Genomic DNA, 288,358 nt, shown 5'->3' with positions numbered 1-288,358 from the left:
CTGTTGAGCCCTAGATCCCGTAAAGGAGTGGCTCAGGTTCATTTCCCCTCTGCTTCCCTGTAGAAGGGACGCCTTTCCTTAGTAGAGATGCCTCTGAGGTCAAATCTCCTGTAACATTGACTGTCAAGGCTCGGCACACTTGAATTATAGTCACTTAGTCACAGTGCCAAAGGGCACCCAAAATTAGAGAAACAATTGGACAATTATAATAATAATCCTTGCATTTGATATATGCCTTATCTTGTCATCAGTACGCCTCAAAGCATTTCACAGGATCTGCTGTAAAGTGGATTGGCTGTGTTTTTTGTGGGTGAAACGTATCAGCCAGTATCATACAAATAGCCATGGAGTGAATGACTAATTTTATCTGAGGGATTGTTGGCCAGGGGGTGGGGATAAGAGGAACTCCCTTTTCTTTTCGAGTATTGCCATGGGATCTTTAACTTGAACAGCCACAAAGAACCTTGGTTTAATGTCTTATCTGAAGGACGACACCTCCGACATTGTAGTCCTAGGGGTTTATTGGATTGGAGTGTCATCTTAGACAAGTCCCAGTGTGGGGCTTGAATCCACAAACGTCTAACTCAGAGGCAAGAGTGCTGACACGCAAATAAGAGGGAGAGAAAGAAAAGCACATTTTATTTATGTGATACATTTTTTTCATTTTTCCTTTCCTTACATTCCTCGCCCTCCCAGCCTGACTCATGCACCATTTTCTGGACCACAGAAGGAGACCGCTCCCAGTAAATGCTACCCTGTAAGTGGATGCTGTCAGATGCATAATCATAACCCGAGCTGACTCATGCTCTTGGATTTAGCTTCTCATTCTGTGGGGAAGCCTTTCCTCAGTGTCGGTGCTTCTTCTGACAGGGCCCCTGCGAGGTTCCTCTGTGTAAAAGCATGGCTTCCTTCTATTTATATGGGTTTGTGTCATGAGGTTGCCCCTTTCTTAAATTTGTAAGTGTGACCTATCAGAAATGCTCTGTGAATGAGTATTGAGTTTTGTTCCATTTTGCTATTTTATGTGCGGGTGCGCGCGCGCGTGTGTTTGTGTGTGTATGTGACTCGCTCTCTTTTTGTCTAGAATATATTATGAAAATGATTAACCAAACTCAGTAGTGTGTGTAGCCCCAGACATGGTTGAGTTTGTGGTCTATCATTTCCTGCAATGTACTAATGTATAATTTGTTTCCAGGAATGGTGTGGTCAGATATGAAGCGATTGTGGTACGAAGGTTTGGAAGATTTCCTCGACGAATCTCGGAATCAGCTCAGTTTTGTCATGAACTCCTTATATTTAGCAACCTTTGCCCTCAAAGTTGTGGCTCACAGTAAGGTAAACCCAGAGACGAGATATGTTTCTCCAGTTATCAGCAAATATTTATAATAATAAATAATACTTTTATTTGATATAGCACCTTATCATGTTGTTTACATCTCAAAGTGCTTCATCTAATATATTGTAAACTGGATTGCCTGTGTATTTTATGGGCGAAAAGCGGCAGCCAAATGCACACAGAAATGTCCCACAAACAGTTGCGGATTGAATGATGAAATGTTTTCTTGTTGGAGGGATTATTACTCCCAGAAAGGAATCCGTCAATCAACTGATAACTGGGTTCCTACTTACTGCTAGGTAAACAGAGATGTGTGGAGTAAGGAAACTTGTCTAAGGTTTTGTTCTGTATGGGAGTCAAACCCAGGTCCTCTCACTTGCGAGGCGAGCTCGCTAACCACTATTGCTACAGAACTCCACGTAACTGCCTGTAACTAAAGGGTATGAGAGTCCATCATTAACTACCCATGGAAGCATGATCAGATTCCGCTTTCTTTCTGTCATACAAACTAATGAGAAAATATTGCTGTGTGCAATCTCTTCCCAACCCCCAACCCAAGCCCAGGCAGCAATAAGAAGGCTCAGGTTACTTGTGAATGTTGCACCCAATCAAGGTACGCAAAAGCCTCTTTCCTGCTGCCGTAACCCTCTGCACTGCCCACCCCCCCAAGCTGTGGCTTTAAATCCTTTTTTATTATGTGTATATTTGGGTTGTGCTTTTGGCTTATGAGCTTATGTAAGGGGATACTTGCTTAAGAAATGCAACTATGCTCTGGGGAGAGGCTGTGAGAAAATGTTTGCTTCTCAGACTGGAAATATGTTGACGATGGGCCAGGTTTTGATCCTTTTAAGAATCCTTCAGGGATGAAGAGGTGAAGAAAGAGTATATTTGATGGCAATGCTGAAAATGCTTGGTGGTTAGTGGGTGGGGGGGGGAGAGGGGGAGGGATTGTTGTAGAATAATGGGAGGTACCTTAAATAATAATAAATTATAATCCTTGCATTTAATACAGAGTTTTATCACCTAGTCGAGACGTCTCAAAGCACTTAATGTGATATCCTATAAAGTGGATTGACTGTATTTTGTGGGTGAAACAAAATCACTTTGTTACTCATGCGAGACCTGTTTTTTCCACTGTCCCTCCAGTTCCACGCAATAGGAGACAGGAAGAATTGGGACGCTTTCCATCCCACTTTAGTGGCTGAAGGTCTGTTTGCCTTTGGCAATGTTCTCAGTTACCTTCGTCTCTTCTTCATGTACACAACCAGCTCCATCCTCGGACCACTGCAGGTATAGCTTGCGCGTTTCTGTATTCTTTAAGTATCAAACGATTGATTATTTTGTCTCCTTCCACTTGCCAGGCTCACCTCTCCACACATACAAAATCAGTGTGACATATAACCTGTTAAACTCAGTCTCTCTGCCCATTCTTCAGGAGGGACGTTAAAGATCCTATGATGATATTCCAAAGAGCAGGGAATCACTTGGAATCACACAATTTAAGCTGACACTCCAATGCAGTGTTGGGGGGGTGGGGGTGTTGTATTGTCAGAGGTGCCGTTCTTTGGATGAGACATTGAATCGAGGTCCCGTCTGCCCGTTCAGATGGTCTTTAAAGAACCTATGGCGCTATTCGAAAAGACAACAGAGTTTCTCTCTCCCGGTGTCCTGGCCAACTATCCTCCAAATAAAATTTGGTCACTCCATGGCTGTTTGTGGGACATTGCTGTGTGCAAATTGACTGCTGGGACCGTCTGCAAAACACACACATCACACCACTTTACACTAAATCCTGTGAAGAGTATCAAATATAAGGATTATTATTAATACTGTAAAGTGCTTTGAGATGTTTTAACTGGCAAAATAAAAATATAAGATAAATTTAGACGAGTTACAGAACAGCCTACTCCAGGGCTTCTCTCCAAATATTTGTAAACTTGCAATACATAGCTTATATATAACACGTTGTGTCCCCCCCAAAAAACAGTCATATTTATATAGGTCAGTATTAATAGAAAGAAAGAAACAGAAAGAAAAGAGTGGAAAAGGCCCAGAGACTCATTGAATCCACTTCTTGGATAATTTCACCTCTCTCCCAATTTCCCTCCTGATTTCCTAAGCACATGTCTCTTCTGTTGCTGGCTGCTCCAGCTAGCCAGAGGAGAGGAGAAAAAAACAAGGCCAATTCAGGGGGAAAATAAGTTGCTGAAAAATTCCTTGCCGACTCCCGAAGGCAGATTGATGTGTTTGAGAGTGGCCCAGCGCCCTTAGATTCCCTTTGATTCTTGTGGCCAGTTCCTGGAGCTCCTGTGTCTTTGCCATTCATTTTAATTGTGATAAATTTCTTATCATAAAGACATCAGAGGTGGATGGGGCGAGGAAGGAGACTATTTAGTGACATTTTAGTGATCGTCGGCAAGACGTCTCAAAGCGCTTCACAGAATATACTGTAAAGTGGATTGACTATATATTTTTTGTGGACAAAATGTGTTATATATATAAACTATGTATTGCAAGTTTACAATGGAGGTATTGTTTGTGCAAATCACATGCCATCTTGAGAGAATGCAATTCCAACCATCTACAACCATCTTGTTTCATCTACCCCAACAGTAGCTTGATCTCTCCCCCTCCACCCACAGCCATATCTGATATATCTAGTTTTTTTTTGCCTTTTGGGTCTCTCTCTGTCCCATGTTCTCCTGTCCAAGAGGATGGACATTAGGACCATTTTGCTTCAACAAATGGAGGTTTGGCACATCAGGACCTCAGTGACTCACCTCTTATACCCTAGCTCCTCTCTAGCATCCAACTTGAGATCTTGACCCACGTGAAATCACATGTACACACCCTGGGACCTGGCACTCTAGAACTCCTATACAGCACTCACAATGAAACATCCCCCCACCCCCAGACCCCCTCCCTCCTGCTTTGTTTATCCCAGATCGATGTGTGCGTGTGTGCGTGGGTGTGCCTGTAACAGCTCAAACTTGAGGTTTAAATCTCGGAGGGAAACAGTGTGAACACTGTCCACAAATGATCTCAACATCGCCCACGCTGACCTTTGGCCATTGCCAATTCAAAGTCAATGGTTTATACAGCAAATACTGTAAACCTAAAAATAGTTGCACTGTAAATATTTTGAAGCTGGTTAAATTTCACACCGATTTTAGTGGTCTATTTGGGAATATAACCATTTCTCTATATCTAAATGTGTTTCTGTAGGTGACCACCTACAGAGATTTGGCTCATAAAAGGACAAACGCTTCTTATGCAATGCCTGACCTGCTTTAGTAATCCGTGGCTAAAAGGATAATGTGATAATCTGATGTAGGGGAGCAAGGTGCTTTAGATCATGTGTCACCCGGTTCATCGCAATCTATCTTCCTATTGTCCCATCACATTCCTTGTGCTGCTTTCCATGTCCCTGCAGTGCCAGAGGTCAGAAATAAACAGTGGAAGCCATTTATCCAAATATCACTTCTCTAAACTTACCAGTTGTCATAATAAATAATAATCATTGCATTTGATACAGCGCTTTTCACGTCAGGTGATTGTTTTGATGGGCTTCACAGCATTTACTGTAAAATGTGGTGAGTATGCATTTTGTACGTGAATGTGGCAACCAATTTGTGCACTGCAATTGCCACATTTAACAGTCATATGGAGTGAGTGACCAGTTTTATTTTGGCGAATTGGTGGCCAGGATACTGGGAGATGCTCTCTTCTGTTTCGACACAGGATCTTTAACGTCCATTTGAACAGGTAGGCGACACCTTGGTTTAATGCTTCATCTGAAGGACATCGCCTTTGACAATGCAGCGTACCCTCAGCATTGAATTGGAATTACCTTAATTTAGACAAGTTCAAACTCCTGACATGGGCTTGAACCCATAATCTTCTGTCTTGGAAGCGAGAGTGCTACCCACTGAGCCAGGTTGACAGTTGCAGGCACTGACTGGGCTTCTCAGAGTGCTCTACTTACACAACCACCTACTTGAATTTACAATGTGCAGCACATTGCTTCAGTGACACACTAAACATTTTGTTTTTATTGCACAATCTCAACAAGTCTCTGTGTTTTTGTATGCTTTCATGCAAGTGTTTTCATAACAGTGCGCAGTCAGTCATTTGAACTTTTCATTTATCTGCAAGGAATGTTTCTTTGACTTGTTGGGGTAAACGGTGCCCCTCATCAGTGTTCTCGAAAGAGGAATAAATTGGCAGCCTCGAGCAGAGAGGCCGAGTTGGAGGGTTAAGGTGGGAAATACAAATATTGCAAATAACACCGCGGGAGAGCTCTGAACTTAGGGTGAATTCCGATTTCTGGGTTAAGTTAGATGATTCAACCTTGCAATAAATTGGTCTGGAAACTCTTAAGCTGTGTGCCAATGTGAAGATTTGGGGGGCAGTGCACAGAAGCTTGTGAGGTGGCATTGTTGAATAGTTTGTCCCTTTTTTTTCACCCACAAAATATACAGCAAATTCAGCTTACAATATATTCTGTGAAGCACTTTGAGACGTCTCAATAGCATGACAACTTGCTATATAAAATGTAACGATTACTATTATTATCATCGTTATCTTACTCTGAAATACTTTAATATTCAGTTACACACAAAGGCTTGACACTTTTTCACCCACACACTCCAATATTTTTGAAGATTCTCGTGGTATCACTGCAGTAATCGTTGTAATCCGCAAGACTGAAATTGCTAGGAACACAGTTCATTTTGAAAGTGAAGCTGAGAACACACCAACCCATGGTTCTGTTGCGGATTTTAGAATTCTAAAAATAAGCCTAAACCAGTTAAGTACTGGTTATATTCCAGTTAACTGTGTGCATTCGTAACTATGGGGGCGGGGGGTGCGGAGGGTGGTCGTGCTCAAAATGTTCAACCTGTCAAAGAGTGTACAGGCCATGTCTTTTCATCAACCAAAAGAGCACCATTAAAAACATTTGCAAGCATTCATGTTTCATCATACATTCAGTTTAAATTCCCAACTGGGACTGAGTGAAGCCAATACCAGAGATCAGAGGTAATACAATAATCAAGAATGATTGGGAATTTTGACCCATATTTTTGAAAAACAAAATGTACATCAGTCGCGTATTCCTCCATGTGCTGTCTTTCCACTGTTTATTTAGAATAGAATAGCTGTGACAAATAACTCTGTTGTGAATGGAACTGATACTTTGTCACACTGGGTTTTTGTGCCTTTCAACTATTGATCGAATTGGCTTGTTGATGAATGCAGTGGGAATGACTTGCAACCAGTTTGGATGGCCAAGTGGTGACACAGGACATTGATGCACCGATAACCCGTGTCACTGAGTCCTAAGGTGAATGTTTTCACCTTCAAATTCCTGCTTCATTGAGTTCCCAACAACAATTAGTCTTGTCAATGGAAACAAGTCTAATGTCATCCCTCTCGACGTAAAGGAGACAGGACTTTATTGAATCAATCAATCTAGTCCTAATCTCTGGTATCTTCTGGTGATCAATTGTGGGATGGCTTTGCCCAAGGAACAGGCTGGTTACCTGCCTATGCTCTTGGTAGGGAAATTGGGAAAGATGCATGACTGATTGATTGGAGAGGCGAGAGGACAGGAAGGAAATGACAGGCATAATTTGGGGGAAAGCCAGAGCCACATATTTTACTCTTGTGTTTTTTGGACTGTTGTGTCCTCATGCATTGCAGTCTTCAACAACAACAACAACAACTTGGACTTATATAGGTCCCTCCATGCAGGGTAGTGTCTCAGAAGGCTTAACAATGGTGGAGTCTGACCTTCAAGATGAAAGGTTGAGCGATAAACTTACTCATAAGCCTCCACGAGACATGGCCTCTTGTTTGTCCCCCACTTCATTCTGATTCAGCATCTCATTACCGTGGAATTGCATCTTCGCTTCTCATTGCATCTTTCAGGCTTTTGAAACCCAAACTTGGCATTGAGTAACCATTACACTTTGAGTTGTTTTATCTGGTCCTACTTCATATATTTTTCTAGCATGGTAACATCCTGCATTTAGTTTATGCCAGGTAACACATTTTTCTCTCCATAAACCATTTACTACTAATAATAAGCTATTACTACCTGTTATTATGAAAATAAGATCTTAAAGAGGAACATTGATTCAAAATGCTGAAAGTGCTATCAAGCAGCAGGAACAGTTGACCACATATTGCCATCACGCCAACCCTCGCACAATTAGAGCATCTGATTGAACATTAACAATGTAGCTAAATATATCCACTGGACAATTTGTAAACACTTCGATAATGATGCTAAGACCAACGGGTATGAATGTCAAACAGTAAAAGTAACATTGAGAAATCATATCCCAATAACCTGGGATTCACAAGTACATACAGATAGAACAGTAATCTGTAACAAACCAGATACCATATATAAAAAAACAACTTGATTGTACATGTAGTATTATTGATGTGGCTTTCCCCCAAGTGAATACAATGTACTGAATAAGGAACTAGAAAAGATGATGAAATGTATCGATCTATAAATTGAATGCAGCCACACCTCGCAATATAAAACAAAGTTCCAATAACATTCGGGGGAACTGGGAACTTAATAAGGCAGTTCAGAAATAGCTTGGCAAAATACCTGGTGAACAAAATATCCACCTCCTGCAGAAAGTAGCTATTTTAGGAAGTTCAAACATACTTAGAAAAGTAACATCCATTCATATGTAACGTGGCAGTGTTGTTGGTCTGGCTGACCCATCACTGAAAACTACTTAGAAACTATCTCTACAGTGATTTAAACTGTCATAACATAATAATAATAACAACTCACTATTGTGCATTTGGTAACAATAATGTCAGGAGGAAGCACTTCACAGTATAAATTGAGGCAATGTGCAGTGACCATGTGCTTTGTGAGCGAAAGCAGCAGCCAATTTGCACACAGCAATGTCCCACAATTACACAAGGAATGAATGATTAATTTTATCTGGTGGATTGTTGGTGAGGACACGAGGAGAAACTCCTTTCTCTTTTTGAATAGTGATTGCCATGGTCGCAGTTTAACATCTTCATCTGAAGGACCGCATTTCTGCAATGCATTGGAGTGTCAGCTTAGACCCTATGAATTTCAAGTCCCAACATGGGGCTCGAACTCACAATCTTCTGACTCCAAGGCCTACCAACTGAGCATGGCTGACACACACACATACACACACACGCAGCCGGACATTCCCACTGACAGTCCATAAAATTTGTTAATCTGTTGTGATTTCTGATTTAGATTTCCATGGGACAAATGCTGCAAGATTTTGGGAAGTTCCTGGGATTGTTCCTGCTTGTGCTGATCTCTTTCACCATTGGCCTGACCCAGCTGTTTGACAAGGACTACTTGACGGCACAAAACAAGGACTGTGGGGCGATCTCCTGTGAACAGCAGAGTAACAACAACATCTTTCACTCGTGAGTTGGCAGGCAGTTTGTGAAGTTATGCGTGTGTGGGGTGGGGGGGGGGTGCTTTTTATATTTTACTAAAACTACTGGCCTTGTATAAATCACATGTAATCTATTGTATAACTCTGGTTGGTGGGGTGGGGAGTGGGGGGAGACATGGTCCAAACTGGGGCAAATTATACCATTAATCTTTAGGTAAAAGACACAGAGGAAATTGCTGCTACTTCAACTCCACTCCTGTCCCCAGCTGTGTGCCACAGGGAGCCGCAGTAATAGCTTCCTCACCCTAACTGGAGCATAACATGGCATCAGAAATGTGAACTGCTGTTTGAAACCAAACCAGTTGTTATTTGGGTGGAGTGGTAATTGCACGCTTGGAACAATTACCACAAAATACATAGTTAATCCAATTTACAGTATATTCAGTGAAGTGCTTTGCGATGTCTCAATAATGTGTTAAGGAGCTAAATCAAATGCAAGGATTATTATTATTATTGGAGTGTTCAGTGTCAGTGCTATTTGGGTTTCCCCTGTTCTGTTCCTGCTCAGAGCGACCAGTCTTTCACCCTAATTACTATTACTAATGTTTCTCAATCCTCCAGGTTTATCGGCACTTGCTACGCCTTGTTCTGGTACATCTTCTCGCTGGCACACGTGGCTCTGTTTGTCACCAGGTTCAGCTACACAGACGAACTGCAGTCCTTCGTGGGAGCCGTTGTCATCGGCACCTACAATGTGGTGGTCGTCATTGTCCTGACCAAGCTGCTGGTGGCCATGTTGCACAAGAGCTTCCGGCTGATAGCTGTAAGTCAGGCCAACTCTGCACTCATCGGTTAAAATAATCCTCGCCCTATACTCGCATCCTAATCATCACTTATTGGTTAGAGGGGCTCGCGTATTGGTTAGAGGGGCTCGCCTCGCACCCGAGAGGACCCGGGTTCGATTCCCGGGCAGGGCAAAACGTTAGGCATGTTTCCTTAGACCATACGACTCTGTTTACCTAACAGTAAGCAGGAACCCGGTTGTTAAGCAATTGGCGGAGCACTTTCCGGGGGGTAATAATCCCTTCAAAAATAAAACAATAATAATTTGGTCATTCAATCCTGCTGTGGCGCAATTGGCTGGCCACAAGATATACAGTCAATTCACTTGCAGTGTATTCTGTGAAGCGCTTTGAGGTGCTATATCGAATGCATATTACACCAACGCACACTCTGGCGTCCCAAACCCTTGACTCTTGTCAATCTGCGCCTCATTACTCTCTGAAATTAGGTTATCAGAGTACGTCACGCCGAGAAGGGAGTGAGCGCATCTCATTCCAAACGTGGGAATTTCCATACATATGTGGACTCGATCTGGTTCGATACTCTTAAGTACAGTAATAGCTTTCCGTGTCTGCCGGACACCCAACTGACCAAAAGAAAATTATCATTCAGTTCTCGTGAATACGCTGGACTCCCTTTGCTGGGCTGGGCTGAATCTATGGTGGAAACTAACTAATTAAACTAACCACAATTTAAACACGCGTTTTCAACCCTACAGCCATTTTACAAAGTTTCTTTTAGCCTTTTTATTCACGTAGACATGTTGCGTAAGCACAAACGCCAGCCTGCTCCCAGACCTTTATCTGCAAACAGAAGCCCCATTTACATTGGGGACCTGAACCCAAGCCAGTATCTTGAGCTCAGGTGTCCCTGTCCATCCCAGCAGAGGTGCCCCAGTTTACACTGTGCAGCATTCTGTCAGCAGAACGACCGTCAACACATAAGGTTTGTGCTGAATCAGGTCAGATGAAATCTCCGAAACCAAACCGTTGAGGATGAGTATGTCTGTTTGTGTGTGTCTGTCTATCTGTCTGTGTTTCTCTGTTTGTGTGTGTGTCTGTGTATGTGTGACTGTCTGTCTGTATGTGAATGTGTGTGTGTCTGTGTGTGTGTGACTGTCTGTGTAGAATCATAGTTGCAGCATGGAAATGGTCCATTTGGCATATTAAATCTGTGCTGTTTTTCCACATGAGATAATCTGTTTCTAATTCCACCCAACTGCTCATTCCAGATGCCTTTTCACACTCCTCTTGAAGCATCCCTTTCCTTTTCCATTAGTGTATGAGCTTTGCTTTGACTTCAGTGTGCAGAGAATTCCATATTCCAACCAACATTTGTATTTGTAGATGTCTGTCTAAATGTATACAATAATTGTAGATATAAACAGCAACAACTTGCATGTATATAGCGCCCTCCACGAAGGGTAGTGTGTCAGAGCGCTTAGCTGTGGCAGAGTCCAACTCCGAGCCGTGGCTGTAAGCACGGTCGAAGAGGAGCTATGTGCATACACCTATATAGATACGTGGGCGCACATGTGTGTGAATGGATGTATGTGGAGATATATATTGCATGTCTGTGTAGATGCATAGTGTGTAGATGTATATAGCACATGCAGATGTAGTATACACGTGTACAGTATGTTGTATGTGTGTAGATGCATATAGTAGTATGTCTCTAGAGATACATAGTATTTCTAGATTGTGTTTGTGCATGTCTGCTGTGCAGATGTGTGTGCAGATGTGTGTGTGTGCAGATGTGTGTGTGTGCAGATGTGTGTGTTTGTGCAGATGTGTGTGTGTGTGCAGATGTGTGTGTGTGTGTGCGCGCGTGCAATTGGACCAAATTCCAGACCTTTCAAACGAACCCCTAGAAATGTCCTGTTTGAACTTAGTTGGATTCGCATGGCGATTTAATGCTCAACAAACCCAAAAATATTTATTGACGTATTTCTTGATATTCTTGATAAATATTTCTTGATTTCAGATAGTGAGCACAAACCACACAGCTCTGCTCTCAAAAAAAAAGCAAACTGCAGAATGAGAAAAAAGTTCATTAATAACCCACGACACCAATTCCTTCCAGCAGACAGTGTTTGATTTGTACAGGTATGGACTGTTCTCAGAGGAGAAAAAAAAACCCACAAGTAAAAGTTCCCAAAAGAGAAAATGTGAATTTTTCCTCCCCACTCCCCGACCTAAATAAAGTATAAAAAATTGGATCTCAGTCTCACATTCTTATGTGAATTACATAAGAATTTCCTTACACAGATGGCAACACTATTGTGCCAACAAGACTATAGGGTTCCTTAAAGTATTTGATACTACGTCTATGCTTACTCATGTCTGTAGCCTTCAGCCCCTTTCATAAACACATATTTGTGGTCACTGACATCACTTGAATTCCTCAATTGGACCACTGTCTTGGAGCTCACCAACAGCCACCCAGTATGCTAAGAAATGTACCCTGTGAGAACAAATAGATTACTGAGGCCGCTCTCTCTTCCCTCTCCAACCCACTGCCCCACCGCCCGCAATTACCGCATCTTGTTATCGGGAAGCCAAATGAAGGTGGTCATTTGCCTAAACACTTAGCCTCAGAATTGTGCACGTAAATAGGGATACATAAAAGAGAGAACATATATGGTTGAGTGATTTTGCAGGGGCACTATTTGGTCTGTCAGTATGATTTGCATAGGTATTCTGCAACTTGATTTTATTTACTTCTAAGAACCATGAGGACAAGGAGTGGAAGTTTGCACGTGCGAAGCTGTGGCTGAGCTATTTCGATGACAAGTCCACCTTGCCCCCACCTTTCAATATCATTCCCTCCCCGAAGACAATCTGTTATCTATTCACGAGCCTCAACAAGTGGATTTGTTCCCGCACCAGCGTCGGCAAGGTGAAAAGGCAAAACAGTCTCAAAGTAAGTAACTGTCAGGAAACATCATTATGAGGAATGCACGTAATTTCTCTTATGGGTGAAGCTTGTGAGCGAACCTGGTGATTTAGTGGATAAAAGCACTGTTCAATGTAGCACTGGGATGCAACCAGCAGATGAGAGGGCACACGCTTACATTGCTTGACTTGGGGAAGGGAGCAACAGGGACAGTGTAGTCGGAGGAGCTGGGAGGGAAGACGGAGCGAGGACATGGAGGGATTTGAATGCGTGAATGAGGATCTTGAACTTGATCCACTGAGGATTTGGGGGGATGGGGAGCCAGTGGAGTCCACCTTCCTATGGCTTCTTGTCTCATTTTGTGGGATATCGCTTGCGCAGAATTGGCTGCATTTCGGTACGTGACATTCGTCAAGACTCAGATAAGTGTCAATTTATTCAAATGCAAGTTAGCTAGATTTCTTTTAGAAAATAATATTTTGGGATACAGTATATGAGTAATTTGAGACATGACAAGTCGGAAAATCTAGGCAACTTTGGATCTAAGGTTCCCAAAGCTTTCCATTAATTTGTGGACTAATTCATACACAATTAATTGCTATCAACATCTTTATTATTTTAGCATGCGATGACCAGGATGGTAGAAGGGGAACTAGATGAACCTTGGTTTTGTGTGGAATGAGGCGCTATGTTTAAATGCCAGTCCCGTTACCTATTTAACGTTCCTTTCTCCCATGCAAAGGAATGGAGGAACCTGAAGCATAAACGTGATGAAAACTACCAGAAGGTGATGTGTTGCTTGGTTCATCGTTACCTGACCACCATGCGGCAGAAGATGCACAGCACAGACCAAGCGACGGAGGAGAACCTGGGGGAACTGCGGCAGGACCTCTCAAAGTTCCGCAACGAAATGAGAGACCTTCTGGGTTTCAGGACATCCAAATACGCCATGTTCTACCAACGCAACTGACCCGCAATGTGGCTTCAGCGTGTAGCACTCACCGCTTTCGAGTTCTTTAACTTGTAACGTAGCACTACATCAATTTCTGCACCAGTGATGTATAGCAACAGTATGAAGTATCCATTTTTTAATATATATATATAAAAAAACTTGTGAAAAAGCAGCAACACCAACAATTGTTATTTTACTGTCACTCTGTTTACTTTGGCTCATGCTTCCGCACTTGTTTTTTTTCCCCCCCCCACTTCAAACAACAAAAGAAAACTTTGGAACTTCTGACCCTTATACCCTCAAGCTATATTGTTTTATCAGTGGCTGAAAATTTGAAAAATGCAACCATTTGACACGTCGGAAGGTCAGTGAGTTAGATTGAAGTCAATGCCCTTATCTTGTGTACAATCTATATGTACACATGGTGTTCAGGTGTTTGATCCGTCAGTTGTCAGAATATTTCTGTTTACCTTCCATTAGTTAAGATCATTAAAGATTTTTCTTAAAAAAAAGGTGCATTCCTTCCTCTACATGAGATTTAGGGTGGAGCAGCAAAGGGAAGGGCAATGCTGACAAATAGAATGATTTTTCAGTTGCCTCATCCTTGTCGTCCCCCCACACCCTCTCCCCCCAATTCCAATCCACATCGAACTGTCACTGGCTTCACTGGCTCTCAATCCTCCAAAAGATTGAGTTCAAGATCCTTGTCCTCACCTCTAAAGCCTTACATGGTCTTACTCCTCCTAACCCCTGTGACCTATGAAAGCTTCACCAACCTGTCCACTCCCTCCTCTCTGACCTCCCAACATGAAAGGTGCTATATGAATGCAATTTGTTGTTGTTATCTAGATCAGGTATTAACTGGATTTGGTGCAGAATTGAGCTCTCTTTGTATTCGCCAGCAAATCTGCCTTGAGCCCTATAACCTCGAGAAGAGTTGTGAATTTTCCGCTCTGCTGGGTCTGGGATGGTAAAAGTGTTGGACAGCTCTGCCTTGCGATTCCACAGATGCAGGATTCAAAGAGGTTTAGGAGTTAGGACGTCAAACTGAAACCTGGCTCCACTCTTGAGGACCTGTTTTTCAGGATGTCTCAGTGATGAGTGTTGGACCAAATATTACTCCTGTCAAAGAATGTAGCAGCAATGTCTGGCGAGTGACACACAACTATCCTGAGGCAAGAGGGTAATTTGTTAGTACCTCGGCCAAAGCCAAACCGTTTGCTTTTACAAGATGTCAACTTCTGCTGAAATGTCCCCTGAAGCACATGCTGTTTTGTTTCAACAATCAAAGCCAGGACTTTTACATGCTTGTTCAGTACGGGAGTGATGTACTGTGTGTCGTTGTCTGTGGTGCATCTGTAAAAGCAAAGGCACTCGCTTTGAAATGTTGGTATGTGCTAATGGGAGAAAACATTTCATGTACATCAACGATGACGTCTAGCCCCGTCTTAATCCAGTCTCGGGGAAAACAAAGTGTGAAAATTTTCTCTGCATCCAGAAAGGTGATAATAATCTTTGCATTTGATATAGCGCTTTATCATGTCTTTGAGACGTCTAAAAGCCCTTTACACTAAGGTTAATTCAATGTTTATTTGGGGGGTGAAACGGGGCAAGCAGTTGCGCACAGCAGTGCTTCCTTTAGCAACGATTAGACAAGAGAGGGCTTTTCAGTCTTGAGAAAACACTTCTAAGAGGAGATTAATAGAGATGCATAAAATTTTGAATGAGATTGAAAAAGTAAACCCAGAACAATACTTTAGGATGAACCAAGACAGTCGAACAGGAAGACCAGGTTTAGAGTTGCCCAAGGCAATTTCAGAACACATACCAACAGTTGGCCCCTGAAATGCTGACTCTCCTACATACGTCAGTTCTAAATAAAACTTATTTTTATTAAGCAGCAGATATATTATTTGCAAAGAGTGACTCAGAAGAAACAATGAAAAGGAAAACACAATACCTGACCAATCATCACTTTTAAATTATTGCACTTAAGTCCTACATTATCCATCACAATATATATGTATGGAAGATCAAGGTAGGCTCAATCATAAGGCTCAATCATCTGTTGTCATTCTCATAAATAGACAGCTCCAACAAGGTATGGCTCCAAAGACTGACCATTCTTTCTGTCCAGATATGCTTCAAGTTCAGATTGTTTTCTGCTGGTGCGAGGACTAGAATAGCCATAGCAGACATCCAAACTCTTGAACACGTTTTTTGCTGTATACATTTCGTCAGCTTTTTATTTGAAGGCTTCTATTTACCTGTGGCAAGTCATCTATAGGTTGCATGTTTTGGCAGTCTGTGAAACGAAAAAAATATCTCCGGCACCATAAATATTGGAAGAAAATCGCTTCTGGTCAATATGTATTCAGCATCTCTTGTTCTTCAAGATGTTCAGGAACCTTTGGTTCCTTGACCTGTAGCTCATGACAAAGCTGTTCGGATACACTCTTCCTCTGCCTGATTCGTCCACTTGACCCATGAAGATGTAATTCAGTCCTGGAGACAAGAAAGAGATGAGCCATTTTAATAAGGTAAAGTCATTGAGTTAATGTACAACAGCAAATTATATTTGTATTGCGCTTTTCATGTTGGAGGACCTCATAAGGTGCTGGACAGTTAACCATTTGTACTCACGCTGGGAGTTGGGATCAGGAGGGGTGGAGAGCAGGGAGGGTAGGGGAAGGAGGGTGACCAAAGGCACTGTCGAAGTGGAAGATCGTGAGACTGGCCTTGAAGGAGGTAAGGGAGGGGTCGAGGCAAAGGGACGTTGGGATAGAGTTCCAAAGGGTGGGTGCAGCAGGCTGAAGGCTCGACCACCGATAAAATCAATGTACCCTGTTGACTTCATTTCAAACCACAAACACTCCACGTTACAGTATATCTGTGGAGCTCTTTGAGGGGCTCTATGAATGGTAAGGATTATTATTATTTCAGTTTGTTGGTAAGTTGTGAAAAATATCAGTTTTTTTGGCTATTCCGAAAAAAATGTATAGTTGGCCATTCCCAGTTCCTGGAAACTCTCCTCCAGACTTGGATTGTGTCGGAGCAGAGCTGAACCTGGAGAAGCATGCTGCACATCCAGTTACCGATTGGGGTTGCAATTTGTGACTTTGCCTCGTTGTTATGAATATCACCCTTTAAGGGTCACGAGGGGATGAGTTAAGGCTGCTGGCAACTAATTTGCTTCATTCCAGATTGATTTCCAAACTCAGCTTAATTGGAGAAAGCCTTGAGCAGGTACTACTACTAATAATCCTTGCATCATGTAGGGAGGACATCTCAAAGCGTTCCACAGAACAAACGGTAAAGGTTAGTGACTGTATTTTGAATGCAAAAGCCACAGCCAATTTGCATACAGTAATTTCAAACACAGAGCCATGGATTGAGGGACCAGTTTTCTTTGGGGGATTGTTGGTCAGGACACCGGGAGAAACAACCTCTCTTTTTGAACAGTGCCATAGGATCTTTAATGTGCCACTCCAACCGGCAGATGGGAGTTTAGTGTAATATCTCATCCGAAGGACAGTGCGTCCAACCATGTAGTACACCCCCAGCACTGCACTGATGTGTCAGTCAGGATTGTATGAGTCAAAGTACATTGAAACTTACCTGTGCTTTATACTCATGAGCTGCCCAGTTACTATCCTTTTTACTGAATGTATGAATCCTAAAAGAGAGGTTGGATTCTGGTTTGAGTTCTTTAGATTATGTGGATGATGGCTGATGGCAAAGAATGTCACCTAAAGGGGTCAGCTAACAGCAGGAATCTAAACAATGATTCAAAAGAGCCTTAAAAATGGCCAACTCACCTCGTTTGACAATTGGACATTTTCTGCAGACGGAGAGGATTTTGACACTCAAGTTCTTCCCTGCCTGTTGAATGGCCAGTGTCCCTTCTTTGTAAATGTTAAGAATGGAGACAGTTACATGCACACTGCTGTTCCGTGTGATAGCAGTTATAACTGTGCCAGATATCACTATAAGAAAGAGGAGAGATTATTAGTGACAGAAACTTAATGGCAAAGTTTTGCTTTCGGAATCATCTCGTGAATAAATGAACAGCATAAAATGGACTCTGAAATACAGAAATCTTTATTTCCATGTTCCTTTCTTTTTTAATTGTCAATCTGCCATCATGAGTGAAATAAACAGTAATTCATGATTTCCAACACACAATTAACCTTAACCTTTGAGTGCTAGTTTTTGATGAATGGGTAGAGTTTGGATACTAATTGTGGGCCACATGCTGGCTCCTTACACTTCACCCTTCATGGGCGTCAGCATTTGTGCTGTTTAAGGTCTGTTTTCTGTCTGTGAGATGCTAGAAATTGAGGGATCCCACGCTCTTCCCTCTACTCCTACTGTTCAATGAGCCAAGAAGAAAATGCTGCTAGGAAGCAAGGTTGTCCTACCGTCTGTAATCATCCTTGCATTTGATATAGCGCCTTTTTCTCTTTGACCGTGCCTTCAGCTCCCCTCTCGACTCTCTACCCCCTCCTCGCTCCCTCCCTTCCCTCCCCTCACCCTGACCATTTCCCCCCTCCTCGCTCCCTCCCTTCCCTCCCCTCACCCTGACCATTTCCCCCCTGCTCGGGTCATGACCCAACTGTGCAGCGCCTTGGGACGTCCTCCTGACGTGAAAGGCACTTTATAAATGGAATCTTGTTGTTGTTGTTGTATCACGTTGTTGAGACATCTCAAAGCACTTCACAGGACATACTGTAAAGTGAATTGACTGTATATTTTATGGGTGAAACGCGCAACCAATTTCGCACAGCAGTATCCTACGAACAGTCATGGATTGAGTGACCAAATTATTATTATTTAATTATTATTTTCTTTTGAAGGGATTATTACCTCTGGAATCAACTATCAACTGCTTTCCTACTTAATGCTAGGTAAACAGAGGAGTAAGGAAATTTGCCTAACGTTTTGCTTTGCCTGGGAATCGAACGTGGGTTTAATCCCTTCTCATTGGGAAATAGCTAGCCTTTAATTGGCACGCAACCGCCATTGCTAAATTGAAATCAAGAAAGCGGCAGCCATGAAATTGATCACTGAACCACAGTAAGTTGTAAGCACAGAAGGAGGTCATTATCCCATTGTGTCTGTACTGGTAACATTGGGCTAGACCTGGCAGACTATTATCTCCCCAGACCAGCTGGTGGTCTGAGCGTTAAGGATGTTATGAATTTAAGTTGAAATGTGCAAACTGGATTATACCAGAGTCTGCTTTTAAAACTGCTGTTTTTCACCATCCACACACTGTTCAAAGCAATCACAATGAGGAATGTTGTGCATATGACAAGTGTAGCATTGTGCCTGGGTTACGGGAACTGGCTGAATGTAACGAGGTGCCAAAATACAAGAACTGAATACTTTTCAATCATTGACAGTTTTGCAACCTGCATTAGGACTGTGGAACTGTATTTGTCTTTTGATACACAGTTTCTCTCTGTTTCTTCAGTAAAGTTTTCTATGAAGCCCTTGAGACCAATATACAAATGACTGAGTTGCAGGTAGCTTAGAGTGAAAAACACAGCCTCCTCCATCCATGGATGCATTGAACAAATGATGACTTATGTTACATAAGACCCTAGTGTACACGTGGCATGTTATGCCCTTTCAAAGGAAAAAGCCCAATCAATGTTTCTTACCAAAGTCACTCGCACAGAAATTGCTCCCAAGAGTGCCGGTCCTTTTGCACTTTCGTTGACATGGAGGTATTGTTGGCTTCACGGCTTAAAAATAGAACGCAGGCAGTGAAACCGTGCTCCCCAACAACTATTCACATTGATAGCACAATTTATAATCCTTCTTTCTACAACTAGGAAATTAACAAGAAATCTCTAAATACTATGGGAAATGCAATAATCTCTACTTTCACCTCTCCATTTCCCAAAGGTCTGCTTATTGATTTTTCTTTATATTCTTAACTCCCAAACTTGTGCTCCTCCAACATCTGCTCTGCTAAAGGAGCAGTGTATTTTTGAACTGCAATTCTTGGATAAGCCATTAAATCAAAGTCTTGTCTTCCTGTTTTGCTAGTTCACATGGAAGTGAAAAATACCAGGATAAAAAAAAGAGTAGGTAGTTCCCCCAATATATCAATATTATCTGTAGCCTTTTGATATCATCCTTCCAGAATGTCTAACCTGCCATCCGCCTATTAGAGCATGATGTTGTTTTTTTTGACTTAATTTACTTCTTGGCGGAAGTAAGAAATAAAAACTCTTGGTTAAACTGACTCATGAGGTGACGTGCCTGGTGTACACTAGTTTCCCTTAATCATGGATTGTTTGCAGATCAGGGCCTTGCAGAGATGTGCTAGGTAATGTGTAATTGAACATTTAAGCATGTATTTCATTGTCTGATTGCGATAATAATGCTTGCCTTTGATATAGCGCATTATCACATCATTGAGACTTTTCTCAGCATTTCACAGGATATACTGTAAAGTGGTGTGCGTTCACTGTGTATTTTGTGGGCAACTGTGTATTGTCATATTTAATTGACTGTGATATTAGCAGTGCATCAAAAGAAAGTCAACCAAAAAATGGTTACTAGCGGCGCCATTTCCTGTGTGCTATGTGCAGTAAGAGCTGCTGATATCACTTCCTTCAGAATGCGACAATCGTGGTGCTTCCTAACCAACGCACACATCAGGCTAGAAATGATGCCATCAGTGACCTGATGACCCAGGAGTCTTTTCGAGCCTGGTATTTTCTTTGGTGTGGAAAGTCGACTGGTCAGAGCAGGAAGCCGGGTAGATAACACTTCTGATCGACCTATGCACTATGCTAGGCATTGTTCTATTGAAAGACGCTATAAAGGGACCCCCCCTACATTAGAATTATTTAAAACACCTACTTGTAGCTATTGTAGTTGTGACCGGTGCAATCGTTGTCCTGAGCGACTTTTTCGATCGGAATTTGTAATGAGCCAGAAAGCCGTCGGCCGTCACGCTTAAATCTGACAGGAATTGCACAAAAATTTCGTTTTCCTGAGACAGAACTGGCCTGTTCCACAGCGAGGATCATGAGGAAATGGAAGAGATCATTACATAAAGTTCCAAACTGATGAGAACGCTGCTAACAATGAGCCGGCTGGATTAGCAAGAGTGAATTAACGCACCGATTTCAGCATGATAGAAAAGCAAATTGTGAAACAAACTGAAAATAATCACATCACAGGATCTCAAGCAGGTACAGATGAAGAATACCCTTTGACACATTTGGTCTCGAACGTCCAGAACATGTACCTTACCTCCTATGACACACCAAGCTATTTCTTAAATGCTCACCGTACTGTCTTCCCTGGCCTGTACCATCCTTCCTCACAACCATTCTATCTAACCACCCTCTTTTTGATGTCTGCCCTAAAATTGGTCTTTGCATCTGTGAACCTGTGCCCAACTGCTCTCCTGACTAGGGAATACCTGAAAGAATTGTTCTTGTTTTTCTTTCCCTTTCGGTTAAGATCTGGCACTGTGGTGAAGCATTCCCAGTCATCGCTGGTTCAAGGCAAGAGGATACCAGGTACTGCCTCACTGAGGAGGAAAGCCTGCGAGAGGTGGGAACAGGGAATTTTTCACACCTGTCTGGCGTGTGACACATATCTGGGAGATGGTGGCTCATCTACCTTGGCTGCAGGAGATCTGCAGCCCAGGCGGCATCACATTTTCCTTGACATTGCTTACCCTCATAGAAGACACACTGGTAATGCTCTCCCTTCGTTGATGTGGGAAAAGAATGAACAGGGACGGCCACTGGGGACAATACTGTATAAAGGAAGAAAGCGAGAAAGTAAGAGGTCCTCAGAAACTTAGATTGTGGGTATAACAATCCAGAAAGATCCTGGTGGTGCTGTAGAGAAATGATTCTTGTGTTCCATGATGTATGTATCATTCCTGTCCTGGTAACTGGTAACTTGTCTTTCACAGCCATTTCTCCCCAACTCCAACTCATTTTGAGTTGTTGAGATGGGACGCTTGACTTTTCACTCCCATTACTCTCTTGAGTTCAGGTGTAGCACAGGTGAGGTGCAGTAATGGTCTTTCAACGGTGTGACTTTCATAGTGAGTCTGGCTCTCAAATCTCTTCTGGTCCTGCTCAGCTGTGGGTTATTATGGCTGTGGACTCAACATCTGTCGCATTGCACTGCCTTTAACAGAGCAATTTGTTCCTCGTCACGTTTCCACCATAATCAATGAAGTTTGCAGTGAGCCAGCCCTTTCATAGCTACAGCAGTGTCCTCAGCAAGCACTCACCTTACTGTTGGTGAAGGGTTTTTGGGAGTTCTTGCGATTGGCTTGAGCAGTAAAACCACTGCCTGGAGTAAAAGGTTTGAGGTTCTGGTCTGTGCTCAATTTACTCACCTCAGACTAATTCTAAACAGGAAAATTGGCTGCAGTTTCTGATCCTAATCACTGTCCAGGTACCTACTCCTGGGAAGATGGATACTGGGTAAGAACACGGCCATTTACTCTGTCCTTTCAGCCAAGCCGTGCGACTCAGGAAGACCAAAGGGAATTGTAGAGAAATAAAGTTTGTAGGCAACTTACGCTGGAGAGCTGTCTCCGCAATACTTCCCGATCCGCTTCGCATCATTTGTTTCACCCCCGTTGAATATGGAGACGTGGTCATAGCGGCAGTAGTTGTCTCTTTCAACATCAAATTTCTCGAATTTTAACTCAATTATCTGTTCAAAGAAAGGAAAGTGGTGAATAGCCAATATTTACTGTGAGACTCGACATGTTATTTTTCCCTGTGTTCTTTAGATCAAGCAGTGATATGTCATGAGGGAGTTTATCATGCCTGATCGTTAACACTGGATTTTCCATTATGAGCATGTAACACGAAGGTCACCAGTTTGGTACATGAGAGTCCCCTGCGTTTAGATGTTCTGGACATGTGTAATGTGTGATCATAGAGCAAAGCCAGGTTCTTCCCAAAGGGAATGAGAAAAGAACCCTACAGAGAGATGAGTCACTGCATAAGCATCTCCATCAGAATGATATTGGATAATAATACTGACTGCACACTCTGCCAGAGTGGACAGCAAGGATGGGGAGGAGAAATAAATTCAGATAAGGTTAATTAATTTTTTGGTGCAATGTTTTCACCCTGTTATCTACTTTGCCTCCTCAAGTACCAACTCCAGTCTGCCGATATTCTATCAGCTTGTCTGGCAGACATCAAGGACTGGATGAGTGTAAATTTCCTGCAGCAGAATATGGACAAGACGGAAGCCATACTCCTTGGCTCCCATCAACATCTTCACTCCTGCGGATCTAAACTCCTCAACCTCCCTGGGCTCTCCCTCAGACTCACTGAACCAATGTGCAACCTAGGCGTCCGGTTTGACCCCCAACTGTCCTTCCTCCCCCACATCCATCTGGTCCCTGACGAGGACTGTTTTCTTCCACCTCCGTCACATTGCCCGCTTCCGACTGTACCTTAATCCAAATGTAGCCAAAACCCTTGTGGCATGTGTTTGTCACCTCCCGCTTGGATTACTCCAACGCATGTCTCCCCAGCTCCACAATTCACAATATCCAGCTCATTCAAACTTCTGCTGCCCACATACTGACCTGGACCAAACTCTGTACCCACATCTCACCAGTTCTGGCCAGGCTCCATTGGATCGATTTCAAGATCCTCACGCTCGTGTTCAAATCCATTCACACCCTGGCACCTTCCTACTTCCCCAACCTCCTCACTCCCCAATCCACCACCCATCGCCTCCGCTCGACTGGCACCAGCCTCCTGCTCATCCCTCGCGCCCTCTGCTCCACCATTGGAGTTCACGCTTTCAGCCACTACACCCAAAACTTTGGCACACTCTCCTTCAATCCCTCTGCCTTGCCCCTTCTCTCCCCACTTTCAAGTCCCGCCTGAAGATTTTCCTGTTCGACCATGCTTACGGCCACCTCCCCTTCTCCCCCGGCTCGGAGTCAGGCTCGGCCACTGTTAAGCGCTCTGAGACGCTACCCTGCGTGGAGGGTGCTATATAAGTGCAAGTTGTTGTTGTTGTTATGTCAGAAGCTTCTACCAATAACCATTTGCAATGTGGTAAGAACCTTTTTCATGTTACCTGGTTTTTGGGAGCCACGATGTGCCATGAGCAGGAGACTCCGGCTGGATAGTCGTGATCGGGCCAGTTGGGCGTTTTGAAGGATCCGGGGGATTTCTGCAGCCTCCCACCACAAAACTGATCATCTGTTAAAGCCAGGTATTGAATGAAAACATTACAATTCAATATGTATCCAATAATAATCATCTCAATCATGCATCATATTAATTCATAACACCCAAAGTAAATACACCATTTATTGAACCAATTTCAAGAAAGTAACGGTATCATTGTGCCAATATTTGACTTTTTTTGTGTCTCGGTTTTCTCTTATCAGTTATTTTTCCTTCCCATTCTCATGGTGTTTTTCAGCCCTTATTTTCTTCTGCAAGAGTACAGTCCCACTGCACTGGTTGCTTTCTGCTACCTTGTTCTGTGGCCTTTGTTACATGTGAGCCTTCACAGTGACTGTTAGCAAGTAGGGTTGGGGCGAGGGTTGGGTGGAATGGAGGGCATCACAATTGAGCCGAATCTTGTCCACACATGGACAGCTCCAGTAATGATTCCTGCAGAGCTACCAGGAGATGGAATTGCTGGTGGGAGAAGTGGGATTAAGTGGGGACTCCTTGAGGCTGAGCTAGCTCCAAGGTGATATACTTGGCAATGGAAGATTGGAATCGAGTCACGGTACTGAGCCAGGCAGGTCCACAGAACTCTATTGGCGCTGCTGAAGACAGACCAGCTAGCTTGGCACGTTGGTAGAGCTTGGAGAGGTAAACTGGTCAATGGGGACGCAGATTTTTCCCACTCGGCTCCTATTAATTCTGCAAGCCAAAGCCTAGCCAGTAAAGTGGTCCTAAGCTGGACAAGCAACGTGAAGCTTGGCGCACATTACTCTCAATGGCAAGCTGTGCCGTTTCAGCTGGTTAGACTTCAGCAGTTACCCCAGTGAGTGTACACACTCCCTCCACCCCCCTTCCCCACCCCCCGAAACCTTCCCAACATGCACCTAATATTCCCTGGAATTAGGTAAGCAGGGTGCATCCCTCCAGGGAGAGAGTGCACATTCCAACCCAGAACCTGGGAAATTTTCATGCATAAGCAACATGCATGTGTGGAACTCTGTCTGGTTTGGATACTCTTAAGCACAGAGATGGGTTTCCACTTGTGTCGACCACCAGGCTGACTAAAATGTAAATTTAATATATTTTGTGTTAGGTTCCTAAAGAAAGCTCAAGGCACTAACAATTTATCAACTTTTTAAATTTAAAAAAAAATATTAACTTTTTAAACAATCGAGGATTGAGTGACCACATTTTTTAAATCACCTGCCAGGGGTAATAATTCCTCCCAAAAAATAATAATTTTGTCACTCAATCCACGACTATCTGTGGGACCCTGCTGTGTGCAATTTGACTGCCACGTTTCACCCACAAAATATACAGTCGATTCACTTTGCATGTTATTCTGTGAAAATAATATATTATTATATTATAATATATATTATGCAGTATATTCTGTGATAAGGTGCTATATCAAATGCAAGGGTTATTATTATGATTATTATAACTTACTGAGGTAACATTAAAAAAAACTCTTGTGATATCTAACTTCTAGTATAAGTGGATTTGTATCATCTGCAGAATGAAAAGCAGGGTTGCATGTTTCCACTTACTGAAGGCAGCCTTTTATCACCAGACGGTGATGGCTGAAAGGACTGGAAATCTAAAAGTTCTTTCTACTTTAGCTTTAAATGTTTTACCATCTGAGTGCAATTGAGCCTCCGCCTTACGGACAATTCCTTCTCTGTTTACTGACTGGCAGAAACCTGTCCTGAATGAGACAACCTAATTAAGTGCCTTTGAGATGATGTTTTTAAGAGGTTTTTCCCCCAATTAGTGTTTTAGTCAACAGTATGACAGTCTAATGTCAAAAAAGTTGCTAATGATCTCACCAAAGTAGTTATGACTGCTTTCAATAAGTGGAAAACGTCCGCTTTGAAAATTTACTGTGTAGATGAAATGAAAAACAAAATTAGTTCTAAAGGCTGGCTAAAGGAGGAGTGGCAGATGGATTTTTAACTGTACATAAATGTAAGGCAATGAACATTGAAACCAGAAACATAAACATGCACACAACAAAGAAATGCCCACAAGCAGAGGTGGAGAAGGGAAAGGATTTTGCTGTGATTATTCACAATATCAAATGCAAGGATTCTTCTTCTTAATAATATATGATCTGACAGTATGCACTGACCCTGTGTAAATCACAGGTGAGGTTATATTTACAACACTGAACAATTTCAAACTCCTGAATTCAAGAAAGATATTGAATTATGGAGGGATGCTGGCAGAGCTGAGGTTACTTTTGTTAGAAACAAGATTGCGAGATGCACCATGAAACTCATCTTTAGATGTTTAAACCTGCTTAATTTTATTGCTAAAACAGTGCTAAAAAGATTACTACCTTTAGTATCTTTTACCTTTCAAGTTGAAGATGGTTATATCCTGATTAGTATGTAAATCACAAATGAGGCCACATTGTGGAGTCCTGTAGCTCAGTGGTTAGTGCACTCACCTTGCAAGCGAGAGACCTGAGTTCAATTCCAGGCAGGGCGAAACCTTGGGCAAGTTTCCTAACTCCACACGCCTAATAATAATCTCTCCAAAACCAAAAACAATAATAATTTGGTCATTTTCAATCTACGACTGTTTGTGGGACATTGCTGTGCGCAATTGGCTGCCGCGTTCGCCCACAAATATACAGTCAATTCACTTTACAGTGTGTTCTGTGAAGCGCTCTGGGACGTCCTCCTGACGTGAAAAGCGCTATATCAAATGCAAGGATTATTATTATTATTATTATTTGTAGCACTGTCTGAAGTTTTCAGGTGCCTACTTTCGAAAGGACACTGAGACATGGAAAACTTTTCGACCCCCTTAACTTTTTGACAAGTTAATCGATCTGCAATTTAAAATAAACTTTGTACCTGTTTCTCCCCTACCCTGATGATGAGAATAAAGTGTAAGATGTATTTATTTTGGTGTCACTGGCTGCAGTATCTCTTCTGTGGCTGCAGAACGTTGAGGTGCAATTAAAGTAAACAGCGTTGTAACGGTTGGGGCCTCAGTCTCACCTCACAGTTTGTGCGTCCCAAACATTTACATTTCTGTGTTTGGTCTGTGATTTGTAAAAGAGTGTCGGAAAACACCATGTGAAAGTGAAGCTGTGAAGCCCATCAGGTCTCGGTTAATTTTGTTGCTGCTTCACAGAATAGTGCATCCGCTGTCCTGTCTGTCAGATCATCAAATTTTTATACCTGGTCTCAGGTAGATCAGGAGACTATACTATGATGAAGTACGTAAACAAGCAAGTGGGAATCAATCCAAAGACTAGAACCTTGTGCAAATAGTTGTATTCAATTCCATACCATAAACGTTTTGAAAAAAATAATTTGATTACTCAATCCACGACTGTTTGTGGGACATTGCTGTGTGCAATATACTGCCGCGTTTCGCCCACAAACCACAGTCAATTCACCTTACAATATATATTGTGATGCCCCTTGAGGACGTCTCGACACGTGATAAGGCGCTATATCAAATGCAAGGATTATTATTACCATCCTGTGATGGATGGTAGAAATCCCATCCGCGATGATGCTGGAAGGTAAGGTTGGCGTTGAACTCTCAGGGTGTGGAACCGAATGAAAGAAGCATTGGGTAGGAAGGTACCAAGTGAGGTGTTTGAGGTAGATTTTGTCAGCGAATTAAAGAGGGAATTGGATAACTATTAAGCAAAGGAATGGATTGAGGAGTATGAGAGATGAGAGGTGAGGGATGAAAGGTTTGGGATTATTTTATTGGGACTAGCCAGAAAGACGCCAATGGTCTTGCCCGTTCCTGTACTTCATCGAGGATACATCGCAGAGCACTTTATATTTCTGGCTTTTCTACTTTCTCCACAGATTTAAAAATTATCATTCTGCCCGTGAGAATTAAATGAATTTACTTCTCTGATTTGGCCGAGATGCGGTATACATTGCAACAAAACCATTTCCGGCCGTATTGGCATCCGATACCATCTGCACCATCATCTTGTTGCCAGTGGAGACAATGGTTCCAGGTTTGGTGGTGCCGCAAAACCTGCCCAGCCGCTGACCGTTGGCAATCCCGTTGTAGACATCCACGTAATCATACCGACAGAGAGTGTCGCTTTCTAGGTCAATGTAACGGAAGGAGAGAGCCACGATCCGGCCCTGGGGAACCTGTGGAGAAGATTGAGAATTGCTGTCAAGTCAAATGTTCATCTCAAATGTTCATCTTGCTCTCCATCTCACGCACTCACTGCACTAATACAGTGCAGGTAGGACCAGATGAATATTCTGCTTGCATTTATTAGTGAAGGATCCTCATTTTTGACGCTCCTTTCAAGTCGTCAGTTTCTGTTTTTAGTTTTTCACACAAAGGTAACGGAAATCTGGAACTCAAGAGGCTGTGGATGCTGGATGAATTTAAAAATTTTTAAGACTGAGGACAATAGATTTTTGTTAGGTCAGGGTATCAAGGGATATGGAGCAATGGCGGGTAAATGGAGATGAGGTACAGATCAGCCGTGATCTAATAGAATGGCAGAACAGATTCGAGGGGCTGAATGGCCTACTCTTGTTCCTGTGTTCCTACCGTTCTAGTGGGTGTTTCTGCACTCATGCTTGTTTCATCTCCCTACAGGCTGCTTTGCTGCTCTCTCTCCTTCTTTGGACAGTGATGTGTAACTGGGTGAACTGGAAAAACGTGGGAGGCTAAAACGGGTGATTGGAAAGGTAGAACTAAAAAAAGACCTTTCTTGACTTAGTCGACTAAATGAAGCCTACTGTCTAAAGGCAAACAGTGGCTGCTTTCAAATGAGCTGTGTCTGGGTTTGTGTTATATAATCCTGCGCATATTGGGGACCATTCGGTTAGTAGTTAAGGCTGGATGATGGCATAGTCACTGATATCTCTCTTGCACCCTCCCTCTCGCACCCTGTGTGTATTTATTTATTTGTGTGTGTGTGTGTCTCTCTCTCTCACACCCTGTTTCTCTCTTGCACCCCCCCCCCCCTCTCTCTCTCTCGCACCTTGTGTGTCTTTGTGTCTCTCTCCCTCTCACACCCTTTCTCTTTCTCTCAGACTCAATCTAGATGCTCCAGTGGCTCATTCAATGGAGTCCTTTAGCTCAGTGGTTAGAATGCTGGGTTTGTTCCCTGCAGGGTGAATCCTTGGGCAAGTTTCCTTCCTCCACATGCCTGATGCTCCTCAAGAAAAAAAACAATAATAAATTGGTCACTGCAATCAACGACTGTTTATGGGATACTGCTGTGCGTAATTGGCTGCCGCATTTTGCCCACAAATATACAGTCAATTCACTTTACAGTGTATTCGGTGAAGTGCTTTGAGAGTCCAGAAGACATGAAAAGCACTGTATCAAATGCAAGGATTATTATTATATGACTTGAGTTTTTCATTAGAGCTGTGAAGGTTGAGGGGTGCCTGATAGAGGGATTCAAAATTATGAAGGGTGAGGATAATGTGAATAGTTATGCATTATTTCCACTAGTTGGGGCGTGGATATTGAGAGGGCACAAATTTGAGATATTCACAAAAAGAATGAGGCGGAGAGTGAAATTAAATTGGCATATTCCACCGGACTCAGTTACACCTATTTCATTAGAAATTCAAAATTTGGTGTGAGATTAAAAATTGCAGAATTTTGTACTTAATGACAGAATGGGTTTGTTGAATTCACTGCCACCACAAAATATGATAGAATGCATTGTCATTCCTCTCAATCTAACACACAGGTAATTTATCATACATTATTATAAATAATAATAATCCTTGTATTTGATATTCTGCTTTTCATGTCAGGAGGACATACCTATACTAAATGCAAGGATTATTATTATTATTATAGCACTTCACAGGGTTTACTGTGAAACGTAGTGACTGTGTGCTTATAGGCGAATGCGGCAGCCTAAAGGTGCACATTAGTGCCCCATAAACAGCCTCTGAAACGAGCCATAAGTTCAAGACACCAAGTGAAAGTCAGGTGTCTACTCTCAAGGAGGGAAAGTGAATTGATGGGGACGTCACCCTGGACAATTGTAGGATTTATCCCAGCAATCGAGTGATATTGGCAGAAAATGAGGAACAATCTCCCTCAAGCTCTATACGGTTTAAGAATAGTGCATGGTGATATAGGAAACAAACTTTGGGGAATAGACATCATAAATGTAGATGGGGTGTAAATAAATGTGAACACTCCACATATGTATTAGAGCACAACAGACAGCCAATGTCAACAGGCTGGAGTTTGAGGAAAGATTGTTCGTGTTCCAGAGTTTCGGGGCGTAGTGACTGAAAGTGCGACCTCCAGTGATGGGGCGGAGTGTGCAAGGGATGAGCAGAAGGCCGGTGCCAGTTGAGGGGAGATGCTGGGTAGTGGATTGGGGAATGAGGAGGTCGGAGAGTGAAAGGATTTGAATGAGAGTGTGAGGATCTTGAAGTTGATCCGTTCGGTGATGGGGAGCCAGTGGAGCCTGGCCAGAACTGGTGAGATGTGGGTACAGAGTTTAGTCCGGGTCAGTATGCAGGCGGCAGAGTTCTGAATGAGCTGGATCTTTTGAAAATTGGAGCTGGGGAGACCAATGAGGAGTGCTTTTGAGTAATCCAGGCAAGAGGTGATAAACGCATGCACAAGGGTTTCGGCTGCATTTGGGCTAACGTACGGTCGGAGGCGGGCAATGTAGCAGAGATGGAAGAAGACAATCCTGGTCGGGGACTGGGTGTGGGGGAGGAAGGACAGCTGAGGATCAAACCGGTTGTCCAGATGGTGCACTGATTCGGTGAGCGTGAAGGAGAGCCCAGGGAAGTTGAGGAGTTCAGATCCACAGGAATGAAGACATTGACGGGAGCCAAAGAATATGGCTTCCACCTTGTCCACATTCAGCTGCAGGAAGTTTCCACTCATCCAGGCTCTGACGTTTGCCAGACATCTCTTACAATCTCTTAAAACTTATTTTCCTGGAAGGTTGTCAAACCCTGCTTCCTTTCCCAGCTGCCGGGCAATGGCAAGAGTCAGGATTTAGATTCAAACATGTATTTTTTCTGGGGGGAGGAGAAAGTGGCTTTGGACCGCAGATAAGATCTGGGTATTTCCAAGAAAAGGTGGACTGAAGGAGGTTGCTTATTACCGAGTCAGTGAACAACTAAATGGAACTGCCTCAGCACATGTTTATGAGCAAATAGAAAAGGAAATAGACTATAAATGTACATAACAAATATTTATCCCAGACACCCTATATTTGATCCTGATTCTGAGCAAATGTTCTCCCCCACCCCCTTTAAATCAAATAATAATTCTTGCATTTGATATAGCGCCTTAACATGTTGTTGAGGCATCTCAAAGCGCTACACAGAATACATTGTAAAGTGTATTGACTGTATTTTTTGGCAAAAAAGATCCCAAAGCTCCCATCAACACATTAATTGCAGACACATTTCTTCCAATATATATTGGCTCTGTTTCTATGATTTTCTCAACGGACGATGGCTTTTAGTCAGAAAATTTAGAGATTTTCCACAATAACCTCTTGCCTGTGAGGCAGGAGTTTATGGTTTCAAATCCCATGTTGGGACTTTCAGTTCATAGTCGGGGGGATGGGGCACTCAAGTGCTATCCTAGGGGAGCGCTGCTTTGCTGCAGGTACCATCCTCAGATGAGATGTTAAACCAAGATGCCAACTGCTTGTTCAGGTGGATGTTAAAGCTCCCACAGAGCTATTTGAAAAGAAAAGGGAGTTTCTCACAGTGTCCTGCTCACCGTTCCCCCAAATAAAATTGATTGCTTACTCCATGGCTGTTTGTGGGACACATTTGCCTACAAAAATACACAGTCAACTTTACTGTAAGACCCCATGAAGCGTTTTGAGAGGTCTTGATGCCATGTGATATGGCACTATAGCAAAATGCAAAGATTATTATTATTTTCTCATGTTACTAAGTCTGGCTTCATGTATCTTTCCCATACATACCGTGATTTTCCAAGTGCATTTGGTGTTTGGTGGGTAGAGTGCTGGGAAACCCTCGCTACCAATATAACCAGACTCTCCTGATAGAATTCCTCCGCATTTAAAGTTCCTGAGTACAAAAAAAAGGACAGACTTAGAGAAAAACATATTCAGCCTGATGCTGTAGCATAGTAGTTAGAACACGTGCCTTGCAAGCAAATCTTAGGCAAGTTTCCTTACTCCACACACCTCAGTTTATCTAGCAGTAAGTAGGAACTTTTAGTCAATTGGCAGATTGCTTTCTGGTGGTAATAATCAATCCACGACTGTTTGTGGGACGCTGCTGTGAGCAATTGGCATGTTGCTGCGATTTTCCCACAAAATATACAACTTTACAGTATATTCTGTGAAGTGCTTTGAGACATTTTAACAACATGATCAAGTGCTATATCAAATACAAAGATTATCATTATTATCTCTACTACTGCAGTATATGATAAAGAATGGCCAAACCAAATCATTGGTCTTGGATAGTTATGACAAAATTGTGATCTGATAAGGAGGAAGAGATCTGCTCAGGATATAATTAATTGCAGGGTTTAAATTATATTTATATATTTCGCCCACAAAATGTACAATCAATTCACTCTGCAGTATATTCTGCGAAGCAGAACTTTGAGACCTTTCCACAACGTGATTAAGGTGCTATATTCAAATGCAAGGATCATTATTATTATAATGTCCCCATAATTTGATCCTCCACATGTTAGATTACTGGCTTGCAATCATTCCCTGTATCTAGTTAGTTAACCAATGCAGTTCAATCCCCTGTATTATTCCTTGGGTTAGTTTGGTGTCAGCAGTCAGTGCTCTCTGCTTAGTTGAATATTCAACGATCAGCACGTAATATGGCAGCAATTGATAAATAAACAAGGATTAATCTGCTTCTAATTTCAGGAAATCCAAGCCCTGGAATAGACAGTGTCCCAGAGAGTGAGGCAATAAGATAGATACACACTGTGTACAGTCAGTCAGTCAATCAGCTCTGAAAGTTAGTCTATGGTGAAGGATTAGAGATTATCTCTGTTCTGAACATTAACACAGAGTGATTATCATTTCATTGTAACCCACTGGCTTCAGACTTTTTGCAGTCCTTACTTGACCTTAACAACATTGCATTTTTTTTTTCTTTTTAAGCATTTTCTTCCATCCAGTCACATACTTAACCTTTAAAGTTAAACATATGACTTGCCCCCTCCTCAAAAAAAAGTTGATCTTAAATCATTATCCAGTAGATTTGAGTCAGATTAACGTGCAGGGCGAGGAGTGGGACAAACCAGTGCTCTTGAAACCTTTTAAAGCTCTTAAGATTTTCCGACCAAATCAAACCAAGACAACTAACATTTGATCCATGGCTTTGCCCGACGTTAAGACTGAGCCTGGAGTTCCAATGCAACCAACCCCCCCACCCCCCCCCCATCCCCATCCCCCCACCCCCACCCCCATCCTCCCCCCCCCCCTTCCTCACAGGAAAAAGTTAGCAAACAGTGTGCAAACAGTTTGCAAAAAATGTTCATTAGCTTAAAAAAAACTGGTTGACAAACTTCTCTGACTTCTGGTTCATAGCCTTATCTGAGACAGTTGACACGAGATGCACAGACCTCAGTCACCCCCACCAAACCCCCCCCTCCACCCCTCACTTCTCAACACCGGAAAAAAAGTTAGCAAAATCGTTGACAGACTTGTTAGAGCAGTTTTTTTTTTTGTGTGTGTGTGTGTGTGTGTGTGCATTGCATTACCTTCTCTGGGGCAGTTGACACGAGATGAGAGAGACGCACAGGAGCCCGAGGTAAGAGTGAGCCACGGTTTTCATTGTGATCAGATCAGATCAGCTCAGCTCAGCTCAGATGGGAAGAGCAGGGGATCTGGGAGGGGGTCTGGGTTTAGCTCAGTCTCTCGCTCGCTGCCTGTGCAAAAAAAAGAGAAGAAATTCCAAATCGTTGTGTGCACAGCCCCTCTGTGTGTCCCTGAAGGATGGCTCTGGGCAGCCCGCACATGAATATCGCGTTTGTTCAGTCGGGGGAGGGAGGGAGGGAAGGAGGGAGAGAAGGAGGGAAGAGAGAGAGAGAGAAGGAGGAGGGAAGGAAAGAGAGCTCCCTTCACCTCACCCCCCCCCTCCAAAAAAAAAACCTTTGCAAATCACTGGGTGTGAGTGTGTCTCAGGTTTGCACTGAAGCCTCCTGTTGCACACAGACATTATAATGCATTATAATTCTCAGTGGGAGAGTAACACAGGGGCTGGTGGGGGGCTGTTGGGTTTCGAGAATGGAAAAAAAATGTATTGATGATACCTACTCCTTTTTAAAAAGACAAGAAATACTGTTATTAGTCTCAACGTTATTGGTCTGCAATAGGATTGCCAGCCAGCAACCACCTACCCTACTCCCCCACACCCAATTTCTGCAGCTCACCTGTGAAAACCCACCACTGTTTGTATTGTCAAGAGGACGATAAGGTGGAAAGAAATAACACCGTAAGATGGCAACGCGACTTCCAAATCTAATCATGGAAGGAAAAGTTAGCATCGGCGAAGAGCGTGAGTTAGTCCTCAGTGTATATGAGCCTGAGACCAGAGGGGCTCAGTTGAATATCCCAAGTTCAGTAATAAACCAGCACACAGCACTGTCCATGATGGGATGTTGATTCCCATCAGTGATTGCATCCATCCCATCACCTGTGTCCTCTTCATCCACCCTTGCCTCCCCCACCCCACCGCCCTTTTCTCTAACTCTCTTTCCCAATCCCTTCACCTCGCTCCTTCAAAATAATTACTCATAAAGTGAGTTCCTAATCTGGGAGAGGTACTGAGAAACAGGGTGATCAGAGCAGAGTGTTATTGTGGCCACTGACATGACAGAATTCACAAGCTCTGGATGGAGACTGCCTTCCATCTGTGTGGACAACCAACAACTTCCATTCATAAAGCGCCCCTCACGCAGGGTAGAGTCCCAGAGGGCTCCACTGTGGACTGCACTGTGGTGCAAGGTATGGGGCGAAGAAAATAATACCTGCCTTACAACCAAAAATAACCTAAGGATAAAAGTAAGGACCTCTGAAGCAGAAATTTTCAATTCCCATTCTGATTCCCCACAAGGTTCAGATGTGTGTTTGTACAGCATGAGCTCCCCCTTCAGGCTTCCACTTGCATTACCGAATCACCCCAACCGTACTTTAAAGTAGGGGAGCCACTGGATTTGTCCAATAGTATCAAGAGAACGTTGTCACCTCCTTTGGCTATTTTATTTGGGCGCCCATTCTCCAGATGCTTCCATGGTCCACGTGGAACTATGTCTGGTCCGGATACTCTTAAGCACGGTGCCGCTGCTGATGGTGGGGCAGAGAGAGCAGAGGCCATTTGTACGTCAGTGTCGGCCAAGCCAAAGGAACGGCTGGGTTAGTATGAGTGAAGGTGGGTGCAGAGGTAGGGCAGGGAGAAACCATGGAGGGATTTAACAGGGAGAACGCAGCTCTTGAAGTTGATACATCAAGATATAACCTGATAAAGTGTCTCACATGGCACCTTAGCTCTTTATCCTGCCGTTCTGCAGGCCAGACATGTAAAGGGTTGACACACTTTCACAAGTGTCAATCCTGGATTGAGGGGACGTGCGGGGGATGGTTGGGGTAAGGAGACACTAAAATTGGACAACATGTCATGTTCCACAACTACAGGACTGATTATTCTTCACTGTAATACAATTTGTAACATGTTTTACATTTGCTCTAATCAGCGGGTGGTCACAATAATAATTACATTAACAGAATTTTTACTTTTTACTGAGTGCAACTTTCAGGTTAATCAGCACCGGGCAAGCCAGCATTGACATGGATATCTTAAGGAAATGAGGACCCAATGGGAAAGGAGAGCACTAGCCTGTGCCAATACATTCCCTAATGCAAAAAAGTAGGATTTCAGTCTGAAATGTTAATTGTTTAATGTACTGAGGAGGAAAAAAGAACTGAACTCAAAAGTGAAGAAAAATGTTTAACGTGATTAGGTGCCAGATCAAATGCAAGGATTATTATTATTATTATTACTGTTATAAGATTGAATGAAAGAAAGAGCAGGATAAAAGTAGAAAATGGCTGCTTTAAAAGAAACGTGCTATTTTTATTTATTTGGGTTTCCTTGTCTCTCACGGCTGAGTCCATGCTGCCCTCACCCACCACCAGGCTGAGTATCTTGGGAATTGTTGGCTGGACAACGAACAGGAGCAGGATGGTTGGCTAATTTTCCTCTCTCCATCCTGAGGGCTGAAAGCAATTGTATTGCTCCCACTGTACTGATCGGCACAGGTTAGGATTGAACATGGAACAACTGCACTAGCAGTGGGTTTACCAGCTGAACAAGTGGAAGACTCATGGAGTCCCATAGCATGGTGGTTAGGGCACTCGCCTCGCAAGCGAGAGGACCCGGATTCGATTCCAGGTCAGGGGGAAACCTTAGGCAAGTTTCTTTACTCCACACACCTCTGTTTGCCTAGCAGTAAGCAGGAACCCAGTTGTTAATTGATTGGCAGATTGCTTTCCATGGGCAATAATCCCTCAAAAAAAATTGGGTCACTCAATCCACAACTATTTGTGGCACACTGCTGTGTACAATTGGCTGCTGTGTTTCACCCACAAAATACACAGTCAATGCACTTTACAATATAGTCTGTGAAGTGCTTTGCGATGTCTCAATGATGTGATAAGGCGTTATATCAAATGCAAGGATTATTACAACAATTGGGAGGGGTGGGGGGTGATAGTATCTCAAACGCTCAGAATCTTGTTGAATAGCTGTTACAGTAAAAGTGTGGCTCAGTCAATTCAATTCAGTCCAATTCTGTTTTCCAGTCGAATCTCTGGTTTCCTAAGGAGTGCTGCTGGAATGTAATCTGCTTGTGTTAAACTAACTGAAAGAACATTTGGGAAAACAATGTCAGGGGCTTCAGGAAGAGCAACCCAGCTCAGCTGCTACTCGAGTTTCCTCCCATCCCTGCCTTCTGCCAGACACATCCAAAGGCTGTGGGAGAGCGAAGAATCCCATTGAAAGATGTGCTGGAACATAAAGCTGGCTTCGTAACTTTGGTTCTTTGCATTTGCGGGACTTGTATTCTCAGCTGGAAAAATAGCCCTTTTTTTAAAAGAATGTTGCTGTATGCCATTTTACATCTTAACTTAAGAATGATAGCCATTCTGCTACCACTCTAACCCGGAGTCCCTTTGCCTCGCCTCGCCCCCTCACTCACCTAGCTCAAGGACCGTCTCAAGATCTACCTCTTTGACCCCCCCCACCATTAAAAACCCCCATTACCTCAAGACCTTTTCGACTGAGTTTTCAGTCACCTATCCCCCTCCCCCCAACTCCTTCCTCAGCTCACCCCATCCCTGGCTTGAGCTCTCAGTCAGCTTTGCAGAACACTTTGAGCAAATGCTCTGAGACACTAACTGCATGGTGGATGCTAAATAAATGCAAATTGTTGTTGTCCTGTTGTAAAACTGGTAGGTTCAGTGATCAAGCACTTCATCAAATGCAAGAATTACTATTAATATTAGATACTGCCTGATCTGCAAGGCTCCAGGACTCTTGCCCATCCCGCAGCACTGAGCAGCTCTAGGCTCCGATCATGACCTCTCTGGGCACTGCCATTTGTGCTCGATGAATTTTGAGCACTGCCCCTCTCCGAGATGGACAAAGCTATTTCAAGGTGTTGGCATGTCAGCTGGTGGATATTCTGTGAACAACGATTCAAGCGAGGCAGAATAAAACGCAACGGTCAATTTTACATAATATCCAGACGTACTGCTAACTATTTGAAGAGGGAAATTTGCGTGCCAACTGGCATCACTAGTTAGTGGAAGTTCACAAGATCTGAATCAGCAGCTTGAAGTATTCCTTCAGCAGAGAATTCTCTGTCCACCATCTGGTGTTTCCATCGAAAGGCTTTTCGAGTGAATGGATTAAAAATATTAGCACAGAATGATAAAAGCAGAAGATATCACTGCATTTAATGTCCTCCTGATGTGAAACGCGCTATACAAATGTAATTTGTTGTTGTTGATCTGTTCAAATGAAACATGCAGAATGGAGTTTGATCTGCTGTAAGTGGGATAACTTTGAGTTGTTGCAAGACATGTTTCAGACAAATAAGGTTATGGCCCCACACTGGGAATACAGTGTAACTTTGGGGTGAAACGCAATGTAAGTTATAAACTACACTCGAACAAATACAAGCTGTGCTGATTGAGATACATGCTCAATTATCTGGGTACCTTATCCATATTAAGTATCCATAGCTCTGAAATGGGGATAACACAAAAATACTCGTAGGAATAGCAGTAGGCAATTCAGCCCCTCGAGCCTATTCTAACAGATCATGGCTGATCTGTACCTCAAATTCAATTATCCACCTTTGCCCCATATCCCTTGATACACTTACCTAACAAACATCTATCCACCTCAGTCTTGAAAATTTTAATGGATCCAGCATCCACAACCTTTTTGGGGAGAGTTCCAGATTTCCAAGACCCTTTGTGTGAAAATATCAAATTATGTCAAACAAATTGCATTTGACACAATAAATATCAACATGTAGCAAACACACAATAAGGTACACTGTTTCAAGCATTGAAATACGGTACAGTATTGGTGTAAAAGCCTTATAAGATGTTGATATTCATGATCCTTCAGATACAAAATTGTAACTGTCAGTGTATGTAACCCTGGACAAGTGTTCTGTATTGTCCCAATTCACTTTGTGTTAGCATTTAATAATGCTTCCCTGTTTGCAATAATTTATGATGGGCAATTTCCTTTTCTTTCTTGTGCTCTTGGGAAGGGCAGGGCAGTCACATAATCCTATGGAACTGTTGCTATCTTAATAGAGAGTTTGCATGTGCACTAACGCATCCTGAGGGTAGCCCGACCTACTTCGGAATACTTTCCTTCCTTGGAAAGAACGTGAAAGGGTACAACACTGCCAAATTGTTTGAATAATAGAGAATTTTTGAGGACTGGATACTGAGGAACAGCAAACATCTGCAATGAATTAAATTGCTTTCTGACAAAGGGAAAGGTTTCATTTATTTAATGAATAAGGATTTATCTTGTGATTCTTACCAACTACACCCTGTGTCATGCTTCCTTTGTTTCCGTTCTCATGAGCTTTGAGTAAAAACTGGTGAGATGTTACGGTGGAGACTAGTCAGTATGGACTGAAACCCTAGCTACACAAAATAGTTGCCACATTCTCCTATAAAAAATAGTCATTATACTGCCAATAAATTGTGTGAAGTGGTTTGAGATGTCCTCTCGATGTCAAAGGCACCAAATGCAAAGATTTTTATATCTATAATGAATAATAATTTCTTTTCAAATTATATTGAGGCAGGAGGGAAGAGAGCAGAAGTTCAAGGTTATGAGGAGCAATTTTACACAACAACTTGAATTTATATAGCGACCTTCATGTGGGGTAGTGTTTTAGATTACTTAATAGTGGTGGAGTTTGAAGCTGAGATGGGGAGAGGGATGAGTTGACCGAAGGCACGGTTTTTAGGACAAATAGAAGGAACCCAGTAGTTGTTAATCGATTGGCGAATCACTTACTGGATGTAATAACCCCTTCAAATTTTTAAAAATAATTTGGTCATTTGTTTTCTCTCGCAGAAAATACACAGTCAATCCACTTTATAGTATATCCTGTGAAGAGCTTTGTGACATCTCAACAACATGTTAAGGCGCCATATCAAATGGAAATATTATTATATAAGATGTTAGTGGGTCCCATGTTGTCAGTTCTACGCTAATGCAAGGATTATGATTGTTAATAATGAAGCAGAGCAATTGTATCCTAACCTCCACAGAATTAAGCCTCTTCTTCCATATCTCAGTGGAAGTCAATCAAAGTTGGTGCCAGCCGTTCCTCTCTAAATCTGTATCAGGATCATCGTGTAAAAAACTGACGCACACAATTGTTAATGTAAGGAAAGATCATCAGTGAAAATTTATAAACAGCGAGAGTGACACATCTTGCAACAGCTTGTGTATTGCAACATTTGTAGCTGTTTATTTTGAGTGATACAATCTAATAATAATCTTTGCATTAAGTGCTTTGGCGGCGTAGATTGTATTGTATTTGATGTAGCACCTTATCACATCATTGAGCTAAATGTCTCAAAGTGCTTCACAGGATTTACTGTAAAGGGTAGTGACTGTGTATTTTTGGTACATCCTCCCAATGTGAAAGGCGCTATACAAATGTCGTTTGCTGTTGTTTTGTGGGCAAACGGCGTAGCCAATTTGCACAATGTCCCACAAACGGTCACGGTCAATTTTTATTTGGGAGATTGTTGGGACAGGACACCGGGAACAAAACACTCTTCACCATTCGAATAAACGGGCACCTTGGCAACGTCTCATCAAAAGGTTGGCACTTCCGACAGTGCAGCACACACACACACCCCCCCCCCCCCCAGCACTGCATTGAAATGTCAGCATCGACTATATGGATTCCAAGGCACAACATCATTCACAATAATGATAATCCTTGCACTTGGTGTCCACGCCTTTCACGTCAGGAGGACATCCCAAAGCGTTTTACGGGATACGCCGTAAAGTGGAGCGGCTGTGCGTTTCGTGGGTGAGGTATTGCTTTTTTTTTGGGGTGGGGGGGTGTGTTGTTTTATTTGCTTTTTTTTTTCGCAGGACCTCCCCACCCATCTGTGGCCGGGATCGGACCGCCTCCGCCACCGCCACCGCCGCCGCCGCCGCCGGGCGGTCCGGGGACGCTACCCTGGCGCGACCGGGTGGGGGTGGGGGTGGGCGGGAGAGGGGGGGCGCCACGTAAAACGCTCGTCGTCGTCGTCGTCTTCAAAGGTGGGAAGAGAAGAAAAAAAAAAGACATTTTGCGGGTTTACATTCCAAATAAAAAAAAACCCCATAAGCCATAAACCCGACCCATCATTGGGGGGCAATGTGTGTGTGTGTGTGTGTGTGTGTGTGGACAGGGCCTCGTGTCACGTGACTCCCCCCTCCCTCCCCCCCACCGCAGCAGCTCCCTATCGACTCCCAGCTCTGACTCGGCGCTCGATTAACCAACTGGATGAGGCAGGAAAATGGCGGAGAGAGCGGCGCTGTCGTCCTCGGGCAAACACAGCCCCGCGCCCGCCTCCAAGGTACCGACCGCGGGCTCCCGGCGGGGGGGGGGGGGTGTGTGTGTGGGGTCGTTTGCGTTTATCTGCGCTGCGGCGACCGGAGGAGGAGGGTCTGAGCGGTCGTTAGTCGCGGGCGGTTTTGGGGAGGCGGAGAGGAGGAGAGGCGTGTGTAGGCCCCAGGCTTGGAGCCTCGCAGGGGCGCCCTTGCGGGAGGCCGCGGCGAGAGGCTCTCGGGCGGGAGAAGAGGGAGAGAGGGGGGAAAGCGAAGGGGGACGAGCAGCCGCCCCACAGCTCCCGTGTCTCAGAGGCGGCTTTCCCTCCCCCTTCCCTCCACCTTCCTCCGCCTCTGCTCTGCTCTGGGTCTGATGCGGGTCCCCCCCACCAAGGCCCGCCCCCCCCCACCCCCAGGCCCGGCCATTAAAATAGGTTTGTAGCCCAAAGTCCACGCACCGTCGGCCCCTAAACAGTGGCCCCGGTACCGTGTGTTGCCCTCCTCTGCACACGGGGCGGCGGGAAGGCCGGTGGTCAGAGGTTAGCGCTTTCCAACCCGTGTAAGAAAAGATCTTCCAAGGAAAGCGTAGTAGTAGTAGTAGTAGTAATAATAATTAATAAAAAAAAGGAAAAATTAAAAACCAGGCCCTCGCCCGAAGTCGCTTAATGTACCCCTCGCAGCCCCCCAACAAAAAACCAGGCTGATTTGGACGTGAACCCCGCCCCCAATCTGCCAACATTATTATTCACAGCGTTGCCGCCCCCGGTCTCTAAAATCAAGCACCAGCACTAACTTTTATCTTATTCCAGCACCTGAATTCTAACTTACTGCTATTCTATAGTGTGTGTGTGTCTGTGTGTGTCTGTATGTCTGTCTGTGTGTCTGTATGTCTGTGTGTGTGTCTGTGTGTGTCTGTATGTCTGTGTGTGTCTGTATGTCTGTGTGTGTGTCTGTATGTCTGTGTGTGTCTGTATGTGTGTGTATATGTCTGTATGTCTGTGTGTGTGTGTCTCTGTGTGTATGTCTGTGTGTCTGTATGTATGTGTGTATGTCTGCGTGTGTATGTCTGTGTCTGTATGTCTGCGTGTGTGTGTCTGTATGTCTGTGTGTGTGTCTGTATGTGTGTGTGTGTGATTCTAATTGTATTGCTTTTAATAGAGCAAAACTCCCATTAGATGCTTTTGGTCTCTTTCAGTGTGCAGGAGTATGATCACGTTGGTTGTAACATTTCAGGATTGTTGGGACTTAAACTGCTGCTTGCCTCGCGCCCACCACCAGCAGCTTCCCCGATGGACACAAGGACGTGTTGAAATCATTTTGGACTTCAACCCGTCTTGTTGAGCACCGGAAATATCGTTAGTTTTGATATTGTGCATGTTTGAAGTCTGGATAACAGCCTGTTCGACCATGCCATCGGCCTTCCCCCCCCCCCCCCACTCCCCGACCCCAGCTCGGGTCTGAAATGCTGTACACTGTCCAGCGCCTTGGGACGTCCTCACGGCATGAAAGGCGCTATACAAATGTAATTTTGTTGTGTTCAATTTTGCACAAATTGTGTACTGCTGAGTGATAGAACATGCTTGATGCTGGATTTTGTGATCTAGAAGTAATACTGATGTCATATAACCTCTGCCCACGAGTGCCTCCAGCATTTTATTTTGTGTGTATTGCAGTAGCTGATTTGGATTTGTGTCTAGATTGTTTAATATCTTAGCCTTATTTAATAATCTTTTGGTCAGCCGAGTGACTGACGAGTGTGGAAAACCATCACTATGCTTCACTATCCAAAATGAGAGTTCCATGTTTGCATCCAACACATGAAACTTCTATGTTTGGAATGGAATGTGCACTCTCCGCAGAAGGATGCATCCTGCTTACTTAATTCAGGAGAGTATTAGACGCAGGCTGTCAAGAGCCAAGGCGATGGGGGTGATCTGGGAACCTGAGATTAACTTATGCATTGATGAAAATAATCTTTTGCTGCCTGTTGTTGAGGATATAATATTTTAGGTTAACTTTAGGTCTATGGTGTCAGTGATGCCGTTGTGATGATGGCTTACAGTGGAAGTTGAAGCTTACAGCTCCATTGTTTGAGTAGCGTAGAAACGTGTGGTCTGCAATTGGCTGTTCACCTCAATTGCCCTCAGTTGTTCTGTGCAATTTACTTTATATTGTAACTTAAATTCCAAACTGATCGCTTAATGCAGATTGATCTTGTGAGGATATTGACTGCAATTGTGTTTTCCAAGTCATAAAAGATCACATGCAAAGCAATGTGGAAATGTACCCTGATGGGTAATTTTGGACTGTGTGGTAGTTTAGTGAGTTAAAAGGACATTGGGTGCTGGGGTGTGCATATTGTTGATTCACCTCTGGGTTCTGGATTTGAATCCAGCCTAGACTGATGAGACAAAGCTCCTCACTCTTGCTTTTGCACGATCACTGAGCTGAAATGCCTTTATATGGATTCAGTTTGGAAAGTTGCATGAACTCCCAACACTCAACCTTTTGATACTAAATTAACTGTCCCTCAGGAAATCAGAAGGATAGTGAGGGAAAGTGAAAGGTTTCGCTGGTGTCAGTGAGATGCTGTTCTGAAGATAAAGTGAGGTTATCTGCAGTTGGCTTCACCTTACTTGCCCTCAGCTCAGCTTTGCCTTACTTAAACCTGAAAACATTTGATCCTGGAATTGTTTAACTTTCAATTGCTAATATTCAACTTGATAGTCATAAGAAATTCCAGAATTCTTGAGTTAAGCACATACAGGAACCCTCTGTTAGGTTTCACAAATTGCATCCAAAAACCTATTTCGTGTTCTTGGTACAGCCCATTATGTTCAGTTTGATTAGTGCTTATTTTCTTAATAAAATTGGGTACTGATGTTTGATGGACAGAGTGTTTTTGTGACTTTTAAACCTAGCCTTTGTAAAGAGCAACTTGTGAATTTGCTTTTTACAGAAGTCATGTTGGATGGAGTCAAGTTGGGTAAGGTATGCATAGGTTTGAGTGTCTTATCTAATTCCTTACAACATTATCCTGGTGTCGTTTTCTTAATTTGGAAAAATTAGTTCAATTCTCTGAATGTTAGCAATCCATTTTCATAACTAGTTATTGATTACTAAGATAATCTTGTTCTCTCTTTTTAGAGTGCTCCAGAAAATAAACTGAAAGCCTTCAGCATTGGTAAAATGAGTTCGTCAAAGAGAACCCTCAGTAAAAAAGAGCAGGAGGAAATTAAAAAAAAGGTATGGGATCTTCACCTTGGAGTACAATATGTGTTTGTTGACCATGTAGAAAAAACTTCACCTTTTCAGAAGTAACTGTTCAAAGGATAATTCAGCTGTGCAGTGCAACATTAAGTTACATAGATTAGAAGGTTGCAGGTTCAATTCCTGTTCATTGTTAGCTGAACTCAGACACCAAAGCAGTAGAGGTTGTTGGATGGCTTTAGCTATCTGGGATACAAAGGGAAACTCAGCCAGGGTTCCTGCTCTTGATCACAATCCAGTGACCTCTGTTGAAAAGTGGGTGTTGGCTAAAACAAGATGACGGTCAGCTCTGGTGTCCTCTATTTGTTAAATAGCCTGTCGTAACTCAATGTCTCGGCTGACATTTGAAGTCCTGGATTTCCGCCAACTATATGACGCCTTACTCCCAATATGATTCCAGTGCCTTCAAAAGAGGAAGAGTGGAGAACATTGGCAAGAAAAAAATTGTCTTCATGATCATACTTGCATTCAGTCTACTTTTGCCCACAAAATACAGTCAATCACTTCACAGTATATTCTGCGAAGCGCTTTGAGATGTCTCAACGTTGCGATAAAGGTGTCATATCAAATACAAGGATCATTATTATTTAATCAATCCTGCCAAGTGGTGACTGACTTTTTCTAGATGCAGTATTTTTCATTTCATTTTTAACTTTAGAATCAGTATCATAAATGGCATATAACACAATATCACATCTGATGACACTAATTCACCTGGTTCATATTCAGCTTTTAAGCTAGCACTAAAATTGTCACTGAAATAACCACAAAAACTCCTGATAATTCAATGGGTAAAAATGCTGGACTTGTGCATTCCTGTGGAACCCAGTGTTACTGAACACAGATTTTTTTAAAAAGAAAACTGTTTTCTGCACTATCAGAATCACAAAGGTTGTTACGTGAAAAATTGTCAATATTAAAACATAAAATAGAATCAAAAGTAAGTACAGAAAGATTATCGACTTGCTATTTACAAATATTCTATGTTCAATGTCAACATACATTGTGCTGTTCATTTAATTATTTTTAAATCGATTGCGACCAAATGTTACCATTATCTATTAGATCTAAACAGATCTCGCAGATCCTGAAATAATTTGTCTGAAACAGCCCCACTAGAAGGAGCATACAAGTTGCCTTTGTGCCACCTGGAGGAGGTTTACTGGAATGGGAGCCCAGGTCCATTAATATTTTGCCAACTGCAAATGAAGTCCTGATTTTTTTTTCAGCGAAAGCAATCTCCCACGTCTTACTCCATGTGGCCTTTGATGGTGGGTCCTTGCGTTTCCACAGCTGCCAACACGCAATCTGGGCAAGCTTTTGGATGGCTTTACCTATATAAGATTCAGGAAGTACCACCAGCAGACAGGGCATCGGATCCAACAGCACCAATTGGCCTGTTTTTTTTTTGATTGTGCTAAGCACAGAAGACCAAAACCCCTGGATCTTTGGGCAATGTCAGAAGATTTAGTAGACAGGATATCTATACTGATCATCCTTGAGAAGTCTCTGGAGTATCGGGGGAGTGGGTCAAACAGACTTGGTGAAGGAGTTTGTGGTGACCCTCCATACTGCAACAAGTGTGAGCCAACTTAAATGTTTGTTTCCAGGCCCAGACTGACAACTGGTCCCAGGTCTGTCTCCTAGACTGTTCTTGTTCTTTCTGTATTATCCTGAGGGCACTTAGCCAGTATGGAGGTCAGTGCTTCAGTATAGTGGGAACCTATGTTACCTTCTCCAGGACCACAGCACTCTGCAAGAAGTGACAGACTTGGAAATATTTAAATAAGTCATCCCATGGAATTCTACATCATTGCCTTAAAAATTGAAAAAGACGGTCAAATCATTACTGATTTACCTACTCGCAATAATTCTGAATTTGGGAATCGATTTACTTTGGATTTTCTTGCGTGAAGATGGTTTGTCTGGTTTATCCACTTACAATACTTTGTTTAGTGCAATAGATTCTCAGTTTCTACTGAGAGGAAGTTATTCTAGTTCTCTGCTTGAAACAACTCATGCTTTACACTGGCTGATATACAAAGCTGACCTCCCTGAGTGCCCTGTTCCCAGCTGCTTTCTTTCCTGTAATGTTCCATTTTGTGACAACCATCTGCAGTACTTGCTATTTTTAAGCCAATTGTCTATCCAATAGTATACTTTACCCCCAGGACATAACTCTTTATTGTATCCATTAATGGTTGACCTGCAACCTTGTCAGAAGCCCTCTGAAAATCCAAGCAATATAATAACTACTGCATTTCACTTGCCCACAATGTCACTAATGGTAAAATCATATAAATTAGATTAGCATAATTGTCCCTTCCTGAATTGGTGCTGACTTCCCTGCAATAATCAGTCCATTTCTAAATGTTCATCCGGACGAGATCCCACAAAATTTCCTTGATGATTTTCCCTGGAATTGATGTTGAATCTATAGGTCTCTAGTTTGCAGCTACACTATGCTACTGGGCCCTTAAATGAATTAGGTAGCCACTTGCTACTCTTTGTGAATCGGTCCTCAATGAGAGCTTACAGAATGGAAATTATATCTTCATGTTTGTTTTGCCCACAAAATATACAGTCAGTTCACTTTACAGTATATTCTGTGAAGCGTTTTGAGACGTCTCAACAACATAAGGCTGTATATCAAATGCAAGGTTTATTAGTTTCAGAACTAATTTGTGGGTGGGTGTTCTCTGTTGGCAGATCATATAATCCACGATTATTTGTGGGACACTGCTGTGTGCAATTGGTTGCCGTGTTTTGCCCACAAAATATACAGTCAATTCACTTTACAGTATATTCTGTGAAGCGCTTTGAGACGTCTCCAAGACGTGATAAGACGTGATATAGCTGTTTTAGAAACTTCCATTGTCGGTTTAATTCCTTTTGATGTAGGTGGTGCAAATTTTCTAAAACAGTGTGAGTTCACTATAATGAGACACTCAGGCGAACAGCACCTCTGTGTAATTGCAGCCATTAATTGTGAATCGCTCTCACATTGGTTTCCAGTAAGTCCTCGGCTTTCTCTTCTGGTTCCCAAGTCCCTGCTTGTGGAACAGGAGCGGCTAATCCTGGATCACCACCTTACTGATGGGGTAAACTGGTGAGAGTGAAGTCCATTGTCTTAACTCCAAGTGTACCAAGGCTATAGAAGCACACCTGCTAAATAAATGTGCTCCATCTGCTCAGTTGAATGACATTATAACATTAAAATGTGGATTGCATTTAGGACATTCACTCAATCAAAGGAGTAACAGGTGACCATATACAACTCAGGTTTATTGTGGTGTTTGATCAAGGCGTGAGCGAAGTTGCAAGCTCAAATGCATGTTCAGCACTTGAAAATAGGTTACCTCAAGCTGAGCTGTCTTGGGAAATGCCGCTGACCCCACTTTGAAGAACATGACGTCAGCTGCACACAGCACACATGTGGAACTCTTAAGGAAGTAAGAGTTCCACATGTGTGGAACATAAGGAACATCAGCAGCGATGGGTGGTGGGGAAGGGACATCCTGATCTTATCGAACCAGATGATTGTGTAATGGGACTGCCTCATGTATAATTTTTTTATGACTATTAGTAGTAAAATGGAGTAATAAGCTTTTCTCTTTTTCTCACCAGGAAGATGAGAAGGCAGCTGCTGAGATATATGAAGAATTCCTGGCTTCGTTTGAGGGGGCTGACTCCAGCAAAGTAAAAGCATTTGTCAGGGGAGGCATTGTAAATGCAGTAAAGGGTGAGCCGCTGAAACGTGCTATATTTCAACATGTTTGTATATTTGTAATCGCCACGTCAGGACTTGGAACTCGTATAATGAAGGCTGACACTCCAATACAGTGATAAAATGTGTTTGTTTGGCTGTATATTATTGGCTTCAATCTATGCTCATTAACTTTCTGACAATTAGAAGGTCAAATCTGGAACACTCTCCCTCAATCCCCCCTCCTTCCTCATCTTCAGGTCGTGCGTGAGGACTTTCCTCTTTTACCGTGTTTACAGTCACCTCCCCCTCAACCCGAGCTCCGCCACTGTCAAGCTCTCTGGGACACTACACTGTTTGAGGGGCGCTGTATAAATGCATGTTATCAACGCTTATGAAAACGTTATTGGGTATTGCCATGATCATCCAGTGAGTTCTATGCTAAATATGTTACTGCAGTAAACATTTTCAGATGGACAATCAATCTAGCAGGCAATCAATAAATGGAGATAAATGAACTTTAATTGGCAATTCCAACGAATGCCAATGTGGTTTCAGGTCTTGAGAGATGGCATTCATTTTCCGCTCCTGAATCCCAGATATACTCTGAAAACATGACTGCAGTGCCCATTCTGCCACATGTTTATCTGCAATCCTCCGGGATATCAGGTGTACAGATATATATTTTAAAGTTAATGAAATGACTAATTTTAAGGGGAAATAACAAAACTCTTGCCGATGATGAAAATGACAATGATCTTGACCGTGAAGAATATTGACTTTTGTGGCTTGTGAAAAGAATATTGATCTTTGTCAAATCAGGAATGTCGTTAGTTACAGTTTACAGCAATGGCAACCCTAGAAATAGTTTTGTGGGTAATGTAATTTTTTTTAATGTATAATAGAAGAACGATTGGAAGAGCAAAAAGGAAAACTGTACAAGCCCTCCACACGGGTTCCAGAAATAAAGGGTTTGGCGCCAGATAAATCCCCTCCAACGACATATTCAGTGGATCCCAAAAAAACAGTAAGTGTCCAAAAGCAGTAATTAAGTTGTGCAGAAATGTAGAGAATTGTGAAGTTGTGTAGCGTATTGCTTGGAGCGCTCACTCACAAGTAAGAGCGCCCGGGTTCGATTCCCGGGCAGAATTCAACCTTAAATTTCCTTATTCCACACGCCTCGGTTTACGTAGCAGTAAGTAGGCACCCGGTTGTTAGCCGATTTGGCAGATCGCTTTCCAGGGGTAATAATGCCTTTAAAAATCAATCGGTCAATCAATCAATGACTGTTCATGGGACACTACTGTGCGTGATTGGCTACAGTATATTCTGTGAAGCGCCTTCACGTGTCAATGTCGTGATAAGGCACTATAGGTCATGCAGTGCAAGGATTACTATTATGAACCGTTTAAAACATTATTGTTATTCAGACATGTGCATGAAGCTGTTAATCACAGACGAGCCCAATTGCATTTTTGTCCTAAGTTCTAGTAGGTACTTTCCAGTAAAGTAATGTTATGGAATGGGCTCCCAGGCTGACTTTTTCCTCCTGTCCCCATCGCAGGTGGTTTGAGACTATTGTAGTTCTGCTGCCACAGATTGGCAACTTGGTTGTCATTCATGGGATTTGAAGTAGGTCAGAGAGTAGTCGATAATTATTTGAATTGGATTGATTTCCCAAGTACTTGAGTTTCTGTTTTGACCGTTCAGCTGCTAACATTTAAAATTAATCTGCTATTTTACTTTTGTGTCTAGGCGAGTATATTATTTTTTGCCAATTCTCTTCCCCTGAGGTGGTTTGGCTCACTTATTTATTTTTTAACTGGGGTACAGTTTTAAGTATGTTTTCCAGTAGTTTGCTGAAGTGCCTTTTGTTCACGTGGGAGCTTGATGGTGAGATTCAGCAGGCTATTTAACTGCAAGAGGTATCTTACAGTTAAACACCGCTTAAAGTCTACTGACAACACTGACTCCTCATAGGGTACAAGAGAAAATTGGAGAACTCGTGACTCTGGGAATGATATGTTTTGCTGGAAGGTTGAGTGATCATGAGAGAGGTATGGCTGAATGCAGCCAATTTGATCTCTTCCTTCCAGTATATCCAATCCACCAACTTCCCATTATAATGTCAAGCTTTTTCTTCAATAAGCAGAACATCCTGACATCAACTACCCTCTCTCTATTCCAGCCATTAATTGCACCCCTCCCAATCCCTGTATAAAAAATATAGGATAGGATCAGCACTGCTTGATTACCAGAGAATGGATAAAGTATAGATTCTTGAAATTAAGGATTGATGGAGCAGGAATCTGCTTGATGGGCTGAACAATCTTTTAGCACTTATTTTATGCATCAATGATTGTCTCCATCTTTCAGATGTATCTTTTAATGTATTCTTAGGCTTGAAAGGGTTTCTGTTTAATAACTGAAGCACAGTTGATTTTCTTTGACAATATTCACATGTTGTGCCACTTTTGAAATATTTGCAGTTTTTGTGAAAACCTTTAACCAGAAACCAATCTTAATTGAAATCATTTGAATTTTCAGGTCCTTAAAAAAGGTGAAAAGGAAAAGAAAAAGAGCAATTTGGAACTGTTCAAAGAAGAATTGAAACAGTAAGCAATGCCTTGATGTTTTGTTAAAAATTGCACGAAGGTCTGATTTGGCCAAACAAAAATGATATTTTGTGTAATAACTAATTAAGTAGCTTTTGTAAATTGTGAAAACGTTAACGTTTCTGTATAAGTAGACAGACCACAGTACTTGACATGGATTCATTTTAGCTCTGTCACACAGACTAGCTGTGTTCAGCTGCCGAGGATGGATATAGTAATCTAATCTGTATAAATTGTAAAATCCGTTCAAGAGTTTCTATTCTTACAAGTTTGAAGTAATTCATACTTTGCATAAGTCATATTAAATGTATGGTCCCAACTGTTACGACTTATAATGTGAGGTTTACTACAATGAATACCTGTTGTTGCGTTGGAAGACTACATAGAAAATTACATAGGATCAAACAAGATTATCTGAGACAGACCTTAGAATAATAGACCCTCATAAATATCGTAGAAACCCATTTATAAAGTGGTTCATTGTATTATTAATTGGGCTGTACAGTCTGAGGACTTAGCCCAGCAATTCAAAATGCTTGGGGTGCTCCAACACCACTTTGAGAAGTGATGGCAGCGACTCAATGTCCAGGAAGTTGGCCATTTTGGTTTCTTGATACTAACAATTTCTTGTTGTGCGATTATGGCCGACTTCACTCCCTGCATGCCATGTGCAGTGAGCAGGAAGTGACGGGCCGATTTAGCTTCCGTGCCCGCTGACGTTTTGTCCTTCTGTGCCCTCTGAATGTGGAAGTGCTGACCAGCGATTGCGCCTTCTTATATATAGTCCTGGTTGGGATTTTATGGATCCCAGCATTATATACAGCACACAAGGAATCCATGTACACCTAAGGTAAAAAATCTGTAGTCAACCACAACAATAATTTACATTTGTATGGCACATTTCATGTCGGGAGGACCTCCCATTAGTCTGTATTTTAAGTTTTTTTTGCCATTTAGAATAATTATTTGTTACATTTGGAAGTTGGTGTCTTTTCGCATCCACTCCTCGGAGAACGTTACGTCTTCAATTTTGACTGATAGGATTGCTATTTGTCCTCAAGTATAGTATAGTAAAATCTCAGTGGGCCTGTTTCAGGCTGCTATGGATTTTGGATTTTTGGAAGTTGGGATGAGGAAGAAGGGGTGATCAGCTTGGACTTTGAATGTGTTTTCTAAAGTGATTCTTCTTCAGATAATGGTCATGGGTATCAATGCTACTCTGTCTCATCTGAAAGCCTCGCAGTCTGGGAGGTGGAAGGAAATGCATGAAGAGGATTGTGTTACATTAAAATGCCTTTCTAATAGATATCGCCTCTAGTCTCTCATAGCAATCATAAAATTGTAAGATGGAGTTTTTTTTCTCTCAGAATTCAAGAAGAGCGTGATGAACGCCAGAAGACGAAGGGGGGCAAGGATACTCCTTTCAGACCCAGCAGATTTGAGCCTCTGCCAGCGGAAGATTCTCAACCGAACCGTCGCTCTTGTGAGTAAATCCCTTTAATCACACAAGAATGCAGCCAATGCTGATTTTCTCCATGGCTGGATGGGTTTGAAAGAGATGGAGCCATGCTGTAAATGTGCAAGCAGGATAACCATGTAATCTGTATGTTTTTACTGTACAACAACAAAATTAAGTTTGTAAAGCTTTTCATGTTGGGGGGACATCCCAAGTTGCTGGACAATCAGTGTTTCGGACCTGAGCTGGGGGTCAAGATCAGGGCGGATGGAGAGCAGGGGTGGAGGAGGCAAGGGAGGGGGCGAGGCAGAGGGACTGAGGGAAGGAGTTCCAGAGGGTGGGGCAGAGTGGCAAAAGGCTCGCCTGCCGATGTACAGTATCATTTTGTATGAAAAGATCCCCCACGGTCCCTCCACCTCGCCCCCTTCCTTGTCTCCTTCAACACTCGTCTCAAGACCCTCTACTTCGACCGTGCCTTCGATCACCCTCCTACCTCTACCCTCGCTGCCCTCCATCGCTCCTGTTACCAACCTCAGGTCCAAATCTTGACTCTCCAGGGCCTTTGGATGACCTCCCGACTTGAAAGCCGCTATACAAATGCAATTCATTGTTGTATGAGAGTTGGAATATTTGAACATAAGTACAACAGAACACCCTCTTTTTCCTGCCACGCCTTTCCTTTCATCTAAATTTGTATGTTGACTCCATTTCAAATTTTCCGCTGTTGAATTACAGCAGTTGCTGTATTGACTACCATGACCCACAATCCTACTTACTCTGCAGAAAATCGAGTTTCTTTCTTTCATATTGTGAATGCCGTTAGTGCGACTGTTACTGTGTAGCTTGGTGAGTGAAAGCAATCTCTTGCTGTTTGCATTCCTAATCATACAGACCCCAATCAGATCATCCTTTGAAAAAAAACACCTTTTGCAATTGCTGTCGAGCCCTGCAACCCTTATAGCAAAATAGTGCTGGGTTTCCATTGCTTTTATATCCTTTTCCATGTTATATGTTGGATCTCAGTGTTTGGATGCCAAATATATCGAGCTCTACTTTTCTCTCTTCAGCGGATTCCTCGAGGAGAAGCCGACAAACGAATGGTAATTATTGTATTGGTGGTTCTAATGAGAATGTTGACATTTCGTAAATTTGTCCTGATGTTGACTTTAAAACTGTACTGAGATATTTCTTCTCATCTTTCAGCACTTGAGGAATTCACACCAGGTTCCCATGATGCAGGCGATCCAACCACCACTAATTTATATATCGGTAACATTAATCCCAAGGTAAAATGAGTTTTTTGTACACAGTCCAACTGAGTAAGAACAGGTTCAGAGTTGTTAATTGGGAATTCGAAATCCAATTGTTAATATGGAAGGTCAATGCTGTTGTGTGTATTTTTTATAATTATATATTATAATTTTTTATATATATATATATATATAGAGAGAGAGAGAGAGAGAGTGAGTCCTAGGTATTTTCTCTAGACTGAGGCTTGGAATACATGTTCAGATTTGCTTTCCTACCAGGCAAGTCCATTAAACTGCTTATACTGGTTACTGCTATATTGTTGTGGTGAGAACTCCAGTTCTCTCTGAAGGCAGTGATTTGTGCAAGGTTTGGCTTGATGATCACTGACCTCTGGTGCTTGAAAAATGGTTATACTGTATTCATGAACTTCAATCAAGAATTATGGCGAGTAGGGGGGGGGAGGGGAATCGAGAAGCAAAATCAGCACAAGTTACATGCTGTGTCAATCTGCATGCCTAAGAGACTTTCAGCAGGTATCACCTGTTAGTCTGCAAGAGAAGAAACCTGACTGAAATATTTCCTACCGTGGCACAAACACACAGGAGGAGGCCAATTCGTTTATTCCCACTTATATCCTGACAGATCTGCAAATTCTGTATAGCTATCTCATTTGAATTTGGGGCCTTTTGTGTCAACACATCAGAGTTTAAGTCTTGGCATCCTGGCAGTGGCTTTGATAACAAATCAAGTATTTTTAGTTTAGCCAAAAAAAATGTTTTAAAGGGTAGCTAAACGTCTGCCTTGCCCATTTACCTGGAGGCCTCTCCTATCTGCTTCACCGTGCTATTACATCTGGCATGGTGGAGTGGAGCTGATGTTTCAACCCTCTTAACAATGTTGCCTTGTAGCTAGCCACAAGGAAGTCGACACAAGCACCTCCCTTCAGTATTCCAAGACTCAGGCCAAAGAAAATACCTAGATTCAATTAATCATCTTTGCCAGTCAGTAGGTTGCAAACTTGCGTCCATTGTGTTTTTAAAGTACATTAAAGGTTTTTTTAAGTTGGAGCATTCATACCTTTTGCTGCTGAACATTTTTTTTAAATGAGGGTTTATAAATGTTTTATTTTGTACTTTGTTTATAAATGTAATTATTTTTGGAATAATTCACACTTTCTGTCCAGAATAAATCTTAGCACGGTCCTGTTTACAGTCTGCGCAGTTTGGTCTGAGTATGATTTCTCTGCGCAAAATGGTAAGATTAAAGAATCCAAACTGCACTTAAATGAAGTTTCACAAACAAACCTTTTGTGTTTTGATGCCTCTAAGTGGAGCAATCTGTTATCCATTTGAAACCTTTTAACATTAGAGTATGCAGGATATTTCAATTGTAGTCTCACAAAGTACATATTGCATGTATATTCTGGGAGAAAACAGACATTCTACAGTAAAAATCTTGTAAGTCTTATCTTATAGCTAGTCCTGTAGCTCAGTGGTTAGAACACTTGCCTCGCAAGCAAGAGCCCTCCAGGCAAGGCGAAACGTTAGGAAAGTTTCCTTACTCCACAGGCCTCTCTTCACCTAGCAGTAAATAGGAACCCGGTTGTTAGTCGATTGGCAGATAGCTTTTCCGGGAGTAATAATTCTTTCATGTGGAAAAAAAAAAGAAAAAATTGGTCACTCAATCCATGACTATTTTTGGGACACTCCTTTTTTTGCAATTGGCTGCCCGTTTCGCCCACAAAATATACAGTCAATTCACTTTACAGTATCTTCTGTGAAGTGCTTTGAGATGTCTCGAAGACATGATAAGACTCTATATCAAATGCAAGTATTATTATTTTTATAAATTGTATAAATACCTAAGTTGTACATTCACCCTAGTCCCATTCAGTTTCAAAACCACTTAGATTTTTTTGTACTATTCATATTATTGACCTCCTAACTCGTAACACGGCTCCCCTACCCTCCATTACTCTTAAGCTTACCGGAGGCCTTGAATTGTGGGAAGTTATGTCCTTGCCCATCAATGCAATGCGCGCTTACCTTTCAGTTGCACTGAAGCGCGGGAAACGTAGTCTTTATCTGTCGTCACATGCATAGCAGAACTTCATTTCCTACAGTTCAGTACGATTCCATCATTTGCAGGGAAGGGCACATGTGGTTACGGGTGAAGATTCATTAAATCACGGGAAATGTAGTCATAACCTGTCACTGTGTGTGCACTTACCAGTTGCAATGACAAATTAGCACATGCGCACTTACCGGCTGCAGTGACAAAGTGTAGCAAACAGACTTACCGGCTGCATTAAATGCCGCACACGCAGTGTAGATTATTGATTAAATTGGATTTTCTACGACTTCTACAATTTGCCCGCAACTCGGACTTCACGTTAAATCATATTAAATGTAATCATCCTGACTGATACGACTTGTGTGAGGTTTACTGTATCCTGTAAAAAATTCATCTCATTAAATAATCTAAATGAATTTGTTAACCGCAACTGTGGTTTCATTGTGCTTTGCAGATGAATGAAGAAATGCTGTGCCAGGAATTTGGACGCTTTGGTCCTCTGGCTAGTGTTAAGATTATGTGGCCAAGAACAGAAGAGGAAAGAGCAAGAGAAAGAAATTGTGGGTTTGTGGCCTACATGAACAGACGAGATGCTGAAAGAGCTTTAAAAAATCTAAATGGTAAGAGAGGGCGAGAATTCATTGACTGCTTTGTCAGACCAGAACGATTAAATATAGGTTCCTTTCTGTACTTGTTAAGGCGAAATAAAATCCTGCATGAAGGATACTTTATAAATAAATGCAGGTGGTTGTTATTGAGCAGAAATATAAATTCTGTTTTTTTAAAAAAAATTCTCCTTCAACCCATTCCACTTCATTACAGACTAAACTTGAAAGTTCAGTTGCTAAAGCCACTGGGTAATGCGTTAGGCTGAGGTAAATTAATGCAGTTCCTTTGACCCATTTCTTGCGCACAAACAATACTTAGTTTGTATTGAATAGATATAACTAATAAACATAATGTTTGAGTTACTTTCCTACACCATGTGTTATAACTTAATGGATCTTTATAACTCTGAGGGTTTTGCTATAGCATAATTATATTTCTTATATTTTGTTCCAGTCAGTTGTTTATTCTGCGTACCAAGTTAACAATTGCCACAAAAACATTAGGTTTTGAAAAATGTAATTGACTCAAGAAGTAGGATACTATTTGGTGTAATGTGCTTTCCTCAACTTCAAAATATCAAAGATAGGGTTTCCAACCCAAGGTTAGAGCTGGCTGAGTAGCAGTATTGCGCTTTTAGTCACTTTTCCTGGATTAACATCCAGACAGTCTGATAACATTCCAGGACATGTTCTAACTTACCTGTAAGATATTCTATATTAAAAATACGTCCCTTGTTATATTTCCCTCCATTGGTAAAAATAGTCTGCTTTCTTCCCCTTACAAATTGACCAAAAGTTGTCACAGACTGTTTGGTGTTTCTGTTTTATGGTAGTTTGTTATTTCGACATTCTGTTATTTGGGGATTGAAAATTGTCTTAATGGGCACCTATTAAGTGGAAAATTTGATCCCACATTTTCACTTCCTTCTAAAGTTTGCATCTAAATGCTGACTGGAATCGAATCAGAGTTTCATTGCAACCTAAACTTGTGTTTAAAATAGTACAATAGCACACTTCCTCTGAAACATTAGAGGTTCGTGAAACGTTGTTGAAAACAGCAATTAAGAGTCTTAAATACTGGCAGTCAATTAAGATGGAAATCAAATTTTCTTCAGACATTGAAGTTCAACACACATGGGAATATTAACCTTGAACTGAATAAGAATTAGTCTTCAAACTGTACTGCAGAGCAACTTTGACAATATTAAAAAGTTCAGATTAGGAATTAATACTTGGCCTGATTGTAGCTGTAATTGTGAGAGTCACTACACTGAGCAACCATGCAGTGGGAAGGAGGTATAACAAGGCAAAGCATTCTAATGGTTCTAGTCATAGCCTAGACACTTTGGGTGTTGTCCGTCATGAGCTGAACAACATTGGGTTTGTGTAGATGTGCTGGAAGCAGATCGAGTGAAAGTGCAGATCCCATCTAGATATTGTTGAAGACTTCGCTGATGCTATCAAGATGGTTAGGCAGGGTTGCAAGCATGCAGGTCCAAGATGATGCCAGGAATGTTGTTGTGCTTCTTTCTTTCATTTTAATCTTAGGGTGGGGTGGGAGCTAGTTGGGGAATTTAATCCCAAGAGAATAATCTTGTATCCTATACCTGTGGAGCAGTGTAGGTTATACTGGTTATGCTGGGTCACGGCTCTGTTTGAAACAGTATCTCTAAGTAGTTTTGCACAGATTTGGAACATCCTTAGAAAACCAATGTCACAGCGAATGAAATGAATGCAAATAATTTTTAATTCAAAAATAACTTATTGTGATGTGTGGCTGCTCCTGCATTACTTCCACGACATTTGATGAAACCTCTGCTTCAGTGAAGCGTGGCTTTCTGGGATGTTTCTAACAGGGTATTCCAGAACAGAATAATTGTCTTTACCAACAATGCTGATCTAGATTGCCTAGCAATCACTTCTGCATTATTTTTCTCTTTCACCCTAGATTCTGCTCATTTAGTTTTTTGTATGCTTCAAAGGCTATGTTAACTGCTCATTATGAGCCTATTTAGTGCCTCGGACTGTTTTCCTCTGTTCCGCTAAAGATTCTTGAGATGCCACCATGCTTGCTTAGACAGGCTAATAACGCCTGATTACAAGGTTAAATGTCATGTTAATGACATAGAGCAGGGCTTTGCTATGTGTGGCTGACTGCTCAAGGTCTTAATCTCCTGGGACCTCTAGAGTGTCCGAATTTGAGGTACAGTAATCAGGCGCCTTACTGTGGTTATGTTTTATTCAACTAATTAATCTGTGCTGTACTTTCCAATCCATGTATTATATCTACATAAAAAACAGTTCCACTCTGGAGGTTATGATTTGCAACTTAAAGAATATTCGATGATGTGTTTGTGCAGATTGCAGATAGTTAACTAATCTGTCCAGATCAATAAAGAGGATAATGATTTAATATTACACTGAAGCAGGTTTAGTAATGCCTTTTGACACCAATTCCGGGAGATAGTTGAACCATGTTTGTTATGCTTGAATGCTGCCCTCTATATTCAGTGCATTTTAAATGACTGTGCAGCACAGCAGACCGCTCTGGATCAGCATTGTTAGTAAAGACTATTATTCTATTCTGGAATACCCTGTTAAAAACATCCTAAAACCCGCCTGCCTGTATATCATGCCAGTTCCAGCCTGGAATTGCTGAAAACAGCTTTCACGAGGACTGGAAACAGCATTGCAGTTAGGCAAGTTTCGATCGTGGGCATGAGTGGGGAGGGGGAATGAATTTGGGTTTTAAAAATTAAATTCTAATTAAAATCATTTTTAACCAATTGACTTTCACATAAAATATGTTTATTGGCATATCACTTCAATAGTGCTTAAGAATTGAACGGTCACCTTTGAAACATTCTGACTGATGACATGTTGATTTGATATTATTACCGCTCAAAATGTTTAGTCTCATCTTCCAAAATAAATCACATGGTTCATCAAAGTTGAATTTGTACTGGGACTGATGAGCTTTCAATGTCTTTCAGGAAAAATAATTATGGAATTTGAAATGAAGCTGGGCTGGGGTAAGGCTGTGCCCATTCCACCTCACCCAATTTATATTCCACCTGCCATGATGGAGTTGACCCTACCGCCACCTCCATCTGGGCTGCCTTTCAATGCCCAACCAAGGGAGAGGCTGAAGAATCCCACCACCCCAGTGATGCAGCCCAAAAATCAAGAGGACTTTGAAAAGGTAATTCAAAAAGTCTAGGTGAGGGGCCTGTCACAATAGACCTGACTAGAAATGTGCACTCGTTTAGCAAATAAATGGTTTAGATGAACTTTTTATAATATTGGTCTATTAACAGAGAATGTTACACAGTTGATAAGGCTTTGCTAGACATGTCTGTCCTAGTTTAGCATATGTTTACTAGGGTTTCTTCAGGGATAGAAATCAACTTTTTTTTGGTCTATGATGTAGCCTGAACTAAATACTCTCCTGATAACATTAATCACTTAAAAAGTTTTTTTTAGTCATTAAATAGTGACTGTAATTGGAACCCATTGTATGGGCCCATGTACATTTCTGATGGCAGTCCTTAGCTCAGGACATAATATAGGTTTTAAAATGTTTGCCCTTGTTCATCACCAAGGTCTCCAATTCTAAACTCATTTATTAATTGAATTCATTTGTAAACGTAGAAAGAGAATATATGAATACCGAGCAAGGAAGGGAGAAAGGATGTTTGACCTGTCAGGATTGTTCTTTCTACCAACCTTGGGAACCACATAGTCTTTTGAGGGAAAGTTCTGCTCTGTTTCTCTTTTCCCTCATTTTCTTCTTTCCGTGCCCCACTTGTTTTTTCCCCTCCCTCCAAAAGGAAGTCAAGCAGGACTACAGAATATCCACCTATGGTTATATTGCTTATTATCTTTTGCTGCTTTTAAAATTCCTTTATGGTCCCATCTACAATAGCTTTGAAGATGCCAATGGTCCTAAAATAAGCATCATTCCTTTTAAATTTTTGTCTTAAGTTTTTTTTTGGGTGGGATATTTACATCTGGCTCTCTCCTTCAGCCTTTTGTCCGTTGATTGTTCACTTGTTGTTTCCTGATGTTTCTTTTGGTGTCAGAGGCTGCCTTCAAATTTCTTTCTCCCATCCTTCCTCTCCATATGGGAGCCTGTCACAACAGTTTGAGCAGCAGAGAATAGACTCCTGCCTTGTTTTCTGATAACCCCTGAAGTAATGCTTGACTTCCTTTCGTGTGCCAGTTTTCCTTTGGATAGTAAAGAAACATTTCCATTGTAGCAGAAAAGAAGCCACTAGCAATAAATTGGGGATGTCCAGTGCTTCTCTCTGACCCTATTTATACTTCTCATGGAAGCATCTTATCCCCAAAGTAAAGAATTTTAACTATAGCTTGCCATGATTAAATTGGAAGTGTTCTTGCTGATTACTTGTGTCAGCAAATTAGATTAAAGATCCTGGTAAATGGTCGAACATTGAATCTCAATGCAGAACTTATTTAAATTAAAATGATGTTTCACATATTTAACGCCAGTCCAAACTTTGAGACTGATCAGCATTTTGAGTGTATTTAAACACCAAACTTCATCAGAGACAGTTGCCACAATAGCTTCCACGGGATTTGTCCTGTTGGCTTTGACCAGTTTGTAGTTAGCATTTTGAAAAGCTGTTTAGATATATTTGTCTTTAATTCTGCTTTGTATATTAGGTCTTGGACAAAGTGCGAGATTACTGAATTTTTCAGTGTTTGTGTATAGTGTCCGCCTATATCTTTTTCAAATTTCAAATTCCATTTAGTCTATAAACCCTCATGGGAGATTGTTCCATACAGCCATAGAATGACTGGCAGAAATGGGATAGGAAGAATATATATTTTTAAGAAGTTTTAACATACTTGCCGAAAGTGTTACAAATTTCCTGGTATTATGTCACAGATTAATTAACATGTAGTACAGTAATAAAATGAACAAGCTGGTGATGTGAGGTTGCCATGACTTCTGTCCACCAGATAGCTGGCTGAACACATCTCATTGCTTGACATTCTGTGCGCACAGTATAAGAAATGCAAAGGATATATTGATGGTGTCGGTTTTGAGCACCCAAAGAGAGTTCTCATGTTAATTTTCTCGACCTGCACAGTGTTTGTCCTAGCTCTAATGTCATAGCAAAGACAAATATCTGCAGTTATTTCTATCCCTGCTTTTTCGTAGCGCATTTCAGTTGTCTTTAATACATGCTTAGACATTTTTTTAATTTGATAAGTATTAACGTATAGCAGTATAAACGTTTGCTTTCTTGAAGGTTTTTAAAATGCATATGTATTTATATTTTTGTGTACTTGCTGCTTACGTTACCAATACTCATATATCCTATCTTTATTATCTGATGTGACTTCATATACAGACTCTGTCGCACGCCATAGTCAAAGTGGTTATCCCAACAGAAAGGTACACGTTTCTTCATTTTTCATTGCTGCTGTTAGTGGAAAGTGTCCCTTGTGTAAAATATGACTTCTCACATGATTGTCATTCATGTGCTCTTGGTGACGATCCTGGATTGCTGAGCAATGGTATCCTTCAACACACCTTCCTTCCCTTCAGGTTGTTTCAGGTAGTAGAGAACTTACAGAATTGTTTACAGCTATAGTTAGAAACATATTTATGTGCCAGTAGATCTGAAAGCGGTCTGGGACGCTACCCCATATGAAGGGTGCTATATAAATGCAAGTTGTTGACTATTTCCAGTTGAGGAAATGTTAAATTGGTGCATTTGATACCTTTTTTTATAAATTGATGGATTAATGAAGTGGCTGTGAGTATGTAATTTGGTTTTAATTTTAACATTGGTGAGAGATGTTTCGGTTTTCCAATCAAGTTGGCCACAATTTAAAACTTTTCAAAGGAAACTATTTGGCAACATTAGTTTGCCATCTCTTAGTTTTCTTGTCTGGGTATCAGTGTTTTGATATAGGATAGTGTAAGCCTGAAATTGAATATGGGAAGTTCATATAGTAGTTATAATCTTTTAAAAAATTGCTTGTGACTGTGGTTGTGTTTGGTTGTTGCCATTTCCTCCCAAACTATATGCTTTGTGCCTGATTGACAGGGACATTGATTAATTTTAGAAGTATATAAAATTCTATACGTTTGACATTTTAAGGATATTTATCAGAAAATCATAGATTTAGCCTAAAGTAGACTGTTTGATTCATTGTGAATGTACTGGCTTCCCCTAGAAATATCAACTTCCGATCCAAATTCCTTCCTTTTCCCCTTAAGTTTGAATACCTATTCTGTTCAGTGAACTGGAAAACATTGCTTATGATTTGGGTTGGATTTTGAAAGTTAACCTTTTTGAGAAGTGACTTCAAATGAATACAGCACCGTTAATTGCTGGCTCCCAGAACGGATCGACTTCAAAATCCTCACATTTGTGTTCAAATGCCTTCACTCTCTGGCACCTCTCTGACCTCCTCACTCCCCATTCCACCACCCGCCACCTCCACTCGACTGGCACAGCCTCCTGCTCGTCCCTCGCACCCTCCGCTCCACCATCGGAGGTCGCGCTTTCAGCCACTATGCCCTGAAACTCTGGAACACTCTCCCTCAATGCCTCTGCCTTGCCCCCTCTCTCCCCCTTTTTAAGTCCCACCTGAAAATCTTGCTCTTCGACCGTGCTTATGGCCACCCCCCACCCTCCACTGTTAAGCGCTCCGAGAATAAACCCTGCGATGAGGGCGCTATGTAAGTACAAGTTGTTGTTACTGTAATTGTTGCCTGTATCTAGTTTGTTTCTGAAGATACTTATCCATTGTTGCTCAATGAAATCAAAATTAAATACCAGAGTGCAGAAATGGTGGTGGTTTAAAGCAGCTATGGTTTGTGTGCCCAGATTGGATTGCATATTTTTGTAATCCTTTTGTCTCCCGAATACAACTAGATTTCTTAGCAGCTGTGGCTCATTTTTCCTTTACCTCTGGAGAGATCCATCTGATGGCTATAGTACTTCTATTTATAAACCATCCACCATATCAAGAGTCGTGGAACAGCCTGCTATGTTAGTTAGGATTTTTAGGCTGAGTAAACTTTCTTGTTGAAATGATATTCAGTGGTGAAATCTACATTCGGATACTCTAGTTTTCTGAAGGACTTAGACATTTTCAGACAACATAATTACATAATTTGCTTTAAACTGTAAAGCAATTTTGACTTTCTTACTTGTGATTTATGGCAGATTGGAAATGGTGTCTGATATAAGTGGTAGCTGTCACTTTTCTTGTTTTGAGTTTGCTCTGGATAAATGGATGTAGAATAGCAGATAACTCTGTTTTAAATAACTGATGATGAGCTAGAAAGCAGTGGCTGTATTTTTGTTGGGTAGTCTAGTATTTCAAACTCTCAGCATCTTAAAACACCTAATGTCTTCCATTATTTACATTTCAGTTTATCTGTCTATAGTGTTCCTTTACTGTGTTGGACTTGATTTGGAAATGGGCCATGAGACTACACTTTAGGAATAATATTAAGGGGTTGTATTTATGAAGGTTCCCCTTGCTCAGCTCAGCCAGAACGTTTTCTTCCAGCGCACATGCAGCAAAATTTCAAGCTAAAGGACCATCACCAAAATTTGGGCACGTGATGGACTCTGATCCTTAATTTTTAAAAAAAAGTTCTTTGTGACGTGTGACGTTGGCCGTGGTGAACAGCACAAGCTGAATTTCCTGTTACAGCGAGGGACCTGAACAAAGCACCACGGAATGGGAAAGTATTTCAGATTTGAGAGTCAATGGTACGATCAGCTTCATTGACTCTAGTTGAATTGTTTTTTTTTAACATCCTTTATTTGTTGGCCTACCCGGGTTGGGGTTTAAATTCTGGCAAACAAAATCCGCCCTGCATACTTTTCTTTTCAAACTTCTTTCCGCTTACATGAAACACCCTGATCATATTAGTCGGGGAGGAGGAAGAACCTCAGCACAAATTTGTCCCTAGTTTTGAATATGTTTCTTTTGGGTACAACTGCACTGTGCAGTTAACTTAAATTTGGTCGATATGCACCAGGCTTTTTAATCCTTTTAGGAATGGAGTTTTCTTTCGAAGCTTTACATACATATATGTCCTACGTAGCACATATTTCTCATCTGATCAACCACTTGAGAAAGCAACTGTTCCAATACACATTCCTCACTTCACGCTATTTTCTCACTACAATTCCGCTTTTTTAAAAAAAATGCTGCCATTGTCCTCCCAAGAATTAAAACCATGTGTTGTGTAGATTTGATGTATTCAAGGCCAACAAAAATTGGATACTGGTCTAAGTAATGAGAGAACACCACTTTTTTAATTAATGTTTTGCATATAGTTATGACCATCTTTTGCAGTGCTTACCTGGTAGTTGAAGTTAGTAGAATGATGCCCTTTTTTATGTGTTTCAAGTTGGACATGTTGTGCTTGGAGTGAGTTTGAACTTGCTGTTGAACACGTGGCATAATTTCCTCCTTCACCTCCCCACCGCGGACCTACAGGAAGATTAACAAACGATACTTCGGATCTCTAACTCGTTTATCTGAAGCATTTTTAAGTCCAGTAAAAGCGTTCTTTTTTACACTTTTTTTAAGCGCACAAGAGAGTTCAATAAAATATGGCACCAACGAAGAGCTCCTTTTGGAAATATCACTGCATCCTTATATCCAATATGAAGTTTTAAAATGCACAATTAGCTTTTGAGATGTTACACGGCTTTGCGTGTAATAATTTTAGGTACCACAAGACTACAACCTGGAGCTTAGTGAGTCAGGCCTGCAGTTCAAGTAGCTTTTTTTTAAACAAAAATCTAAAACCAGGAATTAATTAACGGGAACGTTATTTGTTCTGTGGTTATGATGGTGTTATCACAGTGTTAAACAGTTATTGGAATGCCTTTTTTTTATTTTAACATAGATTAGTTTAGAATAGAACAGACAAAAATTGTAATAATTGTAACTTTTTTGATCTGCTGGTTTTGATACTACAATTTGGAGGGATCTGTACAAAGGGTAACCTGGCAAATTTGTTTCAAGTGTTGAGCTTGAATAACATTGGTAAATGTATAAATATCGGTTTCTTGAACCCTGGGTAACATTTTATCACTTCAGTCGGTTAAAAATGTAGAAATGTGGGCTATAAAGTTTTTATTTTCTATGTAAAAAAAGGGGAAGAGAAAGCCACATTAAAAAAAAATGTGGACCCAATTTGAAAGTGCAATAATATTTCAAAGCTTCTGCCAACGACTCAGTTTGTAAGGTCACCTGTTAGTGTGAAACAGGCCTACAGGGTCCCAGATTTACTGAGGCATTTTCGATATGAAGGCTATGTAATCTTTGATCGTGTTGAAATCATCTATGTAATCTTTATTTGCAGTACTCTTGTCATTTGCATTAATCACTCCTGATTAACTAATACATGCCATACTGTAGGTAAGCCAAGATGTTGACATTTGTTGCAATTTATGAGTACTTTCTGCATATTATATGTTGCCTGATAGGAAGGATATGATCAACAACCACAGATTACATTTGGTTAGCACTTTTCACATCGGGAGGTGCTCCAAAGCAGTATATCAGTGCTATATTGCCAAGGAAAGCAGTCAGTAAAAAGCACTTCTTGCTCTATTCCAGTAGTAAACCTTGGTAGAAGAAATATTGTATTTAATTCCTTTTCTGCAGTCAGTTTTGTTTTACAAAAAGATTTGCTTAGCAGGAGCCAGGGACTGGCTTGCAGCAACTGATTGCACCAATTTCTCAGGAATCCACAGCCTTTCTGCTTCAGGCTGCAGAAAGGGGCAGCTATCATTTTGTAGTTTAGTTCAGCCTCACTTGACTGGTAATGAATTTCAAAATGACAGACACCATTCTCCAGCTCAACATCATTAAACTGAAATGGGTGGTGTTGCTGCCCATTTTTCAGATCATATTGCTAAGATCAATGAAGCAGACTTTTTGATCCAGAAAGGGGCCCCACAAAGCTAAGAAGAGGGAATAGAAAGGAAGATTAGTTCTACTGAGGGTGAATTGGTTATGGAAAAGCTTGAAGGGCCAATACTATAATTTGAGTAGTTTAGAATAGCCCATAACCACAAAACAGTAAACAGAAATAGATTATTTTGAGGGGAAATGTTTGTGGCAAGCAGACGAGGATCATCTCTTTGGTTCTTCATATTTTCCAAATATTTTTAGTAATAAGCCATTTTTGACCTGGTAACTAAAGGGGTGGATGGGAAGCAATGGGCTTAGGAAAGGACAGTTCTGGCCACTGGTGCTATTTGTTTGGCTATTTACTGACTCTTGGCTGCCCCACTGGAATGGAATGCATTCCAACTTAAAGAGAATGGGGAACTGCAGAAGACCTTTTTGGGTATCCTTCTGCAATTGACCATTGTGTTATGTGATCAAGCAAGTGTGAAAATAATTTGTGTACTAGTAAGTGTAATTGAATGGGCGATGAGGGGTGGGGGTGGAGTAGGGAATAGAGACTGAAATGAAGGAGATAGGTCATCAGCCAAATGTGGAAATGGAGACATCGTAGCTATAGGAATGAATGTTTATAGTCCATGGATAGGAGTGTACTTTACACGAGACATTACTTACTTGCAACCTATTTATTTTAAACAGACCTTCAACATTGAAAAATTGTTAAAATAGGTTGGCGTTATTTTGGTTTTCTGCAGTATGATGCCAAATTTGTTGCATCTTGAATGTTAAACTGCTGTTTTTTTCCCAGTACATGTTGGGCCTGAATGCCATTAACAAAGCTGCTACATTTCTAAAAATGTTGTTAAACCTTTAGTGAATAACTTCAAGTTGTTGTACAAACTGTTTCCATATTTCGATTTCCAGCATCCTTTACAAATGCGGGGGGTGGGGGGGCATATGAGAAGCATTTACTTTAGCCCTGGTTACTTATTGTAGGAACCTTAATGTTTCTCCTATGTGTTTGTTTTTTTTAATAAAATTTGCATCTTTTTCCTGTGGTCAGAGCTTTGAAAGTAATGTACCAAATGTGTGTTTCGGTAAAGTTAGTTACTATACATGTGAAACATCATTCCATCAACTCTTCTGAATTGCATGTTCTTTGAAAACGTGTCTGCCAATATTGTCCCTGCAGTCAAAGCCCTAGTGTACAATACTGAAATGGATTTTTAAAAGAGCAAATCTTAAAGTACCCCCACGATTAACACCAAGAGAGTCTTATGTGTCTAAAACATATATTCAGGGTGAATCATAGGACTCCAGGCAAATCGCTTAGAATAAACTGGAGGGTTTGCTTGCAGTTTTGAAGGAACACTATTTGAGGTAGACAGTAGAACGTTTAGCCCTTTAAAAAATATTGTGTTGCAAGCACAATCTAGTCAACATACTAGCATTGGTTACCTAAAGTGATTTGCAAAGCCACAGGTTGGTAATCTTGCTCCACATTAATGAGAACTACCTGCTTGCTGTGTTGTGGAACTTTTGTTGCATAAGACTCGTTTCTTCATTCAACATTGCTGGCCCTTGGCCCTGAATGGATTTTCCTCATTTTGTTTTGTTTAGAAACTTGATGTGTGTTATTCACCGGATGATCGAATTTGTGGTGCGTGAAGGACCCATGTTTGAAGCCATGATCATGAACCGAGAAATCAACAACCCCATGTTCAGGTTTTATTCTTAATCCATTATATGTCTTCATCATTTACCTTTTGTGGTTTGGCATTTGGGAGAATGTAAGAATAGTTGCAAAATGCACTTGATTTCAAGTTTGAAATAAGTTTTATTGGATTTTTCAGATTCCTCTTTGAGAATCAAAGTCCAGCCCACATTTACTACAGATGGAAATTGTATTCAATACTGCAGGTAATCCTACTATTCTGCATAGATATGATTTAGTTAAATATGGCTTGACAACTTGATTAATTATTGTTTCAAATTGTGGCTGTTCCTTCTTGACAGGGGGACTCGCCAACCAAGTGGCGTACAGTAGATTTCCGCATGTTCAAAAATGGCTCACTGTGGCGACCACCTCCTTTAAACCCATATCTACAGGAGCTGCTGGAAGAAACTGAGGCACGAGTTGAGGAGCATGTGAAAAAGGGCCAACTGAAAGAAGAGTATGTTACAATAATACAACTGTTTGTGGGACACTGCTGTGCGCAATTGGCTGCTATGTTTCACCCACAAAATACACAGTCATTCTACTTTACAATATACTCTGAAGTGCTTCGTGTTTCAACAGCATGATAAGGTGCTATATCAAATACAAGGATTTTCAAGCTAAAAATAGTAACTGATTGCAAATCCATGTTTACTAATACTACAACAGTTGCAATGGACAGAAATGGATAAGCAAACTTCTTGCATTTTAATAACATAATACCTTTAATATTGCAATGACAGAAGTGAGGGTTTTTTCGACTCCTTATACAATGCAAATTTACTGTGGAGCAGGTTTACATTAATCCTTTCTTTTCTGGCACTTTATACTTTAATGCAAAACAAAAGTTTAATGGTGAATCAGTAAATTCTAATAGCAAATCGTAAATTCTAATAGATCCAGGCAAGCTGCTGTTGTCAGTGAAATTAGTATTTTCTTTGAATATAATTGAGCTATGAAGTACAGCTTGAAATGATGTACTAAATCTATTTTTTTTTTTGTATTATTGAAGTCAAAGAGATAAGTTGGAGGAGCTGCTGCGTGGCCTGACGCCACGGAAGAATGACGTGGGCGATGCCATGATCTTCTGTCTGAATCATGCGGAAGCTGCTGAAGAGATTGTGGAATGTATTGCTGAGTCTTTGTCTATTCTCAAAACGCCATTACCCAAAAAGGTTTGTTCTGAAGCATGATGTTTGCAGATCCTTAATTTCAAGATCCTCACATTTGTCTGCAAATCCTTACCGCCTTATTATTACCACCTGGCTACCTCTCCGACCTGCTTACTTAACTCCACTGCTCAGCTGGCTCTAGCTTCCTGCTAGTCTCTCGTCCCCTCTGCTCCATCATCGGAGGTCGTGATTTCACCCACTACACCCCGAAACTTTGGAACTCTCCCTCAATCCCTCTGCCTTGCCCCCACCTTCCCCCTCTTCAGCTCCTGAAGATCTTTCTCTTTAACTGTGCTTAAGGTAACCTCTGCAGGCTTAGAGTCAGGCTCCGCCACTTAAGCACTCAGATGCTATCCCATGTGAAGGGTGCTATACAGTCGATGATATTGTTCATACCGTATAAATGTGAAACTAGACCAAATTAAACTGGAACATATAGAGCCTAAGTTTCATATGGTGTGTGGGATGTTTATGTTTTTTAAAATAACACAAAAATCCAAAATATATTTCACCACCCCTTATGCTGCCTCAAAAGAGAGCTGGGCAACTTGTAATTGTTCATTGAGCATGGCTTCCCCTGCATCAGCTCTACAAGTTCCACCCAATCCTGCCAGCAAGTGCTAGAGAGGCTATGGCCAAATGCATTGCAAGTTGCACGCGTCCCTTTCTACACCTCTTGAGCATGGGCCCTGCACACCCAGAGAATGAGGGGGTTGGGGGTGGGGGTTGGAAGTGTGTGGGTGGGTGGGTTGGTCGTGTGGGTGGGTGGGGGGGTATGTGTGTGTCAACAGCAGATTTCAAAATTAAACTTAATCACAAACCAAACTTGCGTTCCTTAGGTTGGTTAACTATTTTATATTCCAGATTGCCAGACTTTATTTGGTCTCGGATGTTTTGTATAATTCTTCTGCTAAGGTTGCAAATGCCTCGTACTACAGAAAATTGTAAGTATTCATGTTTACAAATGTAATAATTAATTTGATAATTTGGTCGTGAGTTACTGAACAAATTATTTGGTATAAATGGGTGCAAATGACCTTTTACATATAAATAATCTGTGGTTGAAATAAATTGGTATAGTATCAATTACATAATGGTCCAGATCGCAAATCGCTCTTTTATCTTCATGGTGACTGTGCTGCACTTAGTGCATCGACCACATTTTTTTAAAAAAAGCCTAGAAACCAATTAAATAAGCAGAGTTTAGGTTTCATTAGAAAGAAAAACATTGGCCATTTTTTCAAGGAACTATTAACTTTATTGAGGAACTTTATCAAAGCCAGTGCAGTGCGTCAGCTGGGTTGAAAATAAGAAAGGAAAGCAGTTAAGCAGTGGCTGGATGCAATATTTAGATTTTAGAATTCTATGGATATTGGGAGAAAGAGAAATCTGATGAAGATGAGCTCCAGCTCATGAGGGCCAAGGAACAATGGCACACTCTTAGAGCAACTTTCATTTTAGAGTGAACATGTTGAAGTGCTTCATAAAGAATACATTAAGAGTAGGAAATGGTGATCTTAATGCCAGTGTTAAGTGTAATGGAGTGGATGGAGTTGGTAGAGAGGAGGTTAATCATATGAAGATGGAACAAAGTGGGATTGAATGTCTGCTTTCCAACAGCTAATTCCTTTATCCAAACTAATCCATGCAGCCAACCTACCAGTGACTGGAAGGCTTGAAAAGTCTCCATTTAATCTCAGTCATGACTACAATGACATTGATGCCTTCTTGGTTTTACTGCTTTGAAACACCTCCTTATGTTTTTATACATATTTCATTATTGTAATTGGCAAGAGGTTAGACTCATTTTATTCACCCGCAAGTACCACTGTCATTACACTTCACAGTAAATCCCATGTTGCTGTTTGAGATGTTTTGATGACATGGTAAGGTACCATATCAAATGAAAGCTTTTTAAAATTATTCCCATTTTCGGATAAAATATACCGTATTTATCAATACAATCGGAACATTTAATCATTGGGAGAACCTAATTAACGAACTCTGAGCTTCACTGCTTGTCAGTATTTGGCTGAGTTCCCGCATTGTCCCTAGTTTTTCCTCATTTTGCACTCTCTGCTGGTGCACTTTGACTAGCTTGCATCAGGAATTAGTTTTTTTTAGAATTTTCTATGTTATGAAACAGTTGACTGGCCCAAAAGCTTCCAACTTCTGAATAAAATGTGCAAACCACTTGCAATATTGCTTGCTGCCAGGAGAGGCTGTTGATGCTATGTGCAAAGCTCTGTATGAGGTTCTGATAAGCCTTAGCAAACTCAGTTCAGCAACTTGACTACCTCTTCAGGCATCGCAGACTGCCCTAATTGTGTTAAGGATTATTACAAAATTTTTGTGGGTTATTGTCATACCTTATGGTAGAGTCCCAAAGTGATTTTTGCACCGTGGCTTACTTTAACTAGCTGTTATATGGACAACCAATGCTCTGTGCCAGCAATATCCAACAAACAGCACTGTGAAGGACAAATCAAACTATTTTTGTAAAAGGTTGCATGAGGGAAAAATATTGGCCAGCAGATCGCGCCTAATTAATTCCATATGATTTTTAATCTCCATCTGAATGACCAGAATTGGCAGGCTGGACAGTTTAGACATCTGCTAACAATGTAGCTCCCTTAATCCACAAGTGTTGGCCTCCATGAATGTTGGTCTAGAATATGTATTCAAATCCTGTTTTTGATCGTGAAACCTCAACTTTCAGACAGAGGCCAGAGCCAAACCATCTAATTCTGTCAATGGTTGAACTGATGTAAAAAAAAAAACACCCGGCTTCAGTTGTAGCTTTCTTCTTTCCTCAAGCATCATTAACAGTCAGAATTTGCACAGGTTTGTGTAAATAGGACTTGTCTGAGCTTTCAAACTTGTTGCAGCTTATCAGCCACTTATACTTATGTTTGGGAAGTCCAGTGAAATTGAAACTTTCTTGAGCAACTGACTTGCTGTTGCACTACTCAAGATGATCTTGTTGCAAGATGATGAAGTTTTTTTAAAATTATTGAGTCTGACTAGATTGTTCAAAGAAACCTGCTGGTACTGACCTGCAGTCCTTTCTCTTCAGTTGTGTAGACCCCAGTTTATTTACTGAATTTAAATGCGATTTATTTTCTGCCATAATTAATTTTCTGCAATTTGGAAATCGATGTGGGAGCAATTGAATACTGTAGAAGCTAATCTGTAGATGAGTAATGAAGGTTTTTGTTGTTCAGACCGGAATGTAGCTGATGCCAAGGAGATCCTCTTAATCTGTTGTGCTGTTGAAGGGGATTTTAATCTGTGATTAGAATCCCTGCTAGCACAGCAAATGCATTTGTTTTCAAGTATACACGTGGAGCTGAACTGGCTCCAAGGTGATGTGTGCTCGGCAAAGGAATGTCAGAAATGAGTCAACCCTCTGCGGTTTGGTTCTTGAGCCAGGAGGATCCATGCTACTCCAGGACATTGATGATGACAGATCAGTCAGTCTGCCTCATCAGCAGGTCTTGGAGGGGCAGACCTGTCACTGGGAGCAGAGATTCTACCCACTCAGCTCCCATTAACCCTGTGAGCCTAAACTCTAAAAGGTAGGATGGTCCTAGCTGGACAAGCAGTAGGAAGTTTACCAGGCAGTGCTTTCAATGGTGAGCTAGGCAGTTTTAGCTAGTTAATCTCCCATGAGTACCACAAAGCACGCTCTGGGGTTCCCACTTGCCGACTTGACATCTATTACTCTTTGGAATTGGGTAAGTAGGTTGCGTCCCTCCAGGGAGAGAGTGTGTGATCCAAATAGGGATCGAGGTAAATGAATAGTTGGGGCATTTAGAACTGATAAAGTCAGATCAGTACACCAGGTGAGTTTGTATTTATTTGCTCAATGCTGATAAGCTCCCACAGAAGGAGAAACGTATATATTTTCACCAATGGCAGCATTTCATACTTAAAATGTTTCCAGCCTGCATGGTCACAGCAGCAAACTTTGAGAATGAGGGTCATTTTCACAGTTTCTCTTCTGTGTTACTTGTTTACACTGCTTATGCTTATTGATAATTACTTGTTTCTCAAATAAGACCACTGAAAGCACAATAAAACGATATAGTGAAAGTTAGTCCATGCTGAACAAAGTACTTTAAATCGTTATATTAAAACAAATTGGAAACCCTAGCTATGAGTTAATTTGTTTGGTTTGCCTCACGCATTGATATTTCTGTTTTACTTGCAGTTTTGAATCTAAGCTATGTCAGATATTTGCAAACCTTAATGCAACGTATAAGTCAATACAAGGTCACTTACAGTCGGAGAATTTCAAGGTAATTAGATGATTACTGTAACCACTTTAATTGGTCAATCATTTTTAAAGGCTACGCACATTCACATTACATAACAGATGTGTGCTACTAAGTGGGGCAATGATATTACTCTGGCCGTCCTCTGAGACTTTGGTTACTTTTTTGAGAGTTACATCATCTGTTTGCCGCAGCAGTAACTCAACGTGTGCTTTAATGTTTCAGATGTTCTGTTCTAAATGTTTCAACTGCTGTGTGTTCCAGGATACCTCAACCATAACTGCATGGATTTGATCTTTCGTAAATAAGTTCTTGGAACAAATTACAATCCCTATTAATTAATTCCGTCTCTGATTTGTTGCTGCTGTCACTTTTTTTATGATGTGATGTTGGCTTGAACGTGGGCAAATTTTCTTGTACAAACAAATCTCTTCTTGAAAGAATGTGTTTTACTATTTACAACTATGCGTAGTAGGCTCCAGACCCTCCTCCGGAGGGCCGGAGAGGGAAGCAGGGTTTCCTAGGAGCTGAACTGACTTCAAGGTGACATACTTAGCAATAGAACGTTAGAATTGTCAATATTCTGTGATGGCCTTAATGGTTTAGTTCCTGAGACAGGCAGTACTGCAGTTCTCCAGGGCACTGGCTCCGCAGCAGGACTTGGAGGGGCAGACCAATCACTGGCGGCAGGATTCTTCCCACTCCATTCCTGTTAATTTCTCAAGCCAAAGCCCTAATAGGTAAGGTGGTCTTAGCTGGATAAGCAGCGGGAAGCTTGCTACACAGTACCCTTAATAGCAAGCTATGCAGTTTAGCTGGTTAAACTTTTGCAGTACCCCAATACGCATTCCGAGATCCCCATATTTAAACCCTTACCAACTTAAATCTAATACCGTCCAAAATTAGGTCCCTCCAGGGTGAGAGTGTGCAATCCAGACACAAGGAACTTTCCATATGTGGGTGGCGTATAATCCCAACTCTAATGTGGAACTCAGTCTGGTTTGCATACTCTTAAGCATGGTGATGGGTTTCCACATATGTTCAACATCTGCTGACCCAAAATAGCAAGTGTTAAGACATATAGTAATTTTTTATATTGCAGCGACTCTGGATTGGGGAAGATTGCGGGACGAGGGGCAGTATATCTACCAACACCTTGGGGCTACCATCGGTGGCTGAGCCTTCAGTCACTATGTCACTAACCTTTGGAACTTCTTGACTTTGTCTGGCCTCGCCTCCTCTCTGTTTGTCTTGAAATCCCATCTTAAAACCTATTTCTTCGACCACGCTTATGGTCACCTCTCCCTTTTCCCATGCTCGGCCGGCGTCTGTCCCTGCCACTGTGATGTGTGCTGAGACGTAATCCTACGTGAAGGATATGTATAGGTTGTTATAAATTTACTCCAGAATAGCTTGTTTGTCTGAACTTTTCTCCTGATCCTTTTTTTAATAATAAGCTACTAAAAATGAGGCCATCTTGCATCCTGAATGTAAATGTTATCCGATGTAATATCTGTCATTTTCATAAACCAAGCCATTGCGCTGTAAAATTGTAAAGCGAGAACTCTTGTGTGGCAAAGCTGTTTTCACTAGTATGCTTTCTGCTGCATTTCAGAGAACCCTAGAAAATTGACAGCACTGAAAGAGGCCTTTGCTGAAACTAGCTCACTCCTGTTGGAGCTATGTGCTCGAAACCCATTTATTTTCCCTCTTATATCTCTTTCATCTTTTTCCTCATATTTATCCAATCCCTTTTAAGTCCTGTTCCAGACATAACTTGGAACATCCATTTTTTTTCCTAACCTCTCTTTCTTATCCTGCAGACGTAGGAATGCTGTTTAAATTATATCAGCAATTATGTTTGGGTTTTTTGTATTGCCAGTAGTGTTTTGGGAGCAGCAGTTAAAGTCAAACTATGTCAGGAGCCAGCAGTTTGGAAGCATTTCTTGTCGATCTACATTTCATGCTGTGTGTGCAGTATACATTAGGGACTTAAAGCACAAACGATGGTGTACGCCAAACAACATAAAATATCTGTTTGAACGGTTTCAGGCATTTGGCTGCTAATGACAGATTATTTGATGATGGAAAAAGTTGGCCAGTTATGATGATTCTCGCTGAGCTCCTGAATTGATTAACTGGGTTGTGGGGAGAGCAGAGAGATAGGTCTGTAAGGAAGACCATAGCATGGAACCATATGGTTCAGCAGGAAGCTATTTGTCCCATTGTATTGGTGTCAGTGCTTATACCTTCAATGAAGCCTTGCATCCCGATTCCAATTTTGGATGCTCTTAAGCGTGGTGATGGGTATGTGTCAGACACCTGGCTGACCCCAAAAAATCAAATTCTGTGCTCTATCATCCTACCCTTTAATACTCTTCCTCCACATATGCTTCTCTAATTCCCTTTTTTTTAAAACAAACTGCTCTAATGAATTAGCAGAAACTCTTGGCTAATGGAAAAGGGCTCAGCGACGAGTTATCAGTAGTGCTGAGTTAGGCATAATACATAAATAATTGTGGATGTGATTTTGACAGCATGATGACTTAAGAAGTGATGGTGGCAAGATAAAATGGATTGTGTTATCATGAGTTTTACTGTATAAGGAAAGAAGGTGATGGAGGAAATTGGGGGAGGGTATTGTAAGAAAAAAATTAATCTGAATAAAAACAGAGTATCTTGAGAAAAATGAAAGCAGTGAAAATAAATTAAAATAAACATGGGAGGGGTGGAAATGACCAAGAAGAAAGAGAAATGTAGGTCGTGTCTCAGCAGCCAACAACAGCACATAACACTGGCAGATGGCTTTCTGTTCCAACAAATTCAAGCAGTGTGGGCTACAAGACAATAACTCCGTACAGATCTGTGAACTTTATTTACATCCTGTTTAGTAAAGTGTCTGACATTAAGTCGCTGCAGTGTAACGTGATGTCGCTGTTTGTGACCTTTCCCCAATTGTTTTTAAAGCAAAGGGTGATGGGCTGCTTTAGAGCCTGGGAGGACTGGACGGTTTATCCTGATGCCTTCCTCATTAAACTTCAAAATATATTTCTTGGCCTCGTGGACCTGGAGGAAGAAATCAAAGAGATCTCTAAATCCCAGGTAGTTCAAACTATGGTCAGTGAAACCTTTTTTGTACCTTTTCTTTGAATGTGTAATTTAACACAAAATATTGTATTTGTTCATGGGCCAGACTTTTATTTAAATTAATCAATAACACTTTTCAGTTCATTTTTAATTTTGCTGTGGCAGTGCCTAGCTCATATTGACTCTCCCCACTTTGTTATTCCCCAGGCTATCTATCTTGGATTGGTGGACGTTGAAGAGAACAAAGATGTTGTCTGTAAGCGACAGGTAAGAAACAGTGATCAGTGAAGGCTGTGCTTTGTAAATATAGACATTGGGTTACTTATTCTACAGAATCTTAAAATGGCTATTGGTAAATGTGCAGTGAAAAGTAGCTTGGGGGCAATCTTTTAGCTATTTTCATGAAGTGAAATGGTCATCAAATTGAAACATACATATCCAGATGAAGCATTTTTGGTGTGGATTTAAAAATGCACCTATGATTGGTGCATTTTAAAAGAAAACAAATATTTCAGTATGTTTGTAGATCACAGTGAGTGTCTTGGACTGTGACAGCACAATGCATCGATAAAGACCTTAAAATGCAATATACTTAAATGTGCAATGATTGTCTGGTGAAATAAGTGATCAAATTCTCAACTGATATTTAAGGATCGGTAAGTTACCATCCATGTCATAGTTACAGCAGCCTCTGAAACCAGCAAAAAGACGTACTATAATTATCAAGTGCAGTTGACAAGAAAAAAACATTATACCGAATGTGAAACTGCCAATGGTGAACTGATAACAATGCTAAATATACACGTCTTTCATTTCTCTATTTTTGCCCATTTTAACGTACTTTTATGGTTTAGATTCCTTTGCCATTTACAATTCATTAATATTCAGTATCATTAGTACTTTTGTTTTTCTTCATCCACTAATTACAATAATCTATCATTTTAATTTGCACGGAAATTGAAGTTTCAGAATGCATTGATGGGAATTGAGATGATTGAGTTTTTTACTTCTTAAAAAAAAGTTCTATACTTTGTAAATTTTACATGTGCAAAGCTGCATGAAGCGGTGTGATTGGATCAGTTAAGGTAATTTAAGAATGGTTAGGCTATTGGATTGATGAAATAGGCAGACAAGAAGCAGTGAAAATTAACAGTGTACGAGTAAACAATGCATGCACATCACGTTGCATTCAGTTACTCTGTGTTTATGCAATGGCATTTCATATTCTGAAATCGAGGCGTTTATGTGATTAAAAATGCAATTAATTGAAGCACTATTTGAAAATGCCCATGGGGTGATCAAATCACGTCACACTTGTTTCCTAAACATCAGCACCATCAATGTGTTTTAAATACGTTTTTAGAATGCTTTGAGACTTTCCCACGGGAAGTGTTATAAAATATTGGCAAACATTGTAAGTAACAACAATACTGCTATATTGCAAATTGTTGTTTTAATCATCCCAGGTGGTACACGTTGCATAAAGTAACCTACTGTGGAGGAAGTTTGCTAGCAAAATGTCACTGATTTCAATGATATTCAGAAATCATCCTTGTGGTTCATGCCTTGTTTAATTTGGATTTCAGCAACACAACTCATTTACAATGTTTGCCAATACTTTGTTAACATTTGCCTGGCTTTCAATAGGATGTAAAATCGTCAATTTGTTTTTCAAATGAGTTGAAACACAGTTAGAAAATGAAGGAACTGAAAAAGAGTGGTAGATTGTCCTGATCTATTTGTAGAATCTAATGTTTGACAAGTGATGTAGTTGTGGTAACCATGTGGATTGTATATTTGATAGCCAGAGCCTGAAGAACTGGATGGAACACCTGTTGAGGAAGAACTTGATGGAGCACCATTGGAGGATGTAGATGGAATCCCAATTGACGGAACTGTTTTAGAGGACCTTGATGGTATACCATTGAAGGTGCTAGATGATGACCTTGATGGTGTTCCAAGTAAGTGATTGTTTTATTTTTGAGATTTTTTAAATTTGGAAACCAAGGCCCATAATGCAAGAGGGAATTGAGAGGCATAGATAAATCAAGAGGTAGCAATTAGAAGTTTGCAAACTTGGGACTCCAATGTCTAGATTGCAGGAAGAAGGAAAGACGGAGGAAAGATTTGCACAGTCGAGATGTCCTGCAAAAGAATTAGCTTGGAGTAAAAAATAATAATAATAATCCTTGCATTTGATATGGTGCCTCATAACGTCGTTGAGATGTCTGAAAGTGCTTCACAGAATACTATAAAGTGAATTGACTATGTTTCTGGGCAAAACGTGGCAGCCAATTGCACACAGCAGTGTCTCACAAATAGTCATGGATTGAGTGACCAAATTATTCCACAACTCTGAACTACCTAATATATGCAAAATACTGCAGATGCTGGAAATCTGAGACAAAAACAGAAGTCGCTGGGAATACTCAGCAGGTCAGGCAGCATCTATGGAGAAAGGAAAGTGAATCAACGTTTTGGGTCCACGACTCTTTGTCAGAACGGTTGATGTTCTGACGAAGGGTCGTGGACTAGAAACGTTGACTCAGTTTCCTTTGTCCATAGATGCTGCGTTGACCTGCTGAGTCTTCCCAGCGACTTCTGTTTTGGTACCTAATATATATTTTATATTCAGTAATACCTTGGCTTTTTAAAGTTGTGGTTTGGTTTACAACTCTGGAGTGGCAGGATATGGATTTGAACTGCAGTTCCACTCAGCAGCAAGTTTGGGAACTTGGTCATGTCACAGATATTGCTACTCCAATAATATGTAAAATCCATTGGGTTGTTTAAAGGAGGCGATAGATACTTGGGAAATACGGATATCAAAGAATAACGAGAAAAGGAAAAAAGGATTAAAATGGGCAATGATCCAATTTCTACTCTTTTTATGGGTCTAAAGAGTGAAGTAGGAAGGAAAACTTAAATGACTTTGACAGTAAAGACAGAATCTGCTCACATGACAGACTGAGCAACAGCCAAGATGCTATCATGCAGTCTTCAGTATTTTATTGCTTCATTTTCTCAATCCATTGTGCCTTTTTATAGCTCCGTTCCCATTTCTGATTAAAAGACCTGACTATAATCCTACGTTTTTGGCTAATTGTTTTTTTTATTAACTGTCTTTATTTTTTCATCAGTCGATGGCCTTGAAGAGTCCAAGAAGTTTCAGTCGGTGTTTAAAGTTGCTCCTTCAAAATGGGAAGCTGTAGATGAAGCACAATTAGAATCTCAAGGTATGTTGTAAAATAATTGTTTAACATGCTCGCAGCAATGCACGCAAAATGGAAATGTCTGATTTATACCAAGCTTTTACGAGATTTAACTTTACTAACAACTCTAACGCTTTTGAGAAAGCACCTTTTTGTTACTGATTAAACTAGCAGCAAGCATATTAGCAATTATTGCCTTCATTAACGCTGTGTGCTATTCTTATAGCTGTAACGACGTCAAAATGGGAGCTTTTTGATCAGCCTACCGAATCGGAAGAGGAGGAACAGCAAACGTATGTTGATGATTTGACACTTCGTAGTGGCAGATGCGCAACAGGGAACAGTGGAAAAACAGCTTATTGCACTGGAGACAAAACCCTAAGGGCTGAGAAGGAATGAACTCGCAATGAGTTCTGATCATTCTTGTGAGTGGAATGAGCTTGGTTTTCCCTGTTCTCCATTGTGTATTCTCTTCTTGCAGTGGCTGTGAGGGTGTTTTTTTTTAATTTTCCTTTAAATATGCAGTATTGCAGGGATGAAAAGTGTTTAATGCACTATTAAATGATTTGAACATAAAGCATAGAATGGGGCCTCTTCTTCACCACCACCCTAGCCGCCAGCACCTCCAAATCAATCAAACAAGAAGTCTATAATCGTAGATTTTGAAGTGAATATTGGGGTCCACACCCCAGTCGTGGTATAAGTAAGCCTGTGTTATAACAAAGCACTTTATAAAGGGGTTCTACAGTATTTGGTGGATAGAAAACCATGTCTTCTTTATATGAGACACACTATTATGAGTTATTTTGTAATACAGTTGGGAAGTTTTTTCTTGAATGTTATAAGGATCCAAGATTGTGTGTGTGTGGTGATTGACAGAGATGTTCAGCTGAAGGAAAGCGATGAAGATGATGATGACGATAACTCTAGGTCAGAGGAACAATATTATTTTTCCAACCCAATGAAAGAGGAGCCAATGGAAAGCAGGCCATTGAAGTACTCTGAAATGTCTGAAGAAAAGCGTGCAAAACTTCGAGAAATTGAGGTGAGATTCCCTATGTTGTATTGCTCAGAAAGTTTAGGTTAAGATTATTCCTAACTAGTGCCGAATCATAGCTTCACAAGCAATTATAAAAATATTGGATACTGCGAATTTTGTGATGTGTGTAGAGATGCCTGAAGTGTTTTTGTTAGCAAATCAGCTGTTTCTGATGTTTGTAGTTGACCGTTACACTTAACCTGTTTATTTTTCTCTTACCTCCTCTGTGTTCAAGATACCAAGCAAATGCTGCATTATAGTTACACGGATAGCAGTCCTCTGGTACCTTTCCCAGTGGTCATTCATACAATAATAATTGTTGAATTTGATATAGCATCTTATCGCATCTTTGCGACGTCTCAAATGCTTCACAGGTGCTTTATACTGTAAAGTAAATTGACTGAATATTTTGTGGGAGAATTTAGTGCCTGAGCTTCAGTAAAATCCTGAAAATTCATCGCTCCAAGGGGAAAGGGCTCAGTGGCGAGTTAGGCATTATGTATAAATACATAAATAAATGTGGTCGGGATATTGACAGCATGATGACTTTAGTGGTAGCAACCAGTTAAGCCAGAGTTATCAGTTCACTGTTTGTCATGAGGCACCTCAACTGAGCAGAGGGTTTACATGGTATTAATGCGGATTTGCTGGGCATGCCTTTGCTATTTTCCTGGACTTTATAAACAAAAATGTAACATTAGAATTAAATTGACTTGTGCATTCCTGCCCCCAAAAGGTCATTATACTTTTGATTTAAATAACATTTCAGTACCACAAGGTGATGTTGTTTCTTCTGCTCAAATTCCTTTAAATTTTCAGACCTTGGTTCACTGAGGTCTGTCAGCAACATTGGTTTCAGACAACAGCCCTTTGGTCTCCAGTGGTTGTCAGTTCTCAGTTTCAAGAGCTGCCAATCCTAATGATTGGTTATTAAAAACTCTTGTACTAAGCGCAGGGGAGGGATGAAGCATAATTTCTTCGTCGGTGTAGAAGAGACAGGGAGGCACACTCTCCGTATATAATAGAAATAAAATAAATCTGGAATGGCTTAATAGATTTCCAACAAATGACTCGGGTCTACCTCTCAGTTGATAGGTTTCTGTTTGAAGAGGCTTTTTCAACATAAAGAAACAAAAATGGTGTTTGGATTTTATGAAATTAGCTTGTTGGTGGTGTGTGGCTCCTTTTAATTACAAATTTATTTCACTTGTTTTTCAGTTGAAAGTAATGAAGTTCCAGGATGAGATAGAATCGGGAAAAAGGCCTAAAAAGGCTGGTCAGAATATTCAGGACCAAGTGGAACATTACAGAGACAAACTGCTTCAAAGAGTGAGTACCGTACACATATCATTCTGATTTGCTTGTGCCACGGTTTCTTAATGAACCATAATGTACCTTCTGAAACTCTGCCTCAAACCCTCTGCTTAGTCCGCTCGTTGACTGTCTTTAAATCACACCTGAAGACCTTTCTACCATCATCTCCCCTCTCCCTGTTTCGGCATCGCCACCACTGTTAAGCATTCAAATGCTACCCCACATGAAGGGCACTATATAAATGCAAATTGTTGTTGTAATTGATGGTGCTCATATATCCCATCTTCTTTTTCTCTGGGGTGGGTGGGAGAGAAACTCCTGAATGTCCCAATCTTAGCCCTCTTGTGTTGGGAGGGAGAACTGCTGGCTGAAGAGATATATTGGTGGAGGCACTGTGCTGGCCTCTTCACACCCTCAACCTGTGTGCTGATTTTCCTCGCATGAGTAGACAGAAAGCTTTCTGTGTTTAGATTTCTGTCTCCCCATTCGCCAGTCTAAATACGTCTCCCCAGAACACGGTTCATTCAAGAAAGTGCTTGATGTTGTAATGGGGAGCTATTAGGTTAGGTATTCTGGGAAGATCAGATCAAAGGCCTTCTTCATCCGTATCTCTTTCTTAACTACTGTAACCAGCACTCATAGTAGTACAAACAAATGATTGACTCTGCAACAAGATATGACCTGCTTAAAGTGAATAAAAATGTGACAAATTGTAAGTTAACAAAAATGAAATGAGGTAATCCCAGTTGATACAACAGCATTTATTTAGCGCCCCTCATGTAAGGTAGCATCCCGGAGTGCTTGATAGTGGCGGAGCATGACGCCGAGCCGGAGGGAGGGGGGAGATGGTACGATCGAATATAAAGGTCTTTGGGTGCGATTTCGGGAGTAGTGGCTGAAAGCACAGCCACCGATGGTGCAACAGAGGGCACAAGAAGTGGGTTGGGGAGTAAGTAGGTCGGAGAGGTAGGGAGGTGTCAGGGCATGAAGGGATTTGAAAACTTGAACTCAATCAGTTTGATGGTCATTACTTTGGGTTAAGGGTCCAGACAGTGGGGGCAATTTGTTTTGATGCCTCTACTCTAGAGAGGGAAAAATGCAGCCAGCGAATTCAGCACCAGGAAAGTGTCAAGCTGGCTGAGATCCTTCCTCTATTTTAAATTTTTAAAATATTTTTGCTTGCATCATTTTGTTAACTGAATGCTTATTATACCTGCATTGTGTGACCTTAGCTGTGTTTTTGTTATGTTTAGGAGAAGGAGAAGGAAATGGAAAGAGAGAGGGAACGAGACAAAAAGGACAAGGATATAATCAAATCAGAGGCACGTGTAAAAGATAGGAAAGAACGGGAGAGTTCTTCATCCCCTTCAAACAAAGAAAGGTACAGTTTTAGTCTGATTGACACTTTATGAAAAGTTTGAGTAAATTGTGTATTTTGTGCATAAAAATGCAGTAAAGTGTAGATCTGTATTTTCGTATGTTAAGGATACCACAAGGGTCAGGTGTGTTAAATAACTTCACCTTTCACCGCACTTTGCTTTGTCTATCGTTTGCTTTGCGCATATATATGAAAGCCAATCTGTTTTTGAAAGAGAATGACTTAGTCAGTTATATATTAATAATAATAATCCTTGCATTTGATATATTTAGAAACACCAGAGTATAGGAAAAAAAAGTGTTTGCTGCCTCATAAGATGGTGAATTCTGTACTTTGTTAGGACTTTAAGTATTAGGACTGATTGTGTTAATTAATCTGTTGCTGATTTGACAGGAAGCGGAAACACAGTACATCTGTCAGTCCGACTCGCATCAGCCGGCGTGTCAAATCTCCATCCCCAAGGTCAGAGCGCTCCGACAGATCACGTACCAAAGACAGTCCCCACTCCCGATCACATAAAGAAACCCCGAAAGATATAAGTAAAAAATCCAAAAGGTATGTTGTATGTGGAGCCCATGTGTTAATTTACTGGGTTTGGTATATTTATATTTCGCCCACGAAATGCAAGTTGTTCTACAAAGCACTTTGAGAAGCACAAAGCATGTCTCAAAGCGCTTTGCAGGATTCACTGTCAAGCGGTGTGACTCTGTATTTCTTGGGGAAACGCCACATCGAATTTGTACACTGCAATGTCCTACCAACATCCATGGAGAGAATGTCCAATTTTATTTTGGGATATTGGGGCCGAGAAACTGCCTTCTCTTTTCGAATAGTGCCAGTGGACCTTTAACATCCCCCTGAACAGGCAGATGGGTTAGACTACATTTGCAATACTGTGCAATTCTGGTCACTATTATAGGAAGGATATTGTAGCATTGCAGAGTGCAGTGTAGATTTACAAGGGTATTACTAGGGATGAGCTTTCAAGAAAAATTGGATAGGTTGGAGCTTTCCTCTTTTGAGATGAGGTGATTAAGAGGGACCTGATAGAAGTATTTAAGATCATGAAAGGATTCATTAAGGTGGAAGTCAATCAGCTGTTTTACACTTGCAGCTGTGTCCAAAATGAAGTGGCATAAATATAAGATGGCTAGTAGCAGATCTAAAAGTAAATTTATGAATAATATTGCTTGCATTTGTTATAGTGCCTCATTGCTTCATGGAATATACTGTAAAGTGAATTGACTGTATGTTTTGTGGGTGAAAAGCAGCCAATTGTGCGCAGCAGTATTCCACAAACAGCCATGAAGTGAATGACCAATTTTATTGAGTTCAGGAGGAACTTCTTTGCTGTAAGCGGTAATTGAAGCAAAAAGAATCAAGATTTCTAAGAGGAAACTTGATGCATGCATGAAGGAGAGGGGAATAGAGATGTTAGGAGACGCAGAAGCTCGTGTGGAGCATATACACTGACATAGGCTATGTGGGTTGAATGGCCCGTTTCTGTGCCTATCATTATCTGTCATTTTATGTTATATTCTGTTTTTTGTTAAATCAGTGGCGTTAAGACTGAGAAGTAGATACTTTCCTACTTGAGTACCTCATATCAGTATCAAGCGCACAAGTGAAATGTAGCATAGTGGGATGCGAAAGAAGCTCCATCTCCTCTACACAAACCTCAGATAGAGCACTCTGTGGTGAATTAATGTGACATTTTCTATTTACAACACCAGACATTTGGTTGTTATTCCAGATTGATTGCCAATCTAGAGGCAGTTTTATATTGTTGGCCGATGCACACTTGGATGTGGTTTGTGGCTGCTGATTTAATGTAGCAGGTTTCATGTTTCACTCATTTCAGGGTCCTGCAGGTGACAGGAAGAACATCTGCTAACCTTACTTTCTGTAAAGATCAGCAGTCAACTGCTATGTGGCTTTATCCTCCTTTTGACTAATTTGCAGGCTCAGAACAATGCTAAATAGGGTATTAGCCCGGTTCAATTCGTGGCACTCTTCTCGCTGAGTCAGAATGTTGAGAGTTTGAACTCACAGTTTAGGCTAACAATTCAATGCAGTGCCGCATTGCTGGAGATGCCTTCAAATGAGGCGTAAAACACGTCTCATTTAGGTGGGTGTTAAAGATCCGACAGCACTATTTGAAAAGAGAAAGGACTTTCTCCTCGTGTCCTGGCCAAGATAAAATTTGTCATTTTTGCTTCATGGCTATTTGTGGAACATCGTTATAGCCACTGGGGGCAGGGAGTCATCCCATGCAAATCCTGCAAACCAAAGTCCTAAAGGGTAGGGTGGTCCTAGCTGGACAAGCAGCAGGAAACCTTGCTAGACAGTACCAGAAGTTATGTGATTTTAGCTGGTTAGACTCCAGCAGTATCCCAACCCACACGCTGGGGTCCCCAAGGCTTGGCTCTTGTCAACATGTGCCTAATACTTTCTGTAATTAGGTAAGCAGGACGCGTCCCTCAAGGAGAAAGTGCATTCAAACAATCTATCTCTAGGAGTTTCCATGTATAGGTGGGATGCTTGGAATTCTCAGTTTGGTTTGGGTACTCTTAAGCACAGTGACGGGTTTCCCCATGTGTCAGACACCCAGCTGACCCCAAAAATATTATATGCAAATTGACTGATGTGTTTGTCCACAAAATGCAGAATCTACTGCGTGCTTTGAGATATCCTTTCCTGACGTGAAAGTTGCAATATTAAGTGCAGTTATTATTAAATATTTGAGCATGATAAAACTGAAACATTCATATATTGAAGTCTTTTTTTGCACTCAACTGTACGTGAACCCAAATTTACAATGGAAGAAAACCCATTAAATGCCCCAAATATAACCTCAGCCTTGCAAGGTATAATTACAGTGACTGTAATTGGTTCTTGCAGTGTGCGATCTGACCTGTAGAAAGATGTGCATGTTTGTTTAATCGAGGAGATACGTGGCTCAATCATCACTGTTCCAGCATTGCCAAACTGTGCAATAGAAATTCGTTTCAGAAAGCAATTTACTGGCCTGAGCAGTGGCAGACCCATGCACCATCCACTCTCGGGTTTGCTTGTTACATTCTCCGGACATTACGCTGAAGTATTTTCCTTATGCTGTCACTTTGAATCAGTAATACTAGATGTACATGGAAAACTAATCCAAAATGTGTGATCCGATCTTTTCTGACATGGTCTAAGTGTATGCTATTGAGCCGCGCGCAGTAATTATTGATGAACAAAATGTCAGTTGAAATCCTGCAAGTTTTCCACTATTCTAACTATTTTAAATATGTTCATTATAAGATGGGCTGATCTTATTGACATGAGGCATTGTCTTAAATGGGTTTCATTTGTGACAGTGGATAGCTTCAATAATAATATTAATAATAATTCTTGCATTTGATATAGCACCTTATGTCATTGAGACATCTCAAAGCGCTTCACAGAATATTGTAAAGTGGATTGACTGTATTTTGTGGAGGAAATGCAGCAGCCAGTTGTGTACAGCAGTGTCGTGGATTGAGTGACAATTATGTTGGGGGAGAGGGATATCCCTGGAAAATTATTATATTATTTAAGATATCCAGTTTCTGTTTTTCTGAACCTGGTACATAAATTGGATTACCCGATTTAGCGCAACATTGTTGGGATATTGTCTCAAGATAATGCCACTTTTATATTCATTAGTTAATTATAGGTCATTATTTTTAGCGCAGGTTCTTTGGTTGAAGCTAAGTGATCTATGTGAATAATTTTGAATAGTTGCTGATTTTTACTATGTTCCTATTGCAGATCGCGGTCTGGCTCACGGACGCCTAAAAGGTCGAAACGGTCACGTTCGAAGACGCCCAGGAAATCGTCTAAAAAGTCTAGATCCCAATCCAGATCTCCACACCGATCGCACAAGAAATCCAAGAAAAGCAAACACTAGTGAACTGTCCACAACCTTTTCTGTCATTTTTAGTTTTGTCCTGTGCCTGAAACAAACTGTTAAGGAATCTTATTCCTGACTTTTTTTTTGAATGCACATATATTCATTATGAATATTCAACTCCAGTAAATCTGTGTGCTTTTTTTTGTATATGAATGAATTTGACGACTTTAGTGCTATGGCTCCCTAGACTTGTCGTATAGATTGTGTAAAAAAAACAGATCCTTTTTATGTTAGACTTCTCATCAGAAACCTCCGTGTCTCCACCAGCAGTAGTCGTGTCGTATTTGAATAGGTGTATGAGGAAGCCTGAAGCAGAAATGTTTTCCTTTTGTAATTTTTAACATTTCAATGAGAGTTGAATAAAAATCAGCACAGAAAATTATATAATTTCTTCTTTTGTAATAAAGCAAATGCCATAATGTTTGAACCATTGAACCATTAATACAGTATTTGAAGAAAATGTAGCCTAATACCGTATGGATTTGTTCACCCAGCGGTCTTGACACTTGACTTGGAGTCTATATCTTTCATTTGTCACGCAGGCTGCATTTTAAAACCGTTCATGCAAACTTCTAATTCTCTGTGGTTTTAGCAGCTTATGACAAACTGTTTGTCACAAAAGCTGCAGCTTGGCTATAATTTCAGCCAGCCTGCTTAATCTGTTTGATGTGGAATTCAATATGCAAAACTGATAGTATTTGGAATATGAATTAGAACTCCCAACATCATATGAAAGACCCTGTCTTTGTTGTAAGTGCTATTGTAGATCTCACCACTTTTCCATCCTCCAGGACCTTCTAAAACAAAAAAAAATGACCTTTGGTTAGGACGTTGAGATAGTTGAGCCTACAAACCTCCAAATGCAGTCAGTCGTGCTTCTTGTTCAGCTCGAGTGAAACTCTTGTGTTGGAGCAATATGAGGAGGGAATCCTACCAACCATTTTCCTCAGCTGTTTTCAGAAGACTCTTGGCTAAGAAAAAAAAGATCCTTTATTTTTTAGTTCTGCGTTTTCTTGTCAATAAATTGCAATGTAAACTGTTCCAGTTCCATTGCTGTTTTTGTTTTTGAAATTCACAGAGTTAAACCCGCAGTGCAAGGTGAAGATTACTTTTTGAGTACAATACGAACATCATTCTTTCAAAATCGGACATTAGATGGGGCGGCCCAGCCTCTCGGATCTCTATTCCAAGCTTGGTTGATTTCTGGCAAGGATTTTTCATGTGTTACAGCGTTACACACAGACTGGTTAAGCTCTCAGGGTTCAGGTAAACAACTGCAGAGCAAGTTAAAATATTGGAAAGTGCAGATAGATCAAATACAAAGCAATGATAAAATGTACACTTCTCCCACATTACCCTAATGATTTCCACTACCCTTTGCCATTTAATCTTATCTACAAGGTGATCTTCAAATGAGAAATTTGTACGGTGTTATACATAAATCTGACAGTAAGTTATCACCACATAGTTCTTGGTGTTGGAAAGAAAATGTATTATCTTGATCTCCACGTCTATTTTGATTGTAGTTTTGTCCTACAAAACCAAGTTTACTTACTAATGTAAATGGCAGTCTTTTAATATAAATAGTCCTAGCTTTATTTGTACCTCGATTCCAGTTGAAAATGCTCCAATACGCTACAGGTTGTGAAGAGTACTCTTATGTTAATGCAAGTCATTGAGAGAAAACAGGCAAGCAATCTGTTTCCTCACTTCTAAATATAATAATAATTTGGTCACTCAATCCATGACTGTTTGTGGGACAACATTGTGCGCAATTTACCCACATAATATACAGTCATTTCACTTCAGTCTATTCTGTGAGACACTTTGAGAAGTCTTGAAGACGTGATAAGGCGCTATAATCAAATACAAGGCTAATTGTTATTACTCTCAATGCAATTCTCCAGTCAACCACCAGGAGATTCATAAGTAGAATAATAATAATGCTTGTATGACCTGGGATGACATTTTGCATTGTCATTTGCTTGTTCTTCACACCTCTCTGATGGCACAGCTATCTGTTATCCATATGGGCACTGAGATATGCCCAACTATTCTGAGGCACTGCCTGCAGCAAGATCCATAACTTTTTTTCACCTGAAGTTGAGGTCGTCCAACTTGTGAAAGCTGAATTCACTTGTACATTTTAGTAATTTTTGGGTATAGATATATTTTTTTAAGGATGTAATGCATTAAGCTAANTTTTTTGACTAGTTGTCTATAGGTAAAGTGTGTTGTGCCAGTATGAAAGCAATCTGAGGAATTACAGTATGCTGGGGAATGATAGTATAATTTTGTTACACATGGTTTCTGTCCTGGAGAATGTTTAACAGCCTGGCTCAGTTGGTGGCACTTTTGCCTCTGAGTCAGAAGGATGTGGGTTCAAGTTATACGTTAGGGCTTGGAACTCATAGCGTAGGCTGACACTCCAGTGTAGTGCTGGGATGTGCTGCGTTCGAGATATTAAACTGAGATCTCATCTGCCTGTTGAGGTGGACGTTAAAAATTCAATGGCACTATTTGAAAAGAGAAGGGAATTTCTCCCATTGTCCTGGACAAGGATCACACCCCCCCCTAAAATAAAAATTGGTCACTCATTCCATGGATGTTTGTGGGACACTGTTGTGTGCAAATCGGCCTCTGCATTCACAAAACAGGCACAGCATATCCTATGAAATGTCCTCCCAATGTGAAAGGCGTGAATGCATTTAATATCATTAATGAGACATCAATGCAAGCTGTACATAGAACACAGAAATGAGAATATTATCCTGCAAATTCAAATTGGAAGTGTGTGTGTGTAAGGTATATCAATCAGCAATTGGATATGGTGGAACCAGGTGAATATGTGGAATGGACCCCTACATGTGATTGGCAGGTTTTGTTGATGATTTCAGGATAACTAGTTGGTGAAGAAATTGATGTCCGATGCACTTGGGTGTGTTTTTTTTATTAGGAATAGACTGAAGGCCTTTTACAGCCTTGTAGTCCTGTGTTCCTAAGGATGTTATTGTTGAGGCCAGTAGGTGGCAGAATTCACTCTGAATGAAAGTCAAATTTACCCTTAAATGCACCTTTCCATTTATTAGGATAATTTATTAGCAGTTTAGTGGTATGGACACAATCCCTAATGGAGCTGACAGTGGAATCAGTGTCAACATTGAATAGTTCCACTCATATTAATGATGTACAAGCCCTGTTATTTACCCTATGATTTGTTCAAAAATATTCACGGTTCTGCATTAATTAGGACTGGCTCCAAAACAGCTAGTGTGGATGGTTGGACACAAAATTCAAATGGTGCTAACTAAAATGTTGTTCCATTAGAAGTTGTACTGTCATTGTAATATTCTATGCTCGTGCCCTCTCATTCTCCCCCTTTGTTTCTGAGTCTCTAACTTTTTCTGACTCGTCACCACACACTGTATAAAAGTAATGTGCTGTTTAACCTTGTGAGACTGACCTTGATGTTACCGGGGGAGGGGGAAATATAGTGTTCTGCGCATATGTGAAGTTGCATACAGTTGCCAACAACTCTGCTCAGAGCAACTGTATTATGTCCTTAATAACTGAGTGTGCATGTGTGCAACTTAATACGTGCACAAGGCAGGGTTTTTTTTTGCCAGCAATGCTTCTGCTTGGTGTGCAGGTAAACCAGGTTCTATAATAATGTACACATATTCACCAGGTTCCACCATATCTATTTGCTGATATATATACCTTATAAACACACTTCCAATTTGATACTTGCAGGATAATATTTTATAATAATAAACTTGCATTTGATAGAGCCTTATATCTGAAGGATATCTCAAAATGCTTCACAAGATTTACTGTGAAATGGAGTGGCAGTGTATTTGGAGGCAAAAGAGTCAGCACAATTGTGCACAGCAATGTCCCAGAAATGGATATGAAAGGAATAACCCATTTCATCTGGGGGACTGTTGGCCAGGCCACCGGGAATACTCCCGTCTCTTTTTGACATATGATCTTGATCATCCACTTGATCAGGCAGACGTGACCTTGGCTTAAAGTCTCAATCAATGCTTGATTCCCTCTCTTTCGCATCTCTCCCGATTCCATTTCCAGGTAAGAATAATACATTAAATACAGTACTACTGTGGCCTTCAGAAAGAATGGTAAGAATTAAAAAGAAAACATGGTGTTGAACCAGCAGGCTAGGGAGGTGCATAGAGAAAACTAGGTTGTGACTAAAGGGTTTGGTATGGAGAGTTTGGAGGGGTTATCTGAGGCTGTTAAATCCATTATTCATTACTTAATTCAGTAAACATCATTCCTTCTGTGATGTATCCCTCCGGCTTACCGCTTCCCCCATTTTCAGGTTATGCTTGAAGATTTTCCTTTTCGACCGTGCCTATAGTCACCTCTTGGCTTGGCATTGTGCTCTACCACGGTCAAGCCCTCTGGGGTGCTACCCTGTGTGAGGGGCACTATATAAATGCAAGTTTTATATCATAACTGAATAGCTCTAGTAGAGTATTGAAAATCATTGGTTATTAAAAACTTTCTGTACAATATTACCTGATGTTTCAAGTACCAATGCTTTAGACTGATGTAAAATCTCTGGTACACTATTAACTTATTCTATTTCCTTTTTATAGGTGAACCATCTTGAGCCATCCATCTAGCATACAGAGGATAATGCACTGCATTAAAACTCGTGTATATATTTTCTACAAAAGCAAGCACCAGCATCAATAAAGAGTTGCTTGAGACCTCAGTATGTGGAGTTTTCATTGGTTGATGGCATACAGAGAGAGGCCAGTGCTGAGTTGTAGGCATCATAGAACTGAGAATCCAAGAGCCCTAGGACATTGGGCCAAAGTCCAAAGTGAGAGTCTGAGCATCAGAAAGAAACGTGTAAATGTATGATTAAGGTGCATGGTACAATGATGATACAAAACATGCTACACCAAAGATTACCCCAATGCTGCCCACTGTGGTAACCAATATTGTGACCCAGAAACTAAGCAGTACAAAGGTATTGCTCAAGTTTCCTTTTCCAGTAAGTAAAAATCAGGGTTTCTGTTACACAGTTCCGGGCAGTATAAGCTTAGCATTATCAGTAGAAACTGATACTCTAGACAGAACGCTGGTGACGGAAAGATTCAAGCTGTGATAATTTGGTAAATTGGAATGTCAGTATGAAGAGGCAGTCGAGGTAAACTATCCCAACTGTGTGACCGACCCATTGTGCTCAGCATTGTTCAATCTTCTAATGAGATGGAGCAATGTTTTCACAATAGGAAGTGAGACGAATTGTGCCGCCTTCTGGGGAAAATTTGATCTCAGTACATGATCTCTTTAAACTATTATATTCTTGACTTTCCATTATTTTTAAGTACACATAGTTAAATATAGTTTTATTCACTTAGCATTGAGTGGATTAGTAGCAGAGCACTAAACAGTTCAGCAGTTTGAGTCATTCCATGATGGGCACTCTCTTGTTTATTGGTTTTTCACCCACAAAATACATAATCAATCCACTTTACCGTTTATTCTGTGAAGTTCTGTGAGACATCTCAACGATGTGATAAGGGGCTATATCAAATGCAAGGATTATTATTAATAATAACTGGAAATTGTCATATGATTGTGCTAACTGCACAATGTTACAAATACACCTGATAAATGCCACCTAACTTGCTCACACATAAAGAATGGCCACTAGGGTGGGCTACTGGAAGGTATCTGATGCCTGTTAAATTTTAGCCCAACAGTAGGCAGCATCTTCAGAAGAGAACGCTAGAACCAACATTCAAATTAATCTCACTGCTTTGCTGTAACTGAGGACATCCTGCTTATTTCTATTTTCTCATTGCTCAATATCATAGAAGGATGGGGGGGAAGGGGATCAAGCAGTTCCTTATGGGTGTGAGAGCATCGGTGTGGGATGTGTTACTGGAATAATACTGGAAGTTCTTCCTCTAAGAGGTGCTTTGTTGTTGGCTTAGATGCAAGCTTGAAAGACCCTCTCACATGATCAGGGAGGAAAAGAAATGACTGTAACATTAGTCCCTTGGAATAGAGTATGATCCTTTCAAAAAGATATACTTAGAAAATAATATTCAGAATCTGAAATTACTAAGGCTGATCCAGGTGAGTTTTATTTGGTTTGACTATTGTCAATAATATCTAGCTTTGTGGTTTTGGATCATAAAGCTATATGAAGAGCTCAAGGAGTTGCTGGTAAATTGATGGACCTTTGGCAGTATGCACCTGTATTAGGGAAGCAGTGCATAATCAGCCAGAGCCAAAGTAATGAATCTCTTATTTAAATGCAAGTACAAAATGCAAGCAATGGTCCTAAGCCTTAATCTGCTGGCTCACATGTGAAATCTATTGTGTGGAATTTACTCACAAACCCACGAATCTCCTGGGGGAACGCTCTATAGATACTCCAACTTGTTGAATTATAAGTGCAGCATATTCATATTTCTGTTTTTTGAATCCTGGTTTACACTGCTCCACAATCGTCTTCCCCTGAGTATTTCAATTTCCTTTTTAAAAAAAATCGCTTTCATGAAAACGTTGACTCCTATTTCCTTTTCTTCTCAGTAATGGTTCCCTGTGGGCCAGTCACCATCTGTTGCCAAGCTTTGTTGGGGAGTGTTGGCAGGCTATTGCATGCCCAGTCATGCCCTTACACCCCACTAATGTCCACTGTGGTAAGATCCCAACCCAACAACTCCCTGACACTGCCAGGTCAGCACAGACCAGAGATTACCTGGTACCCTATGTCATGGGCAGTATAAATGCAAGTTGTTGTTGGGAGTTTCCTGGACTTCAGAGTTCTGCTGCTCCTTTGATAATGGGAACATTGAAATAATCAGAGCCAGAAGAGAATCAAATAAACCAAATTGTACTTTTGACTCACACATAATTTCTTTGCCAAATTCCATTTTAAATTTGTTGACGCAGTGTCCAATTCACATATTCACGATGTACAGTAATTAATTCGAAACAGCTTCCCTCTTCTGAGCACGAGTCCTAGCACCATATTTGCTTCATTAAGGGAGTTGATGGATACAGCTATAGGGCAAATAGATGGACACATTTCCCCCAAATAAGTGCCCGAGGTCAGCTAACTTTTTGGAAAACTCCATTCCCAAGTAGGCTCAAAAAAGTCAGTGATAACTGGAACCATTCAAACCTAGCCTGTATCCTACAAAACATCTGCCTGCACCCAGAAATCCTGGTATACCCTTGACAGGCCATTAAAACTCTACCTGTCCACTTTAAGAAGCTACTCCAATGCTCTAATTTGAACATCAATTCAATGTTCTACAGTAACAGAGGTCCATGTTCTATACACATCCAATTAGTGATCCTTAAATCTGTGGTTCTGTTTCTCAGTTAGAAAACTTCCCAGCAATGAGATGGGATTACTGTGTGAGCAGCACATCGTCAGGAAGCTCAGTTTGTCCTGAGGCAAAAGTGGGTGGATTCAACATCAAGGATCTTGACTGAAATGGCGTGAGGTATTTACAAGAGTTATATTGATGTCTAGATGCTTGTAACAAATTGCTGTTTCAGTGGAGGAGGTAATCACTTTTCATGACGACCCTTTCTTATTATATACCTAAAGCAGCTCAGTACGTCCATCTCTCACACAAATGCGTTTTATATTGTGACAAATGGCCCTCCAAGTGTCAGCAGGAATGGGAATATTATTGGTTTCCTACTTCCAATCACTGCTTTAGTCCTGCCATTCACCATGATTGATCATTCCTACAGACAGTAAAATGATCAAGGAGGATATAAATCCAGGCTGAAGATCACGGTGGCAGCTTGAGATCATCATTAAAGGCAGATGGATTCATCTTGTCTGTGATGTCCCGATCGACCTCTTGCCTCTGGACGAGAGTTAAGTTATCTCCACTGTCCTCCCCCATCACCAAACATACGCACACAAAATAATTGGCATCAAAAGTAGAAAAAGGAATCATTGATGTTAAGCAATTTGTGTTGAGGAAGGAATAATGTTTATTCCGATATTCTCTTCCCCTTCTCCCCTCAAAGAAAGTTAAAGAATAAGAATATTATTTCATGGCCCATTGTCAAGCAACTCTGCAATATGAAGCTATGAAACTAGCCCATCAACCCGCAGCTGAACACTCATTGAGTGAAAATTTCTGCTGTTTTGATGTGTGCAGATTGTGTCTCTGAAAGACATGGGAATGAACATCCACCAGTTTTCACAGAACTACTCTTGTTTGATCATTTTATACCATAACTAGCTAGTGGGAAGGTGAATGCAGCAAGCCTCGATGCAGTGTAATGTTATTTACTTGATTGACACAATATCCAAGACGACCATATGCTAGGTATGTCAGCTGTTGATATTTGTCAGTGGGATTGAAGGTGAGGGAAGTAATTAACTGTGACAAGTGTATGTCTTCTGGTTATGAGAATCTCCTGCTCCACTCTGAGCTCTTTATAAAGGTCAAATATTGAATAACGATCTGAATGTTATCAAGACAAGACGTATGCTACAGAACAGCCGCAAGAGGATGATGAGTATGCTTTTGGGTGAATAATGCAGGTTCCTGGGGGGAAATGATTGTGTTGCATTCATTCAGAAGGAAAATTATATCTGCAATTACAGGGCCATAGATATCCTTACCCCTCCACCCATGAATGCTTTAGTTGAAAATACCATTCAAAGTCTTGGTGTGTCGGTCTATGAATTGTGGGAAACAAAGTCTGAAAGCAGCACATCAAGAAAAGGAGGAGAGAGTTAATTAATAACCATTTCAGAAGGGAAACGGATTGAAGCATGATTCATATGTAGGGATTTTGGCAAGTGCCTAACTGAAAAATGTGATGGCTGCAACTTTTTGGGCCAAGTGCCCATTGTTAACAAGTGCGGGTTTGCACGGGTTAAAAATCTGCTTGATTATTAACTTGTGGATCTAACAGAGCTTCTGGCAATCAACTTTCAAGCACCAAATGGGAACCAATGCAAGGGTTGCACTTTCAAACATTAGTTTTTGACCTTTAGAAATGACTTATTATTAGCCTTTGCACAGCAATCTCCATAAGGATTGTACAATTATATGAGGAAAGAGCAAGAGAATGGGCCTTAATGGATAGGTCCTGTGCTGTAAATTTCTATGGTTCTATCTCCTAAATGACCCTTTATGAAATCCACTTGGAATTCGAACTCTCCAATGAAACTGAATAGGAATTAGCAACTAAATCTTGTTGACTAATGGTTTGAATTCTCTCCCCCCACCTCCGGCACTTATTGCTATACTCATCTTGCTATTATATGGGCTCACTATTTGTATGTTACACCAGCAGAACACTGAGGAGTCTGGATGTTCAAAGCTGTTCCACATCTGTTTCAATTGTGCTAAAATTCCTCTTGCAACATTTTTTTCCTCTTCTTCCTTTAGTTCCGACTCACAGGCTGAAAGCTTGACTTATCTGCTGTGTCCAGTTGGTAATTCTCTAATCGATCCAGTTGTTAGAAAATGACTACCGTACGTTACACTTCATTAATTATCCAGTTAAAAGAATGTGGTTTTCAAGTACTGTAGCCTTGTGTGTCAATTCTGCGATTAATTAACTGAGAAGAGTTTCTAACATAGCCAAGGATTTTCCTTGGCTAATTGTCCAACAATTTGACTTATCTACTTTCTCAGTATTTGAAGGGATGGAGGGGATATTGAACTTCCAATGATAACTCACAGTGATGTGTATGTGATACGTACTACAATGGGAGCTGTCAGAATATTAATGGTAGTGCGTTGTGCAACTATTTCTTCCCTGTCATTTCCCCCAGTCAACTCCCTCTATTCAGCTATTATGGGGTTACCAAAGGGGAGACAGAGCAATTATGGCTACAGATTGGCATTAGAAGAGAGCTGGGAACCCACTTGCCTCACACGAGTGGAAAATGGAGAGGGGACTTCTTTTTAAAAAAGAGGGGTAAAACAATAGAAAACACAATTTTTTGTGATATTTACTTAGGGCGCCAAAGTAATTTGCAATCAAATGTCAAGTACAAATTGGTGCTGTAACAAAACCATATCGGATCAAGTCAGGAGTGCAAAAAGGATTTATTTTCTGTAAAATAATACATTATTGATCAGGGCTCAACAATACACTCTGAACTGCCCTTTGCACAAGGACTTGCGATGTGTAACACAGACAGCCTTACCTGCTTGAATTAATGATGAGTCTGAAGCATTGGGGAGAGAATAATGCAACAAGGACAGAGGGAAAACAAAATAATGTGTAGCTTCAGGCATGTGCTCAATAGGCCAATGTGCACCATCTGGAATACCTGAACCCTCCAGCAACCAGCTAATGTCAAGCGCTGATTATAGTTCAGATATTCCTATGGATATTGCAGAAGACATTTATTTGGAACAGATTGCATTTTTAAAAAGCAATCATAAAAGTCACAAAAGAGATGCACTGCTTCGTAACACAAATTGCACCCAGCTGGAGATCTTGCATTCCATTTACACCCCGTCTGTAGCTCCTCAACCAGAATGGAAATCCTTTCTTTTGACGTGGTGGCAGACGCTCTCAGTTCAATTGAATACTCTGCAGGTGGCACAATGGGAAGCACAATACGACTCCAGCACACCGCTAACCATAGGTTTTTGGGCCTGAGCTTCCCAGCCAGGGGGAATAGAGGAAGAGCAGGGGGCCAAAATAACCCTGAGTAACCACATACGCTTCTCCGTGCACCCCTCTGAAAATCTGGAACTCGCAAGGAATACGGAGCAAAGATGGGTAAGTGGAGTTGAGATACAGATCAGCCATGATCTAATAGAATGGTTGTCTGGTCTGCACCTAGTTCTAGGTCCCTCTCCCCCACAATACACACATAGAGCAGCATTCTAACATTGGCCTGGGAACCAGTCTTGTTGCTTCTTTGCAGTACGGTGAGAATAAATTAGCAACGGGGTGAGGAAATAACTCCAACTAGGAAAGTAGACAGGGAAGCTACAAGTGAAATAACAGGAGAAAATGACATGGTGCAGATTTCTGGGTGGAAAAGGTCAACTCAAATGATAGTATTCATTTGTTTCCAGCCAGTTGGCACTGTAGAAAGCCAATGTTGCCATATTTCCTGCTGCTAATATCAATCCCAGCACAAGAGTGTCAATGAAAGATTGAGCGCCAGACAAAGGTCCCTCAGTGGCTATTTCACATAAAAAAAACTCCTGACATATTTATAATTGATCTCTTATGTTCGATGAGTCCAAAATATACAGTCAATTCACTTCACAGTATATTTTGTGAAGCGCTTTGAGACGTCTCAAAGACGTGATAAGGCGCTATATCAAATGCAAGTATTATTACTGTACGCTTTCTCTAAACCCAGTGATTTTTGTCCATTGAAACTACTTTTCCCCAGGAATTGTCTGCCTGTCTCTGAACTAACTGCTTGATAGTGTATTGGAAAGGTTGGCAATCTGGAAGGATGAAATCAAATGACTTGCACTTCTTTTGACATCTTGATTGGCTTAAATGTAATGGGGGCAGAGGGGTTACTCCAATGGTTGCCATTTGGCTTCGAGTAGAAATGGAATGGGTGAAAGCACTTTTAGTGTAAAATATTTAACCTTACATCAACCCAATGGAATTTCACTGCGAGCCACTATAAATATGGTCTTGTTAGAAGTCTCTAAAAATGGTTGCTGCAGTTAATGTCAGTGACTTTACCATTATTCCCAACAATATCAATGTGTGCTGCGGGAATTCTCTACGCATCATTGAACAAATGCGTTTCATTAACGACTCCAAGGTTAATTTTTAATTTCATCTTTCTCTCAACACAAATCTCCACAGCTCTCTGAAGACCTGGAGAAACACAGAGATTTACAGAACATGACACTGAAAGGGTTGTTGGTCAGGACTCACTTCTCCAGTCTGCGGAAAAGGGAATCAGTGACATGATGGACTGATAGTGTGGGCAAAAATAGATATTTAAAAAAGAGAGACCAATAATGACATAATTTGATGGACAAAATAACATAGGAGGTGCTGCGGGATACAGAGACTTATAGTACGAGTTTAATGTCAAGAAATAGGAAATGTCTTAAGTGTTTAAGCTGCCATGCTCTTTGGAACTCCGATCCCCCATCCTCCCTCTCCTCCTGTCTTAAGGCTTATCTTTTCTACCACGCTTTCAGTCACATTCGTCCCTCCTCAGTTTTCTTCTCTTCCCCCTTCCCTACGCCCACCCAATCGTCTGTGAGACATCCTTTCATAGATGTGAAAGGTGCTATATAAACTTAAATTGTTTAGGTTGCTTAACAGCTGAAGAGAAATTAGAGGAAGAGAAAAAAATTATAAAACGAGAATGGAAAAACAAATGCAGGAAAATAAAAAAACCCACAAAGGAATAACAACTGGACACTGTTTGGAATTCAATTTCCTCCCACAGACCATGGCCCATCGACTCGCCCACAAATATTACCCGTCTTATTTAATTTCCTGAAGAAAGTTCCTGCCAAAACTGACAAAGAAATCAAAGCTGCAGATTTCTCTCTAACCCGAGCTCCTGCATTATTCAGCCTTGACTGATTCGTTGGCACATATGCATGATCCCAGGAGCGACCGTGTTGAACAATCATCTCTATCAGCACTTATCCTTTTAACTTTGCATCACCCGATTTAGATAATTATACAGTTTTTGTTGAAATTTTGGCCAGCTGTGGATTTCCACTACCCTTTTGAGAAAAAGTCTCATCTCTCAACTTGCTCAAGACTTAAATATTATGTTCTGTGGAGTCCTGTAGCTCAGTGGTTAGAGCACTCGCTTTGCAAGTGAGAGACCTGAGTTCAATTCCAGGCAGAGGGCGAAACCTTGGGCAAGTTTCCTTACTCCACACAGAGCCTAATAATAATCCCTCCAAAACCAAAAAAAAATAACAAATTGGTCATTTTCAATCTACGACTGTTTGTGGGACACTGCTGTGCGATATTGGCTGCCGCGTTTGCCCACAAATATACAGTCAATTCACTTTACAGTGAATTACGTCCTCCCGACGTAAAAAGCGCTATATCAAATGCAAGGATTATTATTATTATTCTTGTTCACTCGTTCCATACACCCAGTCTGTTTGCATCTCCATTATAAGGTTCCTCCTTGCATTTTAATGTACCCCCTTTATCTTTTGTCCAACATAATCAAGGTCTTTTCAGTGAATTTTTGTTCACAACGTGAAACCCTAAGTGCAAGAAACAATCTCACCCAATATATCATTTATTTTCTAGCCAGAATCCCGGAAATTGCACACAATATTCTATATGTAACTTAATCAGGTTTAACCAACTTCTATTGACCTATAGCGTTGTGGTTAGCACTCTTGCCTCACAAATGAGAGGATAAAACCTTACACCACATGCCTCTGTTTACCTAACGGTAACTAGGAAACCAGTTGCGAGTCAATTGGTGGATCGCTTTCCGGGATGATAATCCCTTAAAAAACTATATGGTCACTCAATCCATGACTGTTTGTAGGACATTGATGTGTGCAATTGGCTGCTGTGTTTCACTCACAAAATATATAGTCAATTCAATTAACAGTATATGCTGTGATGCACTTTGAGACATCTCAACAATGTGATGAGGTGCTATATCAAATGCAAGAATTATTATTATTGTAGAAAAATACTCCAAAAATGCACACAAGCGATGAATAGACATTGACTGGACTCATTAGTCATTAATAATGACATTGATTCCCATTCTAATCCTTGCATTTGATATAGTGCTTTTCTTATTTATTATTATTCTTCCTGCACTTTTGTTCTTTCTTTCTTTGTGTATACCCACACTTCAAGATTACGGTTCCTATTCTGCAGCACAGTTACTTACATTAAAAGTTCTTTCCTTCATTATCTGCTTAAATAGCCCATATCTCTTTGAATGCTATCAATTGTCCTTGTATTGTTTGCAAAGCTGGTGTGATAAGGAAGTACTAAAACATCGTAAGGACTCCTGCCGCTTGTACACACATCAATAAATGTATGGATAATGTGAATAGCAGAGTCACTGTCTGCAGAACTGTTTTCTGTAAGGGAGAATTTATATTTTTTAATGTCTATACGCTTTGCAGGAGGTTTAGTGAAAAGGATACACTTTGTACTCTGCAATAGTTTGTAGTCACACAGCAGTTGGTAGATTAGTAAATAATTATGCTTTTAATAGATCTATACATACATATTGTTTAAGTCCAAGCTTTCTATGTGTTCTCCACAACAAAGACATGGTGAGCACATTGCAATAGGATTTATTTGATACCAAGAAGATGAGCATAACATAAGAATCGGTCAGAGCTAAATCTTAAGGAAAGAGAGCACTATGTAACGATGTATATTCAGGATGAAGTTCTTGTCCACGTTATGAGACCTTCACTATTTGTTGAGAAGGCAGTGAGTGGGTGCTCTTCAGCAGTAATCTCCCCTAAGATGCTTTTCCATAGAGGCCAGCTGGCAGACATTTCCTGAAAGCTCCCCCATTGGGCCTTACAGACTGGAAGCTTGTAGGATACCATCCTGGCCTGTGCCAAGTGAGCTGATTGCAGCTGATCTGTTGGAAGGTGCTTGTGTGTGGGCATTGGGTGAGGACAGATGAAGGCCCCGCAGAACTGTATCTCAGTGAAAGGTAAAAGGAAGTCAAATGCCTTCAGGAGAGAAGCAAAGGAGGGGGTTGAGATAGGAGGAGAAAGATTGGCACAGAAACTATCAGTAGACACTTTTCATTCTGCATTTTGCTTCCAAAGCAAACGTGAGTCATCATTTTATGGTGGTTTCCTGAATTCAGTGTTTATAGGTAAGTATTTATGTTGAACGTACTTTTCTTTCTCTTTCAACCCCTTTCCCGCTTAAATATGATTTTTATAATACATCCAAAGAACTTCCCATCCCTTCAAATAAGGTTGTATATTTGGAAGTTGGCCAATTTAATAAGATCAATGTTTTTCTGTCATCACACAATTAATTCTCATTTATATTGACTATGTAACCAAGGACAGCAATTCAGTTAGAACACTTGCCTTAAACTGTACATTCAGTTCTAATGACCTATAATGACTTCCTTTTTGACTTCCATTTTGTGCTAATGTTTGGATTTAATTTGATCTTTTTTTCCTGGGTTGAAATTGCAAAGTAAATTAGAGCCTCCAGTGATTTTTTAGCATAGCATTGATGTCTGATTCCCCATATGAGTGATTCAGTCAATCTCAGGGGAGCCAACAGAGAAGTCGAGACATTCTCGAGAAGAAACGGTGGTAAACACGAGTCTCCCCAAAGCAATATTAGTAAAGACATGGACGATCATCTTGTCCAGGGGTGTGTGAGAAAACAATAAGGGATCCTAAACTAAGGGAACAAATAACACCAAAAAGAAAGGACAACAAGTTTCAGAAAATATGAATATTGTGGATACAGATGACAGCAAACATTCCAAAGCCAAATTGCTGCATTGCTCTGGGAGGTTTATTCCTTAATGTTGCATAGAAATGGGCCATTAACAGGCGATTTTGTTGTACATCTAATTGTTAATCTGCAACCGTGGAAAATAATTACAGAGAAATTTCACCTTTAACGTGCTCGGAGTACAGTCAAATACCGGACGTGCTGCTTAAATCTACAGGGACTGAACACTTTGTTCTCAACTCTTGCAATTCCCCAGTTGCTGATCTTTATTTATTGGTTTGGACTGAAGCGAGCCTCAGGCAAAGTGCGCTGTGAATAGCAATGTCTGCGGTAATACGAGTTTTGTATAGTTTCATAGAAGTACAGTATAGGAGGCCATTCAGACCAATGTTGAAACTAGCTCTTCTACAGGGAGTCCACAAAGTCCTGTTACCCCCATGTTTTTATTTCTATAGAGCACTGACCAACAATTGAAACATGTGGAAGAATTATGATAATTGTATTGAAATGTACTTAATTGTATTCAGTACAAGTGTGTAAGTGTATTTAGACGTCCAGAGGATCAGTGTGTGTGAGTGCAAACAGTCGTGGTTATAGTGACCCATTTTTTTTTTAAAAAAGGGATTATTACCCTGGGAAGCATCTGCCCATCGACTAACAACCGGTTCCTACTTACTGCTAGGTAAACAGAAACATGTGGAATAAGGAAACTTGCCTAAGATTTTGCCCTGCCTGGGAGTCAAACCTGTGGTCTCTTGTTGCGAGGCGAGTGCTCTAACCACTAAGCTACAGGACTGCACAACTGTGCACAATCCCACAATTTCTCACAGTAACAGGAACAGGCAGTAAGAACCCCGGCTGATCCTATTTTACCATCGCTGACTCCGAGCCCAATTGTAGCATCTTCAAAACCACAGAGGCTTACAACCATGAGCTTGCGAAGTGAATGCTATAACCAATATGCTACAGGATCCCAGTAATACTGTAGTAATACTGTAGTCAGTGTTCCTGCATGATAGAAACTGTGAGCATGAATTTCAACTTGCATTGATACAGCGCCCTTCACACAGCAAAGCATCTTGGAGCATTTAATGAATTTTATCTTTGCTAAACCTTGCTGCACACAAACCAACCAGTGACTGCAGATCAATATCTCTGAACATAACTCAATATTTGCAAATGGCCTTTGTAGTTAATGTAAACCATAAATGCCTCTGAAAATAACTAAACTCTCTCTCCCCATCATTGATTTTTTTTCTCTCGCTCCGCAACTGATATTGGACAGCCATTGGTAAACACATCAACGCCTTGCAGATATCCTGCTGAGAGTGATTCATTGCAAATGCTTTTCAACAGCTTCTTATACATAATGCTGAATGTATATACCAGTGCAAGCTGCAAAAGCAATTCTTTTAACAGATATACCCCTTTAAAAATCAAGAGGGTGAAATCCTGCAGAGGCAGGTTTATACAGAATAATCGATGCATTACACGGGCAATGGATTGCCTCAGGAATACAGCTTTGCATTCCAATAATAACATTCGCTTTTATTTAAATGGGTTGGAAATTATTCTGCAGTAAATTCAACAGGGTTTGTATCTGGTTTATATTGAGACCTGATACTGAAACCTAAGAAATTGAATCCATCTCATCTCCTACTTGTGGTTAGCTGCAAAACCGACTTAGGTTGCTCGCTTGAAATTAAATCATGTACAACAACAATACGATTACATTTGTAAAGCGCCTTTCACATTGGAAGGACATCCCAAGGCACTGGACAGACAGAGTTATGGACCTGAGCTGAGGGTAGAGGTGGGGGAGGGTGGAGGGCAGGAGGGGAAGTAGGGTGATCGAAAGCACGGTCGAAGAGCAGAGTCTTGAGATGGGTCTTGAAGGTGGCAAGGGAGGGGGAGAGATGGAAGAGATGGAGTTCCAGAGGGTTGGAGCAGAGTGGTGGAAGGCCCACCCGCCAATAGAGGGGAGAGCCATTTGGGGAATGTAAAGCAGGCCGGAGCCTGCTGAGCGGAGGGAGCGAACAGGGTGGTAGGGAGTTAGGAGGTCATAAAGGTAGGGGGGAGCAAGACAATGGAGGGCTTTGAAGGTGAGGAGCAGGATCCTGAACTGTATCCTCTGTGTGATACGAAGCCAGTGGAGTTGGGCAAGGATGGGGGTGATAGGATCATGGAGCCTATTACGGGAGAGAACATGGGCTGCAGAGTTCTGGATGATCTGTAGCCTGTGCAGGGAAGAGTTGGGGAGTCCGACAAGCAATGAGTTTGCATAGTTGAGCCTCAATGTAATGATGGTTCGTATGAGGGTTTCGGCGGTCTGCAGTGTGAGACAGTGGTGGAGCCGGGCGACGTTGCAGAGGTGGGGGAAGGTAGAGTGGGGCATGGCGCAGATGTGGGGTAGAAAGGATAGTTGAGGGTCAAACAAGATACCAAGGTTCTGGACTGGCTTAGCAAGGTGGAGTTTGCATCCATGGATGGTGATGCTGTCAGTGCCTAAGGTGTGGAGGTGCTGACAGGAGCCAATCAGGAGGGCCTCGGTCTTCTTGATGTTCAATTGAAGAAAGTTAGCTCTCATCCAGGACTTGATACCTGACAGACGTACTGTCAGCACAGCAGTGGTCCTGGAGTCAAGGGTGAGGGCAGAGAGATAAAGTTGGGCGTCATCCGCATACATGTGGAAGTTGACCCCATGTCTGCGGATGATGTCACCAAGAGGGAGCATATAGATATTGAAGAGGAGGGGACCAAGGACAGAGCCCTGAGGAACACCGCATGAGAAGAGAAGCCGTTTGAGGAGATGAAGTGCAGGCAGTGTGAGAGGTATGATCTGGACCATCTGGACCTCTCAGCCCCCAGGCTCTGGAACTCCATCCCCCAGTGCCTTCGCCTTGCTTCCTCCCTTTCCTCCTTCAAGGCCGGTCTCAAAACCTTTCTCTTTGACCGTGCCTTCAGCTCCCCTCTCGACTCTCTTCCCCCTCCTCGCTCCCTCCCTTCCCTCACCCTGACCATTTCCCCCCTCCTTGCTCGCTCCCTTCCCTCACCCTGACCATTTCCCCCCTGCTCGGGTCATGACCCAACTGTGCAGCGCCTTGGGACGTCCTCCTGACGTGAAAGGCGCTTTATAAATGGAATCTTGTTGTTGTTGTTGTTGGACCAGTCAAGGACAGCGCTGTTGAGGTGAGAGGAGAGGCGGTGGATGAGGATAGAGTGTCGATGGTGTCGAAAGCAGCAGAGAGATCGAGTAGGACGAGGAGGCAGAGGGAGCCCTGGTCACAGATGGACAGAATGTCATTTGTCACTTTGACCGGGGCTGTTTCTGTGCTGTGGGCGGCATGGAAACCCGATTGGAGGGTTTCGAGAACGGAATGGCGGGAGAGGAAGCAGCGAAGCTGAGAAGCAACAACTCATGCAAATTTAGATATTGCATTAATTTATTGGCAGTGGGACAGTGCAAACTAAGATAAGTGTTATTTCCCCACAGTCCTTGTAAGGCTGCACTGTTGCTCAACAGATCGACCTCTTGTGTCAATGGAGTCCTGTAGCGTACTGCTTAAAGCTCTTGCCTCGCAAGCGAGAGGATCCGAGTTTGATTTCTGTGCAGGATGAAACCTTAGGCAAGTTTCCTTACTCCACACGCCTCCATTTACCTAGCAGTAAGTAGGACCCCAGTTGTTAATTGATTCGTGGATCATTTTCTGGGAGTTATAGTCCCTTCAAACAATTAATAATCTGATCACTCAATCCACAACTCTTTGTGGGTCACCGCTGTGTACAATTGACTGCTGCATTTCTCCCACACAAATATACTTTACTTTTAGTCAATTCACTTTACAGTATATTCTGTGAAGCGGTTTGAGAGGACCAAGGACAGAGCCTTGATGTGATAAAGTGCTATATCAAATGCAAGGATTATTATTATTAATCCCATGACAACCGAGCATCTCTCTGACCTCGTATCGCATTCCTCTGCTCACCCTCTCTGCGAATATGGATTTGCTCCTTGTAGCCCATCCCCTCCATGGCACCGTCAATGGCAGAGCCTTCAGTCATAGAATTATAGAATATTACAGCACAGAAGGAGGCCATTGAAACCATAGTGCCTGCTCTTTGGAAGAGCTTCCCAATCAATCCCACTCCCCATTCTTTCCCCCATATCCTTTAATTTATTTCCTTTTCAAGTACCCATCCAATTCCTTTTTGAAAGTTGTTATTGAATTTGCTTCCATCACCCTTTCAGGCAGAGCATTCCAGACAGTAACAACTTTCTGTGTAAATAAAAAAAATTCTCATCTCCCCTCTCATCCCTGGTGAATCTCCTCTGCACCTAATCTTTGGAACACCCATCCTTCTGCCTCTCCTCCTCTCCATCTGTCTTTAAATCCCACCTCTTCCACCGTGCCTATGCTCACTTCCCCCTCTCACCTCTCCTTTGCTCGGTGTCTGACCCGTTAGTGTGAGTCAGATTTGTGGTTCAAAACCCATTGGCAGCACTTTGAACTCAGTCAAAGCTGACACTTCAGTACAGTGCTGGGGGAGCGTTTCAGTGCTCCAGAGGCTGTCCTTCAGATTAGCCAAGGTCCCATCTGCCTATTCAAGTGAATGTTGAAGAACTCACTAGTTGAAAAGAGAATTATTCCGTAAGGCAGGTGATGAGATGATCTGGGGCTGTTGAAAATACAAGGTGCACGCAGACGATGTAACTGGTTACCTACCTGTGAGATATGTAGGTGGCGAGTTTCAAAGTGACAATAACCTGAATACGGCTAATTACTTTTCACAAGTAATTACCGCAAGTGAAAATAGGTTGCTCTGAGTTGGAGAGACACATGCTGTGGAGCGAGGTGAGAAAATGCTGAGCGCTGTGCTCATCAAGGAGCTTTGTTAGCAGTAAACCTAAGCTAATAAAACTGTTGCCGAATTGCATTGGAAGCCAGGTATGAGTCTTTTAGTGATTTTCCCAAACACTGACGTAAAACTGATAAATAACCAATAGGCAATCCCTCTGCCCTCCCGCACACTTCAATCCCTCACACTCACAGTATACACACGTTACAACTCCCCTCCTACAAACATGCGCACACGCACACACACACCCTTCACACTTAAAGGATGCTATCGAACGTTGTAACTAGCACAACACTTGGAGATGTCTTCCCGACCTGAAAAGCACTACATAAATGCAAATTGTATTATAATTGTGTTGTGTCAGTGAGATACATAGACAATCAGTTTCGAAATGCATGCACACATTCAATTCTGCCACTCACATAAGTGTACACACATGCGTAATCCTTGCTCCCACCCCCGCACACAAGTCGGCAGACTTTGCACAATTCCTTTATGATTTGACATCCTCCTCGGCTCCTCTTCTCCAAGTTAATGCTCCGAGATTATATTCCGCAAAAATCTACCAGCACAAGTAATTAAATTACTAAGAACGGATATTAATTAAATGTGTTCCTCATTATCCCAGCATTAACAATCGATACATTTTGTCCAGTGATTTTCAAACACGACATATCGCTTCTGAGCCTGAGCAAGCGATGGTGGGAGATTCGGGTTGCAGCTGCCTGGAGTCAAGAGTAGGTTGATCACATGATCTCAACACTCTCTGGACTTCAGTCCCTAGGACATCTCACTTTGCCTTTTGCTCAGGATTTATATAGGCCCATACTCACAATCTGTATCTTCTAGGATTTTCTGACATGGCCAGATGCCCCTTCTCATTACACTTCAGTCTATCTATTATTGCGATATGTTGGCAGCATGTGATGCTTACTGTATTGTTTGACTCCAAGTGATCCATCACTCTTTACATTTCAGGTTTGCATTGGCTGATGCTTTAGCATATCATCCTTTTTTTTGTCGTATTAGTCATCTCCAGGTGACACCGCTCACTCCTATACTCTTAAATTCCCTTCCCTCTCATATGTATTATCTCACTTCCTCTTAACTGCATCCATTACCATCTGTTTCAACCACTGCTTCAGGAAGTGAGTTCCACATTCTCAGGCCCATCTATGTGCAGAAGTAATTCCATTTTAGATCCCCTAGTTGTTATCTTATACTTGGTTACAGATACCCCACCAAGTGGGAACAGCTTATTCATGCTAACCATGTCCCCTCTTAAACGTGTATTTTCTAGCGGAAAAAGACCTAACCTGTCCAGTCTATCCCAATAGCAGTAACCTGTCACCCAAGATTTTGCTGTAGTCTTTCCAAATGCAAAAGTCCACCTGACGTGAGCAGCGCTTTCTAAATGTAAATTGTTGCTAATTTTAAGCTTCCTGCATGTTGCAAGAGTATTGTTCACNAAAAAAACCCTGTACAATAATTTTGTACGTGCAGCGGTTTCCTTTGCTTTGTGCTTCAACTGCAAGAAGTCAAACCAGCAGCACACCTCCCCCTACCACAGCTACTTCAATGACATCCGGGGCAGTGCTCACATGCAGGTAGGTAGCAGCTAATGAGCAACCAGTCTCAACTCTCTGCTGCAGGGTTCTGTGTAAAAGCGTTTCATTTTTAAAGAAGCGGCTTTAATTTATAAGGAAAGGTTCCTACTTTTCAAGCATCCTCAATGGCTGTTTTTTTCCCCATGGTTGTGATTAAAGAGTGAAAAGAGGCCCTTTGTGCATTTGGGCAGTCGTGTGTAAAAATGGTCACTTTTGTTTTAATGTTAATAATTCCAATCACATGGAACAGAGAGTGTGTGGGTGGGTCCTGTGTGTGGGTGGATCCTGTCCTGTCCGTTAATACACTATTCAATATAACAGTAAGTAAGATTTTGTAAAATCTGTCACAAAACGCAACCTCTTTCTGATTTAAGTCCCTTCTGAAATTCTACCTCTTCCAGCTACTTATGGTCACCTCCCTCTCAACATCCTAACCCGAGCCTGTAACATTCTCCAAGAGGTTACTGTACGTGATGGGTGCTACATAAATGCAAGTTGTTGCTGTTGTGAAGCTAATGCGGAACATGGAACTTTCTGGCAAAACATTGGCATCATTGGTCATTTGCTCCATTTCCAGGCTTTGGAGAGTGGGTGGAATGGTGATGGTGGGGTGTCATCTGCATAGACAAGTGGGTTAATCATTGTCCATGATTTTGTCTATGATTGAAACCTGTCTGTGTGAGCACAGCTGAATTGTGATTGGGTTTCCTTTCATTTTTCCTCCCTCTGTGCTGGTGGAAGGAATTGTGTGCCATGTTGAACGATGGGGGGTGTCAAGCAGAGTTTATTCCTCTCTATCTGCTTCTCTTTGCACTCAAAACACTACACAACGTTAGGGAGCCACTGGTAAGTACCTATGTCAAGCCTGTGAGCCTTTTTCTCTTGTAGTTTGCCTTTAAGAGCACATTAAATGATTTCCCCCTGATGAGTCATTTCAAGCCACTTGGTTGAGTAAAACCGAGATTGTTAAATCCTTGATCTGCTGAGAAGACAGTTTAGTATAACAGTAATAACTAATTGCACACTTATTTTTTTGGGTTGGGGTGGGAGTGAAAATAATGTGAACCTGGGTTTCCACTCCTGATAATTAGCTTTACTGTGAGATGAACATGTGTGGATATCAAGTATGGCTGAAATGGCTGTCCAGTCTATTTCACCTGCCAACACTCATTAACCTGGGCTTAGGAACAAAGAATCGTGACTCAGGCGAGGTGTCAGAGAGTGATGTGTGTATGTTATACAGTATAATATGGAACTGTATGAGAGTGGTGTCTCTGTGCTGAGATGGAGAGAAAAGTGGTAAAATGAAAGATTATCTGGTTTTTATTATTTTTTTAAAAACTTATCAGCAAGGCACATAATTCTGCAAGAGCAAAGGTAGCCGCTGAAGTGGTTTTCTATCTTCTTTCCCTCCCTACTTCCCCCTTCCTCAACTCCCCACCCCCAGCTCAGACTCCCAGTCAGTTCTGTGAAGCACTCTGAGATGTCCTGCGGACCCAAAAGGCACTGTACTGTATAAATACAAAATTGTTGTTGAAATATTCCCGTAAGTACTCTCGTCTCACGAATCCGCTCTGGATGTGGGTTTGGTTTCTGGCTCTGATGAGTGCTGTCAGAATTTTTGTTGCATCTGAATGTCATTAACAGCAAATAAGGAATCCTCGCTCTTATCAACATTCCTAATTAGTTCCTGCTTTTTGTGTGACGGAAGGGACGAAATTCCTTCCTCTGGGTTTCCCAAGGTGGCCCCTCTCTCGTTGTTAGTATCCTGGGCCTTATTGTCGTGGCTTGAGTCAAAGCGGTTAAGAGTTTCAGCTCAGCCTAGAGTGTGTGTCTGCCAGCTGGGTGCTGTTCAGCTGCTCTTCAAACCTCTGTAAAATAACAACTTCCTTGCCAGAAAATTAATAAATCTCTCTCTCTCTCTCTCTCTCTGATACACACACACACCTCTCCCCATGTGTATATACACACACATCTCATCCCACACTGACAAAACACCACTCCCCTACACATACACAAACACCCCCCTTCCCTCACCCCATGCACGCAGCTTTTGAAAAAAGTATTGGTTTTAATTTGAACTTTGTCCCCTCTTTCTATTTCTTTATTTTTTTTTACGTTGTCAGCTTCAGTTTTCTCCTCTTCTCCTTTTTCCTTCGATTTGCGTAACGGGGGAGTGAAGACTGCGATGGATGCAGGATGTATCCAAAAATGTCACTGGTGACGTTAAGTGTGAGGCCAGCTGTGCCATCTCCCCCCCACCCCCTCCCCCTCCGGGGTATGAAGCTGAACCATGACCGATTGCACATCTGGATTTGAAGTACGGACTAACAGGCTTAACCCACCAAATAAAATCAGCCAGTGGATAAAGTTAGTGATTGTTGTACAATGAGCTCGCTATGATAGGAAATGAGTATAGTTCAGAAAGAATTTTCGATGGGTCAAATCATCCTGTCTCTCTCTCTCCCTCCCCCCCCCCCCAACCTCCTCCACCGCTCCCCTCACCACCCCCACCCCCAGCAAGGCATTCAAACACAGGGCACAATTCATCACAACTGGAAGATGGAGACCCCTAGAGGAGATAATAATAATAATAATAATAACCTTCGCGTTTGATATAGTGGCTTATCATGTCATTGACGTCTCAAAGCGCTTGACAGGACGTGCTGTAAAGTGGAGTGACTGTGTGTTTTGTGGGCAAAACCCGGCCGCCGATTGCGCACAGTGGCGTCCCCACAAACAGCGGGGGGACTGAAATGACCAAGTCAGTGTTGTATATTTGTGCTGGCGGATCGATCAGGTGCCGCCCTCGATCGGCAGCGGGACGTCGGCTTCGAAACGAACGTAGCAGCAATAATTTGGGTTCCCTTTGATCTCTGGCTGTTGTGAGTCTTGAGCCAATGTGGGATTGTAATTTGTGGTGCACAGACATCACAAGGTGGGGTGGGGGTGTGTGTGTGTGTGTGTTTGGGGGTGTGTGGGTGTTTGGGGGTGTGTGGGTGTTTGGGGGTGTGTGGGTGTTTGGGGGTGTGTGGGTGTTTGGGGGTGTGTGGGTGTGTTTGGGCGTGTGTTTGTGTGTGTATATTTGGGGATGTGTTTGGGTGTGTGGGTGTGTGTATTTGGGGATGTGTTTGGGTGTGTGTGTGTGTTTGCGTGTGTGTGTTTAGGGATGTGTTTGGGGGTGTGTGTTTGAGTGTGTTTGGGTGTGTGTGTTTGGGTGTGTGTTTGTGTGTGTGTGTTTGGGTGTGTGTGTGTGTTTGGGTGTGTTTGGGTGTGTGTGTGTGTGTTTGGGTGTGTGTGTTTGGGGATGTGTGTGTGTGTGTGTGTGTGTTTGGGTGTGTGTGTGTGTTTGGGGATGTGTGTGTGTGTTTGGGTGTGTGTGTTTGGGTGTGTGTGTTTAGGTGTGTGTGTTTGGGTGTGTGTGTGTGTTTGGGTGCGTGTGTGTGTTTGTGTGTGTGTGTGTGTTTGGTGTGTGTGTGTGGTGTGTGTGTTGTGTGTGTGTTTGTGTGTTTGGTGTGTGTGTGTTTGTGTGTGTTTGTGTGTGTGTGTGTTTGTGTGTGTGTTTGTGTGTGTGTGTGTGTGTGTTTGGGTGTGTGTGTGTGTGTTTGGGTGGTGTGTGTTTGTGTGTGTGTTTGTGTGTGTGTGTGTTTGTGTGTGTGTGTGTGTGTGTGTGTTTGGTGTTTGTGTGTGTGTGTGTTTGTGTGTGTGTTTGTGTGTGTGTGTGTGTTTGGTGTGTGTGTGTTTGTGTGTGTGTGTGTTTGGGTGTGTGTGTGTGTGTGTTGGGTGTGTGTGTGTGTGTGTGTTTGTGTGTGTGTGTGTGTTTGTGTGTGTGTGTGTGTGTGTGTGTGTGTTTGTGTGTGTGTGTGTTTGGTGTGTGTGTGTGTGTTTGGGTGTGTGTGTGTGTGTGGTTGTGTGTGTGTGTGTGTTTGGGTGTGTGTGTGTTTGTGTGTGTGTGTTTGTGTGTGTGTGTGTTTGTGTGTGTGTGTGTGTGTGTGTGTGAGGTGGGGTTGGTGCAATGATCTGACTGTGTTTCTCTCGGTTGCATCTAATGCCAAAGGCTGTGGAGCTGTGGCTGTGTGGGTTGGAGGGGGGGTGGGGGGGGGGCACTGTGCTTTTTCTCTCTCTCCCCACACACACTGTACGTTAAGCGGAGCCCTGACCGGGTGGGGTGGTGGGGGGGGGTTGGGGGTGACTGACTTGACTGACTGACAGCAGAGGCAGCCAGTGCGGATGAGCAGCGCTGCTCACACTGCGCCCAATTGCTCGGGCATTGCACTGACAGAGACAGAGAGAGAGAGAGAGAGGAGGGGAGGAAGGAGAGAGAGAGAGAGAGGAGCAGAGGCGGTGTGGGAAGGGGAGGGGTGTGGGTGGGTTTGGGGGGAGGGGGTGTGGGTGGGTTTGGGGGGAGGGGGGTGGGTTGGGGGGAGGGGGTGGGTTTGGGGGGAGGGGGTGGGTTTGGGGGGAGGGGGTGTGGGGGGAGGGGGTGTGGGTGGGTTTGGGGGAGGGGGGGAGGGGGTGGGTGTGGGGGGAGGGGGTTTGGGGGGAGGGGGTGGGTGTGGGGGGAGGGGTGGGTGTGGGGGGAGGGGGTTTGGGGGGAGGGGGTGTGGGTGGGTTTGGGGGGGGGGTGTGGGGGGAGGGGGGGAGGGGGTGTGGGTGGGTTTGGGGGGAGGGGGGGAGGGGGGGGAGGGGGTTTGGGGGAGGGGGGGAGGTGGCAAATTAGGGACCGCTGAAGCTGGAACAGGAGCTGAGGCAGTGAGTCAGAGAGGGCGAGAGGTGTCGGGTCGGTGCTGTGGGGAGAGAAGGCGGTCGGTCGGTCGGTCCGGGGCTGGAGCTCCGCTGTGTTTATTTGTTGCATTTGTCTGTGGATGAAAGAAAAAGAGAGAGAGAGAGAGAGAAGGAAGGAAGGAAGGGAGGAAGGGAGGGAGGGAGGGAGGGGGATTGCACAGATTCTCTGCTTGAAAATCCTCTGCGCTCGATGGTGGTACAGTATATATAGTCACACACACAACACAACACACACACACAACACAACACACACACACAACATACACCACACAACACACACACACAAAACACACACAACACACACACACAGTGAAAGCCGCTTAACCCGTGTGTGCGGAGAGACAGAGCGCAGACACACACACACAGACACACACACACACAGACACAGACACACACACACACAACACACACACACAGACACACACAGACACACACACACACACACAGACACACACACACAGACACATATATACACATAACTCCCATATGCAGAGAGACCGACCGATGCTCGAGGCACCGGGGAGGGGGGGAGAGGGGGTGTTGGGGTGGGGGTTGGGGTGGGGGTCGGGGTGGGGGTTGGGGGCTGTCGGAGGCGTTGGGAGAAACCACATCAGAACCAGAAGCCGAGACCCGTCGCTCGAAACCAGGATCTCACCCGGAAAATCCGGACAGGAAAAGCTTCACCAGAATCCGTCCACAGCCGATCCTCTCCCGTTCCTTCCGCAGTGCAGCTGAGGAGCGTTTTTTTGCGCTTCCAAAGATAGTGGATTTTTTTTTCTCTCTCTCTCTCTCTCTCTCTGTCTCTGTCTCTCTCTTTCCTCTGTAAATCTTGGACAAATGAAAAGGGGAAGAAGTTGTCAGTGATCTGCATCGTTGGGGTGATTCCCCCCATCACCAGCCCTCCTCCAAAGACAACATTTTTGACCTTTTTTTATACATATATATATATATATATGTGTGTGTGTGTGTTGGAAATTCACATCGATTTCCACTCCTGTTTCCCCATCACCTATGACCGGGGAGAAGACATAAAGCCGTTTGGTACAAGACAAGGCAAGTCAAGTGTATGTGCGTTGCCTGCGAGAGAGGAAGAGGGAGGGAGAGAGATCAAAGGCGAAGATGCCAACAGCGAGACTTGAGAGTCTGATGTGAATTGCAGTCACATTTCACCATGAAAGTGCTGCGCAGGAAGGCGGTTCTGTTGATATTAGGCTATGTCCTGCTGGTCATCTTGACCATGTTACACTTCGCGGATCACAAGGGCACCAAGGAGTGCAACCAGGTGAAATACGTGCCCTACCCCCTGCGTTACACCATGGACCACCAGAGACCCAGCCTCCCACTCAACACCACCACCAAGAGGCAGCACGTGTTCGTGTTTACCACCTGGAGGTCTGGCTCTTCGTTTGTGGGCGAGCTGTTCAACCAGAACCCGGACGTGTTCTTTCTGTACGAGCCCATGTGGCACGTGTGGCAGAAGCTGTACCCGGGCGATGCCCTGACCCTGCAGGGGGCGGCCAGGGACATGCTGGGCTACCTGTACCGCTGCGACCTCTCCATCTTCCAGCTCTACAACGGGGGGGCTAACGTCACCAGCATGGGCATCTTCGGGGCGCCCCGCAACAAGGTGGTCTGCTCCTACCCGCTCTGCACGGCCTTCCGCAAGGACATTGTGGGGCTCATCGATGAGCACGTGTGCAAGAAGGAGTGCCCGCCCCAGAACATCGAGTTACTGGAGGAAGAGTGCCATCGATACAACACCATTGTGATCAAAGGGGTGCGTATATTTGACCTGAATGTTTTGGCCCCTTTAATTAAAGACCCCTCCATTGGCCTTAAGGTGATTCACTTGGTCAGGGACCCCAGGGCAGTGGCCAATTCCAGGATAAAATCGAGGAATGGGCTGATCAGGGAGAGCCTGCAAGTCATGAGGAGCAAAGACCCCAAAGGGCGGCGTTTGAAGGCGTACGATGGCTACCAGAGGAGCAGGCGGGACGCAGTAGACTATCATGCCCTCAACGCCCTGGAGGTGATCTGCAGCAGTATCGTGAGGACTGTGCAGATGGTCAGAGAACCGCCTGACTGGCTGAAGGACAGCTACAGGGTGGTCCGCTATGAGGACCTGGTGGAAGACCCCATCAGGTACCTGAAGGAGATGTACCATTTCGTGAACCTGACGGTCAGCGAGGACATCGAGAGGTTCGTGCTGAACATGACTATGGGCTCCACCTATTCCTCCAAAAAGCCTTTCAGCGTGACATCCCGCAATGCCACCCAGGCCGCCAACGCGTGGAGGACCCAGCTCACTTTCCCTCAGATCAAACAGGTGGAGGAGTACTGCCAGCAAGCCATGGACTGGCTGGGCTACGAAAAGGTCCAAAACCCGGAAGAAGTCAAGGATTTCAGCAAGACCTTTGTCACCAAACTGCGGTTTTAGATTTTTTTTTTAAAAAAACGAATGAGAAACCCGGTAATTAATTCCACCCGCCTCTGAGATTGGTCGAGTTTAGGACGGACAGCTCAATCCATCGGTTTGTGAATGTATTTGATCAGATCTTTACAACGCGGACCCAAAGTGGGGTCACATTGCTGGGACTCCTGCAAGTGCATACACACGTACACACACACACGCCTTTCGTTCTTAACGCCCACTGAGAGCAGAACTGATTGATGTGTCTGCTCTTCTGCCAGAGTTGTCCGTGGGAGATACTTGAGCATTGGATTTAAATTGTTTGTATAAGGCGCACGTGTGTGTGTGTTGTGTGTGTGTATAATATATATATATATCGTTCTGGTTTTGTTGTCTAAGTAAGTTCATAATTTATTATCAATTTCGAGACAAAGTATGATGTTAATGGCATGCAGGTGTGGAATTGTGCTTACTTGCCAAAGTACATCAATCACGTCAGGATAAAAATATTCTTCCTTTTCCTCTAATACCTCTATCCTCCACCGACCAGTTTCTTTCTCTCTTAACTCCGTTTTCCCAAGCCAAGTCTGTTGCAAAAGTAATTTTTTTTTGACCGCTTACTGTGTTTTTTTAAACAGTTGTGTCTGGCAGCACAAATCCCCAGGGGCATTACAGCACATGTCCAATAAAACGTAACGTCTCAACCAAAGCACAAAGTATTTGTGCTCTCAGGTGCTCAATGATCCCCATCGACCACCAGAACTAATTGACGTGACTGCTCTTTTGGCTGAGTTGTCGTAGGAGATACTTGAATACTGGTTTTAAATGGCACACAGCTGTGGAATTCTGCTTTTGGACCTGGGTTCAATTCCCTGGCAGGACGGAGCCTTAGGCAAGTTTCTTTTACTCCACACACCTCTGTGTACCTAGCAGTAAATAGGAACCCGGTTATTAGTCAATTGGCGGATTGCTAACCGGGGGTAATAATCGCTCAAAATTTATTATTATTATTAGGACACTGAGTCCATGACTTGTTTGTGAGACACTGCTGTGCGGAACTGGCTGTTGCATTTCGCTCACAAAATAAACGGCCAATTCACTTTACAGTATATTCTGTGAAGCACTTTGAGTCAATGATGTGATCAGGTGCTATATCAAAATGCTATTATTATAATAAATTGTTAAACTCAGTGTCCAATCCACTGGCCGTTGAGCCTTGCAGACTACAAAGGTTCTATGCCTGACCCCTGGTCTCTGCTAGTTTCATCCAGTGCAGGTTCTGTTGGCCTTAGTGCCCTTGGTTGGGGGGGGGCAAAAATCAGCTATGGCTCCACAACCAGATCCTTATCCAGAGATTCCTCTCCTAAACCCCCCTCCTCTTATTATAGTGGAAGGAGTGTATGTTTCTCTTGATGTTTAAGGAGAGGACTGGACTATGTGCTGCCGTGTTGACTCATAAAGAATGACCATTTGGGTGAGTCGCTGTGTGTGATTCCAGCATGTCTTCATGCAGTGGTGGAGGGGGGGAGGTTCTAAGAAGCAAAATGTCTTGCAATTTATAACCTTTCCTTTGTTTTAAACACTTCTATCATGACTCTGCTAATGATGCCCCGAATAAAATTGGCCGCTCACTTCAAGGCTGCTTGCTGCTACATCACATTGGCTGTTGGGTTCTCTTTAAAAATATACAGTCACTACACTAGGCTTAAATCCCGGAAAGCGCTTTGAGGCATCTCTATGATGTGATAGGATGCAATATCAATTGCATAGTCGCAATACATTAAAGTCCCGTGAAACACTGAGACGTCTCAATGACGTGGTAAGGCTCTGTATCAAATGCAATAATTATTTATTTTATGACAACCAATTATTGCCATACCAGTCCAGTATAAGGTTTATAAAATAAATTAGTACAGGATACAAGACTTGTACTCCATCATTAGCATGCCTGCCAGAAGTAAAAAAAAAGCTGCCGTTAGCGCAGCCTACAAGAGTTGCTATTGCATTGCTTTCCTTTGGCATCAATGCCAGCGTGAATGGTTTTAATTTACGTTTTAATTACAGAATAAAATTCAGAGGAAGAATACCCCCTGTGTTGCCACTATGTTTTCACTGATGAAGAAAGAGAGCCAGCTCTCTACATGGGATGGGGGTGGGGGGGTGGGAGAGAGGGGAGGGAGAAAGCTTCAGCTTTGGTCACAGAACGTTGAGCGCTGCTCAGTGCATGTATTTGAGCACGCGTGTTTGTGGCGTCCCCCCCCCCCCGTCCCCCCCTCCAACACACCACAGTGATGCAAATGAGTAGGGTAGCCATAGTGCCCAATTTCATTCCTCACAAATGCTGTTAGTACTGGCAGTGTAAAGGGAGCAGGAGAGACTTGTGTAGAATAAGGAGCGGCCGAGTGAGTTACAAGGCGGCAGCAGCAACAAGTGCACAGGTTGAGATGATATTAAAAACCGACCGCATCTTGAACCTAAGGTACGCTGCTGCTTTGAAACCTAATCCAGAGCGTAAGTTTTACTGGCAGGGGAACCGTGGGGGATAGTGACGGACGGCAGACTTCAGTGAAGCGTTCAACGTGATTTGACATTAGTGCAATTAAAATTTATCTGACTGAATTCTGCTGTGTATCATTTTTAAATTTATACCTTCTAAACCCGACCGGATAGCTCCCACAAAAAGTTTATTTAAAATGCTTTCTACATCTATTGCCCCATATTTTGTAATACATTTTTTTAAAAAAAACATTATTGCACGAGTATGTCAGTGTTATTGAACTCTCAATAAAGCCCTTGAACTTTGCAATTCTTACGACATTTTGTCGCTTCATAACTTAATCCTACCTGCTGTTGCCAGTGCAATATTCTTCAATGTAATGCAATTAGGAATACGAACCATGTCGAACAAAGTGTGACGGATTGTAACAAAATTACTCTTTGAAATGGCGTTCAGATGTTTTATTTATTTTTCAGTTTGCAGGTTTCTGTATTACTGCATTAAGTTGTGAAATAAATCGCCAGTAAATGTTATGTTACTGGGCTACTTTGTGAATACGTTTACTTCTTGTGGCCAAGTGGATTCATTTTTAATGTGCAACGGGATTATTCAGTAATCTTCAGATCCAGATCAGCATGGTTTTGATGTTGATGATGACGATAATAATATTATGGATTGACAAAATACCTTGTTATCAAAATATCAACCTCCTTACAAATGTAGCTATTTTAGGAAGCTCAAACGTACTAAGAAATGTAACATCCATTCATATGTAATGTAGCAGTGTTATTGGTCTGACTGACGTATCCCTGAAAACCACTTAAACTACCTCTACAGAGTGATTTTAAACTGTCATACCATAATAAGAATCCTTACATTTCGTATGGTGCCTGTCAGGATGTCCCAAAGCACTTCATAGGATATATTGTAAAGTCCAATGACTGCTTTGTGGATGAACACCACGGCCAATTTGCCCAAAGCATGTCTCCTAAACCAGCATGAAGTGAATGACCGATTTTATCTGGGGGATTCTTGGGCAGACCACTGGGAGAAACTTCTCTTCGATTAGTGCCATGGGATCTTTTAAAATCCACCTGAACAGGAATACGTGGGCTTGGTGAAAGTCTTATCCAAAGGGCAGACATACAACACTCTTGACCATTATATAGCATCTTTCACATTGGGAGAACTCTTCAAAGCGCTTGACAATACTGGCTGGCCACCCGAGCAGGGGTTGGGGAGGACTGTAATGTTAAGCTCTTGATCTGTTGCAACCAAGAAACCGATTCTGAAATGAGAAAAGCATTTACTAAAATAGCTTTTAATTACTCAGCTATAGAGTTGATCATGTCTTTTGAAATGCTGTATAAAGTTGATATATTTTAGAAAGATGGTTTTGAAGCTATTACCTGCAGATCATCAAATACACAATTATTTCACCAGGATTTTCCTGTTACTTCAATACGTGATAAATGTCACTCAAGGTAAAGGACTCAGGGCAATTGGAACTTGTAACCACATTTTGTTCAGCTCATAATCAATAGCCAAGATTACAATGTTTTAGCTAATATCAATTTTTATAAGTGGCTGTAGTGGTATCAATCTTCTCATGTTTTAGTGATGAACATTTTCATTGGTTTTCTCAAAAATACCATTACCTAAATTAGCCATTCTATATCACAGATTTGCTTTATATTCTTACTCAACATACGTCAACTTAATTTAATTATCCAAGGCAGAGTCTATAAACCCACTTAGTTTCAGTTTTTGTTCAGTTTGGTTTCAAGTCACTAAATTTCCCATTCCACATCTCAGTGAGCATAACATTAATCAATAAAAGACAAAATCAGCTTCAAACCAACTCGTTCAAGCACCATCTCAAAACCTATCTCTTTAATCGCGCTTTCAGTCATCTTCTGTTCCCCTCCCCGCTAACCCATTGCCTCCCATTCCCAGCGTGGATGCTATGCTATGCCGAATAAATGTAAATCAGTAATTTATTTTATTGTAAAACTTCCTTGGATTTTGTAATGTTATTTAGCTTTATATATTTCACAATTTTTATCTGCTTTCATTTTATCTCGTTACAGCGCTCAGCTCCCCGAAGTGCAGTGTGCCTTACATATATTACATTTTTAGCATGTTAAAAACATAGTCGGTGCACGATCTGTAATGGGGATTGCTTTATGCGTTTTTCTAGTAAACAACCTCAAGATGCACTGTTCAGCCTTTCATATGACTACCACACATCATTTTATGTTTACAATGTTACTGACCTGTTACTTTTCCTTGAAAGTTGTTACATAAATGTTTGTGCTTATTGAGATGAATTATCCCCTGATGTTGCATCACTCAGCCCTTGCTGCTAATCCATCTAATTAAAGAGCTGATTAATTTAGAAGCTCGATACATAAGAATAACAATTGCAAAACAATGTTAAAACAAAGGTAGTAATTATTATATCAATGAGTTTTGGAAGGTTTTAACAAATTCATTTGAAGTTTCCAAGTTCAGTTTCCATAGGAACGGAGGAATTGCTGACCAAAAAAAAAATCCATCTACAACAACAAAATTACATTTGTAAAGCGGCTTTCACTTTGGGAGGACGTCCCAAGGTGCTGAAATCTAGTTCGCCTTCTACCATTCTGATAGTTGCATTCTACAGTAGTATAGATGCTGTGAAAGCAAGCTAGCTAGGAACATTAAGACAGATTGTAAGAGTTTTTATAAATACATTAAGAGGATTAGGCTAGCAAAAGTAAATGTGGGTCCACTACAGGCAGAGACAGGAGGAATTATAATGGGGGATAAGGAAATGGCAGAGTCTCTAAATAAATACTTTGCTTCTGTCTTCATGTTAGAAGACACAAGAAGTTTACCAGAAATAGAGATGAACCAAAGGGCTAATGATAGGGAGCAACTTAGGGAAATTTACATTAGCCAAGAAATGCTGCTAGGGAAATTGTTGGCATTACAAAGTGACAAGTCCCCTGGACCTGATGGTCTGCATCCTAGGGTTTTAAAAGAGGTAACTCATGAGATAGTGGTGGCCTTGTGTCTGATCTTCCAAAATTCTTTGGATTCTGGAACGGTTCCCATTGATTGGAAGATCGCAATGGAAGATCATGCTTAACAAATCTTTTAGATTTTTTTGAGGACACATCAAGTAGATTAGATAGAGGGGAATGTAGATTCAGTGAGGGGGTGAGTTATGAGAATAGGTTGAGCAATTTAGGCCTATATTCTCTAGAATATAGAAGAATGAGAGGTGATCTTATAGAAACCTATAAGATTATGAAGGGGCACGACAGAATAGATAGTGGGAGACTTTTTCCCCTGGTTGGAGAATCTATAACCAGGGGTCACAGTCTTAAAATTAGGGGTAAACCCTTTCGCACTGAGTTGAGGAAAAACTTCTTCACTCAGAGAGTAGTGAATTTATGGAACTCTCTTCCCCAAAGGGCTGTAGATGCTCAGTCCTTGAACATATTCAAGACTGAGATTGATAGATTTCTTGTGGATAAAGGGATTAGGGGATATGGGGAAAAGGCGGTAGGCGGAGTTAGAATAGATCAGCCATGATCTTATTGAATGGCGGGGCAGGCTCGAGGGGCCGAATGGTCTAGTCCTGCTCCTAATTGTTATGTTCTTATGTTATTGTAGCATGTAACTACCAGGATAGTTGAATGCTGTGCTGAGTTGTCGGCTTTAACTTGTCAGGAATTGAAAGCAGGGCATTTTTTTTAAGGAAGTGTCACAGAACGCAAAGCCACACTTTTATCCCATATCCAAAACGTTAAAAACTACAATGCTTCGTGCATTTGTTTAAAACCTTAGGATGATTGAAATAATATGAAAGCAGGAATCTAACAAGTAATAATCATACAATGTCTTCAATTCTTAAATATTATTCTGTAAAATTTAACTAAAATTCTGTTTAAAAACTGCCTAAACAGTGACTGCCTGGCAACTGCCAACAAAATCACAATTACCATTATTATTATTGTGGAAGGGCGATTTACTGGTGGCGAATTTTGAATTTACAACTGGGGAATTCCTAGGGGCTGTTGGGGATTTTCTTCACCACATTTATGTTTTAAAAGAAATGTCCTGGTGGAGGAGCTACAATTGTCTTCAAATGTGAAAAAATACAATTTGATATCAGCCAAACATTGGACATCTTAGCTATTGATTATTTCCCCAACAAAATGTGATTCCAATTGCCCCGAGACCTTTACCGTGAGTCACATTTATCACATATTGAAGAGGGGAATGTTCAGCAGGGCTTCTGGTTATCATGATCCACTGATCGAGCTCTTGTGCGGTGTGTGCAATGTTAGATTGGATTTGGCTGCAATGTTCCTCGTGGTGTAGCAGCCAAATCCAATCTCACTGTCCAGGCAATATTGCACAAGAATAACCACATGGACAATGGCACCCAGGGCTCATGGAACTGTTTCAGCCCCAAAAAGCCCGTAAGTGAAAGGCTGCAAAATCTGTTGTTGGCCACTGTACAGAAAAACAATCACTTTGGCCCTTTCAGTTCCATGCAGTCATTCCATCAGTGGAAAATTGCCGTTGACTGTCAGTAGTTGTTTGGACCAGTTCCAATTACGGTATTACAACAGTGTGTGCAACACTGGGCCGAGGACAGCTTTTCACCTGACAGACTTATCAGCATAATAATACCCAGTTGCATAACACTTCCCATGTCCTGTTTCTTTTGGTATGACACCTATTCATTTTCCTTTTGTTCTTGGGGAAAGAAGCTAACAATTGGAACCACATTCCTTACAGAAGGATATTAATTGATCTGAAGAAAAACTGATGTCCTTAAAGTAGGGAAAGGAGCTCAACTACAAGTTATAATGATCAACCAATCAATCATTCAGCAATCAATCACTTTAAATTATCTCTGGATCCTGGACCTGAATAATTCTGCCTTTCAGTCCAACTCACTAACTCTTCATGTGATCCAAATAAGCATTGAAGCTCGCGTTTTAGTTAAGTGGCTTGTTAATGTAATTGGCAGACTATTATAGGATTCGGAAGGATGTTCATTCTGGAAGCATGAAATCAAAAGGGCCAAAAGGTCTCCTACATGTAAATGCTCTTGTGATGTACAAGATGGAACGTTATGATGGTCATTCCACCAGTACGAATTCCATCAAATCTTGCCTCTAGAGTGCGAGTGAGAATTCCCCTAACTACACTGTGTTAAGTGACTGACTTGAATATCCTATCCTTCAGGAGAAAATGGAACTGTTCACATTAGGACTGCCTGAGGAGATGGAAACATCATGCAGCACTTACTAATTTTGCTGTGTGATATTCCAAGTGAAAACCTTGGATTAGTCTTGGCAAAAAAAAGGTCAAAAGTGATTGAAATCTTGCATTAAAAGAAGTTGTGAAGAGTCACAAGTGTGTTTTGTGGTAACCAAATTTCTCCTTTTTGTTTTGCTGCCTATTTTCAGGTCTGGATGCTTGCTATGGGTAACGGACATCTATGAATCAACTGAGAGTTGGATGTGATTGGAGCACATTTTTAGCTCAAAGTTAATTTGAGAATCAAACTTGAGATCAAAGTTAAATGACATGTGGGCATTTGAACTGTAACCTTTAGAGACTTGGCACATAAGGAGAATCGTTGACAACTTAATGCAGGTAACTGGAAAGTGTTCTCAGGGCAGAAGGCATTAAGATCCCCAATGGGACAAGCTCTCAGGTTAGTCCCATTAGTCCAGTTAGTCAGCACTGTTACACTATGTAAATATCAGTAAAAAGTGGCTGCAAAGTAATTTTTTCCTGGAACCACAAACTGACTTCTCTTCAACGCTTTCACCTAATTAGCCAGAGAAGTGAACTGGGTGAAATATGTTTTCTTTTAGAATGCTGACAAGTGTATTTAAACAGATGGCTCATAGGGGCAGCCTCTCTGTCTCACAAGATTGGTTTGGATGAAGAAGGCCCTTCTAATCTCATCCTTCCAGAACACCCACCCTACTTTCCTCCCATTAAATCACGCTGTTTCTTTTAAAAATAAGAGTCCAGTGTCCTGGCCTCAACCATCCTTCCAGGCAACCTGTTGCAACAAAAACAAATTGCATCTATATACTGCCTTTCATGTCGGGAAGACATCCCAAGGCATTGGACACTCAAGGTTTTGCATATCCGGACTAAGGATAGCATGATATTTGATCGTATTGTTTCAGTAATCCGAGGACAAGAATATAAAAAGAATAGGTGCAGCAAAGATTCAGTAGAATGTTATAAAGATTGAGGGATTTCAGTTCTGACGAGAGAGTTGAGAAATAAGAATGATTTCATCATAGCTGAATCATTTAAGGAATGATGTATTAGTACTCTTCTGGGTTATGGTTTATTAATAAACTTTCCCGTTTGGTGAGTCACTAATGTGAACAATAACATGTATCGTGATTAAAAAGGGGTTTGAAAAAATTTCAAATACAGAGAGTAGTTGGAAAAATTTCTGACAAGCAGTCATCAATATATTAAAGATAATCGTTCAAGTTGGTACAGCACCTGCAACAGATTGTTTCATAACATTTCAGTAAAGTGTAGCAACTGTACATTTGTAGGCAAATATGGCAGCTAATTTGGACACAGCAGAGTCCCACATATAGTCATGAAGTGAATGACCAGTTTTGTTTGGAGTATTGTTGGCCAGGACCAGGGAGCAAAACTTGTTTCATTTCAAACGATGTTGCAATATTTTAGTGTCATGTTCGTATTTTAAGACATAAGAGACCAACTTAAGGTTAAGGTCTCAACCAACGGATGTCATCACCAACAATAGTGTTCCAACGTTGTACTTGAGAGTCAGCCTCAAACTTAAAGACCCGAATGCGGGACTTAACCACACCAAGTAACTAGAGTGCTACTAAGTGATTAAAACTAGGAGAAGTAAAGAGTGATGTAGCTACCGAGTAACATTGAATTGAGGAGCTGGGGAAGAAGGATTTAGAACAGGAGAGCTTTAATTTCAACACTGAGGATGCAGAAAGGAAATGGATTGTATAAAATGGCTTATTTGGAGTTTTAGGAGAAAGCAGGAAGCAAATTAACCTCAGCAGTATTTAAAAATGAAAGAAATGAAAGTTGTGGGGGGAAGAGAGAGAGGGTAGATGCCAAATTTGTAAAACTGTTGTCCATGTTTGACAAACATCAAACTGTACTTGCTGCAAGTACAAACGGTAACTTGCTGCTGTTGACATAAGGGTCTAAATTACCGAGGTAACATGCCAAGTTCTGGCTCAGGGTAACCCAAATATTGTAATGGAATATCACGATGAGGGTGGTGCAGTGTTTAAAACTGAAGTCACTTTGCTTTGCATGGGTAGAAACTGAGTAAAAGCAAAGATCTGAGACAGGAATCAAACCCCTGTTTCAGAACAGTAAACACAGCTGGTCATACACTGTTTTAAAACAGTGACATGTTGCAGTTGCAACTGGTTGATCCTGGAAATTAAAGCAAACAGCTTATTGCCTGATTTACACAGTAAGCAAGCAGGAATTTACAGGGCTGGAAACCATTGCAGCTCAAATGTTTTTTTTAAAAAAAATATGTAACTTGGAAAAAAAACCCTACACTGTTCTCTCTCTCATATTGCTGGCCTTTTGCTCACAAAATATACAGAGGTTTCACTTTACAGTATATTCTGTGAAGCGTTTTGAGATGTCTTGACGACATGATATGGCGCTATGTCAAATGTAAGGATTATTGTTGTTATAGCCCTGAATTTATTTCTTTGCCAAATACCTATCTGTTGTAATAATAATGTTAATAATAGTCCTTACATTTGATATAGCGCCTTATGTCATCAAGATATCTCAAAGCACTTCACAAGATGAATGGTAAAGTGGATTGACTGTATTTTGTGGGCAAAACATTCCTTCCTGAATTTGCAAACACCGTCTCGTCCCTGGATAAGTTTATTCCCCACATAGCATTTATCATTCTTACTATCCTCCTTGGTTGTGGTGAATGGAGTCTCGTTGTAGCTAAGATTGCCACATGCTTAGCAACGGATTGTCAGAATCACGTCAACTCTGTGGTGGCCTTTGTAGTAATAATAATCCTTGTATTTGACATTGTGCCTTGTCACATCTTCGAGACGCCTCAAAGCACTTCACAGAATATACTGTAAAGTGAATTGACTGTATATTTTGTGGGTGAAACATGGCAGCCAATTATGCACAGAAGTGTCTCACAAATGGTCGCGGATTGAGTGACCAAATTATTTTTATTTATTTTGAAGGAATTATTGCTCCCGAAAAAGCAATCCGTCAATCAACTAACAGTCGTGTTCCTACTTAGTACTAGCTAGGAAGAGGAGTGTGAGGTAAGGAAACTTGCCCAACGTTTTGCCCTGCCAGGAATCAAACCCATGTCCCCTTGCTTGCAAGGCGAGTGCTCTGTAGTCGGGTTCCTGAGTTAGGTGAGTCCACAATACCCAGCCTGGCTCATCTGCAGGACTTAGAGAGCAGACTGGGAGCAGGAATTCCTCCCACTCAGCGCCTGTTAACCTGTAAGCCAGAACGTAATGGGTAGGGTGAAAAGTAGCGGGGAAGCTTGCCAGACAGTGATATCAATGGTAAGCTATGTGGTTTTAGCTTGTTCGACTCCAGCAGTACCCCAACCCACACTCTGGAGGCCTCAGCCTTGGATTTTGACGACCTGCTTCTAATATTCTCTGGAATTCGGTAAGCACAGTACGTCCCTCCAGGGATCTATAACATCAGAAAGTCTCAAAGCACTGGGAAACACAGGGAATGTAGTTAAAACAGGGTAACACAAACAACAACTTGCATTTATATAGGGCCCTTCACACAGGTAACACGCTGGAGTGCTTTACAGTGTACAATGCATTCCAGTGAAGGGAAATATCCATGTGTAGGTGGCATACATACGCAAAACTCTTAGTCTTCTGTGCAACATAATTCTCTGTAAATATTTGGAGAGTATCAATTGTTGGAGGAAGCCGTTTCCAATAATGGCCCACTTTTTGAGTAATTCATGAAGAGGAAGTAAATTGAACTCACCAAGTTCCAAATGCACATTCATTACACTTCACAGCAATACAGAAGTTTTTTGATAAGTATTTTGAAATGTTGCAACGTTTTAGGTACTATGTCAAATATTATTAAGTTATTGCAGTTTCGATCACTCCGTAGAGGTGGTTTTCAGTGATGAGTCAGACAGACCAATAACACTGGCATGTTTCACTTTAATGGATGTTAGTATATGTTCTTAGTATATTTGAACTTCCCCCAAAAAACTACTTTCTGCAGGAGGTGGACGTTTTGTGCATCAGGTATATTTTCAAGCCATTTCTGAATTGTATTATTAACAGTCCTCATTGCACCAATTATTATAGGAACTATGTTTGTCTTGTACTGCCACATGCATCCACAGTTGATTTGAAGGTCAACATTCTTCCTGATGTGGAACTCTTAGTCTGGTTTCATATATCTAGTCTAAAACATGGTGATGGGCTTCCACAGATGTCAGACAAAAAACAAAAATCATCACTTATTATTACAGATCAGTTCAGAGTAATAAAATACCATTTAAAATAAATTTTAACGGCAGCTAAGATTTGATAGCACGGTGAGCGTAATTTTCATTTCTAGAGCATTGTTGTATAGTTAGAATTCTAATCTTTAGTATGTGTTTGAGCAGCAGCAAAGTCAGCAGATGGTTTTCCATGATAAAGGCTGAACTTTGATAGCGTTTCACAAAGACGAACCTGGTTGATTCAGAAGTTTCCTGGCACAGAAGTGGAAGAAGGAAGAACAAGGATGAGAGGTAGTTATTGTAATACGTAATTCGAGTTCGTTCAATAATCTGAGAGGTACAGCCAGGCCAAAGTTAGAAGAAAACTAAGAATTATAATTTGGATCTAAAGTTCAGTTTTTCAGCATTCACTAAGTAAAGTGATGGATTGCAAGAACGAACACATCCTAAGTAAAATGAGACTTCCTGATGGAAATAATTTGTAAGATGTCTAACTGATATTCACCTTTGGTAAATATATGCATCAGTTAGAAAAATAGTAATATTCTTTGCATTTGATATAGGGCTTTATCATGTCATTGAGCTCAAAGTGGTTTACAGGATATACTGTAAAGTGGATTGACTGTGCATTTGTGGGTGAAACATGGCAGCCAGTTGCACACAGCAATGTCCCACAAACAGCCATGGAGTGAGTGACCAATTTTATTTGGGGATTGTTGGCCAGGACACCGGGAGAGAGAAACTCACTTCTCTTTTTGATTAGTACTATGGGATCTTTAACATCCACTTAAACAGGCAGACAGGACCATAGTTTAATGTCTCATCCAAAGGATGGAAGTATTGGACGTGTACTGAAAATATTAATTCTGTAAATAGTTCAAACTGAACAGCACTTAGTGTTACCTGGAAAAATATTAAGCTGTTAAACTTGGTTGAAGGAGTGGACAATGTAAATAGTTCAGGTTTAAGAAATAAGGTCACTTTGCTTTGTTGTATTTTTTACTGTCCAGCAGCACATTCTTCCTGTGTGTTCTGGATAGCAGGTTTGGGGATTTTATTTCACATTAGTTGTGTACATAGACAGTCTTGCTATTTCTTGCTTGCTGTTAGCTGGTTTGGTCGCACTGTCAACTTTGAGTCATAAGGTTGTGGGTTCAAGTGTCACTTTGGGACTTGAGCCCAGTGTCTAGGCTGACATCCAGGGCATTTTCAGAGCTGTGTTTTCTTAGGATCGGATGTTCAACCAATGTCTTTCCCTTCCCTCTTCAGGTTGATGTCAAAGATCCCATAACACATGGGGGAAACAGGGAAATTAGTTTCTTTTCATCCTGGCTACCAATCCTACAGAGTAATCAACATTCACATCACACTTGTTTGTGGGATGGTGCAATGCACAAAACAACTGCAATGCATTTGCCTACAAATAGCAGCATAACAACAATAATTACAGTGAAGCAATTTGGGATATTTTAACACGATGATGCACTATAAAAATACTTTTTTTTCCTTCTAACTTGTAATTACCTGGTTCCTTTATATTGCAGTCAAACTGCTGGAAATATTTTGAGCACGACTAAAAAACCATGCTTTCATCAGATGGCTGAAGTGCAGTGAGATCCTTTAGAGAGCCTCATCAAAGGGAGGCACTTGGTATTTTTGTTGCGGCGCCATCTGAGTTTCATATTCGATGGCATTTTGCTGACATGAGCATTCTCGGAAATGGATGGAAATCTGCAACCATTTACTCTTTGAAGTTGTTGGCAGAATTGCTGTCACTGTTTGAGTTGTGTATAATCCTAAAGTAGGGATAGGTTGTGATGACAATAAGAAATATTCTTCAAAACACAGAATGGCAATGGTTTTGGCCGGAGCTCCTGAGAACAAGAATGTTACGCCCTTATCTGAAGGCTCTAATATTAAGGTGCTTCACAAAAGTGTCTGTTGTTCAGGTGTGAGCCAGGAGTATTGAGTGTTGTCAGGCTCCTTAATCAAAGCAGACATTAGAACAGAACGTGTTCCTGCCAGGTTCCCCACCAGGCGTCCATACACAAGTGCTTTCAGCAGGAATTAATGGTCAGTACTCAGGAGCTTAAAGTCTGGTTTGCTTAGTTTCTACAACCTAGATTACAGCACACTCCCGATCCGAGCTTTGCCACTGTAAGGGGGCACAACACAGCATTGGACCCTTTTCTATAGATGGGAAGGTTTTTGAAAAAAAGTCAATAGTCACTCCAATTCACTGTCACACACCTGCCAGTTGATGCCTGTATGTTAGCACAGACCCCAAATGCCTGGTGGCCTGCCATGGGGAGAGTTTGAAGCAAAAAGAAGAGAAACCATTTTAAAATTAGAAAGCTTAGAAAATAATTATAATCTTAATAATTCTTGCATTTGATATAGCACCTTAACACACCATCGAGACATCTTCAAGCGTCCCACAGGATACATTGTAAAGTGGATTGACTGTGGATGAAATGCGGCAGACAGTTTGTGTACAGCAGTTCCCCACAAACAGCCATGGAAGTGAATGACCAATTTTATTTGGAGGATTGTTGAAAATCATTTATCATGAATTTAATTTTTTTTTACCCTATTCTGTTGAGGTGGGGGAGTTGTTGACTTATTTATTTTAATTGTCTCATCATTCGAGATACTGAGTTGGAAGAGTTTCTGAGCAAGGAGAATTAATATATTCAGCTGAAAATTGTTATTGCTGAGGGACCCTTAGGTTAATAACTGCTGTTAATTTAGCTCAACAACTCCTCCCAGCCAGCCTGGAGTACCGATGGTGCTTTTCTCTTAATCCCTGCTCATCAAAGTGAGCGTGGTGAGTGCTGGGAATAGAAATACTTTCCCACTGATCGCACCTCATTGCCAACACCAGCAACTCTTCTGTGAGGTGCAGCGTAAGTTGGATGGCGAATAATGATCCCTCGTCACTACTTCAACCTTATCAATATCTACTCTCTTCTACCAGCGCAGTATTTTCATTCCCAACATCAGGTCTCCCGATGGCCTCTTTAAATGAGATTGCCAATTAGTGCTGAATTATGGATAATATTTTGCTGTGATTTACTTCCAGGGAGAAAGGTTGAGATGTATTTTATGTGACACAGCTGGCAGAAAGTGAAGCGTTTCACACCATCAATCTGGGCTGATTTCAAACCCAAGTCTTAGATGTGAAAGGACAATGTTGTAACCCACATCGCTCCAAGGCTTTGTGTTTCCACTAATACTTAATCACTATAGAATAAAGGATCTCCATTCTCACATTAAGGATTACATATTCTTTGCAGAATGCTAGTAAAGCTGGACTGCTTAAAAAAAATACATGGGCAAGGGGACCAATCTCCTAACAACAGTAATTTACATTTTTACAGGGCCTTTCATGCCTAAGCGCTTAAACACTTAAATATTCTGCAAAGATTTTGGAACGGACATTCAGACAGCACTATAACATCCCACTAGTTTGTTGATAGGATTCAGTAATATCTGTATTTCTGGAACATGTAATTTTGCCCACAAAATATACAATCACTGCACATTACCGTGCATCCTGTGAAGCGCTTTGTGACATTGCAATGACGTGATAAGGAGATGTATCAAATGCAAGCATTATTATGTAAAGACTAACCTTCCTACTTGGAACATGTTGTGTCTCAGCTCAGATGAGAGGAAGTTGTTCTGAACAATGAGACTTTGGTCACGTGCCTCGGTATCACACTCTACTGGCTCTGCACGGTTACCATATAGCAGAGTGGATCTGAATAAAAAAATATCGTCAGTCTGGTTCACTTGGTGGCATTACTGCCCCTGAGGCAGATGATCGTGAGTTTAAGCTTCACACCAGCACTTGAGCTGTTTATCTCGTTTGACTTGAATATTGAGGGGATTGTTGGAATAAGACGTTAAAGCAAAGCCCATCTCGCAGCTGTGGTGGTGCTAGTCTTTGTGTTCGCCCACAGAAATACACAGTTGCTCCACTTTACAGTATACCTGAAGCACTTTGAGTCCTGCCAACGTGAAAATCACTATACCAAATGTAAGGACTATTATTCAAGTGGACATTAAAGCTCTCCTGATCCTGTTTGGAAGAAGAGGAGAGAGTTCTCCTGGTGTCCTTGCCAATATGGCTTCCAGGTCCAAATTCAATAACAACGAAAAATGGATAAATGGTTCATTCATGTTGCTGATTTGTTTGTATGTCATTGGTGGTACAGATTAGCTGCTGCCTTTGTCTATTTAACAATTGCACTTCAATGTGTTGGTGTGATGGAGTCCCATGTGAATTTACTATAGAGACCACAAGATTTGGTATGAGTGATGACCTGTGATCTATTTAGTGAGTTCTACCACTGATTGTATGCAAACTGTGTTCTCTGTGTCGACAGTCATGAATGAACTCGGTTCCTGTCAGGATGGAAGTCCTAGACAGGAAACTGCATGAGGTATTGTGATTGATTTAGCCGAGCTATTGTTTAGAGAGAGAAGAGACAATTGTGCTGTGTTTTTAAATGCCCCTGATGGAACCCTGTGTGAAGGGTGCTATATACATGCAAGTTGTTGTCGTTTATCTTCAAGAAAAATTTTGATAAACTTTATTTTTGGCTATCCAGTGCTTTATTTTTATTTGGCGAATGGCAATCTTTATTTTCACAAGCCTCGCTGCATGCCAGCTGGTTCCAGGAATGCATTGTGTCACATTGCACGCACTATTAAATCCCAAACAAATCCCAACTCTTAATTTACCTGTGGAGATTTTTATCTACATTTTTTTGTGTATTTTGTGGCAAACGCGGCAGCCAGTTGCTCACAGCAATGTCCCACAAACAGCCATGGAGTGAGAGACCAATTTTTATTTGGGAGATTATCGGCCGTGACACCAGGAGAAACTGTCTTCTGTTTTCAAATAGTGCCAGTGGGATCTTTAGTGTCCATCTGAACAGGCAGACAGGACCTTGGTTTAATGTCTCATCTGAAGGACGGATATAATAGGCATCAGTGCCTCTGTTTAGGAGGGGGAAATGGGCTAGGAGACCCATTACTGATCACATTCTAGGGAATCCTGCTCAAAGGTGCATGTGTGTGGATGTCAGGTGAGGACAGGTTTGGTCTTAGCTCTGATGTTCCCCCCACCCCCACCCTGTCAATTAGCTACACTCAGCTGGAATTGTGTGAAACGATGCTCAAATGTCTCACAAATAACAAGGGGGTTCATGTGAAAAGGGAAAGAGCAAGGAATAAATGAGGTCTGTAGCACGAGCACAGACGTAATGAGCCAAATGGTCTTCTTTGGTGTAAACATTCTACAACCACAAGTCAAGCTCATGCTGTACAGTGCTCTCTGGTTGTGTCACCTTATGTAGAGAAGTGCAAGCTGTGGTGGGTGCCAGTGACCACAGAGAGGAAGCATGCTGACTCTCAGTGTTAGGGAGAGATGAGCAATGGCCAGAAACTCTCATATGAAACACATTTCTGATAATGTGTCACTCCTTCAACAACAACAACTTGCACTTGTATAGTGCCTCTCACACAGGGTAGCATCCCAGAGACCTCAGCATTGTTCTAAAGTGTAAGCATAGGCTAGCAACCCCAGTGCCAGTGCAGGGCTCGATCCCGCAACCCACTGCTACCATGCAATGGGAAGTGGAGACATTGACCTGCCCTGTGGGAGAAAGGGAAGAAGTAGAAGTCAGTTTAATCGGGATCGTTTCCAGAGAGCGTTCAGCACTGAGACAGAGTCAACCCACGGAGCTTCTCCTAAAGCCTAAAGCCTCGAGTCTCCTAAATTCAAATGAAATCTTTTTGAGGATGTTAAGTGTTCACGGATAGCTGATTCCACCAAGTGCAAGTCAGCCTCCTTCCCCCCCCCCCCACCCGGCCTTGCGACCTGATTCTTGAGCTGAGAAGGGATTAACTTTGATGTGCACGAGTGAGAGAGAGCTGACAGGTGAATTCTCAGAAGCTCGGAGCATAATCTAGAAAAATGCAAATACCAGCAATGAACTTCGTGAATCAACTATTATCCGCGACAGCAAACCTGACTGGTGGGAGCGACGCGAGTAAACACTGTCTGTTGATGTGTGTTCTCGTAAGAAACCGTTGCATAAATCCATCTATTCTCAGGGCCCCGCGATTCACAGAAGTTAGTATAAAATGATATCGGGACATCCTTACAACGAGAAAGGCGCTATATAAAAGTAACTCTATATACAATTTGTAGTTGTTAAAATGACGGCAATGTTGAACAAAATACTTGAACTGGCCCACGTTGGTTTGTTTTATCTGTTCTATCTCCTTCTCTCCATTGAGTCTGTTAACTCCTCTTGGCACGGGATTCCATTTTAAACAAGCTTAAATAATTGCATGTATTTAGGAGGCCCTGGACTATATAAACACCGTTACTAAATAATTGTCCATCACTGGTGAAAGTCTGAGGGAGAGGCTTCTGTGCTGTCCTCAAGGCATGAAGTGCCACAGAAATTTACAGCACTGACTCTTAAGAGCGATCTGCTCAGTCCCAAATGTGTGGTGTTAATATGCAAAGGTTTCCACGTGGGCTTCCCTGATGGCCTGTGCTGAGTTAGCTGATCTCTGCGGAAAAAAAGGTCTTTTAGTATGGAGGTGAAATATTCCCCAGGGTTTCCACTGCTGATACCAATCCAGTGACCTCCATGCTCTTCCTCCTGCTTGAGGTGAATGGGTTTGAATGTTGTGTGAGGGCAGAGTTACCCTCGATTGTGCTGTCTCCACTTTGTCCCCTCCACAGGCTGAATAATAATCAATGTCCACCCAGGCAAGGTCCTGGAGAGCAGTTATCTGATGACAAGCCTTGCAGGACTGTTGAGATTGAAGTACAGAATCATTCTTGATGTTACACAGAGGAGAAAGTGGAGTCCTGTGGTCATAGTGGTTAGCACACTCACCTCGCAAGCAAGAGATCCTAATTTTGTTTCCCAGGGCGCAACCTTACGCAAGTTTTCTTACATTACACACCTCTGTTTACCTAGCAGTAAGTAGGAACCCAGTTGTTAGTCAATTGGTGGATTGCTTTCCTGGGGTAATAATCCCTGCAGTAAATAAATAAATTGGTCACTTATTTCACAACTGTTTGTGGGACATTGTTGTGTGCAATTTGCTGCCGCATTTCACCCACAAAATATATAGTCAATTCACTTTACAATATAATCTATGAAGCGCTTTGAGATGTCTCAACAATGGGATTAAGGTGCTATATCAAATACAAGGAATATTATTCTGTGATAGTGGAGCATAAGTTGTGTCTATAAATTAGTAGTGAAATTAAATACTCTTAATTCTTTCTAAAATCCAGTGCAGTATATTGTCCAGTTTTTAATGAATATTCGGGGAGATGCACCACTTTTTATCCCTTCTACATTCGGTTGTTTTGTTTTTTCCCGATAGGAGAAACTTCTCGTTTAAACTATTAACCCGAGCTCTAGCTGCAATGTGGCTCTGTGCCCAGCTCTATCTGTTCTGAAGTATTCTGTCACATGACGCTTTGTTAGCCTTTTGGGGCCTAATTTTATTAATGCATCTGAAGAAACGGAAACTTGCTGGTCCCTACTGACATGTCTGACGGTGCTTTTGAGTCAGATTTACAGAGGTAAATTATTCAGCGCTTTGAGACTCAAAGCAAAACAATTTAACCTGGGATAAGTGTCAGGACAGTATAAGTGGTGTCTTAACAGTGACATTAAACAGCACTGCCAGTAGAAATGAAAACCCAGACGGAATGCACAACAGTAGGACAACCAATTATTCCATGGCTAACTTCTCAATTCCACTCTGTTTGGTATAAATGACAGGGCCACAAAGGTACCATTACACAGCCTCTGTGGCAGATTTTCAAAGAAGATGATTTTCTAATACAGTGCAGTTTAATTCTTTTAATATCTTTGAAGTCTTAGTGGTGCACCATGAGAAATAGCAATGGCTGTTACCTTGTACACATAAACACACAGGGCGTTGCCTATAGGAACAGGACATAAAAACAGGAGGAGACCATTTAGCCCATCAAGCATGTTCCACCGGTTTATTTGACCTTGGCAGATATTTTAATCCTGGTACCCCGTCTTTTTGTCATACCCGGTGTTGGGCTGTCTAGGTTGGTGCCACTCTTGCCTCTGAGTCAGAAGGTTGTGGGGTTCAAGCCCCACGTCAGACCTTTGAACTCACAGTCCAGGCTGACACTCCATTGCAGTGCTGGGGGTGTGCTGTATTGTCAAAGGTGCCGGGCTCTGGATGAGACAAACAATCCCCCAGATAAAATTGTTAAATCACTTCATGGCTGTTTGTGGGATACGGCTGTGTGCAAATTGGCTGCTGCGTTCATCTACAAAAATATAAAGTAAATCCTGTAAAGCATTTGAGACATCCATCTGTTGAAAAAGATACTAAATTAAAAACAAGTATTATTATCTATTATTATTATAATACTGCCTAATACCTCTTCGGATAAGTTAATCACAGTTACCACTTGGGCAGAGAGTTTCTGAGTAATTACCTTAAGGAAAATGCACGAAGAATCTACATCTACATGCTCCCTCTTGGGGATGTCATCAGCAGACATGGCGTACATTTCCACATGTATGCAGATGACACCCAACTCTATTTTTCCACCTCTCTTTGCGACCCCCAGGCCCCTGATGTTCTGTCAGCCTGCCTGTCAGATCTCAGGGGCTTGATGAGCGCAAACTTCCTTCAGCTGAACATTGACAAGACGGAAGCCATACTCTTCGGCTCTCGTCAACGTCTAAAATCTCACAGTTCTCATCTCCTCCACCTACCTGACCTCCCCCTAAAACTCTCCGAACCCGTACACAATCTTGGCGTCAGGTTCGACTCCCAATTATCCTTCCTCCCCCACATCCGGTCCCTCACCAGCACCGCTTTCTTCCACCTCCGATGCATCGCCCATCTCCCCCAATACCTCTCCCCAAAAGCCGCTGAAACCCTGGTCCATGCCCTTGTCACCTCCCGGCTGGACTATTCAAACGCCCTCCTCGCCGGTGTGCCATCCACTACCATCCATAAAATCCAACTCATTCAGAACTCTGCCGCCCGCATTCTCACCCGCACGAAACTCCGCTCCCCGATCACCCCAGTCCTTGCCAGACGGCACTGTCTGCCTATCCCAGAGAGGATCGATTTCAAGATCCTCACCTTTGTATTCAAGTCCCTGCACTCCTCTGCAACCCCCCCTACCTCTCTGACCTCTCTCCTCAGCACAGTACCCGTTGCCTTCGTTCCTCCGGGTCTGGCCTCCTCCTTGTCCCCCGAGTCCTCCGCTCCACCCTTGGCGGCCGTGCCTTCAGCCACTATGCCCCGAGGCTCTGGAACTGCCTTCCTCACTCCCTTCGTCTCGCTCCCTCCCTGCCTATTTTCAGGTCTCTGCTGAAGACCTTTCTTTTCGACCGCGCCTTTGGTCACCTTCCTCCCCCTCCCCCTGGCTCGGTCCCGGGATCCTAAACTGTAATACGCTCTGAGACGTCGTCCGGCGTGGAGGGTGCTATATAAATCCAGGTTGTTGTTGTTGAATATAACTTAAAGATGGTTGAGGAGAAATTGGAACAAAGCATTAGAAATGGTTCCCTTACCTTTTAATAAAAGTATCTCTAACTGGGGTCATCATGTACAGAGTAACGTAACTCAGTATTGTGTATTGTTTCTGCCTAAGATCGTTTATTATGAATTGTTATCACGGACATATAAATCTGACTGATAGGTTTATAGAAAAATAACAGGCCTATCACAAGTTAACTGGGATGTTTATTACGGAATAATGAGTTGACTTTCTGTGGTAAAATGATTTACATTCAGTGTTCTCCTCCGCATTTAACAACCACTGCCGGCTATGACTCAAGGGCTAATGTTCTTGTTTTCCCTTTGTCACCCAAGGTTCCGACTCCACAGAAATGTCACGGGTAATTCGGGGGGCACGGATAATTCACATCCCATTCCTTTCCAATTGCTGATCCAACGTAATGCCTAACGTGCTAACATAAATAAAGTAGAGAGACTGTGATCACCCATTGGTGCCCTGATAACATCACAGTATGCTGATCTGACATTGAAAATGTATTACAGTATTTATTGTAACTTTGCGCTCTACTTTCATGTTTTCTTTCTTTGCTTTGAATGCTGGTGTGTGGGGGATGGGAGGAGTCTGTGGGCTAAATGGCCTCTTTGTATATTAGGCTAAGGCAGTGTGCATCAGCCAACATATCAACGAGTGGAGCCATCGTAACTGAGCCCAATTCTGTAGCAGCTTCATCCTAGCATGCAATGCTCTCCAATTATCCCAATTTGTTGCTGGCAGTAGTCAATGCACTGGAAAGCCTCATACAGGGACAGCAACCCATTTGTATAAAGGCTTTTTGGGTCAATCTGCTTTCTGTTCAATATGTTCTATTCCTTATGATTAGATCCATGAACTGGGCTGCGGAACAAAGATCTGCAGATTTTGCATGCAGCCCATTGAAAATATGACCCAAAACAACCATTTTGTGGCCAATGTTATGTGTTTATAAAGATTCGAGTGTACTTACAAAACAATACAATACGAAGTTTAATAAGTGGAAACCTGCTGCTATTACAAATTGTAAACATGTTTATGTTTGTTGTATATAAGTTTAGGTCCTATATCATCAGCTTTATTAGCTCCACTGTCACAGTGTGTCTGCCCTCTGTGTAAACATGAGAAAACTGAAAGGAATCGGGGACATGTTGTGTACAATGATTACAAAAGAGCCTTAACGTGCAAGTATAGTAGCTATTCAAGTGGGCTGGAATAGGCAGAAATAGCATCTAGCTCTTAAAGTACTTTAAAAGTAGCTGATGATGTGTTGATTAATGTATTCATATTAGACATCTGGATAGACATCTGCTTGAGAAAAGTATTGAAGGCTACAGGAATAACACAAACAGAGATGAATAAATACTTTAGATTACAAAGATTTGCAAAGAACGTACAACACAGAAACTTGCCACTTGGCCCAAACAGTAGGACTAAAGGCCTGGAATTCCACCTAGCCTTGGCCTGTAAGACTATTTTGTCCTAAGATTTATATCATGCAGGATTGTGGAATTGGAAAATTCTTAGGTTCTAACCCCAAGTAAGAAACAAGGAAAGCCTGGAATGAGATAAGGTATGGGACCATCAAGTCTGCCTTTCCCACAGTCTATGGCCAAGTATCATAGTTGTCATAATTATGATAAGTATCATAATTGGATTTGAGATACCGATCTACAAAATCTACAGATTCTAGTAGAATGGTGGAACAGGCTCAAGGGACTGAATAGCGTCCTCCTGTTTTCTATGTTCAGAGAATTGTTGGAGGTGCCGTCTTTTGGATGAGAATTTAAACCGAGACCCTGTCTGCCCGTTCAGGTGGACGTTAAAGATCTCCTGGCACTAATTGAAAAGAAAAGGGAGTTTCTCCTGGACATTACTGCGGACAAATTGGCTGCCGGGTTTACCTACAAAATACAAAAATTACACTTTACATTCAGATCCAGTGAAGCGTTTTCGAGACATACTTCCCATGTGAAAGGCGCTGTATTGAGTGCCAAGATTATATTTTTATTGATTCCGTGCCCATCCTCCACACCTCCACATACACACCGCTGGACATTTACTTTCCACTAATCACAGGATCACAGCTCAACTCAGGATGTGATCCCCAACGCAGGACTGTAATAGGACCCAAAATATGGTTTGGCACTTGTAAGGCGAGAGTGTTGGGAAGAAAGTACAGTAAAAGCTGATACTGGTGTCTGGATGCTGAGTAAGTAGCCTATTTATTTTAATCTCCATAGTCACTGTGATGCCTGTATGGATGCCTTTGTTAAATGATATTGTTTCCGGTGGGGAGGGCAGCTTTTTAATCTTCACATGAACTACCAAAAAGCCTGGCTATCACCACGCCTAGGGCCACACTCACCTTCCTTCTGCTTGCTCGGCTTTCAACCTCATGGGAAGTGTTACATTTGACATTGCCTCTGTCCCACTGAGAGGTGGGATTGTTAGAAAAGTAATGGTGATCAGGATATTGTGGGACACTCGCGACCTCTTTGATGGCTACTGCAAATTACTCAGCCGTAAATTCACTCTCAGCAGCTGAAGCTGGTGCCTTCCCACATCAAAGCTTAACAGGTTGCAGCATCCAAATCATACAGTACCATATAACAACAACAACAAGATTGCATTTATAGAGCGCCTTTCACGTCGGGAGGATGTCCCAAGGCGCTGGACAGTTGGGTCGTACTCTTAGCCAAATCCTACGCTTAGAATTAACAATAATAACGAATAATAATCAATAATCATAGCATTTGATACAGGGCCTTTCATGTCAGGAGTGTGTCCCAAAGCGCATCACAGGATGTACTGTGTATTTTGTAGGTGAACGTGACAGCCAATTTGTGCATGGCAACATCCCAGAAACAGCCACGCAGTGAATAACCAGTTTTATTTAGGGGGAAATTCACTTCTCTTTTCGAATCATGCGTGGGATCTTTAACATAGCTTAATAATAATCCTTGCATTTGATAGAGCACCTTATCACATCATTGAGCCATCTTAAAGCGCTTCACATGATTTTTACTGTAAAGTGCAGTAATTGTATTTTGTAAGTGAACATGGCAGCCAAACCTGTGCACAGTAATGTGCTGCACAAATGAATTCCATTGCACCAGAAAGCCATTTGGTTTGCTGCCTTGTGTTGATTTTGATGCTCACTATATCGTTAATAACCTACTTACAGCAAACACCAGATAAAAGGAGAAGCTCAATTCCATGTTTATTGTGTTAGCTCTTGTGCGTCTCAATGTCCTGACCTGTAGAGCGGCGTAAAGTGAATACATAGTACCTGAGCTGCAGAAGAAAAGAAGCTATCTTTGTTCAGGCTTTCTCTTTTTCTTCTTTCTGGGACATCCGGGGTGAGTGAGCGGGCAGAGGACGGGCTCTCACAACTCTGCCAATGGCACTCTGTAATCAAGCCTGTAATTGTGGAGTCCTGTAGCTCAGTGGTTAGAGCACTCGCTTTGCAAGTGAGAGACCTGAGTTCAATTCCAGGCAGAGGGCGAAACCTTGGGCAAGTTTCCTTACTCCACACGCCTAATAATAATCCCTCCAAAAACAATAATAAAAAGAATTAGTCATTTTCAATCTACGACTGTTTGTGGGACATTGCTGTGCGCAATTGGCTGCCGCGTTCGCCCACAAATATACAGTCAATTCACTTTACAGTATATTCTGTGAAGCGCTTTGGGACGTCCTCCTGACGTGAAAAGCGCTATATCAAATGCAAGGATTATTATTATTATTATTATTATTATTATTAAGCCTCAGTTCTTGTTTGCTTGCACCAAAACTCTTTGGAATTGAGTAAGCAGGGCACGTCCATCCATGATGATCAAACAGAAACTATACAGGTGTTGCATTTTTGATCGTTCAGTTTGGAGACTCTTAAGCTGGGTGATGGGTGATGGGCACAGTCACACATGTGCTGCTACAGTTCCCTTTGCCAAATAGCTGAATCACCTCCGATACAAACCAGGGTACATCTCCACTCCTGTTCCACTTGTTGTTAATATCAGTGTGTATAAGTTAATATCAGTGCAATCAGCCCAAAAGCTGGCTTTGCACTGCTGCTGCAGGTATCAGCATCGTTAAACCAGATGACATTTAGCCACATTAGCCACACAAATATTCCCACCGTTATTTAGAGAGTACTTCAGCTGAACAGTTGGAGGAGAAAAAGAACAACTGTCTCCAAGTGACGGGTCTGCCAAAGTGGGCTTGAACGTACAATGGCTGTATGTTGCATTGTAATGAGCCAAACCGAAGGAAACTCTAAAAATGTAAACACAGAGTTTTAAAGTAGAAATGAGTTCCTTCATCCGTAAGACAGGAAAATACTGATTTTGTGGATAATTTAAAGGGCCATTGTGAGTCCTGCCTGATTCACACACAGACAGCAGCTGGGGTGGCTATACTGTAATGCACAATGGCAAGAAATATGACTCATAAAACATGGATGCTGTAGCAAATGCAAAGTTATTTTTATTATTGTAATAAATGTAACTGAATTATCGCCCACAATAATATACAGTCAAAACCATTTTACAGTATATCCCGTGAAGCCCTTTAAGATGTCACGACGATGTGATAAGGTGCTATATCAAATGCAAGGATTGTTATGAATATTACTATTAATAATAATCAATATACATGTTCTTCTGATATAAGGCTAAACATGCTGAGTAAACATGTAAATCGTGAGTCTGTTTATACTATATTCTGGCTGTTTCCATGCGTCCCTTATAACCCAGTGAGCAACATGAATAAAAGCTAACCTTTTATCCCTTTTTGGTCCGACACATCAGAAACCCTTCATCATAATTAAAAGTATCCAAATCAATCTGAGAGTTCCATTTATGCCATCTAAACGTGGAAATTTCCAGGTCTGGAATGGAGTACATTACCTAATCCCGGAGAGTATCAGGTACAGATTGGCAAGAACCAAGGCTTGGGAACCCCAGCGCTTAGGGACATCCACCCGACGTAAAAAGGTGCTATACAAATGTAATTTTTGTTGTTGTGTGTGCTGGAATACTGTTGGAGTTTTTAAAATCAGCTGAAATCGCACAGCTTGCCATCGAAAGCACTGTCCAGCTAGGACCACCCTCACCGTTAGGGGTTTGACTTGCGAGGTTAGCAAGAGCTGTGTAGGAAGTACACCTTTCCCATTTTATTCCCCGTCTCTGCAGGGAATGCCCCACTCAACACTACCACAGTTGAGCTGATAACATGCAGGTGGAGGCTGAGAAACAAAGACATTAGCAGCAGACAAGGCTGATTAAAAACACAGGAACACAACCAAAAAAGGTTTGGCAAGAAAGTTGAAGGCACTTAAACCAGGATTTTAAATCGCGCAGCATTAGGCTCCTATTGCTAGTGAAAATTCTATTAAAATAAAAGAAAATTTACTGTCAATTTAGACCTGAGAATTAACGCGTGAATGGTCCCACATGAAGTGGAAACACATTACCATCTGGAACAGCGGAAGTAAGGCTTTACGAGACGACGACAGGATTAGTTTTTGAGGCCCAGTCAGGGGATTGCTTCAAAGCAGAATGAAGCCAAGCTGTTGTCTTACTTCCTACAGCTGTTCCCAGCCAGGGATGTGTGAGTCAGTGAGGTCCTACCGGCTTGTTGGGAAGCTGAGGGGTGTCCTCGGATCACTTGGCAGCCATGAAAACCACTTCCCGATGACAATAATTCCCCTTCACAAAACCAATGTCTTTTTACTCTTGTGCATCTGCTCTCTTGACCGCCGGGATCTGAGCCTTGCTGTGCTGATACAGAGTCCCAGGGGCTGCAGTGGAGGGAATTGAGGACCGGCACGGTTGATTGTCCAAAGCTATTTCTTATTTCCTTTTGTTTTTACTCCAAACAACCGGAATGTCCCAATAGTTTGTTCAGTTTAGGGGAGTAGGAGCCTGACCTGTTGGTAGCTCAGTTCCCGCAGTCCGATGATGTTGAACGTCCTTTCCTCGGGCACCGTCGGAGCTGACTGCAGCACCTGCTCTGTCCTCGAAGTTCACTGACAGCTCATCATTATTGATGATGTATTGTGTGTCGTCCTCTTTCTGATGATCCTGTGACACAAAACAAGGCACAATTATTCTAAAGTCCTGAGAAGACCGCAGTTACTACCACTGCTCCCCAAAACTCTGGAACTCTCTCCCTCAATCCCTCCACCTTGCCCCCTCCTTCGACCATGCCTACGGTCACTTCCTCCCTCCCTGTCTCGGGACGTGCTCAGCTACTGTCAAGCTCTCTAGGAGCTATATAGCTCCCCTGCATGAGGGGAGCTATATAAATACAAGTTGTTGTTGTTACTGCTTCCAAATGCCTGTTATCCCATTGCAAATATCTACCTGCCAAATGTTAGCGCAAAGAAAGTAACATGCTGATGTAATTCAAGATTCTCATCCTCACCTACAAGGCCATTCACGGCCTTGCTCCCTGCTACCTCTCCGACCTACTATCCCCCTACTTACCTGCCTGTACCCTCCGTTCTGGTTCCGGTCTGCTCCACATCCCCCACCCCAACCACCCTACCATCGGTGGCCGGGCCTTCAGCCTCTCAGCCCCTAGGCTCTGGAACTCCATCCCCCAGTGCCTTTGCCTTTCTTCCTCCCTTTCCTCCTTCAAGACCGGTCTCAAGACCTTTCTCTTTGACCGTGCCTTCAGCTCCCTTCTCGACTCTCTACCCCCTCCTCGCTCCCTCACTTCCCTCCCCTCACCCTGACCATTTCCCCCTTGCTCGGGTCCTGACCCAACTATCCAGCGCCTTGGGACGTCCTCCCGATGTGAAAGGCGCTCTATAAATGAAATGTTGTTGTTGTAAGATGTTACTCAATCACATTTATTTTACATTTGAGACCCATAGTTGAAGGGCCAAGGTCTGTAGTGTTGGACACTGCCAACATTGAAGCAAATCGAGGAGAGGAGGAGATGCATTGAGGAATGGGAGTAGGTGATGCCAAGCTTGGGTTTCAAGATAACCTGCAGTGACTGCGAGAGTGACGGGTTCCTCAGGTTTGAGGTTCTGGGAAGGAATGAGCTAGAGGAGGAGATGAAGCAGTGAGTGTGATGATGCAGGGAGGGGGATGTGTGTAGGGTGATGTATTCAAAGCTTGGGAAGAACTAAAAGATTTCAAATCTGTTTGCATCTTGAATATTAAGTCAGCATTAATTTAAACCACGCTGGGCATTGGAGTCAATTACAGATAAACATTTCCTGTTACTCATAAGCATTGAATTCCAATGGGCTAAACCATTTTTCCTTTACTCCCACTGTGCAGCAGACTGATCCAAGCATAACATTCACACACAAAATCTTAATCCAAACATATCGTTCCCCAGTTGCCTTTTTTTAATTTTTAACCTTGTATGCCCTGAACTCAAGGCAGTTCCCTGAGCACAGCGTGGTTTTGAAGTCTAATGATTGTGTTAACATGTTGCTGTTTATTTCTTCTTTACGGTTGGACTGAATTGTTAAATGGATAATTCATTCATTCAATTTAACTGAATTAAATCCAGCTCACGGTGCACAATCTTGGTGTTTTGTGCCACCCTCAGCTCTCCTTTAAGTTTTCGTCCAGTCCTTGACTGAGGTTGTTTTCCTCTCCTGCTGCCACATCACCCGCCTCCGTCCCTACCTCACTTTCAAAGCATCCCAAACCCTCATCCACGCTTTCATCAGCTCCAGACGGGATTTCTCCAATACCCTGATCAGCTGCCTTCCAGCTCAATCCCCACTCCATTCCTGATACAACAACTTGCACTTATATAGTGTGCCACACGCAGGATAGTATCCCAGGGCACAGAGACGCGCACACACATTAGATCATCCAGAGGAATATACTATAAAGTAGATTGACTGTATTTTTGGGGAGAAACACGGCAGCCAGTTGTGCACATTGGTGTCCCCAAAACAGCCATGAAGTGAGTGACCAATTTAATTTGGGGGATTGTTAGCCAGGATACCGGGAGACAGAAACTCCTTTCTCTTTTGGAATAGTGGCATGGGATCAGGTGGTTTAATGTCTTATCCAAAGGATGGAATGATATGCAACCACTTGATGGTTCTGAAAGGCAGGTTAGAGGGAGTCTGTCTGCTCAGTGCAGCATGTATAAGGGTCTCCCAGGGAGCGTGCCTGGCTGAACCTATCTTCATTAATAGCTTGTTTGCTCTGAAGTGTCATCTCTGCGTAGACTTCTAGCAAAAGGCGTCCTGTAGCTCAGTGGTTAGAGCACTTGCCTCGCAAGCGAGAGAGCTGGGTTGGATTCCTGGCAGGGTGAAACCTTGGGCAAGTTTCCTTACTCCACATTCCTAATAATAATGACTCAAGAACAAAAAAACAATAATAATTTGGTCACTCAATCCACGACTGTTTTGTGGGACACTGCTGCGCGCAGTTGGCTGCTGCATTTCACCCATAAAATATACAGTCAATTCACTTTACAGTATATTCTGTGAAGTGCTTTGAGACTTCTAGAGGATGTGATAAGGCACTATATCAAATACAAGGATTATTATTATTAAAAGCAGGATTCTTATGGCAATCCATTGGTTTACGAAACAGTTGGAAAAAATATCCCTCTATAGAAACCTGTAATAGATTTCTTTAAAAAAATGACACCCAGATCAAAGGAATCACAGACTTACTTGATAAGCTTGAGGGCTAGTCAGGAGCCTAGCAAGTGGCCCACACCAAGTTGGCAGGGTAGAGGTGAGTGGTGGGCCAGCATGTGTCAGAACTGGCTTTAAGTATCTGGCAGAATAGTTAAGGAAACAGGGTTTGGCTCTAGACCTGAAAGGCAAATCGATATAGAGTTAAACATTAATAGGTATCGCTCCTCCAGGAGCAGCCAGACTATGCTTCTTATGGCCACAGGACTAAGTTTAAACAGTAGTAATTGTAATAAACCCAACAATCAATATAGTGCCTTTCTTATCAGAAGGATATCTCTAAACGCTTTACAGGATTTACTCTGAAGTGTAGTTACTGTGTATTTTTGTAGGTGAACACAGCACCCCTTTTGCACACAGCAATATGCCACAATCAACCATGAAATGAATGGCCATTTGATAGTTCCATTTGAAGGACTGGACTTGTGACAATGCAGTGCTTCCCCCAGAACTACACTGGAAGGTCATTCTTTGAGCTCAAAGACCCAATGCGGCCCAATTATGTCCTAGAAACAGCCATGAAGTGAATAACCCCAATTTGATTGTTGGCCAAGACCCTGGGAGAAACTCCCTTCTCTTTTCAATTCGTGCATTAGATGTTTAATGCCTACCTGACCAAGTAGATGGGACCTCAGATTAACGTCTCAGCCAAAGGGAGGCACCTTCAACAATGTGACACATCTCCAGCACTGGATTGTCAGGCTAGAGATATGTGAGTTTAAAGTCTCTATGTGGGTCTTGAACCCACAACCTGCTAATTCAGAGGCAAGAATGCCTTCAATTGAGTCAGGCTGACATGTGCTACAACATATATACCTGCAATACAAGGTGTTATAGGCCTCTAGCTATTCTGAAGTGCCTCTGATACCGACCTGGTGGCTAATAAGGGCATTCGAGTTGATCTATATATACACACAACCAATCTGATATAAAGTCCTGGAGATTAGCAGCACTGAAACTGCACTGTCTGTTTAGGTGTAGCTGGTTATGTTACTCCCTCTTACATGTTTCCCAGAGAGATTTCCCAAGGATATTTTGTTTTATTTGAACATTCACATCCTTCGGACAAGACATTAAACTGAGGTTCTGTCTGCCTGTTCTCGTGGATGTTAAAGATACCATAGCACTATTCAAAATGAGAAGAGTGTTTCTCCTGGTGTCCTGACCAACAATCTGCTTAGATAAATTTAGGTTGCAGTCCAGGATCTAGTCTAATGTCTGAGCTGATCAGTCACTATTGTGGTTATAATTAAATATTTGCAGCTTGCACCAGGCTGTCTTCAAACTGGATTCCAGAATGAAACCAGCCTCTGAAAAACATCTTGTGGACAAGATGCACTGCAAAATACTGGCACTGAAGATTCTACTACTGTTGGCTTCTGCAGTGTATTGATGGTGGTGGATGAGTGGTGAGAATTGGATTGTAAGAGTGAGGAGGTCTCCAGTCTGCAAGTTGATGTTCAATGATGAGATTGAACGCAAGAAACAAAACAAAAGGCACTGTAGTTATCATCAGGCTTGGGGCAATTCTGCAATAAAGGGGCAACACTTGAAAGTTATTCATGTCTTCCCTCCCCATTCCTCCCGAGCAGCGTAGGAACAGAATGGTCAAGACCCCTCACAGCCAGTGATCTCCATGTGATATTTCTAGCTATGTAGTTAATTCACTTTACAGTATATTCTGTGAAGTGCTTTCAGATGCCTTGAAGATGTGATAAGGTGTTATATCAAACTCATTAAGCATTATTATTATTATATACTTGGAATCAACGGTGCTCTGCCTTTCAGAAAGTGGAATTTCAGGTTAAACGTGAAACAGAAAATACCCAACCGAGATGTAATCTAGTTATCTAGTTTGTAGTCTTGACAAGTGACAACCTTCTTCCAGTTTTCAAGGAAGCGATATCCTCACTGTAGTTGGGAGGACTAGATAACCATTTACACATTAATCAGTGCCACAGAAATTGCATTTCGCGAAAGCATGACCCTCGACGCAGCTGGATGTTCTGCATAAAATAACTTTAATCATGTTCTCAACTGAGGTTGTTTTCATACTGTTAAAACTTCCTTGATCACTTCACCGAGAAGCTGACTCATTTCCCAATGCCCTACATATAGAGCCAGCACAGGAAAACAAGTAGACATAACTCTTTGTGTTGTCGTATGGTCTGCAAATCAAGTATGGATTAATGGATGCCGGGGGGGATCGACTTTAAAAAGACGTAGTGCAATCATTGGAAAATGCATAGAAGCCCCGAATTGCTGCAATTGCCTGTAAATTGCGAGCGAAATGTGTCCTTGAAGCAGAAATTACATTGGGAATTTCACAAACAAGTGGTGAGATTCGCCACAGACCATCTCGTCTGCAGTGCAGTAGGATTTGAAAGTTGTTCTTAATTGTAAGTACTTTCTTAAAAAAAATACCAAAATCTTACTCTCTTCTGTTTTGCAAAGATGAGAAGAAACTAAAGGGACTTAGTTATTATGAGAGGCTGGTAGAATAGGGTTATACTCTTTAGATCAGACGAGGTTAAGGGGTGATTTGATTGAGGCAATTTACATTAATGAAAGAAATTGACAGGTTAGATAGTGGACCACTCTTCCTTCTGCCAGAGGGGTCTCCCAGATAAAACTGCTCGTTCACAATATGGCTATTTGTGGTACTTTGCTGGGCACAAATTGGCTGTCACACAGTCACTACACTTTATAGTATAACCTGTGAAGCACTTTGCGATGTCCTTCCAATGTGAAAGGTGCTACATGCAAGGATTATTATTATTGTATATTATCCATTACAAGGGATCCTAGTATTAATATCAGAGCCAAGACAGTTACAGCTGAGGTCAGAAAGCATTTCCTCACACAGAAGCTTGTGCAGATGTGGAATGCTCTCCAGTAGACATGGAATCAATAAGCAAATTGAGAGAGAGATGGACAGATACTTGGGAAGTAGAGGTATTAAGGGATACGGCGAAAGGGCAGGATCTTTGAGATAAAAAAAATCTGCTAAAATCTGCTAAAATAATGGAAGGGGCTTGATGGGCTGAATGACCTCCTCCTGTTCCCGTGTTCCTAATAAAGAGGCATGCCCTCACCACCATCACTGCAGAAATACAACACATTATTTGAGAGGATGAAAACCAAATCAATTGATTTACAAAGCACTGGACTTTAAATTACCCTTTCCGCTGAAAGAACCGTTTTACTAAAACTAAGCATCAAGCCGAACCGCTGAAGGCACACACGCCTTTGTCAATAATGATTTTGCTGTTAGAGCACTTAGAATACTGCAATCTTGTGGTTGCCAGGGTGGGGGGGGTGGGGGGGTGGGGGGTGGTGGTTGAGAGAGGGGGGCTTGAAAGCTCGTTGAGATAAGCATTCTCATTTTTCACTGTCTAGCTGTTGAACACTGCAGCTACAGATCAGTACAGTGATCAATCTTCTTTTCATCTCACGTCGTCCCTCTATTCCATCACGCCCTTAATCTCTTTTCCATTTATTTATTAAATGGAATTTCTTCGCAAACACAGCAAGAGCGAGAGAGAGAGAGAGACAGAAAAATATATGTGTTGTGGTACTGTCGGGAGCTGAGGTGGCAGATGAAAGATGCGGCTCAAGACTCATCACTGTGGAAAAAGAGAAAGTAACTAGGGACCCATTGTAAATCTCTAGAATCTAATGTGTGTTTAAAATGAGTTATTTTTAAACCTAAATATACCCTTTTTTTTGTCAATTCCCCCTCCCTTCTCGAAGGTGCTCGATTCCTCAGTTGGGTCACTGTTTGTCCCATTGTTGTCCTTCACCTCCCATATCTCATGTGTGCGATTTGACATGGTGTTCTTGGCAGGTAATTTGAATACACACACGTGGGGGTTGGTGGTGGGAAAGGAGTCATAAAATTTCAGCTGCCCGTGCCCGACGTCTATGTATTTACGTATTCCAACCAGGGTTAATATTTAAGAATCCTTGCATTTGATGTAGTATCTATCTTATCACATCGTTGAGATGTCTCAAAGCATATCACAGGATTTTACTGTAAAGTATAGTGACTGTGTATTTCTGGGTGAACACTGTCATTTGAGATGTCAAACCAGTCAGGTAGACTTTCAAGATCTTGTGGGCACAATTCGAAAAGAGAAAGGAGTTGCTCCTGGTATCTTGGTGAACAAGCCCCCAATTAATTAAAAAAGTTTGTTCATTTTATAGCTGTTTGTAGGACATTGGTATGCACAAATTAGCTTCCGCATCTCACCCATAAAGTACAGTCACTCCATTTTACCGTATATGCTGTAAATGCGCTTTGGGATATCTTCCTGACGTGAAAGGTGCTGTATAAATATACATTCGATTGGGTGGCTCTTTGTGGCACGCTGCTGTGTGGAAATTGGCTCCTGCATTCAGCCTACAATATACACTCTCTACATATTAATAATAATCCTTGCATTTGATATAGCGCTTTTCACGTTTTCTAGACGTCTCAAAGCACTCCACAGAATATACTGTAAAGTGAATTGACCGTATATGATGCGGTAGCCAATTGCGCACAGCAGTGTCCCACAAAGACTTGTGGATTGAAATGACCAATTTATATACCTGTGGTTACCCGGATTTGGAGGAAATGTTCTGAGGCTAGTAAATGACCACAGAAAGACAGGAAGCACTTGTGTTGTCTATTTGCCTCTGGCCAGTGAATCCCACCACACAACATTGATTCCTTTCAGCAGATAGCAGGCTATTCTCGTCTGTACGTTCTAGTGAATTTGTTTCTTTGGATTAAGTTTCCATATGCTAAGTTTATCAAACTTTCCCTTTTAAAAGGAAGCTGCTGCATCGTTTAATTCGTATTGCCATTCATGTCATGTTATTTACAATTTGCATTTGTTATAAACGCACAGGGACCAATTGGCTAAATTTAGCTCACACTCACAAATTTGCTTCCTTTGGAAGAAATGTTTCCACTGAGAGAGTTTTGGGACATGGAACACCCCGATAAGTAAGGTGGTGGAGGCACAGTCCATTTTGGGTTTTAAGAAAGAAGTAGCCAAGTGTATGAGAAGAGGCTTGAAGGGCTAATAACTATCCTTGGATTTGATATAGTGCCTTGTCATGCTGTTGAGACGCCTCAAAGAGTTTCACAGAATATATGCATTGACCATATTTTTTGTGGGTGAAATGTGGCAGACAATTGCACACAACAGTGTTCCATAAACAGTTATGGACTGAGTGACTGCAAATGATCCGCCAATCAACTAACAACGCGGTTCCTACTTACTGCTAGGTAAACAGAGGCTTGTGGCGTAAGGAAAGTTAAGTATGGTTTCACCCAGCCCGGGAATGAACCCGAGCAAGGCAGGACAGTGGGATTGAAAGAACACCTTATTTTGAGAGGGGGTGCAGACTTGATGTCCTCAATCGCCTCCTTCTGTGCTATCAATTTCTACGAGTGTAGAATAACCAGCAAAGCGCTTACTGTGTTGCAGTTGGGTATCACTTCCTTCAATACTGTGTAAAGTGGTATAATTTCCTATGACTCATCTGGAAATTTTGTATTAATCTGCTAACTACTAATACATCAGATTAATTTTGCTAACAGATTGAACTTCATCTATTATCAACCCAAGAGATTGTACTTTATTTATTTCCGATGCACAAAATCTCTTTTTGGACTGAGATATTTTCTGGGCATGATGGGACTGACCTGTGTGGGTGCAGAGTGGTGGTTCTGGGTGTCACTGTGTACAATGGCGAAAATAAACACATTCATTAACCAGATGAGAAGAAAGCCTCTGGCATTGTGAGCTGGTAACTGAACCTGGAACAGCTGAATGATCTCAGCCCTCTTTGATATCTCCTTCCCATTTCAAAGCCATTAGAAACACACTGACATGCTGTAATTAAACCAAGCGACACAATGAAATGTTAAGACACAAATCCCCCTGAGGAATGAAAGGCCGTAATTTCACTTAAAGCAGGATTGCCAAGTAGAATAAAATCAGACGTCGCTGGGAACACTCAGCAGGTCAGGCAGCATCTATGGAGAAAGGAAAGTGAGTCAACGTTTCGGATCCAGGTCCCTTTGTCAGAACTTCGTTTAGTTTTGATGACGGGTCATGGACCCAAAATGTTGACTCACTTTCCTTTCTCCATAGATGCTGCCTGACCTGCTGAGTGTTCCCAACGACGTCTGTTTTGGTTTCAGATTTCCAGCATCTACAGTATTTTGTGTTTTATTTGCCAAGTAGAATAACCAGATTTAGGTTTGTGAATGTTGATTTCAAGTCAGACACCAAGAAGTTTTTCTTTACCCAGAGAGGTAATCAATGACTGGAACACATTGCTAGGTAGAGGGTTGAGGCCAGGACACTTTACTGGTGTAAAAAGCAACCAATACTGTGATGGCAGGGCTCAATAGTGTGGGTGATCTGGAAGGATGAATTACAACAACAACAAGATTCCATTTATAGAGCGCCTTTCACGTCGGGAGGACGTCCCAAGGCGCTGCCCGAGCAGGGGGGAAATGGTCAGGGTGAGGGGAGGGAAGGGAGGGAGCGAGGAGGGGCTAGAGAGTCGAGAGGGGAGCTGAAGGCACAGTCAAAGAGAAAGGTCTTGAGACCGGCCTTGAAGGAGGAAAGGGAGGAGGTCAGGAGGAAAAGCCATGTGGAAGTTAACCCCATGTCTGCGGATGATGTCACCAAGGGGGAGCATATAGAGGGTGAAGAGGAGGGGACCGAGGACCAAGCCCTGAGGGACACCACACGAGACAGTGCGGGGGCCGGAGGAAAAGCCATTCGTGGAAACAAAGTGAAGTCGGTGGGAGAGGTACGACCTAAACCACTCAAGGACAGGGCCTTGAAGGTTGAGGTGGGAGGACGGCGGTGGAGGAGGATAGCATGGTCGACCGTATCGAATGCTGCCGATAGGTCGAGGAGGACAAGGAGGCAGAGGGAGCCCTGGTCACAGATGGTCAGGATGTCATTGGTGACCTTGACCAGGGCAGTTTCTGTGCTATGGGCAGCACGGAAATCCGACTGAAGGGGTTCGAATAATGAATGGGTGGAGAGGAAAGAGCGCAGCTGGGAGGCGCCAACTCATTCCAGGACCTTGGACAGGAAGGGGAGGTCGGGGATGGGCCGGTAGCTTGATAGCTGCGACGCATCAAGGGAGGGTTTTTTCAAGGTGGGAGTGATGGTGGCAGTTTTTAAGGGAATGGGAACAGAGCCAGAGGAGAGGGACAGGTTGACGATGTCTGTGATATGTGGGGCAAGGAGGTGGAGCTGGGAGATAAGGAGTGGAGTGGGGATGGGGTCAAAGGAGCAGGTGGTAGGTTTCAGGGATAGGATGAGTTTGGTGACAGAGGATGGGGAAACGGGTACGAAAGTGTGTAGGGGAGGATGGGTAGGATTCGGAGTGTGGGTGGGAGGGGGTGGGTGGATGTTGGAGGGGAAGTGACTGCGGAGCGAATTCCCTTGATTTTGGATTCAAGGAAATCCAGCATCTCCTCGCAGTGAGGGTTGGAGGAGATGACCTGCAAGGGGTGGCGGGGGGGACGGAGGAGTTGGGATGTGGTAGAAAACAGTAGCCTGGAGTTGTTCTTCGCACCTGCCTCTTCAGTGAGCGGAGGTAGGTGGTGAACCAGGGGGAGGAGCGAGAATAGGAGACAGTACAGGAGGTGATGGGGGCAAGAGTATCGAGTGTGGAGGAGAGGGTATTGTGGAGGAGGGTGAGAGGAGAAGAGGGGTCAGTGAGGGTTGAAGGCCAGAGGGAGAGGAGTTCAGAGGACTCCAAGGTAGCGGTTAGGGATTGTGGGGGTAACTTTTTTCCAGGGGCGGTAGAAGATGGTGGTGGGTCTGGTGGAGGTGGGGAAGAGGGTGGAGGTGGTGAAGGAGATGAAGTGGTGGTCGGAGACGGCCTTGTCGGTGATAGTAACATCCAAAACACTGAGGCCCCGGGTGATCACCAAGTCGAGTGGGTGGCCGTGACTGTGAGTGGGGGAGTTGATGTGGAGGGAGAAGTTGAGCGAGGAGAGCAGGGAAGAGAAGTCTGAGGAGATGGAGCAGGAGGGGGTGAAGTGCAGGTTGATGTCGCCCAGGATGATGAGGCGAACAGAGCAGAGGAATAGAGAGAGGTGTGAGAAGTGTGGAAATATCGGAGATGAAGGAGGGAGAGGTTTTAGGTGGCCGGTAGAGGAGGAGGATTTTGAGTGAGATGAAGGAGGGGTGGGAGAGGGTGAGGTGCTCGAAAGAGGGGAAAGAGCCAGAGGAGTAGGGGGAAAGGGCAAGTGGTGTCCTTGAGATAAGGGCTACACCACTGCCATGGCGGTTGGGGCGAGGGATGTGGTGGGAGGTGTAGCCGGGTGGTGTGGCCTCCGTGAGGGGGAAGGTGTCGCCTGGCGTGAGCCAGGTTTCCGTTAAGGCCATGATGTCAACGCTCTCATCAAGGATGAGATCGTTGATGACCAGGGCCTTGTTACAGAGGGAGCGGATGTTTTGTAGTCCGATGTGGAGGGAGCGGTTGACAGAAGGGTGTGTGGGAGGGGAGGGGGGTCCAGGTTGTGAAGCAGGGGTGGGGGAAATGGTGATAAGGGAGGAGAGATTGACTCCCCGGGTCTGTGTCCGGGGTGGCTGGCGAGTGTGATGGGGAATGGGGCAGTCGGTGTGGCTGCTGCTGGACAGCCAATGCCAAGTGCCACGGTGAGCCCGGCGGAGGATTCCCAGGCTGGAACAGAGGGAGGTTGTGGGAGGGTCAAGTGGGGATAGAAGACGAGAGGGACGGAGAGAGAGGACAGAGCGGGAGAGATGCAGAGGGGGGAGGGTTTGGGGGTAGAGAGGAGGGAGGGAGGGGGTGAGGGGGCTCGGGTCAAAGCGGCAGCCATAGTGCGCACGCGGGGAATGCACTCACTATAAATAACTTCTGCTGCCTATTATTACGCAGATACAAATACACAGGCAAACAGTCTTTCAGCTCTCCAAGGGTTAAACAATTCAGGTCGATACTTTTCTTGTCTTTAAATCACAATTAAATCAATTGTGTTTTGTGGTAGAAACAGAAGAATCCAGAAGAAAGAGATTTTCAACAGGACATCTTGTTTTACATCCAGGGCTGGGAACACCTAAGGTGCAGTCTCAACTAAAGCATTCATGATCATAAGATCGGTTTGGATGAAGAAGGCCCGTTGGCTCTTCTGATCTCATCCCTGCCCACCTTCTCCATTACAGCTTCAAGCTGCCTTTTAAATGAATCCAGTGTCCTGGCCTCAACCACTCTTCTTGGCAACCTGTTCCAGTCATTAATTAGCCTCTGAGTTGAGAAAAAAATCCTGGTGTCGGTCCTGTAATTTGGGTTTTACAACTCAAAACCTACTGTTTTGTGGAATACTAAACTGCTGTTCTGGGTTTACTTTACCAATCCCATCTAAAATGTTATAGGTCCCCTACTCTCAATACTGAAGCTTCTCTTATTTCCGGCCGAGAATTCTAGCTTCTGTTAGCCTGTTCTGCACAGCTATCGTGCACATATGCTGACCTGGAGCCTGTGGTGTATTTTTAGCCCCTGCTAGCGTTTCCTGTGTAGCCAGGCTCATGAACAGAAGTTGGCCACTGCTTAGTCATATCCACACTGGGAGGACTTAAAGCTGGTGTGAGTGATTTTAACCAGGTAGCTTGATTTCACACATCTAAGCAAGTCCACAGCTATAAACTGGACGTACGTTCGCCCTAATCAATACAAGAACATTCCTCGTTTTGGGACATTGCTGACTTGTGGACAAATAGCCAGGCATCTCACTTTACAGTAAATCCTGTGAAGCTCTTTGACATGTCTCGATGACCTGATAAGATGCTATATCAAAACAGGGATTACTATTAAGAATACAGTAAGATATCTAGTCCAAAGGCCAACCCACATTGACCGGAAAGAGACTGATTGCAGCTCATTTGCTATTAGATCAAGTATAAGATCTTCAAACCATCGCTGATGTAGTGTGAAAATTATAATTATAATTTGACCTATAATATAATTATAAATTTAGAATAAAAGTCAAGAAGCACGTCTATTCCATGATTTAAAAGTTTGATTTATGGCACCTCTCACTAAAAATAGCAATCTTTTCATTCCAGGCTTATGAGAGATCCTTGTCCTCGTCCTCTCTCCAGCTTCACCCAATTTATATATAATTTTGATAAAACTGTAGCTACAGTTCTTCCGATTGATCCATTCCCACTCCCTCCTTCAGAGGCGGAGCCTTTCACCTCTCTGCCTCCATCCTCTAGAACGTTTCCAAAGTCACTTTGCTCTTTAATTTGACTTTTAATCTGACATGTGCTTGCTTGCTTACTTGTCTGTTTAGCTTTCTCTCTGTCTGTCTGACTCTCTCATTGAATAACTTCTGCGGCCTATTATGCAGGCACAAATACACAGGAAAACTGAGTCCGTTAGCCCTCCAAGAGCTGAACAGTTTACATCAATATATTTAAGTGTCTTTTAGCAGTCCTATTAAAAGGGAACTGTACCCGATTGAAGAGAAAGCACCCCTGCTCTCTGTGGTCAGTGTCTATCAGCCACTGATTTCCCTGCTCTGTTGTCCAAAACTTTATTTTGTCAAACCCTTTGACACGCAGCATAAATGCTGCTCCTCTCATAATGACCGCAAAATGAGGCTAGTCTATCGACTGTTTTAATGATGAGCCTTCATTGCACTTGGACAATGAATGTCCTTAATATAGCAGAGGAGGTGGTGCAGAGGCTCCTGGAGAGCTCACAAGTGATGCCTCGTACAATTTACGCCTCCTCCTCCAGCACCTTCAGCACGCATATTGGAGGGTGAATATTTTACAGAAAAGGCCAGTTCCTGCCTATGCATCGGCATAATTGGCCTCTTTATTAGCAATGATGCACTTTACACCATTCTGGTGAACTCATTCTGTACCGGCTCAATGTTCACAAGGAATTTCAAAGGGGAAATGGAAAGCAGCTGAAAGAAGTATTGAACAGTCCTGTAGTGTAGTGGAGATATTGAGGGCTGGTTGAAGGCATTGTTTTCTTTATACAAACAAATCGGCAATGTTATCACCTCTAATTATCTCCCCTCCACTCCTTTATTGTTCTGCTCTCTGCAGTTCTATCCGTGCTCTTTGGTTCTGCTCCTAAGTGCCGTTAAGCGAGCAACTGCACTTTAACAGGGCCATATCTCATTCATTACAACCTTATGTTCAAGACTTGGAATAACTAAGTAAATATCCAATGACACGTTAGACCACAAGATCAGTTTGGCTGAAGAAAGCCCTTCGGCCCATTTTGATCTCATCCCTCCAGACCACCTACCCAACTGACCCCTGGTCTGTGGTTGATCATTGACTGAGGTCCTGGGTGCTAACACTGACCTCTGTTCTCTTGGGTTAGCGTAGGAGAAAACACCAGTGAGGGAGCTTTTGTGTAAAATATTCATCATTAAAACAGTTGATGGGCAAAATTCCACTTAGCCTGTAAGACCAAATCGATGTAACGTTTAAGATTGTCCAAAGCTACGACTTTTGCTTAAGGCTCAACTTTTCGACTGCACCTATGGACACCTTCCACTTCTCCCTTCCTCGGTATCTAACTCGTCACCATCTGAGACGCTATCCTGAGTGAAAGGTGCTGTGTAAATAAATGCAAGTTGTTGTGCAGAACTTAAATTCAACTTGAAATGTGGAAGTCTAAATCGAGATTGAATTCAATGATTTCCCAGTTCTGTGCAATTCACACTGGGCTCTAAAACTTAGGAATTTTGTGCCTCTGATCACTATTGGAACAGCACCAAGCAAGAGTCAGAATCAGCACCCGATCATGTTAGGGCTGGGAGAGATTTGCAAACTTTTGCATCAGTGTTATTCAGAACGCAAGGCATAACTATGAGAGCTGAGGGTGGAAAGGTTTCAGACACTAAAGCATGGCAGAGATTTGCACCGCTGAATAAATATCCAGCAATTGAATTACATTATTTTTGGGTGCTGGCACAAACACACAGCAACAATCCGCTTAATGGTGCTGTTTATTTGAATAGCATGCTGAATGTTTATTCAGTGAAGTAAGCTTGTCTTCAAAGTACAACTTGCTGTCTTTCTGTGGCCAAATTGGTGGCTGTATGTACCTACATAATACACAGTCACTGCAATTCACAGTGAATCCCATGACGCGCTTTGAGACGTCCTCCCGATATGAAAGGGCGCTATATCAAATAGAATCATAGAAATTCACAGCACAGAAGGAGGCTCTTCGGCCCATTGAGTATACTGGCTCGGTGGGCCAAACTGAAAACCACCTCTCAGAGCAAGCTGTCCTTTCAATTCCACCCCATCCCCACACCCCTTCAAGCTTGTCTACTTCCTTCTTGTAACCCACAATGGACTCTGCCTCTACCACCTCACTTGGCAGAGCATTCCACATCCCAACAATCAGCCCTGATCAAAACAAATTTTCCTTTCGCTCTTGTAGTGATTATCTTCCGACTACTGTCCAACCAATGGAAGTAAGCTTATATGGATAAAAAGGATTTGTTTTTCCTGAACTTGCCTTGAAAATGCTAAGAGCTTATCTCATGCGTGCAGTTTCTAGAGCTAAATGGACCTTCAGCAAGGTCCCTGCATTCTGATTACTTGTCCTGCTCTGGCAGACGAGCCCATCAACAATCTGATTTGTTTATTGTGAGCACAAAGGTAGCAAATGTTAGTACAAATCTCCTCTGAATGCCCCAGTGGATCAAGGTACCATTCAACAACAACAGCTTGCATTTATATGGCGCCCCTCACGCAGGGTAGTGTCTCAGCACTGGGTCTTGCAGAAGGAATGACAACTCTGGGGCTGTGGTGAGTTAGCTGATCTCAACTGGGGCTAACCTCTACACCCCTGGGTCAGGAAGGGGAGAATTATCTCAGATTCCTGATCACTGCTTAGAGCCTTTGCTGGATTGTGTAATATATTGTCTTTGTGCATCCAATCTGCCAGTCTCTGACTTTGAAAAGGCTCTTTACACATTTGGGTTAAAAATAATTTTAAATATTCTCCATGACGTAAGGAACCTTTCTGCCCACAGCTCTAATTAAAACACACAAAAGCCTCAGCTCCTGCCCTCTTATCCTGCTTAGATTGCAGATGAGGCATCAGCTATATGGATCTGAAGCACTTCACATCTATCCATCTGCCTCTGCCTGTACCAAGAGGGCACTTCATTCATTCAGTCAGTGGGAGTGAATGATAATTTTCCTTCCCAGTGAGTGACAGAGAAAAACAATAACAGATGCATCTAAATAATCACTTGACAGTTGTTGCAGATTTTGAGAATAAATTTACAGGCTAACTAAGAATTGAAGAGGTCATCCCTGTGCTATTTATTTGCACTAGGTTTGGTTAAAATCCTGACTGGTTCTTTCAAAAATCTGCCCGTTCAAATCTATTGCCTGTCGTTGGGCATTGCAATGATGTGACTCGGATTGAATAGGAAGGCAGTGCCCATTGCTGGAGAGAGCCTTTGATTGAGCCAATGCACTCCTCCTAACAACAAGTACCTAGTTACAGACTGTCAACACTAAATACTCTGATTGCTTACAAAAGCATCTTCCCCCATCCTGCACCCTAGTCTTTTGTCCTTGTGGGATTTTCCAGTATTTTCCAGTAAACATCTATTGAAATGGATAGTGATCAACGTATATGGTGCTAAGCTAGGTCTGTTAAGGGTCTTATTATTTGTATAGTGCCTTTCACATTGTGGCATCCTTCCATCCTGAAAGACACTATATAAATAATAATTCTTGCATTTAATACAGCATTGAGATGTCTCAAAGTGCTTCACAGAATATACTGTAAAGTGGAGTGACTGTATTTTGTGGGTGAAACAATGCAGTGTCGCACAAACAGCCATGGAGTGATTCACCAATTTTATCTGGGGGATTGTTAGCCAGGACACCGGGAGAGAGAAACTTGCTTCACTTTGAATAGTGCCATGGGATCTAACATCCACCTGAACAGACAAATACGACCTTGGTTTAACATTTCATCCGAAGAACAAAATGCAAATATGTGTTGTATTAAATTGAGTATTGGACAAGATTTCGCTTTTCAGGTAGGAGAGGGGGAAAATTCTAGAGGAGAGGGGAGTTCCAAATAACCAATGGGACAACAACAACAAATTACATTTGTATAGAGCCTTTCAAGTTAGGAGGACGTTTCAAAGCGCTGAACAGTCAGGGATCTGCACCCAAGCTGGTGGTTGGGATCAGGAGGGGTGGAGGGTGGGAGGGTAGGGGTAGGAGGGTGACTGAAGACATGGTCAAAGAAGAGGGTCTGGAGACAGGTCCTGAAGGAGGAAAGGAAGGGGGCAAGGTGGAGGGTGGGGCAGAGAGGCTGAAGGCCCACCCGCCAATGGTGGGGTGAGAAAGCCAGGGGACGTGAAGCAGGCCAGAGCTCGCTGAATGGAGGGAGAGGACAGGTTGGAAGGGAGTTAGGATATCACGGAGCTAGGGAGGAGCAAGGCTGTGGAGGACTTTGAAGGTGAACCTTTTAGAAAGAGTGGTTTATGTACTGGTGCAGCATTTAGTCATGATTCAAATTAAAAGAATAAAAACTAACAAGTGCTTTTCTAAAAGTGTGCAAATTCTAATGGTTTTCTGATCCTTGTATTTTTAGCTTCATTTCTTCTTAGGTTGCTCAAACTTGTATGAATAGCTGCTCACCTGCCTGGTCTCGGCCACCGCATCAAACCTGTTGTTGTTCTTTTTTATCGTTACTCTTTCAGCGACTGACCCGGTGCAATAGAAAACCTCTCTCTTTTACTTTCAAAGAAATGCATTTGGTTTGACCCACAACTTGCAGTTTAGCGAAGGATACTTGTGATCAAAGTTGTACCACATACGGAAAAGCCACGCGCTTTCAGTCTTTGTGTCATTTGTACTGTCAGCAATCTGCGGAGAGAGAGAGAGAAAAACAATTCTAGTTTAGGAATGGGCTGTCTCAGTATTAAAGGAAGACAAAGAGCTTGTTTTCTCACAAAGAAGAAATAGAAAAGGCAATACCACATGATTGAATAGCCCCACATTGCATAAGGTTTCTCATTAAGTACGTAAATTGCAATGTCTAACCAGAGGAAATGAACTGTGTGGAAAATCAGCAGATATTATGGAAGGGAAAAAAAACCTTCATGAAGCCTTTTATATCTTTGAGTCAGAACTTCTTATTTCTTTTAACACAACTACCGCACTCATAAATTAGCCAGCCTATGCTGTGTTTAATGAACAAGATGTACATTATACATTTTATATCTATCCTCCCCCTCCAATTTACTCCTCCTATAACTCTTGCTGGGTAAAGCCGATGTGCCTTGGCTTAGCTGTTATACCTCTTTCTGCAAGCGATCAACCTTTATGTGTGAGCGTGGGCAGGCAGGCCTGGTGACCATGGCACACTATCACAGTCAAGCCCACAGTGTCATCAGTCAGTGCCCACTATGAAGCGCTCTGAGACGCCGTCCGGCGTGGAGGGCGCTATATAAATCCAAGTTGTTGTTGTCCACACTTCAGCAGGGATCACTCGACAGTAACCTTCCACCCTTCCTACCCACATCACCATTGGTGGCTGTGCTTTCAGCCATTTATGCCTCTAACCTATGGAACTCCCTGCCTCAATTCCTCCACCTCAGCCCCTTTTAAAATTATCTTTAAATCCCTCTTTAGACCTAGCTCTTCAACCACGCCTATGAGACGCCGTCCGGCGTGGAGGGCGCTATATAAATCCAAGTTGTTGTTTTCGGTGGTGGTCACCTCTCCATTCTCTCTAGCTTGGCGTCTCCGTGCAGTGCTCTGAGGCGCTGTCTTGCATGAGGGGTGCTGTGTAAAATGCATGTTATTTTTTCCTTCCCTCTCCCCACTTTGTAACAGATTGTCCTTCCACCATCACCCTAACTGAGGTCCAGTTACTTATCTTTGGACCTTCGTGGTCTACCTGGCTCATTTCCATTGCTTTTCCAAATAAGCCATTCTCCCACCCACCCTCCCCGACTCATTAATAGGGCAATTTTTTTTTACAATATCCACTTGTTTGGATGAACATTTCACACATTTGCAAAATGGACTGCAAAGTAATACACTTCAGCAATGCCTTACACTTTCTACAATTAAAGACCATTTACTTTGCAGAGGGCAGATGTGAAGCTGGTTAAATTCTTGGAGGAAAGAACATGACATTCCTAAAATGATTTGTTTTCATGGGAACAGCACCGTGAATGGGAATATTTAATAAAGATAGAACATGCATTGAGACGTGTAACCGAGCTCCCGTTTTCCTGTTCGAGTGGGTGTTAAAGGTCTCATGGCACTATTCAAAAAGAGAAGAGTTTCTCTCTCCCGGTGACCAGGCCAACAAATCCCCAGATGAAATTCATCATTCACTTCAGGGCTGTTTGTTTGACATTGAGGTGTGCAAATTGGCTGTTGCTTCTGCCTACAAAATACACAGTCACAGTGCTTTGAGCTGCCCTCCTGATTTGAAAGGCGCTATATCAATTGTAAGTTATTATTATATTGCATCTTATCACATCAAAAAGCTTGAAGCGCTTCACAGTAATTGCTGTCAAGTCTCGTGACTGTTTTTTGAAAGCAAGCTCAGCCACATTTTGCGCACAGCAAGCTCCCACACACAGTCACGAGGTGAATGACCAATTTATCTTATGTTAGTTGCTGTCAACCTCTGCCCTTGAACACCACTGTGATAGACACGAAGTGTGTCTGCGTGGTGCAGTGGTAGCATTCTCGAGTCAGAAGGCTATGGGGTCAATCCCACGCTGGGACCTGAACTCACATAGTCTAAGCTGACACTCCAATGCATCAGCTGCATTGTCTGAGGTGCCGTCCTTCGGATGAGAGGTTAAACCGAGGTCCCGTCTACTTGGACGTTAAAGATCCCATGGCACTATTTGAGAAGAGAAGGGAGTTCTGGCCAACAATCTCCCAAATAAAATTGGTCACTCACTCCATGGCTGTTTGCGGGACATTGCTGTGCACAATTGTGCTGCTGCATTTGTCTACGAATACACAATCACTCAGTTTCACAGTAAATCCTATGAAGTGCTTTGAGAGGTCCTTCTGACGTGAATAGGTTTTGCAACCAATGCAAGGATTATTATTATTAATAAAGAATGGGGATGAGTGTCTAAAGTGAACTCCACTCGAACAGCTTCACCGATGTTAACGCCATAGGAGCCCGATGAACATGGTGTGTAAACTCTAGGGACTTTTATTTATGGACTTGCAATGAGATTCCCTGCTGTTAGTGTGGACTGAAAGTTCAAGAGACAAGCAGGCGATCAGGTTTAGCGATTGCACTGTGAGAGGGTTGGGAAAGCTGTGTGCACTGAGAGAAATTAACAGAAGTACAGTAGCATTATCAGCAAGAGGGGATAGGGTCAAATGAGTGGCAGACGTCTGCAGAGGGTATAAGTCTGATCACTGTACTAAAGAGGCAGATAAGGAAGCCACTGATCCCAGGATAAGGGAGATGAAAATAGCAAAGCCTCTATAATTCACATAAAAACACAGGTTAAATGGTTATTCATCTTGCTGCTACTTTGTGAGGATGTGGCTGGAGCACACGAGAGTTTCCATGTTTGCTTGCACAACTGTCACACTGAAGTAACTAATTGTGTGAAGCACGTGGAGATCTTTTGGTAAGTTGCTACATCAGGCACAATCAACTAAAATGCAACACAAGTGTATGCTAGCCGTACGTACGGTCACTGAGAGTCAAGTTACAGCGTTAAGCAGGATGCATGGTTCTCTAGGAAGGCTGGAGTTATTTTGACAGTCTGGTCTGGTTTGTTTGGGGGGAAGGGGAAATTCACCAGGGATGCTCTCTGCTGCATTGTTCAAGCTAGCTTGACCCTGATCTGGCCACGCGTGGAGGCCTGGCTCAATCTGTCTGCTCCACAAGCCATTCAAGTGGAAATCAAAGCCTCCGCTCCACTGAGATCAGGAAACAGAATCGTCACAGATGTCTTATCAATGATCATTTCGTTAAATGGCAACAGTCTGCTGCAATGCATCGCATTAATCACAAGTGCGTTTCTTTTAAAGTCACTCTCTAGAAATAAATCAGCCATCCATAGGTTATGTTAAAAAGACAACAGCACCCTCTCGATCTGTCAAAAAAGACCAAATTTGGTGGGTAATCAATACCGAGAATCTATCGAATACTGAGCCTGGAACATTTAAGGGAGAAACTGCTTAGATGGAAAGTGTTTCCCTGACAGTAAGTTTATTTTTAATAACATTCCCTTTCATTACTGATTTGCCCCCCACACCCCCCGTCCTTTTCTTGAGACACCCCAGCCTGGCGAGAAAGGAAAGGGTCTTGCTAACATCTCTGCATTCTGCAAACAGTGCAAGAGGTGTGTGGTCATTGTGAATGACTCCTTCAAATCCCATCACACCCTGGCACCTCCCTACTTTTGCGATCTGCTTACTTCCCAACCTGCTGCCTTTGCTCGGCTGGCTATGGCCCTCTGCTTATCCCTCATGTCCTCTGTTCCACCAACGGTGGATGTGCTTTCAGCCACTACGCCCCGAAACGCTAGAACACTCTCCCTCCTTCACTATCTTCAGATCGCGACTGAAGACCTTCGTCTTCCACCCGGCTACGGTCACCTCCCTCCTTCCCTCCGGCTCGGCCTCATGCTCCACTACTATCAAGCACTCTGCGACGCTACCCTGCTAAATAAAGGCAAGTTGTTGTTGTGAAGTGGGACTGAGGAGGGAGGAAATCAATGCAGGATTAGTCAATGTCTTATCCTCATCCCCAGCTTGGGCTCCTGGATCGCTCTGTGAAGTGCTTTGAGCTGTCCACCTGATGGGAAAGGCACCATACAAAAGTAAAATTGTTGTGTACCCTATTGGTAGGAATTAAAATCAAGTAACCGTGTAAGGAAGTCTAGTGCTCAAACTCTGCTGGGCCAGCAATTCTTAAGATCAAACAAGCTACTGTTTGCAAATTCGCTTCAGGATTATTATTTCAGGCAACAGAAAAAGCACAAATGATGTTTGGAAGCATTTACTTTTCCGGTTTGATGCCTTTTTTTTGTCAATAGGAGATAATTAGCACATATTGTGAGCTTCGCTTCTTCCCTATCAGCCTCTGCTTCAGGCCTCTTGAGATCTTTTGTTATCCTTACAAAAAAATTTAAATTCAAAAGAACTGGACTGTTTTGGTAACTTTGGGGAAGTGGGATTTCCATATCCTGCCAGCAGAGATTAACCCTCTCTGTCTCTGGAACTTCTAGTGTTAAAGCATTTCCATTATTTGCCAACTGTGCATTGTAGGAACACTTTTTTCATCTTAACATAAAATATGGAACAGGAAAGGACTATTTGCCCCATCAAGGCTTCTCCTACTAGGTCGTGAATTCTATCCATCTCCTATACCTCCTGGGGAAATTCTGCACAGTTACTGCCTGATCCCAATGCTATTGAAACAAAAGTCTCGGAATATTCATCCTTGGCTCAGCTCCTGGTGGGATTGAAAAGGTAGACCCCAAGCAATGTTTCGATATCCCAACACAGCAGGACAAGAGGTCACAGATTTACGTTGTGAAGAACAATTTTAGGACAGACATCAGGAAATATAAATAATAAAATAATATCCCTTGCATATGTTTGCTACATATTAATATATATGAATTATATTAATATATATTTGATATTTATTGATATATAAATATTGATATATTTGCCGCATTTTCGCCCACCAAATTCACTTTACAGTATATTCTGTGAAGCGCTTTGACACATTTCAATGACATGATAAGGTGCTATATCAAATGCAAAGATTATTATTATATAGCCTAACATGTCATCGAGTTGTTTCAGAGCTCTTCAAAGGATACATGGTAAAGAGGTCTGACTATGTATATACATTTATCGGCGAATATGGCAACCAATTTGCTAAATATTTCTTTTCATTGAAGGAAATCAACAGCTGGTGCCAGGAAAGGTGACTGAGGTCAGGACACTGGGCTTGGGTAAGAAACCACTTGATACTGTAATGAGCAGACAGTCGAGAGGGTATTGTGGAAGGAACAGACCAAATGGACCCAAACACCTTCCTTCTTTATCCATTCTGCTCTTGTGATAACTTAACCATCGTAACTCTTCATATTTACTATTCTTCGTTATTATACTCTTAATTATTTACTATTCTGGCCAGACCTTCCCTCCCCAGACCCCCACCCCGTTCCCCCTTCAGCCAACCAACGCAGAAAGAACAATGTTCTCAGTCTATGTTTACCTATCCTTGTAACCTTCAATATTATTCCCAAACAGATGTGTATTCAATTCCTTTTTGAAGCAGATAATAGATGCAGCATCAACTTGATGTGTGTACCATATATTCCATTACTCTGTGAAGAAAAATAGATTATTCTGATCTCTCATCTCACTTGAGGCTAGTTAATTTTAAATCTGTCCTCCAGTTCCATGCTCACAGTTTAAGTCAATTAGCCTCCTTACATCATCATCACCTGTGCCTCTCAGCAGATTTTCTAAGACCTGGATCCACACAAAAAATCTCTACTGCATCCTCTGCTCTATCTAGGAATAACAATCAATAAAGAGACCCAAGTCTGAATAATAAAGAGATATTGGTTACATTATCACAAGGTTAGATGAAGAAGGGAGACGGTTTGGCCCATTAGATTTGATCCTTCCAGAATGACCATCCTGCTCCCTTCCCATTACTACAACTAGTTTCGTAAATGATACAGTCTCCTGTCCTCAACCACCCTTCATGGCAACGTGTTCCAGCTTCACGTTCTCTCCATGTAGATTTTCTGGCCTCGAGTTGCTCTTCACAACTCTTCACAAATTTTGATTCCTGCTCAGGTGCAAACCCTTAGTTGTCCAACGCCTTGGGACGTCCTACCCTCTGAAAGGCATTATATAAATATAATTGTCCAATATGAAAGGCGCTATATAAATGTAATATTGTTGTTGTAATGCTACATACAGACGATAAGACAGAGTAAGAACAACTGGCTGCTGCGTTTTACCCACAAACGGCCATGAAAAAATGACTAATTTTATTTGGGTGGGATTGTTGCCAGAGAAATTCCCTTCTCTTTTTGAATAGTCTCATGGGATTTTTAACATCCACTTGAACAAGTAGATGGGACCTCAGTTTAATATCTCATCCAAAGGACAAAGTAGGAGCACGGCTAAACTATAATGCAAATAGAGTCCTTAGCTTTGTCTCTAGAGTAATAATAATAACAAAATCCTTGCATTTGGTACAGCATTTAATAATGGCCTGTTTCTGTGCAGTTTCACATCAGGGGGCTGTCCTCAATGTGCTTCACAAGATATACTGCAATGACTGTGGGTTTCGTGGGCAAATAGACTATAAAAGTAGGGAAATGTTAAATTTTTATGCTTAGACGTGGTTAGACCACATATGCAGTGTAATCTGTGTAATGTTCTGGTCATTACATTACAGAAAGATATTGTAACACCGGCAGGAGTACAGCATAGATTTACTAGATGTTACCACGGTTGAGTGGACACAGTTGTCATGCATGATTGGACAGGTCGGAGCTTTGTCTCTAGAGGTGAGATGGTTGCGAGAGGACCTGATAGAGGTGTTTAAGATTATGAAAGGATTCAATAAGGTGGATACTGATGGCCTGTTTCCACTAGCTGGTGAGTCCAAAACAAGAGGGCATAAATATAAGACAGCCAGTGGTAGATCTAATAGGGATTTAGGAGGTGATTCTCGTACAGAGGGTGGTGAGAATGTGGAACTCACTACCGCAAGTGGAATGACTGTGTATTTTGTGGGAAAAATGTGGCAACCACATGCACAGCAATGTCCCACAAACAGCCATGGAGTGAGTGATCAATTTTATTTGGAGATTTGTTGGCCGGGCGAAAATCCATTTTCTTTTCGAATAGTGCCATGGGATCTTCAACATCCACCTGATCAGACAGACGGGGCCTTGGTTTAATGTGACATCTGAAGGACGGTACCTCTGATGAATCAACCCCCCCCCCCCCCACCGCTATCCAGCAGTGCAATGTGACAATTGCACTTAGACAATGTGATTCCAAGTCTTGACATGGGACTTGAACCCACAAACAGAGCGATAAGTAATAATCTTATATTCATTATGGGGAAAACATTCTCATCTTAGCTCTTTATGCTCATGTCTCTTATCCCCCACTCTATACTTGCTGATCATAGTGCTGAGATTTCTGCACCAGCCAGTAAAACTATATTGATTTTTAATGTTTACAGTTTAATTTTTACAGTTTTTTTAATGGCCCCTTGGCTTGTTTTATCATCCTTTAAGGATATACTGTATATACATTAATTGTTTTCAAATACAGTCGTTGCATGACATGAACGGAGCCTGTCAAGACATTGTGGCCCCATCAAGCCCAGTCCCTCCAGAAAGCCCATCTAAGCTACACTATTGTGGACTGCAGTATTTCTTTATAATCTTCTAAGCAAAATTTACAGAAAACTGTGTGAACTGCTGTGAAGTGTTTTGACGAGATCAAATGTAAGGAATTATACTTAAGGATTGTTGATTTCTTTCCAATTGCCAAAAGGTAATCAAACAATACTCCAGAATATCTATATGTATCTGTAGCTCAGTGGTTACAGCACTCGCCTCGCAAGTGAGAAACCTGACTTTCCTGACAGGGCGAACCGCTGGGCAAGTTTCATTACTCTACGTGCCTCTGTTTACCTAGCAGTAAGCAGGAACCTGGCTGTTAGTTGATTGGTGGATTGCTTTTCCGGGAATAATTCCTTAAAAAATAATAAATTGGTCACTCAATCCACAACTGTTTGTGGGACACTGCTGTGTGCAGTTGGCTGCAGCGTTTCACCCACAAAATATACAGTGAATTCACTTTACGGTGTGTTCTGTGAAGCGCTTTGGGACGTCCTCCCGACGTGAAAAGCCCTATATCAAATGCAAGGATTATTATTATTATTCCATGAAGCGCTTTGAGATGTCTCGAAGACGTGGTAAGGCGCTATATCAAATGCAAGGATTATTATATATATTGGACACACATTTCCACTACTCTAACTTGACCTGTCATAGATGGGGTTTCTTTGACCCAGTAGCAGAGGAACCTTGTGTTCCATGCAGTATTAGATCATCTGCACCTTATTCATCCATGTTAACCTTAATCCTATTCCTGTACTGACATTTATCTAGTTGCTTTCTGAAGCAGTTGCTCAGCTGCTTTTGCTGAGACTCTCTTGCACACATCCGCTGTTTCGTGCAAACAATATTCCTCTAATCCCCAGTCTTGCTGGAGGCTTGTTCATTTTTTACTCGTTTTCTTTAGTTCTACCCTCACAGTCCAAATTAAAGAGTTTGCTGGAAAATAGTTCATTTTAGATCTTATTTTTAGAACTGGAGCTATTGACAGATGAGAAAGATGAAGACTGTAAAGTACTTAGCAGAGATTTGTGGATGAGGTTTCTTTTCAGTTTTGTTGTTTATGAAGGTGTTCTGTTGGGAATTTGTGTTTTGCTACAGTGTACGTGATCAGATGGTTGCATTCTGAGAAAGGTTGGTATCAGTCTGACTCATATGATAGCACCTCTGAGTCAGAAGGTTGTGGGTTCAAGCCCGGGGACAACAAAAACAACAACAAAAATGACATTTATGAAAGTGCCTTTCACATCGGGAGGACGTCCCAGGTTGCTGTCTGTGAACTCCTCCAGTGTCATTGTCAAAGGTGCAACGCTTCAGATGAAACACCCTAAACTGAGGTCCCATCTGCCTGTCCAGGTCCAATAGCTCAAGTCGAAAAGAGAAAGAAGTTTCTCCTGGTGTCCTGCCCAATAATCCACCAAATAAAGTGGGTCATTTGTTTCAAGGCCGTTTGTAGGATATTGCTGATATTGCCACGTTCACCCACAAATACACACAATTACTATACTTTACAGTAAATTTCTGAGAGGTGCTTTGAGATTTCTCTACGACGTAATGAGGCACAATATCATAAGCAAAGATAATAATTTATTACTAAGGTAGAGCTGTTGCGATGTATAATAGGTTGGGGACAATTGGAATTGGCCATCTTTTTGGTCGTGCTTTTGCCATGGAGGGCATTCAGATTTTGTCAGGTGGGCACAGTGTGAGGGATCCTCCCCCTTGCCTCCTTCAAATCCTCCCGTCACAAGACCCACCTCTTTGAAAGCACCTCCAGCCACTCTCCTATCCCTATCCTCCCTGCTCTCCAAACCTCCTAATCCCAACCCCCAATTTGGGTCGAAATTTCTGATTGTCTATCGCCTTGGGATGTCCTTCCGCCATGAAGGGCATTATACAAATGTAATTTATTGTTGTTGTTGATGATGGTGCCTCCTGCACTAGTGTCAACCCAACCCCCAAACGCTATCCCCAGCAGAGCCCTGTCAGTAACCTTCAAGCCTGGAATATCTTATCGTCTTTAAATGTAAGATTATAAAGAATTTTGGAAAATGGTTAAATTCAGTCTTATTGAGAAAGCATGTTGTTCACAGTTCCTTAAAAGAGTCTTCCAAATGAAGCCTGTGCAAAATTCTAGAATCGTGAATGTCGAGATAAGAAGGCTAAGACCATGAGAAATTTGGTGGGCCTCTGCTTTTTAAAGGAGGAAGGGCTGGGGGTGACGGACTGTTACCAGTGAGCATTGTGTGTTGGGGTTCAGCCTTGAAACTTCTATCTTTGACTGCCCCTGCGATGACCTCCCCATCTCCCCTGTCTGACCCCATCCCTGTGAGGCTTTCTGAGATGTTATCCAACGTGAAAGGTGCTCTGTAACTGCAGGTCATTGTTGCTGTTATTCCCCTTTAATTACCAATTTCTCAGTATTGTGTGGCTAAGTCAGCTGCCAGTGGGGTGTAGGGCTGAGAGAGAAGGAAAAGAGAGAACAATAATTCTTTCAAAGGTTTTTTGTGTGTTGTGTAGACAGAGAGAATTGTTGATTTAGCTCCGTGACGCCTTTACGAATCAAATCACAAGTGCATTAAGGCTTACTGGAGACGGTGGAGATTGTGACAAAGGAAGCAGTTAGAAGACTTTAACATTGGAATTTACAGACCTCCCAACTAACAATGCTGAGCAAGCATCTTCAAGAATAACTAAAATGTGCAAAATACAATAGAAATTATAGTTCTTAGCATTTTATTACAAAATATATCCACAAGGGAAGGAATGAATATGCTGAAAGCTGTTGAAAAACAGCCAATTTTTTTCAATGCTTAAAAGGTAGAATAGGGATGTGATAGTGTTGAGGAATATGGGAAAAAGGCAGGGGACTAGGAGAAAGGTTCTGCCACAATCTAATAAACTTATGGAACAGGCATTAGGGATCTCCTTCTGATATTCGTAAGTGGAACAATGAGTAATATTGGGAATAAAAGAGGTTTAGACTCAGGCAGTGAAAAGCAGGTCACACCCAGGTCTATGCACAAGAGGAGAGTTGAAGTGCTTTGACAGGTCTTGAAGATGTGATCAGACGCTACATGCAAGGATTATTATTATTATTATTCTGTGAAAAGGTTTGAGACATCCTCCCCACATGAAAGGCGCTGTATCAAATGCAAGCTTTATTATATCATGATTATTATTATTGTTTAAATCTACCACGGATTAAAGAACACAAATTCAGAATGTGGAAACCTCAAGTCAGACAAGAGAGTAGAAGAATAGTTATTGGAATGGAATTGTGTACATGAGAAACAGACTCCCAGCTGTGTTCATTAACTATCAAAACATCTGGATAGACCTGCTGGTGGAGTCATGTAGAGTAGTAGTTAGTGTGATCGCCTTGCAAGCGAGAGGATCCTGGATTTGATTCCCGGGTGAGGGAAGAGGCAAGTTTCTTTGCTCCACACGCCTCTATTTACTTAGCAGTAACTAGGAACCTGGTTGTCAATTAGCAGATCACTTTCCAAAGGTAATAATCCCTCCAGAAAAAAAATCTGGTCACTCAATCCACGACTGTTTGTGGGACACTGCTGTGAGTAATTGGCTGCTGCGTCTCGCCCATAAAATACACAATGCATTTTACAATATATTTTGTGAAGGACTTCGAGACTTCTCAGCATCGTGATAAGTTGCTATATAAATGCAAGGATTATTATTATTGTTATAGACACCTATTTAAGGAAAGGATTGAAAACCATAAGGATACGCAGAACCAAATAATGTACAAAGCCTGTAGCTCCTGCACTACAAGGTCAATGGGCAAAGCAAAGCATCAGACCAGCAATCTGTGTGTGGGTTGTGACAAAATTAATATTCTGCTGCTGTACTTCATTACTCTTGAGAGCAGGGAAAAGAGCTTTATCTTGGAGGTTTACAAATCTTGCTGCCTTGGCATCCCGCAACTATTGTTTCGGGTCCACTTCATCTTATTTAGCGTCTCATATAAAATGTGTACGATCCCCAAGAGGTGTCTCTTTTTAAAGGCTTTTCACATTGTTTCTCATGGGTTATCCCTTTAACATTGCCAACCAGCCTCGCTGCTCTCCACTGTGCTGCCCGTAGGGGGTGGCCAACCAAATGCCTTGTGTCACAGAGAACAGAACTGTATGTAAATCTGAGACACCGACCGGGGGATCTTCTTTACACAGAAAATAATGAGAATGTAGAACTCGCTGCCACAAAGCGGTGCTTGAATCAGATAGTGTACAACAACAACTTGCATTTATGTAGATACTCACCACATGTACAGTTTCCATGTTTAGCTCATCATCTGGATTGACACCCACCCTGTGGTATGAAAAAGATGAAGAGAATCAGTGCAAAAATCCTTCAGTCACCTACCATTAAACTCTTCACACCACCATCGGTGGCCTTGCCTTCAGCCAGTGCACCTCAAATGTCTGGTGTTCCCTGGCTCTATCCCTCCACCTCACCCTCTCTCTATCTATTGTCATGTTGTCAAAACGTCTCAATGTGCTTCACAGGATTTTACTCTGAAGTGTAGTGACTGTGCAATATTCCACAAACAGCTGTGAGGTGAATGCCCAATGTTATCTTGGGGACGGCTGGCCAGGACATTGGGAAAAACTCCCTTCTCTGTCAAATAGTGCCATGGGATCTTTAAAGTCCACCTGAACATGTAGACAATTTAACATCTCATCCTAAGAACGGCACCTCTGATAATACAGCGCTCCCCCAGCACTGCATTGGCACATCAACTTAGACAACAACAAAAACTTGCATTTATATGGCACCCTTCGTCTCAGAACTCTTAACAGTGGCGGACCCTGAAGCTACCGTTAAGCGCCATATGAGTTCTAAGTCCTGAGCTTCAAGACCTAATGTACAGCTTGAAACCCGTAACCTTCTGAAACAGAGATAAGAGTGCTACTGACTGAGCCAGGCTAAAAACAAGGATGATTCTGTATATTAATTAGAGCTATGCAGAGAGGCGGGGGGATGTGATCCACATCTTTAAAATGATTAGAGGCACAAATGAGATAGATGTAGCAGGCTTAGACCGTTAGAGCAGAACCAGAGGGCATTGGTTTAAAATTAAGAGTCTGAAGCAACATCAGAGATTAGAAGAAATTGTCTTTGAGATTGAGAACAGACTCACTTTATACTGTGTCAACGACTTCCTTCAAACAAGCTTTGGGGATGTGAGTATCAGAGTATAAGATTAGAAGGAGAGATGCATACTGAGCTGTAAAATGTTTCACAGATCACAGTGATAATGTGCAGTGAGGACCCTGCATTGAGGAGAGAAGGAGGCTGCATTTTAGGAGAGCAGACTTGATGGGCGAAATACCCTTTGCTCACTTTTTCTTATTATATTATTTCGAACATTTGAGCAGCAAGGGCGAAACGATCAGGTTAGTGTAATAACCGTCAAAAGAGCCAGCACAGACGTGATGTGCCGAATGGACCTTTTCTGTGCTGTAAATTTCTACAGTTTTGCCCTCTGAATGCCCGTCAAACAGCGTTAATTAAAAAAAACAAGAATGACAGTTACTAAAATCACACTGCTAAACACTGCAGATACCAGGCAGATACAGGTGCTAGTATGCCAATGAAGCACATAGCCTCACTCGACTGGCTCCAGCCCCCTGCATGTACCTCATGCCCTCCGTTCCACTATCGGTGGCCAGGCTTTGAATCATTACGCCCCGAAACTCTGGAACACTCATCCTGTATCCCTCCACCTTGTGCCCTCCTTCCCCATCTGCAAGTCGTGACTGAAGACCTTCTTCTTCGACCATGCTTATGGTCACCTCCCCCTGCTCGGTGTTGTGCCCCGCCACTGTCAAGCACTCTGAGACCCAACCCTGCGTGAGGGGTGCTATATAAGTGCAGGTTGTTGTTACTGAGCGGGTTAGTGGAACAGGCCATTGTAGGTTGTACCAGCAGCTCGGACTGCACAAAACCTCTCCCCAAAATCCTGATCCCTGATCCTGATCCCTCAGTTGGTGTCCTGTGCTGTTTCTTGAATAAATCTGATGGCAATTATCACTAGTTTTCAATTTCTGGTTGCACGAAGCAGCTTTGCTTCAAAGGTGTTTCAGCTTCACTAAAATTCACGTACTGTGACAAGCGATCTTAAGTGATGCAAGATTCTGTTGTCAAATCCACTCACGAAGCTCAGATTAAACTGCAACTATCTTTAATACTCTGTAGTTCTCTGTAAAGTTTGCTGACAGCGCTTCACATTGACTGCAAACCTCTGAGTGAATGATCGATAATCCTTTCCCATCCTCTGGAACTCCATCCTGGAATCCCTCCCTTGCCTCCTTCAAGGCCCTTCTCAAGACTTTCCTCTTTGATCTTGCTTTGGCTACCCTCCCTCCCTGCCTACCTTCCACCCCTACTAATTCCAGCACTCAGCTAGGGTGCAAACCTTTAAATTTCCAGGGCCTTGTGATGTCCTTGCTACGTGAAAGGCGCTATTTAAATGTAATTTTGTTGTTGTTGGTTGGTGAGCTGCAGCTCTGTCACTGCACCATGAGGGCTACTCTCAAAGTCTGATGCCATCAGCATATTTTATACTAAAACATACAGTATTAAACCACGTTATTCAGGAATCTCCAGACAGAGAGAGAACAACAACAAGATTACATTTGTACAGCACTTTTCACGTTGGGAGTACCTCCCAAGGCCCTGGACCGTGTACAGCATTTCAGACCCGAGCTGGGGTCGGGGGGGAGAATAATAATAATAATCCTTGCATTTGATATAGCGCTTTTCACGTCTTCCAGACGTCTCAAAGCGTTTCACAGAATATACTGTAAAGTGAATTGACTGCATATTTGTGGGCGAACGCGGCAGCCAATTGCGCACAGCAATGTCCCACAAACAGTCGTGGATTGAAAATGACCAATTTATTATTGTTTTGAGTTTTGGAGGGATTATTATTAGGCGTGTGGAGTAAGGAAACTTGCCCAAGGTTTCGCCCTGCCTGGAATTGAACTCAGGTCTCTCGCTTGCAAAGCGAGTGCTCTAACCACTGAGCTACAGGACTCAGAGAAGGGAGGGAAGGGGAAGGGGTTGGCCAATGGCATGGTCGAAGAGGAGGGTCTTGGGGCGGGACTTGAAGGAGGCTAAGGAGCGGGCAAGGTGGAAGAATTGGGGTATGGAATTCCAGAACTCAGTCCCATTTACCTGCCTTTTACCCTTACCCCAATAGTTTACTCCTTTTTATATATCTGCCTAGTTCCCTTTTGGAAGCTAATATGGATTTTCCAATAAACGTTCCACTTATGTTGCATTGCCGAGTTACAATTCATAGTACCACATTAACAGATCAGGTAGGAGATGACCTGCATCACATCTAATGTAACTATCCAACTTCTTAAATGATTCCCGCAATCCAGCCATCTTACTACCCTGAATTGATCTGATTTCCAGGAATTTGTCTATAATCCCTCAAGTAATCCCTCAGAAAAAACAATAATAAAATTGGTCACTTCAATCCACGACTGTTTGTGGGACACTGCTGTGCGTAATTGGCTGCCGCATTTCACCCATAAATATACAGTAAATTCGCTTTACAGTCTATTCTGTGAAGCGCTTTGAGACGTCTCGAAGACGTGTAAAGTGCTATATCAAATGCAAGGATTATTATTATTATTATTATTATTATTGTCTGGTTCCCTTTTGAAACTAAGAATGAATCTCACCCTACTAAACCTGTGAACCCCCAGCGATGTCCTCTGCTTGAAAAACAACAACAACAAATTCCATTTGTATTGCGCCTTTCACATCAGGAGGACGTCCCAAAGCGCTGGACAAATGGTGAAAGACTCACATGAGGAACTATATCAAATGCTTTCTGAAAATCCAACTTATTTAAATCAACTGAATGGCCCTCATCCACTAATTCACTTGCTTATAATAATAATCCTTACATTCAATATAGCGCCTTATCACATCAAAGAGCTTCACAGAATATACTGTAAAGTAAATTGAGTGTATATTTTGTGGGCGAAATATGGCAGCCATTGCATACAGCAGTGTCCCATAAACAGTCATGGATTGAGTGATCAAATTATTTTTATTTGCATCTTCAGAGAATTTCAGTAGCTACAGGAAGCATATTGCTTGTACATATATACTGACTGCTTTTCACAGAGTCTCTGCTGTTTAAATATCCTGTATAAAGATCTGAAGCAATCCCCCACTCCCATTCCACCGTCCCCACTACAGATGTTGGGTTAATTGATCTATAATTTCCAGGCTCGGGTCTCACTCCTTTCTCTTTGAATAATGAGGTAGCATTTGCTAAATTAGCTTTGAAGGTGCAAACTCTGCTTTTTGACGGAAAGTACTTGCAGGCTGCTGAGTTTAATTAAAAGCTGCGGTGCGTTTACACATTGAAAGACTGCCGACAGCTTAGCTATCAGCAGTACTTGTAGAGAGAGAGAGAGAAAAAACACGTCAGCACTTCTGAACTTGTATATCAACATCCTGGATCAGTGTATAACAGAGGGGAGGGTTGAATCTTACTGTTTACACTTGGGATCCCTGTGCACACAATATTTAATAGACAGAAACCTGATTTATTCGACATTATCCACCCTAGTGGAAGACAGTGCTACCTGCCCTGTTTAGACTGTTCACCAGGTGTGATCATGTATAATGTAATAATACTGTTATTATTATCTGGATAATGTAGACCATGACAAGCTGTTTTAATCTTGTCCAGAACAGTAGAACCAGAGGATATAGCCTGCGATTGAAAGGGGATAAATTTGAAACTAATTTGCGGCAAGACTCTCACAGTGAGCGAGTGGTAAATGTATGGAACAGGTTCCCTGGGGAGATGGTGGAAGCTGAAAGTGTTGATTCATTCAAAAGCAAATTTGATAGATTTCTTTTAGGAAATACTATCATGGGATACAGTATATAGTTTGGGACATGACATGTGCATGCAACGGCAAAGATGGGGCCAGGTGAACTGTTTGCCAGCCCAGCATGTTTAAGCTCCCATGCACAAAACAGGGCACCAGAAGGAGCTCCACTCAGTGCCCACACCCCACTGGCCCAGCTCAGAGAGTGAGTGGAGACACCCCATGCTGAGATAGTAAAAACTATCAGCCAATTCTGGATCCTGCAGAGTAGTGGTTAGCACACCCGTCTCACGAGCGAGAGGGCGAGGGTTCGTGTCCCAGGCAGGGTGAAAGCTTCGGCAAGTTTCCTTACTCCCCATGCCTCTGTTTACCTAGCAGGAAGTAGGAACCCGGTTGTTAGTCGATCTGCGAGGGAGTAATAATCTCTTCCAAAACAAAAAAATATGTGGCCACTCAATCCACGACTATTTGTGAGACACTGCTGTGCACAATTGGCTGCCATGTTTCACCCACAAAATACATAGTTAATTCACTTTACAGTATATCTTGTGAAGCGCTGTGAGACGTCTCAATGATATGATAAGGCACTATATCAAAGGCAAGGATTATTATTATTAGAATTCACTCTCTCCTCTTTCCATCTATCATGCAGCAGCCAAATCAATGGTGGAATCAACCAGGGTCTGAGAGCCCTCTACTGACCAGGGAATAGGGCATCCCCAAGATAAGGAGAAAAGAACAATGGACAGATCACACACATGGTTAGGTAGGTTTACCTCCATCCCTCCAACACCTTTCTGAACTCCAATTCTCTATGATGAGGATCAATTGCCAGCTACACACTTTGCCACACTATTGCTGGACAGATTGCACTTTTGCCTGTAGAATCAATCCCCGAAATTTCAAACGGTCAAAGAAAAAATGAGTATACTTGCGACAAAAGAGCCTGTTCGGTCCACAAACCCTCCACCTACTGTCTACCCACAACTATTCCATCATACGTGTATTTCTAGCTGTTTGCTTAAAAAACACACTCAGTCACTACACTTTACAGTAAAATCTTGTGAAGCACTCTGAGAATGAAAAGGCGCTGTATCAAATGCAAGTTATTTTTATACACTTTCCTCTCGCCTAGTCATTGGAAAGATGTCCTAACTCTCCCCAAACAAGTTGGATTGAATGGCCTGTTCCCATGCTGTAATCTTCATACTATATTCTTAATGGTAGCACTCCCTCCTCTGAGTCAGATGGTTGTGGGTTCAAGCCCCACATTGGGATTTGGAATTCATATAGTCTGAGGTCCCATCTGCCTGCTCAGGTGGATGTTAAAGATCCCATAGTACTATTCGAAAAGAGAAGGGAGTTTCTCCCGGTGTCCTGGCCAACAATGCCCCAGTTCAATAATTATAGCTGTTTGTGGGCATTGCTGTGTGCAAATTGGCTGCTGCGTTCACCCACAAAACCCACAGTCACTGCACTTTACAGTAAATCCTATGAAGTGCTTTGGGAAGTCCTCCTGATGTGAAAGGCATTGCACCAAATGTGAGGATTATTAGCACTATTTTATTTTGATGTAAAAGGTCATCTTCATGTGTAACTCCAAATCATGTACCCACTTTCCACCTTCAACCCTGGCCAGATTAGAACCAGCATGAACATCACCATGTCCATTAAGTGTGTGGCTGTCACTGCTTGTTAATACTCCAATAACCCCCCTTCCCTTTCCTCTAAAGATATCAGAACAGGTCTTTAAAGTGCCCTAAGCAATAACTGGCTGAACGAATCTCGAATTTTCATCGAAATAAGTAGCTAATGCAGAAGCACATTTGTTTAACTGGGGTTTGATTACAGAGCAAAATTCTTGTAGAACAATGTTATACGATTTATGTAATTGGACAGGAAGAGCTATAGTAATTGGCTTTCTTCCGATTGTTGGCTAATCTTGGCACCATCTCATGGCTGCTTTTCTAGCCAGTGCCAGAGGTAGACCACATTATTATCAGTATTCGTCAGATGCTGCTAATCCCATCTCCATAATAAATAATGCATGCCAAAGAGATTGTGCTCTTCCCTTGGGAGTTAAAGGAAACTTCAGGGGATTTTATTTTAACAGGTGCAACACTAAGTGCTGCTGAATAAGAAACTGACTGTCAAGCAGTGATGTAAAAGCATTTGAGAAATTGTGCTGCAGAATACAGGTAAGAGAACCCCAGTGGCCTAACCCCATTGCAAATCATACTGTGGAATCCAAATTTAAGCTGTTTGTTAAAAGCCTTCTCCATGGGAGCAAAGCTGGAGCTCAGATCACAAATTCTTTTACAGAAACGCGGATGCTTAGAATGCCAATCTCGGCTGAGAATGGTGAGAGGGGTCTCAGCTCTTTATTCATTTGTTACCTGCCAGGTTACAGGACATCACAGCTGCTAACTGTGTAAACAGAACAAATTATTAATGGTCTAATATTAGCCGAAATAACCCTAGTCCTGATAACCACATGTACAGCAAAACAATTTATGTCACACCGATCATTTAGAATAATAATCTAGTGTTTAACAGTAGAGGGGTGGACACCAAGCTCGGGGGTTGGGGGGGGAGTGGAGGTGACCATACATGCAGACAAAGGGATACATTTTAATTCAGTACTTTACAAACAAAAACAAGAATGATGTTTTGTTACATCTGCAGTGAATAGGGGGTAAATTCTCATATAAATCCGGCACTGTAGTGTTAGCAGGAAGGTAGGCGAAAAGAAGAGAAAAAAATACAATTCATCAATTTCAATCTCCATTCCATCTTCCTTGAAGTTTATAACTGCACTTTCCCCATCTGAAGGAGTCTCTCTCCCCCCATTCGTAAAGTAAAACAGTCCTCTCCCACTGTCTTCACTTTGTTTCCACGAACGGCTTTTCCTCCAGCCCCCGCACTGTCTCGTGTGGTGTCCCTCAGGGCTCTGTCCTCGGTCCCCTCCTCTTCACCCTCTATATGCTCCCCCTGTGGTGACATCATCCGCAGACATGGGATTAACTTCCACATGTATGTGGATGACACCCAACTCTACCTTTCCTCCTCTACCCTCAACTCCACGACCACCGATGTCCTGACAGCCTGCCTGTCCGACATCGAGTCCTGGACGAGAGACAACTTTCTTCAGCTCAACGTGCGCAAAACTGAGGCCCTCCTGATTGGCTCACGTCAGCGCCTCCGCACCTCAGGCGCTGACAGCATCAGCATCCAAGGCTGCACTCTCCACCTCTCAAAGCCGGTCAGGAACCTCGGCGTTTTGTTCGACCCTGAGCTGTCCTTTCTCCCTCATATCCGCACCACAACTGGCACCGCCTTCCATCACCTCCGGAATATCGCCAGACTACGGCACTACCTCACCCCTCACGCCCCTGAATCTCTGGTCCACACCTTTGTCACCTCAAGGCTGGACTACGGGAACTCTCTCCTCGCCGGCCTTCCCGCCACCTCCCTCCACACTGCAGGTCATTCAGAACTCTGCAGCTCGTGTACTGTCCCGCACCACACACCGCGACCACATCACTCCCACCCTCGCTCGCCTCCACTGGATCTCCATCCCCCAGAAGTTCGATTTCAAGATCCTCATCCTCACCTACAAGGCCATTCATGGCCTTGCTCCCTCCTACCTACTATCCCCCTACTTACCTGCCCGTACCCTCCGTTCCTCTGGCTCCGGTCTGCTCCACATCCCCCGCCCCAACCGCCCTACCATCGGTGGACGGGCCTTCAGCCTCTCAGCCCCCAGGCTCTGAAACTCTGTCCCCCAGTGCCTTCGCCGCCTCCTCCCTTTCCTCCTTCAAGGCCGGTCTCAAGACCTTTCTCTTTGACTGTGCTTTCAGCTCCCTCTCAACTCTCTAACCCCTCCTCGCTCCCCCCTTCCCTCCCCTCACCCTGACTATTTCCCCCCTGCTCGGATCCTGACCCAACTGGACAGCGCCTTGGGACGTCCTCCCGACGTGAAAGGCACTCTATAAAAGGAATCTTGTTGTTGTTTTTGTTGTGTGCTATAGAAGCAATGATAGACTCTCAAAACAGACATACAGATCCTCACTAACATTGTGGATCCAATGCCGTATTAATCCATTTCAATATGAATATGATATCATATTTTATTGTAAAAGCATTAAACTGCTTTGATTCATAGAAGTCACCAAGAATATTCATTCTCACTTTTCTCTCCCTGAGTGAGTGAGTGAGTGAGTGAGTATGTATGTATGTATGTATGTATGTATGTATGTATTTATTTCGTATAAAGTTGTTTTTAAGCACTCTGATGCATTACCCTGGCTTTATATAAATTCAAGTTGTTGCTGTTGTGAGTCATTTTGTTTACTTATATGATTTCAACCCCCAGTATAAATCTACAAGTGATCAAAATCTCAGGTATAAATGTAAAGATGCCAATCTTTTACCATTAATTTTGCAATGTAAACATTTAAAGATTGCCATGTTTAGCCATGGGTCCATAATCCGTGTTACATATGGTATCCCTGACATCTCCCTCATAATAGGGTAACTTGCAGGATTATTTCTGAACCTTATCCAATTCCGCACTGAGCCATTTCTGACAGAAACAGAAAGCAATCTCCTCCTTTACCCTCCTTGACTCCTTGGAATAAAATAATGAAACACTAAAACTGCTTGATTGTTAATTGTCTTTGTCCTTAAAGGGGAATGGTACTCGTATTGCATGGTCTCCATAGTTACCATTTGCAATGGCAAAATTGCGAATTTCAAGTGGAGTGAAAATAGAAAGGTGATGCATACCTGGAATTCTAAATTTTATCCGTGGCATGCTTTTTTGTTAGTCTATTGATGTATTGGACGCTGATTTAACCATTATGAAGGATTGAAAGCGTGACACGTACTGCGTTAGTACTGAATAATTCATGAAAGATCAAACGCAACCACTTTATCAGACTCTGTGTTCTATGATCAGCACCAGCATAGCACATTTGTTCTTTAATGCTCAATTAATTTTTCAATTCCTTAGAAGAAATCGGTCTCTCTTCAGTACTAAAACTTAATTTCCTCTAAACGTAGAGCGGAAATTTATGCTAGATGAAGCTGCCTCTAAAAATAACTCCGTAATCTTAACGTTAGGTGCATAAGGAAGCACGGAGTAAGAAACAGCCATTGCGCTCCATCAAACCTACTCCTTCCACAGCCAGGCAAATCCTACCCTAACATTGTCTTCACCCCCACCCTCCACTATTCTTTATGACTATTCTCAAGCAGATACTAATCCAATTATTTTTCTGAAAGAGTTAATCAAAATCGTATCAATTTCCTTTGCTGGGCATCTGTTTCATGTCTCCGATAATCTATAGGGAAAACATTTCTTTTAATCTCTGAACTTCTCTGAGACTGTATCATATTAAACCTCTAGCCTCTGGTGCTGTTCTCACAGTCTAAGTCAATAACCTGATCATATCTACATCATCTGCAGCTCTCGTGAATTTAAATTCCTGGATTATGCCTCCCTCGATGTTCTGTGAATCTCTGCTTACAACTGTGAACTCAGAGTACAAGAGTCATGGTAGTGAGTCTTTGCTGATCTGTGTTTAACACTTAAATATCCTGTTAAAAGAAGGGTGCGCAAACTTGCACACCAGAATGTGTCCTGACTACACCAAATAGTTAAAGCCTTTTCACGTAACTTAGTTGATTAACTTCATTGACAGCAGCTAAACATTGCATGGAAGCTTTCAATGAATAATCCAAATCACTGCCAATTCTTTCCCAAATATTGAACTTCAGTGTTACACATTAACTGTTCCTTGTTCAGTACAAATATGTGAAGTATAAGCCATACATTTATGGATTCAGTCCGCTACATAGACACAATTTGCCACTTTTGACCATTCTCCTAAATGCAAATGCCCACATACATTGATGTGCACTGAACTCACCAACAGAGCACTGCAACAAAATAATTCCGTTGGGATTACAGATTTGAGGAAACTTGCAATAATAACAGAACCGAGAGTGACTATGTGTAAATGAATGTCTAGCAACATCCTATGATAGTCTCACTGAGACACACAAACTGTAAGTTCCTGATGGAAGTACAATGTTATCTTATTCCTGGCAAATATTATACATGAACAAAGGTTGACAACGAGATACACACAAGTCACACAGGACCAGATGGGAGTGAATTGCTCCTTTTGTCCCAGTGAAGACTGCACAGGCATAGGGCTTAACACTGAGCATACGCGAGTCAAGTGAGGCATACAGCGGAAGACAGGAACGAGCAGGTCAGTTTGAGCTGGTCTGCAATGTACATGCAGCTGACCCCAAGACTCACATAAGCAACATGTTAGGAGGCAGGATTGTATTTCACGTTAAGAGGATGTCTCAAAGCGCTTCACAGGATTTAATAGTATGTTAATCACAACCTGCATTTATATTGTGCCGTTCTTGGAGGATAGTGTGTCCAAGCACTACACAAGGGTGGGATTGGCCACCAACAAGAAGGAGGAGAGGTCACCATAGGCACGTTCAAAGAGGTAAGTCATGAGGAGGATAAAGATAAAAGATAAGGAGGGGGGGGGGTGTGTGGGTTGCGGAAGGAAATTTGTCAGAATTCCTAAATATTCCTGGGATTGTGGTTGGAAGCGTTTATGCTGGGTTACAAGAGCAGGAATTGCCTTTGTTTGGCTGAATCAAAGCTGTTTTTTCAACCTATTTAGCTCTTTTTTAAAATCCCATTCTGGTTCATCCTCCAAGATTTTTTTTTAAAAAAGGTAAATAGGTTGAAAAAAACAACTTTGATGCAATGTTCTTACCCAAACAAATGCTCTTCCTACATTTGTAACCCATCATAAATGTTGAGAGCACAAATCTTCTAAACCACTTGCTGAAGCTCTTGTTGTAGGTCAAGCTAAGACCATCCTACAACTGTGGACCAGCCTGTTTCAGGAACTGTACTTAATACCAAGATCGCCGCAGAGGGTTGATGCCATTCTCACATCTCAGTGGCAGATGCAATAATTTTCAATCCACAGCACAGCTGATTTAAATAATTCCTTTGTTCTCAATTCCCCAAACTCTAACCATAAACCCACAACTTGGTTCTCTTCCCAGGATCCTTTTATGAATCCTGCTTCTACTTCATATGCTCTTTCTTGTTTGCTTTTTACTTCTTGAAGGGATATCCTACATCCGACTTCTGCAATATTGCCCGACGGCGCCACTGCCTCACCCCGCCCAAAACCCTCATGCATGCCTTCATTACATTCAGGCTTGACTGCCAACTCCCTGCTTGTCGGCTTTCCCAATTCTTCCCTCCACAAGCTGTAGATCATCCAGAACTCTGCAGCATGTGTCCTCTCCCGCACCAGGCTCTGTGACCCCATCACACTCGCCCTCGCTCGGCTCCACTGGCTCTCCATCCCTCAGAGGATTGAGTTCTAAATCCTCGTCCTCACCTTCAAGGCCCTCCATGGCCTTGCCCCCTCCTATCTCTCCGACCTGCTAAACCCGTATCAACCTGTCCGCTCCATCCAACTTAGCAGGCTCCGGTCTGCTCCATGTCCCCCGCCCGGCCCACCCCACATCGGCAGTTGGGCCTTCAGCCTCTCTGTCCCCACCCTCTGGAACTCCATCCCACATTCCCTTCACCTTGCTCTATCCCTTGACTCCTTCAAGCCCCTCCTCTTCGACCGTGCCTTCGGCCACCCTCCTACCCTCTCTGACCTCACCCTCCCTGATCCCAACCTCCCCCACCCGACTCGGGTTCTAATCCCTGACTGCTCAGCGCCTTGGGGTGTCCTCCTGACATGAAAGCTGCTTTACAAATGAAATTTGTGTTGTATGTAGTGTCAATATTTCACTTTGTACCCTGGTTCATGGAGAACTGAAACCATCTGTCTGTCCTTTTATTTATTTATGGTGCATTTAGACTGTGGGTGTGATTCAGCCTTAAAAATAACATTGGCCAGGGTTGGGAAGCCTGTGCTCACATAGCTGATCTCTGGTTAGTTTTATTTACGTTAGTAAAAGGGCCAATTGCAAATAGGGTTCACAAGACCACTCAAGAACTTTCAAACAGAACTTTTCTTTTCCCAGATTAAAAGTTTATCTGAAGTTACCTGCAGTGCAAAACCCTAACTTATAGGACAGTGACTTAGCTACTGAATTACCACCTCAGGTGGTTCTGAAACTCACTCTCAGAAGGCCATTAAACCCATTGTAGTAGGACTTGGATTCAAATCAAATGATGCCCCCAAAACATGATTTATATTTATACTGTGCTTTTATTGTCCATTGAATGTGAAATAGTCTCAAATGAACATTAACTGTGCCTCATAAATAGGACATTGGAGTATATAATATAGATACTGATTTGCAAGAAAAGCTACGATACAAAGAAAAAGAAGCTGACAGAAAGGATGTTGTGTTGAGAGTGAAAGGTGCCTGAAGCAACAGCTAATAAAGGGTAGTGTAATGCACACCGATGCTATTAGGGAGCGGTCTGCGTGGATGGATTTTTCTCCCAGTATTATAGCTACCCTCCTCATGAGGGGCAGAAGTACCAGAACACAATGATATCAGAAACAACATGGCACCATGCCATTCACTGTTCGAAGGCTGCTATTGCTTTAGTGCCTCCTGGGATAGCTACACACAACTTGCTGTGCAAACACAATAGCTGTTTAGACATTTTCAACACACTTTCTAAAACCTAATACAGCTCTGTTGCTAGGAATAGAAAAAGGGCAGAATGAATAAGTTGCTGTGTCGGATGTGATGAGAAAAATGTGAAGTCACTTCTGTTGATTAAGCCAGTAAATTCTCTCACCCACCATCCCCAGTGGATGAGAGTCTAGAAGTACAGTCAAAGCCATCAGTGGGGACATGCTCAACGTACCAGAAAATAAATGGGAGAGACCAGCTGATCAACAGCTTGTAAATACATTTGTTTTTATTCTACAGTGAGTTGACATGATTTGGGTAATATAGATTCTTAGCTTATTCTGCTGCTAATTTTCAAGCCCAGCTCTGCACTACAGCAAAGCAGTGCTGCAGGGAGTTGGTACCTAGATTATACGGTGAGATGGAGAAGGTTCGTCATTGCTGAGGGTTCTTACTGAAACACAGGCTGTCTTGTCCTGCAGTGTATTGGACAGCATTATTCTTAACCGCAAGCATCAGTTTAAATTAAAATAATCAATGGTGACTGCACTGCGTCCAACAAAGCTGACTTCCCGGCCAGTTTAATCCTTTTATATAAAGGAAAGTTTATGCCGTGCTCTGCACCGGAGGACATGTTTTGTACCAGTGGGGACCCCTAACACACTCTCGAATGGCACAATGCCTCCGATTTTGACCCCGTTCCGTTTAAGAACACTGATGCCCTTGATTCTCTCCGCCTGTGCTCAATGGCTGCTCGAGTACACAAGCTGCTCTTCATCACTTGAATGAAGGCCATGTATAGTATGTGTACTGTTGCCTCGAGGCAGACAGTGCAGTCACAAACACTGATCCCACAATGGGATCCTTCTCTTTGTTGTCACTTCTTACTTCCCATCACTTTCATAACAACTGTCACACTTCCCTTCAATGGCCATTCATTCCAATTCTCATTCATCTTTGCTCAGGTAGCATTTCTCTTGAATTAGAACAAATGATAATCTTTCATTTTCCTATTATACTTATAGATTGGCTATTAGATATCATGACATATATAAAAGATATATTACATAAGTGTATATTACAATAAAACTCACATAAGTGGGACCTGTATAAATCGTATAATCGCCTAAGTCGTATATCTTCCCAAGTCCTGTTCAAGAGTTTATATTCTATGCAAGTTTGATGTAATTCATATTTTGCAATAAATCATGATAAATGTAAGGTCCCAACTGATATGATTTATGTGAAGTTTACTGTATATATAATACATATTGGCTGCTGTGCTCACCCACAAAATGCACAATCACTCCACTGTACTTACAGTAAAATCGTGTGAAGTGCCTTGAGACGTCTCGATTACATGATAAGGCGCTATAGCAAATGCAAGAATTGTGCAGAGGAACTGAGGAAGAGTCAAAGTCAGAAGGGAAACTGAAAACTCAGCGTCAACAATTACAATATACTACAATCCACATTTACGCTTATACTGCGAATTTCAAGTCTGGAGGATTAATATATGTCAAAATCATCAATAAAGCCTCTGGGAGAAGCTGATGAATTTTGACACTTCCGGCATTGATCTTTGGCTGCAGATTGATGTGGGAAGTCAGGAAACTCCTGATAGCTTATCTTAGTGAGCTTATCCACCGAGTTGGGGTGCCACACAGACCAAGAATGTCCCAAGCTGGACTCTGCTGAGTTCACTGGATCTCTTCCTAAGGCATTCTTAGAGTGCTATAATTAGCAGCAGATACTTGGATTCAGAAGGCAAAAATTATCTCCTGGAGCAGATGCAGAGCTTTAATATACACTCTCCCTGTGCTAAAACTAGCAAATTCAGGGAACTCGTATCAGTGGAACCTCGATTAACCACTAATTTCAATTAACCCATTTCTGCACACTTGGGACACAGAGGTTTACAGTGAAATGGATGTATTGTATTTGGGTCATCATGGCATTAGGAGATTCTGAGGGAGACTGGATATCATTAGGGACTTTACATGTACCTTTTTCTCAGCTGAACACTGAGATTGGAAACCCATTTCATACCAAGCAAAACGGATGCTGGCCTGGTAAACTATCCCAGAGACTTCATAGATAGAATCATTGATATTACAGGATAGGAAATCCACAGAACCCAAACTGCAACAAACTACTCTAATTTCCTGCTTTTTCCCTTTCAAAGAAACATGTTTTCTGCACAGAAAGGGGCCATTCAGCCATTGAGTCTGTGATATCATTTGTCCTCTTGTTTTTAAAAATATATTAAGCTCACTCTCAGGAAGCACAGGCTCAGTCACACATTTTCCCTGACAGCAGACACAAACAACCTGAAAGCAAATTACTTTCAAATTCCCTTTCCCCCAAAAACATCCATCTGTAGACAAACATTGGTCTGCGCAGGGGAAAAGAATAACGTATAGAGTGGTGCAAAGGTAGTGTCAGTAAAGCAGACGGTATAGCAGTCACTGAGCGACTCATAATTCTACTTTCCTATTCAGCACACACAGTATCACCAGCTCATTGCACATTTACCACAAGTGTGTGTTTTAAAAAGACAGAAGGATACTTGAGGCAAATATCAAGGAATATGCTGACCGTCTCTGAGCAACAGCACTGTGGAGGACCCAAGTGCAGGATCCATCTCAGCATGTGGTAAGGACACTGAAGAGGCAGTAAATAATTCACAACCACCTTGACAGTAACGTCACACTGGTGCTTGTAACAGTCCAATTGCACCAAGATGTTGGAAGTGCTCACAATTCTCTGTAATGTGCTGTTGTGGCACAAGCACAGCTCCAAAAAGCAAAGCATTTTTTAAGGAGTCTTTACTAGTTTGCTCCCCAATCAGATGCTCTCTCTGCTAATGCTGGCAAACTCAGGGAACCAAGTTATTATTGGTGAAACCAATTTCAATTATCCTACCTTTGGTGGATTATCCAAGTTTTTCTGCAATATCCTATGCTGAAGAGAAACAACTTAATAATATTAATGTTTTAATGAATTAATGTAGTTTACTTCTTTTCAGATATCTATCTAGATCCCTTTTGAAACCTAATATAGATTCTGTCTCAATCACCATTCCTAGCAGAGGATTCCATACCAACAACAAGATTACATTTGTATAGTGCCTTTCACGTCGGGAGGACGTCCGAATCACTCTGTGCGTGAAGAAAATGTCCCCTAATCTCCCCATTTGCTAACTAGCTTAAATTGATGTCCTCTACTCACTGACAGTGAAATAATTTCTCCCTATTGACTATATCAAAACCCTTCATAATTTCAAAGACCTCCATCGGGTCACCCCTCAACCTTCTTTGATCTAGCGGGAAAAAGTCCCAGTTCCTCCAGTCCTTGCTCATTTCATGTAGGATAAATGCCTAAAATCACTTGATAATGGGGACATCGAGCCAGGAGGAAGTTTGAGAGAGGTGGTCAAAGGCACCATCCAAAAGAGAATATTTTTAAGAGAGTATTAGAGTCAGGGAGTGAAGATAATAATATTAATCCTTGCATTTGATATAACACCTTATTACGTCGTCAAGACGTCACAAAGCACTTCACAGAATTAACAGGAATGAGCAGTTGATGAGAGTCTGAAAGAGTGGGAAGGTACGAGTAGGAGAATGGGGTTGGAACAGAATACAGAGTTAAGATCGTGAGGTTGATTTGAAAGTTAGAAGGACACACCTCATAATAAAAATACAGAAAGCTCACTTCCCCGAGGTAGCATTGCAATCGTTTGCAAAACAATTTGAAAAGAATCCCATTAAACACCGCAGTCTTCCACCTACAGAGTGCCAGAAGTAGGGCTTGAGAGGCAGCGGCTGGAGGTGGAAGAAGGTGGGTCCAAGTGACTGAGCTTTGCATCATGTAGAGGTTTAATTAGATTGAGTTTGAGGCTGCAGAGACTAATAATGAATGAATCACAGTCTGGCAGACTTTTGTCTGTGATGGCTACAGGCTGCACAGTGGCTCATACATCTCGAGGCTGCAAACATGGACTTGGGCCAACATTGCAATGAATTTTTAGTGGTGATTATAGCTTTTGTTGTCTGCACACTTGCACATTCCTGGAAGAACCCTCACTAGCTTCAACTGGAGAATCATCGTAAATTAGTGTACCAAATAAATTTAATATTTTAATTGATTGGATAAAATAGCCAATTGTTCTCCCGGGAGGGAGAGGTTACATTTTGTTTTCTAACCTTGGCAGAATGTGCCTTGGGTTACGAACCGCTGCATTTCACTTCAAGGGGTGAAATATACACACAGGCCAATACACAAAAATACTGTACCATTAGCTGGTCTAAACGCTCAGCTCACTCTCATAACTCATCACCTTCATTGTCTTATTGACCCCAAGTCTCAACTCAACAAGGTTGCATGGGATGGAGAGGGATGGACATTCACTTCATGGATGTTTATGGGGTGTGCAAATTTGGCTGCCACATTTGCCTACAAAACAGTCACTACACTTGACAGTAATTGTTCTAAAGCAGTTTGGGGGACATTTCGCGGTGACAAAGAGAAACAACAGTGCGATTTGCTGTGTTGCTGCCTCAATCCATGATTGTTTGTGGGACACTGCCGTGTGTAATTGGCTGTTGCATTTCACCCACAAGAAACACAGTCAATTCACTTGACAATATATTCTGTGAAACTCTTTGAGACGTCTCGAAGACATGTTAAGGCGCTATATCAAATGCAAGGATTATTATTACAGTATATTCTGTGAAGCACTTTGAGACGTCTCAACCACATGATAAAGCGCTATAACAAATGCAGGTATTATTTACTATTAGAATTTCTCGCTTGACTCTTCCTCTGATCTGGTCTCCAAGTGACCAGAAAATGCAGACGTAACTAAAAGTGAGCGAACTGAGGTGGAAAAGCGGAGATCTGGGTAAAGGTTTAGTTGTCGGGTCGGAGAAGTAGAGTTGCAATTCTCAGTCTGAAGAACATCTCTGCTTTGCAGCCTGACCATCCCTCATTATAATGACCGCTTTATTGAAAAGCAACCACAGAGCATGTGGTGCGGTGAGGCCAGCCACTTGCCTTGTCAAAGATAAAAGAATCAATTCGATAACTTATCACGGGTACGTCAAGCTGTGTGAGATGCATCTTAGGAACCAGAATTACAATAATAAGCAAATCTGTCTTCAGATCACACTGACAGAATGGTGCTATGTTTTCATCTCTGAGTGAGACAGATGGTTTGTTTCCACGGGTAACATAATTTTTTACGGCCTTGTATGAGACAGTCAAGATACAGGTTTCTTAATGAAAATCTCCCTCTTGGTTCAAAGTAATTAATGTTCTGCCTCAGCAGCAAATATTTGTGGAACAAAGTCTCCCGACGGAATGATCAGAGCAACTCATCCCAAAGTCGGGCTGCCAAGCACCAGCCATTTACCAGACAGGTTGGAGCTTCTCTCTCTCTCTCTCTACACACACATAGAACGATTGAGACGGGACCTGATAGAGACTTTTAAAATTAAAAAAGGATTCGCTAAGATGCACATTAACAGGCTGTTTCCAACATGCCTATTTGGGCCGAATGGCCTGTTTCTGTGCTGTAATGTTCCATGCCCACCACCTCCCATGGCCCCGTTTCCACTTCCTCCAAAAAGATCTTCAATCATGATCTAAAAGAGGGGAAGGAGGAGGCTAGGCAGAGAGATTGGGGGAGAGTTCCAAAGCTTCGGGGCATAATTGCTGAAAGCACGGCCGATGATGGTGGAGCTGAGGGGACGAGGGACAAGCAGGAGGCTGGAGCCAGGTGATCAGTGCAGTGGGAAGTGGAGTGGGAAGAAAGCAGGTCAGGGCGTGAAAGGATTTGTATAAAGACCAAGAAGGTTCAATGGCATTTTTAACACAGAGCCCAGCTGTTATTTACAGCCACCTCTGGCTGACAGAGAGAGGATTTTTTTCAGTTTTCCACACAAGGTCGGTGTTCCCCCAGGCTACAGATGGTAACGCACAGACTGCCCAGTTTCCCTGTTTGACTGTTTCCCATCCTCTCTCCCAGGACTGCTGCCTCACCCTGACTGTGATTAATCAACGAGATTAATTGCCCTCTTCCTCCAAATATCCATCCAAGGTGGAGAGGAGCAATCCCATTACTTTCAGATAATGAATTTTGTGAAGATAATACCGGATATTAAACTGACCAAATGATTTATTCTGGTGACAAAGTGCCTCTGTTAAAATGTGGCCGCCTCCAACCTACACAAAGGGTGCGTTTTACCACCACAATTCACTGCAACAGAACATCCTTCAGTTAAATTGGTTGTTCGCTTTGTGGCTGTTTGTGGTACATTGCTGTGTACAGCTGCCTGCAAAATATACAGTCAATTCACTTTACAGTATATTCTGTGGAAGCGCTTTGAGGCTCCTCGAAGATGTGATGAGGCACTATATCAAATACAAGGCTTATTATCATTGGTACTTTGAAAGTGTTTACTTGCGAAGCGCATTGGAGACGTTTTAACCTTTTACGCACTTCCATCAAATTCAAGGGTTGTTAGTACAATGCAATGATTCTTGTGAAGACACAGAGGAGCTCAAATGACCACCGTGCAGGTTAGCGCACACGACTGCATACATACAACCAGCTCCACCTGAATAACCTTCAGACAAAATTATTTATTTCTCTCGAAAGGCAGTGTTACCCTGTCGTAAAGGTGATGTCCTTGTTATTTTCTCACAATAAGCTCATGCTCAGCCGAGCTGGGTAAACTGAGCCATGTTCAGAGAATCGTCTGGGAATTGTTCATCCCTTCGTTCCGTGTGTTTCACTGATAGCTCCAGTTCCGACCCAGCTCAACAATCGGATCCGAACTCTAACTGTGAAAGGCCACACTCTCACCACAGCCCTCATTGACCTGATGTCTGGGTTCAGAGCTGGAGAACAGTCATGAGGGCAAAATGGCCCCAAGGATCTGTACTTCAGTCCACAGAGAGACTGAACCTCAGTACCCAACTCCATTGTGTGGAACCGTACTTCAGCACGAGCCAGCCCTTTATATTAATAATAGTGCCATGGGATTTTTAACCGCCACCCGAACAGGCAGACTGTTTAATGTCTGTTTAACGTCTCATCCAAAAGATGACACCTCCAACAGTGCAGCGCTCCCCCAGGACTGCACCGGAGTGTCAGCCTAGACTGCAAGGTTAATGTCCCAACCCACAACCTTCTGACTCAGAAGTGAGAGAGCTACCAACTGAGCTAGGCTGATACGCAATTTTTTTGGAGAAAAGGGGAGGAAACTGGGGGGCAGGGGGAGGAGAGAGGGAATATGCCATCTCATCCCGCAGTAATAATTTTTTATTTGCATTTAATTTTTTTGTAAACAGGATTCCTCGATCAAACTCCCAAGTTGCATAAATGGGGATTCTTCACGGCACCCAGACATGAATCACGCAGGAACTCTGCTCCATCAGGATCCGTTCCTGGAGCAGGATCCGTGCGGCTCAGTGGGAAATCTAACAGGAATATTCGCTCAACAAGAAAAGAATGCCGCAAATTAAGACTCCGTTGGGTTATCGGCAAGGTGGAGGCTACAAGACTGAGCTGTATCCTGCCCTCACATTCAGAGAGTTGCTTCATGGGGTCTCAGCCTATGGACAACTCAGAGCTGTTTGTTACCTGCAGGTCTGGCTAATTGATGCTTCTCAAATGCAATTCTTCCTCTATAAACAGACAGGGTCAATACTCTGCAAGCTTGGGATTTATTCAATGAACCTACTTGCCTTTAAAACCTCACCAACCTTTTCTTGTAATCAGCAGCCTTTCCGTTTCCATAGTAATCTGCCTACCCTCAGTATTGTGCCTAGTACATCAATCAGATGGAAGCGCAATCAAATTCGCAAACCTTTCTTATTCTTAAAAGAAATTCACATTCATAATCAAAACAAGACCCTCTTTTGAAATGTGAGTGGGTGTAAGACCAGCTTCAGATTTGTGTTAAGGCTTGTCTTTCCGTGTTACAGTTTGCAATGTTAATAAAACTCACACTGAGACAGAGTGCATCCTCGATATAAGAATTATTCATTCCTGGAAGGGAGGGCATGGGGAGAGCGAGGGCAGAGGGAGCACTGCACAAAGTGGTCATTAATTCACCGTTCATTGGCACTAAGTTGCTCGTCTCACTCAGAGAGGCTGTTAAATTGAGTTGTACAGACCAGGGAGGTCTCAAGTTTAATCCCTGATTTTGCAGTTATCTGAAAAGCCTTGAAAACAGGCTTGGGGCTGGGATGGGGCAGGATATCAAACAAGGCAAGAAGGGGTTTATCGCATTGTTAGAGATGCTGTCCTCCAGATGAGATGTTAAACTGAGGTCCTTTAATATCCACCTGAACGGTTTAAGTGAAGGATGGCACCTCTGACAATGCAGCACACCCCCAGCACTGCACTAGAAGGTCAGCCTACACTGGACCCCCCTCTCCCCACTGCGGTTGATTATACTGCTGACCCTCACTCTCCGGACTCACAGATAGAAAATGACAATGTATTGGTGAGTGTCTAGCATGTGCCAGTGGCAGGGTATGTAGAAGAGAGCAGCTTATGTGTTGTGCTGACATAAGCTCTATAGGTAACACAATAACGTGCTCTTTTATTCATATTTCATTCAAACAGATAACTTCTGAAGTCAATTAATAAAAGATGAAACTCTTTGGAGATATCATGTTGCATGATCAATGCAGCTCACAACAGTTAAAGAGATGACAGTGTCATATAACTTGATTTTGGAGTTACGCTCAAAGATAGGCTCTCACTGATTTGCAGGAAAAACACACATCCTGCAATAATTCCCCTCAAGGTAATCTGCTCACTGATATCAGAACAAACTGTGAAGTGACAGGAATCACCCCTGGACATCTGAGGCACAAAATTCCCCAAAGTCTTAGCCTTTAAGATCACTGAGGAAATTTACAAAACTCTTACTGTTTAGTCTTCATTTCCAAGTTGTTTTTCTGCAGAGAAATGCTTCTAAATTCAGACCGAGTTTAAGAGTTTGCCAAATTTCTGTGCGATGTTAAATTTTAAGACAATGGGTTGAAAGCTGAGATGGACTGGAGGCCGTTTGCAGTAATTTAGCTCATGGCTTTTTTTTTGGTAGTGGTAACTCAACAATAACTTGCATTTAGATAGCATCCTTCACATGGGGCAGCGTGTCAGAGCACTTACATTCTCGATGTTATAGGAACTGTATCAAACGCAAAGATTACAATTATTATTATCAGTCTCTCGCCTCGTCTTCAACTTTACAGTGAAACACAATAGACATTACTAACCTGATCTGAAGCCAGGTGAGCATCTGAGTGGTGCCTCCTCCAAACACCCAGACCGTGAAGAAGACAATCAGCAGTGTGGTGGTGAACATCATCTGTTTGGGTTTCGAGTCCGTGTCCCGGATGGCCAGGGCGAAGGCAATAGCACCGCGTAGACCTGGAACAACAAGTCCGACATTACACAAACTGAAATCTTAGCACCTTCTTCACTCTCCTGGAAGCTTGGAGCACGGTGCTTTTACCTCTTATAAATAGCTATACTTGATACATTCACAGGGTACCCACAAAGTCCTTACCCCCGTTACAAAACAACAATATGAGACTATGGAGGAGCTGAAACAAGTCGTGGAGTGACTGTGCATGTTGTGAGCAAAATGTGGCAGCCAATTGTGCACAGCTGTGTCCCACAAAAAGCTATGGGGTGAGTGAATGATTTTATTTGGGGGAATTGTTGGCCAGGACACTGGGAAACAGAAACTCCCTTCTCTTTTGGAATGTGCCATGGAATCTTTAACGTTCACCTGAACAGGCAGACAGGACCTTGGTTTAATGTCTCATCGAAAGGAAGGCACCTCTGACAATGCAACACCTTGATGAAAATGATGAAGTAATTTCTACCAATGAAGGGGTCGGTTCTGCTCAGCCTGTACAAGTCCGACATTACACAAACTGAAAGAGTGTGGGAGAGAGAGCGTGGGAGAGAGAACAGGAGCGAGCATGCTGGAGATCTCATAGCCACTGGCTTGAAGGCAAGATATTGCCCTGAATAATTGCTGTGGAAAGCTAGCTGAAGCCGATTTGAGATGTGATTGAGACTGGCAGCAGTAAGTGCTGGAGAGTTCATATCAGCGGATTAATAGAGTACTCTAATGTCAGGAACTTCAGATAAAAACAAAAATCAATGGCTTTTCCAAATAACAATTTTACAGCAAATTCTCTACAAGTTGCTGGACATTGATTGAAACAGTAGCAAGGCTCAACTCCTCCATACCGGGCTGCTAATGTTCAGATAGTTATGAACTGTGGAGAAGGGTGATTTTGGGGAACATATTAACTACTGCAGACAAAAACCCTGGACCGCACTGTCTTACAAGTACCTCAACCCTCTACCTAAAACACATATTGAGGTTTCCCTAATAGATCAGTTGCTTCAGTGTTATCCAGTGGAACAGTCTCGCATTCAACCTGTGGACAGGGCTGAGTTAGCTGACAATGGGCTTCGATGCCGTGAGCTATAGTGTGGGAGATCAGTCAAGCTTCCTTCCTGCTTGACTTCCAGGTCAAGTTGATTGTCAGGCTATTGCTACAGACCCCCTCTACCAGTCTTCCTTTCCCCACAGTCAAATAACTTATTGTGCCCCTGCGCACACAAATAGAGATACTGGAAGGTAGAAAACACTGTCAGAGCTGTCCTCACCCCCACCCCCCCCAGGAAAAGTCAGCAGTAATAGGAGAGGAGGAGGGGAAATAGAGCAATGGAATATGAGCCCAACTCACTCTCGCTCATATTACACATTATTACATTCTTCATGCCAATGCATCACCGACTATTAATACAATGGATTTACCTGAAAACATCATCATGTGTTGAAAGTTCCATGGGATTTTTTGTTTTCGGCCCAAGTTCAGCAAGAAAGAGAGAGGGTAGATATTACAAGCTCGAGCTACAAAGATGGCAATCTGTTAACAGATGGTGTTAAGGAGAGTAACACGTTTATCACTCAGCCCGTAACAGAACACATCACATCCGTGGCATTATCCTCTGTGCTATTGAGATCTCACCGCAGGAACAGGCTTCCTTGGAGGCAAGAGAGTTAAAGAGTAAGTACAATAATTATAGTGGAAGCCTGTTAGGCCAGACACATCGAGACGGCCGTTTCGTCCACCTTGAGAGGCCTCTGAGGTTAGCCAAAATACCATTCCCGCCCACCAGAGGAATGGCGGGGATGAGGTTTATAATAATGTGATAATGTTGTTTCACTTGAAATAATGTTAACTAACCCAACAGGACACCAAGTATTTTAACTTAGGAGTTAAAGTTAAAATACTCTCACAGAATTCAACGTCTCAACCGAAGGCCAGCCCTTCCGACAATGCGGTGTTCCTCAGGATCACACTGGAGGGTCACCCTAGACTGTGATTTCAGTTCCTGACGTGGAGCTTGAACCTGCAACCTTCTGACTCAGAGGCAAGAGTATTAGCACTAAGCCAAGCTGATACACTAAGCCAGGCTGAGTTACCAGGAAGGGTGGGAGACACCATAATTCACTTAAGGAACAGGCTGATTCTGTCATGGGAGCGGGCATGGTGTGATCCTATGGCTGAAGTGTCTTATTCTGATGAAGGCAGCTTTCTCCCTTCCCCTGAACATCCCCAGTTGCAGATCGTAATTCACACTTAGAAAGGATCGCTGGGGAAAATAAGAGAGGACTTTGGATCTTATTATAGCCAGCCGATCACACAAAGAGATTTCAGGGTAATTTTAGACCTACTCAACAAATCTTCTTTTAAAAGCTCATTTTGAATTAATCAAAAACAAATCCCAGAGAGAATTTCATTTAAATCTTGATGATCAAACCACGGCTCTGCAGCATTTAATTATTATTTATAAGATGGCAAACGATATTTTGAAGAGGGAGATATAGAGCTTATATTTTTAAACCTCCCAATCAAATGGTAAAAATCCAGTGACGTATCAGCCATATAAAGGATAATGTGAACCTTTCAATAAATCACAACAATAATTTTCTTAAGAGGTGCAATAGGAAACTTTGTGCCCAGGGATTACTTTGGATTTAGCCCTGGGTTAAAAGCAGAAGGAAAGCCAGATGGAGATGGGCAGGAGATGGGAGAAAGGTAGAGATCTGCATGGGTCATGGTTGCAAAGAGGAACAACTGGGTGTCTGTGCTATTCAGCCCACAGCACTACCAGCCAACTAGAGTCAGCATATGTCGGTCTGTGGTCAGTAAATCTATATTTATCACAACGAGAAGTTGGAGGCTGGAAATGGGACTTGCGTTTTTAGTGTACCATATCACACGAAACCTCTTCAAATAGCTTAATGGCAATGAATATTTTTTTTAGGCCAAGTGGTCAGCATTGTAGCCCAGCAAGGTCCCCAAAACAGCCATGAGATGACAGACAAATTTATCTGGAGGATTGTTGGCCTTGAGAACAGATACACAAAGAGGCAGACGGGACCTCGGTTTAACATCTCATCCAAAGGATAGCACCTCTGACAGTAGTTTCCCCCGTTCCCCAGTAATGCACTGAAATGAAAGGAGGTACCTTGCTGGTGGTGCACACAAAGGACTTAATTGAGATGAGACGTCCCAAATGGCAGTAATCGGCAGATCACTTCAATTTCAATTAAAAGTACCTTTCCCCAGATTTTTGACAAGTAGCCTGGAGTACTCATTAAATATTAATAACTCGAAATCCCAGCGAGCCAGGCACCATCTTTTTCCAAGGTCTGATCAAATTACTGCTCAGCTGAGCAGCGTGTGAAACCAGAACGTGGTCAGCTTGCGACAATTAACTGGAAACCCCACCTGGCGAAGGCCCTTTCAATCTCTACGGTTCTTTCAACTCTGTCGCTGTGAGGTTCAGGAGACACAGAGCTCAGGAACCAGTTCCAAGCAATGGTCTCCATGGCAACAATCGAAAACGAATAGTGCATCCACAACAATTGCGCACCTCTCTGCATCCCCCAACCCTCCCTGGTTCCCCCCCCCCACCCCATCACGCCACTAAATATTCAGAATTGAAATCATATTTGTTCTTTTTTGACCCACTTTAAATCCTTATGGCTCGTCTCAAGACCTTCCTTTTCGACAGTGCCTTGAGTCGTCTTCCCTTCTCCAACTCCCTTGCCCTCCACCCCACTCTAATCCCAATCTGCAGCTCAGGTGCAAACGCCTCACTGTCCTGCGGTTTGGAATGTCCTTCTTTCTTTAGTCAGCCGGGTGTCTGACACATGCGGAAACCCATCACCATGCTTAAGGGTATCCAAACCAAGCTGAGATTTTCATGCATCCCACCTACACGTCAAAAAAAAAGGGATAGATTGTTGGAATGGAACGCACACTCTCTCCCTGGAGGGACGCATAAATAAAGAGAAGGGCCCAGAAGGGAAAGGCCAGGGCAAGAACAGACAACAATGAGACAAATCTCCAACTGCCTGCTGCTGCTGATGTAACCAGTTTGATGAAAGGATACAAAGGCTCCAATGATGAAGAGGGCGTTGAAGATGTGATTCTGGTAGGTGAACAAGGCCACGCCCATGTAACAGAAGATGAAGTTCTCGGCCATAAAATTCATGAACTCGAAGAGCTAGAAGACAGGAAGACAGAATTCATTACAGTCAGGAACCAGCACACAAATGGCAGCCGCACATCCCCTCAGCTCACTGACTCTCTCACTCCCTTCCCTATTCCCACCTCATTCGCTCGCTCTCCTCTCTCCCCTTGACCTCACTAACCAGGCTGATTGAAGCTTCAATGAGCTCCAGTCCCAATGTGCACCATGAATCCACAACCCTCTGTCCCCAAGGTGAAAGCTGGGGAGCGCTGGACTAGCGGAGGGCTGTCTTTCAGATGAGATGTTAAACTGAGGTCCTGTTAACCAGTTCAGGTGGATGTTAAAAATCCCACGCCACTATTTGAAAGAGAAGGGTGATCTGGTCAACAAAGCTTCGGACAAATTGGTCATTGAGTTTGCAGTGACACTGCTGCTGTGATCGCTTCGCACATACCTAACTGTAATTATCTGCGAAGCGTCTTGAGACGCCTCAATATTTTAGGAGCTATATCAAATACAAAGAATATTATTTATTAGAAACAATGTCTGCCTGTTTTAGTGGTTCAGATGGAATTTGAACATCCCAAGCCCCTTCAGCATAGTGCAGGGATCCTGGTTAATATCGCTGCCTCACGCAAATTCACACACACACTACAGTGAAAAGTAACTCGCTGCATGAAGCATTTTGAGACGGTTGGAAACACTTTTCCGTCAGAAAAAGGTCAATTGAGAAAGGTTTGGATTCGGCATCACTGTTGCCATGACAACAAAGGTAGATAGAAAGAACTGGTCGCAGGAGGAGAGAAGCTGATCCAAGGCACCCGATTCTTTTATCCCAAACCAGTCGTGCAGCCCGTGTCCCTTTCCCAACAATGCCCGCGTTTCACAGCATCAAAGGGCTCATTTTCAGCCACTCTAGGTCTCAATGAGTGGCTCTCAGCTGCTTGCATTCTGCTCTGCTCGTCAGGTTAGGGAAATACTGAAAAACCTAGAGAACAGGTTTGACTCGATCGGATTTCAGTAACGGGATTGGTTATGGGTACAATGTAGAGCTGAGGCTAAGTTCAGCTGTGAAAGGAAGAGGGTCATTCCCGGGGACAAGCTTCACTGACGCAAATGAAACAATCTGCTCGTTTTACCTGTTGTTAAATCTCAGAGACATTTTAAATGGAGTCAATTTTCAAAGCGAGGGTGGGGAATGCCTCGGCATTTTCCAGGATGAGGCAGTGATCCGGACCTTGACCGGTTTACTGATTTACCCCTGACGCAAGGGCACTGAGGCCATCTGCAGCCCTGCCCACCCGACCATCAGAGGACACAGTATTTTCTACGATAGACATGTTTAACTGAACTAAAGTGACTACTACTCTTTAAACCTGTGTCCCTTGTTCTGCTGTCTTGTTGCATTTTGAAGTATGAATATAACATTAGATTCTCTGGAAAGGCTGGAAAACCATCATCACTGAGGTGTGAGGCACTGGGTGTGTTTTTATAAACACGATTACTCTAACAGAATGTGAGTTACAAGTAACACACGTCGCACTGGAAAGGACAGGGCTCGAATGAGAGCTATTGTGAGGAACTAAGAGTATGCACCATACGCACAAGCCCCGAGCTGCAATTTCATGCCCAGCGAAGCGAGCAAACAACAAATAGGTTGCAGTTGACACGCGTCTCTCAGTAATATCTTTAGCAAAGGGTTTGCAGCTCAGTGTAACTGCCACTAGCCACAGATGTTAACCTAGCCACTAGCCACTGCCGATTGTAACACAATCCTATGGGAATAATGGTAATAATAATTTTTTTTGGAAAGAATTATTAAAGCTCAAAGAACGCAATTAATAATAATCAATGCATTTGATACAGCGCCTTATCACATCTTTGAAACATCTCAAAGTGCTTATATACAGGATATACTGTAAAGTGGATTGACTGTGTATATTTTTGGGAGAATCGTGACAGCTAGTTTGCGCACAGCAATGTCCCACAAACAGCCGTGGAATGAGCGACCGATTTTTTATTTGGGAGATTGTTGGCCAGGACACCTGTAGAGAGAAATTCCCTTCTCTTTTCACATAGTGCCATGGGATCTTTAATGTCCACCTGAATAGGTAGACAGGATCTTGGTTTAGCGCTTTGAGATGTCTCAAAGATGTGATAAGGCGCTATATCAAATGCAAGGATTATTATTATTTATTATTATAAAGTCTCATATGAAGAATGAGACTCGCTGGGGAGTGATGAGTCTCGCAAAGGGAATCCGACACGCGTGAGGGTAGTGAAGCAGAGCCCTCGGTGAGCTAAAGGCTAAAGGCTTTCCGTGAAGGCAGAGCTTGTCTCAAGAGACAAACAATTGGTGGAAAGACGCGAGGCCCACTTTGTAACAAAAGGAAAGGGCGGGTGAGTGGGAAGGTGGCCACAAGCTACCTAATAAAAATAATAATCCTTGCATTTGATATAGCACTTTATCACGTTGTTGAGATGTCTCAAAGGGCTTCACAGAATATTCTGTCAAGTGGATTGATTGACTGTAATTTTGTGGGCAAAACGCGGCAACCAATTGGCACAGCACACACATATACATTGGTCTGGCGAGGAAGTGGGTGGAAGGGAGTTAAAGAATTTGATTGCGTGAGGCAGATTAATAGGTACGTACTATTGCAATTGGAAAACCACTTAAAAATTCAGAGCTTTATGCAACAATGCCTGTGGCTCTAACTATCTCTACTGGTAGTAACCTGATAATAAGTCCACTGTTGGGCTCAGTTGCCCCCTCTAGCAACACTCGTTACTCATTACCGGCTGCATTACTGACTGTATCACTTCTGACCTTAATCCATCCCAGGCAAAAGAGGAACGGAAGAATAAAGGGTCAAAGAGAATACCTGTATTTAATATTAATAACTGGACACTAAAGGTTATAAACGCATGCTGAGAGGGAAATAGCCAATGGGAACAAGAACAATATAATAATAATCCTTGCATTTGTCTCAAAGCGCTTCACAGAATATACTGTAAAGTGAATTGACTGCGCAATTTGCGGGCGATACGCAGCAGCCAATTGTGCACAGCAATGTCCCACAAACAGTCGTGGATTGAATGACCAAATCATTATTATTTTTTTTAAGGTATAATTACTCCTGGTGATCTGCCATCATCAGGTCTTGCTTTATAAGGTGGCGAGTTTCCATCACGCTCATTTTGGCTCACCAAAGCCAAGCTCCGTTCCTGCATTCATTTCCCGATGACTTGTTGAACGCAGCCGGAATATAGATCTGTTGTGCACCAACTTGAAGGATCATCGATTGAGAGACGCAGGGACCTAGGAGGCTATTGGATTTGCGAGACTCGCGAATTACAGGAAATTATGCCTGTGTCTCCGGATGATAAATAAAGGGTTCTCGAGTTAATCATTATGGATCACTGAAAACAAGCAAGGTGCCCTTTCAAAGCAAATTCAGGGCAATTACGTTACTGAACATTGGTAACACAAGAGTAGGGGAGAAATCAAGGTTTTCTCTCTCAATTGAGCAGGAAGCCACATTGCAATGCCAAACACTGTGAAGGGTTCAGTCTCTGTTCCCTATTCACATCCTTTATGCATGCCTTTCCCACAGGTGTAGATTTATTGACCTGCAGAGAAGTTGCCAACATTTATGTGAATGACCGTTCCTCCTAATGTGACAGTGGCCGCCTCATTCAGGTAAGAAATATGTACAAAGGCATTAAGGCATTCATATGCTGTAGCATTTACACTGCCAAAATATTGGCAAGTACTTTCAGGAGTGTGTTTTCCTGGGGAGGAGGGTAAGTGGGGTCTGCTCAAATTCAGCTGGCTCTAAGATGAAGTGCTTGGCAATCGAACATCTGAATTAAGCCCACGCCCTGTGGTCGTCTGCAGTCTAGTTCCTGAGCCAGGTGGGTCTGCAATACTCCAAAGCACAGCTGATGACAGCCTAGTCCAGCCTAGCTCATCAGCAGGACTTGAAAAGGCAAACCAGTTACTGGTTTGCACCTCTCACTCAGCTACTGCTAACTCTGCAAGCCAAAGCCCTAACAGGGAGGTGGTCCTAGCTGGACAGTAGTGAGAAGCTTACCAGATAATGCTTTCACTGACAAGTTACTCAGTTTTAGCTGGTTAAAGCACTCCTAGATGCTGCCCTGCATGAAGGGCGCTATATAAATCCAAGTTGTTCTTAAATGCCAACAGTACCAAATGCACAATCTAGCGTCCCTTAAGCCTTGGTTTGACGTTTGCCAAACTGTGCCTCGTACTCAGATCAGGTAAGCAGCGTGCATCCCTCCAGAGAGAGTGAGCGCATTCCATTCCAGACACAGCAATTTCCATGTGGAGATGGCTGACATGAAACTCAGTCTGGTTTGGATACTTTTGGATAGCACAGTGGGTTGCAAAGGGCAATATCAGGACAGACACCACCAACAACAACAACTTGGATTTATATAGCGCCCCCCACGCCAGACGGCGTCTCAGAGCGCTTCACAGTAACGGATCCCAGGGCCAAGCCAGGGGGAGGGGGAGGAAGGTGACCAAAGGCGCGGTCGAAAAGAAAGGTCTTCAGCCGAGACCCGAAAATAGGAAGAGAGAGTGCGAGGCGAAGGGAGTGAGGAAGGGAGTTCCAGAGCCTTGAGGCGTAGTAGCTGAAGGCACGGCCACCGAGGGTGGAGCGGAGGACTCGGGGGACAAGGAGGAGGCCAGTCCCAGTGGAACGAAGGCAACGGGCACTGTTTTGAAGAGAGAGGAGGTCAGAGAGGTAGGGGGTGCAGAGGAGTGGAGGGATTTGAAGACAAGAGTGAGGATTTTTTTTCTTTGCCCAGGGGGTAATTAACGACTGGAACAGGTTACCAGCTATGGTGGTTGAGGTCAGTACACTGGACTTTTTTATAAAGCAACTTGATGCTGTGATGAGGGATGGTAGGGTGGACGTTCTTGTGATTTTGTGCACTGTTTGAAAAGGGAAGTGCCTCACCCAAATAAAAGTTCCCCTACATGAAATTAGTCACTCATTTCATGGGTCTGTGGGTCGCTGCTGTGCACAAATTGGCTGCCATGTACAAAATACACAGTCACTACTCTTCATCGTATATCCAACGAAGCGATTTCAGACATCCCTCTGACACGAAAGGCGTTGTATCAAATGCAAAGGTTACTGTTATTATAAGCCACCCTGGTGTTTCTGACTTGTCAAAGCCAAAGCTGATCACACTGAGCTCCACACAGCGTAGCCTCTCCATCACTTTAATCCCCCCCACCCCCCTCCGGATATCTATCGCCTGATAAGATTGTAACATTTTGCTGCACTGTGTGTTTCCCCATATATGGCCATGATTCAGACAAGAGCGATTAACGTCCCCACAAGTCACTGCAGCTCAGCATGTGGCAACCAGCATGTCCACGCTCGGTAACCACGACAACCACTCCTCGCAGCAAACTAAACACCGACTCCAATTGGGAGACTTGGAGTCAGATTGGCTAAGCTAACACTCCAAAGCAGTGTGTTGGGGAGTGGGGAGGGTGTTGCATCTTCGAATGAGACATTAAATCGAGGTCTCGACTGCCTGTTCAGGTGGATGTTGAAGATCTCATGGCAATATTCGAAAAGAGAAGAGTGTCCTGGCCAACAATCCCTCAAATTAAATTGGTCACCCACTGCATGGCTGTTTTGTAGGATATTGCAATCAACAACAAAAAAACAACAAAATTACACTTGTATGGCACCTTTCACATCTGGAGGATGTCCCAAGGCGCTGGACCTGAGGTAGGGGTAGGCATTGGGGAGGGTGGAGGGCAGGGGGGGAAGCAGGGTCAAACGTACGGTCAAAGAGAAGGGTCTTGAGATGAGTCTTGAAGGAGGCAAGGGAGGGGGCAAGGCGGAGGGACTATGGGATGGTGTTCCAGAGTGTGGGGGCAGAGGGAGGCAGAAGGCCCTCCCACCAACGGGCGACGTGAAGCAGGCTGGAGCACGCTGAGCGGAGGGAGCAGGCAGGATGGTAGGTTGTTAGGAGGTCACTGAGGTAGGGGGCAGCAAGACCATGGGGGGTTTTGAAGGTGAGGACCAGGATCTTAAACTGTAACCTCTATGTGATGGACAGCCAGTGGAGTCAGGCATGGACGGGGGTGATAGGGTCACGGAGCCTGGTGCGGGACAGAACATGGGCTGCAGACTTCTGGATGTTCTGCAGCCTACGGAGGAAGGAGTTGTGGAGGCCGACAAACAATGAGTTTGCCTTGTCAAACCTCGATGTAATGAGCGTGTGCATGAGGGTTTCGGCGGCCTAAAGTGTGAGACAAAACTGGAGCCGGGCGATGTTGCGAAGGTGGGGGAAGGCAGAGCAGGTCACGGGACAGATGTGGGGTAGGAAGGATAGTTGAGAGTCAAACAAGACTCTAAGGTTCCGGACTGGCTTAGTAAGGTGGAGTGTGCAACCATGGATGGTGATGTTGTCAGAGCCTGAGGTGTGGAAAAAAGCCGATCAGAAGAGCTTCGGTCTTGTTGACGTTCAACTGAAGAAAGTTAGCTCTCATCCAGGACTTGATGCCTGACAGACATTCTGTAGTGTAGTGGTCCTGGAGTCAAAGGGGAGGCAGAGAGGTACAGTTGGGTGTCATCTGCATAAAGGTGGATGCGCAATGCTTAACTGGCTGCCGTGTTTTGCCCCAAAAATACAGTCAATCCACTTTACAGTATATCCTGTGAAGCGATTTAAGACGTCTCAAAGATGTAATAAGGCGCTATATCGAAAGCAAGGATTATTATTATTAACTCTAGTCCTGCAGTCAGACATTCATCGATTGAGCAGATCTGCCAGTTGTAGGTATTCCCTTACAAAACATTACACTTTATAGCAGATCCTCCAAATGACCTCCAGCGTGAAAAATGCATTATCGAATGTAAGTATTATTATCATTCCAGGACAACTAACCATCACATTGAGTCCAGGTCTGTGCAAGCCTGCCTTTTGCCTTTGAAATCTGTGCCAGGTTTTTGAATGGCAGGCAATTGGCCCGAGAAATCTCATTTAATAATAATAGTAATCTCTGCATTTGATACCGCTTTATCAAGTCATTGAGAAACGTCAAGGGAGCCATTTTGTGGACCGCAATGTCCCGCAAACAGCCATGTGATCAATTTTATTTGGGGGATTGTTGGCCAGGACACCAGGAAAGAGAAACTCTTCTCTTTTCAAATGGTGCCATTGGATCTTTGATGTGCACCTGAACAGGTAGATAGGACCTCGGTTCCTTGGTTTAACATCTCATCTGAAGGACGGCAGCTCTGACAGTGCAGCGCAACCCCAGCACTACAGTGGAATGTCAGCTTACTGTGTGGTGTCCACGTCCTGATGTGGGGCTTACTGAGGGTTGTGGTTGGTTCCATCAGAGAGGAAATGTAACACTTTTGGAAAGCAGCAATTAAACTATAAAGCATGTGGTAAACAAAACAATAAGCGAGATTCAAACCACACGCAGCAAGCAGTATGACTCTCCACTTTAAGGCTGAACTTAACATATTTCTGCGCAGCGCTATCCCTTTGAAACAATCATGGAAAACATTTTAAGTTATTATTATGGATTACAATTATTAAAATGTATGTAACTAAAGTAGGAAACGGCAGTGGGAAGCACTTTAATGGTCTCAAACCAGTAGTTAATGTGATCAAGGATTCCTCAAAAAAAATGCTCACACAGGAGAAAAATGTGACCAGATAGGAGAAACAATACTGGGGACATGTGACCAGACAGAGAGAAAATAATGTGGAAGTTTTATTAAGTCTAATAAATGTTTATACTTCCTTTTATTTTAGCTTCTTTTTGATGTATTGTTGGGAAGCGTCTGGAAAACAAACTGAGGGACGCTAAGAGTGTGGACGGCGCTGAGACTGCACAGTCTGCCATGTCAGTTGTCTGTTGTGGGGTTTGAAGCATGGGCAGTCACACTGAAGAAGGTACGACAAGGAGCAGAACTCCCTCACTGAGCATCCTCACACGCAAACTCTGCCACGACACAGGGTCCGGAGGCTAACCCTTTACTTGTACTTGATTCCCCTCCTCACCCCATCCTGCAACCATCACTTCAGTGTTCACTCCACTCCAAGCTCAAACTCTACCCAAGCCACAGCACTGAAAGTACAGCCTGCATTTTTACAGCACCTCATCATTAGGGGAGAAACTGACAGACACAGAGTCGCGTGAGAATAGCTAATAATAATCCTTGCATTTGAAATAGCGCCTTTCATGTTGTTGAGACATCTCAAAGCTCTTCAAAGTATATACTGGAAAGTGGATTGCTCGTATATTTTGTGGGCAAAACGCAGTAGCCAGTTGCGCACAGCAGTGTCACACAACAGCCATGAAGTGAGAAAACCATTTTATTTGGGGGAATTGTTGGTCAGGATACTGGGGGAAACTCTCCTCTCTTTTCGAATAGTGCTGCGGGATCTTTAACGTCCACCTGAACAGGTAAGCGGGACCTCGGTTTAATGTCTCATCCAAAGGATGGCACCTCCAACATTGCAACACACCCCATCACTACATTAGAGTGTCAGCTTAAACTAATAGACACAGAGTTGTACAGGATAAGTAATAGACAGAACAGGCCTGAACCGGGCAGAGCCTGCATCCTTTTAAAACCAGCCTGAGGTCCGTAGTTAGTGATTGGTTAAGCTGATTCCACAATAACATAACATGTAGGAGCAGGAGTAGGCCATTCGGCCCTTCGAGCCTGCCCCGCCATTCAATCATGGCTGATCTTCTAATCTAACTCCAGCTAATAACCTGATCCTGCCTTAGCCCCATATCCCTTAATCCCTTTTGCAATAAGAAATCTGTCTATCTCAGTCTTGAATATGTTCAAGGACTGAGCGTCAACAGCCCTCTGGGTAGTGAGTTCCATACATTCCCTTTGAGTGAAGAAGTTCTTCCTCAACTCAGTGCGAAAGGGCTGGCCTCTGATTTTAAGGTTGTGACCCCTGGTTTTAGTTCCTCCAACCAGAGGAAACAAGCTCCCACTATCTACTCTATCATGCCCTTTGATGATCTTATGAAGGTTCTTGTGGAGTGAATCAACAGTTTGGCTGGCTGACTGCTCAACGTTGAATGAAAGATTGGCCCTCCAGCAAATTGTTAGCCACCACAGGCTGTTACTGTTAGTTGGTTAGTTAGTTAGTTAGTTACGTCACAGGTTCCTTCTCATTTTCTTCAATCTAATCGGCTGTGTAAGGAACGCGACGCTGCCCCCAGCATTTGACTGGCACCACAGCTGCTGTGAGGCACTCCCTCCTGGGTACGTGCTGCACATTTCATGCACTTCCAGCTGACTTACTTCTGGGTTCATTATGCTCGAGGAGAGACTTTCAGAAATTAAAATATTAGCAATCTGGTAGTAGTGATGGAAGCAGTAGCAACAACTACGTAATTAAAGTGTGTGGGGGGGGGAAGGGAAAAGAAATGATACAAACTTGCTACAAATTAAATTCTTTCGAATATTTATCCACATAGATACAAATGCATATTCTCAGGTCCACCTTGGATCTTGCCATCCTGTGCCTCATACTCTATGGAATTAGGCAAACCGGATGCCATTCCAAATGCAGAAATTTACACATGCCGGTGGCGTGCGTGGAGTCTGGGATGGAGTTCCAGAGAACGGGGGCAGAGTAGCTAATTCAACACAAACGGGGGGTGTCATTGGAAGGTGCAGATATCATGCTGAATCCGTATTTTATAAACACTCTGATTATGTTATATATAAGAGCAGCATGAATCCGATCTGTTGCTATGACAGCAAGCGAGTGGGCACAGGTATGGTAGATGGAATTTAACATGGCAACAACAACAACAAGATTACATTTCTATCGCACCTTTCACGTCGGGTTGAGGTAGTAAACTTTCGAAGAAAGAATAGTGATTGGGGAATCAACAGGAGGGTCAGAGAGCAGAGAAATCTGGCATTCAGGGCCACAGATCATTAAAATCTACTTCCTTGGTACAGAAAGCAGCAAATAAGGCAAATGGGATGCTGGATCTTATTGTAAGAGGTCTGGATTATAAAAGTAAAGAGGTGCTGCTCCTGTTATATAGAGACCTTATTTGGAGTTCTGTGTTCAATGTTGGACACCCAACCCTAGGACAGATACAATAGCCTTGGAGAGTGTCCAGTATTGGTTCATAAGAATTGCTAGACGAAAGACCAAGGTCCATCCTGATTGCCTTGCACCATCCTGGTAGTTGCATCCACATATCATGTCCCAAACTACATAAGTCCCTTCGCCTCGCCCCCTCCCTTGCCTCCTGTGCCTCCCGACGTGAAAGGCGCTCTATAATGTAGTGGAGTCCTGTAGCTCAGTGGTTAGAGCACTCGCTTTGCAAGCGAAAGACCCGAGTTCAGTTCCAGGCAGGTCAGTGCGAAACCTTGGGCAAGTTTCCTTACTCCACACACAGCCCTAATAATAATCCCTCCAAAAAGACAAAAACAATAATAAATTGGTCATTTTCAATCTACGACTGTTTGTGGGGACATTGCTGTGCGCAATTGGCTGCCGCGTTCGCCCACAAATATACAGTCAATTCACTTTACAGTGTGTTTTGTGAAGCGCTTTGGGACGTCCTCCCGACGTGAAAAGCGCTATATCAAATGCAAGGATTATTATTATTATTATTATTATTATAAGAACCTAAGAATTGTTAGACAAAAGAATAAATGAGCGTTCACTAGAATTGTTCCTGGGCTAAAGGGGGTTCAGTTAACCTGAGAGTCTGGGGAAACTTGGGCCATATGTCTTACAGCAGACTAGGATAAGGGGTGATATGATTGAGGTGTTTAAAATAATGACAGGAATTGACAGATTAGATAATGGATGACCCTTCCCACTGGTAGAGGGATCTGTTACAAGGGGCAGAGCCTTCAAATCAGAGCCAAGACAGTTAGAGCTGAGGTCAGGAAGCATTTCCACACAGAGGCTTGTGAGGATGTGGAACACTCTGCCCGAGGGAGCTGTAGATGCGGGAATCAATAGTCCAGTATTGGACTAAGCCAGATAGACTGGGAAATCCCAGAGACAGTCACCAATGTATTCAACTGTCCTCAGTGACCAGGGACCACTTGTCCACAGAGTATAAGCCCTCCCTCCCTCCCAATGTACACAGAGTGACCCAAAGAGTGAATAGGTACCCAGAGAGTGGAGGCACACTGGAAAACATCAGTCTTGAACAGACAGCACAACATGTACAGAAATTACTTTCTGTCCATCATCTTATGTTTTCGATGTCTCTAGTTATGTATTGTATTCTGAGAGTTGTAATATGCGTCACACACAGACAGACACTAGGGACATGCACAGACACAGACAAGGGGGATCCATCCACGCCCACAAACACACAGGAATGCATGCAAGACCCACACAAAAGTAAATCCAAATCAATACGTTAGGATGCAAAAAGACAGTAGAACAACAGGATTGCATTTATAGAGCCCCTTTCACATCGGGCGCTGGACAGTTAGGTCGGGACCCGAGCAGGGGGGGAAATGGTTAGGGTGAGCGAGGAGGGGGTAGAGAGTCGAGAGGGGAGGTGAATGCACGGTTGAAGAGAACAAGAGGACATGAGTTTAGAATGGAAAAGGGCAATTTCAGGAACAGACACCAGGAAGTTTTTCTTTACTCAGAAGGTAATTCAATGACTGGAACAGACATCATACAGTCTGGGTAATTAAGGATAAGCTCTTTTACAGTTCTACGTATACGATCAATTCACTTTACAGTCTATTCTGTGAAGCGCTTTGAGACGTCGAGAAGACGTGAAAAGCGCTATATCAAATGCAAGGATTACTATTATTATTGTTATATAACCCCCACATACAACTCCTGTAGCCTAAGTCCATTAATCTGTCCGGAAACCATTTTATTTGATTCAGACATACAGACGAGTATAACTTGTGCATAATTCCTACCTGCTTCGTCCTTATCTTAGCTTCATCTGAGAGGTTGTTGTATGTGTAATGGGCTTGAGTGATTCCACAGAAGAGAACAGCGACAATTCCTACACAGGAAGAGAACATTTTTTTAATTTAATGCACTCTACAAATTCTGTCATTGCATTCCCTGTCTGTGATGCTGTGATGTCTGGTCAATTCAGCTGATTATCATCATAACCCTGGTCTTCATGTGTTAACTATTTCTGTACACTTTCCACTCATTTTGCCCACCAAAATACACAGTCAATTCACTTTACTGTATATTCTGTGAAGGTGAAGCACTTCGAGACATCTCAATGATGTGATAAGGAGCTAAATCAAATTAAAGTATTATTACTATGGACTGTGGCAGTGAAATAAATGCTGATCTCAATTGCGTTCTGCATTACTTCTCAGGGTTAATGTCACTGGGTTTCCCTTTAGTGAAAGAGAATGTCAACTCTAAGACTTTAGAGATGATTCTTAATGTTCTGAATCCCAATTCAAACTTGGTTACTTTGCAAGTGCAACTTTTGATTATTTCCATCCATGATCGCTGCTTTCTGAATGAATACTGTTTATGTCAGCACTGGCTCAGTTGGTAGCACTCTCACCTCCGAGTCAGAAGGTGGTGGGTTCAAACTCCACTTTGGGACTTTGAACTCACAGTCTAGGGTGACACTCTAGTGTGGTGATGAGGAGCCCTGCATTGTCGGAAGGGTTGACCCTCAGATGAGACGTTAATCCGAGGTCTTGTCAGCCCTTTGCAAGAGGACGTTAAAAATGGCACTATTGAAAATGAATTGGGCGTTTCTACTGTTCTGGCTAACAATCCCCCAGATAAAATTGATCATGTCCCTCATGGCTGTTTGCGGGGACATTGTTGTGCAAGAATTGCCTTCCGTGTGTGCCAATAAACACCTACTTTACAGTGAACCGCTTTGAGACATTTCAACGGCATGATAATATGCTGTCAGATAAAAGGATTCTTCCCTAATTTATCAACAGCAAATGGGAGAATAGCAAACAGTAACAGGAGAGGGGAGGGTGTGGGGTGTGACTGTAAGATCACTGTTCAGAAGATCGCAATTCAATCCCTGCCCTATATTATGTTGGCTGACCTCACACACAGTGTCACTGTGACACTACAATTGGCCTCAGTCCCCTAGATTAGAGAGGGGAATGCTCCTAGAGCTCTGCCTGCCCCCTGATTGCTATCCTTTTTTGAAGGTCACGGACTTCAAATGAGGTTAACATCGGATTATTCTACCACTCCTTCCCCTCGGGAGGGCATTGAATCTCAAGGCTTTGTGAACATCGGCGAGGTGACGGAGGGAGCCTCTGGTCCCATATTCCAGCACTGGAGTGAAGCACCTTCAGGAGAGGAGGAGGAGGAGAGTAGGCGGGAGAAAAGTGGTGAGAAAAAAGCCTTTGAAGAGGTCTTTAACGCCAGCAATTTCAATGAGAGGCTCAAGTGGCATTAAACGCCCACGCTGCTATATGAACACAGTTCATAAATTTAACTCAATGTCCTCAGCATTATCACTGTTCTAAAGTACTTTTGCTCTATCATTCTACCGGTGATATCAGCTAGAACTAATATCAACTAATTAAACAAGCTGATGCCTCAACACCGAGAAGGATATCCCACAATGCCGCAATGCCCTATGCATTGCTCAACAACAACTTGCATTTACACAATACCCTTCACGCAGGGTAGCACCTTGGATCGCTTAACAGTGGTGGAGTCTGACGCTGAGCCGGGGGAGGTGACCATAAGCAAGGTTGAAGAGGAAGGTCTCCAGGTGTGAACTGAAAATGGGGAAGGAGGGGGCAAGGTGGGGGGGATTGAGGGAGAGTGTTCCAGAATTTTGGGACGTTGTGGCCGAAAGCACGGTTACTTATGGTGGAGTGGAGGGGACAAGGGGCAAGAAGGAGGCCGGAGCCAGCTGAGAGGAGGCAGTGGGAAGTGGAATGGAAAGTAAGGAGGTTTGGGGAATAAGCAGGTTGGAAAGGTAGCGAGGTGCCAGGACATGAAATGATTTGCAGATGAGGGTGAAGATCTTGAAATCGATCCGTTCTGTAATATGGTATGGAGTTTGGTGCGGGGGAGAATACGGACGGCAGAGTTGTGAATTAATTTAATTTTTGGGATAGTGGAGCTGGGGAAACCTGTGAGGTGGGCAATGGAATAATCGAGGTGGGAAGTGATGAAAGCATAGATGATAAATGACGGTGCTCCCGAGTTTCTCTGAAATATTCAGCTACTGTCAAAGAGCCATCATTTCTTTGAGAGGTTAAACCAAGATCCCATCTGCCTGTTCAGGTGGATGTTAAAGATCCCCTGGCACTATTCAGAAAAAGAGGAGAGTTTCTCTCTCCCAGTGTCCTATCCAACAATCCCCCAGATAAAATTGGCATTCACTTCGCTGTGTACAAATGGGCTGCCTCGCTTGCCTATCAAATACATAATTACCAGACTTTACAGTCCAACCTATGAAGCACTTTGAGACATCCTTCTGATGTGAAAAGCTGCTATAACAAATGCAAGGATTGTTATTATTATTGCTTATGGTAGTCGATTTACTCTGGTACTCTGTGGCAGAAAGCATTTCAGGTCTGAGAAAGGGTGTGATAGAAATCCAGTGGCTCACATGGTTAATGTACAGGATGCACTGAAGATTGATGTTAAATGAGCAGAAAAATGGGCTTCGCATGATGGCCGATTGCCTGGTCAAGGCAGATGCTACAATAATGAAGATTTAACAATCACTGTTGTATCACAGTGACGTGTTTCCCATCCCCTAATTTCCTAGATTTCTAGCTTGTCTTGCACCTGAAAGACAAACGTATTAAGCGGAGTTGCAAATTTGACATTTGTGTCTTTATTGAAACTTTTATAATGGATTTAATTTGGGTTGTTCTCTTTCAGGAGTAGGATTGCAATCAGAATATTATTCCACTGAGGTTCTTTTAATTAGTTTCGCATTATTGAGCAGGAGGGAGGAAGAGGAGCTGGTGAATGGAACCACCTTCTGATTGCAACACTTTCATTTAGTAAAGATTAGGGAGGAGTGGGGGGGGGGCAGCAAGAAGGGTGAGTGGGATTAGACTGGGTGACTCATGTGGAGAAAAACACAAGCGCAGACCCCTGATGGGCCAACTGGGCTGTTTTGTTCTGTGAATCCCTTGTCCAACGCTGTTATATTGATATCGAGTGACATTTAGATTGAATCATGTACACCTCAATACATGACGTACCTACAGCTTTGCACACTTGGACTCACAGCTTCCATCATCTCTCTCAGCTGCTGTTAATTTGAAATCCCTTTTTAAACTTCCAGAAAATTGAATAATGCTACAAGACAGCCTCCCGACCATCTGCTGGCCATTACTATTCATCAACCAGACCATTCAATTATTCATATTCAAATGATTTGAATTCAGGAACCTTTAATTAATGCTTTGCTCAGGCTGCAGCAGGAACGTGGAACACTTGCTGGCAGACGTTTGCAAACGGTTGCCTGGTTTGTTGGCCCCAGGGCGATGTGTATGCTGGAGTGTAAACGGTATGGAACAGGATATTTGCTGTGTAACCAACACCAAATTAGACTATGGAGTGGTTAGCGAGCTCGTATCGCAAGTGAGGGGACCTGGGTTTGATTCCTGGGCAGGGAGAAACCTTAGGCAAGTTTCCTTACTCCTCAAGCGTCTGTTTGCCTAGCAGTAAGTAGGAACTCGGTTGTTAGTCGATTGGCGGATTGTTTTCTAGGGTAATAATTCCTCCAAAAAAAATAATTATTTGGTCACACAATCCACTTGTTTGTGGGACACTGCTGTATGTAATTGGCTGCTGCGTTTCGTCCACAAAATACACAGTCAATTCACTCTACAATATATTTGTGAAGTGCTTTGAGATGCCTCAACGATGTGATAAGGCACTATATCACAATGTGATAAGATCCTATATCAAATGCAAGGATTATTATTATTACATCTATAGAAACATAGAAATTTACAGCCCGTGAGTTTGTTCCCTCAAGAGCAGGAAGCCATCTCAAAGTGCTTCAAAGGATTCAGTGTAAAGTGTACATGTAGGCAAACACGGCAGCCAATTTGCACCAGGCAATGTCCCATTAAGAGCCATGAGGTGGGAGATTTTCTGGGGGCTTGTCAGCCAGGACACCATGAGAAACTCCCTTCTCCTTTTGAATAGTGGATGAACAGGCAGATGGGAAGTGAACCCCATTTCTGCAGATGATGTTGCAGAACATGTCTATATGTAGGAGCATATAGACAGTGAAGAACAGAATCTGAGGATAGAGGCCTCAGGGGGCGGGAGAAGCTGTTCAGCTACTGTGACAAGATCTGTACACACACAGGAGCCAACACTGGGCAGGTTCATTTTCTTACTTGAGAGCAGTGTTAGTCACAAACTAAGTTGCGGTTGATACAGAGCCTCAACACGTCGAAACGTCTCAAAGGGCTTCGCGGAATCAAGTGTAGTGACTGTTTTTTCAGGCAAATGCAATGGCCCTTTGCAATTTTTTTTCATATTTACTATAATGTCTTTAAATACTTGTATCTTTTCTATTCATTAAATAGCAAATAATAGTATTTGTGTTTTATACAGCGTCTAAAGCAGTATATATCTCACATGCACAGTTATTTCAACACATCATCCTTTTTACGATAACACTTCCAACAAACAACAACCCACATTTATATTACGCCCTTTATGCAGGGCAGTGTCTCGGAGCACTTAACAATGGTGGAGCTTGATGCTGAGCTCGGGAGGGGGTGGGGAGGGGTGACTGAATACATTTGCACCTTTCATGTCGATAAGATGTCTCAAGCTACTTCAGGGGATTTACTAGTACAGTCACAGTGTTTTTTTTCTGTTGGTAAATTCAGCAGTCAATTTGCACACAGCAATGACTGACAAACAGCCTTAGAGCGAGGGACTAATTTTATCTGGGGGATTGTTGGCCAAGACACCGGGAGGGAGAAACTCCCTTGTCTTTTTAAATTAGTGCCATGGGATCTTTAACGTCCACCTGAATTAGCCTAGATGGGACCTCGGATTGATGTGTCAATCGAAAGATGGAATCTCAAACAATGCATAGGGCTTGAACTAGAAGTGAGGTTACCAGTTGAACTAGGGGGACATTTGTCCTGCAAACACCCAGAAGGCGAAGCTGTGCCCCCTCCCTCTGAAAGCACCCCCCATCCTGTGCCAACCCCCCCATTTTCCTCACTCACCTGTTAGGCCACTGGCCTCGGCTGAGAGAAATGCACTCCACGACAGCAGGAAGAAAATCCCAGTCTCTAGCATGGGAAACTCACAGAGCTTGGTAAACTTTGTCAGGTGAGGAAATGGCAGAGTTAAGGGAAAAGGAAATGCTCCATGTGAAAAAACGTTTCCAACCGGCTCTCAGCTTTCCCCCTGATCCCACTTTACCATCCTCCTTAATGAGTCACTTACTCACAAAAATCATCATCCATCCACTGTTTATCCTACAATAATAATCCTTGCTTTTGATATAGCGTCTTATCACGTTGTTGAGTTGTCTCAAAGTGCTTCACGGGAATTACTGTAAAGTGGATTCACTGTATATTTTTGTGGTTTAAAATATGGCAGCCAGTTGCACACAGCAGTGTCCCAATCAGCCATGGACTGAGTGAATGACCAATTTTATTTGGGGGATTATTGGCCAGGATACCGGGAGAAACTCCCTTGTCTTTTCAAATAATGGAATCTTTAACTTCCATCTGTTTAACGTCTAGTTCCAAAGTATGGTACCTCTGTCAATTCAACAACCGCCCCCCAGCACTGCACTGGGAGTATCAGATTAAGACTATATGATTGCAAGTCCCAATGTGGGGCTTGAACCCACAACTCTCAGAGGCGAGAGTGCTACCACTGAGTCACACAACAAAAATACACAGTCCTTCTTCTACATCATAATCACATAAATACACTTTGTGGTGAAGCACTGTGAGACGTCTTCCTAACATGAAAGGTGCTCCATCAAATGCAAGTATGATGATTATTGTTAATAATATTTCAGCATTTTGAAAACTGATTTCCAGCATGATTGAGCTCATTGATGTTTTTGATGCATTGGTTCATTGCCTGACTTGTAAATGCAATTTTAAAAACAATGTAGTGTGTCCAATTATTTCTTTCCCATTCTCTCCCCGCTGGCACACGCACACACCTCTCCTGCTGGTCTGACTTCTCACTGAGGTGGGGTTCCACAGATACTGGTTGCCTGCCTCGCATGGCCAATATTCATGTCTGAGCCTTGGCAGTGAGTGTCGGCAGATCCCTCGACCGTAGAGGTGTCACAGCCGAGCCTGACCTCTTTCCACCCGGCTGCCCCACACACACAACAACGAATTACATTTGTATAATACCTTTCACTTTGGGTGGACGTCCCAAGGCATTGGACAGTCAAGGATTTGCAACCAAAGCAACCATACTCAGTGCAGACCTGGATTTGAACATAGGAACAGAAGTAGGCCATTCAACCCCTTGAGCCCGTTCCGCCATTCTATAAGATCATGGCTGATCTGTTCCTCAACTCCAATTACCCGCCTTTGCTCCATATCCCTTGATACCCTAACCTAACAAATATATATCCATTGAAAATTTATCCATGGCTGGAATGGATCCAGCCTTTTGGGGGAGAGAGTTCCAGATTTACCCTACCATTTGGGTGAAAAACTGCCTCCTAATTTCACTACTAAATCGTTTAGCTCTAATTTTAAGATGATGCCCCCTTGTTCTGGATTAGTTTCTCGGCATCTACCCTATTGAATCCCTTTATCATTTTAAACACCTCAATCAGATCAGCCCTCAACCTTCAAAAGTCAAGGAAATACAAGTCGAGTTTATGCAACCTGTCCTCATAATTTAACCCTTTAGCCCTGATATCGTTCTGGTTCAGGAGCGAGCTCCTGGTCTGTGAGTTACAGAGCTATCAATGTACCATTGAGGCTGCTCCCGGACGTAAATCTTACCCTGCCCACTGGAAGGATATCAAAGCTGTGACCACACCATATAGGGAGCCCATGGCAAAAGAGCCGGTGAAAATCCAGAGGAAATTCCCAACCGATTTGAAGAAAGCTGCAACGTCGAACATATGTGGATTTTCCTTCGGACTGTAGATAGATATGGAGCTTGACAACAGGAAAAAAGGAACGTTAGCACCAGGAATACCAGATTTGGGAGGTCAGAAGAAATACAACAGAATTCACACATACATAATGCCTTTCACATCAGTTGGATGTCCCAAAGGGCTTGATAATTCTGACTGGATACCAGAGCTAAGTGTGGGAGTTGAGGGCGGTGAGGAGGGAAAGGAGGACTGAAAGAGAGACTTTTTTTTGTGTACTTTCAAAAAGGGAGCAAGTCAGAGAGAGCTGGGAATGGAGTTCCAGAGAGAGGGCACCAAGTATCTGAAAGATGATGATGACGAGGCAAATAAAGCAGGGGATGTGGAGAAGGTAGTGTAAACCAAGCCAAGGGAATGGCCGGGTTGGTAAGGGTGAATGAGTGGGGTAATACCTGGGTTCTGGGAAATGCTGGGGAGACCGACAAGCATATCGTTGGCGCAGTCGAGGATTGTTACAATGTGCAATGTCCCGTCACAAATAGCTGTTGAAACTGAGTCAGTAACAGCACGTCAAAGAGAATGAATAAATAATTGTGAGGAGATAGTATTAAAGTGTATAGGAAATGAGCAGAGAAATGGGAGTAGAGAGTTTCTGTGGGGGAGCGAGCACCAGCACAGACACGATGGGAAAAGAGCAAGAAATTGGGATTAGAGCAGAGTACAAACTGCTGTTAAGTGCTCGAAGATGTTACCCGCGTGTAGGGCGCTACGTAAACACAAGTTGATTTTGTTGTCGTAAAAAAAATACTTTCCTCTTCACAATGTACAACCAGACAATGTATCCCGCGATGGGGAATGAGCAGGAAATACATGGAAATACACTTGGTTTCTCGATGAGAGTCTTTATGGACAGAGACATCCCATTCATTAAAAACAATGACTCATCAATTTTTACATCGTGCTAATTTGCTTTGGAGTGGGTAGTAAAAGTGTACATGAAAATGAGCGTAACACTTTATGAGCTCATTATTTTATAAAATTGACAGAATAAATCCTAGTCAAATGGCAATGTCAAATCTGAGCCAGGTGTCCGCCTGGCCTCTCGCTTCAGAGTCAGCAGGTTGTGGGTTCAAGACCCACGTCGAGACTTTAAACTCACAGTCTAGGCTGACACTCCAGTGCAGCTCTGCACGACAGCTGCATTGTTGGAGGCGACGTCCATCAGACGAGACATTAACCCGAGGTCCAGCCTGTGTGTTCTGGTGGACAGTAAAGATCACGTGGCACTACTCGAAAAATAAAGGGAGCTTCTCCTTGTGTCCAGGCCAACAATCCCCCAGAGAGAGAACAAAACTCCCCACAGCTCAACCTCTCAGTCAACTGCGTGAAGCTCTTTGAGACGTGCTCCCTCCATGAAAGGTGCTACATAAATGCAATTTGTTGTTGTTGTATAAACGTAAATTGTAGTCGTTGGTGACCAATGGTTTCACAGCTGTGTGTGGGGTCCCTGTGTCTGCAAATCATGTATCTGGCAAGTATTTGGAACCAAATGCCTGCAACTACTGTCACTAGACTCTACTGCAAATCCTGCGAAGCACTTCAACACATTTCAAAGACGTGATAAGGATTTACGTCAAATGCACAGATTATTATTAATAAAACAATGGCCATTTTCACCTCCGACCTGTCTGTAACTTATGGAACACACTGCCACCTGCTGCAATGAATGGCTATGCGATAGGAACCGAGCATTCCTGTGACAGGAATGGGGACTGTTGGAAGTGAACAGCCACGACTGTCAGACGGAGGAAGAAAACAACAACAGCAACATGCATTTATACAGCGCTCCTCGCGCAGGGTAGCGTCTCAGAGTGCTTAGCGCAGAGCAAACCCAGGATAACACTTTCAGCTCTGTCAAGGCAGCGGAACAGAAAGGCACAGGTACGGGATTGTGAAGGGAAAGTATTTTTTTTACGACAACAAAATCAACAAAGCACTTAACAGCAGTTGGTTTGGCGGCCATCTGCAAAGGGAGGGGAGGTGACCGAAGGCACGGTCGGAAGATGAGCAAAGAGGGGGCAAGACGGAGGAGATTGCGGCAGGGAGTTCCGGAGATTCTCACTTTATACAGAGTGAGCTCGACAGCTGTTGCAAGGCATCAGGAAGGATGGCATCAGGAGGACAGGTCACTGCATTCACTCAAAGAGTAGCCTGACAAGAATAATAGCACCTCATCACATTGAAATGAGCTTTACAGTAATTACTGTCAAGGTGAACTGACAACTGGAAGATTGCTGGTCAGGGAACGAGGAGAAACTCCCTTCTCTTTTCCAAGATCGGATCTTCAAGCTACCGGCCCATCTCCAACCTCCCCTTTCTCTCCAAGGTGGAGTCCTGTAGCTCAGTGGTTAGAGCACTCGCTTTGCAAGTGAGAGACCTGAGTTCAATTCCAGGCAGAGGGCGAAACCTTGGGCAAGTTTCCTTACTCCACACAGAGCCTAATAATAATCCCTCCAAAACTAAAAAAAAAACAATAATAAATTGGTCATTTTCAATCTACGACTGTTTGTGGGACATTGCTGTGCGCAATTGGCTGCCGCGTTCGCCCACAAATATACAGTCAGTTCACTTTACAGTGTGTTCTGTGAAGCGCTTTGGGACGTCCTCCCGACGTGAAAAGCGCTATATCAAATGCAAGGATTATTATTATTATTATTATTATTAAGGTCTTGGAAAGAGTTGTCGCCTTCCAACTGCGCTCTTTCCTTTCCACCCATTCTCTTTTTGAACCCCTTCAGTCAGGTTTCCGTGCTGCCCATAGCACAGAAACTGCCCTGGTCAAGGTCACCAATGATATCCTGACCATCTGTGACCAGGGCTCCCTCTGTCTCCTCGTCCTCCTCGACCAATCGGCAGCATTCGATACGGTCGACCACGCTATCCTACTCCACCGCTTGTCCTCCCACCTAAACCTTCAAGGCACTGTCCTTGAATGGTTTAGGTCGTACCTTTCTCACCGTCTTCACTTTGTCTCAACGAATGGCTTCTCCTCCACCCCCCGTACTGTCTCATGTGGTGTCCCTCAGGGCTCTGTCCTCGGTCCCCTCCTCTTCACCCTCTATATGCTCCCCCTTGGTGACATCATCCGCAGACATGGAGTTAACTTCCACATGTATGCGGATGACACCCAACTCTACCTTTCCTCCTCTACTCTCAACTCCACGACCACCGATGTCCTGACTGCCTGCCTGTCCGACATCGAGTCCTGGACGAGAGACAACTTTCTTCAGCTCAACGTGCGAAAAACTGAGGCCCTCCTGATTGGCTCACGTCAGCGTCTCCGCTCCTCAGGCGTTGACACCATCAGCATCCAAGGCTGCACTCTCCACCTCTCAAAGCCAGTCAGGAACCTCGGCGTTTTGTTCGACCCTGAGCTGTCCTTTCTCCCTCACATCCGCACTACAACTGGCACCGCCTTCCATCACCTTCGGAACATCGCCAGACTACGGCACTACCTCACCCCTCACGCTGCTGAAACCCTGGTCCACGCCTTTGTCACCTCAAGGCTGGACTATGGGAACTCTCTCCTCGCCGGCCTTCCCGCCACCTCCCTCCACAAGCTGCAGGCCATTCAGAACTCTGCAGCTCGTGTACTGTCCCGCACCAGGCTTCGCGACCACATCACTCCCACCCTCGCTCGCCTCCACTGGCTCCCCATCCCCCAGAGGATTGATTTCAAGATCCTCATCCTCACCTACAAGGCCATTCACGGCCTCGCTCCCTCCTACCTCTCCAACCTACTATCCCCCTACCTACCTGCCCGTACCCTCCGTTCCTCTGGCTCTGGTCTGCTCCACGTCCCCCGCCCCAACCGCCCTACCATCGGTGGTCGGGCCTTCAGCCTCTCAGCCCCCAGGCTCTGGAACTCCATCCCCCAGTGCCTTCGCCTTGCTTCCTCCCTTTCCTCCTTCAAGGCCGGTCTCAAAACCTTTCTCTTTGACTGTGCCTTCAGCTCCCCTCTCGACTCTCTTCCCCCTCCTTGCTCCCTCCCTTCCCTCACCCTGACCATTTCCCCCCTGCTCGGGTCATGACCCAACTGTGCAGCGCCTTGGGACGTCCTCCTGACGTGAAAGGCGCTTTATAAATGGAATCTTGTTGTTGTTGTTGTTGTTCAACATCCACCTGAACATTCCGACACCTTAATGCCTCATCTGAATGACGGGGCTGTAGCACAGCACTGGATTGTCAGCTAAGATCCTGACATGGAGGTTTGAACCCGCGACTTTCTGACCAGGAGGCAAGAGTATGACCGGCTGAGCCGGGCTGAGGTCACTTCGCGGCCAATGGCATAACCTCCCCATGTCTATCGGACTGCCTGAGAAGCTTGGTTGTTAAGAGGAAGAGACACTCGGTCATGGTGACACTTACTAAGTCAGGACTATGGCCACGGCATCGTTCAGAACGCTCTCCCCGAACAGCAGGGTGTAAAGGCTGGTGTCCACGTACAGCTCATGGAAGATGGCCAGGATGGTCACTGCAAGGAGAAAGTGGACAGTGAGCCAGGGTTAAAGGCCAGCGTCACTTTATTCAGCCCCCGCATGGTAACCAATCCCTCCCTCCCCCACCCCCCCAGCCGTCCCCACAACAACCGCATCCACGTTCTCTCCTCTTGCTCTTAGCCTGTGAGACTGTTATGTGCTCGGGCAGAAAGGGGGTTAAACTACATCACCCACTCAGTCTTAAGTTTGGAAGTCATATCCCTTTTTAGAGACAGGTTTTTTTTACAAATTAAGACCAAATTTCAGAATCTTCCTCAACTTGAGCTGAAATTTTTTGTGATGACGGTTCCCGCAGATTGAGATCAGGAGAGATTTGGGTGGCCTCAACCACAGCCCCCACCCACCCCGTCAGCCTGCTGTTGACCCTTTTACCTCCAGGTGTTGACCTTGAGGCGGGCGGAGGATAAACACCAGCACCGACTCGCTGGGCTGAAGCCGGGGTCTCTCGCTGTAACTCTTGCAAGGGCTGGAGCGGTGTTTTGGTGCAGTGGCTAGTCAACGTTCCCCACCGCGACAGGCAGCATCTCTGGGAAGGTGTAGACAGGCAGCGAGCAGCCAGGAGCACTTAACACTGGGAATATGTTAAGAGCCCTGCCCTATTGGGGCCATTAGCTGGCGTGTGCAGATTCCTGTACACCTCAGAGACAGCTGCTGTTAGACACAGAGAGCAAGCCCGGCTTCCAGCCACCAAACCACTTCCCGCAGCGACAGCAACTCCCACCTCTCCGCGCCCCCCGCCGTCCTCCAGGCAGCTTCACCTGAACCCACTCACACCCGCCCAGAGGGGTGGCTACAGCCCGGCTCCCAGTCTCTGTGCTGCTCTCACTGCCAGGCTCTCGCCTCCCCTTGTATCAGGGCCTAGACTGACTGTCAGCCCGTGGCAACGAGCGAGGCTCAGGGACTGGGGTGGGGGGAGGCGGTGGGGGGTGGAAATCGGAGACGGCAGCAGCAATCAGCAAGTGAGGAGACACATATACGGACACACACACACACTCTCTCACTGACACACACAACACTGTCACACACACATACTCACATCCACATATGTGCATGGATGCCCCATGCACACATGTGCATACATATACATACACATGTGTTTACATGTACACACACACACACACACACATCCCTTGGCTGTTAACCCAGCCCCCACCTCAGCACTTGCCTGGGTCGGTGGCTGAGATCATGGCCCCAAAGAACAGGCAGTCGGTGAAATAGAAATCATCCTCCTCCAGCTGGCCCAGCTTCATCATCGCCGTCACAAAGCCGTACATAATGCCACTGCACGAAACACACAGTGAGGTCAGGGCACTGGTCTCAGCACACACACACCCAAGATCTTCCTCATTGACAGTATCTTTGGTCATCTTCCTACCCTGACCACCTACCCTCCACCCCTCGACTTCAGCCCACAGCTCAGGTGAAACCCTGGACTGTCCTGACGTGAAAGGCGCTATAAAATGCAATTTGTTATTCTTAACAATTGGTTTCCGTCCTGGCTCGGCAATGAGTCAGCGGATGTGGTTGGGGTTTAGTGGGACAGCAGCACACACCAAGGATCCAGTCTTTCTTTCGATGGAGTGGCTGAGCTCCAGTGCGGTGGTGTTTGTATAGGAATTATGAATAGAGAGCCCCAGGATCTTCACAACCAACCTCTGCTGGGCTCAAGCTGTTGAGGGCAGGATCAGGGTTTGGCTGTGGTGTGCCTCACAGTTGGATGCTCTGCCAACACTCAATGGTGAATAATGTAATAATCCTTGCCTTTGATTTAGCGTTTTATCACATCATTGAGACAGCTCAAAGCGGTTCACAGAATATACTGTGTATTTGTGGGCAAAACTCATTAGCCAATTCTGCACAGTCATGGAATATCGCAGATGGAAACATGTTCCCCCCAATCCCCCCCAGTAGAAGATTCGAATGATGGGAATATGAGAGACATTTCTGATGGATCTTATAATAATCAGAATAAGAAGAACTAGAGAAGAACAGAAAATATATCGATCTACAAATTGAATGCTGTGTAAGTGGCAATGTAAAACAAACATGTTAATAAGACTATTCTGAAATGGCTTGTCTAAATAGCTGGTGAACAAAACATCAACCTCCAGCAGAAAGTAACTATTTTTTACGAAGCTCAAATATATATTAGCTGCTGGAACCACAGTTTGTAGTTCTCTGGTGCCACCTAATGGGCAAAACATCAATATACACCGTGCTAACCATTCCGAGGCTTCGTGAAAACTACAGTAAAGCTCACCTAGGTCGTAATAGTCGGGATCGTGACATTTAACATGACTTACGCCAAGTTAGAGTTGAAGGCAAACTGTACAAATCGTATAAAATACGAGTTAATCAGTAATCTACACTCTGTACGCGTAATTCAATGCAGCCGGTAAGTGTACATGCCAAAACTAGTTTTCCCGCGATTCAATGCGTTAATATGAGTGTGATATTGACTATTGACCTGGTTATGTCAACATCGAGGGGACCGAGCAGATCTATTCGTCGATATAGAATCTTACAACACAAAAGGAGGCCATTAGGCTCAAGGTGCCTGTGCTGGCTCTTTGAAAGAGCTACCAACTGACATACATAGAAAATGTAATGTGTTCCTATAGCGGAAGGGCACAGGACTTAAATATTTTGTCAACATACCCGGGATGTTGATATAAACAGGTTTGAGATAAGTATAATACAATGAGAAGTCTCAAAGTGCTTCACAGTTTCCATAAAGTGTAGTCATTGTGTACTCTGTAAGTGATTGTCATAGTAATGTCCCACAAACAGCCATGAAGTGAGTGGTCAATTTTATTTGGGGAATTGTTGGCCAGGATGCTGGGAGAGAGAAACTCTCTTCTCTTTTCGAATAGTGCCAGGGGATCTTTAACATCCACCTGAGCAGGCAGACAGGAACTTGGTTTAACTTCTCATCATAAACACAGCACCTCCAACAAGGCAGTGCTCCTGCAACACTGCAATGGAGTGTCCTCTGAGACCATGCGAGTTCAAAGTCCCAACATAGGGCTTGCAGCCATAGCTTTCTAACTCAGAGGCAAGAGTGCTATCACAGCACCAGGCTGACGCCTAATCTCAACAGAACGCTGAGCTGGAATAGGACTCACAAAGCCTTTGTTTGCCTCAAAATGTCTAACAACACGGTTCATTGCTTTTACAGGTCGGCCAATCAAACCAGGATTCACCTCAATTCTGTCCTGAAGACAATGATTCACTGTTTTCAAGTGTGAGACTTGAATTGACTATTGACTGTCAGGAGACTATTTAACCGTAGGGGACATTAGAGTCTCGCCCTATCTATATAACTATACATACACAAACATTCTGGAACAGGCAGTAATGAGCTCCTGGCTGCCTTTCCTTTGCTCGGGGGGATATAGAGAGAAAATCAGCGCAGGATAGAGAAAGAGAGAGCAGAGAGAGAGAGAAAGAGAAAATGGCAGAGAAAGAGCAAGATAAAGTCACAGAGCAAAAAAAAATGCTAGCAAGGAAAAAAAAATCAAAGTGAAAAATTTAGAGATAACAAGTATGTGAGAGTCAGCGAAATATTCAGAAGATTGTCACAGATTACTGCCTTAATGTGAGGAAGAATTGAGTCTGTAACCACAGCACAATGCAACATCCTAAGAGACCACTAGATGACAGCCTTACTCTCTGTGTCTGCAGTGCAGAGGAACAGTGAAAGTGATGGCGAGTGTTACGATTTGTATTGACAAAAATACAAAAATCAAAGGAAACTTGGAGCGAGAAAGCTGAGCTGGCTTGTCTCAAGCCTACGATGGAGCAAGAGAAATGCAATTAAACTCTGCAACACCTTTGCACCTCTGACTCCGTCTCTATTAACCTTCCTCCCTCAGTTAATCAGTCAATATCTAATCCTGGCATTCAACTTGACCCTTGGGTGTCCTTCAAACCCCAGGGCTGGTCCACTTCCAACTCTGGAACATTGCTTTCTTACGCTTTAATCTCAGCCTCGCTGCTACCAAACCCCACTCATGCCTCCGATCTCAAGACAAAACATAGCTTGCGTTAACATGGCAGCCTCCACATTGAATAAACGCACAAGGCTCTTCAGAAAATACATTTGATCAGAAATGAAGTGAGTGTCATTATACATGGAGGTCCCGTTTGCCTATTCAGGTGGATGTTAAAGATCCCGCAGCACTATTTGAAAAGACAAGGGGATTTCTCTCCCAGGGTATCCTGGCCGACAATCCCCCAGATAAAATTGGTCACGGCTGTTTGTGGGACGTGGTTATGCGCAAATTGGCTGTTGTATTTGCCTACAAAACACACACTTTGCGACGACTTCGCAACATGGAAGGAAGCGAAATGTCAAATAGAAGTGAGGAAGGAAGTCTGAGTTACGTAATGCTCAACCACACAGTCAAATGGCTGGCCACTGGGAGCATCTCTGCTGATCTGAGCCAATCAACAGCAGAAATTTAAAAAGGAAAAAAAACACTGGAAACGCTCACGAAAAATATCTCATGAGCGACTGAGGGAAAACGGCAAAAGGGAGATTCCGGAGGGAAATTATTTTCAGGAGTGAATGTGACTGAAGTATTTCTCTGCCCAGGTCCCGTGGATACTGTGGATTATGGAGGTGTTGTGTGCGAAAGAGGGGAGCCTTGCAAGATAGCAGGAACAGCACTGGTTTTCCAGGGGGAATTATCTCCTCAAAACAATAAATAGATTTAAAAAAATAATAATTTACTCACTCAAGCCACGACTGTTTGTGGGATACTGTCGCGTTTTTCCCACAAAATATAAGTCAATTGGCTTTACAGTACATTCTGTAAAGTGCTTTGAGACGTCTCGAAGACGTAATAAGGCGCTATATCCAATGTAAGGATTGTTATATATTATTATTCTATAACCTTCTATTCCGGAACATTGTAGCATGCCCCCATCCTCCACTCCCATCCCCCCACTGATCCCAGCCAAACATCACACTGCTTTTGCTTGTACAATCTGTAGAATGAAGCCCAGTCTTGCTCAGAGCCACTTTGTTAACCATGCAATAAGTGTACTGCCGTCGCCTTATCTAAAGGAAACAGGGGATAGCTGTATTGTCACGGGATCGGCCGTGTGTTTCAGGATAAACAAGCTACAACACGGCCTCAACATTTCCAGGAGAGGCCTGTAGTAATCTGGATAGCTGGTTTGCAAACCAGAAATTAGCACCTGAAGTCTTACACACCTCCCACACCCCCCCCCCAACCCTATTCTCACGGAGAAGGATACAAGACGCAGAACTAAGAATCACAAGAATAATAATCCTTGCATTATATATAATGATAAATAGTGGAGTCCTGTAGCTCAGTGGTTAGAGCACTCGCTTTGCAAGTCAGAGACCTGAGTTCAATTCCAGGCAGAGGGCGAAACCTTGGGCAAGTTTCCTTACTCCACACGCCTAATAATAATCCCTCCAAAAAAACAAAACAATAATAAAATGGTCATTTTCAATCCACGACTGTTTGTGGGACATTGCTGTACGCAATTGGCTGCTGCGTTCGCCCAAAAATATACAGTCAATTCACCTTACAGTATATTCTGTGAAGCGCTTTGGGACGTCTAGAAGACGTGAAAAGCGCTATATCAAATGCAAGAATTATTATTATAATGCCTTATCATGTCGTCTAGATGTCTGAAAGCGCTTCACAGAATAAACTGTAAAGTAAATTGATTGTGGCTCAGGAGTCTGACCTCATGCCCCTCCCTCACTCTCACTGGAATCAGCGTCTCGCTATCAGCCACCATTATAACAACTGCCCAGCTTTGTGTTACAGACAAGTCCCACCGTCAGGGTCTGTGCCATTCACTCACCCGATCACAATGCAGGAGACAACAGTCCCTATGAAGGCGTAGGTCAGGATGGAGCCAAGGTTACGAAAGAACTGCCTCTGTAAAATTACACACAATCTACGATTAGAAAATGACACTTAATTAGTTACTGCACACGTTTATATCACAAGACAGGTTCGAATCAGGATGACCCTTCAGCCCCATTTGATCCTCTTTTTCCAGAATCCCACCCACCACCCTCCCAATGTCTTGATCCGTGCTAGGGTGTAGGATGAGAGAGATGGCCATAGAAGTAGGTTTTAAGACAATTCGAAGACAGATAGCGAGGTGGTATGTAGAGGGAGGGGGCTCCAGAGGTTATGACGGCTTGGCCACTGATAGTTGCGCAGAGAGCGAGGGGGAAATGCACAATAAACCCACATTAGGTTAACCTAGGGAGCGAGTGGAGGAATGGGTAGGGGAAGAGGGAATAGGGTTGGTTGCCCTTGGGGCTTGATCCCCAATTTTCACTTTCCTTTTAAAAATATTCCTTATAAAAGAGTGGAACTATTTTGGCTGATGTCAGTTCTCAGGTTGAATGTCCGAGATGTCAGTTGGAATGGTTCCCCTTATCCCCACCCCCCAATCTTTGCACAGATTCCACACCTCTGCCGAGAATTGGTGGTTTCATTGGGTGTGGGAGAGGAAACCTGCCTCTATAAAGGGACGGTTTGATCACAAGTCTCTGTGCTCTTTGCAAATCTGCTCACCTTTTTCAGGCTGTATCCAGCATAAAATATGATCGGGGGCAAAAGGACGTTGAAGAAAATGTCTGAATCAAACGTTACCTGAAAAAAATCACAGGAGGGTCCAGGTTATATACATTACTGCATCTCACCCCAGATCCTTGCCCCCTCCTTCCCCTCTTTTAGATCACGACTGAAGACCTTCCTCTTTGACCGTTCTAATGGTCACCTTTACCCTTCCCCCAGATCGGTGTCAGGCTCCGCCACTGTTAAGCGCGCTGAGATGCTGGCCTGCGTGAAAGAGCGGTATATCGCTGTAGAGCAAATTGTTGTTCTGGATTCTCCACGGGTGGGTGGGGTGGGGGTGGGGGGAAGAGAGAGAGAGAGAGAGAGAGAGAAAGAAGGTAAGCAGTGTCTCCTTGTCCCTCAGCAATAATAATGATCCTTGTATTTGATATAGCACCCTATCACATCGTGGAGATGTCTCAAAGTGCTTCACAGAATAGATTGTTAATTGGATTGACTGTATTTTGTGAGCATCGGTTTATATTTTGTTTACAATGCCTGTGCAGAGCACTAGTGGACAGCACCAGCTCATAATAATGCTCGATTTCTCCAGCCTGCACATGGTCTCTGGGGAGACACTTACGTTGTGCTTGCTCTTTACACGCTGCAATTATAATTTGGAACTCAAGGCTCTCCTGTGACAGGGACATATAGCAAGCGTAAGGTCTGTGCTTTCAGCCTTGAAATGCACTAAAAACAGATCCTCTGCAAATGTAGCATTGCATCTAGACTCTTACTCCGTCCACTTGCCAATATTATTGTGACAACCAGGGATCTCGCAGCTCACTGACTACTTTAATGAGGCTCGATTGGTTCTTCAATGAAGCTTCACAAAACACTTGTGCTCGAAAAGCAGATTTTTCTTTTTTTCAAAAAAATCTTTTTTTTTCAAAAGATTGCCTTTGGCAAGGCACTTGCATGGACGTTATTAATGTTCAACTTTTTAGTGTTTAGAGAATGGAATGGGTGAAGAGGAGATGGGGGGGAATATCACATTTGCTACTCCTCATTCAGATGCTTTAAGAGTTTCTACTTCCAAAACCAAGACTATAATATTGAGTCTTTGGACGGGTGAGTGATGGAGTTTGAGGAACACTGACGAAGCTGGTCATGTCTATTTCCTTGACTGGAAATTTTTCACGTGACTTACATCATTTATTCCAGTAACTGGGTTCAGCTGGGTTTACAAATCCATTGAGTTTTCCATTTTCCGATCTCTCTTCATGTTGCCATGGTTATTGGAAGCCAAATCTCAATGTTTCTTTTTTTAAAAAAACGTCACTTTACAAAAGGAATCCTGGCCTAACCTCGTGCCAATCCTATTAACACTTTTCACGGGCATTTATCTCTTTACATGCAGACTGTTCGTTGCAAAGCCATATTATAGAATAATTATAATAATCCTTGCATTTGATATAGCGCCTTATCAAGTCCTTGAGCCGTCTCAAAGCGCTTCACAGAATATATATAAAGTGGATTGACTGTGTATTTTGTGGGTAAAACGTGGCAGCCAATTGTGCACAGCCATGGACTGAGTGACCAACCCCAGAAGGCGATCTGCCAATTAAGTAACAACCGTGTTCCTACTTACTGCTAGGCAAACAGAGGCTTGTGCAGTAAAGAAACCTGCCTAAGGGATCGCCTTGCCTGGGAATCAAACCCAGATCCTCTGACTTGCAAGGCGAGCACGCTAACCACTACCCTACAGGACTTGCACACTTTCAGCTCGGTAACAGCCTAATTCACCTTTAAGAAAAGAAAAGAACCTTTTATTAACCATGCTGCGTTTTATTTTTAGACCCTGAGGATTTGTTTTGACCGACTGCCATGGTGGAGCTGGAGAGTAGATTCTACAAGGGATTTAGCATGTTTTCTGGAAATCAACATATGCAGACGAAGTATCATAGTCGAAGAGCATTACTTCTTCTAATGACAGCAGCACAATTATAAACCTACAGAAATACGAGATTGTAAGTTTCTAATTTAGTATGGTGTCCAATACCCGCAGAGATGTCATTATGTGCTCTGCACTTTGTTCTCATCTGTCCAATGAATCGTTTCCTTGATTGGAACCCCACTGAGTGCACTGGTGAGTGAATGAGATAATTAGGTTTTAGAAAGAGATATAATGCGGAACAAAGTAGAGTGTTGTGTGCTTTATCAGAAACTGAAAAAGGTAATTTTCCCAAGTTTTCATGATGGTATTCTTAGTCTGTTATTTGGTCAGCTGGGTGTCGGACACATGTGGAATCCCATCGCCGTGTGTGAGTTTCCAAGCCAGGCTGAGAGTTCCACATTCGTATGCTACCGACTCATGGAAATCCCTGTGTCTGGAATGGATTGCACATTCTCTCTCTTGAGGGACAGACACATCCTGTTTATGTGATTCTAGAGAATATTAGGCGCAAGTTGGCAAGAGCCATGGCTTGGGGTCCCCAGGGTGTGCGTTGGGTTAACTGCTGGAGTCTAACCAGTTAAAACCGCATAGCTTGCTACTGATATCGTTGTCTGGCAAGCTTTCGTGCTACTTGACCAGCTAGGACTACCCTACCCATTAGGGCTTTGGCTTGCAGGGTTAACAGCAGCTGAGTGGTGGGAATCTCTGTCCCCAGTGATGAGTCTGCCTCTCCACGTCCTACCAATTGCCTAAGGTTTTGCTCTATCCTGAAACAAACCTCCTGGCTATTGCTAGCATGTAGGTGTTGTCCTTTTACATCACAACGCACCAAAATCTATTTAGAATCATTTTTCAGAAATTACCACACTTCAGATTATGGCGACGGCTTTGATTGGCAGCAGAGTGACTTGGGCTCGCTTTGACAGTCTGTCTCCCTGAGATTGATTGATTCTGACATGACGTATGTCAAAGTGATGCATGCTATCCATTTGCTGATACATAATGCAGGGCTCGTGCTCCCTCTCTCTCTGGCTACGCTCCTGCTTTGGAGGGCAGCTTGCCTTTGAGAGTCACCATAAGTCTTTTGGATAGTGGATCAGTTACAAGAATTGATTTATTTCTCCAGCAAAAGTACTAGGAAGAAATGATCCCTTCTATTTTTAATGAGGCTTGTAAGGACTTGTTTCTTCAGTGTCCCCATCTCCAAGGCATGCAGTGTCTGTGCTGGCGGCTGACAGAAATACGGAACAAATTGGATAACAATTTGGACTCTGAAGTTATCACTCAAGGTCTGTGAAGGCACTTCCCTTTAGGTTATATAAGACACAGAAAAAGAGAGAGAAAAAAAGAGTGAAACCACACACAAGTATAAAATTCTTGATCCAAATCCTCATAAAACCCATCAAGATTCCCCAGAAATCCAATGCAATCTAGGAGCCTACATTATTCAGTAAAAGTCCTGCAGGATCAAAAGACCCAAAGGTCCTCATATGCTAAATGTCAAGAGTTGGGCTGAGCTGGTTAGAGTTGCTCCAATGGTACCCTTACTGGAGAATTTTTAATCCTTCCTAGACAGGGACATGAGGCCAACTGTAGCACTCACACTGCCACTTCTGCCCAGTTCACCAAACTCGAGATGATGCAGCGATCTTCCCAGTCTGAATGGCTTAGTGCTCACCACACGGTGTATTTCCTCACAGGGCCACTCAGCTCTGTGAACCAAACTCAGTCGCTGTCAGTTTGTTAGTTAAAATTGGATTGAAACAGGTGATTATAGTTTGGTCATCAGCAATGACTGGACTACAACACTGAGATCACTGGAGCCTGGCGTGAGGCTGCCATATGCCGGGCTCTGTTACTGCACCTCAACGGCATCCAAGCCCTGAGCTGCCAACAGGAAAGTATGTCAGCACTTTCCATCTCATGAGCCTTACCCTCACCGTGGAGGGACGTCCCCCTGATGTGAAAGGCATGACACAAATGTAATTTGTTGTTGTTGTTGTTGTAGGCTTACAAAAGGACACAGTCACAATGTTATAATAATAATAATCCTTGCATTTGATATAGCACTTTTCATGTCTTCTCGACGTCTCAAAGCGCTTCACAGAATATGCTGCAAAGTGAATTGACAGTATATTTGTGGGCGAAACGTGGCAGCCAATTGCACACAGCAGTGTCCCACAAACAGTCGTGGATTGAAAATGACCAATTTATTATTGTTTTGTTTTGGAGGGATTATTATTAGGCTCTGTGTGGAGTAAGGAAACTTGTCCAAGGTTTCGCCCTGCCTGGAATTGAACCCAGGTATCTCGCTTGCAAAGCGAGTGCTCTAACCACTGAGCTACAGGACTCCACATTATAAAGTATAATTGTGATTGTATCCATTTGCATAAATGCATAATTCTCTACATACATGTGCAGGTGTGCACACATTTACATGCATGTGAACACACACACACAAGCACATACTACAATAATGTACGCGCACACTGAATACAACACGTTGGTTTCAGTTCTAAACTCAAAATCCAAAAGATTTAAATGATCAGATAAATACAAGGTAAAAAGAAGGGATTTGAGACTTCACGGGCAGTTAACAGCTTTACACTGCCACTTCGGTCTCTTGCTGGTTTGGGTGCCTTACTTACCTGTAACAAAGAGTTTCTGCTGTGTATTTACTGCAGAGAAATGTTCAATCAGGGAGTCTTGAATGTTTGCATGGATACAACAGCAAACAGACCAAAGGCTCTGATTGAGCTGAGAATTGCACTGGTACAGAGAACAAACAACTCCAGTTTAATATTTACTCTCCCACCCAGTAAAAAGATGGGAGGAGCAGAGCAGGTATATCTTAACATGGCTTTTATTGGAGTCCTAACTCTAGGTACTTTTACTTTCTAATGTTAAACCCTTAGGCACTTAGCTGCGATTTAGGATTTTTAATCCTTTAGCAAATTATAAGATTTTAATCAGTGGTTAACACCTGTACCACCAAACATAAACAAAGTTAACTGCAGTACTGCCTTGCGAGGATCTGAATTTGTGTGTTTGCAGCAATAATTCTGGGAGTGAAGTCAAACAGGACATGTTCTGAAAGGAGTACCATAGATTAGCCAGCACAGGGTCAGCTCAGAGGCTGGGGGAAGCGACTCAGATCAGATGGGAACGTGGAGATATAAAGGACTGAACAGATCATTGCAATAAATCTGGCTGATCGCAAAGTAAACAATTCAGAAAATGAGTAATTCCACATTACCAATACCTCTCAGTTGATTTCTTCCTCAAACATCAATCTGATTCCTTCGTGAAATTGCTGATACACAATTCTGAGCACCTAAGTAAGTCCTTGCCCTTATTTGGTACCCCCATCAAATGATGTGAAACAATAATAATCTTTGCATTTGGCCTTTCATGTTGTCAAAACGTCTCAAATCACCTGGCAGAATTTTAATGGAACGTGCAGTCACTATGTATTTGTAGGCAAATGTAGCAGCCAATTTGCATCCAGCAACACCTCACAAACTGCCATAAAATGAATGATCAATGTTATTTGGGGATTGTGGGCCAGGACGCTGGGTGAAATTTCTTTCTTTTTTCAAAATAGTGAATTGGGATCTTTATAATAATAATAATCCTTGCATTTGATATAGCACTTTTCACGTCGGGAGGACGTCCCAAAGGGCTTCACAGAACACACTGTAAAGTGAATTGACTGTATATTTGTGGGCGAACGCGGCAGCCAATTGCGTACAGCAATGTCCCACAAACAGTCGTAGATTGAAAATGACCAATTTATTATTGATTTTGGTTTTGGAGGGATTACTATTAGGCTCTGTGTGGAGTAAGGAAACTTGCCCAAGGTTTCGCCCTGACCTGCCTGGAATTGAACTCAGGTCTCTCACTTGCAAAGCGAGTGCTCTAACCACTGAGCTACAGGACTCCACCTAAAGAGGCAGCCAGCTCCTCAGTTTAACCTCTCACTGAACGGCTCTGACAATGCGGAGTTCCCCGAGCACTGTGTCGGAGCATCAGGCTGGACTGTGAGGTTGAAGTCCCGATGTGAGGCTTGAGCCCAGAGGTGAGAGTGCTCCCAACTGAGACTGGTTAACAACGGGTTACACCATTGGTGGCAGTTTAATCGCTGCCTCTGTACTCCAGGCGACTATATATTTTTCTGTCTGGGCACTCAGGGCTCCTTAAAAATCAATTTAAGTGTGTTTTTATTGTTGTTGACTAACCTATGAACTATACTCAAGTACTAGAGAGCTCCGGGTGGCCTGGCGCGTGCCTGGCCTTGTTCCTCCTAATGTGCCACATTCACCTATAATATAAAAGAGGCCAATTTTTCAAAACCTGGATAATGCCGAACAACTTGCAGTGTGGCCTCAGCAATCCCCCTTACAATAACCATTCTTCAATCTGAGGAAAACATTCCCCCACTACAGCCAAGCACAACAACAACTTGCATTCATATCACATCCTTCGCACAGCTTGAGCATTGACCCTTCAGCCTATCTGGTCTCATCCTTACAGAACATCCACCCTACCATTCTCCCATCACAGCACTAAACCTGTCCAGTGTCCTGGTCTCAACCACCCTTCCTGGCAACCTTTTCTAGTTGTCAATTAGCCTCTAGGTAAAGAACAACCTCCTGGTGTCTGCCCTAAAATTGCCCTTTTTGCAGCTCTAAACCTGTGTCCTCTTGTTCTGCTATCTCAGTGCGTCCTAAAGTATTCTTCCGGGTTTAGTTTTTCCAATCCCATTTCAAATTTTATGCACTTCTATGCTGTCCCCTCTGAGTTATCTTCTCTCAAGACCGAAGAGATTGTCTAATTATTGCTCATTCCTCTAACACTGGGGATCATCCTCTTGTTGCTTTCCTCTGCACAACCTCAATGGCCTGGGCAGCTCCTTGTGTCACAGTGACCAGAACTGTAAGCAATACTTTAGGTGTGGCCTGATCAGAGCACCATAACAGCCTCTGACTTCTGATGATCTGAACTCGAATAATTTGCCAATACAGCCCTATATCCCGTTTACCTGGTTTATTGCGATGCCTTTCACATTAGTATAATGTCTAAAGCACTTCACAGAGATGGAGTGGAGATATGAGAGATGGGGAGAGATAGGGTAGGAGAGAGATGAATATAAGCACAGTCAGAGCAGCAAGTGTTTAGAAAGGCTTTGAAAGCAGAGAGTGGTGGCCAAGTGGAGGGATTTAGGAGGAGAGTTTCAGAGAATTACAATCATTTTCATTGAGGTAGCACATTTTACATAAAACACAGCCTCTGAGTGAGTCACAAACGTGAATTGGAAGTGATCTATAGAATAAATGAATAAGAAATAATATTGGTTGAGAATATGCATGCTTATCATACTGAAGCGTCTCAAAGTACTTAACAAAAAGAATTATGAAGCATAATAATCTTTGCATTTGATATAGCACCTAATCACATCGTTGAGATATTTCAAAGTGCTTCATGGAATATTCTGTAAAGTGGATTGACAGATGGTCATGGATGAGTGACCATTTTTTTGGAGGGATTATTACTCCCAGAAAGCAATCTGCCAATCGATTAACAACTGGGTTCCTACATACTGCCAGATAAACAGAGGCGTGCGGAGTAAGGAAAGTTGCCTAAGGCTTTGCCCCGTCCAGGAATCAAACCCGGATCCTCTCGCTTGCGAGGCGAATTGTCTAACCACTACACTACAGGACGCCACAAGTGCAGCGAATGTTGTTGAATGGAGTTCAACCTGAACGAGTCTGTCACTACAACAGGACAATAGGGTAGTGAAAGTGAAAATTATCAACATTAGCTTGTACACACAGCAGCTGGATGTGTACAAGCCAATGTTGATAATTGGGGGGATGGCGGGGGAGAGTGGGGGAAGAAAGCCACAGAAACACACGCGCTCATTCCTGTCACTGCTCCACACCAGCGGCTCTGCACTGCTCAGGGTAGCCAGACTGTGACTCAGCACTGACTGACAGGAGCTCACAACCCATCCCCACACACCTCCAGCACCTGTAGCTTCCTGAAACTCGGCTGCTCCGACCGGTTCCCATAACAACCAGAGCTCCCCGATACATCCTCAAACCAGGATCCGCGTGACTCGTTGACTCCCGGAAACCCACCCGAGACGTCAATTATCTGCCGCTATCCTTGTGGAAACTCATTTCTTTGTAAAGAAAAACAATATTTTTTATAAGCTGCTAAAACCTCTGTTCCAACAAAGTTCAATTTTGCCACAGCGCAGCCCAAGTTAATGCTCCTGGATTTCACATTGACGTTTAGCACATTTGAGTCGATTCTCGCCTCCCATTTATGCCGCCTATTACAGCCAATAATTCTCCCCACTCTTCTCTTTCTGAAGCTGCTTCTCTAGTGTCTCAATCACAGGCTCTGGCCTTCCTCTGGCACCTCTGCTCACGGCCAGGCTTTATGTTGGAGCCACACACACTGTCAGCGGGTTACACAAATGGTCATTTCACTTTATGGGACCTCCCTTGAAGCACTTTGAGATGTTCTCATGATGTGAAACAACAACAACTTGTATTTATATAGTGTCCTTCACTTAGGGCAGTGTCTCGGGATGCTTAACCAGGACGGAGCTCGACTCCGAGGGGAGGAGGAGAGGAAGGTCATGATCTAAAAGATTTAAAAAATTAAGAATAATTTGGTCATCCAATCCACGACTGTTGGATTGGCTGCCGCGTTTCACCCACAAAATATACAGTCGATTCACTTTACAATATATTCTGTGAAGCCTTTGAGACGTCTCGAAGATGTGATAAGGCAATATATCAAATGCAAGGATTATTATTATTATTATTCCTAAAATGGCTACTTTCTGCAACAGGTGGACATTTTGTGCACCAAGTATCCTGTTTTGCTAAAAGGCAGTGTGAAATGCAGGAGAATTAACTCAGTCCATGCACTTGCAAAATATTATTATTATTATTGTCCATAACAGCCAGGCCCTCTCATATCCTCATTCAATGTTGATAAACGTCAGGAATCAATGAACTGCAATCAGGAGTGGAAATCAAGGTTGATTTGTACTGAGACCACATCATGTTTCAGTTTATACAGTGTGCCAGATGTTTCCGTAACCTTTAATCATGTCTTTAAACAGATGTTTATCCAGCTCCTTTTAAACCAAATACCTTCTAGGCCCTCTACAACACACATCAGTTGTTTCAAAGGTGACCTCACAGTCTTAGGCGACAGTCCAGTCCAGTGATGCGGGAGAGATGCATTATTGGAGGGATGTCCTTTAAATCAGACATTAAAATAAGATCCTGTCTCCCTGTTCAGGTGGACATTAAAAAACCCATTCCACTACTCGAAAAGAGTAGGGAGTTCTCCTAGGGTCCAGGCCAACAATCCCCCCAAATAAAATTAATTATTTACTTCATGGCTGTTTGTCGCAGTGCTGTGCTCGAATTAGCTGCCACATTCACCTACAAGATACAGTCATTATGCTTTACACGAAAATGTCCTGTGAAGTGCTTTGAGACATCTCAAAGAACTTCACAGAAAATGCTGTAAAGTGAATTGACTGTATATTTTGTGGGGGAAACGTGGCAGCCAATTGCACACAACAGTGTCCCATAAAAAGCTGTAGATGAGGTACCCAATTTTAAAAAAAAGGGATTATTAACCCCAGAAGAACGATCTGCCAATTGATTAACAACTGGGTTTGTACTTACTGCTAGGTAAACAGAGGCTTGTGTAGTAAGAAAACTTGCCTAATGTTTCACCCTCCTGGAATCGAACCCAGGTCCTCTTACTTGAAAGGCAATGCTCTGTAAAATACTGTAAAGTGGCGTGATTGTGTATTTTGTAGTTGAAACACGACAGGCGATTGCACACAGCAATGTCCAACAAACAGCCATGGAGTGAGTGACAAATTTTATTTGGGGGATTGTTGGCCAAGACACTGGGAGAAACTTCCTTCTCTTTTCGAATAGAGCCATGGGATATTTAACATCCACCTGAACAGGCAGACGGGATCTTGGTTTAGTGTCTCATCTGAAGGACATCACCTTCAACAATGCAGCACACCCCCACACTGAATTGGAGTGTCAGACTGTGTGATTCCACATCCCCAGGTGGGGCTTGAACCATAATCTTCTGACTCAGAGGCGAGAGTGCTACCAGTGTGCCAAGCTGGCAACCTGGCACAGTGGCATTAATTACCGTAAAGCTTAGTAACTTGTTTTGTAGACAAGTATGGCAACAAAGTGCACACAGACAAATAGCCATGATGTGAATACCCAGCGACTCTGGAGGACTGCTGGCCAAGTCACAGGTAAAGTTGACTTCTTTTTTTGAACAGTGTCACAGGATGGTTAATGTGCAGCTGGAAACAGACAGAATCTCAGTTTTACATCTCATTTAAACGTCTTACTTGTTCGCCTACAAAATATATAGTCAATCCTGTGAAATGCTTTGGGATGTCCTCCTGGTGTGAAAGGCTGTTTATCATTATTTGCAAGGACCATGATTTAAAAGACGCCACCTCTAATTGTGCTAAACTCCTTCAGTGCTACACTGGAATGTCAGCCTGGGCTATGAGCTCACATTCCCGTGTAACACACACCGACTAAATCTTAAATACAACACAAAATTGCTGCTGGAATTACACACTCTGGTGAAGGTTCAATTACATTCTGGTGAATAAGTAGGTCACCATTCACAGATGTGCAAGAAATGTGTGAGAATCCAAAAGCAAATGGAATAAAATGTGCCAATGTCACTTCCCATTAGTACTTCATTGGTGCAGTAAAGCATGCAGACTTGGGAAGATCGCTGCTGGAATGTGCAAGTGTGCACCCAGAAGAACTGGGGTGATGGAAGTGCAGAGCCTGGTAGGGTGAGGACTTAGTATAAGAGTTGAATCATTTGAATGACAGCCACAGCCCGCAGGCATGTATGCTGTGGCTTGAAGGAGTAGGAGGATAAACACAACTTGAATTTATACAGTGCCCTTCACGTGGGGGAGGGGCGAGGGTGGCGGAGAGCTTAGCACAGCCTGAACCTGAGCTGAGGGGAAGAAGGAGGTGACCATAAGCAGTCGAAGCGGTTGGTTTTCAGTTGTGATTTAAAGAGGGGAAGGAGGGGGCAAGGCAGAGGGATTGATAAGGTGGGGCAGTGGGTTTGCTCATCGAGCTGCTACAGACTCAACGGGCCGAATGGCCTCCTCCTGCACTGTAAAAATTACAATGGTTCTATAAAATAGGCTGAAGGCTTTATCCCACATACGTTTCCGTCAAAATTCGACAGAGACAATGCTCTAGGTAAACTCGATGCAAAACAACAAAACAACATAAAAGCTTTAAAGTTTTAATCCATTGGCAGCCCAACACATGAATAACATGAATAATTTGTCCTTCATTACTGTTCTCTGTAGGGGTCAGTGGGAGATGACCCGTCTGACCGAGGGGAGAGTGAAGCGGTTCCCATATTAAAAGCCAGCAATCGCCTCAATGGTACTGTTAGCTTTCTAAATGTTAATTCTTCCTGGACTTGAGGCATTGATGGGAATACAATTATACCTGTAATTCATTTCCTAAAGCTTTATCAGTCCTTCTGCATAGGATTCAATGGAATCTTGTCTGGACTCAATAAAGAGGAAGCTCAGTCTCTCCTGTAGGGAAGATTTACATTTTCTCAGCCCGAGCTTCAGCAACAATGCTCAATTAGAAAGTCAAATCAGCCTTCAACTGGTACTGATGACCAAGCATTGTTTTCAAATGCGGTGGATGGTAGGCAAAGCTAAGGTGATGCTCACACGGCTCAGTGCACATAGACAAAGTGCAGAGTGTGGTTTATTTATCACGCCCAAAAAGTTGCAATAGCCTCTGGGGTATCGTTCCACAAGCAGTGGCTAAATATCACACTTGTACAGCCAGGTCTTTCGGCTCTGCAGTCGACAGCAGGACTGTCCAGAAATCACTGAGTGGTCTGCACGACAGGTAGTCGAAACAGTTCGAAAGGGGGAGAGGGCCGACCCGAGCGGGAGGTACCCTGCGGTGACAGCCAGCTATGCCTGGCAAAACGCCTCGTCAACCGGCCCTGAACAACAACCATCACGACATGGCCTGGCTGGCGATAAAAGGGACCCCTCCCCCTCGGGGCTTTCATGCATGGTCGAGGTCTGGGCTAATCAGCACTCTGTCCTCGGGCTGGCTGCGCAGGCCAAGAGGCTGTGGCCCACCTCTTCTTGGAGTGTTGTTTCGCAAAGGCGGTTTGGAAAACGATGGAATGGATTCTCTCGCGGTTCGTCCCTGTCACGAGACTCAGTGCTGTACGGCCTCTTCCTGGGCACTCGTAGCGAAACCTCCATCGAGTGTGCCTGGAGGATCATAAACTCGGTAAAAGAAGCCCTTTGGGACTCTCAAAACCGGGTGTTCTTCTGGTAGAACGAGGGGATGGGGAGGGCCTGCCTCAGGTTCGCGCACAGTAGGATCAGGGGCTATATACCGAGGGACAAGCTGAAGTTCGGCTCAACTGCGGCAAAGGCCAGATGCGGCCTGACCCCCGGCAGGAGCCGCTCCGGCACAAACTGCTCAGGGCGCACCCACCGGGTAGCCCACAGGCGCACACAAAACTGACTGAAATAAACATAAGGGTACAAAGGCTCGAGATGTAAACAAAGAGGGTCCCAAAAATGTATCTTCGGTAAACATGTGCGTGTGCGGTGCCCATCGGGGCGCTTCCGAAAGCGGAAAGTGCGCCTTCTCAGCGTGTGTGCGGGCGCGCGCATAGAATGTGGTCTACACAGGGGCGACTCCCAACTGTTTTAAAGGCAGCGTCCCCAAAAAACCTGTGCGCAACCTACGTGCGCTGAAGGAATGCACCGTAAACAATGGAATGTTTTTTGTGTCAGGAGAAAAGAAAAAATTGTAACAGGAGATGTTGCACTTTATGTTTGTTTTGGATTTCTTTTGTACAAAATATTATATTTACAAATAAATAGATATTTTAGAAAAGAGGTTTTCCCACAGCCAATGTACCTGCTGTTCTATCCAGCCATCCTCACCATTCTTTTCCTTTCCACCCATTCTCTTTTCGAACCCCTTCAGTCAGGTTTCCGTGCTGCCCATAGCACAGAAACTGCCCTGGTCAAGGTCACCAATGATATCCTGACCATCTGTGACCAGGGCTCCCTCTGTCTCCTCGTCCTCCTCGACCTATCGGCAGCATTCGATACGGTCGACCACGCTATCCTACTCCACCGCTTGTCCTCCCACCTCAACCTTCAAGGCACTGTCCTTGAATGGTTCAGGTCGTACCTTTCTCACCGTCTTCATTTCGTCTCGACGAATGGCTTCTCCTCCACCCCCCGCACTGTCTCATGTGGTGTCCCTCAGGGCTCTGTCCTTGGTCCCCTCCTCTTCACCCTCTATATGCTCCCCCTTGGTGACATCATCCGCAGACATGGAGTTAACTTCCACATGTATGCGGATGACACCCAACTCTACCTTTCCTCCTCTACTCTCAACTCCACGACCACCGATGTCCTGACAGCCTGCCTGTCCGACATCGAGTCCTGGACGAGAGACAACTTTCTTCAGCTCAACGTGCGAAAAACCGAGGCCCTCCTGATTGGCTCACGTCAGCGCCTCCGCACCTCAGGCGCTGACACCATCAGCATCCAAGGCTGCACTCTCCACCTCTCAAAGCCAGTCAGGAACCTCGGCGTTTTGTTCGACCCTGAGCTGTCCTTTCTCCCTCACATCCGCACCACAACTGGCACCGCCTTCCATCACCTCCGGAACATCGCCAGACTACGGCACTACCTCACCCCTCACGCTGCTGAAACTCTGGTCCACGCCTTTGTCACCTCAAGGCTGGACTATGGGAACTCTCTCCTCGCCGGCCTTCCCGCCACCTCCCTCCACAAGCTGCAGGTCATTCAGAACTCTGCAGCTCGTGTACTGTCCCGCACCAGGCTTCGGGACCACATCACTCCCACCCTCGCTCGCCTCCACTGGCTCCCCATCCCCCAGAGGATTGATTTCAAGATCCTCATCCTCACCTACAAGGCCATTCACGGCCTTGCTCCCTCCTACCTCTCCGACCTACTATCCCCCTACCTACCTGCCCGTACCCTCCGTTCCTCTGGCTCCGGTCTGCTCCACGTCCCCCGCCCCAACCGCCCTACCATCGGTGGTCGGGCCTTCAGCCTCTCAGCCCCCAGGCTCTGGAACTCTATCCCCCAGTGCCTTCGCCTTGCTTCCTCCCTTTCCTCCTTCAAGGCCGGTCTCAAAACCTTTCTCTTTGACCGAGCCTTCAGCTCCCCTCTCGACTCTCTTCCCCCTCCTCGCTCCCTCCCTTCCCTCCCCTCACCCTGACCATTTCCCCCCTGCTCGGGTTATGACCCAACTGTGCAGCGCCTTGGGACGTCCTCCTGACGTGAAAGGCGCTTTATAAATGGAATCTTGTTGTTGTTGTTGTTTGTTCCAGAGACTTCAATTTTCTCAAACCTGCCAACATGGAGTCCCACAGATTAGTGGTTAGTGTGCTCACCTCGCATGTGCGAGGACCCGGGTTCAATTTCCAGCTGGGGCGAAACCTTAGGCAAATTTCCTTACTCCACACTCCTCTGTTTACCTATCAGCAAGTAGTAACCCAGTTGTTAGTCGATTGATGGATTGCTTTCCTAGGTTAATGATCCCCCCCCTCAGAATAACACTAATGACTTGGTCACTCAATCCACGACTGTTTGTGGGACACTGCTGTGCGCAATTAGCTGCCACGTTTCGCCCACAAAATAGACAATCAATCCATTTTACAATAAACTCTGTGAAGTTCTTTGAGATGTCTTAATAGTGTGATAAGGCTCCATATCAAATGCAAGGATTATTATTATTAGCTTTCACACAAAGATTCCGGCTTTAAAGCATCGCTCTTCGAAATCAATCCAGCTGTGGAGGCTGCGTGATTGGCTGTAACTTGCTGCACAGTTGAACGGTCTATGAACATTTATTTGGGTCCATCGCGCACTAATCTCCAGCACTTGCAAATTTTTAACTGTGTTTATAATGGAAAGCTCCAGCATAAACACAGTGAAAAGATGACTTACACAGCCAACTGCGCACATCACACACGATTGTCCAAGTGCACACAAGATGAATGGCCACTTGAACGAGATACCAGAGCGCGTCTGTCCTCCAGTGACTGCCAGTGCTTTAGCAGCAGAGGGGAGCAAACTGAAGCGAAAATAAAATGCTTATTTAAATGGGAGTTGTAATTGATCTCATTGTCAGTGAATGCAACTCCCACTTTCGCTTGGTGTGAGCAGTCACATTCTATGCCTGTGTGTTTGACTTCATGAAGGTTCTGTGCCTGGCTCGTCAATCGTGGTGAATGAGAGAGAGAGAGAGAGAGACCCAGGGGGAGAAAGAACAAACTGCAACAGCTACAAGTCTCTGCAGATCCCAGGTTCAGCTAACAGGCCTCAATGTAAAGTGCATGGAACTAAATTCCTGTTACTCAAAGTGTGTCGCTGAAATGTCTTGATGCCAATGTGTGATACACTCCTGTCTAAACATGCAGGGATAAATAATATGTCTGAGCCTGTACCAATGAACAAACTGTTACCCATATTACCGCATCCTCTGCTCTGTCAAAATCTTATGGGCAACAAAGAGAACTGTTCTGCTCTGTTTGAGTGTGGCAAATTTCCTGACGTGCGTCTCTAACAGGATTTCCCCCATTAGAAGTGCACATCAACGAATTTGCTACACTCAGCGCACAGAGCAGTCATTTCCACAAAGAGGTTTGTGTTCATCATTAACCTTCGCTCCCACCATTGCTCCATTACACTCACCCAGTTTATTGTATTATTTGCAAAAGGCACCGAGACAAACAAAGCTGCACAGCCCTTTTTTTTTGGTCAGCCGGGTGTCTGACACGTGCAGAAACCCCTCACTATGCTTAAGAATATCCATACCAACTAAGAATTCCGTGCATCCTACCTACACAGATGTTTATCGGAATGAAACATGCACTCTCTCCCTGGGGGGATGCATCCTGTTTATCTAATTCCGGAAAGCATTAGATGCAGGTTGGCAAGAGTCCAAGACTCGGGGACCCCAGAGTGTGCATTGGGGTAACTGCTTGAGTCTAATCAGCGAAACTGCATAGCTTGCCACTAGAGCGCTGTCTGGCAAGCTTTCCGGCTGCTTGTCCAGCTAGGGCTACCCTACCCATTAGGCAGGGTTAATGAGTACGGAGTGTGAAGAGTCCCTATCCCCATCCCCATGGTCTGCCATTCTAGTTCTGGCTGATGAGCCAGGCTGGCTGTGCTGTCAGTGGTAGTGCCTTGCTGGTGACCAGCACAGCCTGGCGGGCTCAATGGCAAGATATACTGAGTAAGCTGGCCCATCTTTTGGTCCTGTGCAATCCACCTGACGATGCAACGGAGAGGCTTCCTCCGAACCTATTTGCAAAGTCAAGGATCAAGCAGGGAGGTGGACTCCAGGCTCTGGATATCCAAATGCATGGTGACGAATTGGACTCCAGGTAATGCCTTCCAGCAGCTTTAAGCTTTCTGATAGCTTTACTGAGCAAAGCAACTAATCCAGGTCCTCATGTCAGGGGCCTTGGCAAAATGACGTGCCCTGTGAAGCTTCCAGGTGTCAGCTCCTTGGGATGTCTTCCCGATGTGAAAGCCCCCACCCTCTAGAACTCCATCCCGGAATCCTTCCATCTGGCCCCCTCCCTAAGCTCCTTCAAAGCCTGTCTCAAGACCTTCCTCTTTGAATGTACCTTCGGCCACCCTAACATCTCTCACCCCAGCCTCTCACTCCATCCCCCCACCCCTCTTGTTCCCAACTCCGAGCTTGGTTGCAAACACTTAACTGTACAGTGCCTTGGGACATCCTCCCGATCTGTGAAAAGCGCTGTATAATTTTTTGTTGTTGTCGTTATGTAAATTTGTTGTTGTTGCTAAGCGACAATCCAGTCAATGTAGGCTAGAGCGCTCCCTCCCTCCCTCTCTCCTTCCCCTTCCCGCGTTTGCGCAAATCCATCCCACTCCTTGTTCCTGGACTTAAGAAATGGACCGTAGGAAGCCCCACCACTGCATTCACTACAAGCTCGTAAAGAAGGAGTACGCAGGAACAGGTAGATGTGCTAGGTTGCTTAGTTACTTTTTATCAAACCTTGCTCTCGGAAAGCAGCAGAGTGTTACAAACAAGCAGCACTGGTATACAAAATGATTTAGCTGGCATTTCTTGTCACACAACAAGTCCCGCAGCAAGGGAAGTTCCTGTGTGTAACCACTCACTTCCTCCTTAGAGAGCTTCGTTCATACAGCCAATACCTGAACGTCCCCTCACTTTACAGTCAGGCATCTAACAACAGTAATGGGGCCTTCTTCCATAATGGGGCGTAAAATAACTCTTGCGTTTGAAACAGCACCTCATCACTTTCACAAAACATCCCAAAGCACTTTACAGGATTTGCAGTAAAGTGCAGTGAGCCTGTATTTTGCGGCAGCCAATTTCAAGGTGAGCTGATGACCTGGGACCAAAGCCATCATGGCTTCTCAAGCACTGGCCAGCTGACCCTGGCGCACAGCGTGTTGGAAGGAACTTCAGAGGCAAATACATCAGAAGACTGAAAATTAAATCATCCTCCAGTTCATTGCTTCGCTCAATTTTTTAAATTATGTTCCACCCGTGAAACACATTCCCACTTATGGCTATGTCACCACAGTACGATTGTGGTAGAATAGCAATGAGAGTATGAATCAGGTGTTATACAGTATATAGCTGCGGGGGTCTGGCTGCTGAGAAAGGTAGCTTACTCTTGCATTTACACTGATGGTTTGTGTAATACACTTGTGGCTGTGTTATCCTAGATTAAGCATGATCCACACTCTGTCAAGGAGAAAGACACTAACTATTCTGCGTGGAAAAAACTCACCTTCCGAAGAATCTCATTTCCCTGGCGGTCGTTCAGGTTGTCCTCGTCAATGTCCCTCTTATACTCGTACTCGCACAGCCGGTCGGTAACATTTAGCAGCAGGGTGACAGGGCTGGTGGTCACACTCGAACAGCTATGCACAACCCTGTTGGCGGGGTCGGTGGGTGGGATGGTGTAACGAAGGATCAATCCCATTAACAGCCCTAAGCAGCAGACAATACAATAAATGAGTGTTGGTTCAGAAGCTCTCACAATGCCAGTAATCTTATTATTATAATCCTTACATTTGATGATACAGCCTTTCACATCGAGAACGCCTCAAAGCGCTTCATAGCGTATACTGTAAAGTGTTGTGATTTTGTATTTTGTCGGTGAACAGGTTTATACTGATGCGAAATGGAGCCATCAAATCACTCATTAATACAACAACATGCACTTCTGTAATGCCCTCCATGCAGGGTAGCGTCTCATGAAATAGATCATATGTAGCAATTTAGGAAAGCTATTTAATTTAAGGAATTCACTGTTACTCATAATTCTATTTGCATTACACTCTATCCCCTCCCCTAATTCCACTACAATATCTTCTTCACATATCCTCTGATTTTTGAATGTTCCAGCCCTTCACAGAATATACTCTAAAGTAGATTGACTGTGTATTTTGGGGACAAAATATACAGTCGGGCATTGACTCGATTCAGAGGCGCTGCTCAGAAACAAATATTTGTCTCTGAAAGAGAGTGAGCCATGAATAGTCTGCAGATTGCTTAATGCTTTATTTTATCCTTGGGGATTTACAAGATGTAAAATTGTCTTCATCACATTGTCAGATGCTGCGCTGTACAGTTCTAATGTTGAATCTCACAGAAAAAGAACATCTGTCTGCGCTATCCTGGCGACCTGGTCATATTTTTTAGATTAACATCTTTTTGTCTTCCTCCCTGAGGTGCGACTGTACAATTGGTAATGGAGAAGGGAGAGCAACAAGGGCATGGTCACAGCGATTGGATGGAGATGAAAAATGAATCTGAAATTATCCCAATAACAAGGTCAACCTGGCATGCAAAAGAACTTCCTATCGCCTTCATACCAAGCTCATCTTCCTTTGCTCCCTGGAGCCTCTCTCTCCATGTCTGCTTTTAAATGCTTCGTTGAATCCATATTCGCTCTATCTAGAAACCTATTCCATAATTTATTTTGTGTCTTGAACATTCTGTCCCTGCCATTAGTTTCTAGGCATTATAATAAGAGGCTCTGAGCCTCTTCAATAGCAAAGACCATCATTAATGTTCTATTTGTGTCACCGTGCTCCCAGACCAAACCCTGAATATTATTAAAGATCAACGCCTTGCTCGGAATGCTGCAGACCTTTCAAAAAAAAAAAACAATATTAAATTCAAAGTCAAAATTTTAATAAAATGGACCTGGGATTTTCTTCTGTTCCCCCTTTAAAGCTCATCTTATTGTTCTTTGTGGAAATTCGCTGGTGCAAGCTGGAAAGGCGCTCTATAAATGTAATTTTGTTGTTGTTTGCCTCTTTCAACATCAATTTGTAATTACATGGCACACTTCATGGGTGGCAGTTTTGAAACATTTGAATGAATAATTCCCCCACCCAGCTTACCCCTGTCTGGTCTATGTCAAAAACATTTCCCCTTTTTCAGTTCTCCCTCAGCTTGGCTGAAGCAATTTTATTTCAGTCAGCCAAGTGTCTGACACATGTAGAAACCCACCATCGTGTTTAAAAGTATCCAAACCAGACTGAGAGTGCCACACATTATAAAATAATAACAATAATAATCCTTGCATGTGATACAGTGCCTTCCACATCTTCGAGACGTCTCAAAGCACTTTACAGAATATACTGTGAATTAACTGTACATTTTGTGGGCAAAACGTCCCCCACACATGGACATTTCCGTGTTCAGAATGGAAGGCCTGGAGAGAATATTAGGGACAGGCTGGCCAAGGCCAGCCAAGAGCCAAGGCTCGGGGACTCCAAAGTATGCGATGGGGCACTGCAGGATTAACAGGAGCTGAGTAGGAAGACACCCGATTCTCAGTGACACATCAACCTCTCAAAGTCCTCCCGATGAGCCAGGCTGGCTGCGCTGTCATCAGCAGTGCCCTGGAGTACTGTGGACCTGCCTGGCTTGGAACTGGACAACTGTGCACCACAGAGGACTGACCCGATTCCAGCATTGAGCCTGTTCAGCTTCAAAGAGATTCCGCTCACCTTCCCCTCAAGGAGGAATCACTCGATGGTAATTTGTCAGAAAATAAGCTGACTCCCAATGCTACAGTCAACCGGCTGTCCTTCAGATTAGACGTTAAACTGAGGTTCCGTCTGCCTGTCCAGGTGGACCTTAATGATCCCATGGTGCTATTTGAAAAGAGAAGAGGGTTTCTCCCAGTGTCTTGTGCAACAATTGCCCCCAACCCCCACAAAAAAAAATTGCTCACTCATTCCATGGCTGTTTGTGACATTATTGTAAGCAACTGACTGCTGTGTTTCCCCCACAGAATACAGTCAATCCATTTTATAGTATATCCTGCAAAGTGCTTTGAGACATCCCAATGATGTGATAAGACGTTATATTAAATATGCAAGAATTAGGATTATATACCCCATACGGTCTCTTCTGCCCACACCACTTCCCTTCCTCAAGGAAGAACAACCTGAAGTTATCCAGTTAACCATCATATCTAACCGGTCTAACACTGGGATCAGACTTACTTTGAATAAAGCTACACTTTCAGCAACCAATTTAGAAACTCAGCCCAACCCTCAGCTACTATACTGAATTAGCACATTAATAATAATAATAATCCTTGCTTTTGATATAGCGCTTTTCACGTCGGGAGGACGTCCCAAAGCGCTTCACAGAACACACCGTAAAGTGAATTGACTGTATATTTGTGGGCGAACGCGGCAGTCAATTGCGCACAACAATGTCCCACAAACAGTCGCAGATTGAAAATGACCAATTCATTATTGTTTGGGGTTTTTGGAGGGATTAACATTAGGACAGTCGGGGCACAGAAGTAGCAAAAATGGTCAACAGCTGACGATTTGTTGCAGGAAATCACAGATAATGATCGATTTACCCACTGGAAGCAACTGAGTGCAATCTCCTGGCTGAGAGCCCGAGGCTGAACCCTGATTTAGCGTAACGTTAAATAGTGTTTCACTTGCAGAACAGTTAACTCTGCAGCTTCAACACTCCCCACCGCCTGATGGTTTGCACACACACACACACACACACTGTAGCCCTGAGTGACAAAAGTACAACGCCGGATCCACTCTGAATAACACAGACGGTTCGTGTTTAAGAGAGAGAGAGAGAGAGACAGAGATGCCACGTCTCCTCGGTGGACTGCAACTTTTTTTTTGCTGTGAATTATTCCCTTCCTCTTGCACTTTGAGAGGCACAGAGGGAATGGGGGGGAGAGAGGGGGAAAGGGGGGGAGAGAGAGAGGGAAAGGGGGGAGAGAGGGGAAAGGGGGGGGGGAGAGGAAAGGGGGGAGAGAGGGGGAAAGGGGGGAGAGAGAGGGGGAAAGGGGGGGAGAGAGAGAGGGAAAGGGGGGGAGAGAGAGAGGGAAAGGGGGGGAGAGAGAGAGGGAAAGGGGGGGAGAGAGACAGGGAAAGGATGCAAAGTCAGCAACTTTTTGTGTGTGTGTGTTTGAGGCATCTGAGTGACAACCAGCGATCAACTAACTGAGTGCTGTTGTTTTGCTGAGACTCAGTTCCGTTGGAGGTTTGCAGTTTGAGGTCTGAAGTTTTTGTCCGGAAAGGGTTTCTGCTGAGAGCAAAACGTCGCAAAAGCTGCACATTTTTTTTCTCTCTTTCCCCCTCCTCCTATTTTCTCTCTCCCCCCCCCTCCCCCCTTCACTCTCTCTCTCCTCCCCCCACTCTTTCTCTCCTTCCCCCATCCCCTCTTCTTTTCTCTCTCCTTCCCCCCACCCCTCTCTCGCCCATCCCCCTCTCCCCCCATCCCCTCTCTCTTCCCCATCTTCTCTCTATTATAACCCCCACCCTCTCCCCCCATCCCCTCTCTTTTATAACCCCCACCCTCTCTCCCCCCACCCCCTCTCCCCCCATCTTCTCTTTTATAACCCCCACCCTCTCCCCCCATCCCCTCTCTCCCCCCCATCTTCTCTCTGTTATAACCCATACCCTCCCCCTCCCCCCATCTTCTCTCTGTTATAACCCCCACCCTCTAACCCCCACCCTCTCCCCCATCCCCTCTCCCCCCATCTTCTCTTTTATAACCCCCACCCTCTCCCCCATCCCCTCTCTCCCCCTCATCTTCTCTCTGTTATAACCCACACCCTCTCCCCCATCCCCTCTCCCCCCCATCTTCTCTCTGTTATAACCCCCACCCTCTCTCCCCCCCATCCCCTCCCCCTCTCTCCCCCTCCTCTCCCCCGTCTCTGTTATAACGCTCTCACCGTAAAACATCGCGCCGCCGGTTTCGTGCAGGAAGCGGACTCTGCGGTGTTTGAAGAGCCAAATGGTGAGGATGGTGACGATCAGCAAAAAGTTGAAGACCAACAGCTGAACCGACTCCCGGCGGTGACTCTCTCTCACGTCTCTAACCCCCACAGAGTTCTGCCCCCCGGGGCTCGGGGTCTGCATCGCGGGGCGGGTTTCTAACCCCCTTTTTTCTCTCTCTCTCTTTCCCCTTTTGCTCTCTCTCTCTCTCTTTCCCCTTTTGCTCTCTCTCTCTTTCCCCTTTTGCTCTCTCTCTCTTTCCCCTTTTGCTCTCTCTCTCTTTCCCCTTTTGCTCTCTCTCTCTCTTTCCCCTTTTGCTCTCTCTCTCTCTTTCCCCTTTTGCTCTCTCTCTCTCTTTCCCCTTTTGCTCTCTCTCTTTCCCCTTTTGCTCTCTCTCTCTCTTTCCCCTTTTGCTCTCTCTCTCTCTTTCCCCTTTTGCTCTCTCTCTCTCTTTCCCCTTTTGCTCTCTCTCTCTCTTTCCCCTTTTGCTCTCTCTCTCTCTTTCCCCTTTTGCTCTCTCTCTCTCTTTCCCCTTTTGCTCTCTCTCTCTCTTTCCCCTTTTGCTCTCTCTCTCTTTCCCCTTTTGCTCTCTCTCTCTTTCCCCTTTTTTTCTCTCTCTTTCCCCTTTTGCTTCTTTTTTTCTCTCTCTCTTTTTGTTTTCTGCCTCTTCTCTTTTCTCTCTCTCTCTCTCTCTCTCTCTGTGCGTTCTCCTTTTAGTCCCCTCTTCTTCTCCTCTTTTTTTTGTCTCTTCTTTTTCTTTCTTGTTTTTAAAATCTCTTCTTTTTCTTCTTCTTCTTCTGTGGCTTTTATTTGATTTGATGTTGTTGTTGTTGTTGGGGTTTTTTTTCGCGTGTTGCTTTGCAAAAAAAAAAGAGAGGAAAAAAAAATATGTAGGTACCGACTGCTCTCTTGGGGAAGTTTTTGCCAACTTCTTTGCGCTCCCGTTACCGGGACCGCAATCAGCGAAGGGCTGCGCTGGCGATCCGCTGCGAGAGCTGCGGCCAACGCTACCGGTGGTTTAACGTGGGTTCAGAGTCCGAAACACGCCCCAAAAGTAGCCCAATGTTATGCAACCGCCTCCTCTAAGGTGTGGGGGTGTGGGGGTGTGGGGGGGGTTGCAACACACATTGCCCAATGCAGCTTAACTTTTTGACAAAGTGGGTAAGAAAACGTCTTCAGAGGTGGTGGAGGGGGGGGTTGACGGGGTTTAAATGTTTTTTTTTGGGTGGGTGGGGGGTTAAAAGTTAGAAACACGCCCAATTGATGAGAAACACGCCCAATTGATGAGAAACACGCCCAATTGGGCGTCAAACACGCCCCAATCTGGCTACATCATTGCTTCCCAGCACTGCAACCAACACCACGACACCGCCCCCCACCCCCACCCCCCACCCCCACCACTTAGCTCCATCAGCTGACAGTCATTCACATCAAATACGGACATTTATTATGCAACTGAATTACTTGATTGTTACTGGACCATCCATGGTCCGGATTGGGAATCCTCAGCTTGGTTTGGAGACTCTCGCGCGTGGTGATGGGTTTCCCGCACGTGTCGGACACCCGGCTGACCACAAAGAACCCGCAGAGTACACGCGGGAGAGGAAGTAAAGACAGTGAATCCTGTTGAAAAGGATATTGCAACAATTTGGCTCCAGGGGAAAATGGTTGCCCGGGGTTGAGCGCTAAGCAGGCGGAGATCGTCACACTTTGGCAATACTGCGGACCCGTATTGAGTGTTATGTAAGAGTTGTGAATTGTTGCAGTGGATTTTTCAAGCCACACAAAGGAAGGGTGCAAATGTGCTCACTCTCCGGATTGTAATGCGTTGTGACATCTCCAGGGCTTTTATCCTATTAAAAATGATCACAAGTGGTAACAGAAGGTATAGGAACCCGGCAGACAAGTTGCTGAGCGCATTGTTTGGGCATTCACAAGACATTAAATAAAGCTAAATGATGATTGATGGGTCGGCAGTGGGACCTGCAAGGTTGTACGGAAATTCAATAATCCTCGCTCCACCAAAGATTATGCATGTTTAACGTACATCGAATTGTGACACAGCTTAGTTGTGAATACACCTGCAAGCACAACGTCAAAACATGTACAAATACTCCACTTATGTGAAACTATATATATTTAGGAAAATGCTTCCCTTTATGTTTCAGTGGGTAAATGTATCAGTGTCAAGATTCCAGGGGAGCACCAGGAGGGGTAGATGAGGAGAGAGATCTAGCATTCAAGGCCACGCATCACTTAAATTCCCAGGTGCAGAAAGCAGCAAATAAGGCAATGAGATTCTGGCCTTTATTACAAGAAGTCTGGAATATAAAAGTAAAGCGGTGTTGCTCCTGTTATACAGAGCACTGGTCAGACAGCTGTTCAATTTTGGACACCCAATCTCGGAAGGACCCAATAGTCTTGAAGGGTGTCCACTATTGGTTTGCTAGACTAATTCCTGGCCTGAAGTTGTTATACTAAGAGACTGGCAGGCTGGGGCTTTATTCCTTCCAGCAGAGGGTAAAGGGATTATTGTTGTTGACCCTTCCCTCTGGTAGAGGGATCTGTTCCAAGGGACAGAACCTTAAAATCAGAGCCAGGAGAATTGAGGTTAGGAAGCATTTCCTCACACAGAGGTTTATGAGGATGTAGAACACAATGCTCCAAAAAGCAGTAGAAGAGGAATCAATAGTGATGTGTAAAAGAGATAGATACATGGGTAATTAGGTACTTGGGTACTTCCATTGCCTTGGGACGTCCTCCTGACGTGAAAGGCGCTTTACAAATGTAATTTATAGTTTTTGTAGATGTGGGTATGGAGAAAGGAAATTAGGATTAAACTTGTGGAACAGGTCCATTGTCTTATGACTTTCTTCCTGTTCCGGTTTCCTATGTTCCTAATCCACAGTCTGTGCTGAGTTCAGTCAGAATAGCATTAGTCTCCCTTTAATTGGCTTCAGAACTTGGGGTCAGTAAGGGGAATAACCACAAAGGTTCCCAATCTTGATTCACATCTAGCGCCCCCTACTGGCCCCGAGTACGTGGGGCCTTCATGTGAAGATTGGAATCAACTGTAATGCTACCCTTCCGGAGTTGAAAGCTTTGCTAATATTCACTGTCAGTACCATTGTAATGCGGCACTGGAGGGCAACTTCGTCCATTAGAAGGAATAAAGTGAATCGAATGCTTTCAGAAGCAAAGGAAGAGATGGCATAAAAGAGACAAGTAGCTTAGTTCAGAAGGAATAAATCAATAACTTTTAAGTTCACCGAGAATGGGCAGCAAGTGATCTACAACCTGGATAATATAAATAGAGCCCTGAGTGGAAGTCAATGTGAGTTAGAGTTTCAGGCCTATTAGAAATTCATGAAATATCTCCATGGGAATGTAACACAAAACTCACTCTTCTCATTGTGCAATGCAGTTTGCAGTGTGTTGAAATGTCACACTCACTTATTTTCCTGAGGCAGAATGCAGATCAGTTTCATCGCTGTTTATTTTGTTGAATAATTGGCTCATTATTATGAATTGCTGAATGTTGGGAGGGTTTGTACTTTATTAGGGTGCATGACATGGCAATAACACACTGGCCCAGGCAACTACACAGATCATATGAACACTGTGCGGTTTCTGAGGGTTGTTAAAGGTTGGGAGGGTTTGTGCTAAGTAGCAAAGGGGTACGTTGAAGTGATTGAAGACAAAATATGTGCTCTGAAAGCCTGGTTTGGCTCATTAGTAGCACTTTCGCCTCGGAGTCAGAAGGTTGTGGGTTCAAGCCCCACATTGGGATTTGGAAATAAATAATCTAAGCTGAAACTCCAATGCAGTGCTGGGGGTTTGTTGCATTGTCAAAAGTGCCATTCTTCTGATGAGATGTTAAACAGAGGTCCTCTCTGCCTGTGCAAGTGGACGTTAAAGATCCTATGAAAAGAAAAGGGAATTTCTCCCGGTGTCCTGGTCAACAAACCCCCAAATAATAATAATAATAATAATCCTTGCATTTGATATAGCGCTTTTCATGTCAGGAGGACATCCCAAAGCGCTTCACAGAACACACTGTAAAGTGAATTGACTGTATATTTGTGGGCGAACGCGGCAGCCAATTGCGCACAGCAATGTCCCACAAACAGTCGTGGATTGAAAGTGACCAATTTATTATTGTTTTTGGTTTTGGAGGGATTATTATTAGGCTCTGTGTGGAGTAAGGAAACTTGCCCAAGGTTTCGCCCTGCCTGGAATTGAACTCAGGTCTCTCGCTTGCAAAGCTTACAAATAAAATTGGTTGTTTACTTTGTGGATGTTTCTGGGACATTGATTGCTGTGGACAAACTGGCTCTTGCGTTCACCTGCAAAGCACACAGTCACTAGACTTTACGGTAAATCCTGTGAAGCACTTTGAGACGTCCTCTGACATGAAAAGCTCTATAACAAATGTGAGGATTATAATTATTTTATAGATCTTATATGGAAGTTAAGGGGAAATGTTTTGAGAGGAAAACAGAAGATCTTGTTGGCAGCTTAAGCACTCAAAAAGATAGAGGGGTCCAGAATGTTAATGGATGAAGAAGGATTAACAATGGAGTCAACAGAGGTTAGCAGTGACATCTGTTGAAAAGGAATTGAAAACTACAAGGATTTAATCATCTCTTCAAAGTGGAAGGGAGAGATCAAGGTTCAATGATTCAGACGTTGGACTCCATGTGCACTCAGTGCTGTGAGGGCAGACAGAAGTTGAAGCATTAGCAAGAGTGCACGTGGTTAACTCTAAAAGTGAACTTCTTATTCAAGGGGTAGTTACAGGTAATAACACTAGTGTGGAGAATGTATCAGATGTGCATTTTGCCCACAAATATACAGTCAATTCACTTTACAGTCTATTCTGTGAAGCGCTTTGAGACATCTCAAAGACGTGAAAAATGAAAAATGCAAGGATTATTATTATATTATTACTGGCAGGAGAGATGGTGTGTGTGAGACTTCACTGTGAGGATTCTGTGCAGATGGGTTAGACTGATTAGCTCTGGTGTTGTGAGCATGACTTAAATAGCAATACTCTCTTCCTACCAAGCTGCATTTCTGTTTCCATCAAATCCACTGCTTTTATCGGTTCCGTGGCACTACACCCATACATACTATAGCAGTCAATGAACCAGTTAATTATCAGCACAAATAGTGAGAGAGATTGGAAATCAATTTTAAAAATGCACATTCACTTGGCACTTTCAGTAGGAGGAATGGAAGGAACACTTTTGAGCTGTGGCCTGCAGTATCGTCAGCAAGAGCAGAGGTTAGGCATTACATGTTAGAGATGCAGAAAAAAAGCAGTCATCAAGCATCTATTAACAACAATGTGTATTGACCACAAACTCAGGAAGTTCTGCAGCAATGTATGACTTTCCACTTTCAACATCAGCCATCAGATGCAAATTTAGTTCTGCAGACATTAACTGCAGCCTTGTTCTCACTTTGGGTCAAGCGCATTCACTCAAGACCCTTGCAGCTATTGGAGAAGTCTTCATCTACATTCTTTTCTAAAATACTAACCCGTTTATTGTGCCTCTATGTGCAGCCTGGCATTCCTCTGCTTGATCTAGTAAAATGTAGAGTGCTCACATGATAGATTCCAAACGTCTCCCCTCAAAGGAGGTTTACTTCTCATCGCTGGTGTAAGAACAATTGGTCACTTTTAAAATAAATACAAATAAATAAACCTTGCTCTTGCGCAGTTTTATCATTCAACATTTTTTCAGCTGTTCAGCTGAGGCAGAAATGGAGCAAGCAAAATGCCAGTCCACATTGTGTTGACACTGACATCAAAGTTAAGGGAACCGTTATGTATGAAAAGAAGAACCCTGTGGAGAAGCGATGTAAATAGCAAAGAAAAAGTCTACTTGTGATAAATGTATGGGATAATTATTTACTATTCACAACACTGACTGTTCAGAGCAACTATGCTTAGAATAACCTTCACCTTTAAAGAGCTTTAAGTCAGTCGACGAGAAAATCGAGAGTTTATTGAATTCTTTCTAGTTCATAGCTTCAATACCATAGCCATGTGAAAATAATCAGTTAAGCCAAACATTCAAGGTTCACAAATATCAATGGCATTCAGTCTTTGATACTGTGAACCCTGGGAGAATGGCCTTCAATGAGAGGGCAAAGCAGAACCTTTCAGTTAATAATCAACAATCTTGACAGATCAACACAAGCATGCAGAGAGCGTGACCCTTGGTTAATGTGGATGGATATCAGGGAGGGAGACAATTAGGTTCAGCTGCTAACACGAGTCTGGCATTGGTGTCTTAGATAAGACACTGGTTGGTGCTTGGTAAATACAATAAAAAATACTTGGTAAAAAATACAGTAGACCTAAACCAAAAGGAAATATAGCAACCACATGTTGTCACAAGACAGACTCTCATTCAGTGGCAGATTGGCACCCCGAAGGGAATCAGGATTTTGAAGGTAAAGTGGGGCACTGTCATAGGGGAAGGGGTGCTATTCAGCATAATTCACATGTGGGATACTGCTATGCGCAATTGGCTTCTGCATTTCGTCCGCCCACAAAATGTACAGGTAATTCACTTTAGTGTATTCTGTGAAGTGCTTTGAGATGTGATAGGCGCTGTATCAAATGCAAGGATTATTATGCTTAAAAACTTAATTGGGGGTTAAACAGGAGGATAAAATCTGGGTGGTGATTGGCTATCGTAGCCATTACTCCTCAGGAAGGCAGGCTTTGGGCAATGATTGACTGGTCTGAGCTGTCACTCACCCAGATATCAGGCTCTGGTTGGGATTCACGGAGGCACTTGGGAACTTTCCCGATTTCCATCCAGCCAGTCCGCCCCTTTTCTCATTCTCATTTGGATAATTAAAAGTGTAATAAAATAAAGCACCTTTTCACATCGCCAAAATGTCTCAAATTGCTTCACAGGATTTTTACTGTAAAGTGCAGTTAGTGTGTATTTGTAGGTGATTACAGCACCCAGTCTGTCGCCAACAATGTCCCTCAAACAGTTATGAAATGAATGACCAATTATTTTTATCTAAAGAATTGTTGGTCAGTACATGTAGATTAACTGCTCCTTATTCCAAGAACATATAGATCTTTTAAGTTCTCCTGTAATGGTGTTAATGGTGACTCCGACACCCAAAAGTCAGCAATTTTTAGTGTGAGAAGCTAGCTAGTCGGTACCGGAAGTTGAGTTTAATGTTCTTCTAGTTATGGTGAGTCCACAACAAACCATGATAGACCATGGGAGGGCGTTAGAATGGGGTTGCCCTGTCTGGTATTCTTAACATTACCTTGCCCAGAGGGGGGCAGTGTGGGGCAGATTGTCCATGAAGACAGTTGAGGTAGAGAGTGGTGACAACTTGAATAAGGTAGATGATCATTCACTATGAGAGTACTATAAAGTAACTGCATAGTACAGTGCAGTGAAAAGAATAACTAATTGAAGGAATATTTGAACAGAAAGAGAAATGAGAGCAGGGACTGCTGACTGGTACAGAAACGACTCCCTGTTTATCTGTTAAATGGTCCATGAGACACCTAATGATAGACTAAAATCCCATTATCTGCAGCTGCAAGTTCTGGTCAGTTGAAATCCTATTGAGATATGCGTACGAGCTTAAAAATTACTCCACGACAGCTTCTTTTTGAGAACATAACTCTTATTGTCTCTCCACCAACACTCCCTCCCCTCTCCTGAAGATATTTTGGTCAGTTGTTTTTTTCTTTTCCAATGGAACATAATTAATCTGGAGCCTTGCCTGAGGGGACATTATTAATACAGGATGCTTGTCTACACAACAAGTGTTGGCAGGCTATTTGATCAATCGAGGTATCACAACCAAGGCATATCCTGTCCTCACCCAATGCCCACCAGGCAGCTGTGCTCTGGATAATGATAGAGGCCTAGAATTTTGCAAAACATTATAAATTGTCTTAAAAATTTCAGAATGGGCAAAACTGTGGAAAATTCTTGAATTCAATCTTAATTTGGAAGTCAGTTTCCTGTTTTTCTGACTCAGTCGGGTTTGCAGTTTGCAAGGGCACTGCTGATGACAGCCCAGCCAGCCTGGCTCATTGGTCGGATTTGGGGCAGGGATTCTCCCCACTCAATTCCTGGGACGTCCTCCCGAAGTGAAAGGCGCTATACAAATGTAATTTTGTTGTTGTTGTTGTTAACCTTGCAAGCCAAAGACCTAACTGGCAGGGTGGTCCTAGCTGGACAAGCAGCAGGAAGCTTGCCAGACAGTGGTTTCAACGGCACTATCTGTACCCCAACACACACTCTGGAGTCCCTAAGCCTTGACTGTTGACAGTCTGCACCTAATATTCTCTGGAATTAGGTAAGCAGGAGGTGTCTCTCTAAGGAGAGTGTATACCATTGCAATACACAGGAATCGTCATATAATAATAATAATCCTTGCATTTTGATATAGTGCTTTTCACGTCTACTAGACGTCCCAAAGCGCTTCACAGAATATATTGTAAAGTGATTTGACTGTATATTTGTGGGCGAACGCGGCAGCCAATTGCGCACAGCAATGTCCCACAAACAGTCGTAGATTGAAAATGACCAATTTATCATTGTTTTGGTTTTTGGAGGGATTATTATTAGGCTCTGTGTGGAGTAAGGAAACTTGCCCAAGGTTTCGCCCTCTGCCTGGAATTGAACTCAGGTCTCTCGCTTGCAAAGCGAGTGCTCTAACCACTGAGCTACAGGACTCCAAACATGCAGGTGGAATGCACTGAACTCTCGGTTTGGGTTGGTGATGAGTGTGTGTCAAGACATCCTACTAACCCCACAAAATCCACAGTACTTAAATACAAACCGTTTGCAAATTAAGACTGAATTTAATAATTTTCCATAATTCTGGAAGATCTTAATTTTCGAAACAAAACCATACTAAAGGATGGTTTTGGGGGTTTTAGAGAAACACTGGCTTGATTTTCTCCTCCCTAGCCTAGGGGCTATTGAGGTAAATTGCAGCCTCAACCTGCCCTGGCTTAGAACAGTAACTTCAGCCCAGAGCTATATTAGAATGTGAGACGTGATAGCGTGACCTTGCATTTTACCCACTAGCCCATATAGGTCACTGATATAATCACAAAATCGCATTTCTGCTTAGAAAATTTGGAATTTTCCCCTCTTGGAATTGCTGTTGTGGCTCCTTTAGGTTGTGGTGACCATGTGATTAATGCTCTCTTCCTTGCTCAGTATCCGTGTAATGATCTTACATTGATTTAAAGTAAGGCTGGGACCAATAGCTTCAGGTCACTCTGACAAAGTACACTGTAGAAATTCTTAAACCCGAGAGATGGGATAATCTTTAGCAAAGTGTGTCTGCTCAGTATGAGTTTAATATAATTTAATAGAGAATTTTTAAAGCCAGCTGGAAGACATAATAGATGCAATTCCAGGCAGAGGGCGAAACCTTGGGCAAGTTTCCTTACTCCACACGCCTAATAATAATCCCTCCAAAACCCAAAACAATAATAAATTGGTCATTTTCAATCTACGACTGTTTGTGGGACATTGCTGTGCGCAATTGGCTGCCGCGTTCGCCCACAGATATACAGTCAATTCACTTTACAGTGTGTTCTGTGAAGCGCTTTGGGACGTCCTCCTGACGTGAAAAGCGCTATATCAAATGCAAGGATTATTATTATTATTATTCTCTGCTTGTTTTTTCCCCCATTTAATCGTACTTGCTTTTTAGGGTTACTTTACTGCTAAAATGCACTAATAGCAACATGTCAAAAATGGTGATAAAAAATAGCCAGCCTGCAGCTTGGGTGTAAGTCGCTGGACGTTCAAGCAAGTCAGAATTCTGCAGTATTCCTATCATCCCTGATGCTTCTGTACCATTGTTGCCTTCTGCAAAGGAACAACAACTTCATGTGGGAAGAAACAAGACAAGGGCAGTGAGGACAGGCATAGGGGAGGGTCACTTTACTGGTGTTACGACTCTCTTTTGCTCTCATTACTGATTTCTCTTTTTCCCTGGCTGGCCCCAGAGCATCCGTTCTCAGCTGCATGGAAAGCCTTATAGCCTACTCCTGCTCCTATTTCTTATCTTCTTATTTCTTATGTTCTAGACTTGACCTCACAGACGAGCTTAAGTCTCAATTGCAAGCTTGAGCCCACAGCCTTCTGTCCCAGTGTGACAGTGCTACCAACTGAGCCAAACCAACAATAATAATATTTGATATAGCACTTTTCACGTCTTTTAGATGTCTCAAAACACTTCACAGAATAGACTGTAAATTGAATTGATTGTATATTTGTGGGCGAAACACCTTACAAGGCAAAGGTAAATCATTTGAAATGGAGTTATGGGCAAAACACAATAGGCATGTTGCTGTCAGTTGTAGTCCACTTTTAGTGATTATATTTGATTGCAATGTAATAACGAGTAAATGATTCCAAAGAAAACATGCTCTAATGACTTGAGCTGTTAGACTGTGGAGTAGGACTGGCTGTTCTAAACCATTATATAATCTGTAGCACAGAATAGAATTTTATTAACATGCTCAAAGGGGTTTAATTAGGTTTATCATTTTCTAGGTCAACAGAGAACAAGGTGTAAAATATAACCAATTCCATTTACTTAATAAGTTTCACATCAAAGTGCCTCACAGTTGGCTGCGAGCACGAGTTCAGGGGGATTCGATGTGCGGTTGAAAGGGGGAAGCAACGTCTGTGTGATGTAGCTCCAGAGACGGGTACAGAACGGTTGACAGTTTGCACTGAAAGTGGGGTGAATCAGATAGGGTCCAGGAGTGGGGGAATTAAGCATTTATGTATAATATTTACTGTATTTATTTATAAGATTGATTTCAGACAAACTTTGAAATTAGTCTCGAAGATGCAACTGTGATTCCTACTGTAACAGGTCCTAAGCATGGATTCTAGTCATTGAAAATGAAAAACATTTTTTTCCCACTACTCTAAAAGTTTACTTTTTTTTGCTTTGGCTGTTGTGTAAGCTTACCTTTCATAACCAGTGGCCTCAGTGGAAAAGGTAGAAAATGCCAAATGCAACTGTGAACTCAAGTGCACTCAAGTGTTTCAAATGATCAGTTTTATTATGGTAAAAACAAAGCAAAAAACCTAAAAAGCCTCTGTAGTACTTGTTCAGAACCTCGTGCTTGAACCACAGACGCTTTACGCATACATTCAAATTTCTTAGATATGGAGATAGAATATTATTTCAAAGCATTGCACAATTGCTCAAGAGATACATAGAAATCATTCAGTTCATAGTTATTAACAGGATTCTTTGTTATAATAAAAAGGAGGCTTGATTTAAAAGTGGCTTTATATATGGCATCATAAGGCTACTTCCACCAATCATCAATGACAAAACTCAATGTAGCAATTTGGAAGTCTAAGAATAGGTATTATTAATCTAAATTGTTAGGGAGCACTGATAGAATGGATAACTGAAACCATCAGCACAGTGAATGTACAGCAGTAGTAGAGGAGCATACCAGCTTTTACGGTGTACAATTAAGCTTTTAGGGTGTATAGCAAAAGGGTTAGACCATAACTCAGAGAAAGTGATGCTTAACTTCTGCAGAGTGCTTGTCCAGCCTTACTTAGAATACTCTGTACAATTCTGGTTGCCACATTACATTTATAACATGTTTACATTGAAAAGGCAGAAAGGATACGTTTGAAGCAAAGAGCAACTAAATTGATAAGGTAGAATTAAGTACCTGAGATAAGTGAAGAGCTACGCGAACTGAGAGTGTTTTCGTTAAAGACGAAAAGCCTCAGGGGAGATCATATTGAAGAATTCAAGATCACACATGCTCAGAAGAGTGGTTTGGGTGAAGGCCTATCGGCCCATTTGTTCTCATTCCTCCAGGACATCCACTCTACCAGCCACCCATCACAGTATTAAGCTGCTTTTTAAATGAGCCCACTGCCTGGACTCAACCACTCTTCCTGACAACCTGTTCCAGTCGTTAATTATCCTTTTGGTAAAGAAAAGCTTCCTGGTACCTATATCTGAAATTGCCGTTTGCAACTCTAAACCCATGTCCTTTTGTTCTACTGGATGCATCCTAAAGTATTGTTCTGGATTTACTTTATCAATCCCATTTAAAATTTTATACACCTCTACGAGGTCCCCTCAAAATCGTCTTTTCTCAAGACTGAAGAGCCCTAGCTTGTGATAAAGTGAACCCTAAGAGTCTTAACAGTCAAACTGTACAAAGTCAACTCTTTCAGATCTTTATCAAGGGTACATGTCTTCAAATTGCTAGAATATGTACAGGTGCCTATGGCTTCCTGTGTCTCTGGATTAATCGTTTTGGTAATGGGTAGGCTTGCTGACTGCTCTGTTGCCCTTAATCTTGGATTGGTTTTGCTAATTTTTTGAAGCCTTTCCAATCAGTTTCTTCAACTAATCGATTGTCCTTTGTTTAAGCAGTAATCTCCTTGTACTAAATTTATTCTGAGTCTGGTCTCTCAGTTTGTGGTGTGGCTCTAGTGTTAATCTGATATTGTGAAAAAGCCGCACTAGTTCCCTTGAAGCAGTGCAACAACAGGATAACAACAGAGATGATATTCAATGTGGGAGAAATGAGCTATGATAACTAGATAATGTAAACTAGATAATGTAAAGTATTAAATAATAATAATAATAATAATCCTTGCATTTGATATAGCGCTTTTCACATCGGGAGGCCGTCCCAAAGTGCTTCACAGAACACACTGTAAAGTGAATTGACTATATATTTGCGGGCAAACGAGGCAGCCAATTGCGCACAGCAATGTCCCACAAACAGTCGTAGATTGAAAATGACCAATTTATTATTGTTTTTGGTTTTGGAGGGATTATTATTATTAGGCGTGTAGAGTAAGGACACTTGCCCAAGGTTTTGCCCTGCCTGGAATTGAACTCAGGTCTCTCGCTTGCAAAGCAAGGGCTCTAACCACTGAGCTACAGGACTCCACGTTCAGGTTCAGGCTTGTGAAGGATAATTTTAGGACAAACATAAAATATATCTTTACACAGTAAATAATCAACAGCTAGAAATAGATACTAGTAAGGGTTGTCCAGGCCAAGGCACTGGACTCATTTCAGAAAGAGTTGTGAAGCTGGAATGGGATAAAATGCATTACTTTAGACACTCATCACGCAAATCTCTCCTTATCCAATGTTGAATATAGTGGCAAGCATGACTGGACATTCACTTCCTAGTTTTGATTAAGGAGTACTTACAAGGACACTTTTGCCTATATAATATTGTATTCAATACAAGTGTATTATTTATTTCCAGGTCAGCCCCACTTTTGCTTCTCATGCCTTAAGATTCTCTCCTTATCCAAATTCATATAAATTGGCTTCTCCTCTCATGGCTGCTCATAGGAAGTTGCTCGGGCAGCCCGGCTGCTGGGTCACTTAATTTCCAATCAATATTATTTTGTAAAGTGCTTCGAGGCATTTATTTAATGTATAAATGCTATATAGTTGCAAATTATTATTATCTTTGGTTGTCCTTCCACTTGCTATGTGCCCGTTTTTGAAATTAGTTTTACAAGACTGAACCTCGTTTGGTCCTAACTATTTTTGTCTATATTTCTTTTAAATATAATGAAATGAGCACTTGCAGGTCCATTGGATGAAAAGTCCAAATGGATTTTGAAAAAAATCGGAATCAAGAAGTAGAGCATCTTCATTACAGAAATGTTTGGAATGAAATACATTTTCTTCTGAAAAAGAATGCTACTGGTAACTGGCATATACCATTCTCAGAACTCCTACTGTGTATTTACGACATTCAGTTGCTAAATGAGTTCTCGGGTTGCTAACAAAATGATGTCAAGAAGGACCCACTGAAAGTGCACCAAGAAGGCATGTGTTCTCTCAGAGAGTTTTATAGCCAGGTCCAGACTGTCCCATCTTCCTAGCTGAAGGAACACTGTGGAGGCGGTAAAGACGAGAAAGGGAGCAAAAAACAGGACAGACTTTTAAAGAAATATAATCAATTGCACTTATAATTTTTTAAAAACTTAACATTCAAGGTTCTAGCACTATGATTTTACAACATTACATCTGTTTTGTTGAATAAAATAAAGCTTAACCCAAATAAATCATGTACCAGTTCTTAATATTCTCTGAACAAAGTGATTAGATGCTATTGCAGTAAAGATCTGATGTTTGCTGAAGGGCAAGTATGCACCACGCCACTTGCATACGCACAGCTGTACGTGTGGTATTTTTTTTTACCACTCAATAGACCCAGGTTGTGAGGTCAGTGCAACAAAATCTTCTTCATAATTGACTGGCACAGACAGCACCATGTGAACTTTGAAGCTCACATCATTCAATTCTTTGTACTCATCCAGCTTGCTTTTCAGCTCTGCTCGGTCTTTCACAGCGTCTGCCTTCTCTTGGCCTTCGCACTTTTTGTTGCAAAAGTACAATGCCCTTTACAGGTAGGAAGCAAAGGAAAAAAAAATCACACATTGCTCAAACCTTCCTCAAAATGCTGGAAAAGATAAAGAGCAGGATTTTATTTTTTCTTGAGTTCTTTGGGTTGGAAATATTTGCCGTTCTCAACACCTATTTCCTCTACTGTGTTTTTCTGACATTCTGGCACAGAAGCTATGTTTGGAATATTCTTTACAATTGTGTGCACCTTACTTTTTAAAAAAAAGACATTGACAATTGAATATGAAGGAGAATAGTGTTCAGAATTATGAACAGGGCATTTAACGTTGTATATTAAAGGTTCAGAGATTTTCCAACAGCGAATTGTCTTGCTTGCAACTCCTCATATGGATGTATATGGATATGAAGATACTCTTTTCACCCAGGTCTGGCCAGGCAGGTTTCTAAAAGCCATAGCATTTTTTCAAATAGTCAGCGAGAGAGGCTTTTTATTGATTATAAAGTCCTTGCCCCAACCCCTTCTGAGGATCGCAGCTCTGTATTAGTGCACAATACTGATCCTACTAAAATAATGGATTATATCTGAAAGTGTCCTCCAGACAATACAATAAAGGCAAAGTCGAACTAATTACTCAGTTGAATTTAAACTGGTGCCAACCGGTCTGGCACCTGAAGTACGGGAAGATATTGTCGGGATTGATGTCTGCTTGACATTCAGTGACGGCTCTTGTATTCTCCCACAAGCAGTACGCTATTAGTTAATAATAAGTTCTTGTAATATTAATAATTGCTTTCCATGCATCTCCGAACGCAATTATGGTTGACAGATTCATTATATTTGAATTGCAATATCTATTCAGGCTGTCTGTACTAACCAACCTACGTAGATCTGTGATGAGGGGCCTTCAATATAAACTTAACATGCTCTCTGCTCACTAAACCATTTTTAAATGTTTTAACATTACATGATAAGGTGCTATATCAATTGCAAGGATTATTGTATTATTATTATAAATCAATTTACTACAAACACAAACTTGCTTTGAACAGGAACTGCGTGCTTTCGCATCAAAAGATAATTCTATTAATTGAACCATGGTGAAATTCAGAAGAAATAAGGGAGAAGAATGAAGTAATATATTGCAGATTTTCATGGCTGCTGTGGTACACAGGGCAGAACAGTGTAGGATCACAGGACTGTTTGAGGATTTTGCTGGCAGTGCTGCATGATTACACAGAAGTAATCTACAATTAAATACAGGAAATGTCTATATTGATGGTATACTTACAATGTGCTCGGGTTCTACAGAGAGCAGATGGTAAAGGCAAATGGTATTTATTCCTCACAAGTTCATCCCATTAAATTAAAAATAATGGGTGGAAAAAGTAATCCTTTGATAAATATACTTAGTGATTATCTGAATTTCTAATGGGAAGAAAACCAATTAGAAGCACATTGGCACATTCACCTACTAGTGGAGAGTAAGAAGCACTCGCCCATTGAAGTGACTGAATTAACTGTTGATTCAAAGTTACTCCCAATAACTTGGTGCTGCTTATCACTACAAGTTAAAGAGGTGGAAGATGGCACAAAGTGATAATTTCACTCGAACACCTTGAATAACAATTGCACTGTACTGGCATGAATCGTCACTCAGGAAAACCATTGCCAAATAGGGCTGGAAAAATGATCTTGCCCAGGAAAGAGCCTCTCAGAAGATTTAAGTTATTTTCAAATAGTTGATAAATGTAACAAATAAGTTTGCATTTTGGTTCATTGGATTATTTTGCTTAATCATACTCAAGGTCTCACATGCCAGCTGAAATGCCACTTGTACCTGAATCCAGTGTTGGGGTAGCTGACCTTCTGCCATCCACGCTCTTGCAGGAAAGGCTTCACCATTTTTTTATGAATGTCCTTTGGAGCTCCACCAGGGGTCGCCACATACAAATAGAACAAATTGCCTTCATTCCCTTCTTCTTGAGACGTCCTGATTTCATCGAGGATTTCTTGAGTGCTGACATCCATGTTCACACTCCCAAATTATTTGGAAATGAATGTTAAGTGAAGTGTCTGTCAAAGAAAATAATTGGTCAGAAAGGGCTCGATTCCCCACCACCCCCCACAGAATACAGATTTTGCACAGTAATTACTAAATTATAGCTTTGAAAATTGGGTCAGATGTTCTGCTGCATTTTGGCAGAGAAATAGAAGAGGTTTTATCTTGTTATTGCTGCTCTTTTCAGAACTGTTGCAATTGGGGCAAGTATGTTGCATCTTAGAACATGCAAGCTGCTCTGAGACCCTTGCCAACGCCTCTACAACTGGTCTGCAAGGACCTGCTCTTTCAGTTTTCCTTCCCTCCAAACCCTTCCGTCCTCACAATGGTAATGTTTTGATAAGGTGTTGATCATCTATTAAGGGTAGAACTGCATGACCCTCTGGCATTGTACAAGATATTGCAGATCCAAAGAACTGCACCATCTGAGATCAGTATGATGGTTAAGCCACCATGAGAGACAACTTGCACTTATGTGGCATCTTTCACACAGGATGAAAGTCTTGGAGAGCTTCAAAAGCTAGGGAACATCAAGCATGGAGAAAAGGAGAGGGAATTGTCAATAATATCATGTGAAGGATGGCATCTCAGTCATTCCAGTACTTCCCAGGCACTGCAGCATAATATCAGCTTAGACCATGACCTTAATGTCCGGATGTGGGGCTGGAACCCAACCTTCTAACCCAGAGGCTAGAGTGCTGCCAAATGAGTCAAGTTGGCACTTGACTAGCATCAATAATATATAAAAAATTAAGCTAGAAAATGTGAAGCAAGAACATGATGAGTGACCCAGCTCGATCTGTATGCCCAATATCAAATACTTTGCGAACTTTATAAATTATACTCTGATTTCTTTCTCGGTTGCAGTAATTTAATACAATGAGTGATGGAAATAAATGATGGGCGGATGCTGATGCCAATAATACAATTAATCTGACATCTATAAGCAAACTTATAGGAGGGAAGAAACTTCTTTGAATACAAGAACATGCAGGTTATAAGAATATGATTTTAGGTGGGAAACATCATTGTAAAGGGATAAAAATAACCACAGCATTCCAGACTTCTACTGTGTCAACCACTATGAAAACAGTACCATACAATAGGCTTCTTGCCCGAGGCTTTGGTTCAAATTATAAAAATGCTAATCTTTCCATGTCTTTGAAAAAGTAAAATATGCTGATTGAGTGTAAATTCCATTAATATGTTGCAATGGCTTTTTGTTTGCATATACATTAATAATTTTTTTTTACCCCATTCCACAATCTCACTGTTGGCTCAATTTATTAGAAATATTCAGAAATGTGATAAATAAGCTTGGTCAACCATGACCTGAAAAGCACCACACTTGGCTGGTCTGATTGCTGATAGCCTGAGCTGCAGTCCAATCTCAACAAGAGACATGATTCTTTACTTACACTTTAAATAGGCTGACACTGCAGACTTCAAAAAAATCAGTGCATTTATCTTTGTCTGCAATCCTCAACTGACACCCCCTTCTTTCAGTTCGAGGTCTGGCAGGCTGAACACCAGCTTGGGACACAGATTGTGAAAGGAACATTCACATCTGCTGAAAAAGAGGCTTAACTTTTTTTTAAAAAATGTATTCCGCCCACACTACACAATACTTGCTTCCAATCTTTTCAACATTTGGGACTCTAGATAAAGAGTCTCTTTTTCTTTCAAGATTATTGACGACAGCTTTTACCATTTCAAGGGCTGTAACCCTTTCTTTATGAGAGCTGCCGCCAAAAATAGTCACTGCACTTTACAGTACATCTTGCAAAGCATTTTGAGATACCCTCACAACATGAAAGGTTCTGTATCTAATGGAAGGATTATTATCTTGTGCACAGCATTCTCAATGCACTGTTGAAAATATGCTGCGAGTTTGAGTCTGTGATTTGTAATCTTGTGCAGGGTGACAATTTGGAGAATAGGTCATTCACATACCTGTACTTATAAGAGTGACACTGGAAAAGACTTGGGAGCACAATATACATGTGGGATGGAATGGAAGTATAACAGAGCACACCCAAGGATTTGAAGGGAGAAACATAAATGAAATGGTAATATGATTCAGTGGTTAAATTTACTGCCTGTTGTGGGTCTGAGCCCAAAGGGCAGGATATTTCCATGGTACATCTGCACTTTGTGTAGTTAGCTGGGCTCAGACAGGATTCTGGCTCGTCATTACCATCCATCATATATGTGGATGTCAAGATCAGGTTTGGGAGTGATGTTGCCCAGACAAATAGCTTCCCAACACTCGGTACCAAAGCTCAAACAGGATGAATGACACTTGCACAAACACACCTGTGGAACTGTCCCTCACTCAGCAAGAGTTGTCAACACCAGAATAGGCAGCCAGAAAAGGGCAGAAAATCGTTTTGTAGTACCAGAGGAGAAAGCTAATGGTGCAATACACAACCCGTGTGCAAAATAATATTTGGTGCATCCTAGCACGTCAGCATAATCTTTGATAAGGTTTCTGCATTGTAGACATTCCTGCAAGTTAACGTCTCCTATGGATCGAAAGCACAGAAAGCCTCTTCTGAATTCCTTTGTGAAAGCCAATGTTAAGCTGGCTCCCAGGAGATGCACAAACGGCGAACATTTACTTGCTCTCCTGGGAGAGCTGCGTTTCTCCTTTAATCAGCAATGGTAGAGGACAGCCATTGTTCTCATTGGAGTTACAGAATGAATCAACATCCTGTTTAGCACTATGCCTTAGTGCAGAATGTTTAAAGGCTGTGATAATAATAGTTTTAGTTTACATTTTTAGTTTCCTGAATGCTTCTGCTCATCAAGTTAGTAGTTATGGGTACGGATGAATGAAATCCTTTGACACCATGGCAGCATCAAGCACTCCTGGGGTAAGAAATAGATCGGCTTTATTTAGGATAAAGCTTCTTGTTTTCAGCCTCAAAAATATGGCTTCCCCAACAACAGAGTTATTGCTGCCTACCACATCAGTGCAACATTCCTATTCCCCATATCTTCTGATCTTTGAGTGCCATAATCAGTTTTACACTTCTGCCACAAAACGAGAACAGCGAGTGTGAGAGATAGTAGTTTAATTCTCGGTCTGGCCTGAATTTTGAATATAGATTCCACAGATGAAAGGACAGAGTCTTAATTCTTGGGCAATACAGCAATTTCAAATCTGACCCTTTAGTAGTTCATTCTTTATTTATGATGAAAATAATGAGCACTGGACATACATTATTTAGTGTTATTCTATCCCGAAATAAGAAGGATGCATCACCCAAGTATTGACTGGAGGATATTGAGCTTAAACAAAGCCTTGTAGAAAATCAATGTATGGACTTGACCACCCTAAGATGAGCATTCTTTAATTTTTTTTTATTTCAATAGGTGCCATTATTCCAAACTTGCTCCCTCAAATATTTCTCGGTCTCTAATATGTTTGGCTACCTCTATTACAGGGCCTCAGCTATGAGACGCTGCCCTGCACGAAGAGCACTATATAAATGCAAATTGTTGTTGTCTCAAACTGTCTACCTTCTGCTGCCTTTGTGGGCACTAAAGTTTAATAACTTTTAACCTGTTTTCAATTAATCTAGAATGTATGAAAGTCTAGAATAAAGAATAACCATTCCTATTCCATTCACAGCTCACGGATGATCACCTTTATCATGCTCGTTGCATTGATCAGTTAAACTCGAGGAGAGTTGTCCCTGTTCCAATAACCTTTAATCCTCCTGCTCAAAAGATATTGATCCCAATCCTTTTTAAAGGCATCAACTGACCCAGAATTAACTACTTCTTCAGGGAGATTGTTCCACAATTCTAACCATTCTATGGGGAGAAAAATCATTTAATCTCCAGTCTTGTTTTCGGCTTAAGAATGCTGTACTGACTTATTTTGAGTCCTATCTTTACTAACCAAGTTAAACAGCCTGTTTGTACCTACTTTATGTATCTCTTTCATAATTTTATTGACCTGTTACATCACGCCTCTCCGGTCTAGTGAAGGGCAATAACAGATTTTTTCGTTAAGTAGATAAATTGTTAGAAATCCACAGCATTCATAATTTTCATTTTATTTCAGCCCTCAGACTTGTCTTCAACAAAATAAGTGAATTTGTCCGATTCTATCTTCATAATTTAATCTCTTGGTACTCTAGAATGTAACCTCAAAAGTGATCTGTTCGATGTTTGCGACAACTTCACAAAAATCTTACTTGTCTGGTTGTTTAGCAATCACACTCAAATCGTTTTCCTCATCTTAGCCAATGTGTACTCTTTCCACACTTACCACAATGCACAACATTATTGCTCGCCCATGTACTTGCTCACTCTAGACCTGTCTTAAATCTGTTGGAACTACCCCTAATTTTCTCACAAATAGTCAGTACACTTTACATTAAATCTTATGAAGTGCATGGAGACATCCTCCCAATGTCAAAGGATTATTCTAAGGTGGACTAGTGAACATAAGAGCATAAGAAATGCTAGACGATAAAAAGACCAAGGTCCATCTCGTTCGCCTTCCACGTTCCTTGCGGTCGCATGCACATATGTCCCGAACTACCTTTGAACTATATCCCATAATGTTATTTCCTAAAAGAAAACTATCTAATCTGTGTTGGAAGGAATCAAAACTTTCTGCTTCAACCGTCTTCCTAGAGAGCCTGTTCCACAGGTTTACTATTTGCTCACTGGAATAGTGTGTCCGTAGATTCTTTCTGAATTTACCCCCCTTCAATCGCAGGCCGTGCCCTCTGGTTTTACTGTTCTATTTACTAGCGTACGGATGCTGATAGTCATCCACCAGCATAACAACCTCATCAGCCATTTCCCAGCACACCGACTTAAGTGGTCCCTCTTAATACAACTCTCTTCACGACTCATCATGCAAGATTTAAAAACAAAAGGCAAATTGGAAAACTAGATAGAAGCAGCAGACACTTTGGGACAAATGTTCCCCCTTGGTGCTTAAAATTAATTTTTTTCTATAGCTAACAATGTTACAGACATCCATCTGTAAACTATTCACAAATGGTATGAACAGCAGGGTACCTAGGACAAACTCTTGTGGAACTCCACCTGTTACTGTTTCCCAGGCTCATTTGCCATTTATTACCAATCTTTGGTCTCCCATTGTGAAGTTAGTTTTAATACATATGGATTACCTACTATCTACTTCATGAGCATTAATGTTCTTTATGAGTCTCACATGAGAACCGTTCTCAATTTTGTTTCTTAAATACAGAACAAGTAAATCATATCAACTGGATACCTCTCATTCACCACTTTAATTACTGTACATAGTCAAAAGCCCCCAATTTAGTAAGTCTTGACCCTTCATTCAGTAATTGTACTTCATCACTGACTATACTGTATCTTGTAAAGTAATCGCAAGCAATTTCCACACTAAGGGAAGCATTTTTTCCCCAGTGTAAATTCTCATCAAGAAAAATTAAATAATTCTGCATCTGATCATAAATCAATGTGCAAATGAATTGATTAAGTACATTATACAGAATTTTGAATTTAATAGTCCCGCAGGCTGAACAAATGAACTACACGTTATGTGATGTGATGGAGAATTGAGCATTTTAATTAAAAGAATGTTAATCATGAATAAGGTAGCTTCATTGATTTGTTTGATAGCAATAGGCTGTTCAACAGTTAATCAAGAGATCATCACTAAATGCCAATTTACATAACTGCTGAACTGCTGATAGAATACAAAATAAACAAATAACCGGAAAGTTCTCTGGTTAAAATGTTCAATTTGCAATCAGACTGCATACTATCTGTTCAGCATATGGCATTATTACATTTAAAACCTTGCATAATTTAAAATCTTAATGAATTAATTTGCAATCAGATGCAGAACGGTCAATTCATTTATGAAAATTAGCATCAGATCCGGCAAAATTAATTCTAGATTCCAGCTGAAATTACTCGACAAATTATCATTAATCAGAATAGCATTTTAATTTTAAATTAAGCTTGCATTGTTTGTACCTGTAACAAAATCGTCCAACACTCAAATATCACCAATATTAATATCAGTGTTTGACGCAAACTTCAACAACTTGCACTCACTTAGCACCTTTTACAAGATGTACGTCTCAAGGATGGGGACCCTCGTCCTGGGAAGAAAGGAATTTGAGAATATTAATAATAATCTTTGCATTTGAGACAGCGCCTTATCACATCATCAAAACATCTCACAGCACTTCATTGGATTTACTCTAGAGTGTAGTGACTATATTTTATACTAAATACCTAATAATCCTTGCATTTGATATAGTACCTCGGGATGAGAGCTAACTTTCTTCAATTGAACGTCAGCAAGACCGAGGCCCTCTTGATTGGCTCCCTCCATGGCCTTACTCCCACCTACCTCTGTGACCTCCTAACCCTCTACCATCTTGCTCGCTCCCTCCGCTCAGCGGGTTCCGGGCTACTTCACGTCCCCCACCTCACGCGCCCCACCATTGGCGGGACGGGCGGTCCTCTCTGCCCCCACCCTCTGGAACTCCAACCCGCAGTCCCTCCACCTCGCCCCCTCCCTTGCCTTCTTCAAGACCTATCTCAAGACCCTCCTCTTTGACTGTGCTTTCGATCACCCTGCTTCCCCAAGCCCTTCACCCTCCCCAATCCCAGCCCCCAGCTTGAGTCCGAAAAACTGACTGTCCAGCACCTTCGGACGTCCTCTCGACGTGAAAGGCGCTATACAAATGTAATGTTGTTGTTGTTGTTGCCTTATCACGTCTTCGAGACGTCTCAAAGCTCTTCACAGAATATATTGTAAAGTGAATTGACTTCATATTTTGTGGGCGCAGTGTCTCACAAACAATCATGGATTGAAGTAACCAGTTTATTATTATTTTGGCACAAAACACATAGGCGGGAATGTTAAGAAGGTACGTACAGTCTCAAAAGTATATTTCAAAGAGGGTTTTGAAGGCAGGAAGAGGATACAGATATATTTTTGTTTTGTAAATACTCCACTTTATTCATGAACAGTTGATTTGAATAAGGAATAACAGATCAGAGCGAGCAATTACAAAGCCGTAACCTAAAAGCAAGGGTCTAAGTGAGAATAGAAGCTGAGTTATTTAGATGAATTTTATTTGAACCACAAGATTAGATCAACAGCCTTGAAAGCACTCCCGTGTGCTTATTTTAAGACGGACCTTTTCAAGTTCTTCATTCTTAATACCTCCAGCTGGGGGTCTATGCCCAGACATCTATGTGAAAAGAAGACTGGATACTTTCCTGTCGGCAGTGATTATTATTTTGTATGGTTCTTCTGTTCACGGTTAAAAACAGACCTTTTCTTAAAAGAAAAAAAATAGAATGAGACAGTGGGTTACTACTGTGTCCTTTTTCGCTGTGAATCGAATCCAAATAATGGGATGGAATGATCCTCTGGCAGTTGTAAAGACTCTGTTTGAAATACCTAGTTCTTACTCGGTGCAGGCCCACAGCAAAGTAACTAGCTACAATTCAGCACTAAATTGACAATCTCCCTCAGAGACATCACAAAGATGGCTAGTGTGCGAAATGCAAAACTTCACAGTAGTAGATGCTATTCTGATGTTGGGTTAAAGCACATTTCTGGAGTAGCATGAAAATAGCAGCCAGATCCACATGGGGCTCTGAAGGGTATCCAGAAGAGCATCCAGAAGGCAGCAACCTAAAAAAAACTTCCCACAACTTCAGTACCTTGTTCTCTCTCCTGTTGGTAAAACTATAATTCAAATAAATACCTGCATTTTATAATAGAGCTTTTAGGCTCAAATGTCTTCAAACAATGATTTACCCATGAATACTCTTGGTAATGTGGATAAAGTGACAGTAAATTTGCATCGGTAAAGCCCCTCAAATACAAGGACAATGACCAAGTGTTCCACTTTTTTGTGAGTTTGGACAAGGGAAGAACAACAGAAGATCTCCCTCTCTTGGAATAACACCAAGCGATCTTTAACTTTCACCTTTCCTACAACAGCTAGATTGAACCGTAAATGTTTCATTGAAGACCAGCAATTCCAGAAATGCAGGACTCCCCAAGTAACGCAGCGCAGAATGAGCTCAAATTCCACGCAGCATGAACAAACAGGTTATTTCAACTTGTTGGTCAAAACTCTCCAAACAGACGATTTTGGCATTTCTACTTGTGCACCTTGGTGCTTGTGCAGAACACCAAAAATCTGTTTTGGCAATGCTTTTAATGAACCAATTGTGTAACCGGGTGTTCCAAGTTGCTGGGCCCAAAAACGTTTTGAATGCAGCACAAGTAAGTAAGCCTAGATTCAATTTACACAAATCTTATGATGATGTTGGTGCAATTTACACTTCTCCTGATAGTTTCAATTGCACAGCTTTAGCAAAATTTGCATTGTCTGAACGCCCAATTGATACTGCAAGCATAGTGGGAAATTTGTGCCAAAATAATGACAATTTGCTTGCAGCTGTGTAGTATATACAGCATTAATGATCCAGTAGTGGCCCCATGTGTAGTTAGCAGTTTCAAATTATAATTAGTCTGATCCTACTTGCCCTCCTCAATCCTATAATGGGGCATTTTCATCCCAATGTAATATAGTCAATTCACTTTACAGTATATCCTGTGAAGAGTTCTGAGATGTCTAGAAGATGTGACAAGGTGCTATATCAAATGCAAGGATTATATTAATGTTCGGTTTTAATGAAAGGTTACACCTGAAACAATCTAGCTTTCTCTTCAAGATGTTGATAGAAATCCAAGTCACTTTATTATTGCAGATTTCTGGCATCTAGTTTTCTTCTTATCTTTGCTGTGTCACTGGGCTCCTCGCTTTCCTTGAAAGGATTCTCCTTCTGCCATCTGTTTGCTCATTGACACACAATGCAATGTGCACTTCCTCAGCTCTTCCTACTCTGTGTGGGATCAGACGCCCATGTCTACTGAATGGAACCTGACAATAATTTCACAAGTAACAAGGAGAGCAGACACTCAAAGAAAGTAATACAATAAAGAGAGTGAGAATCAAATACAAAGACTTTGGCTGGAATAACAAAACAGACTGTGGCAACCAGTTTTTGTTCCAAGCCACATAAGCTACAAGATGTCAGAATTCAGTCCTGTTCTTTTCATCCAGTCTGACAGCTAGAGAATGCATTTGGAAGCAGAGTTATCCCAGCAATTATGTCACTTAAACGCCGATTTTAAAACTATGAGGTCCATCATTTTTCTGTTTCCTTGCTCTATCGAAAGCAATATACAACATATGAGCTCACAGAGAAGGCTGACACACCAATGCAGTGCTGGGGGAAATTACCACATTGTCAGTGGTACCGTCCTTCGGATGTGACATTAAATCTTGTGATGTACTTTGAGATGTTTTGACGATGTCACAAGGTGCTATACCAAAGATTATTATTGATTGATAGAGGACTTGACAAATATATATTAAGGGAAAAACAAGTCCAGGAGTGATTTAAATATGGTACAATATTCTATTGTAGCCATTTCAATGTTGTGGTTTGTGGCTAACATTAGCTTGACCCTGAGCAGCAGAATAATAGGTTTCAGCTGCCATGGAAGAGTAGTGCTGTGGCTTGTGGATATAGATTGACATGGACTCGTGGGATACAGATCATAGTTCAAAAAATAAAAGAGAAGCTCAGAGATGAGTCCTGTAGCTTAATGGTTGGACCACTCGCCTCACAAGCATGAGGACCTGGGTTTGATTCCCGACTGGGCGAAATGTTAGGTAAGTTTACTTACCCCACACACCTCTGTTTATCTAGTAGTAGGTAGGAACCCAGTTGCTAGTCGATTGGCGGATCACTGTTCCGGGGGTAATAATCCCTTTAAAAAATAATAATAATTTAGTCAATCAATGCACGACTGTCTGTGGGATACTGCTGTGCACAACTGGCTTCCAAGTTTCGCCCACAGATACAGTCAATTTACTTTACAGTATATTCTGTGAAGTGCTTTGAGATGTCTCGAAGTTGTAGTAAGGCACTATATCAAATGCAAGGATTATTATAGGTAGCAGGAACATGAAAAGATCAAATTGTAAAGTACACATACAGTTGCCAGGTGTCCTCCTGGCTCAGTGTGTAGCACTCCTGCTTCTGAATCAGAAGGCTTTGGGGTCAAGTCCCACGTCGGGACTTTGAACTCATGATCTGAGCTGATACGCCATAAAATGCTGGAGAGTGCAGATGCTCTGCAGATGCGATGCTAAACTGAGATCCTGTATACTTACTCAGATGGATATTAAAGATCCCAAGGCACTATTCAAAAAGAAAAAGGGAGTTTCTTCCAGTAACTTGGCCAATAAATAATTCTCCAAATAAAATTGGTCATTCATGTGATGGCTGTTTGTGGGACATTGCTGTCTGCAAAATAGCAGCCATGTTCGCCTACAAGAAAGTCACTACACAGTAAATCCTTTGAAGCATGTTGAAATGCCCTCCTGACAGGAAAGGCACTATATCAAATACAAGGATCATTACTACTGTATTACAGGTAAGAGGAAATGCAGTAAGTAAGAACTTAAGTAACAAGAGACAATAAGCACACCTGGGAAGTAAATAAATATTAATCCTTGCATTTAATATAGCAACTTATGTCGTTGAGATGTCTCAAAGTGCTATATCAAATATATAAATATACAAATATTAAAAAAATAAAGCATAAACAACGTTCAATAGCTGAATTATTGTAAATAGGATTTAGTGTCCCTTGTTTATTCTGTTAATATTGAACAACCACAGGATATGTAGGAAGAGATTGATGATCCTATGACATTCATCAGGAAAAAGTGCTTATAAACTGGATACAACTCTAATCACTATAATGTCCAGGCAACAAAGGGCTACAGTATTACAGGAAGGAGACCAAGACCAGACAAAGGGCCATGGTATTCTAGGGAGATTAGACAGGCCTGCTGGTCAAAGAGATTCATTCATTTTAACATGCGAGGAGCACATCCTACATTCCCGTATCCTCTTTGAAAACATTATGGTTATTGTACAAATTGCATAGGCATAACTAAATGGAATAGAAATCAAGATGTTGGGATTGGAAATCGAGGAAAAACAAATTAGGTACATTGATATTCATATCATTTAGGCCACCCCCCTACCCCTCCCCTCCCTTCACCCCACCCAACCTCAGCTCGGGTCTGAAATGCTGTACTCTGTCCAGCGCCTTGGGACATCCTCCCGACGTGAAAGTCACTATACAAATATAATCTTCTTGTTGTTGGTCCTTTAGTCTCTTTACAACAGTCTCACCAAAACAAATGTGCCCGACTACATCCAATGTTCCCTTCAGGACTCAATACAAGGGACCATAATATAAGTTTAATGAAACCTGATAACTCCGTCATTTGAACTAGTTTTTTTAAGAAAAAATCCACCCTTTCCTCCCCAAGTGTATCCTCCACTTAAGAAATCTTTCCCAACTGAAGGGCCCAGTTTCAGGCCATTTGTCACTTCAGGAAGCTTCTTTCTCTCTGACTCATCACAATATTTCTGCTTGGAACTTTAGTCGAGGATTAGAAGATTGTGGGTACTGGAGGAAGTCTGTAAAAACTGCTCTGGATGAGTAATAATATCAGACTCTTTGCAAATCATAACCGGATATTTAATACATAGATAACACACTGTTGGAATCAATTAACATGCAGTCCCTTGGCTTCAGGCAAAAAAAAGTGCATATGGTTTTGATTTGCTTCTGGGCTTCACTGAGGCATTATAATTTCCACATGCTGGCAAACAAGTGGGAAAACTCAAACAACCGGTTAATTTTAAAATTAGGACAGAAAATGCATGAAGGAAAAAATAAGAAATCAGAAGAAAAATCTTTAAAAAATATTGTTAGCTCACTACCTCCCTCTCCCAGGGCAGGAATTGGTTAAAAAAAACAAAAAGGTTGCAGTTTCATATTTCTCTCTCTACTGAAATAGCTAAATTTCAGATGGGAGCATTTGTGGCATAGCAATTGGGCTTCAGTGCCCCTGGGTCAAGGAATGGGGAAAATAAATAGGTCAATGCTGGCTCTGACATCTTGTTCTCTCCTTTTCCCTTCTCTGTGTGTAGGGGTTGCAATCCCGGTACTCTTTCGGAATACAGTGATTTGGGGATTTTAATGCCTAGGATCCCAAATCTTTAACACGGCCAGGACGCCTGCAGTAGTTTTCCACACCAGCATCACGGACTTGGGGTACCTCAGAGACAACGTTCCTCCTCGGGGGGGTACCCAGGATGTTTAAACACCCACTCATCCACTCCCATTGCTCGTCCTCACAGCAACATGTGACCTAATTCCAACAGAGCAGTAAAGCATGCCCTCCCCTACTGCCTGGATTCAGTTTTTATATAATCCCCAATTCCCAGGATACTTTTCAATGAATCCCAGGATTTTAGGAGCACCATTCCCATATGAGATCAGGATTGCCGGGTTTGCAACTACTACCTATGTGTGACTGTAATGCCAATATTCACTAAAAAAAATGCCAGATTTGGAAGGCAGTGAAAGGAGAAGGAAACTTAGTCTAGTAAAAAGCAAAATGTATCAAAGGTGGAAAAAATAAATGGGGAAGAAAAAAAAATGGTCACAGAATCTATGAATGTTTGTGAGACTCTGCTGTGCGTAATTGGCTGCTGCATTTTGCCCAGTCAATCCAGTTTACAATATATTCTGTGAAGGGCTTTGACATAACGACATAAGATGCTACATCAAATGTAAGGATTATTATTATGAAGAGAAGAGCAAGGAAACTTGGGATATTATTGATTTCAAGCATTTAAAATATGTTTGCAATATTTCAACCTGAAAAAAATCTGCCCCAGAAAATCTACTTGCTTGGGTAATTTTCCAATGTTCCTCTTTTATATAGTGAAACATGATATGAATCGTCACAACTGGAAAGCGGTGATATGATACAGAACATCACAGGCGGTTGACTCACTTCATGCACCGGAGTCTATCACAGATGTACAGTTGTCTAGAATGTCAGCCTGATTGTTAGTGGATATATTTAAATTAAGTAATGTCACATATGATTGAAAATGCATAAGGATCTGTTCCAAACCACTATCATATGGAACTCAGATGTTGCCCAGACACGCGCACACAAAAATCATCCCTAGGAATCTACACTACAAGTCTTATGAATGACAAAGTTACAAAAAAATAATGAAATACCACAGCCTTCAGCAGAAGTGTTTTTCTTCCTCCCTCTTCTATTAACCTCCATAAAGATTTACATGGATCATTTGTTTTACATTGGTAGGCTACAAGGGGCATCTCTATAGCAGGACAGAGGCTCACCCCAAAATTCTCCGCAATGAGTTTCTGGTCAGTTAGGGTGTCACATCAAGTCTACTATTGAAGATGAATATTGAGCAGCATTAGTTGGAACAGGTCAACTAAATCATCAGTCTGATTTACAAAATGTTTAGTATGAAGTGTGAAAACAGTGTAGTATGGGGGGTGGGGGGGGCGGGGGGAGTGGGTAAGAAAGATACCATACAGACAGCAGATATCTATAATAATCCTTACATTTGGTATGATACCTTTCACATTGGAAGGATGTCTTAAAGACAAAGACTGTTCACACTGGTGTTGCCCAGTAACGGTATTTTTGGAGCGGAGTATATGTTCCTGATCTTTTGTTAATGGCCTGACAAGAAATGGCTGCACCTGATGTGGTCATGGAAAATAAAATTTGTTGCAAATCGGGGGTGGGGGGGAAAGAGAGAGGAAAATACAGAAATCACACTCAGTCTCCAAGCAGAGTGAATGACGAGCAGATTAAACCACTGGCTAGTGAAAGTCAGAGATATGCAAGACTTCATGAAATATTTTTCTGCTTGAACCATACCCACTTTCTAGTTGTGACGATGGGCTGGAAACTTGTTCTCATGGCTTGTTCCACACCTGATTTAAATTAAAACTCAGGAGAAGCACAAATATAATATGAAGTATTTAGCTCTGTGATTTCCTCTCTATTTTGTGGGAAAGCCTCCAACCCAAAAATACTAGTTGGGAACAGCAACCACACTTTGTTGTACTGGTGTCAACATGGCTTAGTTTGTAGCAGATGTTGTGGGTTCAAGCCCCAAACTGGGACTTTGAACTCATCGTCCAGGTAATCACAACTACAGTGCCAGGGAAGCTTTCAATTGTTGGAGGTACCATTGTTTGGGTGAGACTTTAAACCAAGATCCCAATTGCCTGTTAAGCAGTTGCTGGATACCCCACGGTAATATCCAAAAAGTGAAGGTAGTTTCTCTCAGAATTTTGTCCAACAATCCCTCAGATAAAAAAATTGGTCATTCAATTCATGGCTGTTTGTGGAACATTACTGTGCACAAATTGGCTGCTGCATTCACCTACAATTTCAGAAACATTCGGAAATAGTTTAAGACATTTTGACATAAGGCCCTATATCAAATACAAGGATTATTGCTAATTCTAGAACACTTGGTAGATGCACTAGGGAGCTTTAAGCTTTACAAAATGAACATGCATTTAAAACAGAGCTGGCTTTGGAAATCTAAAAGTATAATTTTAAAATTAGAAAATTTCACAAACCTTTTCTTTCTGGTGTTAATTCTGCGCAACACGTAAATTATTTATATCGCAATCCTGCAACTGCTAGTCTCAGATAACACCAGACATTAAATTGATTGAGTAATTTATTCAGTAACAAAGTGCCTCTATTAAAATGGAACTAGCTCCAGGTTACATAAATACTGTGTTTTTACAATCACAAATTGTTGGAAATAAAAATAATTGCTGTGAAAACAAAAAATGGTAAAAGATCAAAGTGACAATGGTAGGTCTGTGAGGAGATGCCTTGTAAAGCCAGTTCCATTTAAGTCACTATCTTATAAATCAAGGCGGTCCAACCTTTTGGTGCCTATGGGCCGGATTCCCTATTTGAGAAAAGTCCATGGGCCGCATAAGCAATATTTTGTGTTTCCCTTCAGAAACATAACATTTACACAGCATCTTTTTCATGTTGGAAGGGCACCTCCCTCCTCTCTCAATAACTCGCTTTCCCTCTCCCACATCTCTCTCCCCTCCTCCTATTTGTAGCGGCAGGAGCCAGCGGTTGCTAAGGACGGGTGGATAAGGAGATGGGCTTGCCTCTTTGACAGCTCGGGTACACACTGCAGCAACAGCTGGAATTATTTTCACTATCTGCGCTGCATCCTCCCAACCACCAGCTCCTATCATGGGAGGACGTTCACCAGGGAGAGAGGAAGCAGAAGTTGAAATGTTGGAAATGGTTTTGGGCCAGATAAAAATCACCCGCCAGGCCTGATGTGACCCACGGGCCACCAGTTGGACAAAGCTGTTAGAAATTACCATTCCTCTTAAAGCACAAGATGTTTTACACAGCAAGGCTCATAACAACACCTTTTGTGCTTCTCTTAACTTTATCCATTATAATCTCACACTATTAACCAGCAAAGAGCAAGATGCACTGCCTGCCTAAATCAGGATTCATGCCTCCTGCAACTCTCAGCAAAACTGACGAGAAAAAATGTGATGTGACAGCTGAACCACCAAGTGAGGACACAACCAACAGGTCTCACCTCTACTTGCTTACAATTTGATGGGTGATTTGATGCCTTTGCAGGCGTATGAAGTCAAACGAGAGCCCAGAGTAAGGCGAGGCCAGAGTGTGAGGGAATTTCGTGAGAGTGAAAACTGCTATTGTGAGTACATAACCCAATTTGTTGTTGTTATTCAAGTCTTGTTGTTGTAGTTGTTTTAAGTCTTGTGTTATTTAAAATTGCTGATACCATTGGTAATTGGTCTTGTGGGGTAACTTTACAGGGAGCAGCTGTAGCCAATTAAGCCTAGCCAATAACAAATAACTTATTGATTAAATTAACTTATTGATTAATCATTTGATTAGGTGTTAATTCCAAGTCACTGCTGAGCAAATCAGAAACGAGTTGCACCCAGAAAGTATAAATAGGAGATAGCTGCGAGAGCCTCACTTGACCCAAGAGTGAGTTACGTCTGGAGTGAGGCCAGAGTGTGAGGGAATTTGGTGAGAGTGGGAATTAGGTGCAGAGGGGGAAGTGGGGGCAGGCTATATATCTTTGTATCTATATAAAGTTTGTGAAGATGGTGTGGCAGGTAAACTGTGAGGTCTGTCACATGTGGGAGTCAATGGATGGCGCCTTAAGTCTGGGCGACTTCGTCTGCTGCAAGTGTCTGGAAATCAGAGCTCCAGCTGAGAGTAGCTGAGCTGGAGTCTCAGGTGGAGATGCTGCGCAGCATTAGGGATGGAGGAAACTTCCTGGACAGCTTTATCCTGGAGCCGGACACTCCCCTGAGTCCCAAGGAAGACGAATGTAGCAGTGACGGACATAACTGGGTGACAGTCAGGCGGGCAGGCAAGCGTTCCTGAAAGAGCGGCTGAAGAATTCCAGACTTTAGCCTTGTCTGACAGGTATGAAATATTGGCAACCTGTGTGGACAAGGAAATCTGCGAGGAAGATGGGCAAACTGACCCCAACACCCCTGTGCAGGAGGTTAAAAATGTAATTCTTATTGGGGATGAGACAGTTGGGAGGACTGATACAGTTTTCTGTAGCCGTAGCAGGGAGACAAGAAGACTCTGTTGTCTTCCTGGGGCCAGGGTGAAGGATGTCACCGCCGGGCTGGAGATAAATTTGAGGCATGAGGGAGAGGATCCAATCATAATGGTACATATAGGGACCAATGATATTGGTAGGACCAGTAGGGACAAGTTAAGGAGCAAGTTCCGGGAATTGGGAATTAAACTAAGGAATAGAACTGCCAAAGTGATGATATCAGGACACTTACCTGAGCCAGGAGTTAATTAGTATAGGCAAAAGAAGATCATAGATCTGAATGCCTGGCTAAAAGAGTGGTGCGGAGAGCAGGAATTCCAATTCATGGGCCACTGTCACGAGTATTGGGGAAGATGGGAGCTCTTCCAAAGGAATGGGCTCCACCTGAATAGGGCTGGGACAAATGTCCTGGCTACGCGAATAAATAGGTAGAAAGGGCTTTAAACTACTAAGGGCGGGGGGGAGGTAAAAACATAGTATAGTCCACCACAGTTAAACTTGAGATCAACAAAAGCAAGAGAGCAGATTAACAAGGGAGAAGAGCAAAGTGTGTCAAGCAGGGAAAGGAAGTACAGTGATAGAGTGCTGGTGAATAGGGTTAATAGCTGGAAGTCAGAATTAAGGGCATTATATCTGAATGTACAAAGCATTCGTAACAAGATAATGAATTAGTTGCACAAATAGAGACAAACCGGTATGATCTAGTAGCCATCACCGAGACATGGCTACAGGGTGATCAGGGATGGGAACTGAATATTCCCGGCTACGTGGTATATAGGAAAGATAGGTACATTACAGGCAGAGACTGGAGGAATTATAATAGGGGACAAAGACATGGCAGAGTCATTAAACAAGTATTTTTCTACAGTCTTCACCGTAGAAGACACTGGAAACATACCAAAAATAGAGGACCAAGAAGACCAAGAATGTTAGCAAGCAACTTAGGGAGATTAACATTAGTAAAGAGATGGTTCTAGGTAAATTGTTGGGTCTTAAAACCGATAAATCCCCAGGACCGGATGGCCTGCATCCGAGAGTTTTAAAGGAGGTGGCTACTGAGATAGTGGATGGCATATCTATAACCTTCCAAAAGTCTGTGGATACTGGAAAAGTTTCCATTGATTGGAAGACTGCAAACGTAACTCCACTATTTAATAATAATAATAATAATAATAATAATCCTTGCATTTGATATAGCGCTTTTCACGTCGGGAGGACGTCCCAAAGCGCTTCACAGAACACACTGTAAAGTGAATTGACTGTATATTTGTGGGAGAAGGGTGGGAGAGAAAATAGGGAAAACTATAGACCAGTTAGTTTGACGTCAGTTGTAGGGAAATTCTGGAAGACCTGGAAGACCATAAAAAGATTAGGCAGAGTCAACATGGCTTTACAAAAAGGAAGTCATGCTTGACTAACCTTTTAGAATTTTTTGAGGATGTATCCAGCAGGTTGGATAAGGGGGAACCAGTAGATGTGGTATATTTGGATTTTAGGAAGGCATTTGACAAGGTGCCACACAAAAGGCTGTTACTCAAGATCAAGGCCCACGGGATTAATGGGAAAATATTAACATGGATAGAAGAGTGGCTATCGGGCAGAAAGCAGAGAGTAGTGATAAATGGATCATTCTCGAATTGGCTGGATGTAGCTAGTGGAGTGCCACAAGGATCAGTGCTTGGGCCTCAGCTATTTACCATTTACATCAATGATCTGGACGAGGACATTGAATGTAATGTGTCTAAATTCACGGATGATACTAAACTAGGTAGCAGAGTGAGCTCTCAGGATGATGCAAAAAGATTGCAACAAGATATAGATAGGCTAGGGGAGTGGGCAAGTAGTTGGCAGATGGAATTCAATGTGAGCAAGTGTGAAATTATTCACCTTGGTAGCAACAATAAAAGAACAGATTATTTTCTAGAAGGGGAGAAGTTAGATAGTGTTAGTATTCAAAGGGATTTGGGTGTCCTTATACACCAGTCCCAAAAAGTTAGTTTGCAGGTGCAGCAAGCCACTAAGAAGGCGAACAGCATGTTAGCGTTCATTTCGAAAGGTTTAGAATATAAGAGTAGGGAAGTCTTGCTGCAACTGTATAGGGCTTTAGTGAGACCGCACCTACAGTATTGTGTACAGTTTTGGTCTCCTTATTTAAAAAAACAGACTTGCCCTAGACGGGGTGCAGCGTAGATTCACTCGGTTAGTTCCTGGGATGAGGGGACTGACCTATGAGGATAGGCTGAATAAACTAGGGCTGTATTCTCTAGAGTACAGAAAAATTAGGGGATCTTATTGAAACTTATATGATTCTTAAAGGGCTGATAAAGTAGACACTGAGTTTTCCCTGGTAGGACAATCTATAACCAGGGATCACAGTCTTAAAATTAGGGGTCAGCCTCTTAGAACAGAGTTGAAGAAACATTTCTTCACTCAGAGGTTAGTGAACTTATGGAATTCACTACCCCAGAAGGCTGTAGATGCTCAGTCCTTGAACATGGAGTCCTGTAGCTCAGTGGTTAGAGCACTCGCTTTGCAAGTGAGAGACCTGAGTTCAAATCCAGGCAGAGGGCGAAACCTTGGGCAAGTTTCCTTACTCCACACTCCTAATAATAATCCCTCCAAAAAAAACAAAAAAACAATAATAAGTTGGTCATTTTCAATCTACGACTGTTTGTGGGACATTGCTGTGCGCAATTGGCTGCCGCGTTCGCCCACAAGTATAGTCAATTCACTTTACAGTGTGACCTGTGAAGCGCTTTGGGACGTCCTCCCGACGTGAAAAGTGCTATATCAAATGCAAGGATTATTATTATTATTTTATTATTATTTTCAAG

The 288,358-nt window shown here is 42.8% G+C and overlaps 5 protein-coding genes across 10 annotated transcripts in view; 3 read left to right on the top strand and 2 right to left on the bottom strand.

Moving 5' to 3' along the window:
- The window catches only part of trpc1 (transient receptor potential cation channel, subfamily C, member 1), a 29,637-nt gene extending 15,595 nt beyond the window's left edge, over positions 1 to 14,042 (top strand). The window contains 6 exon segments of the mRNA XM_007892689.2: positions 1,196 to 1,335; positions 2,483 to 2,626; positions 8,607 to 8,785; positions 9,379 to 9,580; positions 12,328 to 12,522; positions 13,238 to 14,042. Of these exon segments, the coding sequence (XP_007890880.2) occupies positions 1,196 to 1,335; positions 2,483 to 2,626; positions 8,607 to 8,785; positions 9,379 to 9,580; positions 12,328 to 12,522; positions 13,238 to 13,465 (1,088 nt within the window). The 3' untranslated portion in view covers positions 13,466 to 14,042.
- Positions 14,043 to 15,318: 1,276 nt separating this feature from the next.
- On the bottom strand, positions 15,319 to 33,622 carry pcolce2b (procollagen C-endopeptidase enhancer 2b). Of its 2 annotated transcripts, XM_007892532.2 has the most exons (10): positions 33,379 to 33,622; positions 31,604 to 31,709; positions 27,542 to 27,797; positions 25,485 to 25,538; positions 23,552 to 23,676; positions 22,020 to 22,156; positions 20,327 to 20,475; positions 19,114 to 19,197; positions 17,266 to 17,433; positions 15,319 to 15,952 (listed from the first exon to the last, which is right to left on the bottom strand). In XM_007892532.2, exons 1-10 carry the CDS (start codon positions 33,450 to 33,452, stop codon positions 15,822 to 15,824), a joined length of 1,284 nt encoding a protein of 427 aa, XP_007890723.1. In that variant the 5' UTR covers positions 33,453 to 33,622; the 3' UTR covers positions 15,319 to 15,821. The 2 variants fall into 2 exon arrangements, with proteins under 2 accessions (XP_007890723.1, XP_007890806.1); XM_007892615.2 differs by lacking the exon at positions 25,485 to 25,538.
- Positions 33,623 to 40,247: 6,625 nt separating this feature from the next.
- LOC103177998 (U2 snRNP-associated SURP domain containing) lies at positions 40,248 to 87,184 on the top strand. 5 transcript variants are annotated; one of them, XM_042339006.1, is made up of 28 exons: positions 40,704 to 40,798; positions 43,729 to 43,760; positions 43,917 to 44,015; positions 47,667 to 47,781; positions 48,651 to 48,772; positions 50,293 to 50,360; positions 51,728 to 51,843; positions 52,884 to 52,916; positions 53,020 to 53,102; positions 55,595 to 55,760; positions 58,742 to 58,950; positions 61,130 to 61,173; positions 67,296 to 67,400; positions 67,529 to 67,595; positions 67,692 to 67,849; positions 68,405 to 68,567; positions 69,429 to 69,508; positions 72,778 to 72,865; positions 75,809 to 75,958; positions 76,136 to 76,195; positions 77,733 to 77,889; positions 79,069 to 79,164; positions 79,367 to 79,433; positions 80,020 to 80,185; positions 81,398 to 81,508; positions 82,747 to 82,874; positions 83,265 to 83,426; positions 86,664 to 87,184. In XM_042339006.1, the coding sequence occupies exons 1-28, from the start codon at positions 40,726 to 40,728 to the stop codon at positions 86,800 to 86,802; spliced, it is 3,057 nt and encodes a 1,018-aa protein (XP_042194940.1). In that variant the 5' UTR covers positions 40,704 to 40,725; the 3' UTR covers positions 86,803 to 87,184. The 5 variants fall into 5 exon arrangements, with proteins under 5 accessions (XP_042194943.1, XP_042194940.1, XP_042194941.1 ...); XM_042339007.1 differs by having other exon boundaries at positions 68,402 to 68,567; positions 75,809 to 75,943; XM_042339005.1 differs by having other exon boundaries at positions 68,402 to 68,567.
- A 26,860-nt stretch (positions 87,185 to 114,044) lies between these two features.
- Positions 114,045 to 116,798, top strand: chst2b (carbohydrate (N-acetylglucosamine-6-O) sulfotransferase 2b). The gene has a single exon (XM_007892366.2). The coding sequence runs from the start codon at positions 114,658 to 114,660 to the stop codon at positions 115,921 to 115,923; it is 1,266 nt and encodes a 421-aa protein (XP_007890557.1). The 5' UTR covers positions 114,045 to 114,657; the 3' UTR covers positions 115,924 to 116,798.
- Positions 116,799 to 141,992: 25,194 nt separating this feature from the next.
- Positions 141,993 to 252,654, bottom strand: LOC103177890 (sodium/hydrogen exchanger 9). The gene is made up of 16 exons (XM_042339395.1): positions 252,393 to 252,654; positions 247,941 to 248,143; positions 230,054 to 230,131; positions 229,326 to 229,402; positions 224,644 to 224,759; positions 223,348 to 223,453; positions 218,845 to 218,983; positions 217,061 to 217,166; positions 211,796 to 211,884; positions 199,749 to 199,862; positions 197,098 to 197,209; positions 195,533 to 195,686; positions 172,964 to 173,012; positions 161,078 to 161,151; positions 146,195 to 146,300; positions 141,993 to 143,615 (listed from the first exon to the last, which is right to left on the bottom strand). Exons 1-16 carry the CDS (start codon positions 252,577 to 252,579, stop codon positions 143,436 to 143,438), a joined length of 1,890 nt encoding a protein of 629 aa, XP_042195329.1. The 5' UTR covers positions 252,580 to 252,654; the 3' UTR covers positions 141,993 to 143,435.
- Positions 252,655 to 288,358: the final 35,704 nt, after the last annotated feature.

The sequence above is a fragment of the Callorhinchus milii genome, unplaced genomic scaffold (genome assembly GCF_018977255.1).
Source record: "Callorhinchus milii isolate IMCB2004 unplaced genomic scaffold, IMCB_Cmil_1.0 Scaffold11, whole genome shotgun sequence".
NCBI lineage: Eukaryota > Metazoa > Chordata > Chondrichthyes > Chimaeriformes > Callorhinchidae > Callorhinchus > Callorhinchus milii.
The sequence above is the reverse complement of the archived record's forward strand: the minus strand, read 5'-3'. Positions and strand labels throughout refer to the sequence as shown.

Bases quoted from the DNA above. Each gene is read 5' to 3' on its own strand.
- chst2b (XM_007892366.2), top strand. From the start codon at position 114,658: ATGAAAGTGCTGCGCAGGAAGGCGGTTCTGTTGATATTAGGCTATGTC.
- LOC103177890 (XM_042339395.1), bottom strand. From the start codon at position 252,579: ATGCAGACCCCGAGCCCCGGGGGGCAGAACTCTGTGGGGGTTAGAGAC. The intron at 173,013-195,532 runs GTTAGTAATGTC...TTCATACCACAG, and splicing joins CTCACCTGGCTTCAGATCAG to GGTGGGTGTCAATCCAGATG. The intron at 143,616-146,194 runs GTAAGTCTGTGA...TTTGTGTCACAG, and splicing joins CTAGCCCTCAAGCTTATCAA to GATCATCAGAAAGAGGACGA.
- pcolce2b (XM_007892532.2), bottom strand. From the start codon at position 33,452: ATGAAAACCGTGGCTCACTCTTACCTCGGGCTCCTGTGCGTCTCTCTC. The intron at 25,539-27,541 runs GTAAATTCATTT...TCATCTACACAG, and splicing joins ATCTCGGCCAAATCAGAGAA to TAAATTTTCAAAGCGGACGT. The intron at 19,198-20,326 runs GTAGGTGTTTTA...TCTATTTTTAAG, and splicing joins CACAACTACAATAGCTACAA to CCGTGAAGCCAACAATACCT.
- LOC103177998 (XM_042339005.1), top strand. From the start codon at position 40,726: ATGAGGCAGGAAAATGGCGGAGAGAGCGGCGCTGTCGTCCTCGGGCAA. The intron at 68,568-69,428 runs GTTTGTTCTGAA...TTTATATTCCAG, and splicing joins AAACGCCATTACCCAAAAAG to ATTGCCAGACTTTATTTGGT. The intron at 83,427-86,663 runs GTATGTTGTATG...TTCCTATTGCAG, and splicing joins ATAAGTAAAAAATCCAAAAG to ATCGCGGTCTGGCTCACGGA.